The sequence below is a fragment of the Ascidiella aspersa genome, chromosome 2 (genome assembly GCF_963924565.1).
Source record: "Ascidiella aspersa chromosome 2, kaAscAspe10.2, whole genome shotgun sequence".
Taxonomy (NCBI): Eukaryota; Metazoa; Chordata; class Ascidiacea; order Phlebobranchia; family Ascidiidae; genus Ascidiella; species Ascidiella aspersa.
The window spans coordinates 1,017,429-1,226,911 of record NC_139448.1 but is presented as its reverse complement, the minus strand read 5'-3'; the positions used below and the strand labels follow the sequence as shown (position 1 = coordinate 1,226,911).

At 38.3% G+C, this 209,483-nt stretch overlaps 6 protein-coding genes, 1 long non-coding RNA gene and 53 other non-coding genes across 61 annotated transcripts in view; 3 read left to right on the top strand and 57 right to left on the bottom strand.

Annotated features, from left to right (window-relative positions):
• Positions 1-4,875: 4,875 nt before the first annotated feature.
• Positions 4,876-29,280, bottom strand: LOC146163040 (rho guanine nucleotide exchange factor 10-like protein). The gene is made up of 24 exons (XM_083381412.1): positions 28,349-29,280; positions 27,694-27,779; positions 26,825-26,957; positions 25,830-25,978; positions 25,419-25,487; positions 25,021-25,143; positions 24,617-24,689; positions 24,217-24,412; positions 23,744-23,915; positions 23,267-23,476; positions 22,695-22,902; positions 22,396-22,504; positions 20,880-21,043; positions 20,248-20,401; positions 19,870-19,961; positions 19,692-19,807; positions 19,122-19,259; positions 18,772-18,854; positions 18,136-18,290; positions 16,766-16,907; positions 16,415-16,590; positions 15,850-15,996; positions 14,967-15,352; positions 4,876-6,988 (listed from the first exon to the last, which is right to left on the bottom strand). The coding sequence occupies exons 1-24, from the start codon at positions 29,196-29,198 to the stop codon at positions 6,827-6,829; spliced, it is 4,293 nt and encodes a 1,430-aa protein (XP_083237538.1). The 5' UTR covers positions 29,199-29,280; the 3' UTR covers positions 4,876-6,826.
• A 3,791-nt stretch (positions 29,281-33,071) lies between these two features.
• LOC146163039 (peroxisomal membrane protein 2-like) lies at positions 33,072-35,431 on the bottom strand. Its single transcript, XM_083382664.1, has 5 exons — positions 35,305-35,431; positions 34,988-35,080; positions 34,405-34,585; positions 33,739-33,858; positions 33,072-33,384 (listed from the first exon to the last, which is right to left on the bottom strand). Exons 1-5 carry the CDS (start codon positions 35,415-35,417, stop codon positions 33,307-33,309), a joined length of 585 nt encoding a protein of 194 aa, XP_083238790.1. The 5' UTR covers positions 35,418-35,431; the 3' UTR covers positions 33,072-33,306.
• Positions 35,432-39,035: 3,604 nt separating this feature from the next.
• On the top strand, positions 39,036-47,055 carry LOC146163038 (cytosolic phospholipase A2-like). The gene is made up of 20 exons (XM_083382801.1): positions 39,036-39,098; positions 39,382-39,457; positions 39,677-39,822; positions 40,255-40,374; positions 40,702-40,739; positions 40,826-40,961; positions 41,021-41,157; positions 41,278-41,412; positions 41,862-41,958; positions 42,202-42,316; positions 42,605-42,826; positions 42,941-43,026; positions 43,370-43,562; positions 43,942-44,053; positions 44,318-44,448; positions 44,752-44,850; positions 45,180-45,292; positions 45,673-45,880; positions 46,360-46,496; positions 46,981-47,055. The coding sequence occupies exons 1-20, from the start codon at positions 39,036-39,038 to the stop codon at positions 47,053-47,055; spliced, it is 2,439 nt and encodes an 812-aa protein (XP_083238927.1).
• Positions 47,056-47,276: 221 nt separating this feature from the next.
• On the top strand, positions 47,277-48,791 carry LOC146163037 (UDP-N-acetylglucosamine transferase subunit ALG14-like). Its single transcript, XM_083381747.1, has 4 exons — positions 47,277-47,413; positions 47,873-48,041; positions 48,163-48,322; positions 48,526-48,791. The coding sequence occupies exons 1-4, from the start codon at positions 47,284-47,286 to the stop codon at positions 48,697-48,699; spliced, it is 633 nt and encodes a 210-aa protein (XP_083237873.1). The 5' UTR covers positions 47,277-47,283; the 3' UTR covers positions 48,700-48,791.
• Positions 48,792-48,793: 2 nt separating this feature from the next.
• LOC146163036 (transmembrane protein 53-A-like) lies at positions 48,794-52,515 on the bottom strand. 2 transcript variants are annotated; one of them, XM_083381745.1, is made up of 5 exons: positions 52,378-52,515; positions 51,117-51,278; positions 50,372-50,520; positions 49,748-49,954; positions 48,794-49,498 (listed from the first exon to the last, which is right to left on the bottom strand). In XM_083381745.1, exons 1-5 carry the CDS (start codon positions 52,424-52,426, stop codon positions 49,262-49,264), a joined length of 804 nt encoding a protein of 267 aa, XP_083237871.1. In that variant the 5' UTR covers positions 52,427-52,515; the 3' UTR covers positions 48,794-49,261. The 2 variants fall into 2 exon arrangements, with proteins under 2 accessions (XP_083237871.1, XP_083237872.1); XM_083381746.1 differs by having other exon boundaries at positions 51,117-51,263; positions 52,378-52,489.
• Positions 52,516-52,846: 331 nt separating this feature from the next.
• On the top strand, positions 52,847-85,890 carry LOC146163035 (huntingtin-like). The gene is given in 61 exon segments (XM_083381387.1): positions 52,847-52,925; positions 53,433-53,545; positions 53,693-53,844; positions 53,915-54,085; positions 54,414-54,603; positions 54,799-55,164; positions 55,510-55,732; positions 55,947-55,992; positions 56,187-56,279; positions 56,647-56,765; positions 56,897-57,023; positions 57,304-57,453; positions 57,759-58,048; positions 58,249-58,419; positions 58,507-58,546; positions 58,702-58,834; positions 58,905-58,973; positions 59,126-59,253; positions 59,571-59,735; positions 59,901-60,014; positions 60,193-60,365; positions 60,584-60,707; positions 60,948-61,070; positions 62,657-62,794; positions 62,862-62,984; positions 63,135-63,288; positions 63,433-63,566; positions 64,098-64,112; positions 64,515-64,631; positions 64,871-64,993; positions 65,067-65,177; positions 65,243-65,307; positions 65,691-65,806; positions 65,864-66,034; positions 66,113-66,189; positions 66,291-66,347; positions 68,217-68,396; positions 68,685-68,900; positions 69,121-69,258; positions 69,924-70,040; positions 70,162-70,345; positions 70,619-70,767; positions 70,863-71,034; positions 71,123-71,316; positions 71,867-72,050; positions 72,334-72,428; positions 72,602-72,712; positions 72,767-72,889; positions 72,974-73,060; positions 74,442-74,568; positions 74,627-74,718; positions 74,792-75,030; positions 75,101-75,179; positions 75,245-75,432; positions 75,498-75,612; positions 76,035-76,248; positions 78,672-78,771; positions 84,229-84,391; positions 84,457-84,617; positions 84,799-84,892; positions 85,074-85,890. Coding segments are annotated over 61 exon segments (8,412 nt in total). The 5' UTR covers positions 52,847-52,854; the 3' UTR covers positions 85,212-85,890.
• Positions 85,891-105,623: 19,733 nt separating this feature from the next.
• Trnag-ucc (transfer RNA glycine (anticodon UCC)) lies at positions 105,624-105,695 on the bottom strand. Its single transcript has one exon. It is a non-coding gene; the product is annotated as a tRNA-Gly (tRNA).
• A 342-nt stretch (positions 105,696-106,037) lies between these two features.
• Positions 106,038-106,109, bottom strand: Trnag-ucc (transfer RNA glycine (anticodon UCC)). The gene has a single exon. It is a non-coding gene; the product is annotated as a tRNA-Gly (tRNA).
• A 1,721-nt stretch (positions 106,110-107,830) lies between these two features.
• Positions 107,831-107,902, bottom strand: Trnag-ucc (transfer RNA glycine (anticodon UCC)). The gene has a single exon. It is a non-coding gene; the product is annotated as a tRNA-Gly (tRNA).
• Positions 107,903-107,969: 67 nt separating this feature from the next.
• On the bottom strand, positions 107,970-108,041 carry Trnag-ucc (transfer RNA glycine (anticodon UCC)). Its single transcript has one exon. It is a non-coding gene; the product is annotated as a tRNA-Gly (tRNA).
• Positions 108,042-108,246: 205 nt separating this feature from the next.
• On the bottom strand, positions 108,247-108,318 carry Trnag-ucc (transfer RNA glycine (anticodon UCC)). Its single transcript has one exon. It is a non-coding gene; the product is annotated as a tRNA-Gly (tRNA).
• A 65-nt stretch (positions 108,319-108,383) lies between these two features.
• Positions 108,384-108,455, bottom strand: Trnag-ucc (transfer RNA glycine (anticodon UCC)). The gene has a single exon. It is a non-coding gene; the product is annotated as a tRNA-Gly (tRNA).
• A 3,914-nt stretch (positions 108,456-112,369) lies between these two features.
• Positions 112,370-112,441, bottom strand: Trnag-ucc (transfer RNA glycine (anticodon UCC)). Its single transcript has one exon. It is a non-coding gene; the product is annotated as a tRNA-Gly (tRNA).
• A 205-nt stretch (positions 112,442-112,646) lies between these two features.
• On the bottom strand, positions 112,647-112,718 carry Trnag-ucc (transfer RNA glycine (anticodon UCC)). The gene has a single exon. It is a non-coding gene; the product is annotated as a tRNA-Gly (tRNA).
• Positions 112,719-112,923: 205 nt separating this feature from the next.
• Positions 112,924-112,995, bottom strand: Trnag-ucc (transfer RNA glycine (anticodon UCC)). Its single transcript has one exon. It is a non-coding gene; the product is annotated as a tRNA-Gly (tRNA).
• A 205-nt stretch (positions 112,996-113,200) lies between these two features.
• Trnag-ucc (transfer RNA glycine (anticodon UCC)) lies at positions 113,201-113,272 on the bottom strand. Its single transcript has one exon. It is a non-coding gene; the product is annotated as a tRNA-Gly (tRNA).
• A 2,681-nt stretch (positions 113,273-115,953) lies between these two features.
• On the bottom strand, positions 115,954-116,025 carry Trnag-ucc (transfer RNA glycine (anticodon UCC)). The gene has a single exon. It is a non-coding gene; the product is annotated as a tRNA-Gly (tRNA).
• Positions 116,026-116,504: 479 nt separating this feature from the next.
• Positions 116,505-116,576, bottom strand: Trnae-uuc (transfer RNA glutamic acid (anticodon UUC)). Its single transcript has one exon. It is a non-coding gene; the product is annotated as a tRNA-Glu (tRNA).
• A 3,508-nt stretch (positions 116,577-120,084) lies between these two features.
• Trnag-ucc (transfer RNA glycine (anticodon UCC)) lies at positions 120,085-120,156 on the bottom strand. Its single transcript has one exon. It is a non-coding gene; the product is annotated as a tRNA-Gly (tRNA).
• Positions 120,157-121,190: 1,034 nt separating this feature from the next.
• On the bottom strand, positions 121,191-121,262 carry Trnag-ucc (transfer RNA glycine (anticodon UCC)). The gene has a single exon. It is a non-coding gene; the product is annotated as a tRNA-Gly (tRNA).
• A 1,716-nt stretch (positions 121,263-122,978) lies between these two features.
• On the bottom strand, positions 122,979-123,050 carry Trnag-ucc (transfer RNA glycine (anticodon UCC)). Its single transcript has one exon. It is a non-coding gene; the product is annotated as a tRNA-Gly (tRNA).
• A 344-nt stretch (positions 123,051-123,394) lies between these two features.
• On the bottom strand, positions 123,395-123,466 carry Trnag-ucc (transfer RNA glycine (anticodon UCC)). Its single transcript has one exon. It is a non-coding gene; the product is annotated as a tRNA-Gly (tRNA).
• Positions 123,467-124,356: 890 nt separating this feature from the next.
• On the bottom strand, positions 124,357-124,428 carry Trnag-ucc (transfer RNA glycine (anticodon UCC)). The gene has a single exon. It is a non-coding gene; the product is annotated as a tRNA-Gly (tRNA).
• Positions 124,429-126,141: 1,713 nt separating this feature from the next.
• Trnag-ucc (transfer RNA glycine (anticodon UCC)) lies at positions 126,142-126,213 on the bottom strand. Its single transcript has one exon. It is a non-coding gene; the product is annotated as a tRNA-Gly (tRNA).
• Positions 126,214-126,553: 340 nt separating this feature from the next.
• Trnag-ucc (transfer RNA glycine (anticodon UCC)) lies at positions 126,554-126,625 on the bottom strand. Its single transcript has one exon. It is a non-coding gene; the product is annotated as a tRNA-Gly (tRNA).
• A 1,713-nt stretch (positions 126,626-128,338) lies between these two features.
• Trnag-ucc (transfer RNA glycine (anticodon UCC)) lies at positions 128,339-128,410 on the bottom strand. Its single transcript has one exon. It is a non-coding gene; the product is annotated as a tRNA-Gly (tRNA).
• Positions 128,411-128,754: 344 nt separating this feature from the next.
• On the bottom strand, positions 128,755-128,826 carry Trnag-ucc (transfer RNA glycine (anticodon UCC)). Its single transcript has one exon. It is a non-coding gene; the product is annotated as a tRNA-Gly (tRNA).
• A 4,322-nt stretch (positions 128,827-133,148) lies between these two features.
• Trnag-ucc (transfer RNA glycine (anticodon UCC)) lies at positions 133,149-133,220 on the bottom strand. Its single transcript has one exon. It is a non-coding gene; the product is annotated as a tRNA-Gly (tRNA).
• A 1,721-nt stretch (positions 133,221-134,941) lies between these two features.
• Trnag-ucc (transfer RNA glycine (anticodon UCC)) lies at positions 134,942-135,013 on the bottom strand. The gene has a single exon. It is a non-coding gene; the product is annotated as a tRNA-Gly (tRNA).
• A 617-nt stretch (positions 135,014-135,630) lies between these two features.
• Positions 135,631-135,702, bottom strand: Trnag-ucc (transfer RNA glycine (anticodon UCC)). The gene has a single exon. It is a non-coding gene; the product is annotated as a tRNA-Gly (tRNA).
• Positions 135,703-136,182: 480 nt separating this feature from the next.
• On the bottom strand, positions 136,183-136,254 carry Trnag-ucc (transfer RNA glycine (anticodon UCC)). Its single transcript has one exon. It is a non-coding gene; the product is annotated as a tRNA-Gly (tRNA).
• A 342-nt stretch (positions 136,255-136,596) lies between these two features.
• On the bottom strand, positions 136,597-136,668 carry Trnag-ucc (transfer RNA glycine (anticodon UCC)). The gene has a single exon. It is a non-coding gene; the product is annotated as a tRNA-Gly (tRNA).
• Positions 136,669-136,870: 202 nt separating this feature from the next.
• On the bottom strand, positions 136,871-136,942 carry Trnag-ucc (transfer RNA glycine (anticodon UCC)). The gene has a single exon. It is a non-coding gene; the product is annotated as a tRNA-Gly (tRNA).
• A 203-nt stretch (positions 136,943-137,145) lies between these two features.
• Positions 137,146-137,217, bottom strand: Trnag-ucc (transfer RNA glycine (anticodon UCC)). The gene has a single exon. It is a non-coding gene; the product is annotated as a tRNA-Gly (tRNA).
• A 206-nt stretch (positions 137,218-137,423) lies between these two features.
• On the bottom strand, positions 137,424-137,495 carry Trnag-ucc (transfer RNA glycine (anticodon UCC)). Its single transcript has one exon. It is a non-coding gene; the product is annotated as a tRNA-Gly (tRNA).
• A 204-nt stretch (positions 137,496-137,699) lies between these two features.
• Positions 137,700-137,771, bottom strand: Trnag-ucc (transfer RNA glycine (anticodon UCC)). Its single transcript has one exon. It is a non-coding gene; the product is annotated as a tRNA-Gly (tRNA).
• Positions 137,772-138,526: 755 nt separating this feature from the next.
• Positions 138,527-138,598, bottom strand: Trnag-ucc (transfer RNA glycine (anticodon UCC)). Its single transcript has one exon. It is a non-coding gene; the product is annotated as a tRNA-Gly (tRNA).
• A 476-nt stretch (positions 138,599-139,074) lies between these two features.
• On the bottom strand, positions 139,075-139,146 carry Trnag-ucc (transfer RNA glycine (anticodon UCC)). Its single transcript has one exon. It is a non-coding gene; the product is annotated as a tRNA-Gly (tRNA).
• Positions 139,147-140,035: 889 nt separating this feature from the next.
• Positions 140,036-140,107, bottom strand: Trnag-ucc (transfer RNA glycine (anticodon UCC)). Its single transcript has one exon. It is a non-coding gene; the product is annotated as a tRNA-Gly (tRNA).
• Positions 140,108-140,588: 481 nt separating this feature from the next.
• Positions 140,589-140,660, bottom strand: Trnag-ucc (transfer RNA glycine (anticodon UCC)). Its single transcript has one exon. It is a non-coding gene; the product is annotated as a tRNA-Gly (tRNA).
• A 600-nt stretch (positions 140,661-141,260) lies between these two features.
• On the bottom strand, positions 141,261-141,332 carry Trnag-ucc (transfer RNA glycine (anticodon UCC)). Its single transcript has one exon. It is a non-coding gene; the product is annotated as a tRNA-Gly (tRNA).
• A 67-nt stretch (positions 141,333-141,399) lies between these two features.
• Positions 141,400-141,471, bottom strand: Trnag-ucc (transfer RNA glycine (anticodon UCC)). Its single transcript has one exon. It is a non-coding gene; the product is annotated as a tRNA-Gly (tRNA).
• Positions 141,472-141,538: 67 nt separating this feature from the next.
• Positions 141,539-141,610, bottom strand: Trnag-ucc (transfer RNA glycine (anticodon UCC)). Its single transcript has one exon. It is a non-coding gene; the product is annotated as a tRNA-Gly (tRNA).
• Positions 141,611-141,814: 204 nt separating this feature from the next.
• On the bottom strand, positions 141,815-141,886 carry Trnag-ucc (transfer RNA glycine (anticodon UCC)). The gene has a single exon. It is a non-coding gene; the product is annotated as a tRNA-Gly (tRNA).
• A 755-nt stretch (positions 141,887-142,641) lies between these two features.
• Trnag-ucc (transfer RNA glycine (anticodon UCC)) lies at positions 142,642-142,713 on the bottom strand. The gene has a single exon. It is a non-coding gene; the product is annotated as a tRNA-Gly (tRNA).
• Positions 142,714-142,914: 201 nt separating this feature from the next.
• On the bottom strand, positions 142,915-142,986 carry Trnag-ucc (transfer RNA glycine (anticodon UCC)). Its single transcript has one exon. It is a non-coding gene; the product is annotated as a tRNA-Gly (tRNA).
• Positions 142,987-143,875: 889 nt separating this feature from the next.
• Trnag-ucc (transfer RNA glycine (anticodon UCC)) lies at positions 143,876-143,947 on the bottom strand. Its single transcript has one exon. It is a non-coding gene; the product is annotated as a tRNA-Gly (tRNA).
• Positions 143,948-144,428: 481 nt separating this feature from the next.
• Trnag-ucc (transfer RNA glycine (anticodon UCC)) lies at positions 144,429-144,500 on the bottom strand. Its single transcript has one exon. It is a non-coding gene; the product is annotated as a tRNA-Gly (tRNA).
• Positions 144,501-144,567: 67 nt separating this feature from the next.
• On the bottom strand, positions 144,568-144,639 carry Trnag-ucc (transfer RNA glycine (anticodon UCC)). Its single transcript has one exon. It is a non-coding gene; the product is annotated as a tRNA-Gly (tRNA).
• A 748-nt stretch (positions 144,640-145,387) lies between these two features.
• Trnag-ucc (transfer RNA glycine (anticodon UCC)) lies at positions 145,388-145,459 on the bottom strand. Its single transcript has one exon. It is a non-coding gene; the product is annotated as a tRNA-Gly (tRNA).
• A 751-nt stretch (positions 145,460-146,210) lies between these two features.
• Positions 146,211-146,282, bottom strand: Trnag-ucc (transfer RNA glycine (anticodon UCC)). Its single transcript has one exon. It is a non-coding gene; the product is annotated as a tRNA-Gly (tRNA).
• Positions 146,283-147,990: 1,708 nt separating this feature from the next.
• Positions 147,991-148,062, bottom strand: Trnag-ucc (transfer RNA glycine (anticodon UCC)). The gene has a single exon. It is a non-coding gene; the product is annotated as a tRNA-Gly (tRNA).
• A 206-nt stretch (positions 148,063-148,268) lies between these two features.
• Trnag-ucc (transfer RNA glycine (anticodon UCC)) lies at positions 148,269-148,340 on the bottom strand. Its single transcript has one exon. It is a non-coding gene; the product is annotated as a tRNA-Gly (tRNA).
• Positions 148,341-157,225: 8,885 nt separating this feature from the next.
• Trnae-uuc (transfer RNA glutamic acid (anticodon UUC)) lies at positions 157,226-157,297 on the bottom strand. The gene has a single exon. It is a non-coding gene; the product is annotated as a tRNA-Glu (tRNA).
• A 3,657-nt stretch (positions 157,298-160,954) lies between these two features.
• Trnae-uuc (transfer RNA glutamic acid (anticodon UUC)) lies at positions 160,955-161,026 on the bottom strand. Its single transcript has one exon. It is a non-coding gene; the product is annotated as a tRNA-Glu (tRNA).
• A 1,999-nt stretch (positions 161,027-163,025) lies between these two features.
• On the bottom strand, positions 163,026-163,097 carry Trnag-ucc (transfer RNA glycine (anticodon UCC)). The gene has a single exon. It is a non-coding gene; the product is annotated as a tRNA-Gly (tRNA).
• A 3,384-nt stretch (positions 163,098-166,481) lies between these two features.
• On the bottom strand, positions 166,482-166,553 carry Trnae-uuc (transfer RNA glutamic acid (anticodon UUC)). The gene has a single exon. It is a non-coding gene; the product is annotated as a tRNA-Glu (tRNA).
• A 205-nt stretch (positions 166,554-166,758) lies between these two features.
• Trnae-uuc (transfer RNA glutamic acid (anticodon UUC)) lies at positions 166,759-166,830 on the bottom strand. The gene has a single exon. It is a non-coding gene; the product is annotated as a tRNA-Glu (tRNA).
• A 1,727-nt stretch (positions 166,831-168,557) lies between these two features.
• Trnae-uuc (transfer RNA glutamic acid (anticodon UUC)) lies at positions 168,558-168,629 on the bottom strand. Its single transcript has one exon. It is a non-coding gene; the product is annotated as a tRNA-Glu (tRNA).
• A 39,760-nt stretch (positions 168,630-208,389) lies between these two features.
• LOC146162981 (uncharacterized) overlaps positions 208,390-209,483 on the bottom strand; it is a 2,251-nt gene continuing 1,157 nt past the window's right edge. The window contains exon 4 of the long non-coding RNA XR_014494588.1: positions 208,390-208,944. This is a non-coding gene — a long non-coding RNA (uncharacterized LOC146162981). The remainder of the gene's footprint in view (positions 208,945-209,483) is intronic.

Below are 209,483 nucleotides of genomic sequence, written 5' to 3'. Positions count from 1 at the left end.
CTAAAACTTCAATTATAAAAGTACTGCTTATATTTTAAACCTATAATTTTACCCTGGTTTTAAATATCAGGGATGCAGTATTGAACAAATCTCGCCACAAACTTTAAAGGCATATGTCTAACTTAATTCAATTTTAAGGTCACAAGACGTGTAAGGTCATATATTATGTTAAAGTGCGTTCCAAGGTCAAATTGGTTATATATCCTGTTAAGTTAAATTCAAGGTCACATATTTCACCTCCAAACCGCTGCCCGATCCTGATAACCGGCATGATGTTGACGTCTTGCATAGCAACGGGGAGTTTATCGACCAGAAATGGAGTTCCATCCGGACCAGGACCGTCGATAAAGATGCTGATGTCACGACCGTAAACCTCGGGAAAAAGTTCCGGTTAAGTGGAAATAAAGCTGTAGTCATTATGGTAAAAGTAAACATCTTTATAGTTTTATTCTAGCAACCCTTTTTGCGCTCAATACACAGGTTAATTTTATGATACCATCACAACAATTGGGCAGGAGCCTACAATAAATTATAAAATGACGTTTTACCTAACTTATTTTAGCCTGTAATTTGAAGTTATTGTTTTCGAAATTAAATACTTTCCCAAGTTGTGCATCTGAACTTTCAACAATAATAAGAATCGTCGGTAAATACGTCTACTGGGGGTTACTAAAAGCATCTAAACCTAGCACTCCACGAGCAAAGTGTTGCTACCATCTCACCTGGATGGCAAGGTGGTGCCACTGGCCCGGGGGAAACGGCGCCCGGAACCCCTTGATGTTGGGGCGACCGTTTACCCCCCAGTATTGGATCATTAGGCTGAAGCTTCCGACCATGATAGTCAGGATTATCTCCTTGCGTTGCCCCGGGCGACCAGCAGCCTTCTCAAAGATCACTCTGGAGAGGAAACAATGGAAAAGAAGAATTAAACAATGGGGTGAAAACTGCTCATAACTAGTGGGATAAGAGTGACACAAGTGTTAAAAGGAAAAACAATTTATAAAGGACCAAACAAACAAACTTAAAATAAGAACACGAAAACATGTTTCTGATCCGTCATTGGCAAATTTTGATCAAACCATTTCTACAATGGAATAGACGAATTTAACAAATGAAAAGAGGGATTGAACAATGGAATTGGGGTTAAACAACATGCCTATTGTTTAACTGTCACTACCTATGCGAACACTGTAGCGAAAACACACCCACCCTGCGTTCCTCGGCATCTGCTTGAGCCACACAGTTGCTGTGAACTGACCCCTCCTCGACATCTTGACGATTCGGTCGGGGGAAAACCCACAAGCAGGGTCGTTGTAGAACCGCAGCGAGGGGGTTCCCCGGATCTTGGTGTCCACGTGGTCGTAATCGATGCATCGGCCTTTCTCACCGTCCAACAACTCGATGAAGCGAGAAGGATCGCTGCAAACAATAGACACGATTGTCATAAACAACGTCCTGGAACAGGGGTAATCTTCGGCCCGCAGGCCATATCCGGCCCGCCAGAGCAAGTCCTACGAAGTATTTTACAAACTTCTGGACAACATGAAAAGCAAAATTTGTTTATGCTTAGCGCACATCTTGTTCCTGCAGCGAGTGTAACATGGGCTTATTGAGATTGGTTTGGGGCTGCGGCTAGGAAAAGTCGCCCACCCCTGGTATGATGTTCAAAACATGGCAACCCAGAAGTGAAGTTGTTCTAACACTCGGATCTGTGAGGAAGGTGCAGCTAAAAATAATTTATTTCGCGATAACGCTACCACGGCCCTGAAGTAATAAAAGATTTAAATGGTTTTAAAAACCACCACAGCTAAGTGTTGCACATAGCGGCACCTGGTGTGCGGATCCTCGTCCCTGTCTCTTCCCGGACATCTCTGGCTGCAAGTCCGGATGTTACAAGATCGCTTCTCCAGCCCCTCAGCAGAGTCCACGGGAGCACAGAAGGGTGAGGGGGCCTTGACCCCACAGGTCCCAGTGTCTGGGGCAACTGAGGGGCGCTTGAACTTCGCGATGTCCACTAGAGGGGGATAACTACCCACCTCGGGGTCCTGGGACATCCCCGGGGGAATCCCCACGGCTAGTAGCAGACCCAGGATGAATGTTGTGATCCGCAGCATCTTTAAACAACTGGGGTGAGCTGGAACATTCCTCGCAGTAAGTTAAGTGGCAACTTGAATATTTGGAAACTGTTTATTACTTGTGATTCGCCTATGAAATCAAATTTCTGCGACTCAACCTTTCGTAAATAGTTATTAGAAGCTGTAAAAACCTTAAATAGTCACAGAATAAAATTTTAAAACGAATTGGAAAATGACAAGTTTTGCGAACAACTACCGTGGAAAAAAAAAAGGTAATTCTACTAAAAACATAAATTGCTGTTTCTAAGAATCGTTTTTATTAAACATTTTTTAGATGCTTTCATTAGATTTATCCACAGCAAATGCCCAATGGTAGCACCTATTTCTACTGCGCGTAAAACCGCTAAGCAATTCAACATCAATACAATTGCAGCACATGAGTTGGAAAACATAACCGAGATGTCGCAATTTTAATCAAACTACAATATCGCGGGAATATTATAGATAACGTGTTACAGTTTATTATAAAAGTAACACCATTTTAACAAAAAATCATGTTTTGAACTGGATTACGACACCTCAATAAAATCTAAACCTTCTATTCATTAAATGTACAAATGTAAGAAATTAATGCAAACCTTTGCATCATATTTGCGACAAATACTATTTAGAATGTAACTAGTTCGATATGCCATTTTACTTAATAACAACTTTGTACTGAGTTGGCAATACACATTATTTTCGTTGGGTTATAGCTTTAAATTAAGAAAAATGAACTTCAAATTCTAATGCGTTCAAAACGATAATTTCTGATACAAGACTTAATATCCAAATAATTTGGTAAACCAGCGAAAGTTCAGCAATGAAAACATCCAACGATGATAACTTTCAACCACGCTGCTTTTAACAATTCTAATCGCTTGTATCAAGCATCTGACTTTCTGATGTTGGTCTCTCCACATCTCACACAAACACCTGGCGTTCGTGGCTCGCGCGATGCATAATTCAAACGTCACAATGAGACAAGCGCTCTTTTTGAGCGTCCATAAGCTGCATTAAAATTAATTATTTATCGGCAGGAGTTCGGTTTTTCTTCCAGGTGAAAACAACTTTCATCGCTTAAAAGTAACTCTGAGTTAACGTTTCAACACTTTCAACAATAAACATGAAACAAAACACCTTCCCTAAAAACGTGGAATTTCCCGGAAAGCTTTTTAATAATAAAAGCAACAATGAGTGGCTAAATTCTTCGCTCACTGCTGTTAATTCATCCAACTAAAATGTTGAGAGGCAATCGCGGAAGTTTTCAAGCACTTTTATTTCGATTGAATTGCGAAATTGATTTGATGACGTAGATACTTAAGAAAAATCAAGCGAGGCGAAGTTTATCGAGATTTAGAAAAAATATATAATTGTGATGACTCTGTTAAAATATTGTAGTCCAAACGACCATGAACTTAAAATACAGATATAACAATGAATAAAACTAACATAAATGAGTTTTAAAAAGAGAATCAATTGAAACAACATCTATAGCCTACGTGAATTTATACGTCTATCTAACGAAACCAAGATGTTTGAAGTCGAGAAAAATAATAAAATCGATCTTATCGCGGTTTTTCAAAGAATCAAAAATTACTTTGCTTCTAAATGATGTTTCAGCCACTGAAATAGTGTTAAAAGAGATTTCTGTTTATCTTATTGCTGCATATGTGAGGGAACTTCGGACAAATAATAATAATTCGTTTTTCCTTAGTATAACTCTTTTAAAAAATTAATTTATTGTGTGCACGCAAACAGGAGTTATTTTTAAAATGTCAATATGTTCTAATATTTAATTGAACTACCATAAAGAAAGATTAATCCATTTTTTATAGAAATATAAAAATCAGATCACGTTATCAGTTTTATAAAGCAAATTCAGAATCCAGAAAAGGTGAGCTATATTTTGCCTCAGGGCATTACTTAAACCAAGATATTGTTTACGTTGTGACGCGCCACACTTTCACAACGTAGACCGAGGAACAACAACATTTACTTTGTTCTAAACTTCAAGGCAAATTCAAATCAGTAGCAGCTTTTACATTGAGGCAATATGTTGTCTGGAGCTACCGAGTAATTAGACCTCATATTACTTGTAACACATTATGCAGCACATTTCAACTGAAATAACTCAAAATGTATCACAAACTTATCACTGTAAAAACAACTCTTACTCAAAACAGTTCTTTAACTAACAACTGGGTCATGTCCACAGTTAAATCGCATGAATCCATGAAACTAAATCAAAAGTTTGATTTAAACATGTCACATGACCTACAACACCACTGTTGCTATTAGTGACGCCATAATGCTAGTAAAGCAAGAAACAATGGACAACAAAGGGACGTTCGAACTTAACAAGCGAGGACTCTTGACGTAACAAGGGCACTTCAAACCTGGGCGGCGACAAATTTAACAAACTTTACAGAGAAACCAACTTATAAATAACATTATCTTTAGGTTACTTAGTTATGGGGTTAAACGAATAATATATAGTGTTTTTAAATTTCTTATCAAAGCATCTGTTTTTTTTGTAATTTAACGTTTAATTGACAGATTGATTTTGTGAATTTACACAAATTTTGCTTTTTAAACTATCTGGCCAGGCTTGGTGTTTGGTGAAAGATAATTCTAAGTAATATTATGGACATACCACCACTCGAAAAATTCCCATATTTAATTTGCGTCATTAAAGCTTTTAAATGTACTTCAATATCTAACAATAGTTCTAACAAAATCAAACAATACAAACGCGAAGTGGGTAACGATGTTTGTTTATTTCACGACAAACTGTCAATGTTTTAAACTTCAGTTATTCCACACACAAAGTAAGCATTGTTACGTCACGTTAGGTAAACGTCATAATAAGGCCATTATTATTTACAATCAGCCAATAGAATTGCACAGCGTCAAATACGTAACAATGCAAATTATTACAAACAATCAACAAAACAAGTGCGAACTACAGAACACTACAAAAAAAAGAGGAACAATCGGTTGACAATGGGTGACGTCATCTATTTGTGCTGTTATGACGTCGTAATGCAAGCTTATTGACGGTAATGCTATAATATACCACCTCGGTTTAAATAAAAACACATAACAGTTACGTCATAATAAAATATAATGCGTCACAATAAGATCTATCGCGTCACAATTAGATCAATTGCGTCACAATTAGATCTATTGCGTCACGATACGATCTGCTACGTAACAAAGAGAGGCGAAAAGTAAACAAAAACAATTTATATTGTAAGCACGTGACCAAAAACGCCCGCGCCTTGATCACGTGACTTGAACCGTTTAGTCGAGGATAATATTACGCTACAGCTCAGGATTAATCAACCAGTCAATGTATTTAAACGAAAACAATTAAAAGATCACATAAATGAAAAAATCAGTAAAATCGCGTAAGTGAAAAAAGCCAGTAATAAAGCACCAACAATTAAAAACACAGTTAATATTAAAACAGGCACCAGGTGGCACAACATAAGATGCTAACATTTTAGTAACATTGGAAAAACTTTGGTCAGATATTTAGTAACTATATGAAGCGAGCGACAAAAGACATACAGTAGTAACTTCGGTAAGAAAGGCAGAGTTTGTTGAACAACAATAAAGTGGCGCAGATAATTGTAAGCCGATGTAAACTACTTGGCGGAAAACATAACATTAAGCAAGTTGGACCATCGATAATTCGCAGTTTATTGCAATCCATAAATGTTTGGGTGAAAATTTCGGTCGACCAAATACAGCATTTATTAATAGATAGCAACAGAACTTCAACACCTTATGGCTGAAATACATTTAGTTCGGTATTTGCTATCGGTTACGATCCGATACTATCGGACAGTTTCAAGGCCTTAGGCGTAAAATCGCGTTTGTTTAAAACATTGTTGGTTGAAATACAGCGGATATATATCACCTCAGCAAGAAAACATAATAAAATACAGCTTTAAGCTTGGCCCTACAAACATTCGCCTAACAAGTGAGCTAATTGACAAGTGTATCAGATCATTACCTAACTCTGTGAAATGTGGTCTTAATATAAAAAGGTAAATTTAAAGTCACGAAGGAACTTTTCAATTGCACCGAAGACATTTAATGCCAAAAAACTAATCGTTTGAAAAAAAGATTAAGCTAATTATTAGCAATTCAACCTGGCCTATAATAACCCATAAAACACAATGGGCAGTTTAACGTAAAAAAGGCAATTGTTTTTGGAATCTACAACGGACCAATAAGAAACATTCACACCAACAACGTTTTGGTCACATGACTCCGAATCAACCAATAAAATCACTCACCTTCCAAAGCATTAAATGCCAGGCTTGAAAGTGATTCGTGCAAAGCTCTAGGTATAGTCTCGATAACTTTGTCGAATCAGGTGCGGTTATTCAGTCACGTGTTCAGATAACCTAGGATCCGACCAATCAGACGCGGTTATTCAGTTACGTGTTCAGATAACCTAGGATCCTACCAATCAGACGCGGTTATTCAGTCACGTGTTTAGATAACCTAGGACCCGACCAATCAGACGCGGTTATTCAGTCACGTGTTTAGATAACCTATGATCCGACCAATCAAACGCGGTTATTCAGTCACGTGTTCAGATAATCAAGGACCCGGCCAATCGGACGGGGTTATTCAGTCACGTGTTCAGATAACCTCGGATCCGACCAATCAGACGGGGTTATTCATTCACGTGTTTAAACAACTTTCCAGCAGACGATGGTTGGTGCGTTGGGTTGCGTAGTAGGGGATTCCCGAGTAAGGGATTTTGCGCCGAAGTGTTGGTATCCTTCTCCACAAGCGATGACGACTGGACATTGACGCGATTTCTTGTCGTCACGCCAGTGAACGAAGGTCAGCTGCAAGGTCAAACAATAACGTCATAATGGGCTACGCTTCACTGAGGTCACGAATCACACATGACTCTTAGAAAACAATGGCTGGAGGTTTTAAAAAGACGAACAACAAGATTAAAACCCAACTATGATTTTGAGATTTTGAATGCACAAAGTTTTTAGTGTCGGGGTTGTAAACCTCATTGAAACAAAATGTATAAAATGCGGCCTTCTTAAAATTTAAAAGAATACAGTTTCCAAGAACAAGGCTTTTAATCGTTTATATTAGTGACACATTTACAACTGAGCTCCAAGAGGTGCTGGTATTACACACACCACAGGTTTTGAGCAGGATTATAGTTAGTTAAAACTTTTAATTTAGTGGTTCTTAAATTTTACAAGCGTCTGATAATTAAATTAAAAGAGCAAACGGAAATAAATTAAATTAGGCGAGAAAAAATAATCTTAAACTAACATACAAACGTCCTATAAATCTGTGGAAAATCACGAAAAACGACTACACACACAATAACTAGCAACTGCTGTAACGACTACACACACAATAACTAGTAACTGCTGTACACTACACACACAATAACTAGCAACTGGTGCAACGACTACACATACAATAACTAGCAACTGCTGTAACGACTACACACACAATAACCAGCAACTGCTGTAACGACTACACACATAATAACTAGCAACTGCTGTAACGACTACACACATGATAACTAGCAACTGCTGTACACTACACACACAATAACTAGCAACTGCTGTAACGACTACACGCACAATAACCAGCAACTGCTGTAACGACTACACACATAATAACTAGCAACTGCTGTAACGACCACACATACAATAACTAGCAACCGCTGTAACGACTACACACACAATAACCAGCAACTGCTGTAACGACTACACACATAATAACTAGCAACTGCTGTAACGACTACACACACAATAACTAGTAACTGCTGTACACTACACACACAATAACTAGCAACTGGTGCAACGACCACACATACAATAACTAGCAACTGCTGTAACGACTACACACACAATAACCAGCAACTGCTGTAACGACTACACACATAATAACTAGCAACTGCTGTAACGACTACACACATAATAACTAGCAACTGCTGTACACTACACACACAATTACCAGCAACTGCTGTAACGACTACACACATAATAACTAGTAACTGCTGTAACGACTACACACATAATAACTAGCAACTGCTGTACACTACACATACAATAACTAGCAACTGCTGTAACGACTACACACATACAATAACTAGCAACTGCTGTAACGACTACACACACAATAACCAGCAACTGCTGTACCGACTACACACATAATAACTAGCAACTGCTGTAACGACTACACACATAATAACTAGCAACTGCTGTACACTACACACACAATAACTAGGAACTGCTGTAACGACTACACGCACAATAACCAGCAACTGCTGTAACGACTACACACATAATAACTAGCAACTGCTGTAACGACCACACATACAATAACTAGCAACCGCTGTAACGACTACACACACAAAAACCAGCAACCGCTGTAACGACTACACACACAATAACTAGCAACTGCTGTAACGACTACACACACAATAACTAGTAACTGCTGTACACTACACACACAATAACTAGCAACTGCTGTACACTACACACACAATAACTAGCAACTGCTGTAAAAGACTACACACACAATAACTAGCAACTGCTGTAAAAGACTACACACACAATAACTAGCAACTGGTGTACACTACACACACTATAACTATCAACTGCTGTAACGACTACACACACTATAACTAGCAACTGTTGCAACGACTACACATACAATAACTAGCAACTGCTGCAACGATCACACACACAATAACTAGCAACTGCTGTAACGACTACACACACAATAACTAGCAACTGCTGTACACTTCACACAATATAACTAGCAACTGCGGTACACTATACACACAATAACTAGCAACTGCTGTAACGACTACACACAGAATAACTAGCAACTGCTGTACACTACACACACAATAACTAGCAACTGCTGTAACGACTACACACACAATAACTAGCAACTGCTGCAACGACCAAACATACAATGACTAGCAACTACTGTACACTACACACACAATAACTAGAAACTGCTTTAACGACTACACGCACAATAACTAGCAACTGCTGCAACGACTAAACATACAATGACTAGCAACTACTGTACACTACACACACAATAACTAGCAACTGCTTTAACGACTACACGCACAATAACTAGCAACTGTTGTAACGACTACACACACAATAACTAGCAACTCCTGTAACGACTACACACACAATAACTAGCAACTCCTGTAACGACTACACACACAATAACTAGCAACTGCTGTAACGACTACACACACAATAACTAGCAACTGCTGTAACGACTACACACACAATAACTAGCAACTGCTGTAACGACTACATACACAATAACTAACAACTGCTGTACACTACACACACTATAACTAGCAACTGCTGTACACCACACACTATAACTAGGAACTGCTGTAACGACTACACACACAATAACTAGCAACTGCTGTAACGACTACACACACAATAACTAGCAGCTGGTGCAACGACTAAACATACAATGACTAGCAACTGCTGCAACGACTAAACATACAATGACTAGCAACTGCTGTACACCACACACTATAACTAGGAACTGCTGTAACGACTACACACACAATAACTAGCAACTGCTGTAACGACTACACACACAATAACTAGCAACTGCTGCAACGATCACACACACAATAACTAGCAACTGCTGTAACGACTACACACACAATAACTAGCAACTGCTGTACACTTCACACAATATAACTAGCAACTGCGGTACACTATACACACAATAACTAGCAACTGCTGTAACGACTACACACACAATAACTAGCAACTGCTGTACACTACACACACAATAACTAGCAACTGCTGTAACGACTACACACACAATAACTAGCAACTGCTGCAACGACCAAACATACAATGACTAGCAACTACTGTACACTACACACACAATAACTAGCAACTGCTTTAACGACTACACGCACAATAACTAGCAACTGCTGCAACGACTAAACATACAATGACTAGCAACTACTGTACACTACACACACAATAACTAGCAACTGCTTTAACGACTACACGCACAATAACTAGCAACTGTTGTAACGACTACACACACAATAACTAGCAACTCCTGTAACGACTACACACACAATAACTAGCAACTCCTGTAACGACTACACACACAATAACTAGCAACTGCTGTAACGACTACACACACAATAACTAGCAACTGCTGTAACGACTACACACACAATAACTAGCAACTGCTGTAACGACTACATACACAATAACTAACAACTGCTGTACACTACACACACTATAACTAGCAACTGCTGTAACGACTACACACACAATAACTAGCAACTGCTGTAACGACTACACACACAATAACTAGCAGCTGGTGCAACGACTAAACATACAATGACTAGCAACTGCTGCAACGACTAAACATACAATGACTAGCAACTGCTGTACACCACACACTATAACTAGGAACTGCTGTAACGACTACACACACAATAACTAGCAACTGCTGTAACGACTACACACACAATAACTAGCAACTGCTGCAACGATCACACACACAATAAATAGCAACTGCTGTAACGACTACACACACAATAACTAGCAACTGCTGTACACTTCACACAATATAACTAGCAACTGCGGTACACTATACACACAATAACTAGCAACTGCTGTAACGACTACACGCACAATAACCAGCAACTGCTGTAACGACTACACACATAATAACTAGCAACTGCTGTAACGACCACACATACAATAACTAGCAACCGCTGTAACGACTACACACACAATAACCAGCAACCGCTGTAACGACTACACACACAATAACTAGCAACTGCTGTAACGACTACACACACAATAACTAGTAACTGCTGTACACTACACACACAATAACTAGCAACTGCTGTACACTACACACACAATAACTAGCAACTGCTGTAAAAGACTACACACACAATAACTAGCAACTGCTGTAAAAGACTACACACACAATAACTAGCAACTGGTGTACACTACACACACTATAACTATCAACTGCTGTAACGACTACACACACTATAACTAGCAACTGTTGCAACGACTACACATACAATAACTAGCAACTGCTGCAACGATCACACACACAATAACTAGCAACTGCTGTAACGACTACACACACAATAACTAGCAACTGCTGTACACTTCACACAATATAACTAGCAACTGCGGTACACTATACACACAATAACTAGCAACTGCTGTAACGACTACACACACAATAACTAGCAACTGCTGTACACTACACACACAATAACTAGCAACTGCTGTAACGACTACACACACAATAACTAGCAACTGCTGCAACGACCAAACATACAATGACTAGCAACTACTGTACACTACACACACAATAACTAGAAACTGCTTTAACGACTACACGCACAATAACTAGCAACTGCTGCAACGACTAAACATACAATGACTAGCAACTACTGTACACTACACACACAATAACTAGCAACTGCTTTAACGACTACACGCACAATAACTAGCAACTGTTGTAACGACTACACACACAATAACTAGCAACTCCTGTAACGACTACACACACAATAACTAGCAACTCCTGTAACGACTACACACACAATAACTAGCAACTGCTGTAACGACTACACACACAATAACTAGCAACTGCTGTAACGACTACACACACAATAACTAGCAACTGCTGTAACGACTACATACACAATAACTAACAACTGCTGTACACTACACACACTATAACTAGCAACTGCTGTACACCACACACTATAACTAGGAACTGCTGTAACGACTACACACACAATAACTAGCAACTGCTGTAACGACTACACACACAATAACTAGCAGCTGGTGCAACGACTAAACATACAATGACTAGCAACTGCTGCAACGACTAAACATACAATGACTAGCAACTGCTGTACACCACACACTATAACTAGGAACTGCTGTAACGACTACACACACAATAACTAGCAACTGCTGTAACGACTACACACACAATAACTAGCAACTGCTGCAACGATCACACACACAATAACTAGCAACTGCTGTAACGACTACACACACAATAACTAGCAACTGCTGTACACTTCACACAATATAACTAGCAACTGCGGTACACTATACACACAATAACTAGCAACTGCTGTAACGACTACACACACAATAACTAGCAACTGCTGTACACTACACACACAATAACTAGCAACTGCTGTAACGACTACACACACAATAACTAGCAACTGCTGCAACGACCAAACATACAATGACTAGCAACTACTGTACACTACACACACAATAACTAGCAACTGCTTTAACGACTACACGCACAATAACTAGCAACTGCTGCAACGACTAAACATACAATGACTAGCAACTACTGTACACTACACACACAATAACTAGCAACTGCTTTAACGACTACACGCACAATAACTAGCAACTGTTGTAACGACTACACACACAATAACTAGCAACTCCTGTAACGACTACACACACAATAACTAGCAACTCCTGTAACGACTACACACACAATAACTAGCAACTGCTGTAACGACTACACACACAATAACTAGCAACTGCTGTAACGACTACACACACAATAACTAGCAACTGCTGTAACGACTACATACACAATAACTAACAACTGCTGTACACTACACACACTATAACTAGCAACTGCTGTACACCACACACTATAACTAGGAACTGCTGTAACGACTACACACACAATAACTAGCAACTGCTGTACACTACACACACAATAACTAGCAGCTGGTGCAACGACTAAACATACAATGACTAGCAACTGCTGCAACGACTAAACATACAATGACTAGCAACTGCTGTACACCACACACTATAACTAGGAACTGCTGTAACGACTACACACACAATAACTAGCAACTGCTGTAACGACTACACACACAATAACTAGCAACTGCTGTACACTACACACACAATAACTAGCAACTCCTGTAACGACTACACACACAATAACTAGCAACTCCTGTAACGACTACACACACAATAACTAGCAACTGCTGTAACGACTACACACACAATAACTAGCAACTGCTGTAACGACTACACACACAATAACTAGCAACTGCTGTAACGACTACACACACAATAACTAACAACTGCTGTACACTACACACACTATAACTAGCAACTGCTGTACACCACACACTATAACTAGGAACTGCTGTAACGACTACACACACAATAACTAGCAACTGCTGTACACTACACACACAATAACTAGCAGCTGGTGCAACGACTAAACATACAATGACTAGCAACTGCTGCAACGACTAAACATACAATGACTAGCAACTGCTGTACACCACACACTATAACTAGGAACTGCTGTAACGACTACACACACAATAACTAGCAACTGCTGTAACGACTACACACACAATAACTAGCAACTGCTGTACACTACACACACAATAACTAGCAACTCCTGTAACGACTACACACACAATAACTAGCAACTCCTGTAACGACTACACACACAATAACTAGCAACTGCTGTAACGACTACACACACACAATAACTAGCAACTGCTGTAACGACTACACACACAATAACTAGCAACTGCTGTAACGACTACACACACAATAACTAGCAACTGCTGTAACGACTACACACACAATAACTAGCAACTGCTGTAACGACTACACACACAATAACTAACAACTGCTGTACACTACACACACTATAACTAGCAACTGCTGTACACCACACACTATAACTAGGAACTGCTGTAACGACTACACACACACAATAACTAGCAACTGCTGTACACTACACACACAATAACTAGCAGCTGGTGCAACGACTAAACATACAATGACTAGCAACTGCTGCAACGACTAAACATACAATGACTAGCAACTGCTGTACACCACACACTATAACTAGGAACTGCTGTAACGACTACACACACAATAACCAGCAACTGCTGTAACGACTACACACACAATAACTAGCAACTGCTGTACACTACACACACAATAACTAGCAGCTGGTGCAACGACTAAACATACAATGACTAGCAACTGCTGTACACTACACACACAATAACTAGCAACTGCTGTAACGACTACACACACAATAACTAGCAACTGCTGCAACGACCAAACATACAATGACTAGCAACTACTGTACACTACACACACAATAACTAGCAACTGCTTTAACGACTACACGCACAATAACTAGCAACTGCTGCAACGACTAAACATGCAATGACTAGCAACTACTGTACACTACACACACAATAACTAGCAACTGCTTTAACGACTACACGCACAATAACTAGCAACTGTTGTAACGACTACACGCACAATAACTAGCAACTGTTGTAACGACTACACACACAATAACTAGCAACTCCTGTAACGACTACACACACAATAACTAGCAACTGCTGTAACGACTACACACACAATAACTAGCAACTGCTGTAACGACTACACACACAATAACTAGCAACTGCTGTAACGACTACACACACAATAACTAACAACTGCTGTACACTACACACACTATAACTAGCAACTGCTGTAACGACTACACACACAATAACTAGCAACTGCTGTACACTACACACACAATAACTAGCAGCTGGTGCAACGACTAAACATACAATGACTAGCAACTGCTGCAACGACTAAACATACAATGACTAGCAACTGCTGTACACTACACACACAATAACTAGCAACTGCTGTACACTACACACACAATGAACGGCAACTACTGTACACAAGTACAAACCTTCCTGGGGCTTTCGATCGACTGAAGCGTCATGTTCTCATAAACCGTTCGGTCTTCAGGCAATTTCTCGCATGACGCACTACTGACGTCATTAAGAGGTAGCGCCCCTGGTCTGGGGGGTATCGGGGGACTTTTGGGGCAGCTGACACCCCTGGGACTGGCCGCCTTCTCGCGTATGTTGATGTACTGGTCATTATCTTCGTTTGTTTCGTCAACAATCGTTTTGTCGAGGTCGTCTCGCTCGGGGAGGGGAGGAGGGGAATCCGCGTCGAACACCTCTTCCGGCTCGTCCTCTGTGACGTCACTATGGTGTAACAAAGGGAGGGAGGGCGCGAAGAGGAAGGTGAGGGGTCCAAGGAGCGAGTGACGACTGATCTTTATCGGGCCTGGAATAAAAACGAGGGTAAGAACCTGAGAATTCCCACACAGTGAGGAATTACTCGGTATAACAGGGGGGTTGGAATAACATCATAGGGATAGAAACAGCTCAAAAAAAATGGTTTCGTTTCAGTTTTGTGTTGAAATATTTATTTCCACGCTTCTTGTCCCCTATTTTAATTTGCCCTTCAAGTTATATTTTTCACAGTTTGAATAACTTTTACTTCTCAAATGAAATGCAACAACTCATACAGTTATTATTTGACAGCAAAGTCGAGGGTCATCCACAAATTCCTTTTCCCATTAATTGCGCAAGTTACTAAAGCTTAGAGAGCGTTGCTAAGCTGTAGGCTTTTTTTTCAGCACACCATAGTTCAGACAAAGTAAAATTTTTGCGACCGTAACATAAAAATAATCACTTTCATAGAAAACTTTCTTATTATTTCAATGATAAATCCCGATAAAAGTTGACTTTATTTTGTGGGATGAAATATGAGCAACTTGCCTGTGATCTTGGGGACGGATCCCGGTAGTTTTGGGAGGGGCATGATCAGCATCAAACCGTTGCTAGTGCCAACAAACAACTGACTGTGACCACTACAAAGGCTTGTGACGTAACAATGCTCGCTTATCTGCTCGTGAGGTTCCAGACCTAGAACAACCAAACAACAATAGTTAAGAAATAACATGTTCAACTATTTAACGATCGCCCATGAAGAGAGTGTGCTTGGGTGAGATTCGATCTTGAAAGCGTGGGAATTTGCTTTAAATGATAAAACATTTTGATTGTATCATTAAATTTTTTGGTTAAAATAAGGTTAAAAAGACGTAAAGAATAATAGTTGCAGTTCGCTGCTCATTATCTGGCAGAGATTTTATGTCATGTGATTTACACTTCAATAGTAGTTAAATTCAATAGTTACATAAACGGCCTAATGTTGTGTAGAAACAAGTTTAACACTTTTTTCCTGTTTCTATTAAAATACTTTTGAAGTACAAAAAGCATGCATGGAGCAACATGTCGTCGTTCTCCAATAGGAACAACGTTAACACTTTTATTTTTTATAAACCTTGCACGAAATCTCTAACCGCCCTGGCCAGGTTCATCTCCTGCAGACGATCAAGTGAGTCGATGTGGTAGAGGAAGAGACTGCATTCCTCCCTGAAGTTCACCCACAATCCGTTGCCGATCTGCGTCACAAGGTTCACCACGAGGTCCTCGCCCTCAAGCACCAGCGAACGGGAACTGGGGGAAGTGTAGGGGTGGGTGATTAGGAAATGTATGCGTTTATAGAACACTTAAAAATTTATTCAGGTGGCACTATATAACGACAAATTATATTGAAATCTTAGCAAGGTTTATCATAAGAGAAACGAAGAAAAGTTAAAAATATTTAGAATATTAATTTTAGGAAAGTCACCTTTCCTCTTGAAAGGTTGCGACGTCTATTGTGACGACACTATTTCCCGAACACCCCCAGAGTTTGTCCCCCAGGGGAGAAAGACACTTTAGGGGACCAGTCCTCACAACGATTGATGCAACGTGGTAAAGATCAGTTGTTCCTAAAAAAACAAAAAAATGGTCTAGTGTACCATCCAATAAACCAACATATAAATGGTTGTTTTGGTTATTACCTGTCGGCCTAGTGTGTGTGGCTAACGTACCATCAAATAAACCAACATACAAATGGTTGTTTTGGCTATTACCTGTTGGTCTGGTGTACGTGGCTAGTGTACCATCCAATAAACCAACATATAAATGGTTGTTTTGGCTATTACCTGTTGGTCTGGTGTACGTGGCTAACGTACCATCAAATAAACCAACATACAAATGGTTGTTTTGGCTATTACCTGTTGGTCTGGTGTACGTGGCTAGTGTACCATCCAATAAACCAACATATAAATGGTTGTTTTGGCTATTACCTGTTGGTCTGGTGTACGTGGCTAGTGTACCATCCAATAAACCAACATATAAATGGTTGTTTTGGCTATTACCTGTCGGCCTAGTGTGTGTGGCTAACGTACCATCAAATAAACCAACATACAAATGGTTGTTTTTGGTCATTACCGGTTGGTCTGGTGTACGTGGCTAGTCTGCCATCAAATAAACCAACATATAAATGGTTGTTTTGGCTATTACCTGTGGGTCTGGTGTACGTGGCTAGTGTACCATCCAATAAACCAACATAGAAATGGTTGTTTTTGGTCATTACCAGTTGGTCTGGTGTACGTGGCTAGTCTGCCATCAAATAAACCAACATATAAATGGTTGTTTTGGCTATTACCTGTGGGTCTGGTGTACGTGGCTAGTGTACCATCCAATAAACCAACATAGAAATGGTTGTTTTTGGTCATTACCGGTTGGTCTGGTGTACGTGGCTAGTCTGCCATCAAATAAACCAACATATAAATGGTTGTTTTGGCTATTACCTGTGGGTCTGGTGTACGTGGCTAGTGTACCATCCAATAAACCAACATAGAAATGGTTGTTTTTGGTCATTACCGGTTGGTCTGGTGTACGTGGCTAGTCTGCCATCAAATAAACCAACATATAAATTGTTGTTTTGGCTATTACCTGTGGGTCTGGTGTACGTGGCTAGTGTACCATCCAATAAACCAACATATAAATGGTTGTTTTGGCTATTACCTGTTGGTCTGGTGTACGTGGCTAGTGTACCATCCAATAAACCAACATATAAATGGTTGTTTTGGCTATTACCTGTGGGTCTGGTGTGTGTGGCTAACGTACCATCAAATAAACCAACATATAAATGGTTGTTTTGGCTATTACCTGTGGGTCTGGTGTACGTGGCTAGTGTACCATCCAATAAACCAACATATAAATGGTTGTTTTTCGCTTCCATGATCATCACAGACGACATGGTTGGCATGGGAACGTCGTTCATTTTGCGATACATTCCGTTCGAAGTTGAATATTCCAGGAGACTGAAAAAATGTAACCAAACGTTAGCTGAAAATAATGGCGAGACAAAAATGTAACTAATTATTATTATTGAAAAGCTTGAATTCAAGTGGCACTGTTGACAAATTGTATTTTAATTGACAAGCTTTTGCACAACAGTTCTTCATAAGGCCAAAATAAGATTTACGATGTTATTTATAGAATTTCAGCTTTCAAGTTAAACAGAAATACCCACCGAGAGTAACTAAACAGAAATACCCACCGAGAGTAAATGTTTATTGTAATACAAACGTATTTTTACAGAGGAAAGCATAAACTTTTGGCCAAATAACCAAAAATGTAAATAGAAAAGTAATAGGATCACCCGTTTAAATATTGTGCAGTTTTTGCCATGCCAATAAACGGGATTTGTAGTTTTATCAATAGATTGGATAACGTTGGGAAAATGATTGTTTATTCGCATTGCACAGCATGCGTACAATGTCCTTAACATCGCCCACCCACCTTGCCGATCCCATCCCGAGCCATATTGAGTGTGGGTCATTGTTGGGGTTCCAGTGTTGCATGCATTCCACCGAGCTGTCGACCTGCGCACATTGAGACAACTTACTAGTAAACAGGGCTGCGGACTCGGTTAAAAATAACCCGAGTCCGACTCCGGCCAAATGTAAGATTTCGTCGAGTCCCGAGTCCAGCTCTCAACTGATGATTTCATCATAGCGTGTTATTTTCAGTAACAAAGTATTTTACGGCACTTGGTGAATAAACCTTTAACTAGTTGATTTCTAACCCGATCAATCTTTAGTTGAATGCAATGAACATGGTATCCACAGACGTGAACAATATCCACAAACCTGCATGACGTGTACTTTCTCGACGCGGTCCTCTGTGATGTAATAGACGCTAACAATGGACTGGACAGTGCTCGCCGCGCAAGAAAGCCACAGCAGTGTCACGTGACCTGCTGACATGAAGGCGTGTGCGCACTGGACCTGAACCAATGCATTGTAACGTCAGAAGTCTTGCAATATCGATACTTTATGCAAATCTATAACCGGTACCAAACGACGTCATTTCTATGGTCAAATAAGTAAAATTTATGTATAATAATTTTTCGGGTTATAAAGCTAAACTTGCTTTATCACTTAAAGTATAGTTACCTTCGATATTCAATTTGTTATTATGTAAGAAAATGAACTTAAACAAATTCTCGATCACAAACAATATCTGAAATAATCACTACTTGGTGCAACTTTTTATCTGTATCGGCCGCCAACCGATGTTATCGGACAATCCAAGTCAGAACAACGTAATAAATTAAGCCAGGAGTAATTCTAGTAAGTAATCTCGCAAAATGTGTGTCACAACGTGACGATACACGCTACTACTGTGACCTTGACCAAAAATATTTGACCTTGACCGACCTGCAGTGTCTCGTAGGATAGGTGAGCGGATAGACTTCGCAGGAAGAGAGGGGATTTCCAGTCGCTACCGGTGCTTGTCATGTCAGCACTGAACCAAGCGCCGATGTTGGCTGGGGCTGTGACGTAAACATCATTTAATACAACGTAAACATGGTTCAGTGCACGAGCAGGTACTTACAATGCGCCAGTTTAGCTCTCGTGACCGCTTCAAGCCATTCATCCTTTTGTGACGCATAAGTGGACACCAGTGTTCGGGTAACAATGTCAGACCTGTGACGAAATAAACAACGGATTATTTATCTACCATGAGCAGATTATTTGGTTGAACCCGTTCGTTTTAACATGCTTTTCGGATTGCTAATAGATTTTTAACGAAGCCGAAATTTCTAGAAAAATGAATGTAATGTAGCAATTAACTGACTTAACAAACACACTCTAATTTTGGCCCAACTAGCCGTGACATTACACACCAAAGTAACACATCCAGTCAGGCTCAATCTCCATGTAATCAACATATTTAGTTTTCCCCAGTGAGTAACATCCTTGTTCAACTTACTTTCCAGGGAACCTGACGGTGAAGGAAGCGTTCTCAGGTTGGCTGGCGAGTTGTTCTGCTTGTCGTATCTTGGTTCCAATGTTGGTCAGGCACTTCTCCACAACCTGCGTTGATATTCCTTCGTGTTGCATCTGCAGCTGGCCAACCAACTTACCTGTGGGTCACAACACTGGTTAATATTTGCAGGAGGTCCTTTAACATTGCTGATGCCCAACCTAATGTACTGACACGCAACAATTTTGACTTCCAGAATAAAATATTTAAATCACATTTGTATTTTTAAGAAAATAAAATACTGTATAACTTAAAAAACCTAAAACAGAATTTTAATAATAATACATTACTAGAGCCATTATATTCGATACAATCGACATTTCGTTGTTTACAAAGTTTAGGCAATACCTCAAGCCATCATCAGTGTAAAAATCAAGTTAAGATAAAAACATTAAAACATACACAAAAGAAAACCTAAAATAGAAGTTTTGTATTTATTGGTTGAAAATTACTTTACATACATAAACTATTTCTCAGCCTTATTTAGTGATACCTTGGGGTATGTCAGTATTTGCGAATTGCACGGAGTCTATAGACTTGCATAGTACCACAATCGATGAGCTATTCCCAGCACTTACTTATCTGCTGTAATGCAATGAAGTCGGCGTGTAGCGTCTCCCTCTCCTCGATGCCCGAAGGTCGAAGCGATCCGTCGATGACCTCAACCACGTCGAGTCCGACCCTCCACTTCATCTTGTACATATCCTTGCTGGTGGCTGACGCGCTGCGCTGGTACGGACGCCTGAACATCACACAGCTGATAACTTGTATACAAGGTACTTGTATATTGTATATTACATTTTCCAAATAAAAAAATTAAATTTCAGAAAGTTTTTCGCACTTAAATCCACCAAGTTTAACCAAGTATGTTGCCTGATTCAATATTACTAAAACTTGCATCAGCCATTACTAAAAACACAAACACTAGTTGAACCATTTACTACATTATTGGTTTTTGAAGTTTGCCGAAATGTCAATTTAGCTTTCAAGCAACAGACACCGACTCGCCCAAAACACCAACAAACCGCTTATTCATCAACAATTAACGAGTGCCAGCTCAGGTTACACTTTCTTGCATAAAATTCCTACAACCTCGTCCCCAAGTTTAACAAATCTATAAACTATCCAGTGTCCATGCCACCAAAACTGAGTCTCCGACACTGAGCGGATATAAAACATCGCGTATTTTAAAAAAAGTGAATGGGGCAATATTTATCATCTAGAAATGCACTTTGAAGGGAAACTGTGATGCATGTGTTGAATGAGAAAACATTGAAGAGCAATGTAATGGCTGATACAACAATGCGAAGCACAACTTCAAGTGGCTGAATTAATGTTTCTTTCAAGCAGGTACGATATCTGCAAGTTACTCCGCATACTAAGTATGAGTGTAGTATGAGTTGTTGAGCACAGGGGCACCATTACGGACAACATGCAGCACACGCAAGCCAGGCACACACAGAACACAGATACACCTCCAAGTTAGTGATAGTTGGCGCACAGTCGTGTGCAGAGTCCCGTAAATAGAACCAGTCGAAAGCGATCGAAGAACTGAAGGTTTTCTCTCCTCATCCGCCACAATGGCACTACAGGTCACGGTCGGGTTAAAGGTTATCAAAGGCCACTGTGGGGCTATCAGAATCTACTGTGGGTAACAGGTTACTAGAGGTCAAGGTTGGGTTAGCGGTTACTAAAGGTCACAATGAGGTTTAATGCTACTACAGTTCATAGTAAGATATCCGGCACTAAACAAATGCTATTGCGGCCGTTAGTAGCTAACAATTGTGCGCCCTTGCACTAGGTAAGGTTAAAGGTTACTAGAGGTCATAGTAGGGTATCCGTCACAAATAGCTTTGATTGGGTTAAAGGTTACTGAAAAGCCGTGTTACGGGTAAAAGCTGTGTCAGTTCAAGCTAAAATTACGAGATGTAAAGCATAAGTTGTGATAATGTTTGGTTGTAATTCACAAAAGAATAGTTTTTGCGTCTGTGATAATTAGTTTAAGCATATAGGAATATAACGGGAGCGTGTAGTAAATTTAGTGGATAACGTATTTGTTATTGCCTGGCATTGACAAGGTTATAGTTGTCTGACCTGTTGTTTATGGAGCAGCAGATGAGCATATCGTTGGTGAGGACAAGAAGACAATCCTTCATCTTTTCGATCAAGTTCTCCTCGTTATGTTCACACTCGCGAACCTCGGCTGCAATCAACATCAACAACTAACACATAAGTTCACATTATGTAATTAAAAGAAAAACTTTTCAGACTAAAAGCAATTATCCATTAAAATCCTAACTAAATGAACATAACGTTATTTTATAAACCAATTTTAAGGCATGCTAATAAAGCAACGCTTCTGTCCCTCCAATGCAAATTACAGTTCCACCGACCTTGCTTGACCAGCTTCCTCAGCCTCCCATCCTTGGTGTGCGAAGTCAGCTTAAGGTTGCTGTTCTCCACCAAGTTCCTCAGGTCAGCTGCATCCTCGTCCTCTGCTTTGCGGTGGTTCAGTCGCTCAGCGAGCGTCTCAAGTTCCGTGAGCGCAAGTTGCAGAGGGAGGCAGTCCGGGTGATCGGGCGTTGTGTACTTAAGCAAATCCTGCACACGGAAATTTATTGAGCAAGTCTTCACAAGGACCAAAACTGTAGGATTGATGCATTTCGTACCAGAAACAACAAAACAACCTTTTGCCAAAAAAAGTTTAGAGCATAAACTTTTAAATAACTGATTTTAAGCAACCTTTACAACCAACTAGGAGTGCTGCCAAACACCTGTGGTTTAATACACAAGAAATTAAAAAACACCAATTATTGCAAAAGATAAAATACAACAGCTGCTATTGTACAACGTTATTTGAAATCGTTTAATTAGAAGAAAAGTCTGGTCAGTCACTTAACTATATTTATTTAAATTGTAGGACCTAGATTTTTTAGAAGCATTCTACCACAAATATTTGCCGTACCTGTACAAACATAATGAACTGTGGAAACCTCTGCACCGGTTTGAGCATGAGTCCGTATAGATTGAGTCGGTCTGGACTTTCGACCTGCCTCTCCTTAAGGAAGGCAAGGAACTGAGGTTTCCTGATGCAGGTTTTCCTCACCAAGTCCATCGCTGTCGTGAAGTTGTTGATGAAATCACCGTAACATTCCAACACAACAGCGTTGGAAAACTGAAACATTAGGATTATAAAACCATCACACCGGGCATACATTAGTGACAAATATTTGGCTGATTAAGCCTGGATGTGCGAAAGCTTGTTGAGATTTTAAAACAATCAGTCGTTGAAGAGTTCAATCTTATTTCAAGGTTTACAATTAGACAACTGCAGCCTCCAACAAAGATTGATATTTATAGCAAAGACACACGACTCGTTCCCATAAACCCCGGGGAATTCCCAATGTGCCAATAACCCCCCGGGAAATCCCCAATAACCCACCGAAGCGACGAAGGTTCCCCCGATGCATTCGTGTTCGTCCCAGTTTGAAGTCGCTGATGCGAGACCGACATGGAAGAGTCGATGACATTGAAGAAGCGAGGGAATCTTAAAGAAGATCTTCTCAACCATCTCAGAAGGGATTATCTGAGGCTTGTGATCTAACAATGCATGCCTGTGACACAAAAATGGAAGTTATGACAAATAAAGGACAGTTAAAAAATGTGTAGAAATGTTTAAGTGGCTTAGTAACTGTTTAACAACAACAAGGGATGAAAATGTTTATTCTAAATGTTCTACTCTTTGTTTGACAAAGCAAAACACTTTTTTATGAGTTAACATTCGTTTGTTTGTGTGTTGTTTATCTAAAGCTGTTTTACAAAATGATAATGATAAAGTTGAAGGTAGACGTAAAATAAAAAATCTATAACAAAAGTAGAAAAGCAAAGTGTAAGTTTAAAGAGACGTGTGCTCACTTGTAGTCGGACTCCAGCCGTTCCAAGGACTCTATGTATGCCTGTTCGCTTGAAATTATCGATCCGACGATGTTTCGACGCTTCAGCTGGTTCTTGTCGAGGTTCGAAGGAACCAACACCGGTAACTGCGCCACCTGGTGTTTAGCTGCGAGGTCCACTCCGAGGAAAACATTTGGATCCGCTTCAGCGCCCACAGCTATGAGTTAAAATTTGTGAAATATGAACGATAAAGTTTTGTTTTAATGGTTACAATATTTATGTGGAAATATTTTAGCAGAGGTATGGTTATAACATTATATAAAACATACAATGGGTGAAGATTTATTTAAAATTCTTGTTATATGTAAGATTAAAAATTATTTTAAGTTTGTGTAAATATAATGAAAATGAGTGGTTTTACATTTTGAAGGAGAATTCTTTTTCTTGACTGAAGTTCTTTCCCAAAATTTTAACTTTCCAATGTCTTTGCTGAACTGTAAGTTAAGTTGATTCATTAAAATTACCATCCAACTGTATTAGGAAATGTACTGGTATTTGTTAGATGTTATGGACACAATGCTTTAGTTTCTATTGTCAGCCCACTTATGCCACTTATAACCTCACAGCTATGGAGGATCGCTCAGCTGTGGCGAAGCATGACAAACTCCAAACAGCTTTGTACCTTATCAGGTTACATTGCGGAACTGATACACAAGTCATTTCAGACTTGGAAAACCAAATGTTCTTTAACTTTGTAAAAATCACATCTATTGTACAAGTTTCAATTCAATTATACAAATATAAATACAACTGTTTTTATTTTACCCGATCCGTTTTTGGAGGCTCAGTTTTAGTTTCTTGAACAGAATTATAATCTTCATATGTTTCTTGGTCAGAATCGTCGGAAAAAGAATCAAATTCCTGATCGTCCCATTGCGAGGTTTCCGCCTGCAGGATAAAAGTGGTGGCAAATTAATGGAGATAACTTAAAATGATTTAAGGCTGTGAAAACCACAAATTAATACAATCCAGTTCACATACTAAATGTACAGTGTGTATATGACATTTTTCGGAGACAAGCAATTAAATAAAATTTCAAAATATCTTCAAATGCAAATAATCAACGAAGTTATCAACAATGTTCAGAAATACAATTTACCTTTTGGCAAAATTTTAATTGTATGTTATCACTAGATCTTAGCTTATATTAATGCACAACTTACATTAACGCCACAATCGATATACACGTCATCATCAGTGTCAGTATTACGCAATTCATTGTCACTGGAATACTGTAAAAAACGAACAATGAACATTAAACATTTCAAAAAAACAGTGAATAGTTTGGTAATATGAAACAAATGACAGCAACAAGGTTAAATGGTTAAAGGCAGAAAATGTTTTTATATAAACTTGAATTGATTAATTCATGTCCCTACCGTCTAAGCTATACTTTAAAAGCCATACAATAAATCTAACACTTAGACTCTTTGCCACATTATCCACTTTTTGCTGCATTTATTTCACTAAGGGTAACATCATAATGCAGTTTAAATCAACTTTTAGAGTTTTGTCTAATTGCTAATACTATATTCATTTATTTTAACTTGAAAAGTGAAATGATATTTTCATACAGCATTGTTGAAAGGTTGTGTGTTGTTTTGTTCATTCACGTCCTGGTAATAATGATCTACCGGTTGTTGGTTGTAGTTGTTGTAATTCTCCAGAGCGATTTCAGCAGCTCGTTCGAACTGGGTCCCAGCCCTCCCTCTCATCAACGAGCCTGAAACATTACTGAGGTTACTTTCAACTTCTTGTATCACAGGGCCTATAGCATTACTAGGGTTACTTTCAGGTTCTTCACAGACCTTATAGCATAGACCTGGGCAGACTACAACCAGCGGACCGGATCAAGCCCACCAAGCAATATAATCTGGCCCTTGGCTTATTTTCATTTAAACTTCTTAGGCACATCTAAGCCTTAACATTTCTTTATTGATTTCATAATATTTCATTGAGTATACTACTCTATTAAGGCATCCTCACCTATTCCTACTCTTATCAGCTTATCAAAACAAGGATATTCAAAGATTCTTTTAAAGGGAATCACATGTTGTATTATGTGTGTTACAGATCCCATTTTCTTGTCACTATTTAAACAACATGAACTATTTACAACTAAACAACAAATATTTGTGGATATTGATAGGTCAATGACCCTGGTTGAACTCAACCTATAACATTACCGGGGTTACTTTCAAAGACCCCATCACATTTCCGAGGTTACTTCAATTCAACACACACTAATTACATGTTCACAAGTTGACAAATAACTTTGGTTTTGGTATATCACATAATTTAAAGAGATTGCAATTATTATTCTCCTGATAGGAAAGAAAAAATATTTAACAAACAATATAGTTGTGGCACACAATTAAAACATGTTAAGTGGCTGAAAGTTTCACAAATTGTTAATACACATAATTATACTTTTTAAATGTTAAAAACTATGTCATTAAAGGTGTGAACAAAAATGTTTAGTGTGAAAATACCCTACTTATTCAAATGCACAGGTGACATGATTTTGCCATTACTAATTAACTTTAATAGTTTGTTGAAAGGAGTTTACCTGTCACAGAGTGTAGTGCGTCTTCTTCAGGGCTTCGTGGAGTTTCAAGCGTGACACGGTCGTAGTTTTGTCCGTGTAAGCTCCGTAAGGTCGCTGACCTCGACTCAGCACTTGTCAACACTTCATCAATGTCCTGGAAATAGTTTGTGCAAAATGTAAGAACTCCCAACAAACAAAGTAAAGGGGATTTATATAAAAATACCTAATAAAGTTTGCATTTAATTTTGTTTTCAAAGACGTTATTTTGATAAAATTTGATAAACTCTAAATCAGTGGTTCTCAACCTTTTTGTACCAGTGGCCCTTTTTGATGCCGTTAAATAGTTGCGGACCCCTTACATTTACTGGTGTGATATGTGCGTTTAGTTCATTTTTTTGTCTGCGAAGGGCACCGTATGTTGAGTAAACTAACAGAAAACAACAATTTGCTTTATTATCACAGGTTTACTTCAATGCGGTTCCTGCTGCTGCATCTACGAAGCAAGTCTTGAAATGCGTGGTTGTGTTTTTGACAATGCTAGACGCATGTCATCTTTGCGAACGATAGCAATAGCATAAATTTAAACAAAAATGCAGTACACATGTACTGTTGTAATGCTCATTTTGCAATCCATTTGTATTACATCACAATGGAAGTGTTACGTCATACTCAATACAAAGGTTGTGTTTGCTTAAATATTTAAAATAAAATTATGTTAAAATATTGTTCAATGTTTTTTTAATACATCCTACAGTCCACAAGGTTTTTATATTAACCTGTAGTCCATAAGGTTTTTATATTAACCTGCAGTCCATAAGGTTCTTATATTAACCTGCAGTCCATAAGGTTTTTATATTAACCTGTAGTCCATAAGGTTCTTATATATTAACCTGCAGTCCATATGGTTCTTCTTCTTCCTCTGGAGTTTCTTCAGCCGAGTATCCCTGCTCAACGTTGCTCAACATCTGCGACCCATCTCCTCGTGACAACATCACATACGTTGGCTGCTGGTGGCTTGATTGGTAAGGATAACTTCCCTCTCCATAAGCTGCCCAACGAACAGAAGGTTATATTTTATAGACCTATCACTTAAATATAAGAAAAAATAGCACGTACTGCACACCACCACAATGACGCTGTTTACCAACCTTTTAAGTAAAATTAGTCTGCTTTTCGAATAGCGCAAAATCATATCTTAATATTAATGAACTACTTGTGCAAAGCAAGAAAGATAATTCTAAAGAAATAATTTAATAGATAACAATCTAATCATCAGTTACAAAAATAAAAAAACAAAAGGATATAAAAGGTGTGAAAACCAGATAAATGTATATCACTTATATTTTACAAGTTTTGTTTTTGTGTTATGTCTGCTTATACAATACAAAAGCCAAGGCCTGCATTAATTGTAACAGAAAATTGTGAAACAAACATTATCGAATTTTACTGTCAGTATGCTGGTAGTATATATAATATATTTTGCTTATATAATCATTAGAAATTTAGATGAAGGAAAATATATAAGAAGCCATAGATCCCACAAACCTTTATCATGCGGTCTTGGCGAGTTGTGTTTGATTCTCTGTCGATCAAATTCTCCTTCAGCCCACTCGGTCAAACCCGGGGATGATTTTCCTTTATTCTGCAGATGCAGGTGCTCGTGCTGGTTTCTGAAGAATGGTTCACTTTGTGAGAGATGCGACATCTGGTTGAGAGCTTGGGGGAGGTTTAACGAGGTTGGGATCGAAGGGACGGATCCCTGCTCGTCACCTGCGATGCTCGGAAGCTGTTTGTAACGATCCTCCTCGATGTTCGACTCTCTTGTCAGCTTGAGTGAGTTCCGGTGGCTTCTATTGTTCGGAGCTTGTCGGAATGAGTAACGACCGAGTTCATCGTCGTATGTTTCCTCGCTAACCTCAAGTTTAACGCTCAACTTTCTCTCCAGCGTTCCTCGAAGTTCTTTTGCACCGGGAACGTTTTCCTCGCAAAGGTCGGGAGAGTACGACCATCGCTTGTTGAACCGACCCGGGGAAGTGACCGGGGTCACCCGGCTGATATTCTCGGTCGACATCGCCGGCACTTGTGAAATGTTGTCGGACGAGACGCTCACCCCAGGCCCTTTTTTCTTCCAGCGAAGTTTACGGAGAGATTTCCTCCAACCCTTTGGCTCCTTGAAACCATCGTCACTTTTATCTTCAGCGATGAAACTCAGACCTTCTTGCTGCGAGGAATCGATTCTTGACGCGCTGAAGTCGATTGAATTATTTGATGCTGAAAAGTTAAGCTCTGCTGCCTCGTGTGATGGCTTTTGATTTTTATTTGCTGAAACATTTTCATTTGGTTCATTTTTTGACACTGACTTTTGGCGACGAAACAATTTCATAAAATCAGACATTATAACCAAGTAAAATCTGTTAAAAAAATGCACATTTTTAACTTGGACATTACATATGTTTTCAGGTTGCAATGGTACTTTTGCATTTTTTAGTTATTGCCCTATTTCTTTAAAGCTCGCCATTTAAACCAAATAAACACTGTGGAAAAATCAATTTAGAGATGATTTGTTATCTTTTTGTGCACAAGTTCAAGAAAGAGGTTATTTGTTCAGCTCACCAGGATACCAAACTTTACTTTACCATTCTCTGCGAAGAATGACCATTTATTTCTGTCTGGGTTTACTTCAGGTATGCGCAGCACATAACCACCACTTTGGATCTGAAATGTTTGTCAACAGCTTTTCTACACATTCTTTAGCTCACACATACTGTAATTGTACTACTAAGTTGCAAACTAATTTCCTAACCAGGTACCTGCCAGGTTGGAAAGTTTGGCTTGGGATAAATCCCCCGCGCAGTAGCACTTTCAGCCGCGGTCACAGCCGCGCATTTTATAGAAAATGTGTTCAGCCACGCAAATCTGACTCGAGCAAACGCGCAAAACTTCAGCCGCGCAAACTTCTGTATGAAACTTAACAAGCACAAAAAAAATTGGCGGGCCGCATACTGAAGTTGCATAACATTTTTTAACGCTAGTTTATAAGACGTATATAATATAATGCATCATATAGAATCACTTGCGAAACGCTAAAAACGCACAGTTCGGCAATTTGGTCACGCATCAGTGGACAACGGTCATGTGTTTAGTGACGTCAAATTAGGCAATTTCGAGTAATATTGCATATTAAATGCTATACTATCCAACTTTTTAAATATTTACCTGCGCACTGCGCCCACACACCAACCAAAAATTGCGCAGTGATTCAAGTATTCTATGAACGTTGTAAGTTTAATATAAATTCGCAATTTACAACTTTCGGTAGCCTGATGGTTTATTTTCAGCCGCGCAAGTTCAAGTCGAAATTTTATTTTCAGACGCGCATTTTTTCAGCTGCAAAACATCTCCCACCGCGCAATATCCAAAGTTTCCAATCTGGGGTACCTGTCTAGAAACCATACAATATCTTGACGCTCAAGATCTTATAGGTGCAAGGTAAAAAAATCAAGGTGACTGGTGACTGGGTGCAACTAAGGTACAAAATGTTACTATAACATATGGGAAAATTGGGGGTGCAGATTTAGTCTGTTGAAGAAACCGCGGCGGCACTTGCCATACTTTTCATTGGGTAGCAGGGTTATTGAACTTCAAACTTAGGGTCCCAGGTCATTCTCCCATTTACGGAATACAGGTTGTTTACTGGGCATAAATGTTGAAGTTCAATTAAGGTTGCCATCCAACAGCCTCTTCCGGAGTTCAGTTGAAACAGGTTTCTTTTAGGCAATAAGCTAAGCGTTATTTGCAATGTTTTTAAACTAACATGGCTACAGTTATGGGCGTAACACTAATTTACGGAATGGTCGGAATTGAATGAATAGGGCCAAAACTGATTTGATGAATGGTCGGAACGGAATGAGGAATGAAATGAACGAAGCTGTAGGAACAGAATGAACTGTCGGAATGAAATGAACGACGCTGTAGGAACAGAATGAACTGTCGAAATGAAATGAACGAAGCTGTAGGAACAGAATGAACTGTCGGATTAGAATGAACTGACGGAACGAGATGAACGAAGCATTTAGGGTTAGGAATAGGGTTCCTCTTTTTCCCGGATTTTTTCACTCCCAGGAAACGGGATTGAAAAATGAAACTTCCCGGGAATCCCGGGATCCCGACGAAAAAATTATACATAAAATCATGTCATTTTGAGGTTGATATTTTTTATTTATTTTAGCTTCAAACATTTAATTTAGCTCATTTATGGGCGTTCTTTCTTTCGTGGGTCAAATATTATTATGTTTATTATTAATAATACCGCTTGACCCACCCTCACTCAAATGCTAACCCGCATAATTTGCGTTGTGGTATGCGGTATTTAAAGACCGTTTTTTTTTATTAATTTATACGTTCATAACTGAAGGAGCGCCAGACCTTCTCTAATACGAGTCAGGACCCTTATTTGTGACGCATTTTTTTTGTTAAAATAAATTTAATCAGGTTTTTCCGCTGGTAAGCGCAAATAAAACAACTCAGGCAACGACGTTAACATGGTTGGTACTATTTTTTTTCTTTATATTAATCAAAAACGGCAATATTTTTTAAGTTTTGCTAGGTTGCCGAATACCCGGGATTATAAAAAAAATTTCCCGGGATTCAGGATTGTTAATTCGCATGAAATCCCGGGAATTTCCCGTCGAAACATTCCCGGAGAGGAACCCTAGTTAGGAATGAACTGTAACCCTAACCCTAACAGCTTCGTTTTCTATTCCGACAGTTCATTCTGTTCCTACAGCTTCGTTCATTTCATTCCGACAGTTCATTCTGTTCCTACAGCTTCGTTCATTTCATTCCGACAGTTCATTCTGTTCCTACAGCTTCGTTCATTTCATTCCGACAGTTCATTCTGCTCCTACAGCGTCATTTATTCCATTCCGACAGTGGATTCTATTCCGATGTTCATTCCGTTCCGACCATTCATCAAATTAATTTCGGCCCTATTCATTCAATTCCGTAAATTAGTGAGCGTTCCGACCATTCATCATTCCGTAAATTAGTGTTACCCCAGTTAAGGTTAAAACAAAACAGTGTTGATCTAGAATCCTACTACAACCAATATTATTTGGGCTAGGGTTTAGCGTTTTTAAGCATTATTATTAAATAGTTATACTTGACCCACCCTCATCCAAAAATGCTGTGTTGCCTTATAAAATGTTTTAACGTGGTGGTAGGATGCTAGAATCTTACCACTTTTTTACAGCGCCACCCGGCTCAAGCGCTAATATAATTTCATCTATATAAAGCTTTGAAACAAGTTAGGATTAAACCATAATACTTAATTTTCTTCAGTTCGCATTTAATAATTTTCTAGAATTTATTTAAGTCAAAAATAATCCTGAAATGTAAAATTTTCTTGCAAGCCAAGTTCTGTTTTTTAAAAGCATATTACGTTAGGTTTTGAAGTCGGCTTCACAAACAATGGACCGCTTAGCTAAAATAAAATTATTCAAAATCCTTTGTAACAACTCTAATTAATTAAAATAAATCTTCTTAAAGAAAATGAAATGCTTTAAGATAAATAAATCGGGACACCTAACAATAGTAGTAACCTACCTTTACTTTAGACGTTATTATGCCTTAGACCTACCCAATGGCCGACATTTTTGTTTTTAACAAAATTAATTTTTGATTGGTGGACAATGGATTGAAATGCTATCGTTGGAATTCAGTGCATAATTATAATGTTTTAAAATAAATCCTGGCATTTTATGGGCATAGTAGTTTGTAAAGAAACGACGCATGTCTGTTTGTGCTTGTAATTATAGCGTGTTCGCCTGGTAAAGTGTTAAATATTTCACCTAGATACTCATTTCCTTTCGTGGCCGTTCTGGCAAATCTAGCCGCATTCGACTCTGCTAATCTCCATCGCAGTCGCTCTTGTGCTATATAGTGTCACGCTGCTGTTGGTTTAAACACTACAGTCAACTGATGCATGCCTTACTTGCGAGACCCGTTTTTACTGCGCTGTAAGCTCTTTTATTGAAAGCGAGCTCTGCTAAATTATGTGAATGTACAATAAATCTATAAGCGACCTGACAGTATGCACTTTGAAATCCTATGACAGTTTGTTTAGTTTCGATTTAGTGGAGTCAGATAGCACGGTGGTCATGTCTCCCCTGTTGAAATATACAAGTTCAACCCGACCGCTTGGTAAAGCAAGGGTACCCAGTCGGCACGAATCAACCATGACCGCAAACACAAAATGAACTTGGCAGATTTACAGTTTATTTGGCAATCAGTTTACACAGCGCTAAATACAACTGACCTAGGGCACAAAATTGCAACATTTCCCTTGTAAAAACCTGAAAATACAAAAATTATACAAAATGAAAAAAATATTGGGAATTATTCTCCTGGCCAGAAGTTAGTAACAAAAAGCAATAAGTAACAAAAATCCATAAAAAGCGTATTCCATCAATTAATGGCAGCTGGTTGTAGGACTCTACAAAGTTCTAAGCGGCTTGGAGTATTCCGGTTGACAACAAAATGTTCCACAGGAATCCACACAAACTGCCGAACAAAGGCTTCAGCTGAAAAACAAAGAACAAACACTTAAACCAGGGGTCGGCAACCTTTTTCAAGTCACGGGCCAAAATCAAACTCAGAAAGGTCTTTGCGGACCGCACAAAATTTTAATGAAGAATTGTGTTATTAAAATAGTAGAACAAGTACTATAAAAACACGTTTTCTGTTTTTCCGCGACGCACTTGGCGGCTTTCCACGGCGCAACGGTAAAGAAGCGCTGATCTAGTTGAAAATACAGCATCAAAACGTAACAAATGGGACGTAGTTTCGTCATCGAATCAATCAGCAATGCTACGTCACGAGTGGTGACGCACGGGCGGCAAGGTTACGTCATGAGTGGTGACGCATGGGCGACTTACTTCAGTTGGCACGTAGTTGACGTTGACGAACTGCAGAACTGTCCAGTACTTCCAGTTCATGAGCAGAGTCGGCCAGAAGTAAGCTCGAACGCTCATTGCCACTGGAGCGATCGTCTTGTACTGAAACAATCATCCTTTACTGTTTCAAGACCTTTTAATATAGTTATTAATTTGTTCGATGCATACATATGGGGTTGTTTGGTGTATGGATGTTTATCACCAATCTAAAGCAGCCATCACAAATGTTTAGGCCGTTTTTGAGGAGTATACGCCAAGTGTGGCCCAACGGTTTACTATACTTTTATTTTAAAACATAATTTGGTGCTGTACATGAAAATGGTTGCCATAAGGTGTTTATTTTTATTAGAATAGAAGGGCACTTTCATGCACATATTAGTGGTTAGGAAATTATAAATGAATAAAAAATCCAACAGTAAAACATATCAGTTTCCCAATGTGAATAAATGTTTGCCTTATAGCCCATTACTTTCTGTTTAATTACATGCATATAGCAAGCAGGTGTTTCCATCGCAACCATCTCCCAGCGTGGCTTCAATCATATTTACCCCAACACATCCCACCTCAAGTATTGTGGGCTCATCTGCACAACACAAACACCACTTCAATTAGCCCTAACTAAGTGAAGTTGTTAGTTGATTGACGAACCTGGAGAGCCGACATGAATGCGTGGAAGACGAGTGAGAAGAATGGAGCGAGGAGAAGCCGCTCTGCGAAGAACCTCTTGATCGAGTCCTCCTTGCTCTTCGATGGAGGGATCAAGCGATCAAGAAACTTGTAGAAGAAGTGGACAACTGGACCTGACACAACCAGACCAAACGCGCCGTACCTAGGGGTGCACAGTTAATGTTGGGGGTTATCTATGGGGGCACTGTTGGGGGGTTATATGGGGGCGGGGGTCATTATTCTTGGTTGGTAATGCATGCAGCTGTGACTCAGTTATTGTTAGAATTCGAAAACATTCTTTGTAACTTAAAGTGTTTTCAATCATCATTAAACGCATAGCGCTAGTTTAAGGAGTACTGTATTTATAGGTTTGCTATTATTCAAGATCATAATATCCTGTCAACTAAAGTCTGACGGTGACAATCTTAGCAAATCAGAGGCGGGATTCGAACTTGCAACCCTCGGTAAATGCGAAGGCCCAACAAAAGTTAAAAATCCCAGGCTACATTAATTTACACCCGACGATGAATGTGTCAGGCGGAATTCGAATCCACAACCCTCTCACCTCCGCACAGCTTTTCCACATATCTCGTCTGTCACTCCATTGTGTTTGTTGATCAACTGAGCTGTCAGATTTCCCGCCATCCCAAGAACCGAACTGTGACGTCACAAACAAAAACAATCTTCGTGTTATGACAGCTTAAACCAAGCTTTACAGTTCGTCAAGCACTTGTAAACCACAAAGGTGTTGTAGAGGTTTGTTGCTGTTTGACGCCAAACGAGGTTTGTGAACTAAGGGAAATGCTACAATATCTAGTTGCTTAAATACAATATCTAAACTCGCTTACTAACAACTTAGTTCCCCTGATCATGTAAACTCACCTTGTAATCGCTTTGGTGAGAAGCGGATTTGATCTGAGCGCTTTAAGGTAAGCGATCCAATAATATTTGAGGACGTCGTAGCATTTTTTCTTGGGGCTTTCAGGTCGCTCCATTACGACTTAACACTGCAACAAATGAAAACATCAACTTAAAGATTTGGGGGCGAATAAATGAACAAAATTAGAAAAAAATATATTCATGTAGGCGCAATCTAATTGTTTGTTTTCGTTCCAATAAAAAACACCGTTGAATGTGTGTGAGGGGCAACAAACAATTTCTTCTAAACGATTTGAAACACGCGTTTAGGTTATTATATAACAAATTTTGTTCAAGTTGTTGATTGTGCAGGCGATGTACAGTGACGTGAAACATTTAAAGCAGCCCAAGTTAAAATGGCGACGCTCATTTCCGCTCCTTTCTCCCACTCCTCCCACTTCTCTCACTCCTCTCACTTTTTACGTTCTGCTGACTGAGCTTGTGGAAAGAACGACGCTTTTCTGGTTTTAACGAGAACTGACGTATTTTTATGTCGGGTGTGTTTTGTTCTTTTTGTTTGTTTTTTGTTCTAAACTGTTAAAACTTTAAAATATCAGCTCCAATCAGGCTTAAAGCGCCAAAACTAAAATAAAAGCAATTGTCTAATAAAGCTTTAAACAAATGTACTGGTAGTATTTGACAAAAATAATATTTTTTTTTTATTGAATGTGCATGGATAATAATTTACTGTGGCAATACACTTCGTTATATCAGTCTCCTTAGCTAAAGACGCAAAATAAGCGGTTTACAAAAGTTCTGGAATATCATATTTTAGGTAAGGCTAGTTGTATTTATTCCAAACATTCGTGGTCGTGGCAAAACAGTTAGTTCAACTAGTTAACTGAACTGTGATACTTTATTTAATGGTTACAGGTGAGCCCTTCGACTTTACACGCCTTAACTATCACTTCTAAAGGTCCATAAAGTTGCACAAAGCGGGCCTCGTGCAAGAAGTAGCTCAATGCACGAAGCAAATGTAAACAAGCAAGTCAATCATTAAACGACACGCTTCACCGCGCAACTGTCACGCTGTGTGAGCACGACAGCGTACAATTCGCTCTAGCGAGTTCGCTTGAGATTTCAACTTAGGCATACTGCAAACGTAGGGAAAAGTAGATGGCTATGGAAATAAATGATTATATTTAAGTGTAAAATATAAACTAATGTGTACAGCAACTAAAACGTAGAATCAGATGGTTTTATACAGTGATCTAACTCTACTGAAGTAATACTAACTAACGATTACGGCATACTAGTTAAAATACACCAAAATATAGTTTTAGGGTGGACACATGTACCATACCCACCCCTAATACCGGGTGCCTTCCGAATTACCGAGACCAACTGGTTTCATCAGGTTGTGGTGCAGACAAGGCAAGGCTAGAAAAATAGCCTGTGATGAGGTTCGAACTCACGACCTAGGTCAAACCGGGACCGTCGCTCTACCAACTCAGCTACACAGGCTCAGATGGTCAGGTGCCTGTTGGGGCCGGTTGACCGTCCAACACGAAGTTGTACGTACGAACAGGATGCAGACTCGTTAGACTTTAATTTAGCGACGGTCCCGGTATGGCCGAGGTCGTGAGTTCGGACCTCACCGCATACTACAGAATTCCATCCTGTTCATGCTTGCGCTACAATCCTGATTAGACGAACTCAATTGTAAAGTTTATTTGTTTCAAACGGATTCAAAAACACAGTTTAAATTTTCGTTTAAACGTAAAATAAAGATAAACTACCTAAAAACTCAAAATTAAAACACAGTTGTAATGATGCGATGATCTTAACTCATCGTGAGTTTTTACCGAAATGTAATTTTTTTCAAATCGCGCGTTGATTGACACTTACAACCTCGTTGTGACGTAACACGTAAAAACCGGAAAGTCGATTGTCAGTCAAGAGGAAATGACGTTACTGTTGGCATAGCAACCGGGATTATCTGCTGGTCATCTGTCCTGACAGAAAAAGCGACGCGTTATTCCACGTTTGTGGGTCGTAACCTTAGAGCAGTGTCCTCGGAGTACGGCTTGCACATGAGCGATTCAAATCTGCCAAGAAACCTTTCGTTTTGCTCAAGTTCGTTCCAACCCCGCTAGTCTAAAATATTATACCAAACGCATTTATTTGGTTTCGTTTCTTAATGAGCTGAATTATTGCATTAAAAGCAGTTTTTGCGATATTCAAGTCCATTCCTTCACTAAATCATATATGAGTTCAAGTTAATTTTAGTTGATTACTGAAAACTATTGGAGCTAAGTAGTTTAGCAAATAGTTCAGTGGAGTAATACGCCATTGAACCACTTTAAACTGTTTGTTAAGAACTGACTAAATTCCCACAAACTAACATATTTCATGCTAGTTTTCCGTGTCTTTGGTTGCAAAGTCTTCACAAAACTTAAATTCGAGCCGCATTAAAAACTGGGGGAAAACTGCGTCAGAGCAAAGTCAAGGTCAGAGAAAGTAAGTTAATATGTAAAGTGATTTACATTTGATTTTCAGAGTCGGATTCTTTACAAACAAAAATGCTATTTTTAAACAATTATATTACATTAATAAAAATAATTTTTTATTTTTAAGTAATAAGGGCATTTCCTTCTTATTTAGACCTTCTAAATCCCATTTTTTGCGATATTTTAATTATATCCCACAACACGCCGAAACGTGCCATCCACTCTTAGTCGATGGCGCCTGCAACGCTAAAACACAAGGTCCGCAACTTTAAATGGCGCTTTGCAGATCCCTTATTGCAATCGCGCTTGTCACAACACGACGAATGACGTCATCATACCGCTCGGTGTCTATTGACGTATTCAGATATCTATTTTCGCAAAAGGGCGTCTGTTTTCCGGGGATTTCTCATATTCTTGATGATTTTGTTGTTACTGCCAAGCTTTTTACATGTTCTTTATTGAAAATAGTGAAAAATATTTAGTTAAAACATTTATCAAAATAAGTAATTACACATTTTGTTCCGTTTTTTTTTTTTCACTTTTATTCACTTTGTCCAGTTTAATTGCTTAATATTAAGAGATCGCTGATTGTGCAATTGCCAAGAAGCAAAATTACTGCGCACATGATCAGGTGTTGTTTTGCGCACCTTAGGTGGAACAATACTCCCCCCAGCCCAATTTTACCCACCAAAAGGGGTTTTCATGGGTGAGCGGTCGATGTCTGGGTGACTGTGTTTCGTTCGAGGCACGTAACTTATTGGTTAAACAAAAGTAACACAGATTCATGTTCAATTAGAACTTCCAATGTCGGCTAAAGTCCACTATTAGTGGTTCATTTATCATCTAAGCAGCTTTTTAAATGCGTATTTAGCAGGATTTCGCACGAGACAGTTTTAAGCGTAAAGTGGATAGGTAAAACAACACTAAACTGTCTTCGGTTGATGTTAGAGTGAAATTAAATGGAACACTGGGGCTTTGCAAAATATATATTTAGATTCTCTGACACATACACATTTTAATTCCGGATGTTGAATCATAATGAACCAGTTCTAGAAGAACAAACAATGTTCCTGATTACGTCACAGTCGGAACGCGATTTCGTGAAGTTGCTCATCTAAAAGTTGCTGTTGTTGTTGTTATAAAGCAGCTGTGACGATTTATCCAGGAAATCTTTGCACGGCGAAGTCGTGTTGGCTACATTATAAGCTCGTCTGTTAGGAAAGCAGTTCGGAGTAAATATTGAAAATGTTGCTTGACGAGTTTGTTAAATATGAAGACGAATTCCAACAAAAGTTTGACGACGAAACGGTTTGAATAACTCCTTTGTTACATAGAAGAAGATAATAGTTTAATAGTTGAATGTTATTTTGCTGAATATTATAGTTAGGCCTTTTTATTCGAAATTATGGCGTTTTTTTTATAAAAGTTTAGTTTTGCATAAAGCATTAGACAAAGTGATGAAATACTTCTTCTTATTAGGAATGCTCAAATTAATTTATATCTTTTACTAACGATTTGAAAGATGTTTGTAAATTTGTATTTCAGCAACCTTTTGAGACAATGCTTATCTTTAAGGTGACCTTATTTTTAGATCGAGTACGAACCAATCAAAGTCCTTTACGTCACTATTCTTCGCAGTAGACTCGAAGCAAACTTCAAAATGACAGGTAAAATTGACATTTGAAGCAAAAGATTAACAGTAGGCTCGCTGCGCAGTTTTTGTAAAACGTTATGTTGAAGGTAGTCCATGTTACAAAACATAGAATTTTTAATTTTTTATAGCCTTTTGGTAACTTAAATTTTGTAAAGAATTGTTTTTATCGGCCAAACTGCTAAATGTGCTGCAATATAATGGTTGTGTATTTATAATCCTCAAGTTATTTCAGACAAGGTCAAGGTGAAGGTCACGTGCCCGGAACTTCTCGATTTTAATAGTTACGTCACAAAGCTGTCGTTGAATAGCGAGGTGAACGAGACGTTCAAGTTTGTGATCACAGAGGAGGTTGACCTTCGGGAGGAATTTCCATGCAAGGTCAGAAACTTACATCGAACCTACACAATTTTTTTCAAGGGAGTTATAGAATCCAGCACCGCCGATAAAATCAACATGTTCAGACTTTTCATATTTTAGTTGAAATTGTTTTAACAAAACTCGTTTATTTCCTTTATCCATCATCGTATCTTTGTATTCAAAGCGACCTTAGTGTGGGAATTAAGGGGCGTGGCCTAGGGTGTGTCTAAGGGCGCTTCAACTAAGGTTCAGCTTCATTTGACCTTGTTTTTCTCATCTAACCTTTCCCTATTTTTAAAAAATACGAAGCGGCTATTCAATATGTTTCTTAACAATGGTTTGAACCTTGTAATGTCTTCAAAATACGCTGGCTTAAGGTTGTAGTTTGATATAATTTTGTACACGATGTTACGGAGGTTAAGATATGACCGGACTTTGTTGTTGTTTGTTTAGGTGATGGTGATTTGCAAGGATGGAGTTTGCACCAACGAAGTTTCGGTCGACATCTCAAAGTTCACAACGGTTTGCGCGACCTTCCGGACACTAAGACTCCAGAAGAAAGATAAGCATCAGGTCAGTAACTTTGCCGGAAGAACAAGTTTCACAATTGAAACTATGCCTGGCAGCAACAGTATATTTATTCAGTAACGTTGGATTTAAATGTTCGAAAAAATTTGTTTGATTTAGCATATCCAAAGTTTTACGAGTTCCCCATCAACGATATAATATATTTACCATATTTTTAATTTACCTATCTTTAAAATGACGCCTCAGGCTAGTTAAGTCCCATTACGCGGTCCAATGCAAACTATTCCTTAGATAATCGCAACGAAAATGTTGTGGATTTTATTTCACCAAACTAAAAAATTGTTTAAATACTTTTAATGATGTTTTGTACAGGATTTTCAAATAGACGTTGAATTCAAGTTTGCCGCAATGTAAGTTTCTTTAGTTTACAAACTAGTTCGAAGTTATTTTATCAATCAAGCGAGAAAGGATTCTATCGAACTTTGTTTAAATTTAGTGAGAAACCGGATTTCCGTCTCGGAGTTGGTTTGAGTCAAGGAGAAAAACAATTCAGGAAAAAGCGAATCCCGACAGTTTTTGAGAACTTAAAGAAGATCTTCAGCCCGCAAGAAAGCCCGCAAACTGTTAAAGAGGTGAGAGTTGCCAAGCACGTTTCCACCGAACGCTAGAACATCGTGCTTTGCATCTTCAGACCCCTATCATCTCGCTGTGCACATCTGGCGGAGGTTTCAGAGCTCTGGTCGGAACAATGGGGTGTGTGGAGGCGCTCGAAGATGCAGGGATCATAGATTGTATGTCCTACATCACTGGCCTATCCGGGTCCGCCTGGTCAGTATGACTGTGCAAGTGATAAAAAATCTATTTTAAGCAAATGTAATATGATTTAACAACCTATTAGTTTGGTGTTTTATTCACTATAGTTGTTTAAATTAGTCCATATCATTCCAGGTACATTTCTTCTGCCTATGGGCGACACTCCTTTGCAGCAGACCAGAGAAATGACCTTCATTCGTCCTTGGGAAACAGCATGAAATCCAACCTTTATCGGAAGTTGGTAGATCCGTGGCACTACAGGGACTACTGGTGAGGCGTCCGGATCGACAGAGTCCCTTTATTTCAACTATCTTTTAATTTATTTAATTATGATAACTTAACAGAAGTGTAAAGAAAACAAAACTTTATAAAAACAACAAACTCCTACTAAATTATTTCGCCAAACTTGCAAAATGTGGTACTTGTGCTAATTCTTTACTTGTGTACATTTGTTGCATACGATTCATACCTAAAAAGCCATTAAATAGTTAATATTATTTTTCTTGGTTTACGTATTATTTGGGACGTATTCGCAATGAATTATAAATAAATCACAATAAACATAAAAAAAATTGTTTATCAGCAAACTATAAGTAAGTTATAATTAAAAATCACGAAATCAATTTACTACCATTCATTATGTTTATATTAGCTGCTAGGCCTGGGAAGTTTGTTTGTAGGTCAAATTAAATAACTGTTCGCACACCATTATTATCTAGGAAGTACATTAAGATGAACAAGAGCAAATACTCACAACCTAGTTCTTTGGTTGACTTTGCCGGTTACACTCTTGGCTTGGCTCTGCTCGGAGAACAAGTAGGTGCTGCAAGTATATTTAAATAAATCCAATAGTTAAATGCACTTGATTCCCAAACATGACAAAAATTTTAGTGTCGCAAACTATATATAACTGTATTTTAAATCCACCAGGTAAATATCCGCGGGCCGTAATAATATACCTCATGTCATCATTTGGAAGTAGATTGGTCGCCGCTAGTTTAAGTTCACATACAAAAGCAGTCTTGAATTCTTAGAAATATGTTTCAATTGATTTGGTAGAACTTGCACAGGAAGTTGAGCGACTTGCGGGAATACATCGAAGAGGCGTCGCTTCCTTACCCATTGTTCGTGTCACTTCACGTCAAAAACACAATCCTTTCGAGCAGCTTTCACGGTGAGTTGTAATAACATGAAATAATACTAAGAGGACATAACATAACCGTGAGATGATGTTACATGAGATGCTAACGTGATGTAACTTTATCATGATGAAATGTTATCACATGAGATGCTATCGTGAGGTAATTTTACCACATGAGATGCTACCGTGACGTAAATTTATCACGATGAAATGTTATCACGATGAGATTTGTTTTATGTAATTTCATCATGATTAAATGCTATCACAAGGAAATGCTATTACATGAGATGTTATCACGACTCACGCACCATCTTATTGCAGCTTATATGGAATGCTCTCCTTACGAGATCGCCTTCCCTTGTTTTGGGATCAACATGAGTCCAGAGGACCTTGGTTCCATGTGGAACTCTGGGGTCCTGGTGCGCCGCTGTCCCGAGTTCCCCCTACACTTCCATCAGGGGGTCACCGGCGCCGCTATGGCCATGCTCCTGCAAGCCACCCCCGGCTTCGGGGAGGTCGACGAACACTTCCTCAAGTACATGGGTGAGAAGTCTGACCAAACCTTCGATATTTTAAGACTTTGGAGATCTTGTTTACAAACCTTGTACTTTCAGACGTTAAATATCTTACTTTTCGTACAAACCTTAACATTTGCAGATACTTTGCGAAAAAGACGAAAATCTAGTGCTCCAATGACGCCGATCAATTTGCCAGAATCACCGAAAGAAGACGAAGGCCTCGAGGTAACTTTCATGGAGATTTTTGTATTTCTAAGGTCAAAAAAATTGTCCTGTATTAAGCAATGGTGAAAAATAACTTGTAGTGATGTGATTTCAATTATCAACACAAAACATGGCTGTTCTGTTAAGTAAGGTTTATTTGCAGAATGCTTACTTCCCCCTCTCATTCCCACCATTCTTAACGAACACATCTTATTAATTATTTCTAATCGAAAATCTCGGCAACGTGATCGATCAGTTAACTTTGCGTTGACAAACGTCGCCAGTGATTATTGGGATTTCACTTTTGTTCCGACAACTTAAGTTAGAAAGCTTCCCTGTGAAAACAGCATCTTGTCTCTTCCAGTTTTCTTCCGATCTTTCTTCCGACTCGGAGGACTTCTCGGACGCTCTCTCTGACTTGCACCTCGGGAGTGTTGGGAGGTTGGCCACTCCGGAGCGCTCCCCTCCTCTCACTCCTCTTGAGATGTACAAGGATGCGTTGGAGGGAGAGAAGGGAGATGAGGAGGGAGCCGGCACTCCTCCAAAGTCAATCATGAGTCAGTTCAAGTTTTGCTTGGACGGGATTCGAACCTGGATCTGAAACTTGTTTCGCAAAACCTATACGATTTCCTCATACGTGTTACACACTAATAGTATTGAGTGGGTTACAATAACGCGTTCGCAGTAAACGTTTTTCATATTGGAAGATTTGTTATTCCAATCAATTTAAAAACAACCGCAAGAATCGCTAAGCCGGGGTAAAAAGCTCCCGGTTCTAACAGTTGAATTAAATACACAAACATGTTTATTGCATGTCAAGGATTTTGTTGAAAATTATTTAGTTTGAGGTAATTTGATTAAATTTCAAGTACTTACACACTCTCATGTAAAACTATTTAATGTGAAAGTTTAAGCTTCTATATTTATTCGTTTCAGGTCGGGCGTTTACCTTTGTGACGTCAGCGCCGAGTCGATTGTTCGGAACAGCTGAGCAGGGGCATACGTTGGCGGAACTTGTCAGGGCTGGGCTTGCCTGGAGCTTCCTCAGGTGGGTGACAAGATGCAAAACAAGTGATAAGTCACTAAATCAAGGTAAAGTAGGTCAATACGGCGAAGACTCTTCATGAAGTTAGCTAACACACAATATGATTAAATCGTTGGCGTTCAGGTTGTGCGAAAAAGTTCCAGTTATTTAAAATATGTAAATGTAAATAAGTTTATGTTATTCAAAATAACAAAATATATCTTCAGTTAAGTAATTAGGCAAACGCACAAGTTGTTTAAACCATATATTTTTGGTTTTGTGTTTCAGGAAAACGTCGATGAAGGTTGACAGGGATGGATTGATCGGGAGAACCGGAAAGATATTCAACTTCACAATGAACCTCAGCAACCTTCGCAACTTCAAACTAAACCCGTTCGGAGTCCCTGACTATACTGACAGTGAGTACAAACAATTAAACAACTCGATTGCTTATATTAAGTTTTACAATTAACGAAGGCTTTTCTTCTTTTGTGATTCTGTAAGTTTTGGTCGTTCAATTGCATTTTGGTTCTTGGGGCCCACCTAGTTACTTGCCAATTAATGGAAGTTTACTTTACATCACTTAAAGTATACCGTTTGTTGGAGAATAATGATTTGCTTTTTAAAATCTCTGATCAAACCCCATAAGACCACACATTCAAATAAGTTTGAAATAAAGTACAGATATGAATTGTTAAAGGGCTTAATCGTTTTTTATGCAGCTGCTAAGCAAGAACTGATTAGTTACATGAAGAGGGGAAGCAAACAGTTGATGCGAGGAATGTCGGTTGACAGGAAAGTAATCTCGCTCGTCGACGCAGGTTAGGGAGAGCACATAAAGCAGCTAGTGGCTCAAAACAACATTTAAATGCGTTGTTTTATTTTTGTTTTTTGTTATTTTGAGCTGCAAGCTTGGACAAAAACTAATTTCTCCTAAAAATAGTTTTGTTTGCAAATGACAAGTGAAATCCAACTCTTCTATTATGTTGTGTTAATTTTAGGCTATAAAATACTAAACAATAATTACCTTAACGTCACCCTTTACCTACTTCAACGTTAGTTACCACTATGAACAATAGGGATAAAACCATTCCCTATACGCTCACATTCACTTTATCCAGGTGTTTAACATTAGGTTTGTTGATTGCAGCTTGTTACAACAACGTGGCTGTAGACATCCCTCTGCGACCACAGCGAGGTTGTAATGTGCTCATCGTGTGCGACTTCTCAGAGTGGCGTACAGACGACCAGTTCCAGCCTGTGGTAAGAAGTGCTACACTAATATTTGAGAGATCGAGAAAGATAATAAGGTTATTTTCAAGAAAAAAAAACAATTTATTATTGAACGTTCAAAGAACAGCCTCAGTATTTCTGATTGTTACACAACCCAGTTTAACATTGTGACATTCCTTAAGTTAGTTTCGCATACTAATTTCCTGAATGCGTTTGTTGCTGAAAGTGTCGTATTTTAACCGCTCCAACTTTTATTCATTACATAAATGTCATTGCTTTTACACCAAGCGACTCTTGTATCCCTAGATGTACAACTGTGTTTCAATATTGGTTTTAAACAACGCGTTTCAGCGATGAATAAGAGCTTAAATACCGTACGTATCCCGCGTTAAAACACGATGTTTTTACAGACAATGGTTTCTGCTGCGGCTGGAGCTTGGAAGGAAGGACTTAAGTTCCCCAACTTCAACTTCAAGGAGATCCTTCGAGGTCCTCCAAAGGAATGCTTTGTTCTGGAGGAGGAGGGCGACCTCGAGTGTCCGATCGTCCTCTGGTTTACTCTCTGCAACAAGAAGTTCCGAAAGGTCAAAGGTTACAAGCCAAGAGCCGAAGCATTCAGTGAGTTACACGTAAACCAAATCACATTTTTAATGTTGGTGGAATAAGTGTCGGAAAAAATCCCAATAAAAATAACCTGACAAAAATACAAGGGCTAAATAAAAATACACTGCTTAGAAAACCTCTTAAAAAATTTATTCACCGCCAATTTATTTTCTTCATACATTTGTTGGGTGGTGCGAGATGACCGCTAAATCTTCTTTAAATTCTTTAAGTTGTAACCACCGTTGTACAAATGGCAAACTGAAGCCAAAACAACAAAAAACGTAAAATAATCGCTCGTGGTAAAACGAACTACTACGCCTCGGGGAAAACCGGTAACACATTACTCTATGGAGAAACGACATTGTTACTGTGGTCATGCCTGACGGACAAAGTAACTTACTTGGCAGGGGTTTCGACAAGCGCAATGTCACAACAACACCCCATTATTGTAAAAGTAGAAGTTACTAACCACCAATAATGTTGTTAATCCACAGAAAATGAGAAGAACTTTAACGATTTCTCAGTTTACGGCCCGAACTCGGTTTATGGGACGATGAACCTCTGCTACCAGGAAAGAGACTTCGAGCGACTCCGTGAGCTTATGTACTTCAACGTTTCAAGTAACATTCACGTGAGTCTACAATCGGTCAATCTTGCTTAGTCACGCATGCTTATTACACTGGGATACGGTTTAAAAACGCTTATTTTAACTTGGGTTTGTAACTGGCGGATTCCTGAGAATATCGAATCGGACCCGAGCCTGAGTTAATTATAGTATCGGTAATCGCCCTATATATATATATATATATATATATATATATATAGGCAGTGCCCCCCTGCATCCCCTGACTGCACGTCCCTATATATAGGGCGGTATCGCTACCGTTCTGATAAATTAGGCGTTTCAGTATAACGCTGTTTGGTTTTGGATTTGTCCTATTTTTGCCAATAATATCGGGTAACGGTATCACATTAAATACAGCGTTTCGGACACCGCTATTTGCGAAAACTTAATATCGCAAAAGTTTGTCGATAAAGCAACCGAATGTTATTAGCAATGTTTTAGTTGCTGGACTTTTAATAGAATGACGGCAAACCTATTGTTTTGTTTCCAGGTGATTAAATCTGCAATTAAACGGGCAACTGAAAGAAAACGAAAATTCCTTGAATCGAAAGAAAAAGTGTTGTGATGCCTTTTTGTAGAATTTGTTTATGAGTTATATATGTTGTAAATATTTCGCTATTTCTGGTAGCAACGTTCTGTGGTATTCGTGTATGAGCTTAATTTTGGAAATAAAAGTATTTAAAGATTATTAACAAAAAAGTTTCTGCAGAACAGCTAGAAATAATTTGTATATAGGTAATTTACCATAAGGGGAATTCGTGGCATAATTTTTTTTTGTAGTGATAAATGAAACATGTTTTTTAGTCTTTTAGGGTTAGTTGGTTTCGGGCTAATAGCTCGAGCTATTTACGTGTTTTTAACATTATCACGGAAAGCTACGAACAAACGACAACGTAGAAGTATACTGGCCATAGCTGGATCGGGTAGGTGCTGACTTTATAAGGTTCAACAAACTTTCACACTTCTTGTGTATTGTACGTTAGCTAACAAGCTACACTTTCATTGTTAGCCAGATAAAAAGTGTTTTATGTTATTATGTAACCTTTTTATTAATATGTTGGATAACTTATACCGCTTTACTATAAAGATTTAAAAAAATGTTCCTTAAATTAAACTGTTTTAATCATCCCATCTTAATCTAAATAGCAAAATATAACTTGGAATTAAAACAAATAAGTTTTCCATTTAAGGTAACCTATGAAGGAAATTACACTTGTTTGATTAATAAATAAAAAAAGGTCTTCTGGTGCAAACATACAGCCATTATTGCCCAATGTTTAGATCTTATCAGGGTAAATGCTGGTATCTGCTGACAGAAAAGTCGGTTACATTGGAAGAGCGGTAGTTTCATGGAGCAAGTTCTGTTTTGTTTTAATGTTTAGGTGGTCACACTTCGGAACTAATCCGCCTGCTTGAAAGTTTACCCAATGGGTTTTCTCCAAGACATTATGTTGTTGCCACAAGTGATCAAATGAGCTTGCAAAAAATTAAACAATTTGAAGAAAACCATTTTAACGACAAAATTGATTATAGTATTTATAAAATACCCAGGTAAAATTTTAATGCATATTTTATAATTTATACTTATTTTCCAAAGTATGTAATTATTATACAAAGGTTATTTGTGTTCAAACTGATTGATACTGTAAGCTTACAATGTTTTAAATTGCAGAAGTAGAGAGGTGGCACAGTCATGGCTGAGCACGATTTACACAACATTCATGGCCTGTCTTGCTTCATTAATTGTGGTTTACAAATCCAAGCCTGATATTTTATTATGTAATGGACCTGGCACTTGTATTCCAATATGCATTGTTGCTCTACTTTACAAGGTAATAAAATTGAGTGGCAACATTTCAATCTACAAAAGTTTCATGGTGGTACAAAAGTACATTTTGCAAGCATCTCTGTAGACTTTAACCTGTTCATTGTTATTTGAACAAGATTGTCAGCCATGTTTGTGTAGTTTAGATTTTCAAATGAATTGAGATGTGATAATGTATAATCAAGTTCAACCAATTATTTGTTGTTCCAGGTTTTTGGACTTTGCTCTGTTGATGTCGTTTACGTTGAAAGTATTTGTCGCGTCACTTCAATGTCTATGAGTGGAAGACTGATTTATCCTTTTGCAAACAGATTTTATGTTCAGTGGCCACAACTTTTAAAAGACTTTCCTAAAGCAATTTATCTTGGTGGAAGAGTTGTTTAGCAACTTACATGTTTATTTTTTGTGTTTAAATAAAAAATCATGTTGAATTTTAAATAGAAATCTTCAAGCAAATATGACTTGTAAGAGAAAGAAGCATTGCTTAATATTTTTATTGGGTGCAATTAGGTAAAAACACAAATAGTTTTGTAAAATTTACAGAGAACAAAACAATTTTATACAGTGAAAATATTCAACAGGAATATTAAAAAATCAGGCCATGGTGTCAAAGATTAAACATCCAATTTCAGCAGTAAAAAATAAAACAATATTCCATATTTGAATTATATAAAATAAAAATACACACTCTTAAAAAGAGCTGCAAAAACTTTGTTCGCATAAACAACATGTAGTTAAAAGCTAACTAGTATCAAGACACTGGTTCCTAAACTTTTAAAATACTGGAATACCTTTGCATTGCTATCAATTTTGAAACCTAGGCTAAACAAAAACTCGTTGTCTTACACTTGCATTGCTATAACCATATTTTGATTCAAGGGCATTTGCTACAGTGCTGATTTTAATATCCATGTTATTTACTACAGAGTTGAAGAGAAGTTGCAGGTTAATTGTCATAACCAAGGCAAGTAGTGAGAAACTGCAGGCATTTATCGGAGTAAGCGTCTGGAAAGTGTTTGAAGTGTAAAATATGCGGCGAACTTTCAAAATTGTAGGTTTGCACACTCGCTAGTGCCATCCGGTGGTTGGCCATCTCCTGAATGTGGCGATGCGGAACAATTACGTCGGCCGTAGAATATAAGTAAAGGTGTGGCCACGTCTCTTCGGTTGATGTAGTTTTGACCTGCATTGGAATATGCAATGTGTTGAGCATTACACCAACAGATACACTTGCTTGCAGTCAATTAAACTGGCAAGATATTTCAAAAAAAAAATAATTTTAGCCAATACAATGAGGATTTTAACTAAAAAAAAGAATAAGAGCATCTGTTAATTAAAACTAATACTTAGCTTGGGTTGAAAAGTATTGAATATAAAAATAAGTGTAAAAGTAGGGAAACAACTAATAACTATAAGGTATAACTTTAATTACCTGATAAATGTCAGCATTTTTTAAAAATCCAAATAATCTAATAAACCTCCAAACAAAAACAAGAATGCCAAAAGCTATGACGGCAAAAAACGCAGCAATTTTGTTCGGAATGATCCCTGAGTTGTAAATAGCCTTGGAGCCGACAAGAAATTCCACTTTTCCAGGGCAGCTATCAAACACAGTTCCAACCACATTCACGTGTTTTTTCTGCACAGTTTTTTAACATTTCAGCAAAAAGCATCTTATTTTGTTTTTAACAAACTTGCAAAATTAACCTGTATTGTGTAAAGTTTGTACTGAATGTTATAAGTAGTAAGTGATGCACTCTAGCAAAATGCTTTTTAACGGATGTCACGATTAATTATTTGATGTTGAGCTCATTATTTATATTGCATCAACTTACTCCATAACATGGAATAAGAACTAAACAGTGCTTGCTATGAGACAAGTATTAACAATGCAAATTGGTATCAGTACTATGCTATTAAATAAATCCTACTCAACATCCAGGTTAGTGCTAGATGTTAAACTATTTGCGAACCTTTTAGGTCAACTAACTTTGTACAACATTTAATGAAATAAATTAAGATGTTTAATTTTTCCTTAGAGTTTCTTAAAACTTACAAGAAAGCATTCTGCCAAGTGATAGTACACAAAGAAGCCTCCATTGCTTAGAACGTGGATGAGAACAGGTTGATCTCGTAGTCCGTAATCATCGAGCAGCTGATCCAGCTTTCTTGCTGCAGCTTTCAGCAGTTCGTTTGACGATGGGTCTACAATCACAACACACAAACACTTGAAAACAATTGTCTGAATAATGATTTGCAACCAATGATGTAAAAATATGTATGTTTATAAGATACACCAGTGCTCTTCAACCGGTGTGCACGGTGCACCCTAGTGTGCAACAAAATATGCATAGGTGCACCAGTACTAATACAAGGGTGCATCACAAACTGTTAATGAACAATTAGTATTTGACATTTTTAATGACCAAACAGTCATTAAATAGTCTCATTGCTATTTTCTCAAGTTTGTTTGAATGCTGTTTTCTGACATGCAATAGTACTCGCAAGCAGCCTGCAGCCATAGTCCATATCTCACCGACAGTGTGTAAAACTTCAGCAGCTTCGCTAGGTTTAATTGACATGATGATATTGATATGCATAATTTTCATATAGCTTTTTACCTCAGTTTACCTTTTAAGTAAACAGGGTGCATTAGTTCGTCACAACAACTTTAAGGCTTCACCAAACCTGAAAAGGTTGAAGAGCACTGAGATACAGATTGAATATATCTGGATAAGTTAACAAAAATCAACTTCTAACTTTAAACAGGGTTATACATTCTTTTGTGATACACGGTTTACCATAAAAGAAGATGTCCCTTCCTGGATGGATGTATCTGATTGTAACACAACCCTCTTTCTCATAAATCTTGCTGTATTTTGCCAGATGTTTGTCAGAAGCTCCGACCCACCCAAGCAAGAAAACGACTGGCTCCTCTATTTCACCAACTGCATCAGAATTTGCTTCAAAACAACAATTAAAATAAATACTAGTTGATTATAGTATGTTTAAATAAACAGCCACTGCATTAACCATTTAATAATCCAACCCACAAACTACTGTGGAAAGTGACAATTCAAGTTTTTTTAAACAAACCACACCTGCACCAACAAAATTCAAAAATGCATGGGTGAACTTCAGGTCTTTGGTCACCTACTGTCCCACAAAAATAAGTTGTGCAAAGCAACACTAATAACTTTAGGTATAGACCAAGGTAACTTTCAAATGGACATGTAATCGTTAACGGGTGCAGGCGTAAAAAGGGATCTAGTCAAATAGCCTATAGGCACTTCCTGAGACCAGAAGCTACACAGCACAAAAAGTTAGCAAAAAAAATTAGTTATTCACAGTACTAAAAATGGTCTATATTTTAAACATTTGTTACATATATCTTTAAGTTGCCTATATTTATTTTGTGCCTACTTTTTAATGCAAATTATGCAAAACTACCACCACCCAAACACTAAATAAATAATCACATACTGGAGCGGGCGTAATACATCGATCCAGGTAATTTAGCAACTTCCCTACTTAAAATCAGATTACTGCTTTGCAAGGAATGCTCATGTGGAAACAACAGTAAAAGATAGATAAGAAAGTTAGCTTTGTGTTTTTAACAAGAGCATATTGAAATTTGTGTAAAAAAATAAACAAAAATTTTCATAATGATCTGATATTACCAACCCTGTTAAAGTTGTTGCCGGAGTTGCTTTATTTGCGCTTACCAGTGGAAAAACTTTAAATTAAAATTAGTTTTTTTTAATTAAATTTATTCTACCAAAAATATGCGTTTATTTTTCGTAAAAAAAATAAGGGTGCTTACTTTATTACGAGAAGGTCTTGTAAGATTGTAGAAGCAATACTACAGAACATAAATGAGCTTAATTAAATCTTTGGAGCTAATATAAAATAATTTTAAACGTCATAATGACGAAATTTTAGGTATAATTTTTTCGTCGGGAATTCCGGGAATTTTCGTTTTTCAATCCCGTTTCCCGGGAGTGAAAAAACCGGGAAAAAGAGGAACCCCAAAAAGATTTACATACAAAACGTAAAACTCACGTGTGGGAAAAGTAATGTTGTACTCCAAGTCATCTTGTTCTCTGTCCATTAACTTAATGAAAGATCGAAAATATATTTAAACTTAACTTTGCCTTCTTGCCAACATTAGAGGCTCCTCGCAAAATCTGCTAAACAAACCAACCGTAACGTTATACACAAAACCCCAAGTTTGTTAAATATTTACTACAGGGTTTTATTTTATTTTTTTGAACATATACACTTCGTCATTTCTTGGTGTTGTTGAAATTAATTTTAATTGGGTTACATTTTTTAGTGTCAAAAATATTTGTATGGTCTTAAAACTAACGCGACAAAATATTAAAAGCGACAAGCGACAAATATTTGCTTGATTCAACGCCGAAATCATTCATGCATAACGTTTATGCAACTCAGAAATGTTTCAATAAAAATTATTGAAAAATTATAAACCATCAAGTCAACATATCTAACTTTATCTAGTAGCGTCGGATATTTTCTATGGAGAAACTAATAAAGTCGGTTAACGCCCTGAAGTTTCATTATGGAGGATTAATAGCAGAGGAAAAAAAGTAAGAAATATAAACATAAGTATTTTAACGCCAAGTTTATTTTGTATTAATTATAAATAACTGGCACTGTTCTAAAATCCTACAAAAATGAATATTATTTGGGTTAGGATTAAAAAGCAATATAATTAAATAATTATACTTGACCCACCATCACCCAAACCCTAACTGACAACCTAACCCAAATATTGTGCAGAAGAAAGTAGTTTCTTAGTTGCAAACTAATTCTATTTAGCCGTTTATTAAACTTTAAATTTTGAACATCGGGGGGCCGGCCATTCTTCCATATATGTCAAATGGTGTACTTCTAACTTCGAACAGCTTAGTAAAAATAAGTAAAGATAAAATAAAAATAACCAGGATGCCTATTTTGTTTATAAAATTAGTCATTACTAAGGTGGTATTCCAAAATATAATTTATATTGATTTTGTTGCTATTGTATTTACATTATGAACACAACCATGAGCCTGTAATTAACCTTTCTCATAATAATTTGTTTATGTTCTTAGTCAAAAAGATGCAGCCACCAACCCAAAGGAGCGTCAGGTTCACTTGAACGCAATCGCGGAATCTCTTACTTCAGCTTCATTGAGGAACAGTAGCGACCTTCCAGGATTGTTAAGTATGCTCATAAATAAACAAGCTTAATGCATCTTTTATAGCCTTTGTGCAAATTTAAATCACATTCTTAATATGAAAGTTGAGATTCTTCACTTATTTTACTGACACTATACTTGATTTTATTACTTGAATGTTTTATTGTTTCAAGCAATTTCAATTGAGATCCTGTTACAAGCTTGTACAGATGAGAGCGCTGATGTCCGTCTCAACGCAGATGAATCTTTGAACAAAGTCATAAAAAGTCTTCATGAAACTTCCATGAGCAAAATTCTGGTTGAGCTATATAAGGATATTAAAAAGGTGCTGTTGAAAACAGTTTAATTTTTGCAATTAGAAATACTTTTTTTAAACCTAACTGTTTTTATGTTAGGATGGCCACGCTCGCAGTCTGCGCGCTTCACTGCACAAGTTTGCTTGTCTGTGCTACAACATCCGGCCGGGAAAGTGCCGAGCGTTTATCCTCAACATACTTCCATGTTTGAGTCGCACTTCTCAACGTGAGGAAGATTCTGTGCAGGAATGCCTGGCAACTTCAACCCCGGTGAGAACAAAACGATTCGGTAAAAAAATCTAAAATAAACACAATATAACCCTAAATCACCTATTACAAAAGTTTTGTTTTTTAAATCACCATACTCGTATTTCCTTCATAATTTTAGTAAAAACACTAAAGTCATAATATTTAATATAATCAACATTTTGCTGTCTACAACGTTTTGGCAATATCTCATGCCATCATTAACGTAAAAATACTAGTGAAGATAAAATCAATAAAACAAAAAATGATTTACTACTCTGTTACATTTCTACTTGGTCTTTAACCTCCACAGTAAATAAATTTGTGATTGAATTAAAATCCATGTTTTTAGAAAATCTTTGCTGTTCTTGGTCAGTTTGTAAGTGACAGTGAAGTTCAAGGGTTAATTGCCTCGTTCCTTAAAAACCTTTCAAGCAAGTCAGTCACACTTCGTCGGTCAGCTGGAACGTGTCTCCATGCAATTGTTGTTAATTCACGCAATAAAGAGTCAATGTTGAATCCACTTCTACGTTCGATTCAGGGTAAAAACATTCTATTATTTTTCCTTTACATGTAAAATATAATGAACACATATTTAGTGCTCTGGGGTTGGATGCCACAAAATTACTTAATGCAAATAACGAGATTGTGGCCTATTTGATATCTATAGTGTAAACTATTTGATATTTAATATAGGTCTACAATCTACATGTTGCTAATAAATGTTTTCTGCGCAGACATTATCACCCAGCGTCATACAAACAGAAGTACCGTCCTTGGCTGCTTGCAAACTTTAAGAATTCTTAGTCCTTTGGTCAATGAAACACAATCTTCAAGCACTTTACTGGTCAAAGTAAGTCGTGGGAGCTGAAAACGTTCCTCTGCATTTTTTGTTTACTGTGAGTTTGTGCTTTTATTTTTGCAGACTTTTGAGATGTCGGTTTACTATTTGTGCAACAAAGACCACACAATTGTAACTTCTGCTTTGGAGCTCTTAGAGCAATTACTCGGAAACTTTATACAACTTCTGTCCAGCAACTTTTCTGGGCAAACTTTTATCATTGATCAACCAAATGGAGATGAGAAAAGCATTGTTTCCACAAGTAAGTGCTCAATACCAAAAAAATAACAAAAAAATGATATATTTTACAAGATAATGCAAAAATAGGTTAATTACATTGAAGTTGTAACAAAGGTAATAATATGTTACGTAGAAAAAATCAGTGAAGTTTATTTTAAGTCTGACTTTTTTGGCTAAAAATATTAAGTTTTAAAATAATGATTGGCCCAAATATTTTTACCGTCCTGAGCCAAGTAAAAATCCGTTTGTGCCTTCTTACACATTTAACTTTTTTATTGGATGTAAGCTCTGTTTTTCAATTTGTCAAGTTATAAATTCAACTGGTTGTTTTTGAGGTGATATTTCTGACAACTTTTTTTGTGTTAAGTTTCGACTTCATCCAGTCTTACAAACATTAGCGAGGATACTTCATTGTTGGGAAGTGACGTGAACGAAGAAATCGCAAGCAACGAAAAAGTTTTGGAGAATAGTGAAGCAACGATTGAAGCAAAACCTGATGAAGAAACAACTTTTGTTCCACTCGGATTTGACGATATTTTTGACAATTCCCAGTCTACCCTAAAGACTTTAGCTCGCATTATTTGTCAAAGGTTAATAACTTTTTTGTGAAGAAGAATTAAACAGTAGCAAACAATACAAACCCAATATTAAAAGTAATAGCGTTTTACACATGTTGAATGTTTTACTTTTGCAATTTATCATTTACAACTTTTACCTTTTATAATTTTTATGCCGATAATAGTGTAAGTTACACTTTTTAATTCTACTTGGCAGAATTATTGAATAATAAAACACATTTTGCAGGTTCTTATTGTCCCACAATGATGGAAGTCTTATAAGTGGTTCAAAAGTAAGTGCTGAATAATAACTGTAGATTTTATCTTCACTTTAAATTATTTGTTTAATAATATTTTTAGTTACATATTTAGAAGGTAGGTGTAATGCTTAACATTTACATAATTTATTACCAAGCATTGATGAAAAGTTTATGGATATACTACTAGAAAGCAATTTCTTGCTATTATTTAATTGTTTTTTGTCCAGGTTCGTGTTAGCAGCAAGAACTTGGCTCTTATTTGTTTGTCAATTATCGTCAAACAACTTCCCTCAATCATTGGGGAGAGCATTCTTAACACGGTTTGTCATTACATTGTTACCACATTTTAGCTAGCACATAAACCATATTTACTTATTACTTAAATACAAAGTATAAGCATTTGGGAAGTATAACAAAATAATTGTGAGCTGTTGCATAACTTTTTACTCTATTAAATAATGAATTTCTTGTTTTGCTGAAAACATTTCTTGTTTAAAGTATTGTGAAGTTTGTGAACCACAAGCATAATTACTGCAATCATTTACCAGCTTACCCTGTTTTTTAATGATGTTCCCGAAAGGTGTATTATGTTTAGCTTATCTGTTTTTAATGTTGTTATTCATGTGTTTATTATATTCAGCCTAACTTGTTGAGAAATGATGTGACTTATGTGTTTATTATATTCAGTTTGACAAGCAGAGCAGTCGCTTTAAAGATGTGTTTGGATATTGCACGCATGAAGATCCTCAACTACGAGGCGCCGTACTTTCTGTCGCTGCAGCATACCTCACCTCGGACAAACCAAGGTATTATCGCACTTTGTCAAGTTTTTCTTTATAAAAGGTGCCAAGCAAATTATAGATTCATGAAGGTGGACTATGTAAAGATTAATCACAAACGTTGAAAGATTTGATTAGAAATAGTGTTATGTTTAAAGTGGTGAAGAGGTCACTGATCTCTGTGGGATGATGCTGGCATCTTTGTCCGACAAATCTTCAGGAACAGTTAGACAAGCTTGTTCTTCAATTTCTCAATGCTTACCTTCGTTGCTCAACAGATCTGAGGTAAGTGGTGAAAGGGAAGAACCCAGATAAATTCCAATAAATTTAATTTGGCACTTCATCAATAAATGAATTCTTACAGTAAGTTTCGTTTTACCTGATAAAGTAAAATTATGTATTTAAAACATCATGAAATTTTTAGCAGAAAAGCAAAATAGTTACTGAAAACCTTTGTTCTACTTACATATTTTTCTTTGCATTTTATAGTAAGGTTGTGTTACATACCTGTAATATTCTGCTGCCACTTTGTATGTTTTAATCCAATATACCTATTTTTTTTTAGCAAACAAACCATGGCATGGAGTTGCTTAAAGGGATTTTTTCCCTACAGCACAACTCCTATTGGTTAATACAAACTGACTTGCTGGAAATCATTGCTTCGTTAAACTTCAGGCAATTGTCTCACTTGGAATCACAAAATGGATCTGTTAAGGTTTGTATTTTTCACTAAATCTGGTGGCGCTGTTAAAGGCACTCGTATTTTAATATCCAAAGCTTCCATAAAAGCATACAAGTGCATTTGATACTGGTTTGTGTTCCAAAATATTTGTTAAATACCTAATTAGGTCAATTTGTGTTTTTTACAGTTGATTCACTTAACTCTAATCACTTTACACTAATAATACAAAGCTACCTTTGTTAGAAACTTTAGAAAATTTATAAAGTAAAAACAATAGTGGTTCGATTGTTACAAACAATGCTCGATTGTTAAAAACAATGCCTCGATTGTTTGAGCAGAATTCGATCCAGGACAAAGCGCTCCATATCGCCCTCCAGTGCTTGCAAGATGAGGATTCCCGCATCCGAAAATCTTCCGCCGACACTCTGGTTGCCATGGTTACGGGGCTTCACCCTGGGGCGGACCCGGTTCCAGAGGAGGCGTCCCAACTATGCCGGAACCAACTGGGCCTAATGTACCTAGGCAGGGGCAAGGGGGAGTCCCCTTCGGACCGTGGTTCCGCAAAATCAATGTTGAAGGTTTATCGCGGGTACGAGACACAAAATGGCGTCGATGAATTCATGGACGGGTTCGTAAGACTTTTACTTTTCTCTTGTTCTTTTACAGCAATTGTTGAGTCGTTCAGTTTATTGTAGCAACGTTTAAGGTATGAATCTGTTTATGTTACTTTGTTCGTCTCATTGAAAAGGTTTATTTGGCTAAAATTAGAATAAACTTGGCTTTTGAGTCTTTGAACCTCCTGAATAATTGTTTATTATTACGTCACAGTCTCACTTTTGTGATCCACGAGGTCAGTTCATTGCTTTGTTCGACGACATCGAAGTCTTCATCCTCAGGATGCCTTCTGGCTTTGAGTAAGCTTTCAGGGGCTTTCCCGGTGTGTGAATACCCCCTGGCTTGGGGGTGCAACTTCACTCGGTGTAGTGAGGCGGAACACAGGTGAACAAATGCATCTGCACAACTATTAAACTACTGGTAGATTATGTACCTCGTAAAAAGTTGATTAAAACAATGTTTTTGTCGTAGATTGCGATTTGGCAGCAACTCTCCTCAGCATGAAAACCAGGCGAGTAACCTAGTATTTTACCGGTTATTTTGTCATTAGTGGCAGTCGATGCTGTGTGCTGTTAGTGGCAACCTCGTGCTGTCAGTGGCAACTGGCAACCTCTGGCTGTCAGTGACATCCTCTTGCTATCAGTGACAACCTTGTGTTTATTGTAGAAGATCCAACAGCTTGGAATCCTTCCAGTGATCATGGATCTTCTCAAAGCATCTTGGATCCAGTTGGATCTTCAAGCTCATTCAGATTGCTTGAGGTTGGCTGGGAACCTTATTGCTGGCGCCGCATCACATGGTGAATACAGGTTACTTTATAAACTGTCAACAATGTTGGTTTGTTGTAACGCATATTTCATTTCTATTAGAATGTACGCACTTTGTCGGAGCAGAAGAGAGTAACGAGCCTGCGTCCGATGAGAGAAATAGTTCTACTTGTAAGTATTTCAATGTTTTAATTCGACAGAAATGTACAGAAACAAGAATATTTAAGCGTCTAGTCACGTTTCTATCGCTTTCATGTTTGTTTGTTACTAAAGTACGTATGAGTGGTGGTCTTTGTTACGTCATTGTTGCGGTTTTTTTACAGCCCAGCAATGGAGTAGTGTAAAGGACTGGAAGTTGTCGATGTACACTGGCCAACTCTTCCTACATCTTGTAAAGTTGCTCTCTATACAACATCACGTCATCACGGAAACAACGCCTTCATCAAACAAGGTAACTTCTATCCATGTTTCACTTCCGTTTATTCTAGAAACAACCCACGTGGTTTGTGATTCTGTGGAGCTAAATTTTATTATTTTGAACCATTTAAACTTTGTAAGTTATTTTAAACTGAAGTGTTACTATCGTTGTGTCATGTGTGTGTTTGTGTGCATATCAATGCAAAGTTAATCAAAACTGGTTGTTTTAAAGTAATATTCAATATATCTTAGAAGAGTCGCAGCAATATTAGATGAATTGCCTACATCTTTGAAATATTGCAATTCATGAGGTTAGCAACCTTAACAGTGTTCCTTAATCCCGACCACCAGAGTGTGCTACCGAACCTCTCTTCAAATACGTCGCTCCCCAGCCCCATCAAGCGGAAGGACAAGAAGGACCAATCAGTAGCGGCCACGCCCCCTAAAAGCTCACCAATCATAAGCCGGAAGATCCTTCCAACGTCTCCCCTCACCAAAACCACATCAGCTAAAGATGTGAGAATTTAACTTTATGAAAACACTTGCCATGCTCGAAATAAATCGAGAGTGTTTAGAAAATACAGTTTTGTATAAACTTTTACGCGATGCCAGCAACATAATCTTTATAACTTAAACTATAACTTAAAAATGACTTTAAAGTAACAGCTCTTGTACTTTTAGGTTCCCGATGTTGAAAAAGAAAAACCGAGTAAAAAAAATCTCGGTAATTTCCACCAAAGTCGCCCTCTCATGAAACTTTACGAGCAGCTCAATGGAGCTTTCAAGAACTACAAGGTCGGTTCATTTTTAACAATGGTTTATTTTAATTTTTACTGGAGATGTGGAGGAAAATGTTTTAGTAGGTTGATTTTAACAACTGACTCATATTTTTAACATTTAAGAATTATTTTTTCTATGTTAGTTGTGTGCATAATTGTAATTCTTCCTGCAAACGTCCATTTACTTATTTCAGGGAAGCCTTGAGTTTGGTTCTTCCGACCGTCTTTGCTCCTTCATACACTCTACACTGGACGTAACTTGTCAGATCACTGAGCTCGCCTCGTTTCCCGATGTTGCCAACAACACAGAGGAAGTGCTGGGATACCTGAAAAGCACCTTCACACTGCAACCAAGCATCACTGTGCTGTGAGGATGCCATTATTAACCTGCTTGTTGTAGTTGTGACACAAAGCTAAACCGATATTTTTAGTGGTAAGACTCTGGGGAAAATAAAGGGTTTGTGACAGATGATGTGGATATTGCAGGGACGCTATTTTGCTTCTATATCCAACTCATGATCCTGTATTCACCGATAATATCTGGGTTAATGAGACCATTTACCCAATCCCCTATTTTTGACCCAGATGCATCCAGCAACTTCTGAAAGCATTGTTCGGAACAAACCTCGTCAGTCAGCGGGAAACAATCGACAATATGACGTCACAAAAGCGGAACAATCCTGACCAAAACTCGGCATTTTATCACAAAGTTTGTCAAATATTTATTTTTTTGGATGGTTTATTGTTAATTTTGTTTGACAAACCTTTGCGATCATAAAATATTAAAAAGGAGTAGGTTTTAAAAAAATAGCCTGGTTAAAAGTTGTTTTGCTCTTCATCTTCGACGGTAGCCATAAAAACTTTAAAAATTAGTAGCTCAATAATGTTTTTAGAAGAATTCATCATTCCTGCTGAACCTATGACCGCTTAAGTGTTGTTGTTTGCCCAGGTCTTCCACCATCCTCTGAACCACCTCACAATGTCTATCGCAAACGCTTCCTTCCACAATTTGCTTGAAACACAATCGACCTCCAAGGACGCGGAAGGATGGTTCGGCTCGATCAAGAAGAAGGTAAGTCGACCAACCTTGGGGTACACCAACCTTAGGATACACCAACCTTAGGATGCACCAACCTTAGGATACACCAACCTTAGGATGCACCAACCTTAGGATGCACCAACGTTGGGATACACAAACGTTGGGATACACCAACGTTGGGATACACCAACGTTGGGATACACCAACCTTAGGATGCACCAACCTTGGGATGCACCAACCTTGGGATACACCAACCTTGGGATACACCAACCTTGGGATACACCAACCTTGGGATACACCAACCTTGGGATACACCAACCTTGGGATACACCAACCTTGGGATACACCAACCTTGGGATGCACCAACCTTGGGATACACCAACCTTGGGATGCACCAACCTTGGGATACACCAACCTTGGGATACACCAACCTTGGGATGCACCAACCTTGGGATACACCAACCTTGGGATACACCAACCTTAGGATGCACCAACCTTGGGATACACCAACCTTGGGATACACCAACCTTGGGATACACCAACCTTGGGATGCACCAACCTTGGGATGCACCAACCTTAGGATGCACCAACCTTGGGATGCACCAACCTTAGGATGCACCAACCTTGGGATACACCAACCTTGGGATGCACCAACCTTGGGATACACCAACCTTGGGATACACCAACCTTGGGATGCACCAACCTTGGGATGCACCAACCTTGGGATGCACCAACCTTAGGATGCACCAACCTTGGGATACACCAACCTTGGGATGCACCAACCTTGGGATACACCAACCTTGGGATACACCAACCTTGGGATGCACCAACCTTGGGATACACCAACCTTGGGATGCACCAACCTTGGGATGCACCAACCTTAGGATGCACCAACCTTGGGATGCACCAACCTTAGGATGCACCAACCTTGGGATACACCAACCTTGGGATGCACCAACCTTGGGATGCACCAACCTTAGGATGCACCAACCTTGGGATGCACCAACCTTAGGATGCACCAACCTTGGGATACACCAACCTTGGGATACACCAACCTTGGGATACACCAAAAATATTACGAACCCTGTTAAAGTCGTTGCCTAAGTTGCTTTATTTGCGCTAACCAGCGGAAAAAACTAATTGAATTTATTCTACCCATAAAAATGGGATTTTTTTAAATAAAAACAAAAAAAGGGTGCTGACACGATAAGGTCTTGTAAGATTGCAAGAAGCAAGACTACAGAATATAAATAAGCTTAATTAAATCTTTGGAGCTAAAAAAAAAAAATTTTAAACGTCATAATGACGAAATTTTAGGTATACTTTTTTCGTCGGGAATCCCGAGATTCCCGGGAGTGAAAAATCCGGGAAAAAGAGGAACCCCTACTTAGGATACATCTACATGCTGTTGTCACAGTTACTGAGGGCTACATGCTGTTGTCACAGTTACTGAGGGCTACATGCTGTTGTCACAGTTACTGAGGGCTACATGCTGTTGTCACAGTTACTGAGGGCTACATGCTGTTGTCACAGTTACTGAGGGCTACATGCTGTTGTCACAGTTACTGAGGGCTACATGCTGTTGTCACAGTTGCTGAGCACTTTTGTACAATGTTTAGATGGAGAAGAAGTTAACCCGGGCTTCAAAACTTGCCAAGAACAACAAGTCGTCCATTCAAAACTACATTCGTTTGTTTGAAGGACTCGTGATTAGATCGCTTAAAATCTACACAACTACAAGTGACGTACATTTCCAGGTAAAAGCTTGTCTGAATTCAACGAATCCTCATTGTCAAGCTAAAACGAATTTTGAAATATTTGCAGAAAGAAGTCTTAAACCTGTTGGCTCAGTTGGTTCAACTACGCGTCAATTATTGCATGTTAGATTCTGACCTCGTCTTCATAACTTTCATCGTCAAGCAATTCGAAACTATTGAAACTGGACTGGTAAGATATTTTTTTTTGAACCCAGGCTTACGTTCAAAAGGCGGTTTATGGAAGTTGATATTGCACAATATGTAGATCACTGATCAATATGTAGATCACGAATTACGATCGAATATGCTCACCTTCGGTAAATGTTGTTTTGTGTTGAAGGTTCGTGATAGCGAGGTGCTGGTTCCACACATATTCTTTTTCCTTGTGCTTCTCTCATACGAGTGCTACCAGTCGAAGACGGTGATCACAATGTCCAAGATCATCCAGTTGTGCGACGGACTGATGGCTGGAGGACAGGGGTCGGTCACACACGGTACAATACAACTGCTAATAACAAATTTGTTCTTCTGTTAAACAGCTTCCATCCTGGCAGCAATTCTTCAATACAAAAGCGCAAAACTAAACCCAATGAATTGGTTATCCCCTTTCGCTTTACACCCCAGGTTTGTTGTTGTAGTGATACCAGCGCTGCAGCCGATTGTCCACGATTTGTTCGTCGTCAAACTTTCTTCCTCAAATCTCGACGATGTCCACGTGACTCAACGAGAAGTCGTGCAGTTTACCATGCTGAGACTACTACAACATCCTCAGGTAACCTTAACGACCTCCGGTAACCTTAACGACCTCCGGCAACCTTAACGACCTCAGGTAACCTTAACGACCTCAGGTAACCTTAACGACCTCAGGTAACCTTAACGACCTCCGGTAACCCTAACGACCTCCGGTAACCCTAACGACCTCCGGTAACCCTAACGACCTCCGGTAACCCTAACGACCTCCGGTAACCCTAACGACCTCCGGTAACCTTAACGACCTCAGGTAACCCTGCCAACTTCAGGTAACCCGACTTACTTATACCACCCCAATTCTCCCCGAATATCCTAAACTACTCTATGTATCCCAAGTAAACCCAAGTTACCAAAATGACCCCTGGTAATCCCTCACACCTCAAATATACACCCTTTTAGCTTTGTTTATATTGTTTGCTAACATTTTCTTGTGGTTATATTTAACAGCAACTAATGTTAATGCATTTTAAAGTAAATGTAACTGTGTAAATTTAATTTTAACATATGACCACAGAGTTTTTTAACTGTTTTTACTGTTATTGCGACATTAAAGGCCCCAAAGCAGCAGGTATATTTTCATTGCACAATTCAAAATAAATTTTGACATTTTCATGCTTGAATTATCATACAAATAATCATTTTGTTTTTTAAGCGATCAACAAATATAAATTTGATTTGTGTGCAACATTCAATTCGTCCTTGTATTTTTGAATCACCCAAATATAAGTAATATATCAATTGTTTTTTTAAGTTTGCATGAAATAATAAGCAGTTCAATCATGTTATTGTGTTCATAAGCAGCTTATCGTTTACAAATAATAATTATAATAGTGATTACATGAATCATATAAGCATGTTTTAAGTTGCCATGCTTTAAAGTTGTACCCGTATTTTTCGTAACCCTTATTTAGTATAACTGTGACCTATTTGGTTAATTATAACGAATTATAACAACATGTTCTTGTTTAAGGTGTTTGAAATGCTGACCACAATCCTGCTTCACCAACGCCGTGAAAATGTTTCAGCTTGGAAACAACTTTCAAACCAAGTTGTGGATATTCTGATCCCACATCTCGACAATTTGCAGGTAATTCGCTTGCTAGAGTACATCTATTTCGTTTAGTAAGCTAAAACAAGAGAATATTAGTTAGAAATGTGAGCGTTCGTTGCAAAGGTTTTGTTGGTGTTGATTGGAAAAAAAATTTTATATTCCTTAAGGTGACATCATATAAATATATATATTAATATTTTCCGCATGATTAATATGTCAACCACTTGTAAATGCACTACCTTACAAACTCACATTTAAAATTAATAAACTTTTAGATTCAATTCTCAACACATTGTGACGTCAATAATCTTCATTCTCTCTTTGAATCACTTTCTCCGGCTTCAATACGTCCTTGTGATGTCATAGTGAAAAATCTTTTCAGCGATCATTGTGCAAATGTGAGAAAATCATAAAATAACTGCGACTTTGTTTAAATGCAATTGTTTTAAAAACTAACCTTATAACTTTTAGCAGGCAAACTTGGTTGGTTTGACGGGCAAAGTGATCGTTTTTCTGCGTCTGCTCATTTGCCATTTCACTGAAGTTGATGTATTAAAGAGCATCCAAGATCGTGAAACCACTGTAAGTTCATTGAAGTTTTCTGTTAAAACCTCCGTTCCGTATATCACGGTTGTTCCTCTTTATAGTCTGTTGGAACTTCTTCAACTGGTGAAGTCGCAAACCCGAGCAAACCTGAGATGATCGTAGCAAGGTAGGTTTGTTAGCTGTCTAAATAAAACTTAAGCTGTAGAGCAGTGTTTCTTAACCTTTTTTGCTTGGGGGCGCACCTAGAGACGTATGAAAACGTGGCGGCGCACCTTACGAGCGAAGCGAGCGCCAAATTTTTGAGGTGTACCGATGTTTTAATTGCCTGCATTTTTTATTATATGGGTTTTATAGTTGCATATCTTTAAAGGGGCTTACAGCCTTTGGGATTCAAAACGTTATTTTGTCTATTCAAGTCTTAATCCGATTAATTTTGGACTTAAATCAACATGTTTTTTCCTTTCGCTCGCGGCGCACCCAGCAGCCTTCCATGGCGCACCAGTTGAGAAACGCTGCTGTAGAGTATCAACAAGCCAGTTTTTTTCACAGATTTTTCCACAATCTTTTGTCGAAAGTTGCTGTAAGTTTATCCTCATCCAGTAACTTGTTGCTATGCCAACACACTGCAGAGTTGCTTCTCTATCTGACCTACATCCACAGATCAGGTGAGAAACCTAGTGTTCCAAGCCGAATGCAGTTTCCAAAAACCTTAATTTTGCCAGGCTCATTCCGAAGAGTGACGTCAGCCAGTCGTGAGTTGCTCCTAGCTCCTCCCTCCCACCACGAGATCTTCCACTCCCTCTCATCCAACTTCCCGATCCTGACAATAACTTGGCTTCAGTTCGTCACTTACCTCGACGCTGTTGAACTAAAAGCCTGGATGGATTTTGCAGGTATTTATCACATCATTACGCCGTGATGTTGTGTCACAACGGCATGGTGTTGCAGCTTATAATATTTTTATATTAAAGAAAATGATGGATCTTCTGAAACCATTAACACTACGATCGTCAAGCAAGCTTCAATTATACTTCTTGCTGATTACGCTGTAAGTTGATTTATTTATCCCAGTTGCAACCTAAATGTGTAAAAATTTGTCGTGCTATGCCAACTTAATGATAAAAAATCAACTAATGATATGTTTCGTAGTTCTATTTGGATCCAAATAATCGTGACAAAACATCAAAAGCCGATGTGCCTTACACGGTAGGCTGCTTATTAACCCTTCATGTAGCTGGTGCTTAGAACATTCTTTAACCCGGTGGTTTAGTAGATGCTTTGGTGGTTAAACAGTAGTTCAGGTTGCTAGATATGAACTCTTGTTTTGGTGGTTAAATAAAAGCCCTGGTTGTTAGATAGAAGTTCTGGTTGTTATATCGAAGTTCTGGTCTCTAGATAGAAGTTCTGGTGTCTAGATAGAAGTTCTGGTTGTTAGATAGAAGTTCTGGTTGTTAGATGGAAGTTCTGGTTGTTAGATGGAAGTTCTGGTTGTTAGGTGGAAGTTCTGGTTGTTAGATGGAAGTTTTTGTTGTTAAATAGAAGTTCTGGTTGTTATATCGAAGTTATGGTGTCTAGATAGAAGTTCTGGTTGTTAGATAGAAGTTCTGGTAATTAGATAGAAGATCTGGTTGTTAGATAGAAGTTCTGGTTGTTAGATGGAAGTTCTGGTTGTTAGATGGAAGGTTTTGTTGTTAGATAGAAGTTCTGGTTGTTATATCGAAGTTCTGGTGTCTAGATAGAAGTTCTGGTTGTTAGATAGAAGTTCTGGTTGTTAGATAGAAGTTTTTGTTGTTAGATAGAAGTTCTGGTTGTTATATCGAAGTTCTGGTTGTTAGATAGAAGTTCTGGTTGTCAGATAGAAGTTCTGGTTGTTAGATAGAAGTTCTGGTTGTTAGATAGAAGTTCTGGTTTCTTAGATAGAAGTTCTGGTTTCTTAGATAGAAGTTCTGGTTGTTAGATAGAAATTCTAACTTGTTAGATAGAAGTTCTGGTTGTTAAGATAGAAGTTCTGGTTGTTATATCGAAGTTCTGGTTGTTAGATAGAAGTTCTGGTTGTTAGATAGAAGTTCTGGTTGTTAGATAGAAGTTCTGGTTGTTAGATAGAAGTTCTGGTTTCTTAGATAGAAGTTCTGGTTGTTAGATAGAAATTCTAACTTGTTAGATAGAAGTTCTGGTTGTTAAGATAGAAGTTCTGGTTGTTAGATGAAAGTTCTGGTTGTTAGATGAAAGTTCTGGTTGTTAGATGAAAGTTCTGGTTGTTAGATGAAAGTTCTGGTTGTTAGATGAAAGTTCTGGTTGTTAGATAAAAGTTCTGGTTGTTAGATAAAAGTTCTGGTTGTTAGATGAAAGTTCTGGTTGTTAGATGAAAGTTCTGATAAAGGTTTTGTTGTTAGATGAAAGTTTTTGTTGTTGGATGAAAGTTTTTGTTGTTAGATGAAAGTTTTTGTTGTTAGATGAAAGTTTTTGTTGTTAGATAGAAGTTCTGGTGTCTAGTTAGAAGTTCTGGTGAAGTTCTGGTTGTTAGATAGAAGTTCTGGTTGTTAGATAGAAGTTCTGGTTGTTAGATAGAAGTTATGGTTGTTAGATAGAAGTTCTGGTTGTTAGATAGAAGTTCTGGTTGTTAGATAAAAGTTCTGGTTGTTAGATAAAAGTTCTGGTTGTTAGATAGAAGTTCTGGTGATTAGATAGAAGTTCTGGTGATTGGATAGAAGTTCTGGTTGTTAGATAGAAGTTCTGGTTGTTAGATTCTGGTTGTTAGATGGAAGTTCTGGTTGTTAGATGGAAGTTCTGGTTGTTAGATGGAAGTTCTGGTTTCTTAGATGGAAGTTCTGGTTTCTTAGATGGAAGTTCTGGTTTCTTAGATGGAAGTTCTGGTTTCTTAGATAGAAGTTCTGGTTGATAGATGGAAGGTTTTTGTTGTAGGATAGAAGTTATGACTTTTTGTTTAAATGTTTCTAATATTTCACCTCGAATAATTAATATTTATTTGGTGCTCAAAACGTTAGAATTAATGTTAGGAGTACAAAACAATATATTTCTTGACACATTTATTTCATATGTTTTTGACTTGTTCAGTGTCAAAACGTGAAGCACTTCGACATAGTAACCTGGTTAATAAACAATCACGTCTATGACATCATGAAGCTTCAGGGGGAACCCCCGGTCCAAGATTTCCTGAGTTCGATCAAGGGAAACTCCCAAGCTTCGAACAAATTACTTCAAGCAATCACAAACATCCCTAAAAATAAGCTGGAGGTGCCTTCTCAATTTACAACTATCTGTTTAATAAATTTTAATATAATGAACTGAGCGAATAATTAGCGTGTATTGTTAACGTTTCTGAGCCCATTCTTTATTTTAATATTCATATATTTATATATGTATATATATTTAATTTTTGTTTTTTAAGCGTTTTTAGGATATTTTTTTCTGCCCTGCTATTTAAATAGTTACGTTTGTTATGTACTGTACCTTCTACTGCAATGTTTGCAAACATTCAATCACCTTTGGTGTATTATGTTTAGCTTTTGGTTTTTGTTGCAGCCGCGAGTGATCCACGCTATTTTGCATTACGTGGGGCGCCTCCCAGTGGATTGCAGTCCCGGTGTGCTCGAGCTGCTTGTTGCTGATGACTTCATCTTCTCAGCTCGACTCTCACTGGCGCAGATGTGCGACCACACTTGCTGCCAACTCGTCGAAAAACTTCTCGGCAATCCTCAACAAAACCTACTCAAACTTGAAGACTTAGATCGATTCTTGGTAAGTATCTAAATGTTTCGTGAACCTCGTATTAGTATCAGTTTGAAACTGTAAAATGCTGTCACTGTATGAACGCAAGATGAACACTTATTTTGCAACCGAGTCGCTTCACAACTGTTTTTGTGTAATTTTAGGTTTTACTAGAATTACGGTTAATATTGGAAACTTAACCGGAGCATCGATTTCTGGCCGATCCAGCTAAATTTAAACTAATTTTTAGACTTCACTTTCTCGAGCTCCTCGTTATGCACGACTGCACACACTGTTGAAGAAGCTGCGGTCAAGCATAACCACTGAAGCGTGCCAAGCAATCGACCAATCACAGCCGATCAGCGAACATATCGAGGAACCTAATAAGGTTAGGCTTAAAACCTGTTAAGCTATCTGAATTGTGTTTTAATTGTTTAAGTATTCTATGTTTTTCGTTTATCTCATGCGGTTTATGTGTTGGGCTCACCGCTCATATAACTTTAATCTTAGTTTGTCCTTCCATTTATGTTTATCATTCAAGCAGTAAGGAGCTCCAGCCTTTGTATTATAGCTTGTTGGTATTTAAGTTGCAGTTGCTTACTATGCTAATATGTTTATTATTATATTTACTTGTTTTATATAACATTGTTGATTCATTCGAATTAAGTTGCACATGTTACTGTGGTATAAGTTTATGTAAATTATAACAGATAAAGACTTCTGTTGTTTCTGATTAAACTGGATTAACATTTCAAATTTATGTTTTTTGAAGAACCATGTAATATTATTAGTTTGGTCGATTATTAAAATACTTTACATAAATTACGGAAGGTTTCCAACGCGTTTTAGGCTTGAACATCTTTCATTTTATTGGGTTACCTTTTGTTATATTCGTAAACGAAAATTTATGATCTGGATTGTAAAGTTAGCCAGACACAGAAGTAATAAGGAAAAAAAAAGTTTTTTATTAGAATAGTTTGTATATAAATAAAGTAGCATTGCTAAATAAAAGATGCAGATTTTTTTTTAAATTTGTACAAATTCTTGTTTTAGAGTTGGTTCAAAAGCGTCGTGTTGTCTTGTTGCCATGGTAATGGTTGGACACCAGAATGCGCCAAAGCGCTTGCAAGAACTGATTATGACGACATAGTTGAAGTTATGAGCCACAAGGTAACATTGGTTTGTTAAGATACTTGGAAGCAATCACTGATCAAACTCTGTACTTAACTTAAGATATTTAATCTATGCCGTTCAAAATATTTCACAAATTGCTCAAATATTTACACTTTAGGACTTCCAGGACTCCCATCTCCACTCATGCGTGTCGCTTGGTCTCCGGGAAGCGTCGGCGCCGCCCCAGGTATCACCCCAGGGGATTTCCCGGGACGTTGGGGACAACGCTCTGTTGTCTGCGGGGCTTCACCTAGTGGCCAAACGACTTCAAGGCGTCACAGATGAAATCGCACAGGATCCTGGTAAACCATGATTGTAGACAAAAGTAAAGTTTATTAGATACATTTCGCCAGGAAATGTAGCATCGTCAGTAAAACCACAAATGACAGAAAAACACAATAAAAAGTTTAATAAAACAACAGTTTGGTTATAGCCATCCTACCGAACTTTACTAACAATTGACAACATCTTTAATACCAACACATGGTATATAACATATACCAAGTGTCTGTATTAAATCTTCCTATGCAACATATCCCGCCAAACATATATTAGTGTTCCATACTTCCACTCAGATCCATTGTACAATGATGAACTTACCGAGCAATTGTTCGGATTGTGCAAGAGCTTGCTTCTCTGCTTGAAGTACAATGAACTTGTTTCTCACGGGATCGACAATTCGTTCCACTCAAACTGTGTGAAAGTCGCAATGCGAATGTGCAAGGTTCAGTGGTGTTTAATATGATTTAACATTATCTCATCCTGGATCACGGAGGGTCGAATAATTCTTATTAACTTGTTTGAAATAATGGTTTGCAGGTGTTGAATTCAAAGTTAGTTGCTGGAAACTCTTTGAATCTTTCAATGATCTCCAAATGCTTCGAATTATTACAAGAATGTTTTAGCAACAACAATACGCGACCTAACATTGAATCTAATGTCGATTTTGTGTCTTGTGTTGCCCAAACAACGTTTAAAGTTGTCCAGCATTGTAAGTTCTAGATCAAAATGTTTAACCTATGTTTTAATACAAATCTTACTTTGTTCATCTCTTTCACCTTCATATCCCACCTTCACAGACGTCGGGGATATCCCCTTACACAAGCCATTTATTGCGCAATCGATGTCGCACGCTGACTCATTGTTGGAGGAAGGGGTTTCCTCGCTGAGCGCATGCGTGAGAACCTCTCAGCTGGTTTATTTGTTGATGAACGAATCTTCACAAGTTCAGCGATGTTTACCATCGAGGCTCGCTCGTGTCGTTAAGACCCTGGTATGTTGAGCAAGTTGCGTGTTCAAAGCAACTTGTAAACGCTGCTCCGCCAAATTTTCTTTGTATGTGCGTGCAGTTGGAAAACTTCTGTTATTTTTTTTGGTTTTCCCTGCGTAAATGCATAAAAATTACTGTTTAGTTAAGTCGTTATTGTGTGGCCTTGCACTAGAATTTAATAAAATAGTGATTTTCCAGATTGTCCTTATATACTAACCCTAACTTTTCCTTACTACTAAGTAACCCTGAATAACACTATAGGCTACTCCTTGTAAGTGTTGTTTATTAATAACTTATCCTAGTTATCTCAGTAAAGAATCGCATGTCCGAAATTCTACATGCCGGTCCGTGAGGGATTTCTATATTTTATACAGGTCCGCAAGAGGTTGAGCACCACTGTGGTAAATAACTTGGAACATTAAAGAGTACCTTAGTTGTCTGGCAGACCTTCTGTCTCATACGCCGTTTGTGAAAAAATTAAAGCGGTTAAAACAAATAGGAATATCGATGGAGATATTTTATTAAGACTGCTTTGTGCTTTACCCAACCTCAGGTGCTTGATATCTGCCGCTGCCAACCCATCAACTCGTACGTGAGAATACCGCGCCAGCTGTGGAAGTTTGGATGGGAGCCTGTTCTATCCGATGAGCCGAGCGCGAGATACCCGGACCCCCCGGCAGATTTTCTTCAGGAGAAAGATGTTTTCAGCGACTTTGTTGCGGTCACAAACTTCATAGGTTGGTTGGAGCATCTCAGCTAGTTACCACGACTTGCTCATACCTTGTAGGTTTAAGCTTTATCAGGTTTTAAAAGGCTTGGCGGTTTAACTTAATTGGAAGAAAACCAAAGAAAAGTGCAATAATTTTTTCGCAAACCATGCACTGAACCACTGTGTCGACCTATACTAATTCTTATTACATTTGTTTGATATTAAATTTAAACTTTTCGACTTGGTATTATCCAATGCTCGACAGCTTTGGAATGTGCATTATAGAACCCTGACCCTTGGTTTTGCTCAAGGTTGGACAAGTCGCACCCAGTTTGAAGAAACATGGGCAAGTCTGCTTGGAGTCTTGGTTTCCATGACAACTGAGGTTAATCGGGAGGATTCACAGGTAACCATGCCAGCAATCATGAGCGTTTGTTGATAAATCTGTGCTTCATTCAGCAAAATTTAAGTGCTTATAAATAAGAAACTCCGCTGGTGTTTCAACAATAGTCTGTTGTTATTTCGGTGGAACTTGTTACTGTGTCGTTAGCTCATGTATTTTACTGCAAACCTGTTTAGAACGAGGATTCGGTGGAAATTTCGCGACTGGCAATTAGAGGTCTGACGTCACTTGTTACCAACTGCTCTCTTACGCCACACAGCGGCCAGCCATCGACCGGGAGATTTAAGGTAGGTGGCGCTAGTTACAAGGTTGTTTGCATCTCACCCCTACTTTACCCCCAGGTCCACCATCGCCTTTCTCCCCTAAAGTTGGCCCACGTCAGAGCTGGACGACAGTTGTTGCGGGTTAGGGGAATCCTTGACGAAGAGCTGTCAGTTATTATCGGACGTAACCAACATTATGACGTAAGACTGTGCAAAGTTTGAACATTGAGCCTAATATATTTGTGAAGGTTCCAAATAAGCCTAATCTACTTTTGTATGTTTAAGTTGAGCAAAGATTTATCAAAGCCTGAATCGAGCGAATGGATGTTCGGGAACATAGAAAGCCAACCTTCGCGCTACAACGTTCCTCAGGTAACCACGCCCCCTTAACCATGCCTCCCTAGCCACACCCCCCTAATCACGCCCACTTAACCACGCCCCCTAACTACGCCTCCTTAACCACGCCCCCTAACCACGCCTCCCTAGCCACGCTCCATTAACCGCGCCGCCATAACCACGCCTCTCCACCTACGCCCCCTTAACCACGCCTCCCTAGCCACGCCCCCCTAACCACGCCCCCCTAACCACGCCCCCCTAACCACGCCCCCCTAACCACGCCCCCCTAACCACGCCCCCCTAACCACGCCCCCCTAACCACGCCCCCCTAACCACGCCCCCCTAACCACGCCCCCCTAACTACGCCCACTTAACCACGCCCCCTAACCACGCCTCCCCACCCACGCCCCCTTAACCACGCCTCCCTAGCCACGCCCCCCTAATCACGCCCCCTAACCACGCCCACTTAACCACGCCCCCTAACCACGCCTCCCTAGCCACGCCACCTTAGCCACGCCCCATTAACCACGCCGCATTAACCACGCCCTCTAACCACGCCTCCCCACCCACGCCTCCTTAGCCACGCTCCATTAACCACACCCCCTCAAACCACGCCCCCTTAACCACGCCCCCTAACCACGTCCCCTTAACCACGCCTCCTTAGCCACGCCCCCTTAGCCACGCCCCATTAACCACGTCCCCTTAGCCACGCCCCCCTAACCACGCCCCCTTACCCACGCCCCCTTACCCACGCCCCTCCTTAACCACACCTCCCTAACCACGCACCATTAACCACGTCCCCCTAACCACGTCCCCCTAACCACGTCCCCCTAACCACGCCTCCTAACCACGCCTCCTAACCACGCCTCCTTAGCCATACCAGTAATAAGTGGTTTTCAACCTTGAAACAAGTAACCTTTAGAGCTTCCTGTTTTCGGTCAAACTCGTTCGCGTTGACGAATTTGATTCCAAATACAACAAAGGAAGGATATAGTGAAACATTTTTGCGTTTATGACAGTAAAATTTTCAAACTTTTATTTGGATGAGACGTGGCCGATTGATTATATGACAAACAAGTTGTGAGTAAATTAACCCTAACACAATAGCCACTGGTTGTTCAAGCCAGGTCTTGCTTGCGTGAAAATCCTCAATTGATCGACAGGTTAGTCTATTGAAACGCAGAGCGCTTTCACATAGATCAGGAACGTGCTTCCTAAATGCCTAAAAACACCATAGATTAGAAAGATAAAAACATATTCTGTTACAGTTGTGAACCCTTTTAATACCTTTTGTCAGTCGTATATCCTAGCTTAGATCTGGTATATACTTTTGTGTACACCTGGTTTTTGAGGTATATTTTCAACACTCACACTTGTTAATTATGGCGTCACTATCTAACGTCGAGCTTACACACAGGTCTCCGTTCAAGCCTTTCAAAATTTGTATGGGATCCAGCCGATGCGGGATGACGTAAGTATGACGTCATCTGATGACGATTCGTCGGCGTTGTTTTCGTCAGAAGCCGATCAATCCTTGGCTGGAGGTAAGTGAAACAAGTGTTTCCTGGTAGGAGACCGCTTAATCGTTTAAATTGTTGACAGCAGACGAAAGCGGTCCTATTGATGTCTTCGAAGAACAGTTGTCCAATCAACAGCCTTCAACACAAAATCACGCAACTTTGTCACCATTACGCGTAAGTCTGAGGGTTACGGGTTCCATTCCCGGCAAAGTATTCACTCGTAAGTGACGGTTTCGATTTGCTGCAGGTTTGGGACGGAGTTGATGTTCACTCATGCGTGCAATTCCTACTCGACCTTTATACAGAGTGGTTCCGCTCCGCTGCGCCAACCAATCAGCAAAGTCAGTCTAGCGTTGTTGCGCCGCCCAGTCCCGTGTCTCGACCAATCATATGCGAGAGCGTGCGTTCTCTTCTGCTTATATCCGACTTGTTCACGGAACGTCAGCAGTTCGAATGGATGTTTTCCACCTTGGCCGAACTTGCAAGGTATTTAGCTTTGTTCGTTTCCCGAACTTTAAATCCAGGTTTGAATCCGTTAATAATGTTTTTTTTTCAGTTGGCAAGGGACCGAAGATGAAGTGATGCTCCAATACTTGGTCATAGCGCTCTCTAAATCCGCCTCGGTGCTGGGACTGGTGAGTGTGCAGGGGCTGGCGCCACTTGGTCACTTGTGTTCACCAAGACCCTCTTTTTGTTTCAGGGAAGCGAAAAAGTTGAAGCAGTTCTGAAACTTCTCGAGCCGTCCCTATCCAACAGCGCCATCTGGTGTCGTGTAGCCGCCCTACAAGCAACTCTCTACTGCCTCGAGCGGTGCCCTTCAAACCACGTGAAAGCAGTGGTTGACCTTGTGGCTGAAGTTGTTCCCGCGCAGTTCGTCGCCGCTACAACGTAATCTTATCAACATTTACTTTTACATCTTGTTTCTTTTGTCACTCCTCATGTTTATCATTTAGTTCCCGGGAGAATTGCAACGATGACTACGTCATACTTCTGACGTCTGTGGCGTTTTACGTCATCGAGAAATGTCCCCAGATGGTGGCGCCGGAGTTCACTTCGGTGATAACGCAGGTTGGTTGACGATTGCACAATATTTTTATAACCAGCCGCTTCAAGGGTGTGTATTTGTCTGACGGCCTACAGAAGGTAAATCTCTCCATTTATTTTTACCCAAGTGCAACAAAAGGTTTCATTGATTTTATTTTAAACAATTTACAAACGTTTTTCCTCAATATCCGCGAGTTTCCTTGATACCCAAACCAAGTCTGCTAGTTAATACGTTGTGATAAACCACATTGTTATGCCTAGTGTCCTAAAGCGTTTAGATTCCAATGCTGTTCTTAGGCCGAATATGGACAGTAACTTGAGGCTTCTATCTATCTGGCCTATAAAATAAAAACTCATGCGTAATTTCAGACCAGTTAAATGTCTACATAGGTTACCTGTTTTGGGTGTAAAGTGCAAATCATTTAATGCGTGGTATGATTACACAGGCGGCCCTGCTTTTCCTTACGTCATCAGAGGTGACGTCATCGCGCGTCTATCACGCCCTGTCATGTGGTTTGGAGAGGTTGGTTTTGGCGTTTGCTCTTCCATCAATCGAATGTGAAGCGGTCCTCAAGTCTTCGGTGGAACAACTCACCAAAAGCGAAGTTTCGGATAGAACCATCTCCTCGTGTGCTCTCATGCTCACTTGTATGTATTGTGGTGAGTCCCACTCATGCTCACTTGTATGCATTGTGGTGAGTCCCACTCATGCTCACTTGTATGTATTGTGGTGAGTCCCACTCATGCTCACTTGTATGTATTGTGGTGAGTCCCACTCATGCTCACTTGTATGCATTGTGGTGAGTCCCACTCATGCTCACTTGTATGTATTGTGGTGAGTCCCACTCATGCTCACTTGTATGTATTGTGGTGAGTCCCACTCATGCTCACTTGTATGTATTGTGGTGAGTCCCACTCATGCTCACTTGTATGTATTGTGGTGAGTCCCACTCATGCTCACTTGTATGCATTGTGGTGAGTCCCACTCATGCTCACTTGTATGTATTGTGGTGAGTCCCACTCATGCTCACTTGTATGCATTGTGGTGAGTCCCACTCATGCTCACTTGTATGTATTGTGGTGAGTCCCACTCATGCTCACTTGTATGTATTGTGGTGAGTCCCACTCATGCTCACTTGTATGCATTGTGGTGAGACCCACTCATGCTCACTTGTATGTATTGTGGTGAGTCCCACTCATGCTCACTTGTATGCATTGTGGTGAGTCCCACTCATGCTCACTTGTATGTATTGTGGTGAGTCCCACTCATGCTCACTTGTATGTATTGTGGTGAGTCCCACTTATGCTCACTTGTATGCATTGTGGTGAGTCCCACTCATGCTCACTTGTATGTATTGTGGTGAGTCCCACTCATGCTCACTTGTATGTATTGTGGTGAGTCCCACTCATGCTCACTTGTATGCATTGTGGTGAGTCCCACTCATGCTCACTTGTATGCATTGTGGTGAGTCCCACTCATGCTCACTTGTATGTATTGTGGTGAGTCCCACTCATGCTCACTTGTATGCATTGTGGTGAGTCCCACTCATGCTCACTTGTATGTATTGTGGTGAGTCCCACTCATGCTCACTTGTATGCATTGTGGTGAGTCCCACTCATGCTCACTTGTATGTATTGTGGTGAGTCCCACTCATGCTCACTTGTATGCATTGTGGTGAGTCCCACTCATGCTCACTTGTATGTATTGTGGTGAGTCCCACTCATGCTCACTTGTATGTATTGTGGTGAGTCCCACTCATGCTCACTTGTATGCATTGTGGTGAGTCCCACTCATGCTCACTTGTATACATTGTGGTGAGTCCCACTCATGCTCACTTGTATGCATTGTGGTGAGTCCCACTTATGCTCACTTGTATGTATTGTGGTGAGTCCCACTCATGCTCACTTGTATGTATTGTGGTGAGTCCCACTTATGCTCACTTGTATGCATTGTGGTGAGTCCCACTCATGCTCACTTGTATGCATTGTGGTGAGTCCCACTCATGCTCACTTGTATGCATTGTGGTGAGTCCCACTTATGCTCACTTGTATGTATTGTGGTGAGTCCCACTCATGCTCACTTGTATGCATTGTGGTGAGTCCCACTTATGCTCACTTGTATGCATTGTGGTGAGTCCCACTCATGCTCACTTGTATGTATTGTGGTGAGTCCCACTCATGCTCACTTGTATGTATTGTGGTGAGTCCCACTCATGCTCACTTATATATATGTGGTGAGTCCCACTTATGCTCACTTGTATGCATTGTGGTGAGTCCCACTCATGCTCACTTGTATGTATTGTGGTGAGTCCCACTCATGCTCACTTGTATGTATTGTGGTGAGTCCCACTCATGCTCACTTGTATGCATTGTGGTGAGTCCCACTTATGCTCACTTGTATGTATTGTGGTGAGTCCCACTCATGCTCACTTGTATGTATTGTGGTGAGTCCCACTCATGCTCACTTGTATGTATTGTGGTGAGTCCCACTCATGCTCACTTGTATGTATTGTGGTGAGTCCCACTCATGCTCACTTGTATGTATTGTGGTGAGTCCCACTCATGCTCACTTGTATGTATTGTGGTGAGTCCCACTCATGCTCACTTGTATGTATTGTGGTGAGTCCCTCTCATGCTCACTTGTATGCATTGTGGTGAGTCCCACTCATGCTCACTTGTATGCATTGTGGTGAGTCCCACTCATGCTCACTTGTATGTATTGTGGTGAGTCCCACTCATGCTCACTTGTATGCATTGTGGTGAGTCCCACTCATGCTCACTTGTATGTATTGTGGTGAGTCCCACTCATGCTCACTTGTATGCATTGTGGTGAGTCCCACTCATGCTCACTTGTATGTATTGTGGTGAGTCCCACTCATGCTCACTTGTATGTATTGTGGTGAGTCCCACTCATGCTCACTTGTATGCATTGTGGTGAGTCCCACTTATGCTCACTTGTATGCATTGTGGTGAGTCCCACTTATGCTCACTTGTTTGTATTGTGGTGAGTCCCACTCATGCTCACTTGTATGAATTGTGTTTAGCGGTATTATACCAAATTTTATTTATTATTTTTTTTGCAGAAAGAATGAGGAGATCTAATGATCTTGGTAAGACTGAAGACGAGTCATCGTTGGAATCTGGATTGCTTGCCATGGAAAGAGTTTCTCTTTTATTTGAACAGTATGTGCGAGCTCATATATCACTTTTATTGCATTGAAGCAGACTAGTTGCAGCCGCACGAGTTATAATCAAGTGTAGTTGTTGCACGAGTTATGACCAAGTGTAGTTGTTGCATGAGTAATGACCAAGTGTAGTTGTTGCACGAGTTATAATCAAGTGTAGTTGTTGCACGAGTTATGACCAAGTGTAGTTATTGCACGAGTTATGACCAAGTGTAGTTGTTGCGCGAATTATAACCAAGTGTAGTTGTTGCACGAGTAATGACCAATTGTAGTTGTTGCACGAGTTATGACCAAGTGTAGTTGTTGCACGAGTTATGACCAAGTGTAGTTGTTGCACGAGTTATGACCAAGTGTAGTTGTTGCACGAGTAATGACCAAGTGTAGTTGTTGCACGAGTAATAGTCAAGTTTAGATAAGTACAAGTTATGACCAGGTGGGAGTTATGACCAAGTGTAGTTGTTGCGCGAGTAATGACCAAGTGTAGTTGTTGCACGAGTAATGAGCAAGTGTAGTTGTTGCGCGAGTAATAATCAAGTGTAGTTGTTGCACGAGTAATAATCAAGTTTAGTTATGACCATGTGTAGTTGTTGCGCGAGTTATGACCATGTGTAGTTGTTGCACGAGTAATGACCAAGCGTAGTTGTTGTACGAGTTATGACCAAGTGTAGTTGTTGCACGAGTAATGACCAAGTGTAGTTGTTGCACGAGTTATAATCAAGTGTAGTTGTTGCACGAGTTATGACCAAGTGTATTTGTTGCACGAGTAATAATCAAGTTTAGATAAGTACAAGTTATGACCAGGTGGGGTTATGACCAAGTGTAGTTGTTGCACGAGTTATGACCAAGTGTAGTTGTTGCACGAGTAATAATCAAGTTTAGATAAGTTCAAGTTATGACCAGGTGGGTGTTATGACCAAGTGTAGTTGTTGCACGAGTAATAATCAAGTTTAGATAAGTACAAGTTATGTCCAGGTGGGAGTTATGACCAAGTGTAGTTGTTGCGCGAGTAATGACTAAGTGTAGTTGTTGCACGAGTAATGACCAAGTGTAGTTGTTGCACAAGATATGACTAAGTGTAGTTGTTGCACGAGTAATGACCAAGTGTAGTTGTTGCACAAGTAATAATCAAGTTTAGTTATGACCATGTGTAGTTGTTGCGCGAGTTATGACCATGTGTAGTTGTTGCACAAGTAATGACCAAGCGTAGTTGTTGTACGAGTTATGACCAAGTGTAGTTGTTGCACGAGTAATGACCAAGTGTAGTTGTTGCACGAATAATGACCAATTGTAGTTGTTGCGCGAGTTATGACCAAGTGTAGTTGTTGCATGAGTAATAATCAAGTTTAGATAAGTACAAGTTATGACCAGGTGGGAGTTATGACCAAGTGTAGTTGTTGCGCGAGTAATGACCAAGTATAGTTGTTGCACGAGTAATAATCAAGTTTAGATAAGTTCAAGTTATGACCATGTGTAGTTGTTGCACGAGTAATGACCAAGTGTAGTTGTTGCGCGAGTTATGACCAGGTGTGAGTTATGACCAAGTGTAGTTGTTGCACGAGTAATAATCAACTTTAGATAAGTTCAAGTTATGACCATGTGTAGTTGTTGCACGAGTTATGACCAAGTGTAGTTGTTGCACGAGTAATGACCAAGTGTAGTTGTTGCACGAGTTATGACCAAGTGTAGTTGTTGCACGAGTAATGACCAAGTGTAGTTGTTGCACGAGTAATGAGCAAGTGTAGTTGTTGCACGAGTAATAATCAAGTTTAGTTGTTGCACGAGTAATGACCAAGTGTAGTTGTTGCGCGAGTTATGACCATGTGTAGTTGTTGCACGAGTAATGACCATGTGTAGTTGTTGCACGAGTTATGACCAAGTGTAGTTGTTGCACGAGTTATGACCAAGTGTAGTTGTTGCACGAGTAATGACCAAGTGTAGTTGTTGCGCGAGTTATGACCATGTGTAGTTGTTGCACGAGTAATGACCAAGTATAGTTGTTGTACGAGTTATGACCAAGTGTAGTTGTTGCGCGAGTAATGACCAAGTATAGTTGTTGCACAGGTTATGACCAAGTGTAGTTGTTGCGCGAGTAATGACCAAGTGTAGTTGTTGCGCGAGTAATGACCAAGTGTAGTTGTTGCGCGAGTTATGACCATGTGTAGTTGTTGCACGAGTAATGACCAAGTGTAGTTGTTGTACGAGTTATGACCAAGTGTAGTTGTTGCACGAGTTGTGACCAAGTGTAGTTGTTGCACGAGTAATGACCAATTGTAGTTGTTGCACGAGTTATGACCAAGTGTAGTTGCTGCACGAGTTATGACCAAGTGTAGTTGTTGCACGAGTAATAATCAAGTTTAGATAAGTACAAGTTATGACCAGGTGGGAGTTATGACCAAGTGTAGTTGTTGCACGAGTTATGACCAAGTGTAGTTGTTGCACGAGTAATGACCAAGTGTAGTTGTTGCATGAGTAATAATCAAGTTTAGATAAGTTTAAGTTATGACCAGGTGGGAGTTATGACCAAGTGTAGTTGTTGCGCGAGTAATGACCAAGTGTAGTTGTTGCACGAGTAATAATCAAGTTTAGAATGTGTAGTTGTTGCACGAGTTATGACCAAGTGTAGTTGTTGCACGAGTTATGACCAAGTGTAGTTGTTGCACGAGTAATGACCAAGTGTAGTTGTTGCACGAGTTATGACCAAGTGTAGTTGTTGCACGAGTAATGACGAAGTGTAGTTGTTGCACGAGTAATGAGCAAGTGTAGTTGTTGCACGAGTAATAATCAAGTTTAGTTATGACCATGTGTAGTTGTTGCGCGAGTAATGACCAAGTGTAGTTGTTGCGCGAGTAATGACCAAGTGTAGTTGTTGCGCGAGTTATGACCATGTGTAGTTGTTGCACGAGTAATGACCAAGTGTAGTTGTTGTACGAGTTATGACCAAGTGTAGTTGTTGCACGAGTTATGACCAAGTGTAGTTGTTGCACGAGTAATGACCAATTGTAGTTGTTGCACGAGTTATGACCAAGTGTAGTTGTTGCACGAGTTATGACCAAGTGTAGTTGTTGCACGAGTAATAATCAAGTTTAGATAAGTACAAGTTATGACCAAGTGGGAGTTATGACCAAGTGTAGTTGTTGCACGAGTTATGACCAAGTGTAGTTGTTGCACGAGTAATGACCAAGTGTAGTTGTTGCATGAGTAATAATCAAGTTTAGATAAGTTCAAGTTATGACCAGGTGGGAGTTATGACCAAGTGTAGTTGTTGCACGAGTAATAATCAAGTTTAGATAAGTACAAGTTATGACCAGGTGGGAGTTATGACCAAGTGTAGTTGTTGCGCAAGTAATGACCAAGTGTAGTTGTTGCACGAGTAATGAGCAAGTGTAGTTGTTGCACGAGTAATAATCAAGTTTAGATAAGTACAAGTTATGACCAGGTGGGAGTTATGACCAAGTGTAGTTGTTGCGCAAGTAATGACCAAGTGTAGTTGTTGCACGAGTAATGAGCAAGTGTAGTTGTTGCGCGGGTAATGACCAAGTGTAGTTGTTGCACGAGTAATAATCAAGTTTAGTTATGACCATGTGTAGTTGTTGCGCGAGTTATGACCAGGTGTGAGTTATGACCATGTGTAGTTGTTGCACGAGTAATGACCAAGCGTAGTTGTTGTACGAGTTATGACCAAGTGTAGTTGTTGCACGAGTTATGACCAAGTGTAGTTGTTGCACGAGTAATGACCAAGTGTAGTTGTTGCACGAATAATGACCAATTGTAGTTGTTGCACGAGTTATGACCAAGTGTATTTGTTGCACGAGTAATAATCAAGTTTAGATAAGTACAAGTTATGACCAGGTGGGAGTTATGACCAAGTGTAGTTGTTGCGCGAGTTATGACCAAGTGTAGTTGTTGCACGAGTAATAATCAAGTTTAGATAAGTTTAAGTTATGACCAGGTGGGAGTTATGACCAAGTGTAGTTGTTGCGCGAGTAACGACCAAGTGTAGTTGTTGCACGAGTAATAATCAAGTTTAGATAAGTTCAAGTTATGACCATGTGTAGTTGTTGCACGAGTAATGACCAAGTGTAGTTGTTGCGCGAGTTATGACCAGGTGTAGTTGTTGCACGAGTAATAATCAACTTTAGATAAGTTCAAGTTATGACCATGTGTAGTTGTTGCACGAGTAATGACCAAGTGTAGTTGTTGCACGAGTTATGACCAAGTGTAGTTGTTGCACGAGTTATGACCAAGTGTAGTTGTTGCACGAGTAATGACCAAGTGTAGTTGTTGCACGAGTTATGACCAAGTGTAGTTGTTGCACGAGTAATGACCAAGTGTAGTTGTTGCACGAGTTATGACCAAGTGTAGTTGTTGCACGAGTAATGACCAAGTGTAGTTGTTGCACGAGTTATGACCAAGTGTAGTTGTTGCACGAGTAATAATCAACTTTAGATAAGTTCAAGTTATGATCATGTGTAGTTGTTGCACGAGTAATGACCAAGTGTAGTTGTTGCACGAGTTATGACCAAGTGTAGTTGTTGCACGAGTTATGACCAAGTCTAGTTGTTGCACGAGTAATGACCAAGTGTAGTTGTTGCACGAGTTATGACCAAGTGTAGTTGTTGCACGAGTAATGACCAAGTGTAGTTGTTACACGAGTAATAACCAACGTTTGTTGCGCGAGTTATAATCAAGTTTAGATAAGTTCAAGTAATGACCAAGTGTCGTTTGTTGCGCAAGTTATGACCAAGTGTAGTTGTTGCTCGAGTAATGACCAAGTGTAGTTGTTGCACGAGTAATGACCAAGTGAAGTTGTTCAAGTAATGACCAAGTGTCGTTTGTTGCACGACTTATACTTATCTAAAGTTGATTATTACTCGTGCAACAACTGCACTTGGTCATAACTCGTGCAACAACTACACTTGGTCATTACTCGTGCAACAACTACAATTGGTCATAACTCACACCTGGTCATAATTTGTAATTATCTAAACTTGATTATTACTCGGGCAACAACTACACTTGGTCATATCTTGTACAACAACTAGACTTGGTCATATATTGCGCAACAACTACACTTGGTTATGACCAGGTGTGAGTTATGACCAAGTGTAGTTGTTGCACGAGTAATGACCATGTGTAGTTGTTGCACGAGTAATAATCAAGTTTAGATAAGTACATGTTATGACCAGGTGTGAGTTATGACCAAGTGTAGTTGTTGCGCGAGTAATGGCCAAGTGTAGTTGTTGCACGAGTTATGACCAAGTTTAGATAATACAAGTAATGACCAAGTGTCGTTTGTTGCAAGAGAAATGACTAAGTGTAGTTGTTGCACGAGTTATGACCAAGAGTAGTTGTTGCACGAGTAATAATCAAGTTTAGATAATACAAGTAATGACCAAGTGTCGTTTGTTGCACGAGTAATAAAGTACAAGTTATGACCAGGTGTCGTTTGTTGCAGAGTTCGTCGTGGTTTCGAGCGAGATGCTCGCGTTATGACAAAACTTCTTCCTTATCTTCTTGACGACTTTTTCTCGACACAAGATGTGATGAACAAAGTTATTGCTGAATTCAACTCAACCTTTCAGCCTTTTCCAAATCTTATCGCTGAAGTCGTTTATGACGTAGGAAGTCTTTACACAATTTTATTGTGAAAAGAATTTGATTTCTGACCTGCTTGTGAATATAGGTTTTCCAAACTCTACACAACCGCGACCAATCCCAGTTGGTTCAGAGCTGGGTGATGCTGTCGCTAGGCAACGTGATTCAAAGGACGCCACTCTCTACCGCCGTGTGGTGTCTGACCTGCTTGTTTGCGTGCGCTTCCACCAACCATTGGATCAACTCACTGTATCCTAAGTTGGCAACAGAATTGTTCACTTTTTCCCCCTTTTTTCATAAAATATTTTGTTTTATAAAAATTAAATATCAAACACAAAAATATCTTCGCATATTGTTTTGTAATCTCATAATTTTAATATCCGGTAAAGTTGTTGTTAAGTTGCTTTCCTTAGTTCGTTGTTTTTGTAAGTATCCCTATTATAATATGTCGACTGAACCGACCCCAAACACGATTAGAGACGGATATATTCTGCAAAGCTGCGATCGACTTCTTCAAGTTTCAGGTACCTACAGTTAATATTAACGTGGTTTAGTTGTGTTTAGTGATAATGAAGTTTATACGCACAATAAGAACTATAAAGCACGTCCATTTTGGTTTTATTGCTATTTTATTCAACTGAACTTGTCAGATTAGAAATGTTCCTTATTATTTTATTAATGTGACGTAATTTGTTGATGACGTAGCTGATCGAGGAGTTGGACCGACGTTCATTCCATGCGATCTTCAGCAGCGCAGCGTCGTCGTTGGAAGGAGATTCCAACCCCTACAAGCTGCTGCTTGACTGCCTCGGACAACTGACGGGTGCCACTGGCATTTTGTAGCACGCGTGACAACTTGTCGGCTGCCTCGGACAACTGACGGGTGGCACTGGCTTTTTGTAGCACACGTGGCAACTTGGCGGCTGCCTCTGACAACTGACGGGTGCCCACTAGGATTTTGTAGCACGCATGGCAAATTACTGGTGCCTCTGACAACTGACGGGTGCCACTGGCACTTTGTAGCACACGTGACAACTTGGCGGCTGTCTCGGACAAGTGACGGGTGCGACTAGCATTTTGTATGTCTTGTGGCACTAGGCAGTTTGTCGCGTGGCACTGGCATTGTCACTGACATCTGTTAGCGACCGTGACAGTAAAAACTGACAGTTGCCACTGACACCTTGTAGTTATTTTTACTGCTGCTTTGGTAAAGGATTCTTTCCTTGAGTTTTGTTTTTTCTTAAAGAATGACTCTTCGATGGTGTAGCATCTTATCACGTGCAATAACATTTTGGTGTGTTGAAGCAAGTTTCAGGCTTATTTGTTACGTTCGGCAATATTTCATGCAAGTTTTAATCGCGTAGTAAAGATATATCGTTTTGAAAACTACGCATTTGTTATGTGCTATAGCAACCATCTTCAAATAAACCACCGTCATTTCAAAAAGAAGTGTATACTCTTCCTACTATTACGTCTCCACTATCGATATTGTCGTTTTTTGCATTGTGTTTAAGACTCTTAATGTTCGGGTTAGTAGGTAATTATAATCCTGAATAGTTTGGGTTTAAACTAAATTTAAAAGTAAAAATTGTAAGCTTATCTACATGAGAGTGAAACATATATACAGTAGTAAACGCGCCCCTTGTAATTGTTAATAAATATTTAGTGGCACTTAAAACGGCATTTGCTCTATGTTGATAATACGTAACTCAAAAGTCTGGTAATTTACCTGTGTTTATACATTGCACAAAGTAGGTAATCCACTTTTAATAACATGCGTACATTGCTATAAATTGTTACATTTAACAAATTCGAGTGAGACGTTACATTTGGTTTACAGCGATGCCAACTCCATCAAGGTTTTTGTGCAAGACAATAGTTTTAATTTTTTTGCTTATTGACTTACATTTGTCCAACAATGTGGAGTAAAGCAATGGGTTTAAAGCACTATTAATGGGAAGCAAAATACCAGCACTAATAAGATAAACATCATTGGAAAGTGGAACACCAGAAACAGCCAAGTAAGCAAGCACACACATTGGAATCCAGCAACAGAAGTCAGTAATAAGCAAGCGAGAAATACGTTTCTGGAGTCTGGAATTAAGTTGTTTGTTTCTAGCATTTGCCATTTTGTTACTTTGTACATAGATAAGTATGTAAGCCACAAGCATGAAAATGAACAGCAGAAAATTGAGTGTTATAAGAAACACAGAATATTGCCAAGAAGCGTCATTTGTAGAGGCGAACAGTCTGGGCATGCAAACACTAGTTTCACCATAATAACCAAAAATTCCTTTTATCGGTTGATTGGGGAAGGTTTTGCTAATAAGCTGATTGACGTCATGCCAAGAAAGTGACGTCATGTATTCGGTTTTAATATTGTTGGCTAACTGCAGCATTTTTTGTTTGGGGACTTGGTTGGTTTTAAAAAATCTACTTGAAAACCAAATATGTGAAGCAAAATATCCTGAACTGTAATCAAACAAAGGCAGAAGTGAAAATAAAATTGCAAACAGCCAAACACATGCACATGAAATGTAAATCCCCTTTAACTCCATTGTTTTGGTGATAAATGGTTTATAAATTGTTGCTAGTCTAAACGCTGTCATGACAGCCATAGTACCCGAAGAGGCCATGGTAGCTACAACACACAACACCCCAAGAATTGAACAAGTGCTACTTGTACGCCAAAGTGCGTCAAACGAGCAATAATCCCCTGAAAACTGTAAACCCTTTATGCTTATTGCTATTAGATAAACACCCATAATAAAATCTGCTAAGGCCAAACTGAGCAAAATTATGCGAGTGCTCTTTGTAAAGTTATCGGAATTACTATTATTTACAATAACCTTTACTGTGATTGCGATAACTGCAGAGTTTCCGATGAAAGCCACCAACCCCATTATCCAAAAGAAGGCTCTGTAAACAGGGTTGGCGATCATTTCCTTTTGGCCTGAAAAAATACGTTTACATTCGTCACTTCCGTCCGAACATTGCTGAAATCCATCCTCAAGAAAGTTGATGTCGATCGACAGGGGCTTTCCATTGCGACAGTAAAACCTCGTTTCGTTGCATCGCGTCGTATCCTCGTCGGATCCGTCGTCGCAGTCTATTATTCCGTCACAAAGGTTGTTGACATCGATGCTGGTGAGCGTACCACTGGCGCAATCGTGGCGCTTTGGGCACAATCCACGTTCGTCGCATGAGTTCCCTGACGCATTTAGCCCCTTACAAGCTTCTCCCAAAAAGGCTCTCTGATCAATGCACTCATCATCGCAGAACTTGGGTCGGGGCTCGCAACCATCGCATTCATCTTCCATGTACCTACATTCAGGCCTTTCATCGCATTTCGTGGAGTGTTCAGGGGATGAACCAAGGATAGGTGTGCAAATCATGTTATATTCTTCAACGTCATCCTGAGCTAGTCTGCAATTTTTCGTGTTGGATTCTCCCACACAACTGGCTTCTGTGTTGCAAAGTACTTTGTCTATATTTAGGCAGTCCGTTTCATTGCGGCAATGCATATGGTTGGGAGGGCAAGTGTCTCTAGCGTCGCCCAAGATATTATTGCAAACTGTTTGGTCGCCGCACAGACATTCATCGGAAAGATCGTAGCAGTCTGGAACCCCGTCACAAACTTGCTGTTGAGAAACAACCAGTATTTTGTCCAAACACAAGAAGCAAACGAATTGTCCATCAACGAAACAAATATCTGACTTATCAGCGCATTGAGCTTCATCGTCGTAGATGTTTATTTGCGGTAAAACACAAATTCCTGTTCTGCTTGTTCCCGAGCATTTAAATCCGAGCCCGGTTTTGATTTCATCATCACTGCAACGAATATTGCCATCGCAATATTCATCAGTGGAAATAAGATTACCGTTACTGCATCGTGACAAACTTGTGCGCGTTCCCTCTTCACAAACCCACTGTCCATTCCCACAAACCCTGTCTCTCCGCCCTTCACATGGCCCCATAAGTTGGCGGCAAGTCGTGTTATTGTGGATCGCTTGAAACTTGGTTTTACTTGTCTCGTTTGAACATAGAGTTACATCAATCCACTTATAGCCAACATACACATTTCGATTATCGCAAAGCTCTTTTCGTCCGACGCACTCGATCCTACCGTCAGCCACTTGTTGCTTGCAAATTATGCAAAACCATTCGTCGCTACCGTCCAAACAATTGGGCCCACGTCTGCATATGTCCCACTCGCTAACACACTGAAGCCCATCGTTGCAATGCGCTAAGCCACTTAAACAACTGCTGCAGTTCGTCTCATCGCTCCAATCATCACAATTCTTCCATCCATCGCACCACTTGCTTGATTTAACACACTGCCTCCCATTATCACACATCTTCACTCCTGGTTTGCAAGTTGTGCAGTTAATCTCATCGCTCCAATCATCACAATTCTTCCATCCATCGCACCACTTGCTTGAGTGAACACATTGCCTCCTATTATCACACATCTTCGCTCCTCCATTGCATGTTGTGCATTCGTTTTCATCCTTACCTGACAACCAACAGTCCTCCCATCCGTCGCAAACTTGATCTTGGCTGATGCACCGAAACCACCAGCTACATTTGAACTCGTCTTCAGCGCATCTAGGGTTGGCTTTTATGCACAAAGCAAGCAGCGCCAGTACACAAACTTTCAACAACGTTTTGCTAACCATGTCTTATCGTATCTGAAAAGCTGCGATGATTTTGTTTATTTAGTTAAGTGTTTTATTTGTAAATTATATAGAATCACTGGCGATAGAAGTGCTAGGTACTTAGCAAATTAACATTTCCAAAAGTATACAATTAAATACAACTGAATGCTTGCGTCAAAAGGTAATTTCTTATCTTATATCTATTTCTCAAAATTTGTCGTCAAGCCGGTCGGTATGTTTGCTTCTAAAGCGTTTCACTGGGCTTCTCTTCGTCACGAGTCACGACAAAAGGAGCGGCTGCGTCAACTGTGCGTTAATACGATTTGTTCGCCAGTTTGAAGCTAACTATGCGATGGAAGTTCCCGCAGTACTTACCTCTTTGTTTGCGCGTTGAATAAATATCCGTTTGGCCAATTAGACTGAATCATTACCAATTAAGCTCGGAAGCCATTTGCGCATTAGTTTAGTTTGATAAACAGCTCAAGCTGTACGACATAGAGTCATATTGGCACTGCACATTAGTTTGATAAATAGCCAAACTTAGGCTGTATGACATAGAGCCATATTGGCACTGCACATTAGTTTGATAAATAGACAAACTTAAGCTGTACGACATAGAGCCATATTGGCACTGCACATTAGTTTGATAAATAGCCAAACTTAGGCTGTACGACATAGAGCCATATTGGCACTGCACATTAGTTTGATAAATAGCCAAACTTAGGCTGTACGACATAGAGCCATATTGGCACTGCACATTAGTTTGATAAATAGACAAACTTAAGCTGTACGACATAGAGCCATATTGGAACTGCACATTAGTTTGATAAATAGACAAACTTAGGCTGTACGACATAGAGCCATATTGGCACTGCACATTAGTTTGATAAATAGACAAACTTAAGCTGTACGACATAGAGCCATATTGGCACTGCACATTAGTTTGATAAATAGACAAACTTAAGCTGTACGACATAGAGCCATATTGGCACTGCACATTAGTTTGATAAATAGACAAACTTAAGCTGTACGACATAGAGCCATATTGGCACTGCACATTAGTTTGATCAACAGCCAAACTTAAGCTGTACGACATAGAGCCATATTGGCACTGCACATTAGTTTGATCAACATCCAAACTTAGGCTGTACGAATATTGGCACTGCACATTAGTTTGATAAATAGGCAAACTTAAGCTGTACGACATAGAGCCATATTGGCACTGCACATTAGTTTGATAAATAGACAAACTTAAGCTGTACGACATAGAGCCATATTGGCACTGCACATTAGTTTGATCAACAGCCAAACTTAGGCTGTACGAATATTGGCACTGCACATTAGTTTGATAAATAGGCAAACTTAAGCTGTACGACATAGAGCCATATTGGCACTGCACATTAGTTTGATAAATAGACAAACTTAAGCTGTACGACATAGAGCCATATTGGCACTGCACATTAGTTTGATAAATAGACAAACTTAAGCTGTACGACATAGAGCCATATTGGAACTGCACATTAGTTTGATAAATAGACAAACTTAGGCTGTACGACATAGAGCCATATTGGCACTGCACATTAGTTTGATAAATAGACAAACTTAAGCTGTACGACATAGAGCCATATTGGCACTGCACATTAGTTTGATAAATAGACAAACTTAAGCTGTACGACATAGAGCCATATTGGCACTGCACATTAGTTTGATAAATAGACAAACTTAAGCTGTACGACATAGAGCCATATTGGCACTGCACATTAGTTTGATAAATAGACAAACTTAAGCTGTACGACATAGAGCCATATTGGCACTGCACATTAGTTTGATCAACAGCCAAACTTAAGCTGTACGACATAGAGCCATATTGGCACTGCACATTAGTTTGATCAACAGCCAAACTTAGGCTGTACGAATATTGGCACTGCACATTAGTTTGATAAATAGGCAAACTTAAGCTGTACGACATAGAGCCATATTGGCACTGCACATTAGTTTGATAAATAGACAAACTTAAGCTGTACGACATAGAGCCATATTGGCACTGCACATTAGTTTGATAAATAGACAAACTTAAGCTGTACGACATAGAGCCATATTGGCACTGCACATTAGTTTGATCAACAGCCAAACTTAGGCTGTACGAATATTGGCACTGCACATTAGTTTGATAAATAGGCAAACTTAGGCTGTACGACATAGAGTCATATTGGCACTGCACATTAGTTTGATCAACAGCCAAACTTAGGCTGTACGAATATTGGCACTGCACATTAGTTTGATAAATAGACAAACTTAGGCTGTACGACATAGAGCCATATTGGAACTGCACATTAGTTTGATAAACAGCCAAACTTAGGCTGTACGAATATTGGCACTGCACATTAGTTTGATAAATAGCCAAACTTAGGCTGTATGACATAAAGCCATATTGGCACTGCACATTAGTTTGACAAATAGACAAACTTAGGCTGTACGACATAGAGCCATATTGGCACTGCACATTAGTTTGATAAATAGACAAACTTAGGCTGTACGACATAGAGCCATATTGGCACTGCACATTAGTTTGATAAATAGACAAACTTAAGCTGTACGACATAGAGCTATATTGGCACTGCACATTAGTTTGATAAATAGACAAACTTAGGCTGTATGACATAGAGCCATATTGGCACTGCACATTAGTTTGATAAATAGACAAACTTAGGCTGTATGACATAGAGCCATATTTGAACTGCACATTAGTTTGATAAATAAACAAACTTAGGCTGTACGAATATTGGCACTGCACATTAGTTTGATAAATAGGCAAACTTAAGCTGTACGACATAGAGCCATATTGGCACTGCACATTAGTTTGATAAATAGACAAACTTAAGCTGTACGACATAGAGCCATATTAGCACTGCACATTAGTTTGATAAATAGACAAACTTAAGCTGTACGACATAGAGCCATATTGGCACTGCACATTAGTTTGATCAACAGCCAAACTTAGGCTGTACGAATATTGGCACTGCACATTAGTTTGATAAATAGGCAAACTTAGGCTGTACGACATAGAGTCATATTGGCACTGCACATTAGTTTGATCAACAGCCAAACTTAGGCTGTACGAATATTGGCACTGCACATTAGTTTGATAAATAGACAAACTTAGGCTGTACGACATAGAGCCATATTGGAACTGCACATTAGTTTGATAAACAGCCAAACTTAGGCTGTACGAATATTGGCACTGCACATTAGTTTGATAAATAGCCAAACTTAGGCTGTATGACATAAAGCCATATTGGCACTGCACATTAGTTTGACAAATAGACAAACTTAGGCTGTACGACATAGAGCCATATTGGCACTGCACATTAGTTTGATAAATAGACAAACTTAGGCTGTACGACATAGAGCCATATTGGCACTGCACATTAGTTTGATAAATAGACAAACTTAAGCTGTACGACATAGAGCTATATTGGCACTGCACATTAGTTTGATAAATAGACAAACTTAGGCTGTATGACATAGAGCCATATTGGCACTGCACATTAGTTTGATAAATAGACAAACTTAGGCTGTATGACATAGAGCCATATTTGAACTGCACATTAGTTTGATAAATAAACAAACTTAGGCTGTACGAATATTGGCACTGCACATTAGTTTGATAAATAGACAAACTTAGGCTGTATTACATAGAGCCATATTGGCACTGCACATTAGTTTGATAAATAGGCAAACTTAGGCTGTACGACATAGAGCCATATTGGCACAGCACATTAGTTTGATAAATAGGCAAACTTAGGCTGTATGGCATGGAGCCATATTGGCACAGCACATTAGTTTTATAAATAGACAAACTTAGGCTGTATGGCATGGAGCTGTAGAAGCCATTTTGTCATATTGTGTTTACACAGAGAATTTTTGTTTTAATCGATGTGTCGTAACGGAAAATTTTCAGTAAAAATCTATGGCCTAAATTCTTTGTAACCATATTCTAATGTTTACGTTACTCCTTGCAGCCAATGTGCAAACGATAAGCGGAAAGTTTTCGGTAAAATTCCGTTACGTAGATTTCTTGCAACGAATGCCTTGTTACACCAATTTTTATGCGTCAGAGCTGAATGTGATGTTACGTATATCCGTTTAATGTGAGCGCTTTGTTTTGAAATTCGCCTTATTGTCAACAATCCATTATTTTAGAATCGAACGCCAGTTACGTCGCAATGTAGAGCGAAGCGCTTTTGTTCAAGCCATATTTGGACAAAAATATTATTTCCGTCTATAAGAGTCGAGAGAAAAAGGTTTAGACCACGCCTTGTTATCACGTGATATTTTGTTAAGTATTATAAGAATTAATGACGTAAATCTTTCTTTATCGCAGAAATTTTCTTAACTGATTCTCGTCTATAAATAGCGTGTTCAATCAATATAAAAAAAGAGAGAGAGAGAGATAGAGGCTTTTATAGCTTCTACTCAGACAGCAACTTGAGTGCTTTTGTGACTGAACCAGAGAGAGGCTTTTACAGCTTTGACTGAAGACAGCAAAAATTGACTGTTCATGTATCTGAACTAAAGGAAAGAATTGGACCTGAATGGCCTCACGAAGACAGGCCATCTCAAATCTTGTAGGAGTGTGGTCGATTCATCTTGGCAATTATATAAATGAAGACTCATTAATCCTGACGCACACCCCTTCAGAGCCATATTGGCACTGCACATTAGTTTGATAAATAGACAAACTTAGGCTGTACGACAGAGAGCCATATTGGCACTGCACATTAGTTTGATAAATAGGCAAACTTAGGCTGTATGGCATAGAGCCATATTGGCACAGCACATTAGTTTGATAAATAGCCAAACTTAGGCTGTACGACATAGAGCCATATTGGCACTGCACATTAGTTTGATAAATAGACAAACTTAGGCTGTACGACATAGAGCCATATTGGCACAGCACATTAGTTTTATAAATAGACAAACTTAGGCTGTACGACATAGAGCCATATTGGCACTGCACATTAGTTTGATAAATAGGCAAACTTAGGCTGTATGGCATAGAGCCATATTGGCACAGCACATTAGTTTGATAAATATACAAACTTAGGCTGTACGACATAGAGCCATATTGGCACAGCACATTAGTTTGATAAATAGACAAACTTAGGCTGTACGACATAGAGCCATATTGGCACTGCACATTAGTTTGATAAATTGGCAAACTTAGGCTGTACGACATAGAGCCATATTGGCACTGCGCATTAGTTTGATAAATAGACAAACTTAGGCTGTACGACATAGAGCCATATTGGCACTGCACATTAGTTTGATAAATAGACAAACTTAGGCTGTACGACATAGAGCCATATTGGCACTGCACATTAGTTTTATAAATAGACAAACTTAGGCTGTACGACATAGAGCCATATTGGCACTGCACATTAGTTTTATAAATAGACAAACTTAGGCTGTACGACATAGAGCATATTGGCACTGCACATTAGTTTGATAAATAGACAAACTTAAGCTGTACGACATAGAGCCATATTGGCACTGCACATTAGTTTTATAAATAGACAAACTTAGGCTGTACGACATAGAGCCATATTGGCACTGCACATTAGTTTGATAAATAGAAAACTTAGGCTGTACGACATAGAGCCATATTGGCACTGCACATTAGTTTTATAAATAGACAAACTTAGGCTGTACGACATAGAGCCATATTGGCACTGCACATTAGTTTGATAAATAGACAAACTTAAGCTGTACGACATAGAGCCATATTGGCACTGCACATTAGTTTGATAAATAGACAAACTTAAGCTGTACGACATAGAGCCATATTGGCACTGCACATTAGTTTGATAAATAGACAAACTTAAGCTGTACGACATAGAGCCATATTGGCACTGCACATTAGTTTGATAAATAGACAAACTTAAGCTGTACGACATAGAGCCATATTGGCACTGCACATTAGTTTGATCAACAGCCAAACTTAAGCTGTACGACATAGAGCCATATTGGCACTGCACATTAGTTTGATCAACAGCCAAACTTAGGCTGTACGAATATTGGCACTGCACATTAGTTTGATAAATAGGCAAACTTAAGCTGTACGACATAGAGCCATATTGGCACTGCACATTAGTTTGATAAATAGACAAACTTAAGCTGTACGACATAGAGCCATATTGGCACTGCACATTAGTTTGATAAATAGACAAACTTAAGCTGTACGACATAGAGCCATATTGGCACTGCACATTAGTTTGATCAACAGCCAAACTTAGGCTGTACGAATATTGGCACTGCACATTAGTTTGATAAATAGGCAAACTTAGGCTGTACGACATAGAGTCATATTGGCACTGCACATTAGTTTGATCAACAGCCAAACTTAGGCTGTACGAATATTGGCACTGCACATTAGTTTGATAAATAGACAAACTTAGGCTGTACGACATAGAGCCATATTGGAACTGCACATTAGTTTGATAAACAGCCAAACTTAGGCTGTACGAATATTGGCACTGCACATTAGTTTGATAAATAGCCAAACTTAGGCTGTATGACATAAAGCCATATTGGCACTGCACATTAGTTTGACAAATAGACAAACTTAGGCTGTACGACATAGAGCCATATTGGCACTGCACATTAGTTTGATAAATAGACAAACTTAGGCTGTACGACATAGAGCCATATTGGCACTGCACATTAGTTTGATAAATAGACAAACTTAAGCTGTACGACATAGAGCTATATTGGCACTGCACATTAGTTTGATAAATAGACAAACTTAGGCTGTATGACATAGAGCCATATTGGCACTGCACATTAGTTTGATAAATAGACAAACTTAGGCTGTATGACATAGAGCCATATTTGAACTGCACATTAGTTTGATAAATAAACAAACTTAGGCTGTACGAATATTGGCACTGCACATTAGTTTGATAAATAGGCAAACTTAAGCTGTACGACATAGAGCCATATTGGCACTGCACATTAGTTTGATAAATAGACAAACTTAAGCTGTACGACATAGAGCCATATTAGCACTGCACATTAGTTTGATAAATAGACAAACTTAAGCTGTACGACATAGAGCCATATTGGCACTGCACATTAGTTTGATCAACAGCCAAACTTAGGCTGTACGAATATTGGCACTGCACATTAGTTTGATAAATAGGCAAACTTAGGCTGTACGACATAGAGTCATATTGGCACTGCACATTAGTTTGATCAACAGCCAAACTTAGGCTGTACGAATATTGGCACTGCACATTAGTTTGATAAATAGACAAACTTAGGCTGTACGACATAGAGCCATATTGGAACTGCACATTAGTTTGATAAACAGCCAAACTTAGGCTGTACGAATATTGGCACTGCACATTAGTTTGATAAATAGCCAAACTTAGGCTGTATGACATAAAGCCATATTGGCACTGCACATTAGTTTGACAAATAGACAAACTTAGGCTGTACGACATAGAGCCATATTGGCACTGCACATTAGTTTGATAAATAGACAAACTTAGGCTGTACGACATAGAGCCATATTGGCACTGCACATTAGTTTGATAAATAGACAAACTTAAGCTGTACGACATAGAGCTATATTGGCACTGCACATTAGTTTGATAAATAGACAAACTTAGGCTGTATGACATAGAGCCATATTGGCACTGCACATTAGTTTGATAAATAGACAAACTTAGGCTGTATGACATAGAGCCATATTTGAACTGCACATTAGTTTGATAAATAAACAAACTTAGGCTGTACGAATATTGGCACTGCACATTAGTTTGATAAATAGACAAACTTAGGCTGTATTACATAGAGCCATATTGGCACTGCACATTAGTTTGATAAATAGGCAAACTTAGGCTGTACGACATAGAGCCATATTGGCACAGCACATTAGTTTGATAAATAGGCAAACTTAGGCTGTATGGCATGGAGCCATATTGGCACAGCACATTAGTTTTATAAATAGACAAACTTAGGCTGTATGGCATGGAGCTGTAGAAGCCATTTTGTCATATTGTGTTTACACAGAGAATTTTTGTTTTAATCGATGTGTCGTAACGGAAAATTTTCAGTAAAAATCTATGGCCTAAATTCTTTGTAACCATATTCTAATGTTTACGTTACTCCTTGCAGCCAATGTGCAAACGATAAGCGGAAAGTTTTCGGTAAAATTCCGTTACGTAGATTTCTTGCAACGAATGCCTTGTTACACCAATTTTTATGCGTCAGAGCTGAATGTGATGTTACGTATATCCGTTTAATGTGAGCGCTTTGTTTTGAAATTCGCCTTATTGTCAACAATCCATTATTTTAGAATCGAACGCCAGTTACGTCGCAATGTAGAGCGAAGCGCTTTTGTTCAAGCCATATTTGGACAAAAATATTATTTCCGTCTATAAGAGTCGAGAGAAAAAGGTTTAGACCACGCCTTGTTATCACGTGATATTTTGTTAAGTATTATAAGAATTAATGACGTAAATCTTTCTTTATCGCAGAAATTTTCTTAACTGATTCTCGTCTATAAATAGCGTGTTCAATCAATATAAAAAAAGAGAGAGAGAGAGATAGAGGCTTTTATAGCTTCTACTCAGACAGCAACTTGAGTGCTTTTGTGACTGAACCAGAGAGAGGCTTTTACAGCTTTGACTGAAGACAGCAAAAATTGACTGTTCATGTATCTGAACTAAAGGAAAGAATTGGACCTGAATGGCCTCACGAAGACAGGCCATCTCAAATCTTGTAGGAGTGTGGTCGATTCATCTTGGCAATTATATAAATGAAGACTCATTAATCCTGACGCACACCCCTTCAGAGCCATATTGGCACTGCACATTAGTTTGATAAATAGACAAACTTAGGCTGTACGACAGAGAGCCATATTGGCACTGCACATTAGTTTGATAAATAGGCAAACTTAGGCTGTATGGCATAGAGCCATATTGGCACAGCACATTAGTTTGATAAATAGCCAAACTTAGGCTGTACGACATAGAGCCATATTGGCACTGCACATTAGTTTGATAAATAGACAAACTTAGGCTGTACGACATAGAGCCATATTGGCACAGCACATTAGTTTTATAAATAGACAAACTTAGGCTGTACGACATAGAGCCATATTGGCACTGCACATTAGTTTGATAAATAGGCAAACTTAGGCTGTATGGCATAGAGCCATATTGGCACAGCACATTAGTTTGATAAATATACAAACTTAGGCTGTACGACATAGAGCCATATTGGCACAGCACATTAGTTTGATAAATAGACAAACTTAGGCTGTACGACATAGAGCCATATTGGCACTGCACATTAGTTTGATAAATTGGCAAACTTAGGCTGTACGACATAGAGCCATATTGGCACTGCGCATTAGTTTGATAAATAGACAAACTTAGGCTGTACGACATAGAGCCATATTGGCACTGCACATTAGTTTGATAAATAGACAAACTTAGGCTGTACGACATAGAGCCATATTGGCACTGCACATTAGTTTTATAAATAGACAAACTTAGGCTGTACGACATAGAGCCATATTGGCACTGCACATTAGTTTTATAAATAGACAAACTTAGGCTGTACGACATAGAGCCATATTGGCACTGCACATTAGTTTGATAAATAGACAAACTTAAGCTGTACGACATAGAGCCATATTGGCACTGCACATTAGTTTTATAAATAGACAAACTTAGGCTGTACGACATAGAGCCATATTGGCACTGCACATTAGTTTGATAAATAGAAAACTTAGGCTGTACGACATAGAGCCATATTGGCACTGCACATTAGTTTTATAAATAGACAAACTTAGGCTGTACGACATAGAGCAATATTGGAACTGCACATTAGTTTGTTAAATAGACAAACTTAGGCTGTACGACATATTGGCACTGGTTTTATTGCGGTATTTACTTCCCTTCTCACCTAATCCCACTTGCATTGGCGCTGTTCACATTAGGCTTGAAAACAGCGATAAACCAATGGAGAAAAACGAAGAGTGATTAGGCGCTCTCCTTTCATTCGCGTCGTTTGTCAACGTTTGAGTGCTTTAATAAGAACAGAGCGTTCTATCAATTACGAAATGCCTTTTTATTTATTTGGTTGTGATCATTGTGATCTAACCTTTTGAGACATGCGGTCTTTCTTTTTTGCTCACTGTCATGGTGAAAGTGAACTCCTGTTTTTGTGTGTAAAGTTTGAATGCTGTTTTATGACATGTCGCAGTGGGCTACTCGCAAGCAGCCTGCAGCCATAATCGAACAGTGTTTAAAATTTCGGCAGCTCCGCCCGGTTTAATTGACCTGATGATATCAATGTGCATAATTATTTTTGAAATCGCTTTTTACCTCATTTTACCTTTAAAGTAAGCAGGGTAATCAGTTCGTCACAACAACTTTACGGGTTCACCAATAAACAATAAACCTTTAATACGAATCATTACAAGCTCCAGGGCAACGGGCTCACTATAACTCAACCTAGGTCAGCACTGAATCGTTTCACATATCACCAAAGATATGAACCCCTTTCCATGCTTGAAAGTGACTCTACTCAACAAGAAGTTATAATGCTTTGGCGTGCTTTGTCGAATTTCTGCAAAATTGGACACTGAGTTCTGTAACAGGTTCAAGGAATTTTATGAAATCAGTTCAGTTATAGAGTTCTCACCCACTGTCTGTTGACATTGCTGGTGTCTTAAATGCAGGTAGAACTGTGTAACCTAAAAAAAAAAAGTAGATGCGAGTTGTATCGCAGATCCAAATGTGTTTTGATTGTCACTTGTTACCCTGGAAAGGTAGCCATTTATAACCAGGCTGGCTGGAAGGGTCCTTACTTGCTTCGCTTTTACGTACCCTTGTGAGACGATTTTGTCAAATGAATTTTGTAAAAAACAAGCATAGAACGAGACTCACAAATGCTCATCTTCATGAGCTTTTAAGGATATCAATAAGTAAAAGAAAGTCCCAGCTCAATGCTCATTGTGAGATCTAAACCAATTCAATATTTTTCTCCATGAAAGAATCTTGCATATGTAGCACACTTCACTTTTGTTTTTTACAAAGTTATTAATACGTTCTTGGGCAGTACTTCCCAACCTTTTTCAGTTCGCGACCCACTTTTTATGCAGGTTTTATCCACAATGAGATATGACCAAACAAATGAAAAACAAATTAAGAAAGAAACAATGTACATTAAAAAATAAACCATGTAGATTAACCCTTTTTAGCAATAATTTAGAACGCAACTAATTGGAAATAAGAATAACACCTAAATAAAACCTGCATCTTTACTACTGGCCCACGTACTGAATTAGTTAATGCGGCACAACACATCTGATTGGTACGTACCATTGTTGCATAAATGTTATCCAATCATAATGCAAAAATTTCCCCGATCTAACAGAAACTGTAAGATTTAAAAATAGCTTCATTTACATAAATAAAGCACCCTAAAAATTAAAGCATGTCCAATATGTTGACTATTCGTATTTAGTGGATCATCATGTTGTCAGGTTTGGCTGTGGTGGATCATGGCAGGAATCATTTAAACACCCCTGCTCTAAACATCTCTGGTATGGTTCAAGTGTAACTGGGAAAGTGATGTTTACCAGCAACTCCATACTTGAAGAAAAAAATATAATCTTGCTGTTTAGGGTTTGCCATCATTTTAGTAGGAAGTAATTTAAAGCAATGGATCAAGGCCAAGCGTTTGTTTTTACATAAAACAACCAATTGGTATTTTTGCCGCGTATTTCATCTTTCTTTAAAACAAATTATTCTGAGCCAAACAGCAAGAAAAATTTTTAAATTTAAATTTCAACGAGAACCAAACCACAAACTAAAGTTTGAACGGAGATTACTTGATACCGAAAGACGTGACAGTCACGTACATAATAAGTGTCCGACTACAAAAAATCTGCCGTAATAAGCACGTGTAAGTATTTTTCTTTTACAAATATAATTTGTTGCACGAAAACGAAAAATGTTTTACGACCTATCCATGGTACACTTTAAAAGTAACGGTAAATAATGAGGCAAGTAGTAGGCCTGTGTGTTTTGACTGTTTAGTCAAATAACGTCATTTGCTTCAAAATATGAATGCCACTCTGAAAAAAAAGTTCCTGAAATTCTCACTGTTGTGAGAAATTAACCTTTTTGTCGCAAACCAACAAACGAAAAAAAAGTTTAATCGGGGATTACTTAAACGAAATTAAAGCCTTTAAATGACGCGGTTTCAAGATCTGCTGAGTGGTCGTTATGCGTGCTTTGAAGCTTGTGTTTCCAGGTGCTCGTGTCATCTAGGACGTTACGTTACTTCTAGTGGATGGTAGATTGTAAGACTGGAGAGCTTCTTATCATAAGGAATTGGGATCAACACGTTTATTTTATTGTTCTGATGTGTGTGTGATTACATCGAAGCGAGAGTAATCACGAAAAACAACTCTACAACACAACCTCAAAAAATTAACTTGGTGATGCGCGAGTTGCACACCACTGAGCAATTCGCCTACTAACACAACCAAACCAAACAACACAAATTAATTGAAGAAAGTTAATAAAACTAGAGAAAAATAAATCTAAAAACTCCAAAAAAACAAAAACATACAAAATGTAACTTAGAACAAAATCTCTTTTTTTTTTTTTTAGTTACGGAAAATGTAAGCCAAAATATATGTTTTGCGAGCCGAAATATTGGCAGTTCGTCCAAGCGCATTTGGAGCAACTGCAAATTATCATTTATTCATTCTGAAGTCATTTTTTTTTAAGATTGGTGGTTAAAATACTTCTGGTGAATATAGACGGTCCATCTGTAGTTGGATTTAAAAAAACAAAAAGCTGACTTGTAGGAAACAGCTTGGAAACATGAACCTTATCACATACAACAAACAGGTCAAGGTACAAGATTTGTCGTTTTGATATGAAGCTTGTACTATATGTTATAGCGCATTTCACATCATCAGTATTCCCTATCTTATAACATAGGGCTAAATTGGCCAATTTCGACGCTCATATACCAGCGATTTTTAAGAAAATTTTTCGACCTGCTCCGATTTGGCTGAAATTTTCACCAAAGATGCGTTAGGACAATATGAATCTAACGATAACACTCTTATAGTCAAATTCTTTATAATTAGCTAGAAAACGGGCATTTTTATAAAAATTCTCCCGAAAAAACGCGATTTTTGGCATTTTTGAAAAATCGACCTTCTCCGATTTGGATGAACTTGGTGTTTAGATGCACCGTGGGCGTAGAAACAACATGGTGAAGTTTCAACCGCCTAACACTTAAAATAAAGCCAAAAATCGACTTTAAAGTTTTTTCGATTTTTTGGCAATTTTTTGAAAAAAATTCCCCCGGGGATTCCCCGGGATTTTTTTATCAATATTTACCAGCGCATAATTTCATTATTTTTTATTCATAATTTACTCTGACAGTATCAGATTTCCTTCCTATGTGCAGTTCATCGCCAAAACTTGCAGCAATTAAGCAACAAGTGACAGTGAGCACTTAAAACCGAGTTGCCAAATACACTTCCGTCCAGTGAAGCTCTTAACGGGAGCAATTTGCTGCACCCAAAAGCCACAAGTCAGGTGTAATTATCTGGTTCTAATGCAAATAACGTTTGTTAAATTAAAGTTGTAAACTGTGTGATAAAACTTTCGTTTGTTGGTCGAAAGTGAAGTTCTAATAATTAAAAAAGAATCTTTGTGTTTTATTTTTTTTAGTGGGCACGGTACGTTTTAACCTTTTGATTGTGGTGGAGGTTGGGGGTTTATAAATTGGTTAGATATAATGGTTAAGGTTTGTTATCAACGCAAAAAGACGATGTTTGTGTTATAATGGTGTAGACGCGCCGCCGAGAAATCTTTTGAATATTTTAGGGCATTTTCTACTGGCGATGGTACACAAACGTTCTTCACAATATATGGCAGCCTTGACCACACTCAACTTTACAAGCAACCTTCTAGTCGCACAATATAAATCACATGTAAAACCCAACCTCAAAGTTGGTCAACTTACCAAATTCTCTTAAGGCACAGGCTTCAAGGGACGCTCGCATCCTGAAGGAACACACTGCAGGCCTGGAAAGCGCATTATTTTAACGGCATATATTTCCTTAAGTAATCCTCGATTAAACTTTCGTTTGTTGGTTTGCGACGAAAAGCTTAATTTCTTGGTATAAGGATTTAGACAGTGAGAATCATTGGGTTTTATTTCGATGTTTTTTGGAGTTTTATTTTTCTCAAAGTAGTTCACATTCAATAAATGTTGTCAGTATCCTAAAAAGTCTAAAAACTCATTTTTTGTAATTTGTTGTATAACCCACTTCTTCAAATAAAGGACCGAGCCTGGAGGTACTCCAGTACCAGGAGCACTCGTGCCCTTACTCGCTCTACAAATGGATTTCCCTTTTATTTTCAGGTTCCTAAGAAGTGATATATTTAGTTTTTCGTTAACAAGTCATCTGCGATTAAACTTTAGTTTGTGGGTTATCCTCATTTAAATATGATTGCATCCAGAGCATCTTTATTTTTTGGAAATATAAATTTCAGACATAACATTGCAAAGTTACAATAAAAACAGCATAGCTCTACATCAGGGGTTCTTAAACTTATTTTACCGCGGACCCCTAAAATGTTTTTTTGGCCTCGCGTAGACCACAAAAGAAAAAAAAATTTAAAATGACGTCATGAATTTACGTCACAACACAAATAGACTTCACAAGTCTGCTGATTTCGGTCCAAAAATGTGAAAGTATAATGGAGTCTTAATGCATTCAGTACAATACCGTTTTATTTTTAATTAAACTGTTGTGTTTGATAAGTTGATTACTTCTTAAATATACACTAATATTTCAATTAGGCTTTCATGGACCCCCTAAAGCTAGGTGACGGACCCCTAAGGGGTCCATGGATCCCAGTTTAAGAACCCCTGTTCTACATACATTTAACAACTCAAGATAAACCTACTTTCATTTGTTGGCGCGTTCTCTTTCGAAAAATTCTTTGTGAGACAAAATAACTGACTGAAAATGAAGATGTATGACGGCTGTTTGTGATTACATCGCCAAACGTCCAACTAATAATGGAAGGACGTACCTGGGATTAGGGTTAAGGCTGGTTCACGCTAAACGCGTCTAGCGTTAACGCAAAACGTTTTCAAAAAATGCTTTCGGTTGCGGAAAAGTTGAAATATTTCAACTTTAACGCTTTCGGTTAGAAGCAAGGAAATTTGCCGTTGTGCTTGGAAGGCACCAATGCAAACCGTTACACCATCGACGCGTCTGTTTAAAATTAATTTTGGCAAGTATTTAATTAATTCAGTTAAATTTGAAATCAAAATTAAGTGCGTCGACCGGGAGTCGAACCCGGAACTAGCGCTTGGAAGGCACCAATGCTAACCGTTACACCATCGACGCGACTGTTCAAAACAGTTTTTTGCTAAGTTTTCAATTAATATAGTTTAATTTAAAATTAAAATTAAGTTCGTCGACCGGGAGTCGAACCCGGAACTAGCGCTTGGAAGGCACCAATGCTAACCGTTACACCATCGACGCGACTGTTCAAAACAGTTTTTTGCTAAGTTTTCAATTAATATAGTTTAATTTAAAATTAAAATTAAGTGCGTCGACCGGGAGTAGAACCCGGAACTAGTGCTTGGAAGGCACCAATGCTAACCGTTACACCATCGACGCGACTGTTCAAAACAGTTTTTTGCTAAGTTTTCAATTAATATAGTTTAATTTAAAATTAAAATTAAGTTCGTCGACCGGGAGTCGAACCCGGAACTAGCGCTTGGAAGGCACCAATGCTAACCGTTACACCATCGACGCGACTGTTCAAAACAGTTTTTTGCTAAGTTTTCAATTAATATAGTTTAATTTAAAATTAAAATTAAGTGCGTCGACCGGGAGTAGAACCCGGAACTAGTGCTTGGAAGGCACCAATGCTAACCGTTACACCATCGACGCGACTGTTCAAAACAGTTTTTTGCTAAGTTTTCAATTAATATAGTTTAATTTAAAATTAAAATTAAGTGCGTCGACCGGGAGTAGAACCCGGAACTAGTGCTTGGAAGGCACCAATGCTAACCGTTACACCATCGACGCGACTGTTCAAAACAGTTTTTTGCTAAGTTTTTAATTAATATAGTTTAATTTAAAATTAAAATTAAGTTCGTCGACCGGGAGTCGAACCCGGAACTAGCGCTTGGAAGGCACCAATGCTAACCGTTACACCATCGACGCGACTTTAAAATTAAAATTAAGTGCGTCGACCGGGAGTAGAACCCGGAACTAGTGCTTGGAAGGCACCAATGCTAACCGTTACACCATCGACGCGACTGTTCAAAACAGTTTTTTGCTAAGTTTTTAATTAATATAGTTTAATTTAAAATTAAAATTAAGTTCGTCGACCGGGAGTCGAACCCGGAACTAGCGCTTGGAAGGCACCAATGCTAACCGTTACACCATCGACGCGACTGTTCAAAACAGTTTTTTGCTAAGTTTTCAATTAATATAGTTTAATTTAAAATTAAAATTAAGTGCGTCGACCGGGAGTCGAACCCGGAACTAGTGCTTGGAAGGCACCAATGCTAACCGTTACACCATCGACGCGACTGTTTAAAATTAATTTTGGCAAGTATTTAATTAATTTACTTAATTTTGAAATTAAAATTAAGTTCGTCGACCGGGAGTCGAACCTGGAACTAGCGCTTGGAAGGCACCAATGCTAACCGTTACACCATCGACGCGACTGTTTAAAACGAGTTTTTTGTTATGTTTTCAATTAATATAGTTTAATTTAAAATTAAAATTAAGTGCGTCGACCGGGAGTCGAACCCGGAACTAGTGCTTGGAAGGCAGCAATGCCAACCGTTACACCATCGACGCGACTGTTCAAAACAGTTTTTTGCTAAGTTTTCAATTAATATAGTTTAATTTAAAATTAAAATTAAGTGCGTCGACCGGGAGTCGAACCCGGAACTAGTGCTTGGAAGGCACCAATGCTAACCGTTACACCATCGACGCGACTGTTTAAAATTAGTTTTGGCAAGTATTTAATTAATTTACTTAATTTTGAAATTAAAATTAAGTGCGTCGACCGGGAGTCGAACCCGGAACTAGCGCTTGGAAGGCACCAATGCTAACCGTTACACCATCGACGCGACTGTTCAAAACAGTTTTTTGCTAAGTTTTCAATTAATATAGTTTAATTTAAAATTAAAATTAAGTGCGTCGACCGGGAGTCGAACCCGGAACTAGTGCTTGGAAGGCACCAATGCTAACCGTTACAACATCGACGCGACTGTTTAAAATTAATTTTGGCAAGTATTTAATTAATTTACTTAATTTTGAAATTAAAATTAAGTTCGTCGACCGGGAGTCGAACTCGGAACTAGTGCTTGGAAGGCACCAATGCTAACCGTTACAACATCGACGCGACTGTTTAAAATTAATTTTGGCAAGTATTTAATTAATTTACTTAATTTTGAAATTAAAATTAAGATCGTCGACCGGGAGTCGAACTCGGAACTAGTGCTTGGAAGGCACCAATGCTAACCGTTACACCATCGACGCGAGTGTTTAAAACAGTTTTTTGCTAAGTTTTCAATTAATATAGTTTAATTTAAAATTAAAATTAAGTGCGTCGACCGGGAGTCGAACCCGGAACTAGCGCTTGGAAGGCACCAATGCTAACCGTTACACCATCGACGCGACTGTTCAAAACAGTTTTTTGCTAAGTTTTTAATTAATATAGTTTAATTTAAAATTAAAATTAAGTGCGTCGACCGGGAGTCGAACCCGGAACTAGCGCTTGGAAGGCACCAATGCTAACCGTTACACCATCGACGCGAATGTTCAAAACAGTTTTTTGCTAAGTTTTCAATTAATATAGTTTAATTTAAAATTAAAATTAAGTGCGTCGACCGGGAGTCGAACCCGGAACTAGTGCTTGGAAGGCACCAATGCTAATCGTTACAACATCGACGCGACTGTTTAAAATTAATTTTGGCAAGTATTTAATTAATTTACTTAATTTTGAAATTAAAATTAAGGTCGTCGACCGGGAGTCGAACTCGGAACTAGTGCTTGGAAGGCACCAATGCTAACCGTTACACCATCGACGCGTCTGTTTAAAACTAGTTTCCAGAATATTATTTATTTAATTCAGTTAAATTTGAAATCAAAATTACGTGCGTCGACCGGGAGTCGAACCCGGAACTAGCGCTTGGAAGGCACCAATGCTAACCGTTACACCATCGACGCGACTGTTCGAAACAGTTTTTTGCTAAGTTTTTAATTAATATAGTTTAATTTAAAATTAAAATTAAGTTCGTCGACCGGGAGTCGAACCCGGAACTAGCGCTTGGAAGGCACCAATGTTAACGGTTACACCATCGACGCGACTGTTCAAAACAGTTTTTTGCTAAGTTTTCAATTAATATAGTTTAATTTAAAATTAAAATTAAGTGCGTCGACCGGGAGTAGAACCCGGAACTAGCGCTTGGAAGGCACCAATGCTAACGGTTACACCATCGACGCGACTGTTCAAAACGAGTTTTTTGCTAAGTTTTCAATTAATATAGTTTAATTTAAAATTAAAATTAAGTGCGTCGACCGGGAGTAGAACCCGGAACTAGTGCTTGGAAGGCACCAATGCTAACCGTTACACCATCGACGCGTCTGTTTAAAACTAGTTTCCAGAATATTATTTATTTAATTCAGTTAAATTTGAAATCAAAATTAAGTGCGTCGACCGGGAGTCGAACCCGGAACTAGTGCTTGGAAGGCACCAATGCTAACCGTTACACCATCGACGCGTCTGTTTAAAACTAGTTTCCAGAATATTATTTATTGAATTCAGTTAAATTTGAAATCAAAATTAAGTGCGTCGACCGGGAGTCGAACCCGGAACTAGTGCTTGGAAGGCACCAATGCTAACCGTTACACCATCGACGCGTCTGTTTAAAACTAGTTTCCAGAATATTATTTATTGAATTCAGTTAAATTTGAAATTGAAAATTAAGTGCGTCGAACGGGAGTCGAACCTGGAACTAGTGCTTGGAAGGCACCAATGCTAACCGTTACACCATCGACGCGACTGTTTAAAACGAGTTTTGGTAAGTTTTCAATTAATATAGTTTAATTTAAAATTAAAATTAAGTGCGTCGACCGGGAGTCGAACCCGGAACTAGTGCTTGGAAGGCACCAATGCTAACCGTTACACCATCGACGCGTCTGTTTGAAATTAATTTTGGCAAGTATTTAATTAATTTACTTAATTTTGAAATTAAAATTAAGTGCGTCGACCGGGAGTCGAACCCGGAACTAGTGCTTGGAAGGCACCAATGCTAACCGTTACACCATCGACGCGACTGTTTAAAACGAGTTTTGGTAAGTTTTTAATTAATATAGTTTAATTTAAAATTAAAATTAAGTGCGTCGACCGGGAGTCGAACTCGGAACTAGTGCTTGGAAGGCACCAATGCCAACCGTTACACCATCGACGCGACTGTTCAAAACAGTTTTTTGCTAAGTTTTCAATTAATATAGTTTAATTTAAAATTAAAATTAAGTGCGTCGACCGGGAGTCGAACCCGGAACTAGTGCTTGGAAGGCACCAAAGCTAACCGTTACACCATCGACGCGTCTGTTTGAAATTAATTTTGGCAAGTATTTAATTAATTTACTTAATTTTGAAATTAAAATTAAGTTCGTCGACCGGGAGTCGAACCCGGAACTAGTGCTTGGAAGGCACCAATGCTAACCGTTACACCATCGACGCGACTGTTTGAAATTAATTTTGGCAAGTATTTAATTAATTTACTTAATTTTGAAATTAAAATTAAGTTCGTCGACCGGGAGTCGAACCCGGAACTAGTGCTTGGAAGGCACCAATGCAAACCGTTACACCATCGACGCGACTGTTTGAAATTAATTTTGGCAAGTATTTAATTAATTTACTTAATTTTGAAATTAAAATTAAGTTTGTCGACCGGGAGTCGAACCCGGAACTAGTGCTTGGAAGGCACCAATGCTAACCGTTACACCATCGACGCGACTGTTTGAAATTAGATTTGGCAAGTATTTAATTAATTTACTTAATTTTGAAATTAAAATTAAGTTCGTCGACCGGGAGTCGAACCCGGAACTAGTGCTTGGAAGGCACCAATGCTAACCGTTACACCATCGACGCGACTGTTTGAAATTAATTTTGGCAAGTATTTAATTAATTTACTTAATTTTGAAATTAAAATTAAGTTCGTCGACCGGGAGTCGAACCCGGAACTAGTGCTTGGAAGGCACCAATGCTAACCGTTACACCATCGACGCGACTGTTTGAAATTAATTTTGGCAAGTATTTAATTAATTTACTTAATTTTGAAATTAAAATTAAGTTCGTCGACCGGGAGTCGAACCCGGAACTAGTGCTTGGAAGGCACCAATGCTAACCGTTACACCATCGACGCGACTGTTCAAAACAGTTTTTTGCTAAGTTTTCAATTAATATAGTTTAATTTAAAATTAAAATTAAGTGCGTCGACCGGGAGTCGAACCCGGAACTAGTGCTTGGAAGGCACCAAAGCTAACCGTTACACCATCGACGCGTCTGTTTGAAATTAATTTTGGCAAGTATTTAATTAATTTACTTAATTTTGAAATTAAAATTAAGTTCGTCGACCGGGAGTCGAACCCGGAACTAGTGCTTGGAAGGCACCAATGCTAACCGTTACACCATCGACGCGACTGTTTGAAATTAATTTTGGCAAGTATTTAATTAATTTACTTAATTTTGAAATTAAAATTAAGTTCGTCGACCGGGAGTCGAACCCGGAACTAGTGCTTGGAAGGCACCAATGCAAACCGTTACACCATCGACGCGACTGTTCAAAACAGTTTTTTGCTAAGTTTTCAATTAATATAGTTTAATTTAAAATTAAAATTAAGTGCGTCGACCGGGAGTAGAACCCGGAACTAGTGCTTGGAAGGCACCAATGCTAACCGTTACACCATCGACGCGACTGTTCAAAACAGTTTTTTGCTAAGTTTTCAATTAATATAGTTTAATTTAAAATTAAAATTAAGTGCGTCGACCGGGAGTAGAACCCGGAGCTAGTGCTTGGAAGGCACCAATGCTAACCGTTACACCATGGATGCGACTGTTTAAAACTAGTTTCCAGAATATTATTTATTTAATTCAGTTAAATTTGAAATCAAAATTAAGTGCGTCGACCGGGAGTCGAACCCGGAACTAGTGCTTGGAAGGCACCAATGCTAACCGTTACAACATCGACGCGACTGTTTAAAACGAGTTTTGGTAAGTTTTTAATTAATATAGTTTAATTTAAAATTAAAATTAAGTGCGTCGACGGGAGTCGAACCCGGAACTAGTGCTTGGAAGGTACCAATGCTAACCGTTACACCATCGACGCGACTGTTTAAAACGAGTTTTGGTAAGTTTTTAATTAATATAGTCTAATTTAAAATTAAAATTAAGTGCGTCGACCGGGAGTCGAACTCGGAACTAGTGCTTGGAAGGCACCAATGCCAACCGTTACACCATCGACGCGACTGTTTAAAACGAGTTTTGGTAAGTTTTTAATTAATATAGTTTAATTTAAAATTAAAATTAAGTGCGTCGACCGGTAGTCGAACTCGGAACTAGTGCTTGGAAGGCACCAATGCTAACCGTTACACCATCGACGCGACTGTTCAAAACAGTTTTTTGCTAAGTTTTCAATTAATATAATTTAATTTAAAATTAAAATTAAGTGCGTCGACCGGGAGTAGAACCCGGAACTAGCGCTTGGAAGGCACCAATGCTAACCGTTACACCATCGACGCGACTGTTTGAAATTAATTTTGGCAAGTATTTAATTAATTTACTTAATTTTGAAATTAAAATTAAGTTCGTCGACCGGGAGTCGAACCCGGAACTAGTGCTTGGAAGGCACCAATGCAAACCGTTACACCATCGACGCGACTGTTCAAAACAGTTTTTTGCTAAGTTTTCAATTAATATAGTTTAATTTAAAATTAAAATTAAGTGCGTCGACCGGGAGTAGAACCCGGAACTAGCGCTTGGAAGGCGCCAATGCTAACCGTTACACCATCGACGCGACTGTTTGAAATTAATTTTGGCAAGTATTTAATTAATTTACTTAATTTTGAAATTAAAATTAAGTTCGTCGACCGGGAGTCGAACCCGGAACTAGTGCTTGGAAGGCACCAATGCTAACCGTTACACCATCGACGCGTCTGTTTAAAACTAGTTTCCAGAATATTATTTATTTAATTCAGTTAAATTTGAAATCAAAATTAAGTGCGTCGACCGGGAGTCGAACCCGGAACTAGAGCTTGGAAGGCACCAATGCCAACCGTTACACCATCGACGCGACTGTTCAAAACAGTTTTTTGCTAAGTTTTCAATTAATATAGTTTAATTTAAAATCAAAATTAAGTGCGTCGACCGGGAGTAGAACCCGGAACTAGCGCTTGGAAGGCACCAATGCTAACCGTTACACCATCGACGCGACTGTTTAAAACGAGTTTTGGTAAGTTTTTAATTAATATAGTTTAATTTAAAATTAAAATTAAGTGCGTCGACCGGGAGTCGAACTCGGAACTAGTGCTTGGAAGGCACCAATGCCAACCGTTACACCATCGACGCGACTGTTTAAAACGAGTTTTGGTAAGTTTTCAATTAATATAGTTTAATTTAAAATTAAAATTAAGTGCGTCGACCGGGAGTCGAACTCGGAACTAGTGCTTGGAAGGCACCAATGCTAACCGTTACACCATCGACGCGACTGTTCAAAACAGTTTTTTGCTAAGTTTTCAATTAATATAGTTTAATTTAAAATTAAAATAAGTGCGTCGACCGGGAGTAGAACCCGGAACTAGCGCTTGGAAGGCACCAATGCTAACCGTTACACCATCGACGCGACTGTTTGAAATTAATTTTGGCAAGTATTTAATAAATTTACTTAATTTTGAAAATAAAATTAAGTTCGTCGACCGGGAGTCGAACCCGGAACTAGTGCTTGGAAGGCACCAATGCAAACCGTTACACCATCGACGCGACTGTTCAAAACAGTTTTTTGCTAAGTTTTCAATTAATATAGTTTAATTTAAAATTAAAATTAAGTGCGTCGACCGGGAGTAGAACCCGGAACTAGCGCTTGGAAGGCACCAATGCTAACCGTTACACCATCGACGCGACTGTTTAAAACTAGTTTCCAGAATATTATTTATTTAATTCAGTTAAATTTGAAATCAAAATTAAGTGCGTCGACCGGGAGTCGAACCCGGAACTAGTGCTTGGAAGGCACCAATGCTAACCGTTACACCATCGACGCGTCTGTTTAAAACTAGTTTCCAGAATATTATTTATTTAATTCAGTTAAATTTGAAATCAAAATTAAGTGCGTCGACCGGGAGTCGAACCCGGAACTAGTGCTTGGAAGGCACCAATGCCAACCGTTACACCATCGACGCGACTGTCCAAAACAGTTTTTTGCTAAGTTTTCAATTAATATAGTTTAATTTAAAATCAAAATTAAGTGCGTCGACCGGGAGTCGAACCCGGAACTAGTGCTTGGAAGGCACCAATGCTAACCGTTACACCATCGACGCGACTGTTCAAAACAGTTTTTTGCTAAGTTTTCAATTAATATAGTTTAATTTAAAATTAAAATTAAGTGCGTCGACCGGGAGTAGAACCCGGAACTAGCGCTTGGAAGGCACCAATGCTAACCGTTACACCATCGACGCGACTGTTTAAAACTAGTTTCCAGAATATTATTTATTTAATTCAGTTAAATTTGAAATCAAAATTAAGTGCGTCGACCGGGAGTCGAACCCGGAACTAGTGCTTGGAAGGCACCAATGCTAACCGTTACACCATCGACGCGTCTGTTTAAAACTAGTTTCCAGAATATTATTTATTTAATTCAGTTAAATTTGAAATCAAAATTAAGTGCGTCGACCGGGAGTCGAACCCGGAACTAGTGCTTGGAAGGCACCAATGCCAACCGTTACACCATCGACGCGACTGTCCAAAACAGTTTTTTGCTAAGTTTTCAATTAATATAGTTTAATTTAAAATCAAAATTAAGTGCGTCGACCGGGAGTCGAACCCGGAACTAGTGCTTGGAAGGCACCAATGCTAACCGTTACACCATCGACGCGACTGTTCAAAACAGTTTTTTGCTAAGTTTTCAATTAATATAGTTTAATTTAAAATTAAAATTAAGTGCGTCGACCGGGAGTAGAACCCGGAACTAGTGCTTGGAAGGCACCAATGCTAACCGTTACACCATGGATGCGACTGTTTAAAACTAGTTTCCAGAATATTATTTATTTAATTCAGTTAAATTTGAAATCAAAATTAAGTGCGTCGACCGGGAGTCGAACCCGGAACTAGTGCTTGGAAGGCAACAATGCTAACCGTTACAACATCGACGCGACTGTTTAAAACGAGTTTTGGTAAGTTTTTAATTAATATAGTTTAATTTAAAATTAAAATTAAGTGCGTCGACGGGAGTCGAACCCGGAACTAGTGCTTGGAAGGTACCAATGCTAACCGTTACACCATCGACGCGACTGTTTGAAATTAATTTTGGCAAGTATTTAATTAATTTACTTAATTTTGAAATTAAAATTAAGTTCGTCGACCGGGAGTCGAACCCGGAACTAGTGCTTGGAAGGCACCAATGCAAACCGTTACACCATCGACGCGACTGTTCAAAACAGTTTTTTGCTAAGTTTTCAATTAATATAGTTTAATTTAAAATTAAAATTAAGTGCGTCGACCGGGATTAGAACCCGGAACTAGCGCTTGGAAGGCACCAATGCTAACCGTTACACCATCGACGCGACTGTTTGAAATTAATTTTGGCAAGTATTTAATTAATTTACTTAATTTTGAAATTAAAATTAAGTTCGTCGACCGGGAGTCGAACCCGGAACTAGTGCTTGGAAGGCACCAATGCTAACCGTTACACCATCGACGCGTCTGTTTAAAACTAGTTTCCAGAATATTCTTTATTTAATTCAGTTAAATTTGAAATCAAAATTAAGTGCGTCGACCGGGAGTCGAACCCGGAACTAGAGCTTGGAAGGCACCAATGCCAACCGTTACACCATCGACGCGACTGTTCAAAACAGTTTTTTGCTAAGTTTTCAATTAATATAGTTTAATTTAAAATCAAAATTAAGTGCGTCGACCGGGAGTAGAACCCGGAACTAGCGCTTGGAAGGCACCAATGCTAACCGTTACACCATCGACGCGACTGTTTAAAACGAGTTTTGGTAAGTTTTTAATTAATATAGTTTAATTTAAAATTAAAATTAAGTGCGTCGACCGGGAGTCGAACTCGGAACTAGTGCTTGGAAGGCACCAATGCCAACCGTTACACCATCGACGCGACTGTTTAAAACGAGTTTTGGTAAGTTTTTAATTAATATAGTTTAATTTAAAATTAAAATTAAGTGCGTCGACCGGGAGTCGAACTCGGAACTAGTGCTTGGAAGGCACCAATGCTAACCGTTACACCATCGACGTGACTGTTCAAAACAGTTTTTTGCTAAGTTTTCAATTAATATAGTTTAATTTAAATTAAAATTAAGTGCGTCGACCGGGAGTAGAACCCGGAACTAGCGCTTGGAAGGCACCAATGCTAACCGTTACACCATCGACGCGACTGTTTGAAATTAATTTTGGCAAGTATTTAATTAATTTACTTAATTTTGAAATTAAAATTAAGTTCGTCGACCGGGAGTCGAACCCGGAACTAGTGCTTGGAAGGCACCAATGCTAACCGTTACACCATCGACGCGACTGTTCAAAACAGTTTTTTGCTAAGTTTTCAATTAATATAGTTTAATTTAAAATCAAAATTAAGTGCGTCGACCGGGAGTAGAACCCGGAACTAGCGCTTGGAAGGCACCAATGCTAACCGTTACACCATCGACGCGACTGTTCAAAACAGTTTTTTGCTAAGTTTTCAATTAATATAGTTTAATTTAAAATTAAAATTAAGTGCGTCGACCGGGAGTAGAACCCGGAACTACCGCTTGGAAGGCACCAATGCTAACCGTTACAACATCGACGCGACTGTTTAAAACGAGTTTTGGTAAGTTTTTAATTAATATAGTTTAATTTAAAATTAAAATTAAGTGCGTCGACCGGGAGTCGAACCCGGAACTAGTACTTGGAAGGCACCAATGCTAACCGTTACACCATCGACGCGTCTGTTTAAAACTAGTTTCCAGAATATTATTTATTGAATTCAGTTAAATTTGAAATCAAAATTAAGTGCGTCGACCGGGAGTTGAACCCGGAACTAGTGCTTGGAAGGCACCAATGCTAACCGTTACACCATCGACGCGTCTGTTTAAAACTAGTTTCCAGAATATTATTTATTTAATTCAGTTAAATTTGAAATCAAAATTAAGTGCGTCGACCGGGAGTCGAACCCGGAACTAGCGCTTGGAAGGCACCAATGCCAACCGTTACACCATCGACGCGACTGTTCAAAACAGTTTTTTGCTAAGTTTTCAATTAATATAGTTTAATTTAAAATTAAAATTAAGTGCGTCGACCGGGAGTAGAACCCGGAACTAGTGCTTGGAAGGCACCAATGATAACCGTTACACCATCGACGCGACTGTTTGAAATTAATTTTGGCAAGTATTTAATTAATTTACTTAATTTTGAAATTAAAATTAAGTTCGTCGACCGGGAGTCGAACCCGGAACTAGTGCTTGGAAGGCACCAATGCTAACCGTTACACCATCGACGCGACTGTTTAAAACGAGTTTTGGTAAGTTTTTAATTAATATAGTTTAATTTAAAATTAAAATTAAGTGCGTCGACCGGGAGTCGAACCCGGAACTAGTGCTTGGAAGGCACCAATGCTAACCGTTACACCATCGACGCGACTGTTTGAAATTAATTTTGGCAAGTATTTAATTAATTTACTTAATTTTGAAATTAAAATTAAGTTCGTCGACCGGGAGTCGAACCCGGAACTAGTGCTTGGAAGGCACCAATGCCAACCGTTACACCATCAACGCGACTGTTTGAAATTAATTTTGGCAAGTATTTAATTAATTTACTTAATTTTGAAATTAAAATTAAGTTCGTCGACCGGGAGTCGAACCCGGAACTAGTGCTTGGAAGGCACCAATGCAAACCGTTACACCATCGACGCGACTGTTCAAAACAGTTTTTTGCTAAGTTTTCAATTAATATAGTTTAATTTAAAATTAAAATTAAGTGCGTCGACCGGGAGTAGAACCCGGAACTAGTGCTTGGAAGGCACCAATGCTAACCGTTACACCATGGATGCGACTGTTTAAAACTAGTTTCCAGAATATTATTTATTTAATTCAGTTAAATTTGAAATCAAAATTAAGTGCGTCGACCGGGAGTCGAACCCGGAACTAGTGCTTGAAAGGCACCAATGCTAACCGTTACACCATCGACGCGACTGTTCAAAACAGTTTTTTGCTAAGTTTTCAATTAATATAGTTTAATTTAAAATTAAAATTAAGTGCGTCGACCGGGAGTAGAACCCGGAACTAGTGCTTGGAAGGCACCAATGCCAACCGTTACACCATCGACGCGACTGTTTGAAATTAATTTTGGCAAGTATTTAATTAATTTACTTAATTTTGAAATTAAAATTAAGTTCGTCGACCGGGAGTCGAACCCGGAACTAGTGCTTGGAAGGCACCAATGCTAACCGTTACACCATCGACGCGACTGTTTGAAATTAATTTTGGCAAGTATTTAATTAATTTACTTAATTTTGAAATTAGAATTAAGTTCGTCGACCGGGAGTCGAACCCGGAACTAGTGCTTGGAAGGCACCAATGCTAACCGTTACACCATCGACGCGACTGTTTGAAATTAATTTTGGCAAGTATTTAATTAATTTACTTAATTTTGAAATTAAAATTAAGTTCGTCGACCGGGAGTCGAACCCGGAACTAGTGCTTGGAAGGCACCAATGCTAACCGTTACACCATGGATGCGACTGTTTAAAACTAGTTTCCAGAATATTATTTATTGAATTCAGTTAAATTTGAAATCAAAATTAAGTGCGTCAACCGGGAGTCGAACCCGGAACTAGTGCTTGGAAGGCACCAATGCAAACCGTTACACCATCGACGCGACTGTTCAAAACAGTTTTTTGCTAAGTTTTCAATTAATATAGTTTAATTTAAAATTAAAATTAAGTGCGTCGACCGGGAGTAGAACCCGGAACTAGTGCTTGGAAGGCACCAATGCTAACCGTTACACCATCGACGCGACTGTTCAAAACATTTTTTTGCTAAGTTTTCAATTAATATAGTTTAATTTAAAATTAAAATTAAGTGCGTCGACCGGGAGTAGAACCCGGAACTAGTGCTTGGAAGGCACCAATGCTAACCGTTACACCATCGACGCGACTGTTCAAAACAGTTTTTTGCTAAGTTTTCAATTAATATAGTTTAATTTAAAATTAAAATTAAGTGCGTCGACCGGAAGTAGAACCCGGAACTAGTGCTTGGAAGGCACCAATGCTGACCGTTACACCATCGACGCGACTGTTCAAAACAGTTTTTTGCTAAGTTTTCAATTAATATAGTTTAATTTAAAATTAAAATTAAGTTCGTCGACCGGGAGTCGAACCCGGAACTAGTGCTTGGAAGGCACCAATGCTGACCGTTACACCATCGACGCGACTGTTCAAAACAGTTTTTTGCTAAGTTTTCAATTAATTTAGTTAAATTTGAAATTAAAATTAAGTTCGTCGACCGGGAGTAGAACCCGGAACTAGTGCTTGGAAGGCACCAATGCTAAGCGTTACAACATCGACGCGACTGTTTAAAACGAGTTTTGGTAAGTTTTTAATTAATATAGTTTAATTTAAAATTAAAATTAAGTGCGTCGACCGGGAGTCGAACTCGGAACTAGTGCTTGGAAGGCACCAATGCCAACCGTTACACCATCGACGCGACTGTTTAAAACGAGTTTTGGTAAGTTTTTAGTTAATATAGTTTAATTTAAAATTAAAATTAAGTGCGTCGACCGGGAGTAGTACCCGGAACTAGTGCTTGGAAGGCACCAATGCTAACCGTTACACCATCGACGCGACTGTTCAAAACAGTTTTTTGCTAAGTTTTCAATTAATATAGTTTAATTTAAAATTAAAATTAAGTGCGTCGACCGGGAGTAGAACCCGGAACTAGTGCTTGGAAGGCACCAATGCTAACCGTTACACCATCGACGCGACTGTTCAAAACAGTTTTTTGCTAAGTTTTCAATTAATATAGTTTAATTTAAAATTAAAATTAAGTTCGTCGACCGGGAGTCGAACCCGGAACTAGTGCTTGGAAGGCACCAATGCTTAGCGTTACAACATCGACGCGACTGTTTAAAACGAGTTTTGGTAAGTTTTTAATTAATATAGTTTAATTTAAAATTAAAATTAAGTGCGTCGACCGGGAGTCGAACTCGGAACTAGTGCTTGGAAGGCACCAATGCCAACCGTTACACCATCGACGCGACTGTTTAAAACGAGTTTTGGTAAGTTTTTAGTTAATATAGTTAAATTTGAAATTAAAATTTAAGTGCGACGACGGGAGTCGAACCCGGAACTAGTGCTTGAAAGGCACCAATGCTAACCGTTACACCATCGACGCGACTGTTTGAAATTAATTTTGGCAAGTATTTAATTAATTTACTTAATTTTGAAATTAAAATTAAGTTCGTCGACCGGGAGTCGAACCCGGAACTAGTGCTTGGAAGGCACCAATGCAAACCGTTACACCATCGACGCGACTGTTCAAAACAGTTTTTTGCTAAGTTTTCAATTAATATAGTTTAATTTAAAATTAAAATTAAGTGCGTCGACCGGGAGTAGAACCCGGAACTAGCGCTTGGAAGGCACCAATGCAAACCGTTACACCATCGACGCGACTGTTCAAAACAGTTTTTTGCTAAGTTTTCAATTAATATAGTTTAATTTAAAATTAAAATTAAGTGCGTCGACCGGGAGTAGAACCCGGAACTAGCGCTTGGAAGGCACCAATGCTAACCGTTACACCATCGACGCGACTGTTCAAAACAGTTTTTTGCTAAGTTTTCAATTAATATAGTTTAATTTAAAATTAAAATTAAGTGCGTCGACCGGGAGTAGAACCCGGAACTAGCGCTTGGAAGGCACCAATGCAAACCGTTACACCATCGACGCGACTGTTCAAAACAGTTTTTTGCTAAGTTTTCAATTAATATAGTTTAATTTAAAATTAAAATTAAGTGCGTCGACCGGGAGTAGAACCCGGAACTAGTGCTTGGAAGGCACCAATGCTAACCGTTACACCATCGACGCGACTGTTTGAAATTAATTTTGGCAAGTATTTAATTAATTTACTTAATTTTGAAATTAAAATTAAGTTCGTCGACCGGGAGTCGAACCCGGAACTAGTGCTTGGAAGGCACCAATGCTAACCGTTACACCATCGACGCGTCTGTTTAAAACTAGTTTCCAGAATATTATTTATTTAATTCAGTTAAATTTGAAATCAAAATTAAGTGCGTCGACCGGGAGTCGAACCCGGAACTAGTGCTTGGAAGGCACCAATGCCAACCGTTACACCATCGACGCGACTGTTCAAAACAGTTTTTTGCTAAGTTTTCAATTAATATAGTTTAATTTAAAATCAAAATTAAGTGCGTCGACCGGGAGTCGAACCCGGAACTAGCGCTTGGAAGGCACCAATGCTAACCGTTACACCATCGACGCGACTGTTCAAAACAGTTTTTTGCTAAGTTTTCAATTAATATAGTTTAATTTAAAATTAAAATTAAGTGCGTCGACCGGGAGTAGAACCCGGAACTAGCGCTTGAAAGGCACCAATGCTAACCGTTACACCATCGACGCGACTGTTTAAAACGAGTTTTGGTAAGTTTTTAATTAATATAGTTTAATTTAAAATTAAAATTAAGTGCGTCGACCGGGAGTCGAACCCGGAACTAGTGCTTGGAAGGCACCAATGCTAACCGTTACACCATCGACGCGTCTGTTTAAAACTAGTTTCCAGAATATTATTTATTGAATTCAGTTAAATTTGAAATCAAAATTAAGTGCGTCGACCGGGAGTTGAACCCGGAACTAGTGCTTGGAAGGCACCAATGCTAACCGTTACACCATCGACGCGTCTGTTTAAAACTAGTTTCCAGAATATTATTTATTTAATTCAGTTAAATTTGAAATCAAAATTAAGTGCGTCGACCGGGAGTCGAACCCGGAACTAGTGCTTGGAAGGCACCAATGCCAACCGTTACACCATCGACGCGTCTGTTTAAAACTAGTTTCCAGAATATTATTTATTTAATTCAGTTAAATTTGAAATCAAAATTAAGTGCGTCGACCGGGAGTCGAACCCGGAACTAGTGCTTGGAAGGCACCAATGCAAACCGTTACACCATCGACGCGACTGTTCAAAACAGTTTTTTGCTAAGTTTTCAATTAATATAGTTTAATTTAAAATTAAAATTAAGTGCGTCGACCGGGAGTAGAACCCGGAACTAGTGCTTGGAAGGCACCAATGCTAACCGTTACACCATCGACGCGACTGTTTAAAACGAGTTTTGGTAAGTTTTTAATTAATATAGTTAAATTTAAAATTAAAACTAAGTGCGTCGACCGGGAGTCGAACTCGGAACTAGTGCTTGGAAGGCACCAATGCTAACCGTTACACCATCGACGCGACTGTTTGAAATTAATTTTGGCAAGTATTTAATTAATTTACTTAATTTTGAAATTAAAATTAAGTTCGTCGACCGGGAGTCGAACCCGGAACTAGTGCTTGGAAGGCACCAATGCAAACCGTTACACCATCGACGCGACTGTTCAAAACAGTTTTTTGCTAAGTTTTCAATTAATATAGTTTAATTTAAAATTAAAATTAAGTGCGTCGACCGGGAGTAGAACCCGGAACTAGTGCTTGGAAGGCACCAATGCTAACCATTACACCATGGATGCGACTGTTTAAAACTAGTTTCCAGAATATTATTTATTTAATTCAGTTAAATTTGAAATCAAAATTAAGTGCGTCGACCGGGAGTCGAACCCGGAACTAGTGCTTGGAAGGCACCAATGCTAACCGTTACACCATCGACGCGACTGTTCAAAACAGTTTTTTGCTAAGTTTTCAATTAATATAGTTTAATTTAAAATTAAAATTAAGTGCGTCGACCGGGAGTAGAACCCGGAACTAGTGCTTTGAAGGCAACAATGCTAACCGTTACACCATCGACGCGACTGTTTAAAACGAGTTTTGGTAAGTTTTTAATTAATATAGTTTAATTTAAAATTAAAATTAAGTGCGTCGACGGGAGTCGAACCCGGAACTAGTGCTTGGAAGGCACCAATGCTAACCGTTACACCATCGACGCGACTGTTTGAAACGAGTTTTGGTAAGTTTTTAATTAATATAGTTTAATTTAAAATTAAAATTAAGTGCGTCGACCGGGAGTCGAACCCGGATCTAGTGCTTGGAAGGCTCCAATGCTAAGCGTTACAACATCGACGCGACTGTTTAAAACGAGTTTTGGTAAGTTTTTAATTAATATAGTTTAATTTAAAATTAAAATTAAGTGCGTCGACCGGGAGTCGAACTCGGAACTAGTGCTTGGAAGGCACCAATGCCAACCGTTACACCATCGACGCGACTGTTTAAAACGAGTTTTGGTAAGTTTTTAGTTAATATAGTTAAATTTGAAATTAAAAGTTAAGTGCGACGACGGGAGTCGAACCCGGAACTAGTGCTTGAAAGGCACCAATGCTAACCGTTACACCATCGACGCGACTGTTTGAAATTAATTTTGGCAAGTATTTAATTAATTTACTTAATTTTGAAATTAAAATTAAGTTCGTCGACCGGGAGTCGAACCCGGAACTAGTGCTTGGAAGGCACCAATGCAAACCGTTACACCATCGACGCGACTGTTCAAAACAGTTTTTTGCTAAGTTTTCAATTAATATAGTTTAATTTAAAATTAAAATTAAGTGCGTCGACCAGGAGTAGAACCCGGAACTAGCGCTTGGAAGGCACCAATGCAAACCGTTACACCATCGACGCGACTGTTCAAAACAGTTTTTTGCTAAGTTTTCAATTAATATAGTTTAATTTAAAATTAAAATTAAGTGCGTCGACCGGGAGTAGAACCCGGAACTAGCGCTTGGAAGGCACCAATGCTAACCGTTACACCATCGACGCGACTGTTTGAAATTAATTTTGGCAAGTATTTAATTAATTTACTTAATTTTGAAATTAAAATTAAGTTCGTCGACCGGGAGTCGAACCCGGAACTAGTGCTTGGAAGGCACCAATGCTAACCGTTACACCATCGACGCGTCTGTTTAAAACTAGTTTCCAGAATATTATTTATTTAATTCAGTTAAATTTGAAATCAAAATTAAGTGCGTCGACCGGGAGTCGAACCCGGAACTAGTGCTTGGAAGGCACCAATGCCAACCGTTACACCATCGTCGCGACTGTTCAAAAGAGTTTTTTGCTAAGTTTTCAATTAATATAGTTTAATTTAAAATCAAAAGTAAGTGCGTCGACCGGGAGTCGAACCCGGAACTAGCGCTTGGAAGGCACCAATGCTAACCGTTACACCATCGACGCGACTGTTCAAAACAGTTTTTTGCTAAGTTTTCAATTAATATAGTTTAATTTAAAATCAAAAGTAAGTGCGTCGACCGGGAGTCGAACCCGGAACTAGCGCTTGGAAGGCACCAATGCTAACCGTTACACCATCGACGCGACTGTTCAAAACAGTTTTTTGCTAAGTTTTCAATTAATATAGTTTAATTTAAAATTAAAATTAAGTGCGTCGACCGGGAGTCGAACCCGGAACTAGTGCTTGGAAGGCACCAATGCTAACCGTTACACCATCGACGCGTCTGTTTAAAACTAGTTTCCAGAATATTATTTATTTAATTCAGTTAAATTTGAAATCAAAATTAAGTGCGTCGACCGGGAGTCGAACCCGGAACTAGTGCTTGGAAGGCACCAATGCCAACCGTTACACCATCGACGCGTCTGTTTAAAACTAGTTTCCAGAATATTATTTATTTAATTCAGTTAAATTTGAAATCAAAATTAAGTGCGTCGACCGGGAGTCGAACCCGGAACTAGTGCTTGGAAGGCACCAATGCAAACCGTTACACCATCGACGCGACTGTTCAAAACAGTTTTTTGCTAAGTTTTCAATTAATATAGTTTAATTTAAAATTAAAATTAAGTGCGTCGACCGGGAGTCGAACCCGGAACTAGTGCTTGGAAGGCACCAATGCTAACCGTTACACCATCGACGCGACTGTTTAAAACGAGTTTTGGTAAGTTTTTAATTAATATAGTTTAATTTAAAATTAAAACTAAGTGCGTCGACCGGGAGTCGAACTCGGAACTAGTGCTTGGAAGGCACCAATGCTAACCGTTACACCATCGACGCGACTGTTTGAAATTAATTTTGGCAAGTATTTAATTAATTTACTTAATTTTGAAATTAAAATTAAGTTCGTCGACCGGGAGTCGAACCCCGAACTAGTGCTTGGAAGGCACCAATGCAAACCGTTACACCATCGACGCGACTGTTCAAAACAGTTTTTTGCTAAGTTTTCAATTAATATAGTTTAATTTAAAATTAAAATTAAGTGCGTCGACTGGGAGTAGAACCCGGAACTAGTGCTTGGAAGGCACCAATGCTAACCGTTACACCATGGATGCGACTGTTTAAAACTAGTTTCCAGAATATTATTTATTTAATTCAGTTAAATTTGAAATCAAAATTAAGTGCGTCGACCAGGAATCGAACCCGGAACTAGTGCTTGGAAGGCACCAATGCTAACCGTTACACCATCGACGCGACTGTTCAAAACAGTTTTTTGCTAAGTTTTCAATTAATATAGTTTAATTTAAAATTAAAATTAAGTGCGTCGACCGGGAGTAGAACCCGGAACTAGTGCTTGGAAGGCACCAATGCTAACCGTTACACCATCGACGCGACTCTTTAAAACGAGTTTTGGTAAGTTTTTAATTAATATAGTTTAATTTAAAATTAAAATTAAGTGCGTCGACGGGAGTCGAACCCGGAACTAGTGCTTGGAAGGCACCAATGCTAACCGTTACACCATCGACGCGACTGTTTAAAACGAGTTTTGGTAAGTTTTTAATTAATATAGTTTAATTTAAAATTAAAATTAAGTGCGTCGACCGGGAGTCGAACCCGGAACTAGTGCTTGGAAGGCACCAATGCTAACCGTTACACCATCGACGCGACTGTTTAAAACGAGTTTTGGTAAGTTTTTAATTAATATAGTTTAATTTAAAATTAAAATTAAGTGCGTCGACGGGAGTCGAACCCGGAACTAGTGCTTGGAAGGCACCAATGCTAACCGTTACACCATCGACGCGACTGTTTAAAACGAGTTTTGGTAAGTTTTTAATTAATATAGTTTAATTTAAAATTAAAATTAAGTGCGTCGACCGGGAGTCGAACCCGGAACTAGTGCTTGGAAGGCACCAATGCTAACCGTTACAACATCGACGCGACTGTTTAAAACGAGTTTTGGTAAGTTTTTAATTAATATAGTTTAATTTAAAATTAAAATTAAGTGCGTCGACGGGAGTCGAACCCGGAACTAGTGCTTGGAAGGTACCAATGCTAACCGTTACACCATCGACGCGACTGTTTAAAACGAGTTTTGGTAAGTATTTAATTAATATAGTTTAATTTAAAATTAAAATTAAGTGCGACGACCTGGAGTCGAACTCGGAACTAGTGCTTGGAAGGCACCAATGCCAACCGTTACACCATCGACGCGACTGTTCAAAACAGTTTTTTGCTAAGTTTTCAATTAATATAGTTTAATTTCAAATTAAAATTAAGTGCGTCGACCGGGAGTAGAACCCGGAACTAGCGCTTGGAAGGCACCAATGCTAACCGTTACACCATCGACGCGACTGTTTGAAATTAATTTTGGCAAGTATTTAATTAATTTACTTAATTTTGAAATTAAAATTAAGTTCGTCGACCGGGAGTCGAACCCGGAAATAGTGCTTGGAAGGCATCAATGCAAACCGTTACACCATCGACGCGACTGTTCAAAACAGTTTTTTGCTAAGTTTTCAATTAATATAGTTTAATTTAAAATTAAAATTAAGTGCGTCGACCGGGAGTAGAACCCGGAACTAGCGCTTGGAAGGCACCAATGCTAACCGTTACACCATCGACGCGACTGTTTGAAATTAATTTTGGCAAGTATTTAATTAATTTACTTAAATTTGAAATTAAAATTAAGTTCGTCGACCGGGAGTCGAACCCGGAACTAGTGCTTGGAAGGCACCAATGCTAACCGTTACACCATCGACGCGTCTGTTTGAAATTAATTTTGGCAAGTATTTAATTAATTTACTTAATTTTGAAATTAAAATTAAGTTCGTCGACCGGGAGTCGAACCCGGAACTAGTGCTTGGAAGGCACCAATGCTAACCGTTACACCATCGACGCGTCTGTTTAAAACTAGTTTCCAGAATATTATTTATTTAATTCTGTTAAATTTGAAATCAAAATTAAGTGCGTCGACCGGGAGTCGAACCCGGAACTAGTGCTTGGAAGGCACCAATGCCAACCGTTACACCATCGACGCGACTGTTCAAAACAGTTTTTTGCTAAGTTTTCAATTAATATAGTTTAATTTAAAATCAAAATTAAGTGCGTCGACCGGGAGTCGAACCCGGAACTAGCGCTTGGAAGGCACCAATGCTAACCGTTACACCATCGACGCGACTGTTCAAAACAGTTTTTTGCTAAGTTTTCAATTAATATAGTTTAATTTAAAATTAAAATTAAGTGCGTCGACCGGGAGTAGAACCCGGAACTAGCGCTTGGAAGGCACCAATGCTAACCGTTACACCATCGACGCGACTGTTTAAAACGAGTTTTGGTAAGTTTTTAATTAATATAGTTTAATTTAAAATTAAAATTAAGTGCGTCGACCGGGAGTCGAACCCGGAACTAGTGCTTGGAAGGCACCAATGCTAACCGTTACACCATCGACGCGTCAGTTTAAAACTAGTTTCCAGAATATTATTTATTGAATTCAGTTAAATTTGAAATCAAAATTAAGTGCGTCGACCGGGAGTTGAACCCGGAACTAGTGCTTGGAAGGCACCAATGCTAACCGTTACACCATCGACGCGACTCTTTAAAACGAGTTTTGGTAAGTTTTTAATTAATATAGTTTAATTTAAAATTAAAATTAAGTGCGTCGACGGGAGTCGAACCCGGAACTAGTGCTTGGAAGGCACCAATGCTAACCGTTACACCATCGACGCGACTGTTTAAAACGAGTTTTGGTAAGTTTTTAATTAATATAGTTTAATTTAAAATTAAAATTAAGTGCGTCGACCGGGAGTCGAACCCGGAACTAGTGCTTGGAAGGCACCAATGCTAACCGTTACACCATCGACGCGACTGTTTAAAACGAGTTTTGGTAAGTTTTTAATTAATATAGTTTAATTTAAAATTAAAATTAAGTGCGTCGACGGGAGTCGAACCCGGAACTAGTGCTTGGAAGGCACCAATGCTAACCGTTACACCATCGACGCGACTGTTTAAAACGAGTTTTGGTAAGTTTTTAATTAATATAGTTTAATTTAAAATTAAAATTAAGTGCGTCGACCGGGAGTCGAACCCGGAACTAGTGCTTGGAAGGCACCAATGCTAACCGTTACAACATCGACGCGACTGTTTAAAACGAGTTTTGGTAAGTTTTTAATTAATATAGTTTAATTTAAAATTAAAATTAAGTGCGTCGACGGGAGTCGAACCCGGAACTAGTGCTTGGAAGGTACCAATGCTAACCGTTACACCATCGACGCGACTGTTTAAAACGAGTTTTGGTAAGTATTTAATTAATATAGTTTAATTTAAAATTAAAATTAAGTGCGACGACCTGGAGTCGAACTCGGAACTAGTGCTTGGAAGGCACCAATGCCAACCGTTACACCATCGACGCGACTGTTCAAAACAGTTTTTTGCTAAGTTTTCAATTAATATAGTTTAATTTCAAATTAAAATTAAGTGCGTCGACCGGGAGTAGAACCCGGAACTAGCGCTTGGAAGGCACCAATGCTAACCGTTACACCATCGACGCGACTGTTTGAAATTAATTTTGGCAAGTATTTAATTAATTTACTTAATTTTGAAATTAAAATTAAGTTCGTCGACCGGGAGTCGAACCCGGAAATAGTGCTTGGAAGGCATCAATGCAAACCGTTACACCATCGACGCGACTGTTCAAAACAGTTTTTTGCTAAGTTTTCAATTAATATAGTTTAATTTAAAATTAAAATTAAGTGCGTCGACCGGGAGTAGAACCCGGAACTAGCGCTTGGAAGGCACCAATGCTAACCGTTACACCATCGACGCGACTGTTTGAAATTAATTTTGGCAAGTATTTAATTAATTTACTTAAATTTGAAATTAAAATTAAGTTCGTCGACCGGGAGTCGAACCCGGAACTAGTGCTTGGAAGGCACCAATGCTAACCGTTACACCATCGACGCGTCTGTTTGAAATTAATTTTGGCAAGTATTTAATTAATTTACTTAATTTTGAAATTAAAATTAAGTTCGTCGACCGGGAGTCGAACCCGGAACTAGTGCTTGGAAGGCACCAATGCTAACCGTTACACCATCGACGCGTCTGTTTAAAACTAGTTTCCAGAATATTATTTATTTAATTCTGTTAAATTTGAAATCAAAATTAAGTGCGTCGACCGGGAGTCGAACCCGGAACTAGTGCTTGGAAGGCACCAATGCCAACCGTTACACCATCGACGCGACTGTTCAAAACAGTTTTTTGCTAAGTTTTCAATTAATATAGTTTAATTTAAAATCAAAATTAAGTGCGTCGACCGGGAGTCGAACCCGGAACTAGCGCTTGGAAGGCACCAATGCTAACCGTTACACCATCGACGCGACTGTTCAAAACAGTTTTTTGCTAAGTTTTCAATTAATATAGTTTAATTTAAAATTAAAATTAAGTGCGTCGACCGGGAGTAGAACCCGGAACTAGCGCTTGGAAGGCACCAATGCTAACCGTTACACCATCGACGCGACTGTTTAAAACGAGTTTTGGTAAGTTTTTAATTAATATAGTTTAATTTAAAATTAAAATTAAGTGCGTCGACCGGGAGTCGAACCCGGAACTAGTGCTTGGAAGGCACCAATGCTAACCGTTACACCATCGACGCGTCAGTTTAAAACTAGTTTCCAGAATATTATTTATTGAATTCAGTTAAATTTGAAATCAAAATTAAGTGCGTCGACCGGGAGTTGAACCCGGAACTAGTGCTTGGAAGGCACCAATGCTAACCGTTACACCATCGACGCGTCTGTTTAAAACTAGTTTCCAGAATATTATTTATTTAATTCAGTTAAATTTGAAATCAAAATTAAGTGCGTCGACCGGGAGCCGAACCCGGAACTAGTGCTTGGAAGGCACCAATGCCAACCGTTACACCATCGACGCGACTGTTCAAAACAGTTTTTTGCTAAGTTTTCAATTAATATAGTTTAATTTAAAATTAAAATTAAGTGCGTCGACCGGGAGTCGAACCCGGAACTAGTGCTTGGAAGGCACCAATGCTAACCGTTACACCATCGACGCGACTGTTTAAAACGAGTTTTGGTAAGTTTTTAAATAATATAGTTTAATTTAAAATTAAAACTAAGTGCGTCGACCGGGAGTCGAACTCGGAACTAGTGCTTGGAAGGCACCAATGCCAACCGTTACACCATCGACGCGACTGTTCAAAACAGTTTTTTGCTAAGTTTTCAATTAATATAGTTTAATTTAAAATTAAAATTAAGTGCGTCGACCGGGAGTCGAACCCGGAACTAGCGCTTGGAAGGCACCGATGCTAACCGTTACACCATCGACGCGACTGTTTAAAACGAGTTTTGGTAAGTTTTTAATTAATTTACTTAATTTTGAAATTAAAATTAAGTTCGTCGACCGGGAGTCGAACCCGGAACTAGTGCTTGGAAGGCACCAATGCTAGCCGTTACACCATGGATGCGACTGTTTAAAACAGTTTTTTTTTTAATTAACATAGTTAAATTTGACATTAAAAGTTAAGTTCGTCGACCGGGAGTCGAACCCGGAAATAGTGCTTGGAAGGCACCAATGCTAACCGTTACAACATCGACGCGACTGTTCAAAACAGTTTTTTGCTAAGTTTTCAATTAATATAGTTTAATTTAAAATTTAAATTAAGTGCGTCGACCGGGAGTAGAACCCGGAACTAGTGCTTGGAAGGCACCAATGCTAACCGTTACACCATCGACGCGTCTGTTTAAAACTAGTTTCCAGAATATTATTTATTTAATTCAGTTAAATTTGAAATCAAAATTAAGTGCGTCGACCGGGAGTCGAACCCGGAACTAGTGCTTGGAAGGCACCAATGCCAACCGTTACACCATCGACGCGTCTGTTCAAAACAGTTTTTTGCTAAGTTTTCAATTAATATAGTTTAATTTAAAATTAAAATTAAGTTCGTCGACCGGGAGTCGAACCCGGAACTAGTGCTTGGAAGGCACCAATGCTAACCGTTACACCATCGACGCGACTGTTCAAAACAGTTTTTTGCTAAGTTTTTAATCAATATAGTTTAATTGGAAATTAAAATTAAGTGCGTCGACCGGGAGTAGAACCCGGAACTAGCGCTTGGAAGGCACCAATGCTAACCGTTACACCATCGACGCGTCTGTTTAAAACTAGTTTCCAGAATATTGTTTATTGAATTCAGTTAAATTTGAAATCAAAATTAAGTGCGTCGACCGGGAGTCGAACCCGGAATTAGTGCTTGGAAGGCACCAATGCTAACCGTTACACCATCGACGCGACTGTTTGAAATTAATTTTGGCAAGTATTTAATTAATTTACTTAATTTTGAAATTAAAATTAAGTTCGTCGACCGGGAGTCGAACCCGGAACTAGTGCTTGGAAGGCACCAATGCTAACCGTTACACCATGGATGCGACTGTTTAAAACTAGTTTCCAGAATATTATTTATTGAATTCAGTTAAATTTGAAATCAAAATTAAGTGCGTCAACCGGGAGTCGAACCCGGAACTAGTGCTTGGAAGGCACCAATGCTAACCGTTACACCATCGACGCGACTGTTTAAAACGAGTTTTGGTAAGTTTTTAATTAATATAGTTTAATTTAAAATTAAAATTAAGTGCGTCGACCGGGAGTAGAACCCGGAACTAGTGCTTGGAAGGCACCAATGTCAACCGTTACACCATCGACGCGACTGTTCAAAACAGTTTTTTGCTAAGTTTTCAATTAATATAGTTTAATTTAAAATTAAAATTAAGTGCGACGACCGGGAGTCGAACCCGGAATTAGTGCTTGGAAGGCACCAATGCTAACCGTTACACCATCGACGCGACTGTTTAAAACGAGTTTTGGTAAGTTTTTAATTAATATAGTTTAATTTAAAATTAAAATTAAGTGCGTCGACCGGGAGTCGAACTCGGAACTAGTGCTTGGAAGGCACCAATGCTAACCGTTACACCATCGACGCGACTGTGCAAAACAGTTTTTTGCTAAATTTTCAATTAATATAGTTTAATTTAAAATTAAAATTAAGTGCGTCGACCGGGAGTAGAACCCGGAACTAGTGCTTGGAAGGCACCAATGTCAACCGTTACACCATCGACGCGACTGTTCAAAACAGTTTTTTGCTAAGTTTTCAATTAATATAGTTTAATTTAAAATTAAAATTAAGTGCGACGACCGGGAGTCGAACCCGGAATTAGTGCTTGGAAGGCACCAATGCTAACCGTTACACCATCGACGCGACTGTTTAAAACGAGTTTTGGTAAGTTTTTAATTAATATAGTTTAATTTAAAATTAAAATTAAGTGCGTCGACCGGGAGTCGAACTCGGAACTAGTGCTTGGAAGGCACCAATGCTAACCGTTACACCATCGACGCGACTGTGCAAAACAGTTTTTTGCTAAGTTTTCAATTAATATAGTTTAATTTAAAATTAAAATTAAGTGCGTCGACCGGGAGTAGAACCCGGAACTAGTGCTTGGAAGGCACCAATGCTAACCGTTACACCATCGACGCGACTGTTTAAAACGAGTTTTGGTAAGTTTTTAATTAATATAGTTTAATTTAAAATTAAAATTAAGTGCGTCGACGGGAGTCGAACCCGGAACTAGTGCTTGGAAGGCACCAATGCTAACCGTTACACCATCGACGCGACTGTTTAAAACGAGTTTTGGTAAGTTTTTAATTAATATAGTTTAATTTAAAATTAAAATTAAGTGCGTCGACCGGGAGTCGAACCCGGAACTAGTGCTTGGAAGGCACCAATGCTAACCGTTACAACATCGACGCGACTGTTTAAAACGAGTTTTGGTAAGTTTTTAATTAATATAGTTTAATTTAAAATTAAAATTAAGTGCGTCGACGGGAGTCGAACCCGGAACTAGTGCTTGGAAGGTACCAATGCTAACCGTTACACCATCGACGCGACTGTTTAAAACGAGTTTTGGTAAGTTTTTAATTAATATAGTTTAATTTAAAATTAAAATTAAGTGCGTCGACCGGGAGTCGAACCCGGAACTAGTGCTTGGAAGGCACCAATGCTAACCGTTACAACATCGACGCGACTGTTTAAAACGAGTTTTGGTAAGTTTTTAATTAATATAGTTTAATTTAAAATTAAAATTAAGTGCGTCGACGGGAGTCGAACCCGGAACTAGTGCTTGGAAGGTACCAATGCTAACCGTTACACCATCGACGCGACTGTTTAAAACGAGTTTTGGTAAGTTTTTAATTAATATAGTTTAATTTAAAATTAAAATTAAGTGGGACGACCGGGAGTCGAACTCGGAACTAGCGCTTAGAAGGCACCAATGCTAACCGTTACACCATCGACGCGACTGTTTGAAATTAATTTTGGCAAGTATTTAATTAATTTACTTAATTTTGAAATTAAAATTAAGTTCGTCGACCGGGAGTCGAACCCGGAACTAGTGCTTGGAAGGCACCAATGCAAACCGTTACACCATCGACGCGACTGTTCAAAACAGTTTTTTGCTAAGTTTTCAATTAATATAGTTTAATTTAAAATTAAAATTTAGTGCGTCGACCGGGAGTAGAACCCGGAACTAGCGCTTGGAAGGCACCAATGCTAACCGTTACACCATCGACGCGACTGTTTGAAATTAATTTTTGCAAGTATTTAATTAATTTACTTAAATTTGAAATTAAAATTAAGTTCGTCGACCGGGAGTCGAACCCGGAACTAGTGCTTGGAAGGCACCAATGCTAACCGTTACACCATCGACGCGTCTGTTTGAAATTAATTTTGGCAAGTATTTAATTAATTTACTTAATTTTGAAATTAAAATTAAGTTCGTCAACCGGGAGTCGAACCCGGAACTAGTGCTTGGAAGGCACCAATGCTAACCGTTACACCATCGACGCGTCTGTTTAAAACTAGTTTCCAGAATATTATTTATTTAATTCTGTTAAATTTGAAATCAAAATTAAGTGCGTCGACCGGGAGTCGAACCCGGAACTAGTGCTTGGAAGGCACCAATGCCAACCGTTACACCATCGACGCGACTGTTCAAAACAGTTTTTTGCTAAGTTTTCAATTAATATAGTTTAATTTAAATCAAAATTAAGTGCGTCGACCGGGAGTCGAACCCGGAACTAGCGCTTGGAAGGCACCAATGCTAACCGTTACACCATCGACGCGACTGTTCAAAACAGTTTTTTGCTAAGTTTTCAATTAATATAGTTTAATTTAAAATTAAAATTAAGTGCGTCGACCGGGAGTAGAACCCGGAACTAGCGCTTGGAAGGCACCAATGCTAACCGTTACACCATCGACGCGACTGTTTAAAACGAGTTTTGGTAAGTTTTTAATTAATATAGTTTAATTTAAAATTAAAATTAAGTGCGTCGACCGGGAGTCGAACCCGGAACTAGTGCTTGGAAGGCACCAATGCTAACCGTTACACCATCGACGCGTCAGTTTAAAACTAGTTTCCAGAATATTATTTATTGAATTCAGTTAAATTTGAAATCAAAATTAAGTGCGTCGACCGGGAGTTGAACCCGGAACTAGTGCTTGGAAGGCACCAATGCTAACCGTTACACCATCGACGCGTCTGTTTAAAACTAGTTTCCAGAATATTATTTATTTAATTCAGTTAAATTTGAAATCAAAATTAAGTGCGTCGACCGGAAGCCGAACCCGGAACTAGTGCTTGGAAGGCACCAATGCCAACCGTTACACCATCGACGCGACTGTTCAAAACCGTTTTTTGCTAAGTTTTCAATTAATATAGTTTAATTTAAAATTAAAATTAAGTGCGTCGACCGGGAGTCGAACCAGGAACTAGTGCTTGGAAGGCACCAATGCTAACCGTTACACCATCGACGCGACTGTTTAAAACGAGTTTTGGTAAGTTTTTAAATAATATAGTTTAATTTAAAATTAAAACTAAGTGCGTCGACCGGGAGACGAACTCGGAACTAGTGCTTGGAAGGCACCAATGCCAACCGTTACACCATCGACGCGACTGTTCAAAACAGTTTTTTGCTAAGTTTTCAATTAATATAGTTTAATTTAAAATTAAAATTAAGTGCGTCGACCGGGAGTCGAACCCGGAACTAGCGCTTGGAAGGCACCAATGCTAACCGTTACACCATCGACGCGACTGTTTAAAACGAGTTTTGGTAAGTATTTAATTAATTTACTTAATTTTGAAATTAAAATTAAGTTCGTCGACCGGGAGTCAAACCCGGAACTAGTGCTTGGAAGGCACCAATGCTAACCGTTACACCATCGACGCGACTGTTTAAAACGAGTTTTGGTAAGTTTTTAATTAATTTACTTAATTTTGAAATTAAAATTAAGTTCGTCGACCGGGAGTCGAACCCGGAACTAGTGCTTGGAAGGCACCAATGCTAACCGTTACACCATCGACGCGACTGTTTAAAACGAGTTTTGGTAAGTTTTTAATTAATTTACTTAATTTTGAAATTAAAATTAAGTTCGTCGACCGGGAGTCGAACCCGGAACTAGTGCTTGGAAGGCACCAATGCTAACCGTTACAACATCGACGCGACTGTTCAAAACAGTTTTTTGCTAAGTTTTCAATTAATATAGTTTAATTTAAAATTAAAATTAAGTGCGTCGACCGGGAGTAGAACCCGGAACTAGTGCTTGGAAGGCACCAATGCTAACCGTTACACCATCGACGCGTCTGTTTAAAACTAGTTTCCAGAATATTATTTATTTAATTCAGTTAAATTTGAAATCAAAATTAAGTGCGTCGACCGGGAGTCGAACCCGGAACTAGTGCTTGGAAGGCACCAATGCCAACCGTTACACCATCGACGCGTCTGTTCAAAACAGTTTTTTGCTAAGTTTTCAATTAATATAGTTTAATTTAAAATTAAAATTAAGTTCGTCGACCGGGAGTCGAACCCGGAACTAGTGCTTGGAAGGCACCAATGCAAACCGTTACACCATCGACCCGACTGTTCAAAACAGTTTTTTGCTAAGTTTTCAATTAATATAGTTTAATTTAAAATTAAAATTAAGTTCGTCGACCGGGAGTCGAACCCGGAACTAGTGCTTGGAAAGCACCAATGCTAACCGTTACACCATCGACGCGACTGTTCAAAACAGTTTTTTGCTAAGTTTTTAATCAATATAGTTTAATTGGAAATTAAAATTAAGTGCGTCGACCGGGAGTCGAACCCGGAACTAGTGCTTGGAAGGCACCAATGCTAACCGTTACACCATCGACGCGTCTGTTTAAAACTAGTTTCCAGAATATTGTTTATTGAATTCAGTTAAATTTGAAATCAAAATTAAGTGCGTCGACCGGGAGTCGAACCCGGAATTAGTGCTTGGAAGGCCCCAATGCTAACCGTTACACCATCGACGCGACTGTTTGAAATTAATTTTGGCAAGTATTTAATTAATTTACTTAATTTTGAAATTAAAATTAAGTTCGTCGACCGGGAGTCGAACCCGGAACTAGTGCTTGGAAGGCACCAATGCTAACCGTTACACCATCGACGCGACTGTTTGAAACTAATTTTGGCAAGTATTTAATTAATTTACTTAATTTTGAAATTAAAATTAAGTTCGTCGACCGGGAGTCGAACCCGGAACTAGTGCTTGGAAGGCACCAATGCTAACCGTTACACCATCGACGCGACTGTTCAAAACAGTTTTTTGCTAAGTTTTCAATTAATATAGTTTAATTTAAATTAAAATTAAGTGCGTCGACCGGGAGTAGAACCCGGAACTAGTGCTTGGAAGGCACCAATGCTAACCGTTACACCATGGATGCGACTGTTTAAAACTAGTTTCCAGAATATTATTTATTTAATTCAGTTAAATTTGAAATCAAAATTAAGTGCGTCGACCGGGAGTCGAACCCGGAACTAGTGCTTGGAAGGCACCAATGCTAACCGTTACACCATCGACGCGACTGTTCAAAACAGTTTTTTGCTAAGTTTTCAATTAATATAGTTTAATTTAAAATTAAAATTAAGTGCGTCGACCGGGAGTAGAACCCGGAACTAGTGCTTGGAAGGCACCAATGCAAACCGTTACACCATCGACGCGTCTGTTTAAAACTAGTTTCCAGAATATTATTTATTGAATTCAGTTAAATTTGAAATCAAAATTAAGTGCGTCAACCGGGAGTCGAACCCGGAACTAGTGCTTGGAAGGCACCAATGCTAACCGTTACACCATCGACGCGACTGTTTAAAACGAGTTTTGGTAAGTTTTTAATTAATATAGTTTAATTTAAAATTAAAATTAAGTGCGTCGACCGGGAGTAGAACCCGGAACTAGTGCTTGGAAGGCACCAATGCCAACCGTTACACCATCGACGCGACTGTTCAAAACAGTTTTTTGCTAAGTTTTCAATTAATATAGTTTAATTTAAAATTAAAATTAAGTGCGTCGACCGGGAGTCGAACCCGGAACTAGTGCTTGGAAGGCACCAATGCTAACCGTTACACCATCGACGCGACTGTTTAAAACGAGTTTTGGTAAGTTTTTAATTAATATAGTTTAATTTAAAATTAAAATTAAGTGCGTCGACCGGGAGTCGAACTCGGAACTAGTGCTTGGAAGGCACCAATGCTAACCGTTACACCATCGACGCGACTGTGCAAAACAGTTTTTTGCTAAGTTTTCAATTAATATAGTTTAATTTAAAATTAAAATTAAGTGCGTCGACCGGAAGTAGAACCCGGAACTAGTGCTTGGAAGGCACCAATGCTAACCGTTACACCACCGACGCGTCTGTTTAAAACTAGTTTCCAGAATATTATTTATTTAATTCAGTTAAATTTGAAATCAAAATTAAGTGCGTCGACCGGGAGTCGAACCCGGAACTAGTGCTTGGAAGGCACCAATGCTAACCGTTACACCATCGACGCGACTGTTTAAAACGAGTTTTGGTAAGTTTTTAATTAATATAGTTTAATTTAAAATTAAAATTAAGTGCGTCGACCGGGAGTCGAACTCGGAACTAGTGCTTGGAAAGCACCAATGCTAACCGTTACACCATCGACGCGACTGTTTAAAACGAGTTTTGGTAAGTTTTTAATTAATATAGTTTCATTTAAAATTAAAATTAAGTGCGTCGACCGGGAGTCGAACCCGGAACTAGTGCTTGGAAGGCACCAATGCTAACCGTTACACCATCGACGCGACTGTTCAAAACAGTTTTTTGCTAAGTTTTCAATTAATATAGTTTAATTTAAAATCAAAATTAAGTGCGTCGACCGGGAGTAGAACCCGGAACTAGCGCTTGGAAGGCACCAATGCTAACCGTTACACCATCGACGCGACTGTTTAAAACGAGTTTTGGTAAGTTTTTAATTAATATAGTTTAATTTAAAATTAAAATTAAGTGCGTCGACCGGGAGTCGAACCCGGAACTAGTGCTTGGAAGGCACCAATGCTAACCGTTACACCATCGACGCGTCTGTTTAAAACTAGTTTCCAGAATATTATTTATTGAATTCAGTTAAATTTGAAATCAAAATTAAGTGCGTCGCCCGGGAGTCGAACCCGGAACTAGTGCTTGGAAGGCACCAATGCTAACCGTTACACCATCGACGCGTCTGTTTAAAACTAGTTTCCAGAATATTATTTATTGAATTCAGTTAAATTTGAAATCAAAATTAAGTGCGTCGACCGGGATTTGAACCCGGAACTAGTGCTTGGAAGGCACCAGTGCTAACCGTTACACCATCGACGCGACTGTACAAAACAGTTTTTTGCTAAGTTTTCAATTAATATAGTTTAATTTAAAATTAAAATTAAGTGCGTCGACCGGGAGTAGAACCCGGAACTAGTGCTTGGAAGGCACCAATGCCAACCGTTACACCATCGACGCGACTGTTCAAAACAGTTTTTTGCTAAGTTTTCAATTAATATAGTTTAATTTAAAATTAAAATTAAGTGCGTCGACCGGGAGTCGAACCCGGAACTAGTGCTTGGAAGGCACCAATGCTAACCATTACACCATCGACGCGACTGTTTAAAACGAGTTTTGGTAAGTTTTTAATTAATATAGTTTAATTTAAAATTAAAACTAAGTGCGTCGACCGGGAGTCGAACTCGGAACTAGTGCTTGGAAGGCACCAATGCCAACCGTTACACCATCGACGCGAATGTTCAAAATAGTTTTTTGCTAAGTTTTCAATTAATATAGTTTAATTTAAAATTAAAATTAAGTGCGTCGACCGGGAGTCGAACCCGGAACTAGCGCTTGGAAGGCACCAATGCTAACCGTTACACCATCGACGCGACTGTTTAAAACGAGTTTTGGTAAGTTTTTAATTAATTTACCTAATTTTGAAATTAAAATTAAGTTCGTCGACCGGGAGTCGAACCCGGAACTAGTGCTTGGAAGGCACCAAAGCTAACCGTTACACCATCGACGCGACTGTTCAAAAAAGTTTTTTGCTAAGTTTTCAATTAATATAGTTTAATTTAAAATTAAAATTAAGTTCGTCGACCGGGAGTCGAACCCGGAACTAGTGCTTGGAAGGCACCAATGCTAACCGTTACACCATCGACGCGACTGTTCAAAACAGTTTTTTGCTAAGTTTTCAATTAATATAGTTTAATTTAAAATTAAAATTAAGTGCGTCGACCGGGAGTAGAACCCGGAACTAGTGCTTGGAAGGCACCAATGCTAACCGTTACACCATGGACGCGACTGTTTAAAAGTAGTTTCAAGAATATTATTTATTTAATTCAGTTAAATTTGAAATCAAAATTAAGTGCGTCGACCGGGAGTCGAACCCGGAACTAGTGCTTGGAAGGCACCAATGCTAACCGTTACACCATCGACGCGACTGTTTAAAACGAGTTTTGGTAAGTTTTTAATTAATTCAGTTAAATTTGAAATCAAAATTAAGTGCGTCGACCGGGAGTCGAACCTGGAACTAGCGCTTGGAAGGCACCAATGCTAACCGTTACACCATCGACGCGACTGTTTAAAACGAGTTTTGGTAAGTTTTTAATTAATTCAGTTAAATTTGAAATCAAAATTAAGTGCGTCGACCGGGAGTCGAACCCGGAACTAGTGCTTGGAAGGCACCAATGCCAACCGTTACACCATCGACGCGACTGTTTAAAACGAGTTTTGGTAAGTTTTTAATTAATTCAGTTAAATTTGAAATCAAAATTAAGTTCGTCGACCGGGAGTCGAACCCGGAACTAGGGCTTGGAAGGCACCAATGCCAACCGTTACACCATCGACGCGACTGTTTAAAACGAGTTTTGGTAAGTTTTTAATTAATTCAGTTAAATTTGAAATCAAAATTAAGTGCGTCGACCGGGAGTCGAACCCGGAACTAGTGCTTGGAAGGCACCAATGCTAACCGTTACACCATCGACGCGACTGTTCAAAACAGTTTTTTGCTAAGTTTTCAATTAATATAGTTTAATTTAAAATTAAAATTAAGTGCGTCGACCGGGAGTAGAACCCGGAACTAGCGGTTGGAAGGCACCAATGCTAACCGTTACACCATCGACGCGACTGTTTAAAACGAGTTTTGGTAAGTTTTTAATTAATTCAGTTAAATTTGAAATCAAAATTAAGTGCGTCGACCGGGAGTCGAACCCGGAACTAGCGCTTGGAAGGCACCAATGCTAACCGTTACACCATCGACGCGACTGTTTAAAACGAGTTTTGGTAAGTTTTCAATTAATATAGTTTAATTTAAAATTAAAATTAAGTGCGTCGACCGGGAGTAGAACCCGGAACTAGCGCTTGGAAGGCACCAATGCTAACCGTTACACCATCGACGCGACTGTTTAAAACGAGTTTTGGTAAGTTTTTAATTAATTTACTTAATTTTGAAATTAAAATTAAGTTCGTCGACCGGGAATCGAACCCGGAACTAGCGCTTGGAAGGCACCAATGCTAACCGTTACACCATCGACGCGACTGTTTAAAACGAGTTTTGGTAAGTTTTTAATTAATTTACTTAATTTTGAAATTAAAATTAAGTGCGTCGACCGGGAGTCGAACTCGAAACTAGCGCTTGGAAGGCACCAATGCTAACCGTTACACCATCGACGCGACTGTTTGAAATTAATTTTGGCAAGTATTTAATTAATTTACTTAATTTTGAAATTAAAATTAAGTTCGTCGACCGGGAGTCGAACCCGGAACTAGTGCTTGGAAGGCACCAATGCAAACCGTTACACCATCGACGCGACTGTTCAAAACAGTTTTTTGCTAAGTTTTCAATTAATATAGTTTAATTTAAAATTAAAATTAAGTGCGTCGACCGGGAGTCGAACCCGGAACTAGTGCTTGGAAGGCACCAATGCTAACCGTTACACCATCGACGCGTCTGTTTAAAACTAGTTTCCAGAATATTATTTATTTAATTCAGTTAAATTTGAAATCAAAATTAAGTGCGTCGACCGGGAGTCGAACCCGGAACTAGTGCTTGGAAGGCACCAATGCTAACCGTTACACCATGGATGCGACTGTTCAAAACAGTTTTTTGCTAAGTTTACAATTAATATAGTTTAATTTAAAATTAAAAGTTAAGTTCGTCGACCGGGAGTCGAACCCGGAACTAGTGCTTGGAAGGCACCAATGCCAACCGTTACACCATCGACGCGACTGTTCAAAACAGTTTTTTGCTAAGTTTTCAATTAATATAGTTTAATTTAAAATTAAAATTAAGTGCGTCGACCGGGAGTAGAACCCGGAACTAGCGCTTGGAAGGCACCAATGCTAACCGTTACACCATCGACGCGACTGTTTAAAACGAGTTTTGGTAAGTTTTTAATTAATATAGTTTAATTTAAAATTAAAATTAAGTGCGTCGACCGGGAGTCGAACCCGGAACTAGTGCTTGGAAGGCACCAATGCTAACCGTTACACCATCGACGCGTCTGTTTAAAACTAGTTTCCAGAATATTATTTATTGAATTCAGTTAAATTTGAAATCAAAATTAAGTGCGTCGACCGGGAGTCGAACCCGGAACTAGTGCTTGGAATGCACCAATGCTAACCGTTACACCATGGATGCGACTGTTTAAAACAGTTTTTTTTTTAATTAACATAGTTAAATTTGACATTAAAAGTTAAGTTCGTCGACCGGGAGTCGAACCCGGAACTAGTGCTTGGAAGGCACCAATGCTAACCGTTACACCATGGATGCGACTGTTTAAAACAGTTTTTTTTTTAATTAACATAGTTAAATTTGACATTAAAAGTTAAGTTCGTCGACCGGGAGTCGAACCCGGAAATAGTGCTTGGAAGGCACCAATGCTAACCGTTACACCATCGACGCGACTGTTTGAAATTAATTTTGGCAAGTATTTAATTAATTTACTTAATTTTGAAATTAAAATTAAGTTCGTCGACCGGGAGTCGAACCCGGAACTAGCGCTTGGAAGGCACCAATGCTAACCGTTACACCATGGATGCGACTGTTTAAAACAGTTTTTTTTTTAATTAACATAGTTAAATTTGACATTAAAAGTTAAGTGCGTCGACCGGGAGTCGAACCCGGAACTAGTGCTTGGAAGGCACCAATGCTAACCGTTACACCATCGACGCGTCTGTTTAAAACTAGTTTCCAGAATATTATTTATTGAATTCAGTTAAATTTGAAATCAAAATTAAGTGCGTCGACCGGGAGTCGAACCCGGAACTAGTGCTTGGAAGGCACCAATGCTAACCGTTACACCATCGACGCGTCTGTTTAAAACTAGTTTCCAGAATATTATTTATTGAATTCAGTTAAATTTGAAATCAAAATTAAGTGCGTCGACCGGGATTTGAACCCGGAACTAGTGCTTGGAAGGCACCAATGCTAACCGTTACACCATCGACGCGACTGTTCAAAACAGTTTTTTGCTAAGTTTTCAATTAATATAGTTTAATTTAAAATTAAAATTAAGTGCGTCGACCGGGAGTAGAACCCGGAACTAGTGCTTGGAAGGCACCAATGCCAACCGTTACACCATCGACGCGACTGTTCAAAACAGTTTTTTGCTAAGTTTTCAATTAATATAGTTTAATTTAAAATTAAAATTAAGTGCGTCGACCGGGAGTCGAACCCGGAACTAGTGCTTGGAAGGCACCAATGCTAACCGTTACACCATCGACGCGACTGTTTAAAACGAGTTTTGGTAAGTTTTTAATTAATATAGTTTAATTTAAAATTAAAACTAAGTGCGTCGACCGGGAGTCGAACTCGGAACTAGTGCTTGGAAGGCACCAATGCCAACCGTTACACCATCGACGCGACTGTTCAAAACAGTTTTTTGCTAAGTTTTCAATTAATATAGTTTAATTTAAAATTAAAATTAAGTGCGTCGACCGGGAGTCGAACCCGGAACTAGCGCTTGGAAGGCACCAATGCTAACCGTTACACCATCGACGCGACTGTTTAAAACGAGTTTTGGTAAGTTTTTAATTAATTTACTTAATTTTGAAATTAAAATTAAGTTCGTCGACCGGGAGTCGAACCCAGAACTAGTGCTTGGAAGGCACCAATGCTAACCGTTACACCATCGACGCGACTGTTCAAAACAGTTTTTTGCTAAGTTTTCAATTAATATAGTTTAATTTAAAATTAAAATTAAGTTCGTCGACCGGGAGTCGAACCCGGAACTAGTGCTTGGAAGGCACCAATGCTAACCGTTACACCATCGACGCGACTGTTCAAAACTGTTTTTTGCTAAGTTTTCAATTAATATAGTTTAATTTAAAATTAAAATTAAGTGCGTCGACCGGGAGTAGAAGCCGGAACTAGTGCTTGGAAGGCACCAATGCTAACCGTTACACCATGGACGCGACTGTTTAAAAGTAGTTTCAAGAATATTATTTATTTAATTCAGTTAAATTTGAAATCAAAATTAAGTGCGTCGACCGGGAGTCGAACCCGGAACTAGTGCTTGGAAGGCACCAATGCTAACCGTTACACCATCGACGCGACTGTTTAAAACGAGTTTTGGTAAGTTTTTAATTAATTCAGTTAAATTTGAAATCAAAATTAAGTGCGTCGACCGGGAGTCGAACCCGGAACTAGCGCTCGGAAGGCACCAATGCTAACCGTTACACCATCGACGCGACTGTTTAAAACGAGTTTTGGTAAGTTTTAATTAATTCAGTTAAATTTGAAATCAAAATTAAGTGCGTCGACCGGGAGTCGAACCCGGAACTAGTGCTTGGAAGGCACCAATGCTAACCGTTACACCATCGACGCGACTGTTTAAAACGAGTTTTGGTAAGTTTTTAATTAATTCAGTTAAATTTGAAATCAAAATTAAGTGCGTCGACCGGGAGTCGAACCCGGAACTAGGGCTTGGAAGGCACCAATGCCAACCGTTACACCATCGACGCGACTGTTTAAAACGAGTTTTGGTAAGTTTTTAATTAATTCAGTTAAATTTGAAATCAAAATTAAGTGCGTCGACCGGGAGTCGAACCCGGAACTAGTGCTTGGAAGGCACCAATGCCAACCGTTACACCATCGACGCGACTGTTCAAAACAGTTTTTTGCTAAGTTTTCAATTAATATAGTTTAATTTAAAATTATAATTAAGTGCGTCGACCGGGAGTAGAACCCGGAACTAGCGCTTGGAAGGCACCAATGCTAACCGTTACACCATCGACGCGACTGTTTAAAACGAGTTTTGGTAAGTTTTCAATTAATATAGTTTAATTTAAAATTAAAATTAAGTGCGTCGACCGGGAGTAGAACCCGGAACTAGCGCTTGGAAGGCACCAATGCTAACCGTTACACCATCGACGCGACTGTTTAAAACGAGTTTTGGTAAGTTTTTAATTAATTTACTTAATTTTGAAATTAAAATTAAGTTCGTCGACCGGGAGTCGAACTCGGAACTAGTGCTTGGAAGGCACCAATGCTAACCGTTACACCATCGACGCGACTGTTTGAAATTAATTTTGGCAAGTATTTAATTAATTTACTTAATTTTGAAATTAAAATTAAGTTCGTCGACCGGGAGTCGAACCCGGAACTAGTGCTTGGAAGGCACCAATGCAAACCGTTACACCATCGACGCGACTGTTCAAAACAGTTTTTTGCTAAGTTTTCAATTAATATAGTTTAATTTAAAATTAAAATTAAGTGCGTCGACCGGGAGTCGAACCCGGAACTAGTGCTTGGAAGGCACCAATGCTAACCGTTACACCATCGACGCGACTGTTTAAAACTAGTTTCCAGAATATTATTTATTTAATTCAGTTAAATTTGAAATCAAAATTAAGTGCGTCGACCGGGAGTCGAACCCGGAACTAGTGCTTGGAAGGCACCAATGCTAACCGTTACACCATGGATGCTACTGTTCAAAACAGTTTTTTGCTAAGTTTACAATTAATATAGTTTAATTTAAAATTAAAAGTTAAGTTCGTCGACCGGGAGTCGAACCCGGAACTAGTGCTTGGAAGGCACCAATGCCAACCGTTACACCATCGACGCGACTGTTCAAAACAGTTTTTTGCTAAGTTTTCAATTAATATAGTTTAATTTAAAATTAAAATTAAGTGCGTCGACCGGGAGTAGAACCCGGAACTAGCGCTTGGAAGGCACCAATGCTAACCGTTACACCATCGACGCGACTGTTTAAAACGAGTTTTGGTAAGTTTTTAATTAATATAGTTTAATTTAAAATTAAAATTAAGTGCGTCGACCGGGAGTCGAACCCGGAACTAGTGCTTGGAAGGCACCAATGCTAACCGTTACACCATCGACGCGTCTGTTTAAAACTAGTTTCCAGAATATTATTTATTGAATTCAGTTAAATTTGAAATCAAAATTAAGTGCGTCGACCGGGAGTCGAACCCGGAACTAGTGCTTGGAAGGCACCAATGCTAACCGTTACACCATCGACGCGTCTGTTTAAAACTAGTTTCCAGAATATTATTTATTGAATTCAGTTAAATTTGAAATCAAAATTAAGTGCGTCGACCGGGAGTCGAACCCGGAACTAATGCTTGGAAGGCACCAATGCAAACCGTTACACCATCGACGCATCTGTTTAAAACTAGTTTCCAGAATATTATTTATTTAATTCAGTTAAATTTGAAATCAAAATTAAGTGCGTCGACCGGGAGTCGAACCCGGAACTAGTGCTTGGAAGGCACCAATGCTAACCGTTACACCATGGATGCGACTGTTTAAAACAGTTTTTTTTTTAATTAACATAGTTAAATTTGACATTAAAAGTTAAGTTCGTCGACCGGGAGTCGAACCCGGAAATAGTGCTTGGAAGGCACCAATGCTAACCGTTACACCATGGATGCGACTGTTTAAAACAGTTTTTTTTTTAATTAACATAGTTAAATTTGACATTAAAAGTTAAGTGCGTCGACCAGGAGTCGAACCCGGATCTAGTGCTTGGAAGGCACCAATGCAAACCGTTACACCATCGACGCGTCTGTTTAAAACTAGTTTCAAGAATATTATTTATTGAATTCAGTTAGATTTGAAATCAAAATTAAGTGCGTCGACCGGGAGTCGAACCCGGAACTAGCGCTTGGAAGGCACCAATGCCAACCGTTACACCATCAACGCGACTGTTTAAAACTAGTTTCCAGAATATTATTTATTTAATTCAGTTAAATTTGAAATCAAAATTAAGTGCGTCGACCGGGAGTCGAACCCGGAACTAGTGCTTGGAAGGCACCAATGCTAACCGTTACACCATCGACGCGACTGTTTAAAACGAGTTTTGGTAAGTTTTTAATTAATTTACTTAATTTTGAAATTAAAATTAAGTTCGTCGACCGGGAGTCGAACCTGGAACTAGTGCTTGGAAGGCACCAATGCTAACCGTTACACCATCGACGCGACTGTTTGAAATTAATTTTGGCAAGTATTAAATTAATTTACTTAATTTTGAAATTAAAATTAAGTTCGTCGACCGGGAGTCGAACCTGGAACTAGTGCTTGGAAGGCACCAATGCTAACCGTTACACCATCGACGCGACTGTTTGAAATTAATTTTGGCAAGTATTTAATTAATTTACTTAATTTTGAAATTAAACTTAAGTTCGTCGACCGGGAGTCGAACTCGAAACTAGTGCTTGGAAGGCACCAATGCTAACCGTTACACCATCGACGCGACTGTTTGAAATTAATTTTGGCAAGTATTTAATTAATTTACTTAATTTTGAAATTAAACTTAAGTTCGTCGACCGGGAGTCGAACTCGAAACTAGTGCTTGGAAGGCACCAATGCTAACCGTTACACTATCGACGCGACTGTTTGAAATTAATTTTGGCAAGTATTTAATTAATTTACTTAATTTTGAAATTAAAATTAAGTGCGTCGACCGGGAGTCGAACCCGGAACTAGTGCTTGGAAGGCACCAATGCCAACCGTTACACCATCGACGCGACTGTTCAAAACAGTTTTTTGCTAAGTTTTCAATTAATATAGTTTAATTTAAAATTAAAATTAAGTGCGTCGACCGGGAGTCGAACCCGGAACTAGTGCTTGGAAGGCACCAATGCTAACCGTTACACCATCGACGCGTCTGTTTAAAACTAGTTTCCAGAATATTATTTATTTAATTCAGTTAAATTTGAAATCAAAATTAAGTGCGTCGACCGGGAGTCGAACCCGGAACTAGTGCTTGGAAGGCACCAATGCTAACCGTTACACCATGGATGCGACTGTTTAAAACAGTTTTTTTTTTAATTAACATAGTTAAATTTGACATTAAAAGTTAAGTTCGTCGACCGGGAGTCGAACCCGGAAATAGTGCTTGGAAGGCACCAATGCTAACCGTTACACCATCGACGCGACTGTTTGAAATTAATTTTGGCAAGTATTTAATTAATTTACTTAATTTTGAAATTAAAATTAAGTTCGTCGACCGGGAGTCGAACCCGGAACTAGTGCTTGGAAGGCACCAATGCAAACCGTTACACCATCGACGCGTCTGTTTAAAACTAGTTTCAAGAATATTATTTATTGAATTCAGTTAAATTTGAAATCAAAATTAAGTGCGTCGACCGGGAGTCGAACCCGGAATTAGTGCTTGGAAGGCACCAATGCCAACCGTTACACCATCAACGCGACTGTTTAAAACTAGTTTCCAGAATATTATTTATTTAATTCAGTTAAATTTGAAATCAAAATTAAGTGCGTCGACCGGGAGTCGAACCCGGAACTAGCGCTTGGAAGGCACCAATGCCAACCGTTACACCATCAACGCGACTGTTTAAAACTAGTTTCCAGAATATTATTTATTTAATTCAGTTAAATTTGAAATCAAAATTAAGTGCGTCGACCGGGAGTCGAACCCGGAACTAGTGCTTGGAAGGCACCAATGCTAACCGTTACACCATGGATGCGACTGTTTAAAACAGTTTTTTTTTTAATTAACATAGTTAAATTTGACATTAAAAGTTAAGTTCGTCGACCGGGAATCGAACCCGGAAATAGTGCTTGGAAGGCACCAATGCTAACCGTTACACCATCGACTCGACTGTTTAAAACGAGTTTTGGTAAGTTTTTAATTAATTTACTTAATTTTGAAATTAAAATTAAGTTCGTCGACCGGGAGTCGAACCCGGAACTAGTGCTTGGAAGGCACCAATGCTAACCGTTACACCATCGACGCGACTGTTTAAAACGAGTTTTGGTAAGTTTTTAATTAATTTACTTAATTTTGAAATTAAAATTAAGTTCGTCGACCGGGAGTCGAACCTGGAACTAGTGCTTGGAAGGCACCAATGCTAACCGTTACACCATCGACGCGACTGTTTGAAATTAATTTTGGCAAGTATTTAATTAATTTACTTAATTTTGAAATTAAAATTAAGTTCGTCGACCGGGAGTCGAACTCGGAACTAGTGCTTGGAAGGCACCAATGCTAACCGTTACACCATCGACGCGACTGTTTGAAATTAATTTTGGCAAGTATTTAATTAATTTACTTAATTTTGAAATTAAACTTAAGTTCGTCGACCGGGAGTCGAACTCGAAACTAGTGCTTGGAAGGCACCAATGCTAACCGTTACACCATCGACGCGACTGTTTGAAATTAATTTTGGCAAGTATTTAATTAATTTACTTAATTTTGAAATTAAAATTAAGTGCGTCGACCGGGAGTCGAACCCGGAACTAGTGCTTGGAAGGCACCAATGCCAACCGTTACACCATCGACGCGACTGTTCAAAACAGTTTTTTGCTAAGTTTTCAATTAATATAGTTTAATTTAAAATTAAAATTAAGTGCGTCGACCGGGAGTCGAACCCGGAACTAGTGCTTGGAAGGCACCAATGCTAACCGTTACACCATCGACGCGTCTGTTTAAAACTAGTTTCCAGAATATTATTTATTTAATTCAGTTAAATTTGAAATCAAAATTAAGTGCGTCGACCGGGAGTCGAACCCGGAACTAGTGCTTGGAAGGCACCAATGCTAACCGTTACACCATCGAAGCGTCTGTTTAAAACTAGTTTCCAGAATATTATTTATTTAATTCAGTTAAATTTGAAATCAAAATTAAGTGCGTCGACCGGGAGTCGAACCCGGAACTAGTGCTTGGAAGGCACCAATGCTAACCGTTACACCATCGACGCGACTGTTCAAAACAGTTTTTTGCTAAGTTTTCAATTAATATAGTTTAATTTAAAATTAAAATTAAGTGCGTCGACCGGGAGTCGAACCCGGAACTAGTGCTTGGAAGGCACCAATGCTAACCGTTACACCATCGACGCGTCTGTTTAAAACTAGTTTCCAGAATATTATTTATTTAATTCAGTTAAATTTGAAATCAAAATTAAGTGCGTCGACCGGGAGTCGAACCCGGAACTAGTGCTTGGAAGGCACCAATGCTAACCGTTACACCATCGAAGCGTCTGTTTAAAACTAGTTTCCAGAATATTATTTATTGAATTCAGTTAAATTTGAAATCAAAATTAAGTGCGTCGACCGGGAGTCGAACCCGGAACTAGCGCTTGGAAGGCACCAATGCTAACCGTTACACCATCGACGCGACTGTTTAAAACGAGTTTTGGTAAGTTTTTAATTAATATAGTTTAATTTAAAATTAAAATTAAGTGCGTCGACCGGGAGTTGATCCCGGAACTAGCGCTTGGAAGGCACCAATGCTAACCGTTACACCATCGACGCGTCTGTTTAAAACTGGTTTCCAGAATATTATTTATTGAATTCAGTTAAATTTGAAATCAAAATTAAGTGCGTCGACCGGGAGTCGAACCCGGAACTAGCGCTTGGAAGGCACCAATGCTAACCGTTACACCATCGACGCGACTGTTTAAAACGAGTTTTGGTAAGTTTTTAATTAATATAGTTTAATTTAAAATTAAAATTAAGTGCGTCGACCGGGAGTAGAACCCGGAACTAGCGCTTGGAAGGCACCAATGCTAACCGTTACACCATCGACGCGACTGTTTAAAACGAGTTTTGGTAAGTTTTTAATTAATTCAGTTAAATTTGAAATCAAAATTAAGTGCGTCGACCGGGAGTCGAACCCGGAACTAGTGCTTGGAAGGCACCAATGCTAACCGTTACACCATCGACGCGACTGTTTAAAACGAGTTTTGGTAAGTTTTCAATTAATATAGTTTAATTTAAAATTAAAATTAAGTGCGTCGACCGGGAGTAGAACACGGAACTAGTGCTTGGAAGGCACCAATGCTAACCGTTACACCATCGACGCGACTGTTTAAAACGAGTTTTGGTAAGTTTTCAATTAATATAGTTTAATTTAAAATTAAAATTAAGTGCGTCGACCGGGAGTCGAACTCGGAACTAGTGCTTGGAAGGCACCAATGCTAACCGTTACACCATCGACGCGACTGTTTAAAACGAGTTTTGGTAAGTTTTCAATTAATATAGTATATTTTAAAATTAAAATTAAGTTCGTCGACCGGGAGTCGAACTCGGAACTAGTGCTTGGAAGGCACCAATGCTAACCGTTACACCATCGACGCGACTGTTTGAAATTAATTTTGGCAAGTATTTAATTAATTTACTTAATTTTGAAATTAAAATTAAGTTCGTCGACCGGGAGTTGAACTCGGAACTAGTGCTTGGAAGGCACCAATGCTAACCGTTACACCATCGACGCGACTGTTTGAAATTAATTTTGGCAAGTATTTAATTAATTTACTTAATTTTGAAATTAAAACTAAGTTCGTCGACCGGGAGTCGAACCCGGAACTAGTGCTTGGAAGGCACCAATGCAAACCGTTACACCATCGACGCGACTGTTCAAAACAGTTTTTTGCTAAGTTTTCAATTAATATAGTTTAATTTAAAATTAAAATTAAGTGCGTCGACCGGGAGTCGAACCCGGAACTAGTGCTTGGAAGGCACCAATGCTAACCGTTACACCATCGACGCGTCTGTTTAAAACTAGTTTCCAGAATATTATTTATTGAATTCAGTTAAATTTGAAATCAAAATTAAGTGCGTCGACCGGGAGTCGAACCCGGAACTAGTGCTTGGAAGGCACCAATGCTAACCGTTACACCATCGACGCGTCTGTTTAAAACTAGTTTCCAGAATATTATTTATTGAATTCAGTTAAATTTGAAATCAAAATTAAGTGCGTCGACCGGGAGTCGAACCCGGAACTAGCGCTTGGAAGGCACCAATGCTAACCGTTACACCATCGACGCGACTGTTCAAAACAGTTTTTTGCTAAGTTTTCAATTAATATAGTTTAATTTAAAATTAAAATTAAGTGCGTCGACCGGGAGTAGAACCCGGAACTAGCGCTTGGAAGGCACCAATGCTAACCGTTACACCATCGACGCGACTTTTTAAAACGAGTTTTGGTAAGTTTTTAATTAATATAGTTTAATTTAAAATTAAAATTAAGTGCGTCGACCGGGAGTCGAACCCGGAACTAGTGCTTGGAAGGCACCAATGCTAACCGTTACACCATCGACGCGTCTGTTTAAAACTAGTTTCCAGAATATTATTTATTGAATTCAGTTAAATTTGAAATCAAAATTAAGTGCGTCGACCGGGAGTCGAACCCGGAACTAGTGCTTGGAAGGCACCAATGCTAACCGTTACACCATGGATGCGACTGTTTAAAACAGTTTTTTTTTTAATTAACATAGTTAAATTTGACATTAAAAGTTAAGTTCGTCGACCGGGAGTCGAACCCGGAACTAGTGCTTGGAAGGCACCAATGCAAACCGTTACACCATCGACGCGTCTGTTTAAAACTAGTTTCCAGAATATTATTTATTTAATTCAGTTAAATTTGAAATCAAAATTAAGTGCGTCGACCGGGAGTCGAACCCGGAACTAGTGCTTGGAAGGCACCAATGCTAACCGTTACACCATGGATGCGACTGTTTGAAATTAATTTTGGCAAGTATTTAATTAATTTACTTAATTTTGAAATTAAAATTAAGTTCGTCGACCGGGAGTCGAACCCGGAAATAGTGCTTGGAAGGCACCAATGCAAACCGTTACACCATCGACGCGACTGTTTGAAATTAATTTTGGCAAGTATTTAATTAATTTACTTAATTTTGAAATTAAAATTAAGTTCGTCGACCGGGAGTCGAACCCGGAACTAGTGCTTGGAAGGCACCAATGCTAACCGTTACACCATGGATGCGACTGTTTAAAACAGTTTTTTTTTTAATTAACATAGTTAAATTTGACATTAAAAGTTAAGTTCGTCGACCGGGAGTCGAACCCGGAAATAGTGCTTGGAAGGCACCAATGCTAACCGTTACACCATCGACGCGACTGTTTGAAATTAATTTTGGCAAGTATTTAATTAATTTACTTAATTTTGAAATTAAAATTAAGTTCGTCGACCGGGAGTCGAACCCGGAACTAGTGCTTGGAAGGCACAAATGCAAACCGTTACACCATCGACGCGTCTGTTTAAAACTAGTTTCAAGAATATTATTTATTGAATTCAGTTAAATTTGAAATCAAAATTAAGTGCGTCGACCGGGAGTCGAACCCGGAATTAGTGCTTGGAAGGCACCAATGCCAACCGTTACACCATCAACGCGACTGTTTAAAACTAGTTTCCAGAATATTATTTATTTAATTCAGTTAAATTTGAAATCAAAATTAAGAGCGTCGACCGGGAGTCGAACCCGGAACTAGCGCTTGGAAGGCACCAATGCCAACCGTTACACCATCAACGCGACTGTTTAAAACTAGTTTCCAGAATATTATTTATTTAATTCAGTTAAATTTGAAATCAAAATTAAGTGCGTCGACCGGGAGTCGAACCCGGAACTAGTGCTTGGAAGGCACCAATGCTAACCGTTACACCATGGATGCGACTGTTTAAAACAGTTTTTTTTTTAATTAACATAGTTAAATTTGACATTAAAAGTTAAGTTCGTCGACCGGGAGTCGAACCCGGAAATAGTGCTTGGAAGGCACCAATGCTAACCGTTACACCATCGACGCGACTGTTTAAAACGAGTTTTGGTAAGTTTTTAATTAATTTACTTAATTTTGAAATTAAAATTAAGTTCGTCGACCGGGAGTCGAAGCTGGAACTAGTGCTTGGAAGGCACCAATGCTAACCGTTACACCATCGACGCGACTGTTTGAAATTAATTTTGGCAAGTATTTAATTAATTTACTTAATTTTGAAATTAAAATTAAGTTCGTCGACCGGGAGTCGAACTCGGAACTAGTGCTTGGAAGGCACCAATGCTAACCGTTACACCATCGACGCGACTGTTTGAAATTAATTTTGGCAAGTATTTAATTAATTTACTTAATTTTGAAATTAAACTTAAGTTCGTCGACCGGGAGTCGAACTCGGAACTAGTGCTTGGAAGGCACCAATGCTAACCGTTACACCATCGACGCGACTGTTTGAAATTAATTTTGGCAAGTATTTAATTAATTTACTTAATTTTGAAATTAAAATTAAGTGCGTCGACCGGAAGTCGAACCCGGAACTAGTGCTTGGAAGGCACCAATGCCAACCGTTACACCATCGACGCGACTGTTCAAAACAGTTTTTTGCTAAGTTTTCAATTAATATAGTTTAATTTAAAATTAAAATTAAGTGCGTCGACCGGGAGTCGAACCCGGAACTAGTGCTTGGAAGGCACCAATGCTAACCGTTACACCATGGACGCGTCTGTTTAAAACTAGTTTCCAGAATATTATTTATTTAATTCAGTTTAATTTGAAATTAAAATTAAGTGCGTCGACCGGGAGTCGAACCCGGAACTAGTGCTTGGAAGGCACCAATGCTAACCGTTACACCATCGATGCGTCTGTTTAAAACTAGTTTCCAGAATATTATTTATTTAATTCAGTTTAATTTGAAATTAAAATTAAGTGCGTCGACCGGGAGTCGAACCCGGAACTAGTGCTTGGAAGGCACCAATGCTAACCGTTACACCATCGATGCGTCTGTTTAAAACTAGTTTCCAGAATATTATTTATTTAATTCAGTTTAATTTGAAATTAAAATTAAGTGCGTCGACCGGGAGTCGAACCCGGAACTAGTGCTTGGAAGGCACCAATGCTAATCGTTACACCATCGACGCGACTGTTTAAAACGAGTGTTGGTAAATTTTTAATTAATTTAGTTAAATTTGAAATTGAAAATAAAGTACGTCGACCGGGAGTCGAACCCGGAACTAGTGCTTGGAAGGCACCAATGCTAACCGTTACACCATCGACGCGACTGTTTAAAACGAGTGTTGGCAAGTTTTTAATTAATTTAGTTAAATTTGAAATTGAAAATAAAGTACGTCGACCGGGAGTCGAAACCGGAACTAGTGCTTGGAAGGCACCAATGCTAACCGTTACACCATCGACGCGACTGTTTAAGACGAGTGTTGGTAAATTTTTAATTAATTTAGTTAAATTAGAAATTGAAAATAAAGTGCGTCGACCGGGAGTCGAACCCGGAACTAGTGCTTGGAAGGCACCAATGCTAACCGTTACACCATCGACGCGACTGTTTAAAACGATATTTGGTAAGTTTTTAATTAATTTAGTTAAATTTGAAATTGAAAATAAAGTGCGTCGACCGGGAGTCGAACCCGGAACTAGTGCTTGGAAGGCACCAATGCTAACCGTTACACCATCGACGCGACTGTTTAAAACTAGTTTCAAGAATATTATTTATTTAATTCAGTTAAATTTGAAATCAAACTTAAGTTCGTCGAGCGGGAGTTGAACCAGGAACTAGTGCTTGGAAGGCACCAATGCTAACCGTTACACCATCGACGCGACTGTTCAAAACTAGTTTCCAGAATATTAATCATTCAATTCAGTTAAATTTGAAATCAAAATTAAGTGCGTCGACCGGGAGTCGAACCCGGAACTAGTGCTTGGAAGGCACCAATGCTAACCGTTACACCATCGACGCGACTGTTCAAAACAGTTTTTTGCTAAGTTTTTATTTAATATAGTTAAATTTGAAATCAAAATTAAGTGCGTCGACCGGGAGTCGAACCCGGAACTAGTGCTTGGAAGGCACCAATGCTAACCGTTACACCATCGACGCGTCTGTTTAAAATTAGTTTTGGCAAGTATTTAATTAATTTACTTAATTTTGAAATTAAAATTAAGTTCGTCGACCGGGAGTCGAACTCGGAACTAGTGCTTGGAAGGCACCAATGCAAACCGTTACACCATCGACGTGTTGGTTAAAACTAGTTTCCAGAATATTAATCATTCAATTCAGTTAAATTTGAAATCAAAATTAAGTGCGTCGACCGGGAGTCGAACCCGGAACTAGTGCTTGGAAGGCACCAATGCCAACCGTTACACCATCGACGCGACTGTTTAAAATCAGTTTTGGCAAGTATTTAATTAATTTACTTAATTTTGAAATTAAAATTAAGTTCGTCGACCGGGAGTCGAACTCGGAACTAGTGCTTGGAAGGCACCAATGCTAACCGTTACACAATCGACGCGTCTGTTCAAAACAGTTTTTTGCTAAGTTTTTAATTAATATAGTTTAATTGGAAATAAAAATGAAGTGCGTCGACCGGGAGTCGAACCCGGAACTAGTGCTTGGAAGGCACCAATGCTAACCGTTACACCATCGACGCGTCTGTTCAAAACAGTTTTTTGCTAAGTTTTTAATTAATATAGTTTAATTTGAAATCAAAATTAAGTGCGTCGACCGGGAGTCGAACCCGGAACTAGTGCTTGGAAGGCACCAATGCTAACCGTTACACCATCGACGCGTCTGTTTAAAACTAGTTTCCAGAATATTATTTGTTTAATTCAGTTAAATTTAAAATCAAAATTAAGTGCGTCGAACGGGAGTCGAACCCGGAACTAGTGCTTGGAAGGCACCAATGCTAACCGTTACACCATCGACGCGTCTGTTTAAAACTAGTTTCCAGAATATTATTTATTTAATTCAGTTAAATTTGAAATCAAAATTAAGTGCGTCGACCGGGAGTCGAACCTGGAACTAGTGCTTGGAAGGCACCAATTCTAACCGTTACACCATCGACGCGTGTGTTTAAAACTAGTTTCCAGAATATTATTTATTTAATTCAGTTAAATTTGAAATCAAAATTAAGTGCGTCGACCGGGAGTCGAACCCGGAACTAGTGCTTGGAAGGCACCAATGCTAACCGTTACACCATCGACGCGACTGTTTAAAACTAGTTTTGGTAAGTTTTTAATTAATATAGTTTAATTTGAAATCAAAATTAAGTGCGTCGACCGGGAGTCGAACCTGGAACTAGTGCTTGGAAGGCACCAATGCTAACCGTTACACCATCGACGCGACTGTTCAAAACAATTTTTTGCTAAGTTTTTAATTAATATAGTTTAATTTGAAATTAAAATTAAGAGCGTCGACCGGGAGTCGAACCCGGAACTAGTGCTTGGAAGGCACCAATGCTAACCGTTACACCATCGACGCGACTGTTCAAAACAATTTTTTGCTAAGTTTTTAATTAATATAGTTTAATTTGAAATTAAAATTAAGTGCATCGACCGGGAGTCGAACCCGGAACTAGTGCTTGGAAGGCACCAATGCTGACCGTTACACCGTCGACGCGACTGTTTAAAACTAGTTTTGGTAAGTTTTTAATTAATTTAGTTAAATTTGAAATTGAAAATTAAGTGCGTCGAACGGGAGTCGAACCTGGAACTAGTGCTTGGAAGGCACCAATGCTAACCCTTACACCATCGACGCGACTGTTTAAAACTAGTTTTGGTAAGTTTTTAATTAATTTAGTTAAATTTGAAATTGAAAATTAAGTGCGTCGAACGGGAGTCGAACCCGGAACTAGTGCTTGGAAGGCACCAATGCTAACCGTTACACCATCGACGCGACTGTTTAAAAGTAGTTTTGGAAAGTTTTTAATTAATTTAGATAAATTTGAAATTGAAAATTAAGTGCGTCGACCGGGAGTCGAACTCGGAACTACTGCTTGGAAGGCACCAATGCTAACCGTTACACCGTCGACGCGACTGTTTAAAACTAGTTTTGGTAAGTTTTTAATTAATTTAGTTAAATTTGAAATTGAAAATTAAGTGCGTCGAACGGGAGTCGAACCTGGAACTAGTGCTTGGAAGGCACCAATGCTAACCCTTACACCATCGACGCGACTGTTTAAAACTTGTTTTCAGAAGATTATTTAATTAAATTAGTTAAATTTGAAATTAAAAGTTAAGTGCGACGACGGGAGTCGAACCCGGAACTAGTGCTTGGAAGGCACCAATGCTAACCGTTACACCATCGACGCGACTGTTTTAAAGTAGTTTTGGTAAGTTTTTAATTAATTTAGTTAAATTTGAAATTGAAAATTAAGTGCGTTGACCGGGAGTCGAACCTGGAACTAGTGCTTGGAAGGCACCAATGCTAACCCTTACACCATCGACGCGACTGTTTAAAACTTGTTTTCAGAAGATTATTTAATTAAATTAGTTAAATTTGAAATTAAAAGTTAAGTGCGACGACGGGAGTCGAACCCGGAACTAGTGCTTGAAAGGCACCAATGCTAACCGTTACACCATCGACGCGACTGTTTAAAACTTGTTTTCAGAAGATTATTTAATTAAATTAGTTAAATTTGAAATTAAAAGTTAAGTGCGACGACGGGAGTCGAACCCGGAACTAGTGCTTGAAAGGCACCAATGCTAACCGTTACACCATCGACGCGACTGTTTAAAACTTGTTTTCAGAAGATTATTTAATTAAATTAGTTAAATTTGAAATTAAAAATTAAGTGCGTCGACCGGGAGTCGAACCCGGAACTAGTGCTTGGAAGCCACCAATGCTAACCGTTAAACCATCGACGCGACTGTTTAAAACTTGTTTTCAGAAGATTATTTAATTAAATTAGTTAAATTTGAAATTAAAAGTTAAGTGCGACGACGGGAGTCGAACCCGGAACTAGTGCTTGGAAGGCACCAATGCTAACCGTTACACCATCGACGCGACTGTTTAAAACTAGTTTTGGTAAGTTTTTAATTAATTTAGTTAAATTTAAAATTGAAAATTAAGTGCGTCGACCGGGAGTCGAACCCGGAACTAGTGCTTGAAAGGCACCAATGCTAACCGTTACACCATCGACGCGACTGTTTAAAACTAGTTTTGGTAAGTTTTTAATTAATTTAGTTAAATTTAAAATTGAAAATTAAGTGCGTCGACCGGGAGTCGAACCCGGAACTAGTGCTTGGAAGGCACCAATGCTAACCGTTACACCATCGACGCGACTGTTTAAAACTTGTTTTCAGAAGATTATTTAATTAAATTAGTTAAATTTGAAATTAAAAATTAAGTGCGTCGACCGGGAGTCGAACCCGGAACTAGTGCTTGGAAGGCACCAATGCTAACCGTTACACGATCGACGGGACTGTTTAAAAGTAGTTTTGGTAAGTTTTTAATTAATTTAGTTAAATTTGAAATTAAAATTAAGTGCGTTGAATGGGAGTCGAACCCGGAACTAGTGGTTGGAAGGCACCAATGCTAACCGTTACACCATCGACGCGACTGTTTAAAATGAGTTTTGGTAAGTTTTTAATTAATTTAGTTAAATTTGAAATTGAAAATTAAGTGCGTCGACCGGGAGTCGAACCCGGAACTAGTGCTTGGAAGGCACCAATGCTAACCGTTACACCATCGACGCGACTGTTTAAAACGATATTTGGTAAGTTTTTAATTAATTTAGTTAAATTTGAAATTAAAAGTTAAGTGCGTCGACCGGGAGTCGAACCCGGAACTAGTGCTTGGAAGGCACCAATGCTAACCGTTACACCATCGACGCGACTGTTTAAAACGAGTGTTGGTAAGTTTTTAATTAATTTAGTTAAATTTGAAATTGAAAATTAAGTGCGTTGACCGGGAGTCGAACCCGGAACTAGTGCTTGAAGGCACCAATGCTAACCCTTACACCATCGACGCGACTGTTTAAAACGAGTTTTGGTAAGTTTTTAATTAATTTAGTTAAATTTGAAATTGAAAATTAAGCGCGTTGACCGGGAGTCGAACCCGGAACTAGTGCTTGGAAGGCACCAATGCTAACCGTTACACCATCGACGCGACTGTTTAAAAGTAGTTTTGTAAAGTTTTTAATTAATTTAGTTAAATTTGAAATTGAAAATTAAGTGCGTCGACCGGGAGTCGAACCCGGAAATAGTGCTTGGAAGGCACCAATGCTAACCGTTACACCATCGACGCGACTGTTTAAAAGTAGTTTTGTAAAGTTTTTAATTAATTTAGTTAAATTTGAAATTGAAAATTAAGTGCGTCGACCGGGAGTCGAACCCGGAACTAGTGCTTGGAAGGCACCAATGCTAACCGTTACACCATCGACGCGACTGTTTAAAACGAGTGTTGGTAAGTTTTTAATTAATTTAGTTAAATTTGAAATTAAAAGTTAAGTGCGTCGACCAGGAGTCGAACCCGGAACTAGTGCTTGGAAGGCACCAATGCTAACTGTTACACCATCGACGCGACTGTTTAAAACGAGTGTTGGTAAGTTTTTAATTAATTTAGTTAAATTTGAAATTGAAAATTAAGTGCGTTGACCGGGAGTCGAACCCGGAACTAGTGCTTGGAAGGCACCAATGCTAACCCTTACACCATCGACGCGACTGTTTAAGACGAGTGTTGGTAAATTTTTAATTAATTTAGTTAAATTTGAAATTGAAAATAAAGTGCGTCGACCGGGAGTCGAACCCGGAACTAGTGCTTGGAAGGCACCAATGCTAACCGTTACACCATCGACGCGACTGTTTAAAACTAGTTTCAAGAATATTATTTATTTAATTCAGTTAAATTTGAAATCAAACTTAAGTTCGTCGAGCGGGAGTTGAACCAGGAACTAGTGCTTGGAAGGCACCAATGCTAACCGTTACACCATCGACGCGACTGTTCAAAACTAGTTTCCAGAATATTAATCATTCAATTCAGTTAAATTTGAAATCAAAATTAAGTGCGTCGACCGGGAGTCGAACCCGGAACTAGTGCTTGGAAGGCACCAATGCTAACCGTTACACCATCGACGCGACTGTTCAAAACAGTTTTTTGCTAAGTTTTTATTTAATATAGTTAAATTTGAAATCAAAATTAAGTGCGTCGACCGGGAGTCGAACCCGGAACTAGTGCTTGGAAGGCACCAATGCTAACCGTTACACCATCGACGCGTCTGTTTAAAATTAGTTTTGGCAAGTATTTAATTAATTTACTTAATTTTGAAATTAAAATTAAGTTCGTCGACCGGGAGTCGAACTCGGAACTAGTGCTTGGAAGGCACCAATGCAAACCGTTACATCATCGACGCGACTGTTTAAAATTAGTTTTGGCAAGTATTTAATTAATTTACTTAATTTTGAAATTAAAATTAAGTTCGTCGACCGGGAGTCGAACTCGGAACTAGTGCTTGGAAGGCACCAATGCAAACCGTTACACCATCGACGTGTTGGTTAAAACTAGTTTCCAGAATATTAATCATTCAATTCAGTTAAATTTGAAATCAAAATTAAGTGCGTCGACCGGGAGTCGAACCCGGAACTAGTGCTTGGAAGGCACCAATGCCAACCGTTACACCATCGACGCGACTGTTTAAAATCAGTTTTGGCAAGTATTTAATTAATTTACTTAATTTTGAAATTAAAATTAAGTTCGTCGACCGGGAGTCGAACTCGGAACTAGTGCTTGGAAGGCACCAATGCTAACCGTTACACCATCGACGCGTCTGTTCAAAAAAGTTTTTTGCTAAGTTTTTAATTAATATAGTTTAATTGGAAATAAAAATGAAGTGCGTAGACCGGGAGTCGAACCCGGAACTAGTGCTTGGAAGGCACCAATGCTAACCGTTACACCATCGACGCGTCTGTTCAAAACAGTTTTTTGCTAAGTTTTTAATTAATATAGTTTAATTTGAAATCAAAATTAAGTGCGTCGACCGGGAGTCGAACCCGAAACTAGGGCTTGGAAGGCACCAATGCTAACCGTTACACAATCGACGCGTCTGTTTAAAACTAGTTTCCAGAATATTATTTGTTTAATTCAGTTAAATTTGAAATCAAAATTAAGTGCGTCGAACGGGAGTCGAACCCGGAACTAGTGCTTGGAAGGCACCAATGCTAACCGTTACACCATCGACGCGTCTGTTTAAAACTAGTTTCCAGAATATTATTTATTTAATTCAGTTAAATTTGAAATCAAAATTAAGTGCGTCGACCGGGAGTCGAACCTGGAACTAGTGCTTGGAAGGCACCAATTCTAACCGTTACACCATCGACGCGTGTGTTTAAAACTAGTTTCCAGAATATTATTTATTTAATTCAGTTAAATTTGAAATCAAAATTAAGTGCGTCGACCGGGAGTCGAACCCGGAACTAGTGCTTGGAAGGCACCAATGCTAACCGTTACACCATCGACGCGACTGTTTAAAACTAGTTTTGGTAAGTTTTTAATTAATATAGTTAAATTTAAAATTGAAAATTAAGTGCGTCGACCGGGAGTCGAACCCGGAACTAGTGCTTGGAAGCCACCAATGCTAACCGTTAAACCATCGACGCGACTGTTTAAAACTTGTTTTCAGAAGATTATTTAATTAAATTAGTTAAATTTGAAATTAAAAGTTAAGTGCGACGACGGGAGTCGAACCCGGAACTAGTGCTTGGAAGGCACCAATGCTAACCGTTACACCATCGACGCGACTGTTTAAAACTAGTTTTGGTAAGTTTTTAATTAATTTAGTTAAATTTAAAATTGAAAATTAAGTGCGTCGACCGGGAGTCGAACCCGGAACTAGTGCTTGAAAGGCACCAATGCTAACCGTTACACCATCGACGCGACTGTTTAAAACTAGTTTTGGTAAGTTTTTAATTAATTTAGTTAAATTTAAAATTGAAAATTAAGTGCGTCGACCGGGAGTCGAACCCGGAACTAGTGCTTGGAAGGCACCAATGCTAACCGTTACACCATCGACGCGACTGTTTAAAACTTGTTTTCAGAAGATTATTTAATTAAATTAGTTAAATTTGAAATTAAAAATTAAGTGCGTCGACCGGGAGTCGAACCCGGAACTAGTGCTTGGAAGGCACCAATGCTAACCGTTACACGATCGACGGGACTGTTTAAAAGTAGTTTTGGTAAGTTTTTAATTAATTTAGTTAAATTTGAAATTAAAATTAAGTGCGTTGAACGGGAGTCGAACCCGGAACTAGTGGTTGGAAGGCACCAATGCTAACCGTTACACCATCGACGCGACTGTTTAAAATGAGTTTTGGTAAGTTTTTAATTAATTTAGTTAAATTTGAAATTGAAAATTAAGTGCGTCGACCGGGAGTCGAACCCGGAACTAGTGCTTGGAAGGCACCAATGCTAACCGTTACACCATCGACGCGACTGTTTAAAACGATATTTGGTAAGTTTTTAATTAATTTAGTTAAATTTGAAATTAAAAGTTAAGTGCGTCGACCGGGAGTCGAACCCGGAACTAGTGCTTGGAAGGCACCAATGCTAACCGTTACACCATCGACGCGACTGTTTAAAACGAGTGTTGGTAAGTTTTTAATTAATTTAGTTAAATTTGAAATTGAAAATTAAGTGCGTTGACCGGGAGTCGAACCCGGAACTAGTGCTTGAAGGCACCAATGCTAACCCTTACACCATCGACGCGACTGTTTAAAACGAGTTTTGGTAAGTTTTTAATTAATTTAGTTAAATTTGAAATTGAAAATTAAGCGCGTTGACCGGGAGTCGAACCCGGAACTAGTGCTTGGAAGGCACCAATGCTAACCGTTACACCATCGACGCGTCTGTTTAAAACTAGTTTCCAGAATATTATTTATTTAATTCAGGTAAATTTGAAATCAAAATTAAGTGCGTCGACCGGGAGTCGAACTCGGAACTACTGCTTGGAAGGCAACAATGCTAACCGTTACACCGTCGACGCGACTGTTTAAAACTAGTTTTGGTAAGTTTTCAATTAATTTAGCTAAATTTGAAATTGAAAATTAAGTGCGTCGACCGGGAGTCGAACCCGGAACTAGTGCTTGGAAGGCACCGATGCTAACCGTTACACCATCGACGCGACTGTTTAAAAGTAGTTTTGTAAAGTTTTTAATTAATTTAGTTAAATTTGAAATTGAAAATTAAGTGCGTCGACCGGGAGTCGAACCCGGAAATAGTGCTTGGAAGGCACCAATGCTAACCGTTACACCATCGACGCGACTGTTTAAAAGTAGTTTTGTAAAGTTTTTAATTAATTTAGTTAAATTTGAAATTGAAAATTAAGTGCGTCGACCGGGAGTCGAACCCGGAACTAGTGCTTGGAAGGCACCAATGCTAACCGTTACACCATCGACGCGACTGTTTAAAACGAGTGTTGGTAAGTTTTTAATTAATTTAGTTAAATTTGAAATTAAAAGTTAAGTGCGTCGACCAGGAGTCGAACCCGGAACTAGTGCTTGGAAGGCACCAATGCTAACTGTTACACCATCGACGCGACTGTTTAAAACGAGTGTTGGTAAGTTTTTAATTAATTTAGTTAAATTTGAAATTGAAAATTAAGTGCGTTGACCGGGAGTCGAACCCGGAACTAGTGCTTGGAAGGCACCAATGCTAACCCTTACACCATCGACGCGACTGTTTAAGACGAGTGTTGGTAAATTTTTAATTAATTTAGTTAAATTTGAAATTGAAAATAAAGTGCGTCGACCGGGAGTCGAACCCGGAACTAGTGCTTGGAAGGCACCAATGCTAACCGTTACACCATCGACGCGACTGTTTAAAACGATATTTGGTAAGTTTTTAATTAATTTAGTTAAATTTGAAATTGAAAATAAAGTGCGTCGACCGGGAGTCGAACCCGGAACTAGTGCTTGGAAGGCACCAATGCTAACCGTTGCACCATCGACGCGACTGTTTAAAACTAGTTTCAAGAATATTATTTATTTAATTCAGTTAAATTTGAAATCAAACTTAAGTTCGTCGAGCGGGAGTTGAACCAGGAACTAGTGCTTGGAAGGCACCAATGCTAACCGTTACACCATCGACGCGACTGTTCAAAACTAGTTTCCAGAATATTAATCATTCAATTCAGTTAAATTTGAAATCAAAATTAAGTGCGTCGACCGGGAGTCGAACCCGGAACTAGTGCTTGGAAGGCACCAATGCTAACCGTTACACCATCGACGCGACTGTTCAAAACAGTTTTTTGCTAAGTTTTTATTTAATATAGTTAAATTTGAAATCAAAATTAAGTGCGTCGACCGGGAGTCGAACCCGGAACTAGTGCTTGGAAGGCACCAATGCTAACCGTTACACCATCGACGCGTCTGTTTAAAATTAGTTTTGGCAAGTATTTAATTAATTTACTTAATTTTGAAATTAAAATTAAGTTCGTCGACCGGGAGTCGAACTCGGAACTAGTGCTTGGAAGGCACCAATGCAAACCGTTACATCATCGACGCGACTGTTTAAAATTAGTTTTGGCAAGTATTTAATTAATTTACTTAATTTTGAAATTAAAATTAAGTTCGTCGACCGGGAGTCGAACTCGGAACTAGTGCTTGGAAGGCACCAATGCAAACCGTTACACCATCGACGTGTTGGTTAAAACTAGTTTCCAGAATATTAATCATTCAATTCAGTTAAATTTGAAATCAAAATTAAGTGCGTCGACCGGGAGTCGAACCCGGAACTAGTGCTTGGAAGGCACCAATGCCAACCGTTACACCATCGACGCGACTGTTTAAAATCAGTTTTGGCAAGTATTTAATTAATTTACTTAATTTTGAAATTAAAATTAAGTTCGTCGACCGGGAGTCGAACTCGGAACTAGTGCTTGGAAGGCACCAATGCTAACCGTTACACCATCGACGCGTCTGTTCAAAAAAGTTTTTTGCTAAGTTTTTAATTAATATAGTTTAATTGGAAATAAAAATGAAGTGCGTCGACCGGGAGTCGAACCCGGAACTAGTGCTTGGAAGGCACCAATGCTAACCGTTACACCATCGACGCGTCTGTTCAAAACAGTTTTTTGCTAAGTTTTTAATTAATATAGTTTAATTTGAAATCAAAATTAAGTGCGTCGACCGGGAGTCGAACCCGAAACTAGGGCTTGGAAGGCACCAATGCTAACCGTTACACCATCGACGCGTCTGTTTAAAACTAGTTTCCAGAATATTATTTGTTTAATTCAGTTAAATTTGAAATCAAAATTAAGTGCGTCGAACGGGAGTCGAACCCGGAACTAGTGCTTGGAAGGCACCAATGCTAACCGTTACACCATCGACGCGTCTGTTTAAAACTAGTTTCCAGAATATTATTTATTTAATTCAGTTAAATTTGAAATCAAAATTAAGTGCGTCGACCGGGAGTCGAACCTGGAACTAGTGCTTGGAAGGCACCAATTCTAACCGTTACACCATCGACGCGTGTGTTTAAAACTAGTTTCCAGAATATTATTTATTTAATTCAGTTAAATTTGAAATCAAAATTAAGTGCGTCGACCGGGAGTCGAACCCGGAACTAGTGCTTGGAAGGCACCAATGCTAACCGTTACACCATCGACGCGACTGTTTAAAACTAGTTTTGGTAAGTTTTTAATTAATATAGTTTAATTTGAAATCAAAATTAAGTGCGTCGACCGGGAGTCGAACCTGGAACTAGTGCTTGGAAGGCACCAATGCTAACCGTTACACCATCGACGCGACTGTTCAAAACAATTTTTTGCTAAGTTTTTAATTAATATAGTTTAATTTGAAATTAAAATTAAGAGCGTCGACCGGGAGTCGAACCCGGAACTAGTGCTTGGAAGGCACCAATGCTAACCGTTACACCATCGACGCGACTGTTCAAAACAATTTTTTGCTAAGTTTTTAATTAATATAGTTTAATTTGAAATTAAAATTAAGTGCATCGACCGGGAGTCGAACCCGGAACTAGTGCTTGGAAGGCACCAATGCTAACCGTTACACCGTCGACGCGACTGTTTAAAACTAGTTTTGGTAAGTTTTTAATTAATTTAGTTAAATTTGAAATTGAAAATTAAGTGCGTCGAACGGGAGTCGAACCTGGAACTAGTGCTTGGAAGGCACCAATGCTAACCCTTACACCATCGACGCGACTGTTTAAAACTAGTTTTGGTAAGTTTTTAATTAATTTAGTTAAATTTGAAATTGAAAATTAAGTGCGTCGAACGGGAGTCGAACCCGGAACTAGTGCTTGGAAGGCACCAATGCTAACCGTTACACCATCGACGCGACTGTTTAAAAGTAGTTTTGGAAAGTTTTTAATTAATTTAGATAAATTTGAAATTGAAAATTAAGTGCGTCGACCGGGAGTCGAACTCGGAACTACTGCTTGGAAGGCACCAATGCTAACCGTTACACCGTCGACGCGACTGTTTAAAACTAGTTTTGGTAAGTTTTTAATTAATTTAGTTAAATTTGAAATTGAAAATTAAGTGCGTCGAACGGGAGTCGAACCTGGAACTAGTGCTTGGAAGGCACCAATGCTAACCCTTACACCATCGACGCGACTGTTTAAAACTTGTTTTCAGAAGATTATTTAATTAAATTAGTTAAATTTGAAATTAAAAGTTAAGAGCGACGACGGGAGTCGAACCCGGAACTAGTGCTTGGAAGGCACCAATGCTAACCGTTACACCATCGACGCGACTGTTTTAAAGTAGTTTTGGTAAGTTTTTAATTAATTTAGTTAAATTTGAAATTGAAAATTAAGTGCGTCGACCGGGAGTCGAACCCGGAACTAGTGCTTGGAAGGCACCAATGCTAACCGTTACACCATCGACGCGACTGTTTAAAAGTAGTTTTGGTAAGTTTTTAATTAATTTAGTTAAATTTGAAATTGAAAATTAAGTGCGTTGACCGGGAGTCGAACCTGGAACTAGTGCTTGGAAGGCACCAATGCTAACCCTTACACCATCGACGCGACTGTTTAAAACTTGTTTTCAGAAGATTATTTAATTAAATTAGTTAAATTTGAAATTAAAAGTTAAGTGCGACGACGGGAGTCGAACCCGGAACTAGTGCTTGAAAGGCACCAATGCTAACCGTTACACCATCGACGCGACTGTTTAAAACTTGTTTTCAGAAGATTATTTAATTAAATTAGTTAAATTTGAAATTTAAAGTTAAGTGCGACGACGGGAGTCGAACCCGGAACTAGTGCTTGAAAGGCACCAATGCTAACCGTTACACCATCGACGCGACTGTTTAAAACTTGTTTTCAGAAGATTATTTAATTAAATTAGTTAAATTTGAAATTAAAAATTAAGTGCGTCGACCGGGAGTCGAACCCGGAACTAGTGCTTGAAAGGCACCAATGCTAACCGTTACACCATCGACGCGACTGTTTAAAACTTGTTTTCAGAAGATTATTTAATTAAATTAGTTAAATTTGAAATTAAAAGTTAAGTGCGACGACGGGAGTCGAACCCGGAACTAGTGCTTGGAAGGCACCAATGCTAACCGTTACACCATCGACGCGACTGTTTAAAACTAGTTTTGGTAAGTTTTTAATTAATTTAGTTAAATTTAAAATTGAAAATTAAGTGCGTCGACCGGGAGTCGAACCCGGAACTAGTGCTTGAAAGGCACCAATGCTAACCGTTACACCATCGACGCGACTGTTTAAAACTAGTTTTGGTAAGTTTTTAATTAATTTAGTGAAATTTAAAATTGAAAATTAAGTGCGTCGACCGGGAGTCGAACCCGGAACTAGTGCTTGGAAGGCACCAATGCTAACCGTTACACGATCGACGGGACTGTTTAAAAGTAGTTTTGGTAAGTTTTTAATTAATTTAGTTAAATTTGAAATTAAAATTAAGTGCGTTGAACGGGAGTCGAACCCGGAACTAGTGGTTGGAAGGCACCAATGCTAACCGTTACACCATCGACGCGACTGTTTAAAATGAGTTTTGGTAAGTTTTTAATTAATTTAGTTAAATTTGAAATTGAAAATTAAGTGCGTCGAACGGGAGTCGAACCCGGAACTAGTGCTTGGAAGGCACCAATGCTAACCGTTACACCATCGACGCGACTGTTTAAAAGTAGTTTTGGAAAGTTTTTAATTAATTTAGATAAATTTGAAATTGAAAATTAAGTGCGTCGACCGGGAGTCGAACTCGGAACTAGTGCTTGGAAGGCACCAATGCTAACCGTTACACCGTCGACGCGACTGTTTAAAACTAGTTTTGGTAAGTTTTTAATTAATTTAGTTAAATTTGAAATTGAAAATTAAGTGCGTCGAACGGGAGTCGAACCTGGAACTAGTGCTTGGAAGGCACCAATGCTAACCCTTACACCATCGACGCGACTGTTTAAAACTTGTTTTCAGAAGATTATTTAATTAAATTAGTTAAATTTGAAATTAAAAGTTAAGTGCGACGACGGGAGTCGAACCCGGAACTAGTGCTTGAAAGGCATCAATGCTAACCGTTACACCATCGACGCGACTGTTTTAAAGTAGTTTTGGTAAGTTTTTAATTAATTTAGTTAAATTTGAAATTGAAAATTAAGTGCGTCGAACGGGAGTCGAACCTGGAACTAGTGCTTGGAAGGCACCAATGCTAACCGTTACACCATCGACGCGACTGTTTAAAAGTAGTTTTGGTAAGTTTTTAATTAATTTAGTTAAATTTGAAATTGAAAATTAAGTGCGTTGACCGGGAGTCGAACCTGGAACTAGTGCTTGGAAGGCACCAATGCTAACCCTTACACCATCGACGCGACTGTTTAAAACTTGTTTTCAGAAGATTATTTAATTAAATTAGTTAAATTTGAAATTAAAAGTTAAGTGCGACGACGGGAGTCGAACCCGGAACTAGTGCTTGAAAGGCACCAATGCTAACCGTTACACCATCGACGCGACTGTTTAAAACTTGTTTTCAGAAGATTATTTAATTAAATTAGTTAAATTTGAAATTAAAAGTTAAGTGCGACGACGGGAGTCGAACCCGGAACTAGTGCTTGAAAGGCACCAATGCTAACCGTTACACCATCGACGCGACTGTTTTAAACTTGTTTTCAGAAGATTATTTAATTAAATTAGTTAAATTTGAAATTAAAAATTAAGTGCGTCGACCGGGAGTCGAACCCGGAACTAGTGCTTGGAAGCCACCAATGCTAACCGTTAAACCATCGACGCGACTGTTTAAAACTTGTTTTCAGAAGATTATTTAATTAAATTAGTTAAATTTGAAATTAAAAGTTAAGTGCGACGACGGGAGTCGAACCCGGAACTAGTGCTTGGAAGGCACCAATGCTAACCGTTACACCATCGACGCGACTGTTTAAAACTAGTTTTGGTAAGTTTTTAATTAATTTAGTTAAATTTAAAATTGAAAATTAAGTGCGTCGACCGGGAGTCGAACCCGGAACTAGTGCTTGAAAGGCACCAATGCTAACCGTTACACCATCGACGCGACTGTTTAAAACTAGTTTTGGTAAGTTTTTAATTAATTTAGTTAAATTTAAAATTGAAAATTAAGTGCGTCGACCTGGAGTCGAACCCGGAACTAGTGCTTGGAAGGCACCAATGCTAACCGTTACACCATCGACGCGACTGTTTAAAACTTGTTTTCAGAAGATTATTTAATTAAATTAGTTAAATTTGAAATTAAAAATTAAGTGCGTCGACCGGGAGTCGAACCCGGAACTAGTGCTTGGAAGGCACCAATGCTAACCGTTACACGATCGACGGGACTGTTTAAAAGTAGTTTTGGTAAGTTTTTAATTAATTTAGTTAAATTTGAAATTAAAATTAAGTGCGTTGAACGGGAGTCGAACCCGGAACTAGTGGTTGGAAGGCACCAATGCTAACCGTTACACCATCGACGCGACTGTTTAAAATGAGTTTTGGTAAGTTTTTAATTAATTTAGTTAAATTTGAAATTGAAAATTAAGTGCGTCGACCGGGAGTCGAACCCGGAACTAGTGCTTGGAAGGCACCAATGCTAACCGTTACACCATCGACGCGACTGTTTAAAACGATATTTGGTAATTTTTTAATTAATTTAGTTAAATTTGAAATTAAAAGTTAAGTGCGTCGACCGGGAGTCGAACCCGGAACTAGTGCTTGGAAGGCACCAATGCTAACCGTTACACCATCGACGCGACTGTTTAAAACGAGTGTTGGTAAGTTTTTAATTAATTTAGTTAAATTTGAAATTGAAAATTAAGTGCGTTGACCGGGAGTCGAACCCGGAACTAGTGCTTGAAGGCACCAATGCTAACCCTTACACCATCGACGCGACTGTTTAAAACGAGTTTTGGTAAGTTTTTAATTAATTTAGTTAAATTTGAAATTGAAAATTAAGCGCGTTGACCGGGAGTCGAACCCGGAACTAGTGCTTGGAAGGCACCAATGCTAACCGTTACACCATCGACGCGTCTGTTTAAAACTATTTTCCAGAATATTATTTATTTAATTCAGGTAAATTTGAAATCAAAATTAAGTGCGTCGACCGGGAGTCGAACTCGGAACTACTGCTTGGAAGGCAACAATGCTAACCGTTACACCGTCGACGCGACTGTTTAAAACTAGTTTTGGTAAGTTTTCAATTAATTTAGCTAAATTTGAAATTGAAAATTAAGTGCGTCGACCGGGAGTCGAACCCGGAACTAGTGCTTGGAAGGCACCGATGCTAACCGTTACACCATCGACGCGACTGTTTAAAAGTAGTTTTGTAAAGTTTTTAATTAATTTAGTTAAATTTGAAATTGAAAATTAAGTGCGTCGACCGGGAGTCGAACCCGGAACTAGTGCTTGGAAGGCACCAATGCTAACCGTTACACCATCGACGCGACTGTTTAAAAGTAGTTTTGTAAAGTTTTTAATTAATTTAGTTAAATTTGAAATTGAAAATTAAGTGCGTCGACCGGGAGTCGAACCCGGAACTAGTGCTTGGAAGGCACCAATGCTAACCGTTACACCATCGACGCGACTGTTTAAAACGAGTGTTGGTAAGTTTTTAATTAATTTAGTTAAATTTGAAATTAAAAGTTAAGTGCGTCGACCAGGAGTCGAACCCGGAACTAGTGCTTGGAAGGCACCAATGCTAACTGTTACACCATCGACGCGACTGTTTAAAACGAGTGTTGGTAAGTTTTTAATTAATTTAGTTAAATTTGAAATTGAAAATTAAGTGCGTTGACCGGGAGTCGAACCCGGAACTAGTGCTTGGAAGGCACCAATGCTAACCCTTACACCATCGACGCGACTTTTTAAAACGAGTGTTGGTAAGTTTTTAATTAATTTAGTTAAATTTGAAATTAAAAGTTAAGTGCGTCGACCAGGAGTCGAACCCGGAACTAGTGCTTGGAAGGCACCAATGCTAACCGTTACACCATCGACGCGACTGTTTAAAAGTAGTTTTGTAAAGTTTTTAATTAATTTAGGTAAATTTGAAATTGAAAATTAAGTGCGTCGACCGGGAGTCGAACTCGGAACTACTGCTTGGAAGGCACCAATGCTAACCGTTACACCGTCGACGCGACTGTTTAAAACGAGTTTTGGTAAGTTTTTAATTAATTTAGTTAAATTTGAAATTGAAAATTAAGCGCGTTGACCGGGAGTCGAACCCGGAACTAGTGCTTGGAAGGCACCAATGCTAACCGTTACACCATCGACGCGTCTGTTTAAAACTAGTTTCCAGAATATTATTTATTTAATTCAGGTAAATTTGAAATCAAAATTAAGTGCGTCGACCGGGAGTCGAACTCGGAACTACTGCTTGGAAGGCAACAATGCTAACCGTTACACCGTCGACGCGACTGTTTAAAACTAGTTTTGGTAAGTTTTCAATTAATTTAGCTAAATTTGAAATTGAAAATTAAGTGCGTCGACCGGGAGTCGAACCCGGAACTAGTGCTTGGAAGGCACCGATGCTAACCGTTACACCATCGACGCGACTGTTTAAAAGTAGTTTTGTAAAGTTTTTAATTAATTTAGTTAAATTTGAAATTGAAAATTAAGTGCGTCGACCGGGAGTCGAACCCGGAACTAGTGCTTGGAAGGCACCAATGCTAACCGTTACACCATCGACGCGACTGTTTAAAAGTAGTTTTGTAAAGTTTTTAATTAATTTAGTTAAATTTGAAATTGAAAATTAAGTGCGTCGACCGGGAGTCGAACCCGGAACTAGTGCTTGGAAGGCACCAATGCTAACCGTTACACCATCGACGCGACTGTTTAAAACGAGTGTTGGTAAGTTTTTAATTAATTTAGTTAAATTTGAAATTAAAAGTTAAGTGCGTCGACCAGGAGTCGAACCCGGAACTAGTGCTTGGAAGGCACCAATGCTAACTGTTACACCATCGACGCGACTGTTTAAAACGAGTGTTGGTAAGTTTTTAATTAATTTAGTTAAATTTGAAATTGAAAATTAAGTGCGTTGACCGGGAGTCGAACCCGGAACTAGTGCTTGGAAGGCACCAATGCTAACCCTTACACCATCGACGCGACTGTTTAAAACGAGTGTTGGTAAGTTTTTAATTAATTTAGTTAAATTTGAAATTAAAAGTTAAGTGCGTCGACCAGGAGTCGAACCCGGAACTAGTGCTTGGAAGGCACCAATGCTAACCGTTACACCATCGACGCGACTGTTTAAAAGTAGTTTTGTAAAGTTTTTAATTAATTTAGGTAAATTTGAAATTGAAAATTAAGTGCGTCGACCGGGAGTCGAACTCGGAACTACTGCTTGGAAGGCACCAATGCTAACCGTTACACCGTCGACGCGACTGTTTAAAACTAGTTTTGGTAAGTTTTTAATTAATTTAGTTAAATTTAAAATTGAAAATTAAGTGCGTCGACCGGGAGTCGAACCCGGAACTAGTGCTTGGAAGGCACCAATGCTAACCGTTACACCATCGACGCGACTGTTTAAAAGTAGTTTTGGTAAGTTTTTAATTAATTTAGTTAAATTTGAAATTGAAAATTAAGTGCGTTGACCGGGAGTCGAACCCGGAACTAGTGCTTGGAAGGCACCAATGCTAACCGTTACACCATCGACGCGACTGTTTAAAACGAGTGTTGGTAAGTTTTTAATTAATTTAGTTAAATTTGAAATTGAAAATTAAGTGCGTTGACCGGGAGTCGAACCCGGAACTAGTGCTTGGAAGGCACCAATGCTAACCGTTACACCATCGACGCGACTGTTTAAAAGTAGTTTTGGTAAGTTTTTAATTAATTTAGTTAAATTTGAAATTGAAAATTAAGTGCGTTGACCGGGAGTCGAACCCGGAACTAGTGCTTGGAAGGCACCAATGCTAACCCTTACACCATCGACGCGTCTGTTTAAAACTTGTTTTCAGAAGATTATTTAATTAAATTAGTTAAATTTGAAATTGAAAGTTAAGTGCGTCGAACGGGAGTCGAACCCGGAACTAGTGCTTGGAAGGCCCCAATGCTAACCGTTACACCATCGACGCGACTGTTTAAAACGAGTGTTGGTAAGTTTTTAATTAATTTAGTTAAATTTGAAATTGAAAATTAAGTGGGTTGACCGGGAGTCGAACCCGGAACTAGTGCTTGGAAGGCACCAATGCTAACCGTTACACCATCGACGCGACTGTTTAAAACGAGTGTTGGTAAGTTTTTAATTAATTTAGTTAAATTTGAAATTGAAAATTAAGTGCGTTGACCGGGAGTCGAACCCGGAACTAGTGCTTGGAAGGCACCAATGCTAACCCTTACACCATCGACGCGTCTGTTTAAAACTTGTTTTCAGAAGATTATTTAATTAAATTAGTTAAATTTGAAATTGAAAGTTAAGTGCGTCGAACGGGAGTCGAACCCGGAACTAGTGCTTGGAAGGCCCCAATGCTAACCGTTACACCATCGACGCGACTGTTTAAAACGAGTGTTGGTAAGTTTTTAATTAATTTAGTTAAATTTGAAATTGAAAATTAAGTGGGTTGACCGGGAGTCGAACCCGGAACTAGTGCTTGGAAGGCACCAATGCTAACCGTTACACCATCGACGCGACTGTTTAAAACGAGTGTTGGTAAGTTTTTAATTAATTTAGTTAAATTTGAAATTGAAAATTAAGTGCGTTGACCGGGAGTCGAACCCGGAACTAGTGCTTGGAAGGCACCAATGCTAACCGTTACACCATCGACGCGACTGTTTAAAAGTAGTTTTGGTAAGTTTTTAATTAATTTAGTTAAATTTGAAATTGAAAATTAAGTGCGTTGACCGGGAGTCGAACCCGGAACTAGTGCTTGGAAGGCACCAATGCTAACCGTTACACCATCGACGCGACTGTTTAAAAGTAGTTTTGGTAAGTTTTTAATTAATTCAGTTAAATTTGAAATTGAAAGTTAAGTGCGTCGAACGGGAGTCGAACCCGGAACTAGTGCTTGGAAGGCACCAATGCTAACCGTTACACCATCGACGCGACTGTTTAAGACTTGTTTTCAGAAGATTATTTAATTAAATTAGTTAAATTTGAAATTAAAAATTAAGTGCGTTGACCGGGAGTCGAACCCGGAACTAGTGCTTGGAAGGCACCAATGCTAACCGTTACACCATCGACGCGACTGTTTAAAACGAGTGTTGGTAAGTTTTTAATTAATTTAGTTAAATTTGAAATTGAAAATTAAGTGCGTTGACCGGGAGTCGAACCCGGAACTAGTGCTTGGAAGGCACCAATGCTAACCGTTACACCATCGACGCGACTGTTTAAAAGTAGTTTTGGTAAGTTTTTAATTAATTTAGTTAAATTTGAAATTGAAAATTAAGTGCGTTGACCGGGAGTCGAACCCGGAACTAGTGCTTGGAAGGCCCCAATGCTAACCGTTACACCATCGACGCGACTGTTTAAAACGAGTGTTGGTAAGTTTTTAATTAATTTAGTTAAATTTGAAATTGAAAATTAAGTGGGTTGACCGGGAGTCGAACCCGGAACTAGTGCTTGGAAGGCACCAATGCTAACCGTTACACCATCGACGCGACTGTTTAAAACGAGTGTTGGTAAGTTTTTAATTAATTTAGTTAAATTTGAAATTGAAAATTAAGTGCGTTGACCGGGAGTCGAACCCGGAACTAGTGCTTGGAAGGCACCAATGCTAACCGTTACACCATCGACGCGACTGTTTAAAAGTAGTTTTGGTAAGTTTTTAATTAATTTAGTTAAATTTGAAATTGAAAATTAAGTGCGTTGACCGGGAGTCGAACCCGGAACTAGTGCTTGGAAGGCACCAATGCTAACCGTTACACCATCGACGCGACTGTTTAAAAGTAGTTTTGGTAAGTTTTTAATTAATTCAGTTAAATTTGAAATTGAAAGTTAAGTGCGTCGAACGGGAGTCGAACCCGGAACTAGTGCTTGGAAGGCACCAATGCTAACCGTTACACCATCGACGCGACTGTTTAAGACTTGTTTTCAGAAGATTATTTAATTAAATTAGTTAAATTTGAAATTAAAAATTAAGTGCGTTGACCGGGAGTCGAACCCGGAACTAGTGCTTGGAAGGCACCAATGCTAACCGTTACACCATCGACGCGACTGTTTAAAACGAGTGTTGGTAAGTTTTTAATTAATTTAGTTAAATTTGAAATTGAAAATTAAGTGCGTTGACCGGGAGTCGAACCCGGAACTAGTGCTTGGAAGGCACCAATGCTAACCGTTACACCATCGACGCGACTGTTTAAAAGTAGTTTTGGTAAGTTTTTAATTAATTTAGTTAAATTTGAAATTGAAAATTAAGTGCGTTGACCGGGAGTCGAACCCGGAACTAGTGCTTGGAAGGCACCAATGCTAACCGTTACACCATCGACGCGACTGTTTAAAAGTAGTTTTGGTAAGTTTTTAATTAATTCAGTTAAATTTGAAATTGAAAGTTAAGTGCGTCGAACGGGAGTCGAACCCGGAACTAGTGCTTGGAAGGCACCAATGCTAACCGTTACACCATCGACGCGACTGTTTAAAACGAGTGTTGGTAAGTTTTTAATTAATTTAGTTAAATTTGAAATTGAAAATTAAGTGCGTTGACCGGGAGTCGAACCCGGAACTAGTGCTTGGAAGGCACCAATGCTAACCGTTACACCATCGACGCGACTGTTTAAAACTTGTTTTCAGAAGATTATTTAATAAAATTAGTTAAATTTGAAATTAAAAGTTAAGTGCGTCGACCGGGAGTCGAACCCGGAACTAGTGCTTGGAAGGCACCAATGCTAACCGTTACACCATCGACGCGACTGTTTAAAACTTGTTTTCAGAAGATTATTTAATTAAATTAGTTAAATTTGAAATTAAAAGTTAAGTGCGACGACGGGAGTCGAACCCGGAACTAGTGCTTGGAAGGCACCAATGCTAACCGTTACACCATCGACGCGACTGTTTAAAACTAGTTTTCAGAAGATTATTTAATTAAATTAGTTAAATTTGAAATTAAAAGTTAAGTGCGACGACGGGAGTCGAACCCGGAACTAGTGCTTGGAAGGCACCAATGCTAACCGTTACACCATCGACGCGACTGTTTAAAACTTGTTTTCAGAAGATTATTTAATTAAATTAGTTAAATTTGAAATTAAAAGTTAAGTGCGACGACGGGAGTCGAACCCGGAACTAGTGCTTGGAAGGCACCAATGCTAACCGTTACACCATCGACGCGTCTGTTTAAAACTAGTTTCCAGAATATTATTTATTTAATTCAGGTAAATTTGAAATCAAAATTAAGTGCGTCGACCGGGAGTCGAACCCGGAACTAGTGCTTGGAAGGCACCAATGCTAACCGTTACACCATCGACGCGACTGTTTAAAAGTAGTTTTGTAAAGTTTTTAATTAATTTAGGTAAATTTGAAATTGAAAATTAAGTGCGTCGACCGGGAGTCGAACTCGGAACTACTGCCTGGAAGGCACCAATGCTAACCGTTACACCGTCGACGCGACTGTTTAAAACTAGTTTTGGTAAGTTTTTAATTAATTTAGTTAAATTTGAAATTGAAAATTAAGTGCGTCGAACGGGAGTCGAACCTGGAACTAGTGCTTGGAAGGCACCAATGCTAACCCTTACACCATCGACGCGACTGTTTAAAACTAGTTTTGGTAAGTTTTTAATTAATTTAGTTAAATTTGAAATTGAAAATTAAGTGCGTCGAACGGGAGTCGAACCCGGAACTAGTGCTTGGAAGGCACCAATGCTAACCGTTACACCATCGACGCGACTGTTTAAAAGTAGTTTTGGAAAGTTTTTAATTAATTTAGTTAAATTTGAAATTGAAAATTAAGTGCGTCGAACGGGAGTCGAACCTGGAACTAGTGCTTGGAAGGCAACAATGCTAACCGTTACACCATCGACGCGTCTGTTTAAGACTTGTTTTCAGAAGATTATTTAATTAAATTAGTTAAATTTGAAATTAAAAGTTAAGTGCGACGACGGGAGTCGAACCCGGAACTAGTGCTTGAAAGGCATCAATGCTAACCGTTACACCATCGACGCGACTGTTTAAAAGTAGTTTTGGTAAGTTTTTAATTAATTTAGTTAAATTTGAAATTGAAAATTAAGTGCGTCGAACGGGAGTCGAACCTGGAACTAGTGCTTGGAAGGCACCAATACTAACCGTTACACCATCGACGCGACTGTTTAAAACGAGTGTTGGTAAGTTTTTAATTAATTTGGTTAAATTTAAAATTGAAAATTAAGTGCGTCGACCGGGAGTCGAACCCGGAACTAGTGCTTGGAAGGCACCAATGCTAACCTTTACACCATCGACGCGTCTGTTTAAAACTTGTTTTCAGAAGATTATTTAATTAAATTAGTTAAATTTGAAATTAAAAATTAAGTGCGTCGACCGGGAGTCGAACCCGGAACTAGTGCTTGGAAGGCACCAATGCTAACCGTTACACCATCGACGCGACTGTTAAAACTTGTTTTCAGAAGATTATTTAATTAAATTAGTTAAATTTGAAATTAAAAGTTAAGTGCGACGACGGGAGTCGAACCCGGAACTAGTGCTTGGAAGGCACCAATGCTAACCGTTACACCATCGACGCGACTGTTTAAAACTAGTTTTGGTAAGTTTTTAAATAATTTAGTTAAATTTAAAATTGAAAATTAAGTGCGTTGACCGGGAGTCGAACCCGGAACTAGTGCTTGGAAGGCACCAATGCTAACCGTTACACCATCGACGCGACTGTTTAAAACTTGTTTTCAGAAGATTATTTAATTAAATTAGTTAAATTTGAAATTAAAAGTTAAGTGCGACGACGGGAGTCGAACCCGGAACTAGTGCTTGGAAGGCACCAATGCTAACCGTTACACCATCGACGCGACTGTTTAAAACTTGTTTTCAGAAGATTATTTAATTAAATTAGTTAAATTTGAAATTAAAAGTTAAGTGCGACGACGGGAGTCGAACCCGGAACTAGTGCTTGAAAGGCACCAATGCTAACCGTTACACCATCGACGCGACTGTTTAAAACTAGTTTTGGTAAGTTTTTAATTAATTTAGTTAAATTTAAAATTGAAAATTAAGTGCGTCGACCGGGAGTCGAACCCGGAACTAGTGCTTGGAAGGCACCAATGCTAACCGTTACACCATCGACGCGACTGTTTAAAACTTGTTTTCAGAAGATTATTTAATTAAATTAGTTAAATTTGAAATTAAAAATTAAGTGCGTCGACCGGGAGTCGAACCCGGAACTAGTGCTTGGAAGGCACCAATGCTAACCGTTACACGATCGACGGGACTGTTTAAAAGTAGTTTTGGTAAGTTTTTAATTAATTTAGTTAAATTTGAAATTAAAATTAAGTGCGTTGAACGGGAGTCGAACCCGGAACTAGTGGTTGGAAGCAGACTTGGACAACTAGATTTATTTCAGCTTTTTTAAATTAGATTAGAATTACAATTAGATTGTTTTGAGTTTTTTCAAATTAGATTAGAATTAGAATTACCGAATTCCTAAAAAAACAAATTTCACCTAGAATTTGAACTAGAATCACATACAACCAATTTAATTTAATCGCAAAATATTCTTATAAGAATGTGAATGGTAAATATGTGTGTGCTAATTTTTAAGCCTTTTAGACTGTAAAAATTACATACAACTCGTTCCAACCAAAGAGTTTTAATTGAAATTCTGTGTTTCAACTGAGTGACTAAAAATGCCGTTGGACAAAGTAGCAGTTTTGGAAAAATACGAATTAGATTAGAACTAGAATTGGAGCACACAGGCAATTCATAAATTAGATTAGATTAGAATAAGAATTAGCCGCATTTTGCTCTAATTCAATGAATTAGAAAACTAGAATTATCTAGTTGTCCAAGTCTGGTTGGAAGGCACCAATGCTAATCGTTACACCATCGACGCGATTGCTTAAAACGAGTTTTGGTAAGTTTTTAATTAATTTAGTTAAATTTGAAATTAAAGGTTAAGTGTTGTATTGCTCAAATCTTGATGACCAAACCTGTTCCTTAAATGTCCTTGATTTTGAAGTTAAATTCGCATAATAATGCATCATATAATGACGTCACAATCACCTGTGTTACGTCGCGTTCCCCTCAGAATGGAGGTGAGTATGACGTAATCTCAATAGACAACAAACAAGCAAAATAGCGCGTCATAATACACTTTGTTTAGCACGCCGTAGAGACTCATTGTTGCTGCAATATTGCGCGATCGCTACGTTTCTGTACAAATAATTGGTGGTTGTTTTGTGATAAACAACTTTCTGCGATTAAATTTGTGCAATTATTTTAGAATTAATGGGAATCCAACAACTTATGAAAGCCGACCAATACAACGTGTTTTGTAATTAGTTTCTGGTCTGTAAACTTTTTAAGGCTTGATCGGCTTTTAGCGACAAAACTACAGAAGTTTACTTGAGATTGAAGACAACAAAACGTTAAGCTTCTTTACTTCTAGGCCTATATTTCACAACTAGCGAAGTGAATATTAACACTCAGTAAAGTTGCTCAAGAGGGCCGCAAGCGCTCATGGTTTAAGAAGCTTAGGCTGGTCCCATACAATCTAAGTGCAGCAAGGATTTGTTTGATAGAACAATTAAAACCGGGAAAGTGAAGGAAAGTGCTTACGTCACAACTAGGTATGTCCGATAATATCGATCCACAGCCGATACCGGAAATGGTGGTATCGGTACTCGTCCGATACCAATTTATTGTTTTAAACCTAGCGATGCACGTATAGTTGCTTTTAATTAAGAAAGTATTTGAGTCAAAAAATAGCAATTCCACAACTTTAGTAAAACTGTCTTTTTTCACAACAATCATCGCTGAGTGACGTCATACCCCTTGCACGTTTTACATATTTTGTAAATTTAACTTAAGTGATTAGTATCGAGCCGGTTGTCGTATTTTTACCCAACATTTCGGTTATCGGCGTGAAACTACAAATACCGGGCATCCCTAGTAGCAAGCCTGATTATAAAAATAACTACACTCATTTCAGCAAGCAAAATTAAAACTTTAAAACTACATAAAATTACATAATGTTCATAAAGCTCATGAAAATGGTGGTTGCAGTGTGATTAACAGCAAATCTGCTGAATCAAGATTAGAAAAACACGTACAAATGCAAATTTACCAGAAACATATTCGGTATATTATTTGGTATTTGTAATGAAATTACCAAGACCACCTATTGTGTTCAACTTACTATAAAAGTTTGCAGCCCTTTCTTTAATTTCACATCTAGTGAATAGAGAGGATAGATGGAGAGAAGGGCTTGACTTAAAATTATTTTGGCCAAACCCTTGCTATATATTGGTTTTATGGCTGAAAATCTTTTTTGCCATCCAATAAAACCACACGCTTCGAATTTGTTCCAAAACATGGCTAATGTCACAGTATTTGCGAATTTAATCCACGTGTTTTATAAACCCGAACTATTTTAATTCGAATGGTCATTAAGTGGATTAGATTTGCAGATGGCAGTTGTAAATTGGAATCATTAAACGTCGGTGTAAGTTACAAGATATAAAGGGTAAATGCTTGCAGGAAACATATATGGGTTTGATGTGCTATCTACAACATTGTCATATTGCGAGCCATTTTGTTGCATTGGTAGCTCGCATTGAAGGCTTGCCTTGCCAATATCCTCCGGTTTCTGCCACAAAAAATACTTAAGGTTGCCTTCTGCGAATGCATGTTAGGCAGTTGTTGCAAAGTAAATGCCTCGGCAAAATGCACTACCTAGTGAAATGATGTTTCCAAATTAAAATACTATTAAACACTAGCCACTCTGCATTCTAGAGCAAAGATAAGTTATGCGTTTAAAAGGTACTTGATTAAATTAAAAGTTAGCTTTACTATAGCTACATTTATTTTTTTAAATAAAAAAAAAATTAAAAACAATTAAAAAAATTTAAGATTAAAAACAGCTACAGCAATATTTTAAGACATAATTTCCAAGGTTCTGCTATTCTATCTATTCAGGATTACAATAATATAAATATAGCAACCAAAATATAAATGTTTCACCGTCAATGCCGTCAGGTCGCCTGTGTATACCACGGTTGCATATCGCGTCACAATTTGCTGAAACAGCTGGGTTGATAGTTGCCTTGTTGCAACAATGTTGGAACCGGTGGAAGCCAAACGATTAACAACTTTCATCTTTTGATTCGTAAATTGTTTGTAAAAGTTTGGGTTTTGAATTCGTTCAATCTGATGTTATGACAAAAATTAAAAAAAAACATGATTACATCAAATAAAAACTAAAAAAATTGCGCGGCTGAACAACGAGATTTGTAAAAGTTGCGCAGCTGTTAATGAAGTACTATACTGAAAACTGTGCGATGAAGCGTTTGAGGGATTTATCGCGGCAGACGGCATTTAACGTGCGGCTTATGGGCACTTTATTTATCCCCACGCACGCCTTATTTTCCAACCTTGACTATATCGATGAGATCTTACACCAAATGACGTCTCTGGGAAGTTTTGGGAAACGTCAAGGACAATTGGCAAAAAGGGGCGCTGTTCTAGAATCAAACCACATTTATTTCAACACTAACAAAACTAATTTTGAAAGTTGAAATTGCAAGGAAGGCGTAAATATGTAAGAACAAATATAATAATAATACTTGACCCACCCAAACACTAACTTTCAACCTAACCCAAATATTGTTAGCAATATAAACCCCAGGATGAAAATGTGATAGGATTACCAAAGGGAAGGGTGCAGCTCGAAATTCTTTGTGTAATATCTCCGGAAGTAAACAAGATATCGATCAGAAATTTTTACACATTACTCAAAGCAACCTAAGTTAGCCAGCAATTAGACTTAAAAAAAAATATTAAAATATTAATATTTCATATTTATGGATTCTAGCCCAGCGCACTTAGCCTAAATAATGTGGGTTGATTTAATAATGGTTTTGTTTATTTACAGTTTGAACGCTGTGGTAGAATTGTAGACCAGCGCCCAATTTTTCGCCTTTTGTATTGCTGCATTCCGACATAGTTTTTAAACTGTACAATATTAAAAAGTTTGACGAAAACTTTTGCAAATGTTCTTAATTTGCTGCAAAATTTTTGCTTCGCCCTTTTCATAGAATACTTAAACACAGAATAACTTCGAGTCAAAATCAACACTGACCTCTAAACTGCAACCTCGAGTCCAAATCAACACTGACCTCTAAACTGCAACCGATTCTCGTCAAATGAAAAAACAAACGAATTAAAACTGTTGTTTAAGCTTCGATTGGAATCAAAAACTTATTAAACTGACAATTTTGATCGCCTGCAAACATAATTGTTTGAATAATTAGCTTTAATGTGGCGATTTATCAAGTTAGGTGATTTCTCTAGCACCATCTACCGGTTACTTTTAATCCACCGATAAAAACTCTATTTTTTTCTGTTGCTTTAAATCTGTGGTTTGCTGAAATTTTACTCTGAGCAGGTTTGTGTGACAAAAACACAAATCTGCGTGATTGAGGATTTCCGCATCGATGAGAGGCTTCAAGTAAAATGTTTGGCTTTCAAATCTAACGCTCTTTGACCAAAACCTAGCCAACACACAGAGTCAGCACAAAAAGTAACGCCAAATTAAACATATTTATCCTAAATATTTAAGAAAAAAATGTTTACCCTAACTATAACAATGTTCTATATTTTCTAAATTACAAAAAATATTAAAAATATAAAAAAATATTAATAATCAATATTTAAAAAAAATATCAATATTCAATATCATATTTAGCATTTATATGCGTATTATCGCGAATTTTCATATCACCAACATCCGACCAAAATAGACCCAAATATCAATTTACACACCGAGAGACCAATAAATTCGTGTGGCGCTTGATCATACCTTTCCAACGATGCCAAACATGACCTGGTGAAATTTAAGGATATCGGCTTTTATCGTCGATAACCGATATTAATATTTATAAGCGATTGCGGTCATTTTTAAACGCTTGTCACTTGCCCAATTCAATTCACAATCGAGCGAAATTTTATCAAAACACTTCTGCAAATCACATTGAACTGACAAACTCTCCTCACCGCGAATTTCAAACTCGTTAGCATGTTGCGCAACAAAATTCTTAAGAATACGAACTTTATACTTTATCTCTTTCTTTAACATTTTTCGTATTTTCAATTTGCCTAACAAAGTGATCCAGCACCACACGAACGATCAAAATTAAAAGATCCAGTCGCACTCTTTATCAATTTAATTCTATCATCCTGTACGTCACGACTCTTACTTTTTACTATGTTTTTCGCACCATCTGTACGAGACACACCCTGAACATTCAACAAAGCACCACTGCTACTACCGCAACTGTCTGCACAAAACACAGCGCCACTTGTTTTATCTCATTGAACTGACAAAATCTCCTCAACCACGAATTAATGTTCATTTAAGTTTTTGATACTTTTTTTAATTTAGCAATACAGGGCATTCTTTTAGTTGTGGTGGAATTTTTTTTCTAAAATATTTAAGATAAATATGTTTAATTTGCCGTTACATTTTTGTGCTGACCCTGTGTGTTGGCTAGCTTTTGGTAAGGATAGTTTGTTGCGATATTTTGAACTGCTGGTTTGTAATTGCAACATTATTATCTTTTGACCGAAGGTTTCTAAGAATATTCTTCAAAACCTTCTTCAAAACTAAAATGTAGCAAAAACATTGCTATTTTGTGTAGGGTAAGGTTGCCCGTGATGGGACATTTTTGTTTCATATCATTGTAGCTTTAAACTATAACAATAAATTAAAAAAATATTTTTGGTCGAACTGTTAGTTCCGTCATCCCTGCTTGTTTAACACTTTTAAGTTTTCCTCTAGCATTTGAACTTTTTTGGTAAATGGTGATTTAAAAATCGTATTTTTGTCCCGTCTCATGAAACTTTGGACAGCATGAGCCGCGAGATGGGACACATGCAAACTATATTATATTTCCTAACATTCTTGATATACTTATTTTACAACGCCTAATGTATACCATAAAGATACAAAAGCTTTCAATTTACCTGCGACAAAACATGAATTTCAAAACTATAGTCATTTAAAAAAACAGACATTTCCATTTAATTTTAAATTTATTAAAAACAACGAATATTAGAAGTTTAAAATTGACAATCATGAGCTTATGTACATAAATCACATATAAAGAGTGGTCCTTCTGGGTCGGCACATTTCTCAAGTGTCCATATTGGCTGCATTGTATCCAGTCTTCTGTGGAGCTCAAATAGCTTTCACCACACACAACGCAGGACCAATCTTTTTTGGGTGAGGTTCCTTTTCCATTTTGTGGTCTGTTTTTTCGGAATAAATTTTGTTTTGTTTTGTATTGTTTTATTTTTTTGTACTGCAGTGTAATTTGTTGTTTCCAATTCCTTTTTCCTTCAAAGTCTTTTTATTCGGTAATCCTGTTAGTAAAGTAGATGACTGCGCCCTTCCACTTCTTTTCTGGTTAGTGGCGACTGGTGGAGGGCTGACATCATAAACCAAGATTGATTCTAACGGCACCCCTCAGAAATAATTAATAGATTGCGACACCCCTACAAGATTTTTCAGTAGATAATTTACTAGAATGTTGCAATAAACGGAACTGAAACAACACACATCAACTCTACACAACTTACGAAGTTTTAATTGGATTTATCCCACTCTAATCTTACACAAAAAGTTGTAAAAGTTGAGCAAAAATCAGATTCTTGAATATTGACAAATATGTCGCGGTGCAGGGCCATCCTTGAGGATTAGAAATGACACATTAAGGTGCCCCGGCACCCCGGTTAAGAACCACTGCTTTACACACATGGAACAAAGTGAATAACCTATCACTTCATTTCTTACTCACTCCCACAAAGCGATCGGGCGAAGCGCGAAAAAAGTGCCTTTATTTCGTTAAAATTTTAATTTAGGAGACGCGACGCATTTGATAAAAATACACATTTCTCGATTTAATGTCCTATATACATAATACTTGGGCATATGTTTTGCGTAACTTATCTTGTTTGAAAAGTGTTACTAAAAATACAATGGCCTGAGGAAAACAGTCGGAGTCGAAACTGACAATAACTTTACCAAAATTTTTTTCGAAAAAAATGAAAATATACCCAAAAATAAGTAGACCATTAACATCTAATGACTTCAGGCCAATAGCTGTTGCGTGTATTTTTGAAAAAGTAATGCACAATCAACTTCTTAATTTTTTTGCAAAACATGAAACTATCGGTAAACATCATCACGGATTTAGAAAATATCACCCAACATCGCTTGCCGCAACAGAATTATATGAAACCTATTAATTAACCAAGAAAACCATAGATATAGTTGTGTAGTTTTCCTTGATTTAGCCAAGGCCTTTGATACCATAGACAACCAAATATTACTTAAAAACTAAATCATTATGGTATCATAGACCCACCCTTGAAACTAATAGAAACTTTTTTATGGCAGAGAAAGCATGTACAAAAGTATGAAGAATTCTTCTAATCCAGCGATGCCTGTATGCGGTGTCCCACAAGGTCGTATATTAGCACCTCTCCTCTTTCAAATTTACATTAATGACTTACCAATACACTCAAATATAAATTGTAATTTATACGCAGATGATGCTGTCATTTATATCTCCCATAATGACATAAAAAAATACAACAAATAGGCCTAATTAAATAAATATAGAAAAAATTGAGCACTGGTTTCGGGCTGACAAACTATCAATTAATCATTCTAAAACACATTACTTGGTAACCAATTCAAATTTGGAAATAGAAAATCAATTCAGTATTAAAATAAGGGATAATAAAGTAAACAGGTAAATTCAGCTAAATAATAGGCCTCATCATAGATGATAAATTGTCATGGATACCTCAATTAAAATGATCGAACAAATAAATTCTATGGGAATTGGACTTTTATCAAAAATGAAATACTATTTAGAGCAGGGAGCCGAACCGTTTGGCTTTTCCGGTTCAGGTTCGGTTCGGGTTCAAGGATTTTGTCGGATCCGGTTCAGTTCCGATTTCGAGCAATTTAAAAGTTCCGGTTCAGTTCCGATTTCGGTTTTAAGCAATTTAAAAGTTCCGGTTCAGCTCGGGTTCGACTACATTTATTTTCAAAACAGGTTTATAAAGTTCCGGTTCGGTGCAATATGAGATAAAAATGTGGGTCAATAAATGTGGAGTTACGCGGCGTAAACATGCAGCTCGTTATTAAAATATCTGAAAAATAGAAACAATGTAATCAGTATTCACTTTTTTATAAAATTTCGAACATGGCAAAACTCGAACATGTAAAATAGAGGTTGTGACGTCATGCTGGAGTGAACCGCTTTTGTTGACAGGTTCGGTTAAGGTTCTTTTAGAATATAGGGTTCAGTTCCGGTTCGGCTACTTACAATTTTACATAAAACGGTTCAGGTTCGGAAAAATTTGGAGTAAAACCGGTTTATAAGGTTCCGGTTCGACTCCCTGATTTAGACAAGCGGTTCTCAACCTGTGGGCCATAAGTACTTTTCAGGTAGGCCACAGACCAATTTAAAAAGAAAAGCTAGATTTACTGAAGAATTAAGTTTCATTTGTGCCACTATACCTAATTTTACAGGAATAATGGCTTGGGGAGGAATTGAAGGAATGTAAATAAAACGTAAATTAATTGTTCAGAAGCAAGTACCTCACTAATGCACGGTTGAATAAATAATCTGTTTGATATAAAAAACTATTGGGCCACAGATTTTTAGTGCAACGAAAATGGGCCACGAAAGAAAAAAGATTGAGAACCACTGGGATAAACAAAACTATTTCCAAGTCGGCGCCTCCACCAATTCAGGAAACCATAGGATTTTTAAGGCCAAAATATTGGGCGAATTTAGAGATAAATATTAAACTATTACCATACAAGTGATTTGTTAAGAAGGTTAAACTAATGCTGTTGAACTCTTACCACGAGGGAACGTAAACACAAAATCAAAACAAGCCCTAGGCAATTAGAAAGGTAAAATTGGCTAATCTGCGAAACAGGCGCAATAATAAAGTATTTAAAAAAAAAAAAAAAAAACAGTTAAATTTTAGGTACAAAAAACACTGCGTGCAATCAAGTTCTGCATCAATAGTTTTTATAAATCATACCATTTATTTCTCAGACAACTTTGGATTTTACGTAAAAAAACGTTACGAAAATCAAACTGAATAAAATAAAACAATGCAGTGAACTTTAATGTTGACAAGGTAATTACAAACAACAGTAAAGTATAAAAATATTGACTTAATAAGAAAAAACAAGACGCTAAATGTGTGGACAGTAAACAAGCGAGGTCGTCATTCTAGGCGAAGCAAAGTTGTGAAGCGACGTTTGGCTTTGGCACAAACTCAAGGCAACGAGCAAAACGGCAAAGCGCTTTGGGGAGACGAGCGCTCGCTCAAATAAACACGGCTGTGGTTTGGAAGTGTCCGAGTCGGCCAAACATGAACAAAACAAAAGTAACAGCGTTCAATAAAGAGGGATGACGTCACATGTTGCATATAAACGTCCATAAGACCACACATTTCGTTTATACATGTTTTAGGTTGGAGAGGTGTTAGTTTTGAAACAAAAGCGACATTAGAAAGATGTTTAATAAAAAACGCCTTTATGTATTGTTTAAGTTGCGATGAGACGAAAAGATGCCTTTCAACTAAAACCATTTTATCAAAATGGAACATACTAGAAACCCAATAAAAAAAACTAAAATTACGTAACAAGCACAGTTAGGCAAACAATACAGTTAGGCAAACAATACAGTTAGGCAAACAATACAGTTAGGGGGGCGTGGCGTGTTGCCCCACCCCCTGGAACCGCCCCTGCCCCTCAGTTCACTTCCATCAACAGGAAAGCTAATAAATGTTTCGCATCACGGAGGGACAATTGTTGGTCGCTCGAAGCAATCCAAGATCAGTCGAACTTCAGAAGTCAAAATCCACTCTGTTCTCCTGCAAAACACAAGATGAAAATTTAAAAGCTGATAAAAGTGTTTTCAACGAAAGAAGAATTCCAACCCGTCACGTCTGTTGACAACAATTGTAATCTAGCCCATCTGATGTTGTTTTATTTACATCAGGGGTAAATTAAAGAAGTGTTGTTAAACTGGGTCCGTAGGTGAGTTGAGACCCAACCCTTAACATCTGTCCCCCACAGTTTATCAAGAGTTTCCATATTAATAACAACAACAACTGTTTTGTAACTGACTTTAAATCAGCGCAAACCTATCAATTAACTTATTTTCCTTGCTGAGAATGTTACTTCTCATACATTAAGGCAATTATGTCACACTGTTCGTAATTGTGGTTTTATGCTGACTTGCATAATAACCATATTTCCAAAGTACCCTCAGAAGAGACCACCGATCAGTGTTTCTTAAGTTTTTACGTCATGGTGCACCTGTAGACCTCTAAACACGTGGTGGCGCACCTTGCGAGCGATATCAATTGATTATACTAGAGCTTATATTTATAGTTTCAACGTAACAAATGCAAAATGCACAAAACAATCTATTTACATCACAGCGCCAAGTTGCACACAATATTGACAATCGCCATTAACAGCTTAATTTAGTGCCATACATTTGCTCAGGGATGCAAGCGTCAGGTTTTTAGAATTAGATCTAGTTTTCTATAGTTCATCTAAGATTTCTAGGGTCTTCCTTCAAAATAAAGAAAACCAATTTTTATTGACAAATATGGCTTTGTATCTAAAATAATTACAATATCGAAGGACATGTAAAAAAGTGACAACATTTTAAACATTTTTTAAGTTAAAATGATATTTCACAGTCCTAGAAACTTGTACTAAACATCAATGTAGCTAAGTATACTACAGTTATATTTTTGAAGGTAGTTGCAGGGTTTGCCAAATAATTTAAACAATAGCTAAGAAGAGGCACGGTGAATAATTACATTCAATACGTAATGTATACTGAGCTAAATCTACATAATAAAAGAGAAAGTTTGTGAGATGTGTGTGGCAACATGTTCGCCCAGTCATTTTACAATATATTTGTGTTACATCACAATGGAAATGTTACGTCACACTCGATTTGCAATTTTCAACATGGTAAAATGTTACCAAGATTGTGTTTAAGCATGTATCCCAAGCCCCAGCGTTAGTTAATTTAATATAGGTATATTTAGAAGTTTTTGCGCACCCCCGGTTGAGAACCACTGTTATAAACTATGCCAACAAACGTGTGCAACGTTCCAAGTAAAGACTCAAGTTTAACAATGCCAAATTTAGGCAGAGTTTGCAAAATATCGCGTTTGTTGTCGCAGTAAGTAAAAGATAGTTTAATTTACCTGCCGGGAAATAAAAAAATAAATTAAGTACATTTCCTTCATAAAGTAAAATTTTAATGTTTCCAACTAAGACTATTATGTTTAGGAACTTATTGATGCCTGTTTACGCGTAAAATTTAGTTAGAGTTCGCAAATTTACGAAGAATTGAATTTTTATTTTTAAGCCGTTTGTCAGCGATAGTGATTAAGGCCAAAGACTAATGACTTCTTACAATGTGTTTACCCACGCAATACTTAATAGAGTTCGCGAAATATTGCGTTTATTGCAAGAGTTAATAGTAAGCATTTCTCTCACGTTTGACGCAGTTTAGCACCGGGATTACGTATTTGCTTAAACATGACGCTATCAAGCAAGTCTAAGCAATTGCTGCTGCAACCTAAAGTTTTACGTTTGGGAGTTATTCTCAATTGACAAACGTCACAGGTTTTTGTCACTTATAAGATGTATTGCATGCTTAGCCAAGTGTTGTGCGCTATTGTTAACCGACTTCACATCACATGATTTGAAATTTCTATGTAGTGACACTCAAACGTTTAGGCATAAGCAAATTTGTTATGACATTTAAAAAAATATGGTTGCATTATTATTATAGAACCAGTTGTCTATATAATTAAACAAAAAAGTATTATTTAAGCAGGGTATTAGTTTACTATTTGGACACTTTATAAGGTGTCCTAATTCTTAGTCATTAAAAAAATTATTTGTAAAAAGCATTCTAGTAGGGTTGTTCTCTAACTTGTATGGGTGCCAGTTTTACAACAGACCCAGTGAATTTACAATTTAAATAGTTAACCGACTTCACATCACAGGATTTGAAATTTCTATGTAGTGACACTCAGTTCAAACGTTTAGGCATAAGCAAATTTGTTATGACGTTTAAAAAAATATGTTTGCATTATTTATGTCTTTTACGAAGATCTTACGAATAACCGGTAAATATTCTATTTAACCTGGGCAACGCCGGGTATTTCGTCTAGTGTTAAATAATTTTTTTAAGTTCAAATTGTATTTCACGGTCGTAGAAAGCTTGTACTAAACATTAATTTAGTTGCAGGGTTTGCCAAATTAGACATTAAAAGCATAGGATGTAAAATTATTTAAAGATGCATGGTTAGAGAATGAAAATTTAAACCAGTGGTTCTCAACCTTTTATGCTTTGTGGCCCCTTTTGGAAGACTCTCGACCCTCGTGCCCCCCCCCCCCCCCACTAATAAAAATACCAAGCATTGTGTTTAATGTATTTTTACTTGTTTTACTTCTTCACGTCAATAACAAATGCAGCTATTAATCAACAAATAAATGCACTTACTTTTAAAAATTGTACAAATAAGGCATTTTAATTTAAACTAACTTAGTCATTACAAATCTTGTTCTTCGACGCCGCCAAGTTTTTTTTAGAGTCGGCTCTGTTTTGTAGTGAGCCAAGCGGTGTCACTACATTCGTCGAGATGATTTCTCAATTTTCCTTTTAATAACGCGTTACTATTAGCCTACTTGAGTGTTGGCCTAAAAATGACCTTGAATATTTGAATAACCCTGTAGCGTACTTTATGCGTTTTACGATGAAATGTTTATTTTGCAACTGAACGCTCTTAAAGGAAATTGCAAACCAAATACACATTAGTTGCTCGCTTAAAAGCATTTGTTGGACACTTTATGATTATAGGCAAAAGGGTATCAGTAAGTAAAAATGGCCGGCCCGAAAAAAACGCTGACGCCGCACTGCATGGCTATGTATGAAGCAGCACAGTAATTACAGCGACAGGCCTTTAACCAAACTTGCCACACGAGAACGGCCAATTAGGCATAACTTTCCACGATAAAACGATTAAAAATGATCTAATATTCTACTTTTAAACATCCCTATACTGACGAGTCAGGCACGTGTAAGAAATGGGTTACAAAACTTTACAAGAAAGGTTTACAGTAATAATAAAAAACACAAAATTAAGTTAGCTGTGAAATTTTAAAAATAGTGACACTTTGGTTTTTGTAATGTCTAGCTAGAGAGTTATGCCTGTGGCCCCTCAATGACCGCTCCGTGGCCCCCCAGGGGGGCCGAGGGCCACGGTTGAGAAAATCTGTTTAAACAATAGCTAAGAAGAGGCACAGTGAATAATTATATTCAATACGTAATGTATACTGAGATAAATAATGTACATAAGTAGTGAGTGATGTTACTTTTCACAATTTACAAAAGAAAGGTGACAATCGAAAAATAATTTAAGATAATATAATAAATATGTATTCTAGGTTTATTCCGCAAAATCTATTTTTTTTTGTAATGAAGGCTTTTTATAATTTTTTACTGGCAACCCCACATTGAGTGACTTTATAAAAAGTGCTACCAGACGAATTGTTTGTCAAGATGCATTTTAACATAGGCCGTTGTTATTAAAAGTACATGATTAGGAAAATATATTACTTTTGCATCATATTTCTATGTTTTGTTGCTTAACTTCCAAATATATATTTTAGCGTATTTGCTGTAACCTCCTAATCACCATTGTAATAGTTTATCCGCATTATTACTAGTTTACTTCGGATATTCAACAACTTATCAAAAAAATATTTTTTATATTTGTTTCTAATATCAACGCAAATAATATCCCGGATGTTATTAACATGAGCTCGCAATATTTTGTTCAAGTTGTTTCGTCTCATCAATGGACCTACTGTTACGTCATAAGCACACAATGCACATTTTGTTGGAGGTAAACAAACGTCACAAAATGACGCGAATTGAGCCTAACCGCGTTTTTATTTAGTTGCGCATATTTTTGTGTTAATCCTGATATTCTGGGCGAATTTGGTAAAAAAACGTCAATAAGTGCGGCGCTGTGTTAAAATAATAAGCTTCACTTCCAAGTAAGATTTCTTTTATAAACGCCGAAAACAAAAAAAGTTTATTTCAAGTGTTTAGTATCTAAACTATCTAAAGTTTCGCAAAACATTTTTATACTCCCCATGTAAAGTTTCTACAGTTTGTTAAAGTTCAAGAAAAGCACATAATAACATGAAAGTTCTCATGCATCTAACCTTTCTACAACTTCCAGCCCCTTATTTATTTTTATATATTATTTCGCCGCTAGTGTGCGCTATTTGCTGCGTTGGAGTTTGATAAAAATGTTTAAAACTGTTTGACCTTGGTGATAAAGGTGACCTTGACTTCTGTTGAAACATTAATTTGTTGTTGTTACTCACTTTAAGTCCAAGTTCTCTCAGTTTCGATCTGATCACCTCCTCGCCTTCCTCAGTGAAGCCACAACGATCGACCCGCAACTCCTCGATGTTTGGGAGGACGCGAGAAAGCTCAAGAGCTCCTTCGTAGCCGATGCGGTTCCCACTCAGACCCAGCTGCTTGATCTGAAACAACAAATTGAAGAGCGAGGTTAGATTTCAATAGTGAGCCACAAATTCAAGGCACCAAATAGCTCCAGGTGATAATGTTCAGCACCTTAATGTCGGATTTCATCACTCACAGAAAATAAAGGACAACGAACTGATAATTTTGAGTTTTTTAGATATGGCAGTGAATGTTAATATATCGGGCAAAGAGAAGTGGAATATGATTCCAAACAAAATAAATATTCAAACAACCAAGTAGATAGTTTAAATATCATGAATGTGAAGTGACATACCGAGTGGTTATAATATGTTACCGACAAAAACAGGTTTTGTGTGGCCACATAAAAATAACCACTGTTGTATGATATTTGTTTTATCAGTTGGTGGCTTTGGCAAATTATAATTTTTGTGTTTGTTGCAAACTTAAATGGCCTCGAAAAATCACAATTTGACAACAGCAACATTTTCTTACTGTGTTCCCACCTCAGCATTTAAGCAAATACTTTTTATATTGAGACATAAAACTTCAGCAACTGCGAAGTTCCTATTTTTCTTGAGGTCAACGAAGGCCTAATTGAAATCTTAGTGTGTAATTTATAAAAAAAAGAAACAATTTTTTCAAAAGAACAAACTTCAATTAAAGAAAAATACTTTTTTGTTAAATGCATTTATAATTCATTTCAGTTTGACATTTGTTGAACTGAAAACAGCAGGTTTAAGTCCACTTTGATTTATGAACTCATCAAGTAATTGGCCGCCCGAAAAAACGCCGACGCCGCACTACATGGCTACATATAAAGCAGCACAGTTAATGTTAAATAAATATTAACCGATATTTTACTTTAAACTAGGGTTGGCAAGCCTGTCAATTGACCGGTCAATTGACCACACTTTATTTAACCGGTCAAATACTTATATTGGATTTAAATGTTGTACATTTTTTAAGAGTTGTTTTGTGATTTGAGTTTTAAATAATCTTGATTGTAACTTTTTTAAAGAATTCAAATATAAAATTGTAGGGTTTACCTGATGCAAACACAGGTTCTGTGGTAATCACAAAGTGTTTATAATAGCAAAGTAGATTTATTTTGTTTAGAATAAGTACACATATATCATGAATCGCGTTTGTCATAAAAGAAAACACTAGTTCCAGTGGTGGGATTCAGCCGGTTCGCACCGGTTCTATAGAAGCGTCCCACGAAATTTTATGAGATCAGCGAACCGGTTAGCAGCATTACTGGTTACTGTCAACAGATTTTTGCATCTTATCTGATACACCGATTTTTGAGATCCAAGTAGCTCACGTGTTTGTTTTTTTCATAATGTACAATGGTTAAGTTCTCAAGTAAAAGTTATACATTATGTTAATTTTTTATAATTATTTTTTTTTCTTTTGTGATTGTTTGTCTGAAAATTGAATTGCTACGTCATAAGTACAAGTCAAAAACGCTGCTTTTCAATGTGGCTGTTATATAGCAGTGATGGGATTCAGCTAGTTCGCACCATTTGCTGGAACCTGGGGTTGCACCCAGTTTTTGCAACTACTTTAATCTCAAGAATAGGTTGTTAGATAGTTTGGTTTATAAGAATGTGATAGGAAAAGAAGACGTTGTCTTCATAAAACGAAGTTCTGTCGTATATATAAAAATTATCTGTTTACTGCCTAAAAATAAGACTTTTTGTAACAGGACTGGTTAAAAATGTGACTTTTGCGATGGAAACTGCTAACAATAAAAATGTTTCCCACCACTGGGTATACCACAATCTTTTTTACTGATGCATTTATTTGTTGTAAAATTTCGTTAATAAACTTGTTGGCTTTACTTGGTGGTTGTAGTAATGGTAATAGTTACTACAATACTGCTATAGTATTGCTTGCAAGATGGGCATGGTTTTGCAAAAATTCTTATTGATAATCAAAAAATAATTGTTTTTGTTTTGCAAACTATTGTACTTAAGCCAAAATGTTCATATATTTATTTAAAGTTAAAATCAAGGTTTATTTTTAACTTTAATTGCTTTTTGATTGTGTGTATAGTATTTGACCAATATTTGACCTATTTGACGAGTATTTGACCGGTCAATTAACCGGATTTTATTTGACCGGTCAAATGCCCAACCCTACTTTAAACATCCCTATACTGCCGGGGCAAAAAACGTGTCTGAAAGCAAAACGTTACAAGAAAGTTTTACAGTCATAATAACTGGCAATTGATAAAAGTGGTAACATTTTGGTTTTGCAATACCTAGCTAGAGAGTTGTGCCTGTAGCCAGCCTAAAATGTTTTGTGTGGTCCCGTAAATGGATTTACCAAAATCGATCACATATATTTCTCCTGAAGTTAACGATTGCACACTAAGCGGTCTCGCAGCTGGTGTTACGTGCTTAATTAGCGCTACAAAATTATCACCGGTTGCTAATTACGCCGACTGTAAATTCGAACATTCATTCTTAATTTAGCGCTTTTGTTCTTAAATGTAGTGCTAGGAATTAGGTTTTCGCATTTCGGGACATGTATAATAACGTAATATTTTTGTGCGCTCTGGTGTTCGCCGTTAATTGGACTCTAGACATGTTTTGTCCTGTCGGTTCCCGTGAAAAGGAGTTTTGTTTCAGCATATATTACGAGCGGCTGACCGCCTACAGCTCAATAGACGTCTGGGTGAAGCCTTGTGAAATTAGCGAGTAAAACTTTAAGTGTCATTATGCTCTGTCTGTCGGTTTTTTGTAAGTAATTGTGTGTGTCTAAATGTCATTATTGTTTGTGGTGTAGTAATATTCTACTCTTGCAACCAATACATCTGTACATTGGGTTTTCTTGTTGTTGGTAGGTTATCTAATGCCCGAAAATAAGGACTCACTAGCGACTTTACAGAAGGCCTAGGTAATTTTCTAGAATTACTAGTTAAAGTCGTAACACTGGCGCCTGGCAGGATTGTCGGCGACGTACGTGTGACGTTGTGTTTTGCGTCCAAAAGTTTGCTTTTGCTGGACGTTAATTGGCTGTTTCTGATGATTTTTTTACAATCGCTGATTTATGGCGATTTATGATTGCAATCGCTGATTTATGACGTCATATCTGTCACTATTTTATGACGTCATTAACGTCAGACGGAAAAACGGGGAATTCCCGAAGTTGAAAATTCGGGACCCCCCCGTTTTGGATTTCTGGATACGCCCCTGGCTCGGATGAATACGACAAGGACAGTGATTGTGACCAAGCTACAATTGACAAATGTTGAAATGAAAAGTGCTCTCATTAGCTCGTGTAGCTCTCATATCAGCTTGTAAATATTGTCAGTGTTATTTTTTCACTAAAGATTGTAGAAAAAATATATTTAAGGAATTGTTTACATTCTTTACATTGATGTTTTATCGCTTTTATCTTCACTTGATTTTTACACTGATGATGGCATGAGTTATTGCTGAAACGTCTGGAAATTGCGAAATGTCGATTTTATCGAATATTATGGCTTTGGTATTTTTATTAAAATTACTAAAAAAAACGTGTATTGTATTTCAAATGTTTACATTGTTTTAAGCGTAAACTGCTTTATGGTTCATTAATTTGTTTATCCATGCTTGGAAATAAACGAACAGACTTTTATAAAAACCAATGTTTACGTATAGAAACCATAAGACAGGTTAACGATAACCCAAGAAATGACCGCGCTAGGACCGAACTTGCAGACGGCTTGCCAACAAATTTGGCGAGTGTTATTTGGCCAGGTGGGCGAGTGCTGATTGATTGCCGCTCGCCCTTAAATTTAATGAGCACCAAAGCGCTATGCATACTTTCGCATGTTGCGCCGCGGTAATACATGAACTCTATAATAGCAATTTATGTTAAATCACACTATTAATGGCGTTATTGCAAGGAAAATTCGAATGCTGTAAAACGATGAAGGGAAACATATAGTGGCGATCTATTCTGATCCTAACAAAGGTTTACTTGCTGTCGTAGGGCCAGAAATACTTAATATTTCCGTTATTTAGCAGTTAAACTTTAACTGGTGGTTTTCATTATGACATCATAGACCTTTCTTGTGACGTTACGGAACATATTTTATATTTATATTTCTTAAACGTGAATAGGGGGCACAAAGTGTTGTTTTATAGTTGTTTCACTTGTTTGTCTTAATACTATAGTATTATAGAGCATCCGGCTTTAAATATTGTTACTTTATAGATCTTATTGTGTGTTTCCACTGTTACTTCACTGGGCAGTGCTTACATGTTATTTTACTGGTGCGATGGTGGGTAAAGTAGCAAGTTTGGGTATAAGAAATAACTTTATTTCTCTTCAAGAATTTTCTGTGATTGAACACATTTTTTATTCCAATCCCCATATGAATTAACAACTCAAACTTGTACTAATAGGAACGAAATAACTTTGATAGGTCAGTTCAGTGGTTCTCAACCTTTTATGCTTCGTGGCCCCCTTTGAAAGAATCTCAACCCTCGTGGCCCCTGCTTAAAAATATATCTAGCATTGTATTTACTGGTTTTCACTTCTCCAGGTTAATAACAAATATAGCCATTAACCAACAAATAAAGGCACTTAGTTGCTCGAAAATTTAATAAATCAGTTATTTTAACTTAAGTTAACTAATTAGCCGTTACAAAGCTGGATCTTGCCAAGGTATTTTTTTATATTTGGCTCTATTTTGTACTCAGCCAAGCGAGTGATTTATGGATTTTTTACTTTTTTACATGCATAACCTAGCTGAATATTAGGTCTCGACCAACGGCATTGACCAACAATTAATATTATCGGCAAGTAATTGGCCGCCCGAAAAAACGCCGACGCCGCACTACATGGCTACATATAAATTAGCACAGTTAATGTTTCGCCACAGCGACAGGCCTTTATCTAAACTTGCCACCCACGTTCGTAGGATAAGGCGTAACTTTACGCGATAAACAAATAAAAACTAGACGGGGGTGCGGTTGTTGTATATTTTGTCAGGGGGTATACTTTCAGGGCTTGATGTTTTTTTTTTATTTTAAATTAAAAATTTTTTTTTTTAATTTTTTGATATTTTGTATTGTATATTTTATATTATATATTTTTTTCCACTTGTTTCTGCAAGCAAAAACAGATATGGGCCGAAAACTTACCCACTTAACTTCTGGCTACGATGCGAAACGGGTTCAAATATGGCGTGGTAGTATTTGGGGAATGATCGAAATATATGTTTGATAAATGGAATTTGCGTAGATAATGCGTACAAGCATGCTATTACACTTTGGCCAGCTAACATGTTTAAAAAGCAAATATTATCATTCTGTTAAAATGGTTTGACGTCCATGGTTTGCTATACTTTTGTGAACTTTTACTGGGTAAATTTTAACAAGGTTTGGTCCGAGCAATCACAGTTATAATAGACTTTAAATCTGTAGTTTCAAGCAATATGCAAAACAAGTTTATGTCCCTAATAAACCACCTTTTACATTGAAAGTTTTGCCAATTAAAATCCAATAAACGCAGTGTTGTTAATATTTATTTTTGTATGACGCTATGTTATGACGTAGCTTTGTAACGTCTAGGGATGTTCAAAGTAGAATCCCAAGGTATTCTAGAATAATAGGTTTCGAATGTAGAATAACGAATCCAGAATATCGAATCCTAGTATATTTTTATTAAATTATTTAACCTCGATTTTGTTTGGGGAAGGAATTAATCTTAATCTACCCTACAGGGCCAATAATCACAGCAATAAATCGCCCAAACAATTTTCTAACATGTGTATATTATAATAAAAAAAATCTCTCATATGTTTAACATTCTTAACAACTGTCATCTGAAGCCGTTCTGTAAACCGGATTATGTCAACTGTCTAGGTTGTGTCCAAAACTTATATTTTTGCCAATAGTGAGAAAATGCAACACTCCACACAGAAGTCATAAGCAATTCGGTCCTGATTTTGAAAGCGTTGTTAAGTCTTATTGCTTCTTTTTTGACTAACATGATCTGTTATGCAGTAAAATGATGTACTGCAAAGAATACAAAGTTATTATTGACATAACGAATTCTTGACTATTACGTTGTGCATAACTGCATAACTGCATCGCTGAATATTGGCCTAAAGTTGACCTTGAGTAACCCCATAGCGCATTTTGTGGACGGCCAGCACGTTTTGCAACGCTATGTTACTTTTGCAACTTAACGCATTTAGGGAAATTGCGAACTCCACACCAGACAGTACACGCTAGCCGCTCGCCCAATAACGCTTGATTGACACGTAATTATTAGACGAATGTTATCGCGTCTCGCGGTAATTGGTCGCCCGAAAAAACGCTGACACTGCACTACCAGGTTACATTTAAAGGAAGCACTATAAATTGGTCGCCGCAGCGACAGGCCAACTTACCACACGCGTTTGTACAATTAGGCGCAACAATCGGCGGTAAAACATTAAATTATATCGGTTCCAATTACCCGAAATAAACGGCAGAATTGGATTCGAATTCAAGGATTCGATATTCTACTTTGAACATCCCTAGTAACGTCTTCGCTAAAAATGCATTAAACTTTAGCATTTTGTTGTTGTGGCCCTTGTATAATTATATTTGTTTAGGCCTGGTAAATCGGTAAATTTTTACCATGGCTTGGTCCGAGCAATCACTGTTAAAACAGGCTTAAAATCTGTAGTTTCAAACAATATGAAAAACACTATTATGTACTATTAAATCGAAAGTTTTTCTAGTTGTTTAGGCTTGATGTTGGTATGTTGGTTGGAGTAACTTTCACAACAGGTGCTAACAGAGAGGCGTACACTGCCTTAAGATTTCGCATTTAAATTTGCGGAGGTAAATACACCCTATTGACACTTAATTATTAGGCGAAGCTTATCGCGAAGTAATTGGTCGCCCCAAAATACGCTGACGCCGCATTTAAAGCAAGCATTATAAATGTGTCGCCGATATTCTGCTTTGAACATCTCTACTAGCAATGCTTCCCTCCGTTAATTGTACGGTGGGTGAAACTTTATTCACGGTCTTACCTCTTTTTATATTACCGCGACAATACGATCAAATACGATTTGGAGAATATTGGAAACATCGTATTTGGAGAATATTTGCTATTTGCACCTGTATAGCATGTTACTCCAATCCAACATATCAACACACAATTTTAAGTTGTGTAGGCCTGGTGTTGATATATTGGATTGGTAACATGCGAAACAGGTGCAAAGAGAGAGAGAGGTGTATATTGCCACCAGATTTCGCATTTAAATTCGCGGTGGTAAAATATGTTGTTTCTTAAAAGCATTAAGTAAATTTACTAAAGAGAAGCCTCTTTTTAAAATGCAAGTCGCACGCGCCCAGTTTTGGACGTGCCACTTCGCACAATGAAAGTCTCACGCGCGGGACAATAAAGCGCAGCAGGCGGTGAGTCGCTTCGTCACTTCACAAGCTGGACAAAGCAAGCGAATATGAACGAATTCTGTATGAAAGTTTTTCTGCTGCTAGATGGCAGTCGCTAGCTAAAGAGAGCTAAAACGCAATATTTCAGGTTTTTGCCCCCCAAGCGAAGGCCCCTGGGGGTGCAGCTTCATAAACTTCTACAAAGCACCTACATACCACTCTACGCCATGTCTGAAGATTTGAAGGTTCTACGATGTCTACTTTTTCTATAAAGCTCCGGACAAAAATCGGTCTGAAACATTTTCGGGCAAAACCAAGATATGGCCCATATAATTAAACGATATTCTACTTTAAACATCCCTATACTGACGGGTTAAAAAACGTGCCTGAATAATGAGTTACAAAACGTTACAAGACAGTTTTACAGTCATAATAACTGGCAATTGATTAAGGTGGTGACATTTTGGTTTTGCAATATTTAGCTAGAGAGTTGTGCCCGTAGCCAGCCTAAAATGTTTTGTGTAGTCAAATATTTTGAACTTTAACTAGTGAGAGTATTTGGTTTGGTGCACCGCCTATCGATGCAGAAAAAACAAGACACGCTGAGTAGGTAAAAGTTGAGGCTGAAGCTGGTACCTCACAGCGATAAATCGACTGTATATAAAACATAAACAAATAACTATTTACTACGAATCCGTAATGACACTACGATTAAAATTCCATTATTCGCTTCCCGCCAGCGAGGCTCGTTACAACTTGATCGCTTTTTCCAGTCCAGTGTATCAACTGCCGTATCGAAGACAAATAAATATGAAAGCTCAAACCGTTTCGAGCAGCAACTGACTGAGTTTTAGCGCAATACTCAAAAACTATTCACATAGCAGAAACAAAATGACTAAAAATATTAAAGCTACATTACTAAAAGTACAGCAAACATAATAACTATATCGTCTGTGACGTAACAGTGTATGACAATTGAAGGTGTGGCATTGTAGCGTCTCTATTTGTCATTTCCGTCCTTGTATGGATAGCCTGTCAAACAAGGTATGGAGTACGGTCAAAACTTGTTTTGCGGTGAAAGCATGAATTGAGTAGGGTCAAAGTATGTTTTGCGGTGAAAGCATGAATTGAGTACGGTCAAAACCTGTTTTGCGTCTTACCGAAACATGTTTTGCGGCCGGTAAAGGCAGGTTTTGCGTCCTGCTAGAGCAGGATTTCGGTTGTTTGGGAATGGAAAAACAGATTGAGTTCTTCCTATATATTTGAGCGCATGTCTGTTCTGTAGCCAATTTTTGATTCGTGGTTATTGCAGTAACATATTAAGGTTTGAAAATAATGTTGTAAGTAGATTTGGGAGGCGGGACTTGGTGGTTTAGAACGTTTGTGTTGTGTTGTGATATTGTCTGTAAGTAATTTTTGTTCAAGTATTATAATCGTCTGTCGTGTGGTAACATACAAGCCCCGTGATTGTTGTGGAACTGTTCATAAATGCTGCCAACAAATGAATTATTAGGAGTACAATATTTGTCTTTTTCGGGGGGAGGGTTTTAGGTCGTTTTTCTTGGCCCCTGTCACCCCCTGGCTACGCCTATGCCCGTGGCCCCCCAATTACCGCTCCGTGGCCGAAAACCCTGGGTTAGTTACAAATATATTTTAATTATTTAATTCAGTAGTTATAAACTTCACAGCATTAAGATATTAAAGTTGTTACCCTTGGGCTACACGGCAGTGGATACATATTATTGGTGAATTTGATTAATGGTTAATTATTATTTATTTATTTAGTGAGATGGTTTACCACAGCTGGCATTTTGTGGGTGAATCGGTCGACACAAAACACATTTACAATTAAGGGCACTAAAGCAGTGGAGGTCAAGTAGCAAACATAATAACATGTCACACATTTTTGGTCAGATTTCTTCGGCTAAGGTACAGTTTAAATTATTACCTGCATGCTGAAGGTGCAAGAACTAAAATTATAAACGTAACATTAAAAAAATAAAACAAAACAAAATTTCAAGAAATTTCAATAGAAAGGTAAAGTAGCAAAATGTTTCAATGTTTGATTTAAGGTGACATAAGTATAGGTACAGTTTAAAATCATTACCCATGTATCAAAGGTACAGTAGCAAAACACGAATGCATACAATCTTTGATAAAAATTAACAATATTATCCTTCCAAATTATAAATGTAACATTTTTATTAAATTTCGAGAATTTACTTTTTTGACTACTGTAGAAAAACATGGATTTATTGTTTGAATGAATTAACAAATATTTTTCTGGAATAAGCTATTCACTCGGCTAATCAAGTTGTTTAATGTTTACTAACTAATGAGTGTATGTGTACTCGAGCTAGCCGAAAAAAAAAACACCTTTTATTTTTACTTTTTGCTAAATTTTAAATGGAATATTTCTATTAAATTTTACGAACTTGCTTGTTTGGCTACTGTACCTCCTGCTTATCGAGAATCCAACTTTGAAAACAACCTACTTTGCAATCTTTGTTCTTGATGGCGTCGGTGAGTGGACTGATGTCTGTGATGCCACATTCGTACAACTTCAACTCCTCCAACTTGTGAACAATCTCCGACAAACTTTTCACTCCGGCGTTTTGGATTTGGTTGCCGCTGAGGTAAAGCTCCTTCAACTAATTCATAGAAACATAACGTCGTGAGTTTAAATATTTCTATTCAATGTTTTGTTGAAATAAATTATTTTGTACAAAAAGCGAAACAAAATCTTAAGTAATTTTGGACGAAAATATACAAGTACCAAAAACACCGCAAAAAAAGTTTTATTGTTTGACTTAAGGTGACGTCAGGGAAGGTACAGTTTAAATTATTACCCGCATATGTATTAGATATTTGAACCAATTACCAAATATTTTTAATAATGCAGTAGTTATAAACTTAAGCTATTTCCCCGGCTAAAAAGTAGTTTAAAGTAATGTTTAATTACTAATGGGTGAGGGTGTATATGTTTGCAAGCAAGCCAAAAAAATATTTGTACTTTTATTCCAAAAAACATTCTCTTAAGTTTATACCGAAACAAATTTCAAGTAATTTTGGCCGAAAATTTGAGGTAAAGTAGCAAAACATAGCAATGTTTGATTTACTGCAGAGGTGTGCATGTTAAAGAAAACACAAGTGTGGGCGGCCGTACGTTGATACAAATTTTGTCAACTCAATAAAAGTTGGTTTGTGAAACTGACCTAACAGTACACATGTTTTTAAATATAGTCCTAATGCGTCAAGTCTCTAGTAAACCTCTTGCCATTTTGAAACCCTTTTTTAGCTTCGCGCGATTGACGTTAATCAGTTGCAAATGCAAAGGCGTTCACTTTGGGTCGCGACAATCTTTAAATTTATGTATAGGGGCGTATTTTTGTTACGATTTATGGTTTGCATAAGCACACAAAGGGAATGTGACATCGCTGCCGCTGGTTTTTATTTCAGCGCTAGTATTGTCACACAATATTTTTTGTCAATGTTTATTATAACGTCACACAGGTCCAGGATTAGGCCTTGTACCTTTAAGACAGTGGTCGGCAAACTGTGGCCCGATGTGGACCTTTTTGCAATTTTTAGTGGCCACAAGTTATTTTTTAATATTTCGGTCATATCATGTAGTTGTTGGGCCGCGTAATAACCGAACATTCATTGTACTGTATTTTATTACGGGTGGTTAAGAGTTTTTGTTTTGGCTCATTGTTGCATCACAGGGCAACCAGGCCACCCCCCACCCGTGCTGATTGACACCAACTCGCCCGACTGGCGAGTGGCTTCGGCGAGAAATGTAATTAGTTGGTGCAGGACAACTTGTGTCAAGCACCACTACTAAGCGAAATATTACTTAACGCCAGTTATTTTCTTAAACACTAAGGCGCAAATACATTCAACACTACACAAATAATAAGGTTAATCGAAGTCACGTTTGAACTCGTAATAATGACTCTTTGTCCCGTTTTAAAAACATCGCCATTGCTGCAGTGGTAAATAGTTATGAGGTTTATTTTTTAACCTAAACGTTGTTAGTTAAAAAAAATGTTTAACCCAGTGGTTGACGCCTTTGAAAAAGTTTATTGGACTTGTGATGTACCCAACGATAAGAATTTTACTTTTTTGTGTTTATTGAATTGTTCGTATTCGAAAATTACAAGCAATTACTGCAGTTTTTGGTAACAATAAGTTCAATTGCAAATGTCTTATAATAATATTTTTAAGCAGTGTTTTTTAAGATGTTTTCAGGGAGCGCAACGGCCCAATGAAGTTTAGATACGAAACGAAACCATTGCGGACGCCCTTGGAAAATAGAAACGACCTACTATGGGCGTCACGCAGCACAGAACCTCTGGTGCATGTAACTTTGCAAATAAATGGTTTAGTTGTAAATTTACAATTATTTTGTCATTATTTGCTGTTCAGTCAGTAACTATAGTGTTGTTAGGCAAAATGCGGTGTTTTGTTTGTGGCGCTAAGCAACCTGCGGTCAAACGTCCTTTAAGCAAAAAAACACCAGAATACGAAAAAAAAGGGAGCGCGAGGATTTAGAGAAATGGAAAACAGGCAGGCTGTGGCTACTTGATTGCCGAAATGGTATGGTGCATAGAGCATTTTGAGAAAATAAAACATTGATCAACTTCCAAAAAATTATCGAATGGTGCAAATCTTTTAAGTGAGTCGATTGCTTATCACGAGCAAAGTGAAGTCCATGCATTAGCTCGTTCGTGTTATGAAGGGCAAAAATCACCGGCGACAGCTCCTGCTCTAATAGCATTCAATTAGCTTAATGAGCAATACAGCAAACGAATGGGCGATTTATGGAGAAACGCTCACGCTATTGCTAAGCACAGAAGACCGATCTGCCATTACTGTTGGTTGTGTGAACTAGGACAGCAGCATAACGGAGCAGACATCCGTTCATGTCCGCTACGCTATAGCGTTAGGGGCTTGGTGCAAACTAAATTTGTCGCCTTCGGAAGCCCAGAGAGTCCGAATGCTGCAGGTATTTATGACAGTATTTTAAAATCCCTTTTAGTGGGTATGAGCCAGGAAGAGATTACGTCAAGATTAGTTGGCTTTTGTTGTGATGGAGCTAATGTAATGGTAGGAAAGAAAGGTGGCGTTTCAGCCTTATTAAAGGGTTTGCAGCCTTGCGTTGTGGTTGTCCCTGCTTTGCACATCGTTTGCAGCTTTCCCTCAAAGACGCTATAAAACAGAACAAGCTATACGAAAGTGTTCTTGTCCTGTTAATGAGGCTATACTATCCTTACCGTAACAGCGCCTAAACCTTAGACGGGCTTTTGAGGGCCTCAACCAATGTGCCTTAATGCCCACGACAGTTTGTTGCACAAGATGGGTGGGTCATACTCTGCTGTCAATCAAGAATGTGATACGAGGGTACAGCGCAATCCGCGCTCAACTTGGAGATCTTACAGCAAAGGAAAGGGTAAAGGAAATTATTTTTCGGTAAATTTGACGGGCAATGTAAAACATAGAGCGGTGGTTATTTACGGCCGATGAAGAGATCTGATGTTATGTCTTTATAGCATTTACTTGCCGATGTGCTAACCCCGATTCATTCGTTATCGATGTGTCTACAGTCTGACCAGGTAACCCTGGCTGATGTGAGGGAAAAGTTTGACATAACATTAGATGTCCTTCGCATTCTTGAAGAAAGGTAGTTTTCTACAACAAACGTTTACTTTTCAGTTTACATCGATAATTCCCAAGACTGTGTTTTTTAAGTTAGTAAATTCATATTTTAGAAATGGTGCTTTTCTAAACAAATATTACGAAGAAGTTAATTTCGAGGAAACATTTAATGGGGAAGAAATGCGTGACATGCCGATTACTGAACAGGTCAGCAAAAAATTTTGGTTGAAAAAGTAATTTATGCGCTACTGAAAAGATTTTCTGTTGGAACTGACAGCTTCGTATCAGCCACAGCGATTGCAAGCTTCCCAAGATGGCCTTCATTTGACAAAGAAGAAATTCGAAGTAACTGGCTATGGAATAACTACAGTTTTAAGTTTGATTATTTCTCATATTTTGCAGTATTTAAAGAAGTGCAAATGATCTGTACACATTATTCCGCATTGCTCGTAAGCGCTGGAATAGATACTGTTAGCGTGGCAGAAAAATGGCAGCTGCTAAAGATGCATTTATGCAGACGGTATCAGCGTCAATCTAAAATTATAATCTATTTTAGTAATTGCAGTATTTTATTTAGATTTTAGGAATCGGTCGCGAAACTATCTTGGGATGAGGTTGGTCGTTCATTTGGTGACGATTACAGCAACATTTTTGCTCTTATTGATTTACTGCTTTGTTTGCCGGCTAGTTCTTCCGAAAACGAGCGTGGATTCAGCAACATGAAATTGACGAAAACTTGTTTGAGGAACCGTCTAGCCCAGTGGTTCTCAAAAGGAGCCACTTGGCTCACTTTGGGGAAATTTAAAATTTTGGGGAGGAAAACTATAAGACTTAAATTAAAGTATTCGTGAAGACTAAATGCTGCTTTAACTGTGACGCCATAAGGAGTCTGTCTGGTTTACAATATCAATATTGTTTCGTCACAGTAAGTAAAGTTTAGTAGCACCAGGTGTCTGTTTCACACTGTTTAAGCAAACACTTCTTCTATTTCCCACTATATATTGATTGCTTGACATTTGCAAAACGCGGAGAATTTCGTGCATAACTGAAATATTGTGAATATTCCTTTTTTGATTTTTGTCGGGGAGGAATTAACGGTGTTTGAGTCTTTAAGAGAGGAATATGAAAAAAACTTGGAGAAGCGCTGGTCTAGCCACTGATACGATGAACGACTTGACGGTGGGTTCGGACCCCCCCCTCCTTTTCGGAAGTGACATTAACGTTTTTTGTTCGTTTTTGTCAGGGTTTACCTCTCCGTCCGAAGCTGCGTGTTTTTTTCAGTGTAATTGGGTCACACGTCTTGCTCATAGGCGCCGAACGTGGGTGTGCAGAGCGTTTTTTGACGCCCTGGATTTCTTGCAGGGTGTCAAAACGCCCTGAAATTCGACCAGGTTTCATGTGCAATTAGTGTGCAACTCCATCTCTGTAAACACTATATTACAGCTAGCGCAATGTACACCGCTAGTAGCACAATCGTGGTTCACTAACAGTATGCGCGACTTTCCTGAATTACATGGGGAGAAGTACCATCTGTGAAAGTGTTCGTTCGCACGTATTAATAAACTGAAGCGCTGAAAGTATGAAATACCAAGTCGCGCTAACGTAGGTCAAGCTTAAGCTGATGCGAAATTTATGTTTAGTGAAAAATATTCTGTCATAAAAGATGCGTCAAGCCAATTACCGAGGCTAAAATATACAAGTGTTAACCTATTTCCTAAATTTTAAACGCCGAATAACACACAATGCTTCGTCTAGAGCAGGGGTTCCCAACCTGTGGTACGTGAAGGTTGTTCAGGTGGTACGCGAGTAGTTTTTCGTTTTTAAAAATCTGGATTCACAACTTTTATATTTTGTTTATTTGTTGTTTTACAAAAAAAATCCTGAAGCCTATTCATTGTTACGTAACTATCCCCGTTGTTTTGTACCATTATACGATCTTCGAAATACAGGTCATGTCAATAAGTAGCACAGTTGCTTTCAAAAGCCATACAACGCTGTGGGACAGTGGGTCCTAGGGGGCGCCAAGCAATTCTTAGGTAGGCGCAAGGTATACCTTACAGTTTTTAACTTTTTATACTGATTTATTCAGTTCCATGTTGCGATAGGTATTACATATGCTTGTATGCCGCCCTATGCATAACATCAAAATTACACGTTTAGAAAAGAAACTGAGAAAAAATCGAGTTGCGAACTTCGAGGCTGCTTATGTTTAACATAGTTTCTCGAATTTTGGGAGAATATTTGCTACTTATTACCGCCTATTGGACTGTGTTTAGTCAGAACTGTGTTTAGTCAGCCTATTGGGCTGTGTTTAGTCAGAACAGTATGATATAGTTGAAGAAGATCCACCTTCTCCACAAACTGTGTTTTGTCAATTTTAACAACAAAACTACGTAAACATTTAGCGTTTCGCGCGAACAACGAATTACTTCTTTTTGCGCAACACTAATTGGGGGGAACTCAGACATTTTTGCGCCAATTTTGAATGTTATTTGCAGTAAATAGCCTTCGCATTGTGTGTCATAACACTTTTTAAAACACGATTACTGCAATATGTTTGTCAAAATCAGCTCGATGTAAACCAATATATCGAGCACGAGCAACTTTTGTGTGTCTCCCAAATTAAAGTTTAGCCAATACAAACCAAATGAACGCAATTTATTTCGCTCTTCGCGCCACGAAGAGTTAACTTTTACAGAAAAAACACGGGACAATTACCAAAGGGGCGCAGCAGAAAAATAGTTAAGAACCACTGTTCTAAAAAAAGTGGTACGCGTGGCAGTACAGAGTGCCCCAAGTGGTACGAGATCGTAAAAAGGTTGGGAACCCCTGGTCTAGAGTCACAATTCCTACACTGTCATTCGATTAAACACCAAAATTAAACACCTGAAAGGGGCGAAATGTCAGCACGTTTAAAATTAAACATGTTTAAATTTCAGGTGTTTAGACGTTTTGCCGTTTATTCGGTCAGGTGTTTAGGGCTAGTATTCAGTGTTTCCAAATCAATTCCACAAAAATTTCATTGGGTAAACCATTTTATTGCGCGAAAAAGGTGAAAAACAACACAAAAAGCTCAACACAGTGAAAGTTTCAAAAAATGTAAAACTTGGAAAAGAAAACTACACATTAAAAATTGAAGTGCTTACATTAAAAAGGAAAAGGAGTAGAATAACGGAAAACTTACATAATACACAAAATAACATGTTGGAAATGGAGACAATGAAAGTGTTAATGCAAACAAAAATATATATGCAACAAAAAATAAAAAAGTAAATAAAAACAACAAAAAAAGATATATATTTTTTAATATTTATAATTTCTACACTTGGCAAATTTTCAAGGTTGGGCCTTAAGTAGGTGGTTTAAAAACATACAAACACAGAGCAACTTAAAGTTAATTGATAACTTAAATCCTGTGCATATTAACAGGCTCGAATATCAATGAAATATAACTTAACAATTTGTTCAAAAGTGCTGTTCTTCCGCTAAGTCTAATTTAACAGCCATTCCATCCACTAATATACAAATGCAGAAATGCTGATGTGATGTACAAAGGTTAGCCCAATAAAGGCCTTGAAGAGCTTTTCTTTAAGACGAGTTGAGCATGGCTGACTAGAAAATAAAATTTAGATCAATATAATATACTGCAATAATTAAATTATACACTGTCACTAAACAACTTTTTTTTTTATTTGCCTAACATAGTAACAATTTGAAGTTACCATCCAGAACCACTACATGTAATGTCATAAAAACATGTTTTAGTCTGTCACTAATCACCACAAAACATATTATTAAGACATGTACTAATTTGTAGCATTAGGAAATGTTTTATTTATGTTACACTGTAACTCAAGGGTGGGCAACTTCTCCGGTTGGCGGGCCAGATATGGGAAAATGAAGTACTTGGCGGGCCGGATTAAGTACTGCCAAATCTTGCATATTTTGTCGCATAATGGCCACTAATGTTGTACTCTTTACACACGGCCACACTTTCATTGCACATTAAACATACTGATTACTTCCCGACTTGAAGAAAAATAAACTAAGTTCAGAACTTAGTAAACCGAAAATCAGTTTGTTTGGAACTTAAAGGAATAAGATAACAATATTTCGCTACTAAAAGCATCATAAGTATAATGATTTTAGTT

Excerpts from the sequence above, each read along its gene's own strand:
- LOC146163040 (XM_083381412.1), bottom strand. The coding sequence starts at position 29,198 with ATGTCTGATTTTATGAAATTGTTTCGTCGCCAAAAGTCAGTGTCAAAA. Across the intron at positions 19,962-20,247 it reads ACCGTCAGGTTCCCTGGAAA|GTCTGACATTGTTACCCGAA; the intron begins GTAAGTTGAACA and ends ATTTCGTCACAG. Across the intron at positions 18,291-18,771 it reads CTCGGGATGGGATCGGCAAG|TCTCCTGGAATATTCAACTT; the intron begins GTGGGTGGGCGA and ends ACATTTTTTCAG.
- LOC146163039 (XM_083382664.1), bottom strand. The coding sequence starts at position 35,417 with ATGGAGCGACCTGAAAGCCCCAAGAAAAAATGCTACGACGTCCTCAAA. Across the intron at positions 35,081-35,304 it reads CTCACCAAAGCGATTACAAG|TTCGGTTCTTGGGATGGCGG; the intron begins GTGAGTTTACAT and ends GTGACGTCACAG. Across the intron at positions 33,385-33,738 it reads TCAACTACGTGCCAACTGAA|CTGAAGCCTTTGTTCGGCAG; the intron begins GTAAGTCGCCCA and ends TTTGTTTTTCAG.
- LOC146163037 (XM_083381747.1), top strand. The coding sequence starts at position 47,284 with ATGTTTTTTAGTCTTTTAGGGTTAGTTGGTTTCGGGCTAATAGCTCGA. Across the intron at positions 47,414-47,872 it reads ACTGGCCATAGCTGGATCGG|GTGGTCACACTTCGGAACTA; the intron begins GTAGGTGCTGAC and ends TTTAATGTTTAG. Across the intron at positions 48,323-48,525 it reads TTGTTGCTCTACTTTACAAG|GTTTTTGGACTTTGCTCTGT; the intron begins GTAATAAAATTG and ends TTGTTGTTCCAG.
- LOC146163038 (XM_083382801.1), top strand. The coding sequence starts at position 39,036 with ATGTTGCTTGACGAGTTTGTTAAATATGAAGACGAATTCCAACAAAAG. Across the intron at positions 42,827-42,940 it reads ACACTTCCTCAAGTACATGG|ATACTTTGCGAAAAAGACGA; the intron begins GTGAGAAGTCTG and ends TAACATTTGCAG. Across the intron at positions 46,497-46,980 it reads ACGTTTCAAGTAACATTCAC|GTGATTAAATCTGCAATTAA; the intron begins GTGAGTCTACAA and ends TTTTGTTTCCAG.
- LOC146163036 (XM_083381745.1), bottom strand. The coding sequence starts at position 52,426 with ATGGACAGAGAACAAGATGACTTGGAGTACAACATTACTTTTCCCACA. Across the intron at positions 49,955-50,371 it reads ACTTGGCAGAATGCTTTCTT|AAAAAACACGTGAATGTGGT; the intron begins GTAAGTTTTAAG and ends AAAACTGTGCAG. Across the intron at positions 49,499-49,747 it reads AAAATGCTGACATTTATCAG|GTCAAAACTACATCAACCGA; the intron begins GTAATTAAAGTT and ends ATTCCAATGCAG.